At 41.5% G+C, this 288,358-nt stretch overlaps 1 protein-coding gene, 3 long non-coding RNA genes, 1 pseudogene and 9 gene segments (V, D, J or C); 3 read left to right on the forward strand and 11 right to left on the reverse strand.

Moving 5' to 3' along the window:
- LOC116526983 overlaps positions 1-2,783 on the reverse strand; it is a 26,053-nt gene extending 23,270 nt beyond the window's left edge. Inside the window, 1 exon segment of the V gene segment in view lies at positions 2,707-2,783. Within this exon segment, the coding sequence occupies positions 2,707-2,758 (52 nt within the window).
- A 2,745-nt stretch (positions 2,784-5,528) lies between these two features.
- LOC116526986 lies at positions 5,529-15,180 on the reverse strand (the record flags this gene model as incomplete). The annotated part of the segment is given in 3 exon segments: positions 5,529-5,533; positions 14,408-14,704; positions 15,084-15,180. Coding segments are annotated over 3 exon segments (351 nt in total), but the record flags the coding sequence as incomplete, so codon positions are not given.
- LOC116526977 (peptidyl-prolyl cis-trans isomerase A-like) lies at positions 10,181-10,944 on the forward strand. The gene has a single exon (XM_032243735.1). It carries the CDS (start codon positions 10,224-10,226, stop codon positions 10,716-10,718), a length of 495 nt encoding a protein of 164 aa, XP_032099626.1. The 5' UTR covers positions 10,181-10,223; the 3' UTR covers positions 10,719-10,944.
- Positions 15,181-67,125: 51,945 nt separating the features above from the next.
- Positions 67,126-160,998, reverse strand: LOC116526978. The segment is given in 2 exon segments: positions 67,126-69,117; positions 160,876-160,998. Coding segments are annotated over 2 exon segments (480 nt in total).
- Positions 79,768-80,509, reverse strand: LOC116526985. The segment is given in 2 exon segments: positions 79,768-80,298; positions 80,424-80,509. Coding segments are annotated over 2 exon segments (378 nt in total).
- LOC116526988 lies at positions 85,466-111,660 on the forward strand. Its single transcript, XR_004258330.1, has 3 exons — positions 85,466-85,476; positions 93,184-93,193; positions 111,461-111,660. It is a non-coding gene; the product is annotated as an uncharacterized LOC116526988 (long non-coding RNA).
- LOC116526991 lies at positions 125,252-127,890 on the reverse strand. The gene is made up of 2 exons (XR_004258333.1): positions 127,521-127,890; positions 125,252-125,623 (listed from the first exon to the last, which is right to left on the reverse strand). It is a non-coding gene; the product is annotated as an uncharacterized LOC116526991 (long non-coding RNA).
- Positions 138,986-139,797, reverse strand: LOC116526984. The segment is given in 2 exon segments: positions 138,986-139,538; positions 139,663-139,797. Coding segments are annotated over 2 exon segments (378 nt in total).
- Positions 160,999-167,833: 6,835 nt separating the features above from the next.
- On the forward strand, positions 167,834-182,248 carry LOC116526992. Its single transcript, XR_004258334.1, has 2 exons — positions 167,834-168,152; positions 182,113-182,248. It is a non-coding gene; the product is annotated as an uncharacterized LOC116526992 (long non-coding RNA).
- Positions 182,090-204,288, reverse strand: LOC116526982. The segment is given in 2 exon segments: positions 182,090-182,408; positions 204,185-204,288. Coding segments are annotated over 2 exon segments (366 nt in total).
- Positions 204,289-216,770: 12,482 nt separating this feature from the next.
- On the reverse strand, positions 216,771-217,679 carry LOC116526979. The segment is given in 2 exon segments: positions 216,771-217,195; positions 217,573-217,679. Coding segments are annotated over 2 exon segments (459 nt in total).
- A 12,883-nt stretch (positions 217,680-230,562) lies between these two features.
- Positions 230,563-232,386, reverse strand: LOC116527017. The segment is given in 2 exon segments: positions 230,563-231,752; positions 232,273-232,386. Coding segments are annotated over 2 exon segments (393 nt in total).
- An 11,202-nt stretch (positions 232,387-243,588) lies between these two features.
- LOC116526959 lies at positions 243,589-244,121 on the reverse strand. The segment is given in 2 exon segments: positions 243,589-243,929; positions 244,062-244,121. Coding segments are annotated over 2 exon segments (396 nt in total).
- Positions 244,122-259,801: 15,680 nt separating this feature from the next.
- LOC116527039 lies at positions 259,802-259,961 on the reverse strand (annotated as a pseudogene).
- Positions 259,962-288,358: the final 28,397 nt, after the last annotated feature.

A 288,358-nucleotide genomic window follows, 5' to 3' on the forward strand; every position in this document is an offset into this window, starting at 1 on the left:
AGGAAAAAGAGAACTCCCTGGATCTTATAAGAACCACTAACCTTAATGAATCAGGGCCCCACCCTTATGATCTCAATTATCTTCTTAGAGGTTCTATCTCCTACAGCCACACTGGGGAGTAGAGCTTCAACATTAATCTGGGGACACAATTTAGACCCCAGCAGGAGGACACAGGTAAGGCAGTGGGGAGGGAAAGAATGTGCTTTCAGCCTCCGAGCACAGAGCAGTTTCCTCGCAACTCAGCTCATGGCAGCTTCTCCCAGATGTTCCAGGTCAGACATGAGACCATTCTAGCTCCAGGGGCTTCCCGTTGATAATGGGACACTATCACTCTTACTTTCCCAGTGTTTCTAAGACCGTGGTGTTCTCTACTGTTTATTGTGGAGTGTGTTTGCTCCTAGAGACAGGCTGTTGACATACCAATTTATGAGATTTTAAATTTTTTGACAGTGAAAATTACTTAATAAATTTATCATAAATAATAAATTAAATTAATATATTGTATGTGTAAAAAACATGAGGTTAGTTGAAGATCCTAAAAGGATCCTGAGAGGATAAAAACCCTTATTCTTTTCAGAAGAGGACACTTAGAGTCATGCGACTTTTATTGAAAAGACAGGAGCAGAAGATCAAACACCGCATGTTCTCACTCATAGGCGGGTGTTGAATGATGAGAGCACATGGACACAGGGAGGGGAGCACTACACACCGGGGTCAGTTGGGGGGAAATAGGGGAGGGAGGGTGGGGGGTGGGAAGCTGGGGAGAGATAGCAAGGGGAGAAATGCCAGATGTAGGTGATGGGGAGGAAGGCAGCAAATCACACTGCCGCGTGTGTTCCTATGCAACAATTTTGCATGTTCTTCACATGTACCCCAAAACCTAAAATGCAATAAAATAAAAAAATGGGAAAAAAAAAAAAAAAGAAAACCATATAAACTGAAAAAAAAAAAAAGAAAAGACATTTTAGTAAAAATTATCAAATGATAAATGATAAAGTCAAATAGGATGCCACAAACATAACTTCATACTCAAAAAAATTATTTTCTAAAATAATTTTACATTTTCATATTAAAACAAATAAAAAACTGCTAGGTGTGGTGGCTTATACCTGTAACCCCAGCACTTTGGGAGGTCAAGGTAGGTGGATCACTTCAGATCTGGAGTTTGACACCACCCTGACCAATATGGTGAAACCCTGTCTCTACTAAAAATACAAAAATTAGCTGACCATGGTGGTGAGCCCCTGTAATCCTAGCTGCTCGGGACTCTGAGGCATGAGAATCACCTGAACCCAGGAGGCGGAGGTTGCAGTGAGCCGAGCCATGTCACTGTACTCCAGCCTGGGTGTCAGAGGGAGACTCCATCTCAAAACACAACAAAACAAACCAAACAAACAAAACAATGTGGGTTTATCATCAGATCCACTCAATGGAAAATTTCTCTGATGTGTCCTTAAAGCAAAGAATATTTATCCTGATGGAAAAATCTAGTTTCTTTGGTCTTTAGAAGAAAACAGCTTTCTATTTGTTCCACCTCATGCTGCTGAGGAATGGGCATGGGTGCAGTGACTGTGAGGAAGAAGGAAAGCTGTGTGCTGAGGGTGGTCATGCCTCCTGCCCATCTGAGTGACCTCACAAAGCAGAGCCACCAACACCACCAAGGCCACCCACCTATCTCTGCATTGCCATGCAACAGACACAGAAACCTGGTCACAGTTAGTCTACCATAGTTTGAGGCTTCTTTGTAACAGCTTTAATCAGTACTCTGATTCTCCTTGATATCCCATTTTAGTTTTTGCAATCATTTATTTTTCACCTAATGGGGCCTTAACATGTGGAGCTGAAGTACCACTGAGGTTTTCATGAGCCGAAGTTCTCAGCTCAGCAGCAACCCCTGCCCTGAGGTCTCCAACAGCCTCCTCTTCTGCAGACTCAAGAGACCCTGCTGAGAAGCTCATCAGACAAGCAGCACATGTGGACAGCTGGGCCACCCCAGGAGGGAGGTTTGTGTTAAAGGCTGTACCACTGTGGGAGGAAACTGTATAGCTTGCATGCAGTAATAAACCCCAACATCCTCAGCCTCCACCCTGCTGATTTTCAGTGTAAAATCTGTGCCTGATCCACTGCCACTGAACCTGTCAGGGACCCCAGAAACCTGGTTGGAGACCAAATAGATCAGGAGCTGTGGAGACTGGCCTGGCTTCTGCAGGTACCACCACAAATAGTTTTTTCCATTACTATGCAGGAGGCTCTGACTAGACCTGCAGGAGATGGAGGCCGGCTCTCCAGGGGTGACGGGCAGGGAGACTGGAGTCTGGGTCATCACAATATCCCCAGTGGATCCTGAAATAATGAAGAGCAAAGTTACGTACAAACCTAATAAGCAATTTTCATAATTTATCTTATATCATTTATTTAAACTTAATTTTTTAAAATACTGACTTATACCATAAAAATACACATTCTAAAATGAAAAGGATTTTTGTAAAGCAGGAGACCTTTACATTTTGAAGATCTAGTCAGAACACCAGACATTGTATATTTCATGAGACTTCTAATTATTCACAGAGGAAAATATCAAGTTCCCTTTTCCGCAGCACAGATCCTATTCCTCTAATGCAGGATTAGACTAAACATGGGATGCTGCGGAGCCCTGGAGCTCACCCCCGCATCCCATTCTCCTTCCTCATCTCCTTCTGTCCTTACCAGGGACCCAGAGCATTAGCAGCCCCAGGAGCTGAGCAGTGAGCCTCATCATGAGAATGTGAACTGAGGAGTCCTGATCAGTCAAGCCAAGGTTGGAGCTGAGCTTTTATCTCAGACTTTAAGAAAAGTCCTCCCTATGAGACAATATGCAAATTCCCTGGTGCATGCAGTGGTGTGGAAAGAGTCAAAGAAACCGGGGGGAGGGGATATGTCTCTCCTGTGAACAATGTGACATAAAATGGAAGGAAGGATCTGACTGTGACAGTTTGGATCTTGGGTAGGTCCCATTGTACAGGACATGCAACTCTAGGAAAGCATAACAACCCTAACAGTGTAGAAATATGTGTCTTGAATGAACATGGGCGAATGCCATTCTTCTTGTACCCCTCCCAGCTAATCTAAAAAAAGGAAACATTATCCTTTCCTACAAGCACTGATAAGCAGAATGTCTACAAATAAAACATAGTCTTGAGTCAGTTCAAGAGTTGTCTGGTATCTTCTGTTTCCAGGATAACTGTTCAAGGATGTTCATAGCAAGTGTTGGAATCTGCCCTCCCCTGTCGCCTGGTATATGAGCCCCATAAAAGCACCCTGTCCAAGGACCTCATAGGGAAAATGATATGGGTCTCTACATTTAGATCCAAGAGCCCAGTGTAAATAACCAGAAAGGAGGAAAAGTTTTATTCCTCGGGCAGTGAATATAAAATTCCTGGTGACCAATTGTTTAATCTGGTATATATCCCATCATAATCATCTCACATATATCAGATTAACCCAAAGAATTTATTAAAGGAAGATTTTTATAGGAAATAGAATGAACAAAAAATAACTTTGCACTATGTTTTTCTGAGTGGTGTTAAGAAAAACTCTTCCCACAGTCTTCTCATCATGTAAAATCAGGTCCTATCAGGGCTTCCAGGTTCTTGTCAACTCTGAGTGAGAACTGAGTGTCCCCTGTCCCTGTAAGTGGGGCAACCACAGCCATGAATCCACGATTTGAGTGGAAAATCTCTGTGTAAGAAGAGCAAGAAATAGATCCACAGCTTTGCTGTCTCATGGTCACCATTATCCATGACTGACATTTTCCTGAGTTTTCTTGTAAAGATGATCACAACTCAGAGATGCCAATCTACCACACAGCTGATCATGAAAGTAGGGAAACAATCCAACTATTTGTCAATGATCTCAAGATTGAGTTGGACAACTCCTGAAAGATCATGCCTACATCATATCCCTTCACAAGAACACTCACTGTCCTGGCAAGAAAACATATGGGAAGACTTGGCATGATAGTTTGTAGTGCTATGTAATCTCAGGTAATTTAACCCAAAGTCATACTTCATTGGTAAAAACACAAACAAATGCAGTTCTAAATGTGATCCCAGAAGAAAGCTTGATCTGTATGTCTTCTGAGAAATCTACCAAATTAAGACTTTTTAACAAGGTTGGAAAAAGCAATTGAGTATAAAAATGACACTGATCTTAAATGTTGAACTCCATGTCAGTGTTCTGGGTTGATGACCACAAATTATGGTGAGGAAGTAGAAGTACAATAAAAGTCTTATGTTTCAGTATTTATCATGTTTATTATTTTGCTTATTTTGTAAGTTTTGTATATTTAACTTTTTTATCACGTGATGCTAACCAATTCAATGCAGGCTATTCTCAAACTCCTGAACTCAAGCCATCCACCTGCCTCAGCTTTCCAATATGTCTTTCTACATTTTTGCTTTGCACCTGCACCACTTTGGATTTCAATTTTGGGCTTAATGCTTCATGGTCTCAAGAGGGCTGCAGTGACTCTAATCATTATGCCAGTCATAGCTATCCCAGAAAAAAAGGGCAGGCCAAGGTACAGTGGCTCATGCCTTTAACATTAGCATTTTGGGAGGCCAAAGCAGGAGGATTGCTTGAGCCCAGGAGCCTGACCAGCCTGGGAAGCATAGCAGGGACCACATCTCTACTAAAAATAAAAATTAAAAAATTAGCCAGATGTGGTGGTGAGCACTTGTAGTCTTCACACAGGAAGTCGAGGTGAGAGGATGGCTGGAGCCCAGGAATTTGAGTCTACAGTAAGCCATGATCATGCTACTGCACTCCATTCTGGTTCACACAGTGAGACCCTGCTCCTAACCAAATAAAAAAAAATGCAGGGCAAAGCTCTCTTTGCCATCATTGCCTATATTATACGGGATCAACATCATCCAAAATACTGTCTACTTCCCCTTACTCCTCTGATATCTCATTCTGGAGCTGATCACATGTGTCTCTAATTCCTGTTCCTGTCCTGGGCTGGGAGAGACTCACTGTCCTTGCTTGCCCAGCAGGAGACAGCTACAGCCCTACACACCACAGGAGGAGGGGGCTAGCTGCTGTGTAGGTGTTAAGAGCTTTGCCAAATCTCACTAAGCTTCTAAGTGAAGTCGTATGGGGAGAAGAAAGTCTGTAGGTATCTTCTAGGGTTTTTATTGTGTTAGGTCTTATGTTTAAGTCTTTAATCCATCTGGAGTTAATTTTAGTGTAAGGTGTCAGGAAGGGGTCCAGTTTCTGCTTTCTACACATGGCTAGCCAGTTTTCCCAACACCATTTATTTAACAGGGAATCCTTTCCCCATTGCTTATTTTTGTGTGGTTTGTCAAAGATCAGATGGTTGTAGATATGTGGTGTTGCCTCCGAGACCTCTGTTCTGTTCCATTGTTCTATAACTCTGTTTTGGTACCAGTACCATGCTGTTTTGATTACTGTAGCCTTGTAGTATAGTTTGAGGTCCGGTAGTGTGATGCCTTCCGCTTTGTTCTTTTTGTTTAGACCTAATCAAACTCCACAGCTTCTGCATGGCAAAGGAAACAGTCAGTAGAGTGAAATGGCAGCCAACAGAATAGGAAAAAAATTTTGCAGTTTACCCATCTGACAAAGGGCTGATATCCAGAATTTACAAAGAACTAAAACGGATTTACAAGAAAAAAACAAACAAGCCCATTCAAAAGTGGGCAAAGGATATGAACAGATACTTTACAAAAGAAGACATACATGAGGCCAACAAACATATGAAAAAATGCTCATCATCACTGGTCATCAGAGAAATGCAAATCAAAACTATATTGAGATACCATCTCATGCCAGATAGAATGGCGATCATTAAAAAATCTAGAGACAACAGATGCTGGAGAGGATGTGGAGAAATAGGAACACTTTTACACTGTTGGTGGGAGTGCAAATTAGTTCAACCATTGTGGTAGACAGTGTGGTGATTCCTCAAGGACCTAGAAATAGAAATTCCATTTGACCCAGCAATCCTGTTACTGGGTATATATCCAAAAGATTATAAATCGTTCTACTATAAGGACACGTGCACACGAATGTTCATTGCAGCACTGTTTACAATAGCAAAGACCTGGAACCAACCCAAATGCCCATCAATGATAGACTGCACAGGGAAAATGTGGCACATATACACCATGGAATATTATGCAGCCATCAAAAACGATGAGTTTGGGTCCTTTGTAGGGACATGGATGAACCTGGAAACCATCATTCTCAGCAAAGTGACAGAAGAACAGAAGATCAAACACTGCATGTTCTCACTCATAGGCGGGTGTTGAACAATGAGAACACATGGACACAGGGAGGGGAGCACTACACACTGGGGTCAGTTGGGGGGAAATAGGGAAAGGAAGGTGGGAGGTGGGGAGTTGGGGAGAGATAGCAAGGGGAGAGATGCCAGATGTAGGTGATGGGGAGGAAGGCAGCAAATCACACTGCCACGTGTGTACCTATGCAACAATCTTGCATATTCTTCACATGTACCCCAAAACCTAAAATGCAATAAAATAAATTAAAAAGAAAAAAAGAAAGAAAGTCTGTAGATACTTTTACCTTCTGAGAATAGAACAGGAGAAGCCCCGAGAATGGCAGTGAAGTCAAATTCCTAATCTTCCAGATGACAACCTTAGCTTCAGCAGTTGTGAAAAAGTGGCCTATGAGTTTAAGACCAAGAAAGAATTTTAGGCATGGAAATAAAAGGGAAGAGATTTGCAGTAGAGTTCTCAACCCAGGGCTGATTAGGGTCAGGCTTGTGCTGCTGGGTTCTGGCCCTGGGCTGTGGAGGAAGCAGCTAAAACTCCCTTGAACCATGGGGCTGAGGACCTGGAAGGAGCCAAAGGTCCTGTCCATGAGGCTTCTTGGCAGGGGCTTCAGGGAAGGAAACTGCTCACACTCCCAAGGGTACTGCACCAAGTCCAGAGCCCACAGTCAGAGTGAAAGACTCAGAGACCAGGGCCTTAGGCCTGGGCCTGGGCTCCTGGGGCCAGCTGTCTTCAGCTCTGTCCTCACTGGTCCTGAGTTATTGGTATCGTGATGGAGCCAAAGAGGGAGGAACAGCAAATGTCCCCAGAGTCTTTACTTAGTCAGGTTCTCTGATTAGAATGAAAAGAAGCACATGCTAAATAAGTTAATATGTGTGTGTGTTTATGTGTGTGTGCATAAATATGTATGTACACATTATGTAAACCTAAATAAATATGATGTTTTGGATATAAATTATATTTATATATCTATATATGCTATGCAACTATATTATAAATCAATATAATGCATACATTTATACAGGAATAAATATAACTTTGCTGTTAGAGCTCATGACTTTAACTTTTGATAAATTGAGCAGGAACTTTTAAAACCAGCAATGGTGGACCCCTCCATGACTCCTTCTTCATTGAGAGCCCAAGAGTGAGAAAACTCAGGCTCTATTCCCATATTCCTGCTGGTCTGAGCAGTGACTTGCCCATTGCTGAGAACTTTGAGTGACTGGAGGGGCTCCGAGGAACTGAGCAGCAGTTCCAGGGAGACAGGCAGTGGATCCAGGAAATAGGAGAAGAACATTTGGTGCCCAGAGCTTCCTGTGGGCAGGTCCTCCCCATGGGGGACCCTGTCAGACAGAGCAGCTCATGAGGCTCACTGGCTGTGTGGTCACAGGACGAAACCCCTCCACTGTCTATGGGCAGCCTCCCCTCTGACTGGAGCCATGTGGGATATCTCGGCCAAGCTTTCATGGCTCACACGGCTGCTGGAATCCTGTTCACAATGAGGTTCCTTAGTCAACTTGGCTGCTGATGGCCAGAGTGATGTCTGCCCAGGCAGTTGGACCCTGACCCAGTCAGGCATTGTGTCCACAGGGAACTGGGAGCCAACAGGAGTTCAGAGCTGGGCCTGTTTTCTGCTGGAGTCAAGCTATGATAGAACACTGTTAACACTCTGTTTGTTCCCACAGGTAACAGTGACCTCTGTGGGGACATACAAAAAGGGGTAGGAGACAGGGTACACACAACATACCCACTGGCATCTAAGGGGGAGCACACATGAATATCCCCAAGTATTAATACCAAGCAAATAGTTCATTCAGTTTGATGAAGTTCTGATTAGAAAGCAAAACAGACTACTTAATCTTCAAGGGAGACATGCTAGTACAATATGCAAACAGGATGAAGCCTCCACCTTCCTTCCTCACTAGAGAATCAGAACAGCAGGAGGAACAGGAACAAGCTGGGTATCCGTGTCCACGGGAAGTCTCCAGGGGCTGATTGTGCTCGAAGATGGCAAGGATGGTGTAGTAGTCCGCTGGGACTCCAGCACCAAAATGGATATGGCTGGATGGTTTAAACCACAGTAATTAATTTTATGTTTCTGGTGGCTGGAAATTCCAAGATCAAAGCCCAACAGGTTTCACTTTCTGGTAAGGATCTTCCTCCTGGTTTGGAGATAGCCACCTTGGGTAGAAAGTAGGGTTAGGGGCAAGAGAAGAGAAAGAGAGAGAAGAGGAGAACTCTCTGGTTTTCTATTCTTAACAGAACACTAATTCTATTAGATCACAGTCCCAGCCTTTTGTCATCATTTAGCCTCAATTTCCTCAATCTCCATCTCCTATAGCTACATAAGGGGAATAGTGCCAGGCTTGAATTCTCAGAGCACAGAGCACAGAGGGGTTTCCCCAAAACACAACACACTGGAAACTCCTCCTGGGTGCTCCAGGTCACACATATACCCCATTTCAGCCTTAGGGGCTCCATGTTGATAATCAGACATTATTACCCTTACAATGTAAGTTAATATTTTTAGATCATGGCAATCTCTTTGGTTTATTGTGGGATTTGTTTGCCATCTACAGGCAGGTCTTTGACATAGCAACATTTAGTATTGATTTTGTGATCGCGAAAATTAATTATTAAACATAATAATAAACTAAGCTTAATACATTGATTGTTTAAAAAAAAAAGGCCATTGAAGGGCTTAAAATGAGTGTAAAGGGATAAAAAGACAGAGTCCTTCCAAAGGAGGAGTGTTTGTCACAGATGAATCTTTTTTTATCAGTAATTTTTATCAGTAATTCTCAGTGGTAAATGACAACTTCAGATAGACTGCCACAAATATAATCATACATTAAAAATTATTTCCAGCAATCATGTAAATACATTTTCAGATTAATAAACAAGAAGGCTGAGTTTTTCACCAGATTCACTTGGTGAAAAATTTCACAAACCTGTGCTTTACACAAAAGAACATTTATCCCTGGTGGAAAGCTAGAGTTTTCTTTGGTCTTTATAAGAAAACAGCTTTCCCTTCACTCTGCTCCACCTTATGCTGCTGAGGAATGGATGTGGAGACACTGACTGTGACAAAGGAGGAGAACTGGGCTCTGAGTGTGGCCATGCCTCCTGCCCACCTGAGTGACCTCACAGAGCAGAGCCGTCGACACCACCAAAGCCACCTGTCAGTCTCTACATTGCTATAGCACAGACAGAGAAACTTCATCACATTTAGTCCACCATATTTTGAAGCTTCTTTGTAATACATTTGATTATGCTCTGATTCTCCTTGTATCCCTTTCAGTATTTGGAGTCATTAATTTTTTACCATTTCAACTTGAGAGTATAGCCCCTCGGGATATCAACACCATGTAGGCTGTATGTTTGCTTGTTTTAAAAGTGTCCAACCACCTTGAGTTGTTTGGGTCTTATTCCCTCTCTCACATCAAAGCAGAATCGTAGGTCATTAGGTGTCATCAATCACTTGATGGCAAAAGATGATGATGACACTGCTTAGCTCCTGTTCCTGCTATATACGCTTCTCCCTGAATTTTGTAACAACTTTTAAGCTCTGTGATGCATTACTTAGTATTTTAAACAGTGTATTAATTATCTTATGTTTTTTATTTTCACAGCTCCAGTCTGCTTGATTTCTATATAAATATTGTCATGTCTACTAAACCCAACAGAAATGGCACTTCAGAATTTTAATTGCACTTGCCATGAAATTCATTATGTTGGAGTAGAAAATCATCTCAAATATATTTTAAATCTTAAACCTGAAGTAGGATCTTCTTGTTCTGTTGCTCTAATCATTTTGGGTCTATCACGCAACATTGTGATATATAACTGACATGACAGATCATTAAGTTTGTTAAAACACTATTTTGCGGCTTTGCAGACGCCGCCGCCGCCTAGAGCCTTCTAGTATCAGCCATGGTCAACCCTACCGTGTTCTTCGACACTGCCGTCGACGGCGAGCCCTTGGGCCGCGTCTCTTTCGAGCTGTTTGCAGACAAGTTTCCAAAGACAGCAGAAAATTTTCGTGCTCTGAGCACTGGAGAGAAAGGATTTGGTTATAAGGGTTCCTGCTTTCACAGAATTATTCCAGGGTTTATGTGTCAGGGTGGTGATTTCACACGCCATAATGGCACTGGTGGCAAGTCCATCTACGGGGAGAAATTTGATGATGAGAACTTCATCCTAAAGCATACAGGTCCCGGCATCTTGTCCATGGCAAATGCTGGACCCAACACAAACGGTTCCCAGTTTTTCATCTGCACTGTCAAGACTGAGTGGTTGGATGGCAAGCATGTGGTCTTTGGCAAGGTGAAAGAAGGCATGAATATAGTGGAGGCCATGGAGCGCTTTGGGTCCAGGAATGGCAAGACCAGCAAGAAGATCACCATTGCTGACTGTGGACAACTTTAATAAGTTTGACTTGTGTTTTATCTTAACCACCAGACCATTCCTTCTGTAGCTCAGGAGAGCACCCCTCCACCCCATTTGCTTGCAGTATCCTAAAATCTGTGCTCTCGCTGCAGTTCCCTTTGAGTTCCATGTTTTCCTTGTTCCCTTCCATGCCTAGCTGGATTGCAGAGTTGGGTTAAGTTTATGACTATGAAATAAAGACTAAATAACAAAAAAAAAAAAAAAACAACACTATTTTGCATGGCACTAGACAAGGATGCCCTCTCTCACCACTCCTATTCAATATAGTACTGGAAGTTCTAGCCAGAGCAATTGGGCAAGAAAAAGAAATAAAGGGTATTCAAATAGAAAAGGAAAAAGTCAAATTGTCTCTATTTGCAGACAACATGATTGTATATCTAGAAGACCCCATTGTCTCAGCTCGAAATCTCCTGAAACTGATAAGCAACTTCAGCAAAGTCTCAGGTTACAAAATCAATGTACAAAAATCGCAAGCATTCCTATATACCAATAACAGACTTAAAGAGAGCCAAATCAAGAATGAACTGCCATTCACAATTGCTACAAAGAGAATAAAATACCTAGGAATACAACTAACGAGGAACGTAAAGGACCTCTTCAAGGAGAACTACAAACCACTGCTCAACGAAATAAGAGAGGACACAAACAGATGGAGAAACATTCCATGTTCATGGTTAGGAAGAATCAATATCGTGAAAATGGCCATACTGCCCAAAGTAATTTACAGATTCAATGCTATCTCCATCAAGCTACCAATGACCTTCATCACAGAACTGGAAAAAAATACCTTAAACTTCACATGGAACCAAAAGAGAGCCCGCATAGCCAAGTCAATTCTAAGCAAAAAGAACAAAGCAGGAGGCATCACACTACCAGACTTCAAACTATACTATAAAGCTACAGTAATCAAAACAGCATGGTACTGGTACCAAAACAGAGATATAGACCAATGGAACAGAACAGAGGCCTTGGAGGCAACACAACATATCTACAACTATCGATCTTTGACAAACCTGACAAAAACAAGCAATGGGGAAAGGATTCCCTGTTTAATAAATGGTGTTGGGAAAACTGGTTAGCCATGTGCAGAAAGCAGAAACTGGACCCCTTCCTGACACCTTACACTAAAATTAACTCCAGATGGATTAAAGACTTAAGCATAAGACCTAACACCATAAAAACCCTAGAAGAGAATCTAGGCAAAACCATTCAGGACATAGGCGTAGGCAAGGACTTCATGACCAAAACACCAAAAGCATTGGCAACAAAATCCAAAATAGACAAATGGGACCTAATCAAACTCTACAGCTTCTGCACAGCAAAAGAAACAGTCATTAGAGTGAATTGGCAACCAACAGAATGGGAAAAAATTTTTGCAGTTTACCTATTTGACAAAGGGCTGATATACAGAATTTACAAAGAACTAAAACAGATTTACAAGAAAAAAAACAAACAAGCCCATTCAAAAGTGGGCAAAGGATATGAACAGACACTTTACAAAAGAAGACATACATGAGGCCCACAAACATATGAAAAATGCTCATCATCACTGGTCATCAGAGAAATGCAAATCAAACCTACATTGAGATACCATCTCACGCCAGATAGAATGGCGATCATTAAAAAATCTCAGACAACAGATGCTGGAGAGGATGTGGAGAAATAGGAACACTTTTACACTGTTGGTGGGGTTGTAAATTAGTTCAACCATTGTGGAAGACAGTGTGGCGATTCCTCAAGGACCTAGAAATAGAAATTCCATTTGACCCAGCAATCCCATTACGGGGTATATATCCAAAGGATTATAAATTGTTCTACTATAGGGACACATGCACATGTATGTTCATTGCAGCACTGTTTACAATAGCAAAGACCTGGAACCAACCCAAATGCCCATCAATGATAGACTGGACAGGGAAAATGTGGCACATATACACCACGGAATATTATGCAGCCATCAAAAACGATGAGTTCGTGTTCTTTGCAGGGACATAGATGAACCTGGAAACCATCATTCTCAGCAAACTGACACAAGAGCAGAAAATCAAACACTGCATGTTCTCACTCATGGGCAGGTGTTGAACAATGAGAACACATGGACACAGGGAGGGGAGCACTGCACACTGGGGTCAGTTAGGGGTAATAGGGGATGGACAGTGCGGGGTGGGGAGTTGGGGAGAGATAGCATGGGAAGAAATGCCAGATATAGGTGAAGGGGAGGAAGGCAACAAATCATACTGCCACGTGTGTACCTATGCAACAATCTTGCATGTTCTTCACATGTACCCCAAAACCTAAAATGCAATAAAATAAAAGGGAAAAAAATTAAAAAAAATAAAATAAAATAAAAAAATAAAAAAAAATTATCAAACAATAAAAAAATACAAAAAAAATCTATTGAAAGAATAAATTTTCTATTTTTACAACTAAAACACAAGATCCAGATTCATTTTCTGGTAAGGATGATGTCATATGTAAATAATATATTTTTTAAATATTTGAAACCTTTTATTATATGATATAGTACTAAATTTATCATCCCTAAATAGTACTTAGCATAAATGCTTTTACAGTTAGAATTTGGTTTAGGGGAAAAAAAAGCCCTCTCATATATTTCTGCATTTTTTCCTGTGGCATATTTAGTAAACTCTGTGTTCTCTATCTTTTCAGTTTATGCTGCCTTTTTTTTTTTTTTTTTTAGACAGATCTTCACCTTGTAGCTCAGACTGGAGTGCAATGGTGCTATCTCGGCTCACTGCAACCTCTGCCTCCCAGGTACAAGCAATTTTCCTGCGTCAGCCTCCCAAGTAGTTGGGATTACAGGCAAATGCCATCACACCCTGGCTAATTTTGTATTTCTGGTAGAGACCCAGTTTCACCATGTTGGTCAGGCTGGTCTTGAACTCCTGACCTCAGGTGATCCAACCACCTCGGCCTTCTGAAGTGCTGGGAATACAGGCAGGAGCCACTGCACCCGGCCAATGCTGCTTATTTTGGAAGCTCACTTTTGGAGTTGTAAGAACTCCCTCCTCACTGGGAAAAAAGTAATAGAGGCAAATTAGAGTCTCTTGACATTAAGATCTTATATCTGCCATGGATTAACAAGTCTAAGAACAGTCAGAAATCAAACAGTTTTACAAATTATTCATATCCATACTCCCCCTGAGGACAGCTTGTATAGAACACGTTCTCCAACATGACACTGGAAAGTGTAGTTTAGCGTGAGTGGTAAAGGGAAATAGAAAGTAAGGGAAGTGGGGAAATAATTCCAAGTATTATCACCAAGTATTAATTTGTATAAAATAAACCCCACACTGGTCATTTTCCACATGTATTCCACTTGTGTTGTCACTAAACTGCACCTATGTTCTGGCTGTTATGCTGACTGAATGTACTTGGCAATCGTGAGCAAGACAGGCAGGGTGAGGATGAGGCTGGCAACTAATGGAGTTTTGACCACGTGGGACTAAGGTGCTGCTGAGACTCTCATGGGCCAGATTCCTCAATAGCAAACTCTGCCCCTGAGTTCTCCAACAACTTCCTCTTCTGCATACTCAAGAGGCCCTGCTGAGCTGCTCCCCAGACAAGTAGTGCATGTAAGAAGCTGGGACACCCCAGCAGGGAAGTTTCTGTTCGAGGCTGTACCACTGTGGGAGGATATTGTATACCTTGCATGCAGTAATAAACCCCGACATCCTCAGCCTCCACCCGGCTGATTTTCAGTGTGAAATCAGTGCCTGACCCACTGCCGCTGAACCTGTCTGGGACTCCAGAGGCCCGGTTGGAAGCCCCATAGATCAGGAGCTGTGGAGACTGGCCTGGCTTCTGCAGGTACCAATGCAAATAGGTGTATCCATTACTGTGCAGGAGGCTCTGACTAGACCTGCAGGAGATGGAGGCCGGCTCTCCAGGGGTGACGGGCAGAGATAGTGGAGTCTGGGTCATCACAATATCCCCACTGGATCCTGAAATTATGAGAGAGAAGTGCAAGGTTATATGCAAGCATCATGAGCAACTTTCGAGATGTGCCTTATAGTATTGATTTATGGTTAATCTTTTATTTTTACAAATTTTTATTTATTTTTTATTCATATCATAAAAACAAACTTTTAAAATGAACCCTTTATTAAATGGTCACAAGAGCTCCTTTACTTCTCAAGATATTATTCAGAACACTGCTTTTAGTAGGTTTCTAATATTTGTCAGGGCAAAATATAAATTCCCTTCACTGGAGCATAAGCCATAGCCCTCCAACTCATGGTTAGAATAAACATGGGAAGCAATGGGGCCCCCAGAGCTCACCCTCCCACCCCATTCTCCTCCTTCATCTCTTTCTGTCCTTACCAGGGACCCAGAACATTAGCAGACCCAGGAGCTGAGCACAGAGCCTCATCGTGAGAAGGTACGCTGAGGAGTCCTGATCAGTCAAGACAAGATTGGAGTTGAGCTTTTATCTCGGACTCACAAGGGGAGGTCCTCCCTAGGGGACAATATGCAAATCCCCTGGTGGGTGCAGTGGTGTGGAAAGAGCCACTGAGTGGGAGGTGAAGGGAGGTAGACATGTCTCCTCTGTGAGCAGTGTGATATACAGTTTCCCTTGATTAAAAACTAATAGAGATAAAGTCTAATTTACCAGTAGCAGTGGGAAGAAGGATCTGAATTTGAAAGTTTGGATCTTGGGCAAGTAACATTTTATAGGATGTCAGGGCTTCCAAGTTTTTGCCAACTCTGAGTGTGAACCTGTGTCTTCCCCGAGCCTGTATGTGGCACAGCCACAACCATGAGACACCAGTTCAAAAGGAGATTTTCTATGTAGGAAGAGCAAGAACTGGATCCACAGTTTTAAGTCTCAGGGTCAGCAGTACTATGGATGACATTTTCCTAGGTTTTTAGTGAAAGTTGATCATAACTCAGGGACATGAATCTACCGTACAGCTGATCATTACAATAGGAAAACAACCTGAGTATTCTTCATTTGTCAGTGATGTACTTAATATTGAATTTAGTGGCTCCTGAATAATGGTGTGTACATCAAATCACTTCACAAGGACTGTCGCTGTCCTGAAAAGAAACAACAAAAATCCCAGGAGCAATTAAAAGAATAGTTTCTAGCGCTATGTAATCTTCAACGATTTAATACAAAGTCTGATTTACTGAGTAAAGAAAACACATACAGGGAAAAACAAAACAGAGTTCCAGGTATTATTATTCCACAAGAAAGCTTTTCCTGATTACTTTCTGGGAAATGCACTGGCATAACATATTTTAACAAAGTTGGTGAAAAAACATTGAGTAAAAATGCTATTAGCCTTAAAATGTTGAACTTCATGGCACTAACTTGAATTGAGAGTATCAAATTGTAGTGCAGAAGTAGGATTAGATCAAACATATCATGTTTCACTATTTAAATTTTTATTTATTATTTTCTTTCATGACTTTTGATAAATCTTATGTATTTGATTTTTTTTTTTTTTTTTTTTTTTTTTTTGATACAGAGTCTTGCTCTGTCACTCAGGCTGGAGCATAGTGGCGCAATCTCTGCTCACTGTAATCTGCAACCTCTGCCTCCCAGGTTCAAGTGATTCTCAGTCCTTTGGAGTTGATGGGACTACAGGTGCTTTCCACCATGCCCAACTAATTTTTGTGTTTTTAGTAGAGACGAGGTTTTCCCTTGCTGGCCAGGCTGGTCTCGAACTCCAGGCCTCAAGCAATCTGCCTGCCTTGGTGTTCCAAAGTGCTGGGGTTACAAGTATGAGACACTGTGCCTGGCATTGACTTCTTTTTTCTTGTGATGTTGACCAGTTCAAACATGGTTTTTAGCCTTGAAAATGCCGAACTCCTAATGTATAATAATAGTTAAAAGAGTCAGAAACATCAAATGCTGAAAAGAAATATAAAAGAAAACACACAAAAGAAACACACAATCTGAAAGAGAACATTATGGTACATCTTATCACTGGTATAAATGAATTAGTATGAAAGGGAATTAAATGAACAAACAGTTCCACCAACTATCCAGCATAGAAACTTGCACTGTGGGAAAACGAATAATAGTCATAAATCTGTCAGGTTTGTTTTTACTATTAGTCAATTCATCAAAGTCTTATTTTTACAAAGTATTCTTTAAGGTGCTGAATTTCAGAGAGTACTTCTGTTTCCTTTGAAAATTAATAACAAAGCTTTAAAAAGTTTACCGTTGGGATTGGTTGTTTTAGCTCATAATCTGTTGTCATTACATACCTGAAAATGTAAAACCTTCACCACATGTTCACTCATAGGTGGGTGTTGAACAATGAGAACACATGGACACAGGGAGGGCAGCATCACACATGGGGTCTGTTGGGGGGTGGCTAGGAGAGGGACAGTGGCGTTGGGGGGAGGTCGGGGAAGAATAACATGGGGAGAAATGCCAGATATAGGTGACAAGTGGATGGAGGCAGCAAACCACTTTGCCATGTATGTACCTATGCAACAATCCTGCATGATCTGCACATGTATCCCATCCCAAAGTACCATTTAAAAAAAATTTCAGTCATAAAAAGGCTCTGAAATTATTACATACTACTAAACTTAAAGAATAATATTCTTAATTCTAAACAGAAATCTCTGTTTAGCAGGCCTCTGTATTTCTCTAATCTGGACCATTAGGAGGACTGATACAGGTGGGGTTTATTGCAGTTGCATCTCACTTGCCTGATGCTACTAGTTTGGAGTCCATAAAACTGAAGGCAAGTCTATTATTTGTATGACTTGAGAAGACAGCCTCAGGAGTGGAATTGTGTCCATTACGCTGGAATCAGCGTTTGTGGGGTGGGGAGTGTGGTCCTGTTTATAGAGGGTTTGAGAAGTTGGGGTTCTGATCAAAGAGAAAGAGATGTCCATAGGGTGGCAGTAGCACACACGACTGTTGTTGGGTGAAGCTTTGACAGATTTGCCCAAAGGAGTCTCTCACAGCAGGAGACTGCCTGGAAGCAAGGGTGTCAGGTTGCTTCTCAGAAAAGATGAAGAACAAGGGAATGCCTAAGGTAAAGGAACGCTGGAGATGGAGCTTCTGTGTCTAGGGGTAGCCAGACAACAGCTTAGTGGGGAGTCTGTAGGTCAGAGAATTCCAGAGGGCGGTAGCGGTTTGCGATTTTCATAACCTGGTGTTTATCTCTCTATTGCTAGCAGATGTGGGTGAGGTTTTCTGTGGTATGAAAAACAAGCATTCTCTGAAGGGCTAAAAATCTTCTTTGAGTTGTTTTTGAAATGATTGGATTGGGAAACTTGAGTTTGGCACAGGCCATTTAGAAATAACCTGCAGCTTAGAAACACACAACATAGGGGCAGTTCACACTGGCCATCTTTAGCTCATTTATGCAACACTGTTATGCATTCTGTAGACTTTGTTCTGCAGAATGTACTAGTCCAAACAGGCAAACTCACATGCTCTGGAGGAGACTGAGACATACAGAGGCCTGTCGTACACCTGGACTTCAGTGGAGGTTTTTCCTGACTAAAAGTGAGAGTTTGCCCCTGAGTAAGAATTAAGACCAAGTCATCTGCAAAGAGAGCTTCTCTCTGTGAAGTTGCAGGTCCTGTGACTGAATTCCTTGTTCCATACTGAAGCTGTCTGGATTATCTCACTAACTGCAAATTGTCACCCACTGGGGCATACATTCATAAATAAATATTCTGGTGCACAGAGAGCTCAGGGAATGAAGCCTTCATGTACGTCTATCTCTTGTGCTTCTGAGAATTTCTCTCTCTAAAAACTGGATAAAACAGAGTTGTTTATGTTTGACATGTCAGGCAATACGTAACATGTTTCTAAGTCTTCAGACCCTCTAAACCTGCCAAATCTGAACTTGTTTTCAAATGTTTGAATTATTTGTCTTTCCTTTTTCTTGGAAAAAAAATAAACAACAGAAAAAAATCTTATAAAATGACAGACTGAGCCGTGAGATTTAGTGCTGGAATTTTTTTTTTTTTTGGTGCATGTTAATCTTTCTGCAGAGCCCACCTCACCAAACATGAATACAGAAATTGAAGCAATAATTCCACTGCCTCTCTGGGCCTTCTGCATCTGATAAGTTCCCTCGAAACTCTCACCCTTATAGAAAGGGGCTTCTGTCCTCAGAAGTAGGTCTTTATAAAACCATAGCTTGCCTGGAAGGTTATTACATTTATTTCACCGTTTGGACTTGAAAGCTCTCTTTTTGACCTTATATTAAAACCTGGTTTAATTGGGAGGTGGAGAGTGGAGACCTCAAGAAGATTCTGGGGACCAAATTGGGAATTTGAGCCTTTTAAACCGCAGTGGAAGCTGCCTGTGATGTGAAAATTTGTATGAATATATCAAGAAGACAAAGAAATTTTTTTCTTACTTTTTAATTTAGAGAAAATAGTTCACCCACAGAAAATAATTTGAGAATTCTGACATTTATTACTACTCATTTTATATTAAGATCAACAAAATACTCTCATGAATTTTGAATACAGAAATGTTAAGACCTTCAAGAAAAAGCAGAGACAAAATTAAATCACTTTAACTAACTTGTAAAATCAACTTAAATTCTCTTTTAGCCTCTTCTTGTCAACTCCTATTCATAAAAATCTAAAGTTCAGAACAAGAAAGAGGCAGAGGCTGAATAAATTACCAGGTGCTCATTCTCTGTTATAACAATAATTGTACAGCCTCTATGTGGACACCTGGAAATGGTGACTCTGTCTTATGGAAGCAGCAGTTTCGCTTCACAGCAGTAAATTTCACTTTTACTGGTCCTTTCTTGGCCAGGAGTCAACAATCACCCAAAGCTCACATGCTCTATGAAGCATCAGCTGTGCTCAAATTTCAGTACTTCTAGAAATTGCTTTTTCTAAAATATATCCTAGCAAGAAGAGAATGCAGGATCAGTAATAAAGTAAAATAGATTTTAACCTCCTGGAAGCAGCTAGGACATGAAATTATAAATGTAACAAAGGACTATAGACATGACCATGTCTTAGAAACTTATGTGACCAGGTCTTACTCATATTTCACTTTCTTACTCTGGTAAATGAAGAGCATTGACAATCTAGAAAATGACTTTTTGTTTTGTAAAATCCTAGTAGCCCTGGGTAGAATTTAAAGCCTAATATGAGAATTTATATTATTCGCTTATCCCAGAAAATCTGATTGCATAAAAATTATCTGTATTAAGCACATTAAAATGGAAAAATCTATTGATCCTGTGGAAGATTATAGCAAATATGTGCAAGTTTATGATACTCCTGAATAGGTCCTTAAACATGAGCAACATCTTTGTTTCCAGGTTGATGCTAAGGTATTACATTTCAGTAAAAGTAATTTGTTTGGGGTTCAAACTAGCTTATGATATTTGTCATTACAGTTCAGCTTATTCAGGACTTATAGAGAAAATATGACATAATGAGAAACCTGTTATTAAATTTGCCCCAATATTAATATTTGCAGGGAGACTGAGAGGCATGATTTGCACAACCATATTCAAGAAATTACAATGTTTAATGCAATAGACAAATTCATTTAAAAAAAAAAAAAAGCAACTTTTGACCAGAACTTAAAACAGGATAAGTATACCTATTGAGAATTTGACTTATGTGCCCTACTGAGTTATTGACAGAAATAAGAGCTGGTGCAGTAGAAGTCAGGACATCACAGTGTCCAGTTTTACACCTTCCTCATTAGACAGCCAGGCCAGAAACTGCCTCGACACAAAGAAAATTATCAGAAGCTTCCCTGAGAACTCTGCGGCTGCCTGGTCGGATTGTGACTGTGGTTGGGAGGCTAACTTCTCCCAGCTGGAATTGCACTGCAGCTAGTATTTCTGGGTATTCAGCTCCACAGCTGCCATCAAATGGCATTAAATGGTTTCCCAAATCAATAAGGTTACTGTAATATGTGCTCCATAAATATGGAGAGAATCAGAGTTCCTGATGATAGACGTATATATTCCATTCCATTGTGTTTCATGAGTGTCTTTAGCTTAAAAAAAAATGAAGGAATCTCACAGTGGGTGGCCTTTTGGGAATCTGGAGGCAACAGATTGTATACCATGGAATACTGATCAAACCCACCATCCAGGTGACATGGAAGTCTTCCCAGCTTTTAGTGGGACCTAGGGCAGAAAAGGGATCTGTAGCAGGTCCAGCTTGCACTGCAGGCAACACTGTCTCTGGGGCCAGTGCAGTCACAGATGACTTGCCAACACTATTGACCGTGTGGCAGGATGGACACTGAGAGAACACTCCAGCACCACAGCAGACTCCATAGCCATTTTAAAACATTTGCTAAAACAGATTATGCTTTGGACCACAAGATATTTCAAAGAAGTTAAATGGATTTGAATCATACAAAATAAAGTTTCAGAAACCAAGGGAAATTTATTAGGAATCAATGGCATAAAGCTAACAGAAAAATCCAAATATTTTAAAACTATGTAACATACTCGTAAATAAAGCCTGAGACAAAGATGAAACCAAGCTGGACATTTCAAAGCAATTTGAAGTGAAAGAAAACACATATTGAAATTTGTTGGATGCAAGAAGACACTGAATTTTAAACCTGAATGTATAGAAATATTTGTACATTTTAGCAAATAAATTTTCAAACCAATCCCCTGAGCTGCCACCCTGATATACAAGTACAAGAACAGCAAATTATGCTCAAAATATTTTATTATTAAAAATGTGGGCATATGATGAGCACATGTCTAGTATTGCAGCAAGGAAATCGCATCAGCCTGGAAATGAAAACCCTCATTAGCAGCTTCACAAGAGAATGTGGATGGGCAGAGTGAGTAAGTGTGTAGAGAAAACTGGAAGATAGGAAAAGTGAAAATAAGAATCATATGTAATATTAATATGGGCTGTGCATGTGTGAGATCACTGTGAGCTTTGACTTGCTCAAAAACAAAAATCATGCAGCTCAGATAGCTTTCCATCCTCTGGAGGGTTGGTGAGAGTTGGGTCACTTGGTAAAGGGAGGAAGAAGTTCCCAGAAGGTTGCCAGAGGCAGGTGACGTCACGGCCCACTAGGATCCCCTCCCAGTGACATGAATGAGTGTCTCTGAAGCCGAGGGCAGCAGAAAAATTCATGGCTCCTCCAGAGGGGACATGGCAGCCACTCCAGGGCCTGAGTGTCCTAAGTTGGGAGAAAGAAAGAGGCTCTGGGAGGCTTCCTGGGGGCCCTGGCCCTGTTCACACAGAAGTGGAGCTCCTTCCTGCAAGTGACGTCTCATGGTCTCTTCCTCAAAGGCTCTCTAGCCATCTTCACCTGAGCCCATGTGCTGTGGACTCCATCTCTGGGTGCTGCAGTTGCTAGTGCTGCATGGAGAGGCTGAGCCTCCTAGGGAGGCTGTGTTTGAAGCCCTCAGACTGTGCAGGGTCCGAGCAAGTGTTCTGCTCACAGAAGAAGGTGCAGCATCTCCAGGCTCCAAACTGGTGCCTGTGATGATGAAATAAATAAAATATTGATTGTATGTGTGTCCTTACTTATTGGTATGTATAAAAATATATTCTGGAGACTTGTCATTTATTCTTATATGCCACTTGCTATAAACCAAATTTTTACTGTATATGCTGTCTGTCTAGTTAAAACTACAGATTTAATTATCTTTGCCATGGAATCCATTATCCTTAATAGAAAGTCATCTCTAATGTCACGTATTTCTTTAATCTAAGTCTGAATTAGTTTATCCTGTTGATTGCAGCATTGTTTTACTTCAGTCATACCATGCCATAGCTTGTAAATGACAGGCTCATTACTAATTCACAAATATTCCTAGAACACTATTTTAAACTGGCTCTATGGAAAGAATTTTTTTATAATTACTACTAGAATGTGGGATCAAGTTTATGCCCAAGTACTGACCAGGTACAGTGAAAATAATGCATTCATTTATTGTTTGAAAATGTTTTCCTGTTTATGATCAAATAGTACCAACATAGTCACTTCTAAAACCTAATTTGTGTTAAAAAATGAAAGGAATCTTCATTCCCAGTTACAGCAGTGTAGGAGTGGAAAGGCCAAAACAACCACTGCAAAAGGTACGAGCCATTTAAAACAATGAAATACCAAAGGAGTGGAAACAATGAGAAATGGATGATCTAAAATTCCATAGTAAAAAAAAAAAAAAAAACTTTCATTGTTAAGCTGATGCTCCCTTGACTTTTTGTCCTCCTGCCATAGCTGCCAAGTTTGCCTGTGGACACAAGCTCTGAGTTGGCACAGGCAGAGGAGCTCTCCTGGGAAAGGAGAGTCCAACTGAACCTTGGGGGTTGCACAGGGCAACCTCTATACATGGCCCATGCTTTCCATGGGACGTGTGTTGAGGTCTGAATCAGAGGGCAGGGATGGAAGTTCTGGGCTAGAAGGACATGAAACTCCCACAGGCTCAGTGTGTTCTCCAATCCTCAAGGCTACACTGAGCATCCTGAATACATGTCTGAATCGTGGACACCGGTCTCCATCCCCACATCCCCACTACACCACTTACATACTGGTGTAGGCCCTGCTGGGCCTTCTGCTCAGCATGCCATTGCTTGCGACGTCTTCAGACCCAACCAGCAGTCTCTGATAGACCTCCTCTAGGGACAGACTGGGTTTCAGAAGCTCTGGTTGGCTGTGTTGGGTTGACTAGGTATAAGTGACATGACCTGAGGTCTCCTTGCACAGGGATTTTACTATGCTTTTGGTGATTACAGATCTAAAACCCTTCTCAAAGCATTATCTTCCCAGGAAACTTGTGGTGATGTAGGCTCCACCCAGGAAGCCAGGCAGCAGTGTCTTCAACTCTGTGGTTCTTCACAAGAAACATATCAGGCCTCCTGGGTCCACATCATGAACCACCAATTTCACCACCATCCACATCCCTACCCACCAAAAGCCAAGGGCAGTTTAATTGAAGTTGACCTGTTCTGTGTTCCCTTCATGTTCCCATTCCTGTAGTCTGCCCAATCTTAAATTCTTAACATTTGGAAACAAAAACGTTCACATCATTCTGTACTTTTCCAGTTTTCTATGAGAAAAATTATATACTCTACCTCTTTCAAAAATATATGCTTTATATTTTTGAAAATATCTTTTGGAATTTCAAGGACTCATTTTTTCTATCACGAAGAGTTAATTAAGGCTAATTAAACAGTTTTAGCATTAGGATATTTTATCTTCTATGAATTTACAAAAATCTATATTGATACTCCAAAATCAACATTTTTACTGCCTGTCCCCAGCCAGCTTCCCCTTAGGATAATTAGTGTAGAATGCTGTCTCTACTATATTTTGGGAGTAGGAGAATAGGAGAAGTAGGAAGTTAGAGAACTGGCAAAATACCAATATTAAACATTATCAAACATCATCTGAAAAATATGCCCAAAACTGCTAAACCCGAAGATATATCCAGCATGATTTGTCACAGCCTGTGTCAATGGTCTGGCTGCCCTGCTGATTACATTTAATTAACAAATGTACACAAGGCAGACAGTTAAGTTGAGCTTTCATCCTCCTCTCCTTCCCATCTTGCTTGTTTACTCACAGGCCACTTGGACCCCTCATTCTCCTGCTGCTTATGACAGCCAAGGTTGTGGCAACTGGCAGGGAATAAAACCGTGGTGCCTGAGGTGTAGCTGGGGCTCTCACAGTCCAGAGTCCTCCGCTGTAAATTGTCACCTGGCTCTCCAGCATCTTCCTCTTACACAGATTCTGAGACCCTGCTGAGCTGCTCCACATGTGGGCAGCTGGGCCACCCCACAGGGAGATTTTTGTTCAGGGCTGTGCCATTGTGGGAGGCAAGTGTGTACCTTGCATGCAGTAATACACTCCAACATCCTCAGCCTCCATCCTGCTGATTTTCAGTGTGAAATAATCTGTCCCTGTCCCACTGCTGCTGAATCTGTCTGGGACCCCAGATTCCCAGGTAGAAATCTCATAAATTAGGAGCCTTGGAGACTGGCCTGGCTTCTGCAGAAACCAACTCAAGTAGGTGTTTCCATTATTGTGTACGGGGCTCTGATTAGACCTGCAGGAGATGGAGGCCGTCTCTCCAGGGGTGACAGACAGGGAGATTGGAGTGGAGTCTGGGTCATCACATCCCCACTGGATCCTGAAATAAATAGAATGAAGAGCAAGGTTATGTATAAACTTTATGCATCATTTTCATTATTTTTGATTTGTTATTTTAGGCTATATGTTTTTTGTTCATATTTCAAGAATACACAATTTCGAAATAGAATTCAAGGAATCCAAGGCTCAAGGGTGTCTCCAGAAGTACCCATATTATCCCCTCTTTCTGTGTCAGTCTTCCCCAGAATACAGATCCTCAGCCCTTCTTGAATCTTCTTCACTCTCAGAGATCCAAACATCATAAGCCCCATCCTGGAGGACAAGATGCGTATTTCCAGTACATGGAAGGAACACACATGGGAGGCAGTGGGGTCCCTAGAGCTCACCATCCCACCCCATTCTCCTCTCTCATCTCTCTTCTGCCCTTACCAGGGACCGAGAGCATTTGAAGCCCCAGGAGCTGAGCAGGGAGCCCCATTGTGAAAAGGTGAACTGAGGAGTCCTGGTCAGTCAAGGTAAAGTTAGAGCTGATCTTTTATCTCAAACTCACAAGGGAAGGTCCTCCTTATGGGACAATATGCAAATCCCCTGGTGGGTGCAGTGAGATGGAAAGAGCCAAGGGGTGGGTGGGAGCCTCTCTTGTGAGCCAAATAACTTAAATATCTTCTCTGTTTGGAGGGAAACCAATAGGCATAAAATCCATGCTGCCTATGTGGAAGAAATTTAAGTGTTTCCTTCTGTCTTCTCTAACAGATTTCTTGTTTCATAGCACTTTCTCAGATATTTATACTTATTGTTAATAAGGCTAAGTTTCCACAAATATTTAATAATTCTTATTTTTTTGTTCATATTTGTTTAAAAGAGTCCAGATTTGGCCTTTTCAATTTTATTTAAATTGAAATAAAACATACACAAAGTACAGGATGGAAATGTTAAAAAGTGCAACTGAATAAAGTTTTACATATATTCTCCACCCAGATTAAATGGTAGAATACTTCAGAAGCTCCAGATTTTTCCCGCATGTACCTTTCAGGAGACCGCTGCTCCCACACCCCAACCAGGGAAAATGGCATTCTGACATCTGTCCGAATAGCTTGGATTTCTCTACGTGAAATCTCAGATAAATGAAAGTAAACACACTTGTTTGGCTGGTTTCTAGCTCTTTTTTTGTTTCCTTAGTACTTTTTAGGCCTTCCTTCCTCCCTACACATTTGAGTTACTGTCTGCTGTCATTTCTTGTGAATCTGAAGAATTTCCTATGGAATTTCTTGTAGAGCATGTCTGTAAGTAATAATTTCTCTTAATTTTTGTTTATCAAGAAATGCTTTCACTTTACCTTTATTTTGAATGCATACTTTCACTGGATATTGAATCTTTGGTTCTGTTTTGTTTTCCAACATTTAAATATGTCATTACACTGTTTTCTAGCCTTCATTGGGCATGATAAAAATTTAGCTGATGGCTTTATGACTGTATTCCTGTATATAAAGAGTCATTTTATGTTTGATGCTTTTGAGATTTTCTTCTTGTCATTGGTTCAGCCTTTTAATTATAATATGCATAGTTATGCGTATCATTGTGTTTGTCCTGAATAAGATCTATTGATTTCTTTTCTCTATAGATGAACATGTTTCATTGCTTCTTGAAAGCTTTTGTCATCTCTCCAAATTTTTTTTTGGCCAGTTTCTCTCTGTCTTCTCCTTTGTGACTCATTGCACATTTGCTGATGTTCTTCACATGGAGTTGTGGTTTCTCTAAGGTCATGATTATTTTTCTTTAATGATTTTCTTTCTTCAGATTAGATAATTTCTTTTTTAAAAAATTATTTATTATACTTTAAGTTTTGGAGTACATGTGCAGATCATGCAGGTTTATTACATAGGTACACATGTGCCATTGTGGTGGTTTGCTGCACCCATCACCCTGTCATCTACATTAGGTATTTCTCCTAATGCTATGTCTCCCCAGTCCCCCCATCCCCTGCTATTCCTTCCCTAGTCCCCCACCCCCCAGGCCCTGGTGTGTGATGTTCCCCTCCCTGTGTCTGTGTGTTCTCATTGTTCAACACCCACTTATGAGTGAGAACATAGGTGTTTGGTTTTCTGTTCTTGTGTCAGTTTGCTGAGAATGATGTGTCCAGTTTCATCCATGTCCCTGCAAAGGACATGAGCTCATTCTTTTTTATAGATGCATAGTATTTCATGGTCTATATGTGCCACATTTTCTTGATCCAGTCTGTCATTGATGGGCATTTGGGTTGGTTCCAAGTCTTTGCTATTGTGAACAGTGCCACAATAAACATGGGTCTTTATAATAGAATGATTTCTAATCCTTTGGGTATATACCCAGTAATGGGATTGCTGGGTCAAATGGTATTTCTATTTCTAGATATTTGAGGAATTGCCACATTGTCTTCCACAATGGTTGAATTAATTTACACTCCCACCAAGAGTGTAAAAGCATTCCTATTTCTCCACATCCTCTCCAGCATCTATTGTCTCCTGATTTTTTAATGATCACCATTCTAACTGGCATGAGGTAGTATATTAATGTGGTTTTGATTTGCACTTCTCTAATGTCCAGTGATGATGAGCTTTTTTTTTCATATGTTTGCTGGCTGCATAAATGTCTTCTTTTGAAAAGTGCCCGTTCATATCATTTGCCCATTTTTTAATGGGGTGTTTGTTTTTTTCTTATAAATTTGTTGAAGTTCACTGTAGATTCTGGATATTAGCCATTTGTCAGATGGGTAGATTGCAAAAAAAATTTTTCCATTCTGTTGATTGCCAGTTCACTCTGTTGATAGTTTATTTTGCTGTGCAGAAGCTCTTAGGTTTAATTAGATCTCATTTTTCTATTTTGGCTGTTGTTGCCATTGCTTTTGGTGTTTTAATCATGAAGTCCTTGCCCATGCCTATGTCCTGAATGGTATTGCCTAGGTTTTCTTCTAGACTTTTTATGGTGTTAGGCCTCATGTTTAAACCTTTAATCCATCTAGAGTTAATTTTTGTATAAGGTGTAAGGAAGGGATCCAGTTTCAGCTTTCTGCATATGGCTAACAATTTTCCCAACACCATTTATTAAATAGCAAATCCTTTCCCTATTGCTTGTTTTTGTCAGGTTTGTCAAAGATCAGATGGTTGTAGTTGTATGGTGTTCTTTCTGAGGCCTCTGTTCTGTTCCATTGGTCTATATCTCTCATTTGGTATCAGTATCATGCTGTTTTGAGTACAGCATCCTTGTAATATAGTTTGAAGTCAGGTAGTATTATGCCTCCAGCTTGTTTTTTTTCCCCCTCAGGATTGTCTTGGCTATGTGGGCTCTTTTTTGGTTTCATATTAATTTTAAGGTTTTTTTTTTTTTCCAATTTTGTGAAGAAAATCATTGGTAGTTTGATGGGGATAGCATTGAATCTATAAATTACTGTGGGAAGTATGGCCACTCTCACAATATTGATTCTTCCTAACCTTGAGCATGGAATATTTTTCCATCTGTTTGTGTCCTCTCTTATTTCCTTGAGCAATGGTTTGTAGTTCTCCTTGAAGAGGCCCTTCACATCACTTGTTAGCTGTATTCCTAGGTATTTTATTCTCTTCGCAGCAATTGTGAATAGGAGTTCACTCATGATTTGGTTCTCTGTTTGTCTGCTATTGGTGTATAGAAATCCTTGCAATTTTTGCAAATTGATTTTGTATCCTGAGACCCTGCTGAAGTTGCTTATTATCTTAAGCAACTTCAGCAAAGTTTTTGGAAACCAAAAAATGTGTGTGACTCCCTTTATGATGATATTCATTTTATTGCAGTGATTGGAAACCAAACCAGCAATATCTCTGAAGTGTGCCTCTAAATACACCTCAATTTGTTGTATATCTTTGGCAATTTCCAGAGCAGCCACAGAGATGAGGTCTGGTGTGAGGGTACACTTGCAATCACAGTGGGACTGAGGCTGGGCATGGGCTAGTCCACATAGAGGTGGCTTAGTGTCTGAATTGCCAGTGCAGGCTGAGGCCCTGGGGCCTGGGTCTGGGTCAGTGCAGAGGGTGGGGTTGATGCCAAGGGGCTGGGAGGTAGCCTTGTCACAAGAGGCACAACAATGGCTCATTATTGGAAACTGCATATAGCAGCATCTCCCTCTCTGGGATGTGTGCAACTATGACTGCAGTTACCACCCAGGCAAAAGCACCAGAGGCCCCTGTGGAGCAGGCTGCTATGATCCTCCATGAGGAACATTAAGGGGCCTCCACTGGGAAAGCTGAATGGTGGGGGTTTGCCTGAGTGACTGCTGAGGTTATCAGTAGCAAAGGCTGCAGGGTCCTCCCACAGAGCAGGCCATGGGGTCCACAGTGGCACCACTTCTGGCTGATAACAATTATAAGAGTTATATCCTTCAGGATGGCTGTCACAGGAACTACCATTCTACGGGTTCCTCTAAAAGTGTGATCTCTGGTTGAGGTTTCCACGGCGCCATATGCCTATCTCCCCCTCACAAGTTAATCAGAATTCTGAATCTCTTATATATTTTTTAAAATTCAACTTTCCTCTTTGTAGTTAATTTCTTCTATATCTTCCCCTTTCTTTGTTCCTAGGGGTATCAGGGCTCTCAAGTGTGGCATCAGCTTCTAACGATCCTTTGTGTGTGCTTATTCGTGGTTTTTTACTTTATTATGTTGCTGCACGTTTGTAATTGGACTCCTCAGCCCACTCAGGATAATTGCCTTCTTGGATAATTGTTTAATTGCTGGTTTATGAAGGGTGAAGCCTGGTATCTCTTACTCTGCTATCCTGCTGACATTAGCTCCCCAGGACATCATTTTGAAGATAATATTTTGAACTTTGCCCTGACACTATTATGGAATAATACTTAGGCTTGATGGGGTGAGAATTAGAGCATTTAACAAGTAAAAGGGATGTGAATCGTTTGGGCCACAGGGTTGACTCATGCCAGTATATCCTTCAAGACGGCTGTCACAGGACCTACCATTCTATAGGATACTCTAAAAGTGTGATCTCTGGTTGAGGTTTCCAGGATGCCATATGCTTATCTCCTTCCACCAAGTTGATCAGAATTCTGAATCTCATGTTCTTGAAAATTTGACTTTCCTCTCTGTAGTTAATTTCTTCTATATGTATTCATCAAATAATATTTTTGGTTTATTTCTTTAAAATACTATAGGAAAGAATTCATACAAATTAAATGTAGTTTATGAATCTTTGTCTTTGTGCCTAGTGCTTTGTGTGTCTTAAGAAATATATTTCTGCATTGTTTATGGTATATGTTTTTATACTCTTTTCTAAAAGCTTTATTATTTTGCCTATATATTTTAATTTATGATTCATTTAGAGTTGATATTTGCATAATGTAGAGGTGCAATGTAGAGATCAGGATTCATTTTGACGTAATATAGATATCTTATTGATCCAATACAGTTCAATTATTCTATATTTTTCAACAGATTACTGCTCGGGTCTGAATGACTGTGTCTCATCCAAAATTCATGTTAACCCTATGCAACAGTATTAGAAAGTGGAGCCTTTGGGAGCTGATTACTCAAGAGAGTTTCAACCCTGTCAACAGCGTGAATGCCCAATGAAAGTGGCTTCACACAGAGTTTGTCTCTTTTGCCCTTTCTCCTTCACCACATGAAGACACAGCCACAAGGCACCATCTTGGAAGGCAGAGCAGCACTCATGAGACACCAAGATTGCCAATGTCATGACCTTGGATTTCCCAGCCTTCCCAGTTTCTCAGAACTGTGAGAAAGTACATGTCTCTTGTTTTAAATTACCTGACCAGTATATTTTTGTTTTTCAGAATGAATGGTCTAAGACAATTGTGGTAATACTTTTATCGTTAATTGGGTGAATACATATGTGTGGATCTGTATTTAGATGATCTAACCCATTGCACAGGGTTATCATTCTCACTCTTCACCAACACAAAATACTTTAATTTTTGTTATTTGTAACAGTGAGACCAGGTTTCAGGACCCTGGGAGGCTCAGCTCACTCCCCAGTAGGCTGTGTTCTTCCAGGCCCTTGGTCTCTCACCCAAGAATGAGGGGGAGGACCCTATCAGACGCAGTGCACTTGTAAGTAAATATCAGACTCCAAAGAGTTTTGCAGAAAGTGATTTATTTAGGCAGAGAGAGAGAGAAAAGCAGAAAGAAACAGAAAAGAGAAAGAGTAGCTTCCATGAGGTTGTAGAAGGGGATCCAGACATGGATTCCACCCAGATGTGGGGGACAGGAACTTTTAACCTGGGAGGAATTCCCACCCCATTTATTTTTCCTGGCCTATGAAAGGAGTTCCTTTAAAATTCCGCTGGAGTGATTGATCTTTGCTTCTTTCCCGCATGCGTGAAAGTTTAAACAAAGACCTCTAGTCCTCCGATTGGTGGGGAAGTATGGTGCTAGGAAGTTCTTGCCTTTGAAACTGCGCCCCCTTGTGGACCCGGGAAGAGAATACATTCCCTCAGTACCCCCTCTGAACAGGAAAGTCCAACTTCTGTTTGGACATGGGGCGTCGATCACTCTTTAGCTACTTCCTGCTGAAATGGGGCGTAGAAGGGGCCCTGCAGTTGGGGTTTCCTCCAGAGGGGAGTCTTTCAGGGGTGCAGGTTGATCCTCAGGTCCACGATAGAGCTCATGAGCCAAGGACATCCGGGGTTCCAGTGGCAGGATTATATGTGACCTTATGGTTCTAGAAGAAACGAATGTGACAGGAAGGTTAAAGATGAAAAGCCCAGAAGCCAACAAATATCAAATGGTTATAAACAGGCCCAGGAGAGGATATAACCAGAACAGCCAGTGATTAAACAAGCTCCACAATACTATTTCTTGAAGGTTTTTAGCCCTGTGTTCAATTGATTCCTGAGTTCTTTAACTTTGTTTAAAACAACACATAATTGGTTTACAAAAGAGCAGCATATCTTCCTAGAAAGAGACAGGCTCCCTCTCTCTCTGTTGTTAGCAGATTTAGGGCCCTTTAACTTTGAAGAGCTATGGCAGCTAAAGAGTTGAGCTGTTTTGCAGAGTGAGCTGCGTTTGCAGAGAGAATTAGCAACCTTTTTATGTTATTAATTAACTCCTGAGATAGGTTATAGTAACTGAATAGAGGTAGTGACTTTTCTAATGTCAGCACCAAGTTTTCCTATTATTTTGACCCCGCCCCATCAAAGGAATAATTGGAGTTTGAGAGATAGCAAAATTAAGAGTTATAGTTCTGTTAATGCCAGTATATAAATTAGACTCATGAGTGGTTACTTTCCCTGGGATCTTGTTGGAAGAGCAGGTGTAGATCATCTAATGGCTTGCAGGTATATGAAGAGTCATCTTCTAGAACTTTAGACTGCAGAGTGGAGGTTTTATGACTTCCTTCAGGAGGAGTCCAAGGCTTCAGCTGATTGTGATGAATCCATGAGTCAATTTCCACCACCTTAATTGCCACTGAGGTAGACAGAATAACTGAAAATGATCTCCCCAAGATGGGCCTGGAGAGGGAGAGTCTGAGGGGAGAGATTTTACAAGCACTGACTCTCCAGGGTAGAGCAACTCTTTCCCTTTTTCCCTAGGGTGTCCTTCAGGTAAAGTTTTAAGAGCCTGTTGGTACTTAGCCAAGGAGGTTATATCTTTTATTAAGTCTGCTATTTCCTTGTCTAATACAAGATCATTAGTAAGAAAGGGCAGTCCATAAAGCATGTTCTAGGAGCTGAGAGAAATATCAGGAAACTGTTCATCCTAGGACTCAGCAGATAGTTACAGACTTAGAGGACAACTGTCCAGGTCAGGAGAGTAATACTGAGAAGGCCGTGCCAGTGTCCAGGAGATGGTCAACTTCCTGGCCTTCTATGGTCAGCTTTACCAGGGGCTCATTGAGGGTGATGATGCGAGCTGGCACTTGCCCCAGGCACCCTTAGTCCTACAGTTCGATCATCTGTTAGACATATCAGGCCCTGGGAACCTTCGTCCCCTGGGACAGTGTGATTTCCAGTGATCCCCTTGGCACAGTGGGCAAGGACTAGGAGGTGGTCTATTCCTCTGGGGACAATTTCTTATAAAATGTCCCCTCTGACCGCACTGGTAACAAGCTCTGCCAGCCTGGTGGCTAACCCAAGGCCTTCCCTCATTTGAGCCCCTGGGGTCTGCTTGCCTGAAGGCCATGACTGAGGCAGCAGGCTTTCTCTGATCTCTCCTGTTCCTTTCAGCCTGTTCCTCCTTGTCTCTATTATAAAACACTGAGGTTGCCAGGTTCAGTAATGATTCTACACTCTGTACTGGCCCCAAGGCCAGCTTCTGGAGCTTCCTCCTAATATCTGCTGCTGACTGCATAATAAACTTGTCCTTTAGTATTAACTGACCCTCAATGGAGTCTGGTGACAGGGGAGTGTACTTTCTTAAGGCCTCCCGCAGTCGCTCAAGGAAAGCTGTTGGGTTTTCTCCCCTTCCCTGAGTTATGGTGGATAACATTGCATAGTTCATGGGCTTCTTCCTAGTTCTCCTTAATCCCTCAAGTATGCAGGTCAAGAAATGCCTACGGCTCCAGTCCCCCTGTTCTGAATCAGGATCCCAGTGAGGGTCTGTGCTAGGAACTGCTTGTTTACCTGTAGGAAATCTATCCTTTTCCTCTGGCGTCATTAGGTCATGCATTTGACTAAGGTACCAGTTGTCCCCAAACTCTTGAGCCGCTGCTAGAGCAGCCTCTCTCTCATTGCTGGTTAGCGTTTGATTAAGCAATAACATGATATCTTTCCAGTTTAATTCAAAGGACTGACCCAGGCCTTGTAGAACATCTATGTACTTGTCTGGGTCATCTGAAAACTTTCCTAAGTCCACTTTAATTTGCTTTAAGTCAGAAAGTGAAAAGGGGGTGCGTACCTTGGTTGGGCCAAATTCTCCTCCTACTGCCTGTAGGGGGTAGAGGCTGGGCATCCTGGTAACCTGAGATGCCTTGGCCTTCTCGGCCCTCCTTGGCTCCTTTTGGGGCATAGGGGCTGAGGAGCCCTGGTTGGCATTGGTAGAGGTAGAAGCCACAGGGGGTTCCAAATGTGGAGATAGTCCTGAGGGGGACTGAGCAGGGTATGGGGAACAGGCCTGACAGAGCTGAGGCTTATTCCTTAGAGAAAAGAAAAGTTGCACGTAGGGGACCTCAAACCATTTACACTCACTTTTACAAAACAGGTCTAATTGTAGAATAGTGTCATAATCTATACTTCCCTTAGGAGGCCAGGTTTTTCCACTCAGCAGGGAGTATTTCGGCCACACATTTCCGCAGAGAAAAACGAGCCGCTTCTTCTTCAAAGGTTGTGTGTCAAACTGGTCCCAATTTTCCAGGATACATCTTAATGGTGACTTTATTTTGGGAAGAGTAGCACCCATCTGAAATCAAACACAAGGGATGCCCGCATCCCTGGTTATTAATTGCAACCACTCGACCTGAAGCATCCCTCAGATAGGGCAAGGGATCTGGTGTGTCCCCCAGTCAGTACCTCGTAATTTCTGTGTGACCAAGATGCATGATAATCTTTTCAGGGCCTCCCATGTACTGGATTCAAATCATGTCTACCAGCGTCATGGGAACTCACGCTTACTGTCTGCATTCCTTTAGTGACCACCATAAAGACATGTAGACTCCTGGGATGGTTGGTTCATACTAGCACATCCCTAAACCAGATCAGTGAGGCTCGGGAGATGGGTACTAATATTCCCAAGCAAAAGTCCAATTTACAAAGGCCAGATTATAAAACTGCCCTAGGAGGGTAAACTTCTAGGGAGGGACCTTTATGCACACAATTCAAAGAAGGTGGGCCATGTGACTGAGGCTGGAACAATACCCTCAGGACCCAGGCCTCCTTCCCCACGCCATTTTCCATTATAGGAAAATGCCCTTAGGGCTGTGGAGCCAGCAATTAACTATTTGGGCCTAGGACCCGGTTTGACTATGACCTTCTAGATGGAGACTTTCTGCTGTAGAGAAAGCCAATCCCAAGCAAGACAAATTATGTACAAAACACAAAGTTCCATAGCCTTCAGCTTCTGCATTCCCCAAAAGGCTTCCCCAGTTCAAGACCGATACCACCAGGGATTTAACTGGCAACCTCACAGCTGCCAGCCATACACCCTAACCCCTATACCATTTGGCTGCTTGTACTAAGGGGCTGCCAGGAAGACGTCTGCCTTATGGAAATCTGGATCCAGGTGTGGGTCTGAAGCTCTGGGCAGGGCTTGCAGCCAGCGGCTGCTTTTTGCTTCAGCCACTGTCTCCTTACAATGCGCCAAAAGAAAAAAACTGCTTGCCTCTGTGAGTTTGAAAGCCAGGTGCATTCCTGTTTGGGAGCCTGCAGCTTCTGCTGCATTTGACTGGAGGAAGATGGAGAGGCTTAACTGGCTGTGGCCCCAGGCCACTGGGCTCCCCGATCCCACACAGGCCCAGGCCATATCTCCCCCCATCTCCGCTGTTTTGCTCCCTCCCCACAGTGCCGGTGACTGTGGCTTTTAACAGACCAAGCACATCCCCGGGGCTAAGCTGCGGTTCCTGTGGTCCCAGTGTATAGCTGGGAGGTGAGGCCTGTGAGTGAACGGCCCCAGGGAGAGTGCTTACCCGTTCCATCCCCCACAGGCTTAGTTTGTCACTGGCACAGCTGGTCCTGCCCAGTTTCTACAGATAGCATCTGCCTGCCCCGCCTCCTGCAGGTGCTTGACCCAGAGATGCAGCCTAGAGAGAGAGGGAGCAAGAGATAAAGAGAAAGAAAGAGAGTTTGGAAAAAAGAACTGTGCCTTTATGTCTGGCTGGCCAGCACCCCTTAAAGACAGGCTGGGGACTGGATCAGCAACCAGGCCTTGCTGGGCCCTGACCCAATGGCCTGGTGCAGCCGCTCCCAGTGTCTCCTTAAAGCAACAGGACAGATTTTAAGTGAGAGAGGTCAAACTCACTTACCACTTCGAAGGAACAGTTTCTTACTCCGTACCTTCTCCTGGCTGGCTCGCCAATACTGAGACCCGGTTCCGGGACCCTGGGGAGACTCAGCTCACTCCCTGGTGGGCTATGTTCTTCCAGGTCCTTGGTCTCTCACTCACCCAAGAATAGGAGGGAGGACCCCGTCAGACGTGGTGCACTTGTAAGTAAATATCAGACCGTGAAGAGTTTTGCAGAAAGTGATTTATTTAGGCAGAGAGAGAGAGAGGAAGGAGAAAGAAATAGAAAAGACAAAGAGCAGCTTCCACGAGGTCATGGAAAGGGATCCAGAAATGGAGTCCACCTGGATGTGGGGGAAAGGAACTTTTAGCCTGGGAGGAATTCCCACCCCATTTAATTTTTCTGACCTATGAAAAGAGTTCCTTTAAACTTCCGCTGGAGTGATTGATCTTTCATTCTTTCCCGCGCGCGCGAAAGTTTAAACAAAGACCTCTAGTCCCTGGATGGGCGGGGGGGGGGGGGGGGGGGGGCGGGGAGGCGAGATATGGTGTTGGAAAATTCTTGTCTTTGAAACTACACCCCCTTGTGGACCCGGGAGGAGCATACATTTCCTCAAAAGGATTTTATACTGCTTGGAGTTATTCCTTCAATAATCTTCTCCTCCTCCTCTTCCTCCTTCTTCTTCTTCTTCCTCTTCCTCTTCTTCTCCTTCTCCTTTTTCCTCTTCCTCTTCCTCTTCTTCTTCTTCTCCTCCTTCTCCTTCTCCTTCTCCTTCTCCTTCTCCTTCTCCTTCTTCCTCCTCCTCCTCTTCTTCAACTTTTTTTTGAGACAGTTTTTCTTTTGCTGTGTTGCCCAGGCTGGAGTGCAGTGCTATAATCTTGTGTCTCTGCAACATCCACCCTTTGGTTTCAAGCAATTCTGAGCAGCTGAGACTACAGGAATGTGTCAGTATGCCTGTATTTTTTTAGTAGAGTTGAGGTTTCACTATCTTGGCCAGCATGGTCTAACTCCTGACCTCAAGCAATCTGCCTACCTCCACCTCCCAAAGTGCTGGGATTACAGGTATGAGCCACCACAACCACCCTATTAGTATTATTATTATTTAGATAGAGTTTCACATTTGTTGCCCAGGCTGGAGTACAATGGTCTGATCTCAGCTCACCACAACCTCCACCTCCCGTGTTCAAGTGATTCTCTTGCCTCAGCCTCCTGAGTAGCTGGGATTACAGGCATGTGCCACCACACCCAGCTAATTTTGTATTTTTAGTAAAGACAGGGTTTTTCCATGTTGGTCAGGCTGGTCTTGAACTCCTGACCTCAGGTGATCTGGCCTCTCAAAGTGCTGGGTTTATAGGAGTTAGTCACTGTGCCTGGTGTGGCCTGTTATTCTTATGCAAGATTCCAATGGCTATTGGAAAGGTCCAGTTGTAGCTTTTCTAAAGTAATTTTGTAATTTGAATGCATGTGTGATATGTATGTATGTATGTATGTATCCATCTATCTATATATACACACACTATATATATAAAACATACATATAAATATCACTATATATATACATACACACTATATATATATATATATACACACACTATATATATATATATATATATATATGAAGCATTTTAATTTCACAAAAGTTCTCTGAGATTTTAGTTGTCACTGTATTGAATTAATTTAGGGAGAATTATTTTACTCACAGTATTAGCTTTTACAATGCATGAATGTGATATAAGCTTCTATTTAATGAAGTCTCCATTGTTTTCTCTCAATAAAACTGAGCAGCCATCATAGTAGCCTACTCTAAAGAAACAGAAGGTTTGAGCAAAAAACACCAGCAGTCTTGTGGAGGTTTGGTTTCACATGGAATCACTGTGGAATACCCACTACTATGCTAATAACAGGATTAAAGTGCAAAATCTTCATGCTACAGCCTGCTGATAATGAGACTGAAGTTTTCCCCAAACCCACTGCCACTCCAATGGGCTGAGACATTGGTGGTCCTGGTGGATACACCATGGATGAGAAGCCTGGGAGCCTGCCCAGGTTTCCACTGATACCTGCTAAGGAGCTGCTAATACTTGAATTGGCTCTGCAGGTGACGGTGGCTTTTTCCCCCAGAGATAAAGACAGGGAGGTTGCAGACTATGTCATCATGATTTCTCTGGTGGTATCTGAATTGGAATAAATACAGAAATGTCACACACATAAACTAGATCATACTTATTGTCTTCCCAGTACGCTGATCTACAATGAGCTTGAATTATTGTGCCTTCCCAGCAGGTGGTGCCAGGTGACAGGATTCAACAAGGTTGAGAGAGTTTCACTGACATGCAGAACCATCCAGTGTTTCCTGCACCTGGAGTCAGAGGAACAAGAATCAGAGCAGCTGAGCTGGAGATTCCATGGTTCCCTCTGGGTCCTAACTGAATAGCTCCTCCACAGAGCTACCCCAGACATTGATATGGACTCTGGACAGCAGGGTGGCTGCAAGAGACATACATAACAGCCACAGTTGGTGCTAGGCTTCGGAACTGCAGAGACTACTTGCCTCCTCCTCTGTGTACTAAGCAGCTCATGCTGAGGTGGTCAGGTTAGAAAAGGCTGTTGATTCAGCCCTTAGTGCAGCATTCAATACACAAGAAGCCTTGAAAACGTCAGTAGATGGCAATTGGTATTGTAGATGGTGTTTCTGTTGTTGCTGTTACTGTTATTACTATTATTATTATTTTAATATTTCCTTGGATATGGGCTATTTTTATTTGCTTAGTTCTCTACATTTAAAAACACCACCTGTAGTGAATAGATTAAAAGACTATGCTCTGGACACACTCCTTTACAGGCTTGAAATAGAAATATCATTTCAGAATTAATTTAAGGTTTCAGAGATTTATGTCATGAAGAAAAGAAGTTTTCTTTTTCTTTTTTTAAAAATTTCATTGTATATTTGTATTTCAATTATTCTATATTTAAACCTCAAACAACATTAGTTTGTTTCATATTTTAAAATGCAAAGATAAAAAGAAAAACATTTGATATTTAACACTGGTTCTTTAGCTCACCTAACCAATCCTTGTATTATAACAAGTCTCCTTTAAGCATTAACCTGGTTCCTTGCATATCTTCTTTCCCTCTTTCTACTTAAAGGTCAAATATTTTAAAGGCTCAGAAAAAGAAATGCTTATATTTCTATTGTGTATATCACTTATCTTTGTAAACATTATTTGTGTATTGCATGGAAAGAAGTTTTCAAAGGACTGAAGTCCCATGCAGGACTCCAGCCCTACAAAACATTCCTAGAAATAGGCAACACTTCATAACAGACCACAGAGGAGAGTGCAGCTGCTGGCACTACCGGCCCTCACTAGAAAACCATCCTGGGAGGAAGGCTTATGCCTAGGGTTGTACCACCATGGGAGAGACTCTCTGGTTCTGCTGGCCCACTGTAATCAACTTGACCATGGTGGTTAGCCTGATCTTTGATGTGTGGTACAATGTTAGGGGATCAGGAGAGGTTGTAGTTCTTGGAAAGTTGGATGCTTAGAAATGCCAGTAGTCATGTGAGCCTCCTTAGTTGAAATTCACATTGCTGAGCCCATGCGTGGACCTCACTGGGAAACCTAGGAAGTGACTGACTGACATCCCTGTGTTGGATCATCTTAATTATTGAGAGCCTACTGCTCAGTAGTGATCTATAGATGGGTATTCACTTGGAAAACCATTGTTTTCAATCTAGGTTCATTTTGAAAAGTCCAGTTATAGCTTTTCTAAAATAATTTTGTCTGCAATCCTTCAGCTGTTTCTTCTAAGACCTGATAAGCTGTCAAATCCAGCAGTCAATGTCATCGAATTGCCAGTTGCTCTTTGGAAAGTGAACATGAGAGGTAACTCTTGAATTTTACCCAATGTTGTGATTTCCACTCTGCCAGGACATTCTTGACTTAGCAGTGGTATGATATCACTTAAGTACAAATCTCACAAATAGGAAGGCAAAATTGTGTCTTCAAACGCAGAAACAATTCAGAAACAAACAGAAACACCTGGATTAACCTGGAATTGTAACCTTATTTAGACATGAATACATACAAACATAAATATGTGCAGCCAATAATACACGAAATAATACACTGCCTGTGTACCTACATGTATATTATAAACATATGTGCACATTTCTATCAATGATGTAACCATTTTTACTCAAATCATATTTATGATGTTACTATTTTTACTCAAATTTTACTGTTTTAATTTCTTTTTAAAAATCTTTATGAATGCACTGCTAAAATTTAGACTAAGCCCATACATTTAAATAAAATACATGTATCTGTATGGGCAGATGTGAAAATATTTAATGGTATTTGCATAATAATGGTTGATAACTAATCACTCAACTCAGTAAGTTATATGTTAAGCATGGATTTTCATGTGTATGGATTTTCATGTTCATGGATTTTCATGTTAATGATTTTGGCTGATCCAGGCAGAGCTCAGCTGAGTGTTTCTACTGCAACTTATCTGAGCTGCACTGATAATTATCTCCAGTGTATGAATTGTGTTTTATTTGGGCTCAAGCCTGAAGGGCAGTGATGACTCAGTACATAACATGACCATGTTAAATTACAGGACTGAACAAAATCCCCAAACCAACATACACAGGCAAATATTTGATAGTGACATTGATAAATAATTGTTTCTTATCCTTTACAATCTCTCAAATATTTTCAAATTTAACTCTTCCTGAATTAGGAAGTAAAGATGGGTGTACTTTTTCAACATGTGGCTTTAAACAGAAATTTCCATAAATGTCCTCATATGGGGAAAAATCTCTTTATCTAAAGTAAATATTCCTTAAAGCATAGCTCTTAAACTTTGCATGGGTCACTTTTTAGCTTCCTAAAATGTAGGCTTTCATTCAGTTCATCTAAGGTGCTGCAATTTTGCATTGTTTTTATTTTTTTAATTGTAGTTGCTTACTTGCATTTGTTTACTTTATTTCTCAGATGTTATATATATTATGCAATAAAATGAAATAAAATGAGAAAAAGCTCTTCATTTTTCTGTTGACTCTGTGACCTAATGAAACTTTCTTCCTGTGATCCCAAATTGCTGATGATACTTGGAAGCACATCCCAACCTATCCTGCAGCCATTCTCTAACTATGCTAATTTTGAGAGATAGGGAACTAGTGACCATACTGGGCTATCTGCCATTAACTCTCTCCATTATTATAATTACATAGTTCCTTTCTTTGTTCTTTCTACCTAGGCTTAAGAAGTAAGTAAGTAATATGATAAGCGAGGAAGTAATAATAGCCTAAAACAATAGCCAAATAATCTAGAATCACAGGATGATTGTTTCTATTTTGATTACCTACAATACTTTACCTTTTGTTGTATGAACCTGGACCAGTGTTGTAATCCAAAGTCCTCAGATGCAATGACTCTATCTTTTATGAAATTAGGAGAGGCACTGCCATGTCTGCTGCTGGGGCTAAGGAGGATTAAAGAAACTCAGGGTGCAGGAATACCTCCCTTACCCCTTCTATGAAACTGCTCAGGGACCTTCAGAGTGTGGCTGCATCTGAGAAACACTCTCAGCAGATGGGGGCACCAGGAGAAGCAGCTGGTACATCCCAGCCTCACATCTGCTTCCTTGGGGAGTTCATTGGGTTTGTAACACTGCGAGAGGGTAATTTTATACTGTTCACCAATAATAAATTGCAGCAACTTCAGGCTGCTGATGATGAGAATAAAATCTGTCCTGGATACACTGCCACTGACCTGCAATAGGACCCTGGTTTGCAAATTGGATACATCATAGATCAGGAGCTCAGAAGCTTTTCCTGGCTTCTCTTGATATCAGGCTAAAACATGACTAATGCCCTGCCCGACTCACCTGGCATGTGAGGGTGACTCTCTCACCTAGAGAAGCAGACAGAGAATGGAGACTGGGTCATCTGGATGTCACATTTGGCTCTGAGATTGAAAATATAAAACTATTAACACTATTAACCATGTTGTGAGCGGGCTTTCCTGAATAGCCAGGCAGTACTGACCACACTGACAGAGTAAATTCCTAGTGGTTTCCTTACTTATTTGGGAACCAGTGCAGTAGGAGCCCTAAGAGCTGAGCAGTGACCCCCATGTCCATGCTGTGTCTTGACTGGGACTGATGCTTGCAAAGGGTGTGACCAGCTTTTGCTTTGTTGAATATGAAAATTTGCTTTTCATATTACGAAATTCCTTTTCAAAATATGAAAATTTGTTGTGCCTTGTTGAATATGACAATTTGCACAGCTGCAAGAATGACTTTATCTCCATAATATTGCACAGGCCTAGTGTCTCCCAGGGATCCTAAGATTAATCAGGCCTGCATATGCGTGTCTGCAGAGAATATGTTTTTTTCTGGGGGGCCACAGGTCAAAATCTGTCTATTGTCTTGCAAGTAGAGTGCTCTTCTGCTCTATTCATGACCTACTTTTCTTGTTAGCTTCCCATCTAAGACCTGGCTTGTTAGAGAAGCACATCTCCAGAAACTGCAATAAATTTTAGAAGTCTTCTGCATTTGGTACTGATGAATATTATTGAGGCCAGAGAGACTTCTTTGCTCTGATCCTCTAGAGCCCTTGATGTTGTAAATCATTGGCACTATCAGCCACCGATGCAGTGGGGTATAAGAAAGATGGATGGATACATAGATGGATGTATAGAAGGACAGAGTTATTTGTTGAAAAATAAGAAAAAGAAAATGTTAACATGTAATATGTGAAAATAGTGTAATGTTTTGCAAGGAAGGGTCCAGCCACTGGGTGTGACATGGCTAACCTCTTATCTCAGGCATGTGATTGTCTTCTTCTATTTCTACATTTTCTTTCTTACTTCTTTCATCTAGGCCAACATCAGAAATTTCCTTCCTCCACTTCTGAAAAGTCTCAGCTACTTTCTAGCTCTGTGTGTCATCAAGCATTCCCACTCTAGAAGTTCCGTGAGTTTCTTGGATTAATATGTGTCTTTCATCATTCTTAAGCTAATTTCCTTCAGAGGCTGAGATGTTATATAGACCCAGTGCTCACATCTACTCTTGAATCTACTCTGTTCCATAAACTGTGCATCTCTATATTACCAATCTCTTCCAGTTTATAAGAAAAAGCAGTTCTTAATGATTGGGTTTAGGGAATTTGACCAAAGCAGGTTCAGAAAGAAAACCATGAACCAAAATGAAGGGAAGATCAAATTATTGCACAGGGTGTGAGACCCACACAGTATGTAAAGGGCGCTTATGTTGTGGAGTAGAGAGGGAAACCCACCAGAGGTGTTGAAGCTATAGTGGAGAAAGGAGGATATCTCCACATAGGCGCAGAATGTGGGACACCCTCCTCCCACTAGTGCAGATGTCACAGCCGAAGCAGGATGAGCTTGAACCTGGAAAGCGGAGGCTGCAGTGAGCTGAGATCGCACCACTGCACTTCAGCCTGGATGACAGAACCAGAATGAGACTCCTTCTCAGAGAATTTAAAAAAAAAAGTCAAAAAACAACAGATGCTGGCGGGGTTGTGGAGAAATAGGAAAACTTCTACACTGTTATTGGGAATATAAATTAGTTCAACCATTCTGGAAGACAGTGTGGCACTTCCTCAAAGATTTAGAACCATAAATACCATTTGACCCAACAATCCCATTACTGGGTACATACCAAAGGAATATAAACTATTCTATTACAAAGATGCATGCATACATATGTTTATTGCAGCATGATTCACGATAGTAAAGACATGAAATCAACTCAAATGCCCATTAATGATAAAATAGATAAAGAAAATGTGGTACATATACATCATGGAATATAATGCAGCCATAAAAAGAAATGAAATCATGTCCTTTGCAGGGACATGGATGGAGCTGGAAGCCATTATCTTCAGCAAACTAATGCAGGAACAGAAAACCAAATGCTGATGTTCTCACTTATAAGTGGGAGCCGAACAATGAGAATACATGGACACATGGGAGCAAACAACACATTGGGGACTGTGGTGTGTTGTGTTGTGGGAGAAGTGTGTCTGTCGGAGGAGTGTGTTGTTCCCTCCCACGCGTCCATGTGTTCTCATTGTTCGGCTCCCACTTATAGGTACCACACTGTCTTCCAGGTTCAAGTGATTCTTGTGCCTCAGTCCTTCAAAGAGCTGGGATTTCAGTCGTCCACCATACGCCCAGCTAATTTTTGTATTTTTAGTACAGATGGGATTTCACCATATTGGCCAGGCTAGTCTTGAACTCTTGACCTCAAGTGATCCACTTACCTTGGCCTCCCAAAGTTCTGGGATTATAGGTATGAGTAACCATGCCAAAATTCTTGTTTATTGACTTTTTAATAAACGCCATTCTGACTGGTGTGAGATGGTATCTCATTCTGGTTTTGATTTGCATTTCTCCAATGATTAGCGTTGTTGAGCTTTCTTTCATATGATTATTGGTTGCACATATGTCTTCTTGTAAGAAGTGTCTGCAACTTTTAAATGTTTTTTTTTTCCTTGTAAATTTGTTTAAGTTCCTTATAGATTCTGGATATAAGATCTTTGTCAGATGAATAAATTGCAAAAATTTTCTCCCATTCTGTAGGTTGTCGGTTCACTCTGATGATAGTTTCTTTTGCTATGCAGAGGCTCTTTAGTTTAGTTAGATTGCATTTGTCAATTTTTGCTTTTGTTGCAATTGCTTTTGGCAACAAAAGAAAAATTTGCCCAGCTTCAAGAATGTAGAAATTTGCAAAAATCTACACAGCTGCAAGATCATGAAATCTCTGCCTGTGTCTATGTCCTAAATGGTATTACCTAGATTTTTTCTAGGGTTTTTAAAAATAGATTTGGGTTTTATACTTAAATCTTTAATCCATCTTGAGTTCATCTTTGTATAAGGTGTAAGGAAGGGATCCAACGTGAATTTTCTGCACATGGCTAGCCAGTTCTCCCAGCACCATTTATTAAACAGGGGGGACCTTCCCCATTCCTTGTTTTTGTCAGGTTTGTTGAAGATCAGGTGATTGTAGGTGTGCAGCCTTATTTCTGAGTTCTTCATTCTGTTCTATTTGTCTATGTCTCTTTTTGTACCAGTACTATGCTGTTTTGGTTAATATAGCTACATAGTTCTATTTACCATGACTGAATATTATTTTCGTGCTATGATTTCAAACTAAAGATAGCCTTTGGAAGTGCATCCAAGTATATACAGAGGCCATTACTTAACTGACAAAATCTTAAGAGCTGAGATACGTGACCACACTGGTATGTCAGCTGTCACTTCCTCATCATCACTATCATTCTGGAAGCACATTTGCCAGAAACCCTTTTCCTTCTCTGGTTTTTGGAAGAGTTGCCCAGTGAAGGGCCCTCCCTGAGATGAGAAAGTCAGAAGAGGAAGATTCAATACTCTCCATCAACACGTGCAGCAAGACATATCGACAGAGGTGAGGACTGCAGAAGCACCAGGTGCAGTCCTCCAGGTGTCTGAGAGCATCTGCACCCCCACCATGGGGTTCTCAGAAAGGTCTGAGGACCACATGATTCGCAACTGTACCTTCTCTATCATATGCATTCTAGATTCTGGAAGAGAATTCCTCTTTTCTAGTATTTGCATCTTTGACTACTATACACCCAAACCTTTTAAAGGCTATAGTATAGACTTTCATTCCGTTTTTTTTTTTAAATCCTACTTGGAATACCGAGAGTGGCTCACTTTTGCTGTATGAATTCTGACCGATGCCAAAACTGAGATTCCTCAGGTGTAATCATCTCTTCTCAATGAAACCAAGAGAGGCATTGCCATGTCTATGCTACTGGGGATGAGGACAAGGAAAGACAGAAAAGATGAAGTGGGCCTTCATGGCCCCTTTACAAAAACTCTCCAGTGACCTTCTCAAATTGTGACTGCAATTTGAGAAACACTCAGCAGATGGAGGCACCAGAAGGATCATCTGGGACAGCTCAGCCTCACACATCTGCTCCCTTGGGTGATTTATGTTATGACTTGTAACACTGTGGGAGGGAGATTATCATACTGTTGACAGTAATATGTTGCGATATCTTCAGGCTGCAGGCTGCTGATGGTGAGAGTAAAATCTGTCCCAGATCCACTTCCACTGAACCTTGATGGGACCCCTGTTTCCAAATTTGATGCCCTGTAGATCAGAAGCTTAGGGGCTTTCCCTGGTTTCTGCTGATACCAGGCTAAATAACTGCTAATACCCTGACTTGCCCGGCAAGTGATGGTGACTTTGTCTCCTACAGATGCAGACAGGGAAGATGGGGTCTGGGTCATCTGGATGTCACAGTTGGCACCTGAGATTTGAATCATAAAAACAAACATTCATACAATCAATCACGTTATAAGAGGCCCTCCCTAAACATCCGGCCCAGTACTGAGCACACTGGCTGAGTAAATTCCCAGTGTTTTCCTTCCTTACCTGGGAGCCAGAGCAGCAGGAGCCCCAGGAGCTGAGTGGGAGCCCTCATGTCCATGCTGTGTCCTGACTGGGACTGACTCCTGCACAGGGTGTAGCCAGCGTACTAATAAGTCTGCAGAGCAAGGGGCTGTGTTCTGGGACATGCAAATCAGCAGGGGATGGGGCAGGCTGGGCACAGCTGCAGGGCTGGCTCATCTCAGTAACTCTGCACAAAGGCAGTGTCCTCAGGATTCTAGGTCAGACCAGAGCAGCACAGATTTGTGTGTAAATAATGTGTTTCTTCCTGGGAGCTGCTTTGTTACAAAGGATGTTTTTGAGTTAATGTCAGAATTTGAAATATTCCTGATGACTAGATGAAGTAATGTATTTTGTTGGTGTACAGAGATTATTTTTTAAAAAATACAATATACGCTAAAATGTAAGAAAGTACATTGTGCTGTACTTACAACATTTCTGTTAGCATAGAATTATTCTATTTTTGGGAAGGAAATTAAAAAGGAAATGTATCAAAATTGCAATCCCTGTCTACACCCCATGTCCTTCCCTTTTCTTGTACTGTTGCTGACTCCAATGGCCATCTATGCCCCTCACTGCTCTTTCTGAAGCTGGAGAAGGTGGCTCTGCCTGTATTCATAGCAGACTACAGGGACTCAAATGACCCTCTCTTTGGACAGTGCTATAAGTTTACTGTGTACCGCAAAATCCATCTGTTGTTAACTTCACCCTCAATGCAACAGAATTGGGAGGTAGGTCCTCTGAGAAATGTTTAAGTCATGAGAGCTCTGCCCTTATGAATCAATAAATCCACTATTAACAGGGCTTGTGTTATGGAACCAAACTGGAGTCCACTCACTCAGCTCAGTAAGATCAGATATTCACACTGAGTTTGCAGCAGGAGAAAGGAAGACTTTTTTTTCTCTCTTTTTGCAGGGCATCAGGTAAAGAGAATTTGAGGCTCAAATCCTGGCCTCACTGATGGCTTGCAGGTAAGAGTTTTTTAAGGCAGGGGTAAATTTCAGGAAAGTAAAAATTACAGGTAAAATGGAAAATTAATACATGGAGGTCACATATTGGTTTTGGCCTACAAGGGCAGGATATCTTGAAGCAGGGGGTTACAAATCAAGGGTAGATTACAAGATTTCTAATTTGCAGTTGCTTAAGCAAGAAAAGCTTTGTTTAAAAATTTGGGTTCAGCAGAAAAGAACATTAGCTCAGGTTTAAAGATATGACTTTCACCAGGCCCCTCAGTAAGAAATTTAGAACAAAGAACCACGGTCAGAGCTCAGTCCCCATTTTCCCTTTTTATGAGGTCTATGTGGTGGCAGGTTCATTTGGAAGGGGTCTTGTTTTCTAAAAAACAACTCAGAGACATATATCAAAATGTCATGTTCAGTTTCTATAGGGGACCCAACCATCCTGTGATTCTAGCTTATTTGGCTATTGTTTTAGGCTACTATTACTGCCTTGCTTATCATGTTATTTACTTACTTATTAATGATAAGTAAGTGCTTAGAATGTCCTTTGAAAATACTCAAGATGTTCTATCATTTCCATGCAGGCTTCTAAGAGTGAGTCCCTGCTCTCTCCCACTTGTGGATGTGGGCTCTCTCTCTTTCTGCTCTTCTGATCATGGATTTCCTTTCTTCTAGAGGACTCAGGGTTCATAATGCCATCTTGAAAGGAGATAAACCAAATCCTAATGGGACGTGTATTGATCTTAGACTTCTCATCCTCCAATGTAAGAGAATAATTGTCTGTTCTTTATTAATTACATTTTCAGGCATTCTGTTATACCAAGACAAAACAGGCTAAGAGACACAGCCCTCAAAAGATGATAACCGGAGTAGAAGTATACATACCCCAGCTCTCTCTCCTCAGATGGAATAGCCTAGAGGCATCATCCCCATGTTTTCACATGGGATGGAGCTTCAGTCATCTTAAAAGTTAGGTTGCTTTTTGGGGTGACTTTTACCATCCATCTTCTATTTCCTACTTTACTTTTCTACTCCTTCCCAGTGTAAATAGGCTGCCTGCAGCTAATTCCTTCATTCTGGTGAACCCAATTCAAGATAGGGAAGAAATCCCTATTCTTGGAAAAAGGTGTCTCTACTCTGAATTCTTATCCCTTTTCCTTTCTTGGTGCACAAGAAAATCCAGTAAGCACTTCATTTCCCTTTACCAATCTATCTTAGATTTGATTTAAGCAGTTGATTTCTTTTGACTCACAAAACAAAAGGAGCCTTTAAAATAGCTACACATAGCAGGTGCGGTGGCTCATGACTCTAATTCAGCACTTTGGAAAGATTAGGTGGGCAGATTGCTTGAGCCCAGAAGTTCGAGACCAGCCTTGTCAACGTGGCAGCAAAACTCCATCTCTACAAAAAAAATACAAAAAATTACCCAGACTCCATGGCATGCTGCTGTATTTCTATTACTCTGGAAGCTGAGGTGAGAAGAATGCTTGAGCTCAGGAGCTGGAGGCTTCAGTGAGATGTAATTGCACCAATGCACTTTAGCCTGGTCCACAGAGTGAGATCCTGTCTCAAGAAACAAAACAAAACAAAATTCCACAAAGCTACATACCACAAATTCCACATTGGAGGCAGTGGAATAAACACTCCTCACTCTAAAAGCCCTAAGTCAGAGGGTCTCCAAGTCTCAGATTGTTTCCAGCTCTCTTACCTTATCAGTCGTGTGATTCTTTTATTCTACTTTAAGAGAGAACAGTTGTGGGAAATCATAAGTGTTGTTAACACAATAAATATTACCTCACCCCAAAGATATTCATGTCTTCATATCTGGAATCTGTGAATGTTACCTTGTGTGTCAAAAGAAACTTAGCAAATGTGATTAGATTAAGGTGTGTGAGGACAGGAGAGGGTCCTGGATTATCTGGGTGGGAGAACATAATCAGAAGATCCTATACTAGGGAGGTAGGAGGGTCACAGCAAGAGAGAAGCTGGGGCTACGAAGAGGGATGCTTGGGTAATGGGCGATGAGGCTATAGAACAGACAAGGTCGGGGCATTTTGAAGATGAAAATCAGAAAATCAGATTCTCTTCCCTTGAAACCTCCAGAAGGAATGGAGCCCTACTGACTCCTCGATTTTAGCTCAGTGAGACTTCTGACCTTTAGAACTATAGGATAATACATTTGTGTTGTTTCAATCCAGTGTGGTTATGGTAATTTGTTATATCAGCAATAGAAAACTAATGCAAGAGGAAGAGATGGCTTCTGTCTTTCTGAGTGCATGGTTGACCTCTGTTCTCCAAAGTATTTCCACCTTGCTGTCACTTGTTGTCAATTTTGACAAGAGTCAACATTGTAAGGGGAGGTAGCACCAGAATTCTTCTAAGGTAGAAAAATGTTAACATTTTCTTTCTCATGAGGACTCTCTCTGATGAGGCATCTCTTTGCAGATGCCGCCTTCTGGCCATGCCCCACATGACTGTCCCTCAGGGCATGCAGGGAGGGCGGGGGGGTGAGAGAGAGCTCTATGGGGTCTTTTTTTATAAGGATGCTAATCCTGTGGTATCAGGATCCTGCCCTGATCACCTCTTTAACCCTAATTACTTCCTTCAGACTCTCTCTCCATATATAGCCATATTGGAGGTAAGAGATTCCAAATAGGAATTTGTGAAACACAGTTCAGTCCACAACAGGTGGGCTTTGGCAACACAGCCAAGGCAGTGGCAAAGGGCAAGAACAGGCTTCCTCTCTCAGAGGACTGGGGATTTTCCCACCACTAAGCAAACTAGCAGCTCTTCCCAGGTGATCCATGTCACACAGGAGACCCCAGCCCAGCCTTAGGAGCTCTCTGTTGATAATGAGACACTATCACTTTTACTTCCTCATTACTTCTAAGACTAGGGTTCTATCTTTTGTCTACTATGGTGTTTGTCTGCCATCTAACGGTGGTTTCTAACAGGGCATCTTACAGGATTTTAGATGCTAGGGTCCAATGAGTGTTGACTATGAATGAATCTTTTCCTGGGTACTCACGGAGTCGATCCTATTATATCTGTCAGTAGGCCAGATTTTATAGAAAACACAAAATGGTCCCTCCCCTTAATAAACTAGTTATCTAGTTGAGGACAAAGGATATGCAGGAACAATATTTGTCTCGAAACAATTAGAGTGGCTAGATTCTGCAATTCATGTGAGACACCAAAGGTGTGGTTTTGGAAAATAGAGGGTGCGCTGTGTAAGACCCTGTAGGACACATGGCAGGGGCTTGGGTGAGACTGCAGGCTCCTGGTTTGGATGTTAACACAGCCTCATTCCTATCTTCCCAGAAACCCTTTCAGAGCAGCTCTGAGAACCACAGTAGCTTTCCAAGCTGAGGAAGCATCTGGGGACACTTGACCTTCTAAAAGAACAACTGCTGAGGTTTGTGCTCTTGGCTTTAGCACTGTGAGTAATCAGATGTCATCATTTAGGTTTGTGCTAAGCAAAATTATTTCCTAAGATTATGAAAATGTCTGTATTTATGAAGTGCAATAGGCTAGTCACTAGTCATATGTGGCTACTGAGTACGTGAAATATACCTGACATAACTGAGAAGCTACATTTTTTAATTTTAAGTGTTTCTAATTTACATTTTAATTTTAAGTATTTCTAATTTACATGTTTGTGGCTATGCATTGCTAGTGTTTACCATGTTTACCATGTGGAACAGCACAGTTTTAGACAGTAAAAACCAGTAATGTCATCAGGACACCCTAGCTTTTAACTGTTAAGCAAAGCTGTGACCCAGGACCACCGTACCACGCTGGGGTGGACCATGGCCAAGGTAGACAGAGCACATGGGTGGATCTCAGGAACCTTCCCTGGATTCTACCGTTTCCAGGCTGATGATGGAAACTATCTCTCTTGGAGACACTGATTGGGAAGCTGGAGATTGGGGCCCACATAGTTGCCGATAGAATCTGAAGTGGAAACAAAACACAGACCTCCCCCAGTTAATTATGTCCTTCTCCATGGGCTTCCCAGCAGAGTCCTGCTGGCTGATCAAGTGGTAGGTGACCAGTCCCATGGGACATTTGAACGCTGTCACATGGAGGGTTCATATGACTTCTGGCTCTCTGGGTTCTGGTTCCCAGAGCTGAAGCTAGGGAACCAGAACCCAGAGAGCCAGAGCCCCAGGTCCAGTGTCCAGTGCTGCCCTGCCTAAGGTGATCCCAACTCAAAGACAGCGACAGACCCATTGATAAGGGTTTAAGTGGCAGGGAAGGGCTTTGGGGAGCCTGCAAACTAGTAACAAGGGAAAGACCTGGGCTTCCAGCTTCTGAGCCAGGGAACATTCTATGCCATGAGTATGACGCAGGCCAAGGTGTTAAAAGAAAGATATTGTAGTAAATTCTATATTTACAGAAATAAAAATCACAGAAGGAATCTGATTATTTAACACTTGTTGGCTTTTTCAATGCACAACAGTTTGTTTAAAATTTCCTGGTCCCTGCCCTTTCCATCATGATCCCTTGATCTTTTCTGTTTCTGTGATCACTTGGCTGCCTCCTCACCATTCAGGTGCATCCTCAGTATGACCCTGGGGCCTTCCTTGAGCAGCAGGAAGAAATGACCTCAGCCTCCAGATACCACATACCAATGCCTGGTTTTTACACAATTTGTCAACTACTGAAATTATTCTATTCACTTTTATTATGTGGTTATTATTCCCTGCATGACTCTTTCCTCTACTGAATATCAGCACTTGAGACCAAAAATTGTCTTAATTATTCACGTGTACCTAACCTTCACTCGATGGCTTTTACTTGCTCTGGAAATTGCTAACATTTAGTGAAAACAAATTGAATGAAAAACTATGTTTGTTCTACTTAATTGGGAAAAATATGGCACATTTTCCTTAACTAAAGACATTTAATGGGGGAGATCCAAGATGGCAGAATAAGAACAGCTCTGGAGTGCAGTTACCAGTGAGAATAACGAAGAGGGTGAGTGATCACCACATTTCGAAACAAATTTTTACCACACAGGAGGTTCCCAGGTTGAAAAGCGTCATGAGTTTCTGGCATGGCTGTTTCATCCAGCGCAATGGGTCTCTGCAAAAAACTCAGACAAATCTTGGCAGCCATTTCAACTGGCATCTGGAATGGCTGGGAGACAGAGCTACTCATTCAATTGAAAAAAAGGTGGCTGAAACAAGGAGCCAAGTGATCTGGCTTAGGGGTCCCCACTCCCACGAAGACCAGCAATCTGAAATGCTCTGGTTTGAGAGTTTCACAGCAAATTCAGCTGTACCCAGCAGGGTCCAGTGTTGTTGAGGAAGGGCGTCTGCCATTACCGAGGCAGTCGCCAGTTGCTGCCAGTCCACGATTACTGAGGCAGTCCATGATTACTGAGGCAGTCCATCATTACCGAGGCAGTCCACGATTATTGAGGCAGTCTGCCATTACTGAGGCTGAACACCATTACAGAGGCAGTTCTAACTATACCTCTATAAGCAAAACTGCAAGGAAGTTCACACAACAGCTGGGCAGAGTCCATGGCAGCTCAGCAATGCCTCTGCTGGCAGACTGTGACTAGGCTACCTCCTCGCTGGGCAGGGCATTTCTGAAAAAAGGCAGCAGCATGCCAGGAACTTATAAATAAAGCCCCACCTTTCCAGGACAGAGCACCTGGGAAAAAAGATGGCTATGAGTTTTGCTGAAGCAGACTTAAACGTACCTGCCAAGCAGCTCTGAATGGAAAAACAGAGCTCCCAGCTTGGCACTTGAGCTCCTATAAGGGACAGACTGTCTCCTCAAACAGCTTCCTGAACCCTGTATATCCAAAGAGTCACCTCATAAAGGAGAGCACAGACTGTCATCTGGTGGATATCCTTCTGGGATGAAGATAATAGAAGAAGAAACTGGCAGCAACTGTTACTGTTTTGCAGCCGCCGCAGGTGATCCCCAGGAAAGCAGAGTCTGGAGATTCATCAATCCTAAAGCAGAGGGGCCTGACTGTTAGAAGGAAAACCAAAAGAACAGGAAGAAATAACTTCATCATCAACAAAAAGGGCGACCACTCAGAGACCCCATCTGAAGGTCACCAACTACAAGACCACAGGTAGGTAAATCCATAAAGATGGGAAGAAACCAGTGCAAAAAGGATGAAAACACTGAAAACCAGAATGTCTCTCCTCCCCTAAGGGATCACAACTCCTCACCAGCAAGGGAACAAAGCTGGATGGAGAATGAGTCTGATGAATTGACAGAAACAGGCTTCAGAAGGTGGGTAATAACAAACTTCTCTGAGCTAAAAGAACATGTTCTAACCCAATGCAAAGAAACTAAGAACGTTGAAAAATGGTTGGATGAAATACTAATGAGAATAAACAGCTTAGAGAAGAATATACATGACCTGATAGGCCTGAAAAACACATGTGAACTTTGTGAAGTATACGCAAGTTTCAATAGCCAAATCGACCAAGCAGAAGAAAGGATATCAGAGATTGAAGATCAACTCAATAAAATAAAATGAAAAGCCAAGATTAGAGAAAAAAGAGTGAAAAGAAATGAACAAAGCCACCAAGAAATATAGGATTATGTGAAAAGACCTAATCTACATTTGATAGGTGTACCTGAATGTGACGGAGAGAATGAATCCAAGCTGGAAAAAACACCCTTCAGGATATTAACCAGGAGAACTTCCCCAACCTAGCAAAGCAGGCCAACATTCAAGTCCAGGAAATACAAAGAACACCACAAAGATATTCCTCCAGAAGAGCAACTCCAAGGCACATAATCATCAGATTCACCAGGCTTGAACTGAAGGAAAAAATGCTAACAGCAGTCAGAGCAAAAGTTTGGGTTACCCACGAAGGGAAGCCTATCAGACTCACAGCAGACCTCTCAGCAGAAACCCTGCAAGCCAGAAGAGAGTGGGGGCCAATATTCAACATCCTTAAGGAAAAAAACTTTCAATCCAGAATTTCATATCCAGCCAAACTAAGTTTCATAGCGAGGGAGAAATAAAATCCTTTACAAACAAGCAATTGCTGAGAGATTTCATCACCACCAGCACTGCCTTACAAGAGATCTTGAAAGAAACACTAAACATAGAAAGGAACAACCAGTACCAGTCACTCCAAAAACTTACCAAATGGTAAAGACCATTGACACAATGAAGAAACTGCATCAACTAATGGGCAAAACAACCAGATAGCATCAAAATGGCAGGATCAAATTCACACATAACAATATTAACCTTAAATGTAAATGGGTCAAATGCCCTAATCAAAAGACATAGACTGGCAAATTGGATAAAAAGTCAAAACCCATTGGTGTGCTGTATTCAGGAAACCCATCTCACGTGCAAGGACACACATGGGCTCAAAATAAAGGGATGGAGGGGGATTTACCAAGCAAATGGAGAGGAAAAAAAAAGCAGGAGTTGCAATCCTAGTCTCTGGTAAAATGGACTTTAAACCAACAAAGATCAAAAGAGACAAAGAAGGGCATTACACAGTGGTAAAAGGATCAATCCAACAAGAAGAACTAACTATCCTAAACATAGATGCACCCAATACAGGAATACCCAGATACATAAAGCAAGTTCTTAAAGACCTACAGAGAGACTTAGACTCCCACACAATAATAGTGGGAGACTTTAACACTCCACTGCCAATATTAGACAGATCAACAAGACAGAAAATTAACAAGCATATCCAGGACTTGAACTCAAACCCGGACCAAGCAAACCTAATTGACATCTAAGAGCTCTCCACCCCAAATCCACAGAATATACATTCTTCTTAGCACCACATCACACCTACTCTAAAATTGACCACATAATTGGAAGTAAATCACTCCTCAGCATATGCAAAAGAATGGAAATCATAAAAAACAGTTATCAGACCACAGTGCAATCAAATTAGAACTCAGGGTTAAGAAACTAACTCAGAACCACACAGCTTCATGGAAACTGAACAACTGGCTTTTGAATGTTGACTGGATAAACAATGAAATGAAGGCAGAAATAAAGATGTTCTTTGAAACCAATGAGAATGAAGACACAACATACCAGAAGCTCTGGGACAGATTTAAAGCAGTGTCTAGAGGAAAATATACAGCAATAAAGGTCCACATGAGAAGCAAGGAAAGATCTAAAATCGACACACTATCATCAAAATTGAAAGAGCTAGAGGAGCAAGGTCAAAAAAAACTCAAAAGTTAGCAGAAGACAAGAAATAACTAAGATCAGAGCAGAACTGAAGGAAATAGAGACAAAAAACCATTCAAAAAATCAATAAATCCAGAAGCTGATTTTTTGAAAAGATCAACAAAATAGACCACTAGCCAGACTAATAAAAAAGAAAAGAGATAATCAAATAGATGCAATAAAAGATGATAAAGGAGATATCACCACTGATTCCACAGAAATACAAACTACCATCAGAGATTACTACAAACAACTCTATGCACATAAACCAGTAAACCTGGGAGAAATGGATAAATTCCTGGACACTTGCACCCTCCCAAGCTTAAACCAAGAAGAAGTCAAAACCCTGAATAGACAAATAACATGGGCTGAAGTTGAGGCAGCAATTAATAGCCTACCAACCAAAAAAAGCCCAAGTCCTGATGGGTTCACAGCTGAATTCTACCAGACATACAAAAAGTAGCTGGTACCACTCCTTCTGAAACTATTCCAAACAATCCAAAAGGAGGGAATCCTTTCCAAATCATTTTATGAGACCAACATCAACCTGATACCAAAACCCGGCAGAGACTCAACAAGAAAAGAAAATTTCAGGCCAACATTCATGATAAACATACATGCAAAAATCTTCAATAAAATACTGGCAAACCGATTGCAACAGTACATCAAAAAGCTTATCCATCACAATCAAGTGGGCTTCATCCCGGGTATGCAAGGCTGGTTCAACATATGCAAGTCTATAAATGTAATCCACCACATAAACGGAACCAAAGACAAAAACCACATGATTATCTCAACAGACGTAGAGAAGGCCTTTGACAAAATTCAACAGCCATTTATGCTAAAAAGCCTCAATAAACTAGGTAACAATGGAATGTATCTCAAAATAATAAAAGCTGTTTACAACAAACCCACAGCCAATATCATACTGAATGGGTAAAAACTGGAAGCATTCTCTTTGAAATCGGCACTAGACAAGGATGCCCTCTCTCACTACTCCTGTTCAGTACAGTATTGGAAGTTCTAACCAGAGAAATCAGGCAAGAAAAATAAGTAAAGGGTATTCAATTAAGAAAGGAGGAAATCAAATTGTCTCTATTTGCAGACCACATGATTGTATATTTAGAAGGCCACATCATCTCAGCCCAAAATCTCCTTAAACTGATAAGCAACTTCAGCAAAATCTCAGGATACAAAATGAATGTGTAGAAATCACAAGCATTCCTATACACCAATAGCAGACTTAAAGAGAGCCAAGTCAAGAGTGAACTCCCATTCACAATTGCTATAAGAGAATAAAATACCTAGGAATACAACTAACAAAGGATGTAAAGGACCTCTTAAGGAGAACTACAAACCACTGCTCAAGGAAATAAGAGAGGACACAAACAGATGGAAAAACATTCCATGCTCTTGGTTAGGAAGAATCAATGTTGTGAAAATGGTCATACTGGCCAAAGTAACTTATATATTCAATGCTATCCCCATCAAGCTACCTATGACCTTCTTCATGAACTGGAAAAAAAAAAACCTTAAACTTCCTAAGGAACCAAAAGAGAGCCCACATAGCCAAGACAATCCTAAACAAAAAGAACAAAGCTGGAGACATCACACTACCTGACTTCAAACTATACTACAAAGCTACAGTAATCAAAACAGCATGATATGGTACCAAAACAGAGATATAGACCAATGCAACAGAACAGAGGCCTTGGAGGCAAGGTCACACATCTACAAGCATCTGATCTTTGACAAACTGGACAAAAATAAGCAATGGGGAAAGAATTCCTGTTTAATAAATGGTATTGGGAAAACTGGCTAGCCATGTGCAGAAAGCAGAAGCTGGACCTTTTCCTGACAGCTTACACTAAAATTAACTCCAGATGGATTAAAGACGTAAACATAAGATGTAAACCCATAAAAACCCTAGAAGAAAATCTAGGCAAAACCATTCAGGACATAGGCATAGGCAAGGACTTCATGACTAAAATACCAAAAGCACTGGCAACAAAAGCCAAAATAGACAAATGAGACCTAATTAAACTCCAGAGCTTCTGCACAGCAAAAGAAACAATCATTAGAGTGAACCAGCAACCAACAGAATGGGAAAAAGTTTTTGCAATCTACCAATCTGACAAAGGGCTAATATCCAGAATCTGCAAAGAACCTAAACAGATTTACAAGAAAAAAAAAACAAATCCATTCAAAAGTGGGTGACAGATATGAACAGACACTTTTCAAAAGAAGGCATATATGAGACCAACAAACATATGAAAAAATGCTTATCATCACTGGTCATTAGAGAAATGCAAATCAAAAGTACATTGAAATACCATCTCACTCCAGTCAGAATGGGGATCATTAAAAAATCTTCAGACAGATGCTGGAGAGAATGTGGAGATATAGGAACACTTTTATACTCTTGGTTGGAGTGTAACTTAGATCAACCATTGTGGAAGACAGTGTGGCAATTCCTTAAGGACCTAAAAATAGAAATGCCATTTGACCCAGCAATCCCATTACTGAGTATATATCCAAAGGATTATAAATTGTTCTATCATAAAGAATCATGCACACGTATGTTCACTGTGGCACTGTTTACAATAGCAAAGAACTGGAACCAACCCAAATGCCCATGGATGATAGACTGGACAAGGAAACTGTGGTACATATACACCATGGAATACTATGCAGCCATAAAAAACGACATTGATTCTTCCTAACCATGAGCATGGAATGTTTTTCGATCTGTTTGTGTCCTTTCTTATTTCTTTGAGCAGTGGTTTGTAGTCCTCCTTAAGAGGTCTTTTATATCCTTTGTTAGTTGTATTCCTACGTATTTTATTCTCTTTGTAGCAATTGTGAATGGGAGTTCACTCTCAATTTGGCTGTCTTTAAGTCTGTTACTCGTGTATAGGAATGCTTGTTTTTGTGTCAGATAGGAATGCTTGTTTTTGTGTCAGCAAACTGACACAAAAACAGAAAATCAAATACCACATGTTCTCACTCATAGGTGGGTGCTGAACAATGAGAAAACATGGACACAGGGAGGGGGGCATCACACACTGGGGACAGTTGAGGGTGGAATAGGAGAGGGACAGCAGTGCGTAGGAAGGTTGGGGACGGATAACATGGGGAGAAATGTCAGATACAGGTGACAGGGGGATGGAGGCAGCAAACCACATTTCACGTATGTACCTATGCAACAATCCTGCATGATCTGCACATGTACCCCAGAACCTAAGGTGCAATAAAATATATATTTTTAAAAAGACATATAATTACTTTTATAGTTGAAAAAAGATCAACTGGACATGGAAAAACATATTTGTAGGAGTAACAGGCAAGTTCAGTAGCAGATCCACTGCCACCGAACCTCAAGTGTAACCCCCGGATGGACTGGGAAGTATACTTTGTAAGGAGCTTTAGGGCCTGACCTGGTTTCTGCTGGCCAGTGTAAGTAGTTGCTAATGTCCCTACTGGCCCAGCAGGTGATGATGACTGTCTCCCCTGGAGTCACAGACAGAGAGGCTGGAGGCTAGGCTAGCAAAACCTCATCCCTGGAGGCTAAAACACACGGCAAACATTAGCACAGCCAAACTCTGTGTATGTGGACATCACCACTAATCTAGTTAGACAACAAGAAAGAATATGCATTACTCTTTAAAAATTCGAATTTAAAAAGCAAGCCAAAATTCACACAATGTAGGGTTCCCACTCAAAGAAATTACAGATTGAAATTATACCCCCATACGGAAATATTCTCACGTAGAAACCAGAGCAGAAACCCAAGGAGTTGTGAGGCGACAACATCCTTCTGCCTTGATTTGTCAGTTTTGCTCATGCCACATCCCAGAGAAAGGGTTTCTTATAAGATACACGACTACTTCACATGTAAGAGGAAGGATATATGCAATTAGGGGATGTCCTATCGGTTCAAATACACAGAGCACGTTGCTGTCAGAAGAGCGCCCTCCCCTCCCCTTCCTTTAGTGTGAGCGGCGCCCTCTGCTGGCGTCTGCGGATGAGTGATGCTGAGACAGGCAGAGCTCCAGTAGACCCAGCGCCCAGCTGCAGGGCCCAGCGACAGAGTGTACGCAGAGTCCATTAAGCTCTCTGTGAGGCTCTGCAGTCAGTCAACTGAGATGAACAGCAGCTCACATCCTCACTCTCGGCCTAGGGCTGTGTTAACTCTCCCGCTCTCTGTCACAACGAGGGCTGAAGAAACTTTGATCCTGTGAACACTTCAAATAGCGTCACCCCATATAGTACTGTATTGACGTCATTCTGTTAATTAGATGTGATGAGTTGGACGTTGTAAGGACTCTGGATTTCTTAGGAAAACACATGTGCCCTAGAGGGTGAGAGCCTATCCCCAAAATTTCAAGAGCCTTTCACATTGGGGGAGATGTAGAGTTTAGAAAAGGTGTGTGAGTCATCCTCTTCAAGGCAGGGACAAATAATTACACCTTCCACCTCTGACCACTGAGAACGCAGCACAGTGTTGGCAAGGTCTCTCTAGAGGGTTGATACCACAAATTTCATGCCAGGGTCAACTACATGATCTCATTTATTAAGCCAACTTGGAAGGCTGTCTCTTTGGAGTGGGCTCAGAGAAGGGGAAGGCTTTAAAGCAGGTTTTGGGATTTGATACAAGTGGCTTTGCACTTAAGCCATATGATTCAGCACATTGCTTGGTACTAGATTCATCTGCGCTAGATAGGATTACTTTCTGAACTCTCTTGCAAGCTTCAAAAGAAAAAAAGAGTCACAGCAAAAGTCTCTAGGGTTCTAGAGCAAGACCATGAAATGCCCAGAAAACAAGCAAACAAACAAAAACACAAACAAATTCACTGTTCAAAATGAAGCTCCCATAATGTCACAGGGTCCTGGTAGACATGCCTATGAAGAATTTAGTTGTGTGACTAAGTTGCCCCTCATAAACTGGGAATGTCACTCTCACCAATTTTTAAGGATCTGTAAGGTTCAGCACCACTCAACAGTAGAATGAAGATGTTACTTTGGAGACTGAATATAAGCAGATTCAGAGGGAATTCTTTATTTCCATGGACAGGTGCTCCAGTTCCCTGTATCACTTTCTTCTCTCACACTAACACCTCTGCATCAGCTCACTTCTATGCCCTCTTGGGTTTTTCCAATCAGCTAATGCCAGACTGGAGGGTACAAAAAGAAAAAACAGAGAGAGAGAGAGAGAGAGAGAGAGAGAGAGAGAGAGAGAGAGAGAGAGAGAGAGAAATATAAGAACAACCTAGGCTTCTGCTTGAATAGATTAGCACCATATATCTGTGCAAGTAATGTGGACAGTGCTCACACTATGGCCACAATAATAGGTGGCTGTGACATATTCCCTTGAGTTAGCATGTACTTGAGCAGAGCACATGTTCATCAAATTATGTGAATAAAGAAATGTTCTGAGTCAAGTAGACACATGGATTCCTGGAAATATGGGTGGCCAAGGTCCTGGAAAAGAAGCTTGGACAATCAGAGACAGGAAGCTGCAGAGAAGAGGCATGAGGATGCCCTCATGTGAGGAAAAATTACAGTTTGAGAATTTATTATGTCAATACAGCAGAGAATATTGCCACAGATAAGACACCAAACAATCATCCATACTGGGAGACTCATCTATCACTATGCAGATGAACTATATCCAGCCTTTTCTTTTAACTTCCCTGGTATTTTCATAATATATTCCTAAGCAAAGTAGCCATAGTGACCTGAGTGGGACTATGTACTTGCATAGTAATATGAGCCATGCCTTACCACTACCATCTCCACCTGTATTAATCCAACTATTGCCACTTCTGGGTATCCGACTTGTCAGCAGCAGAGACAAGTGTCATCAACAAGTGAGTGATAATTTGGGATATTAGATCACTGCCCCCGGGAGGTGGCTGTGATACATCTTCACTGGGATTCTTCTACATTCTGGAGACATGTTTGTTTTTCCTGCTACCCCACTGCTTAGATAGTGTACATTTTACTGATACGGGAATCTTTCAGAATCAGGGGCCTACATTATAGAGGAAAAGTGAAATTATAGACACCTGATTATGGCATCCATTGGTCCTACCAAATCCGTTATCCAAAGAAGTCTACTTGGATGTATCATTCTGAAAACTTTAGATGCTTTATTTCAAGCAATAATAAATCTTTAAACAGGTGACCATGGTAGCAGGAATGAATGGTCCAGGAAGCAAAGGAACAAAAGTAGGAGAAGCTTCTCTAATCATCATTCACAGATACCCAGGTGGGCACTATGTGTTTCCAGTCATGTAATACTAGACCCTGCTCACCCAGGAGTGGATGCTTCTAGTTGGGAATGCTATAGGAGATCCTAAAGCTGAACCTAAAGCTATGGTAATGCAGGGCTCCCCATGAAAGTACAGAAAAAGACAATCAAATAATTACCTATTTTAACAAAGCTAAATAGTAAAGCTAACACATGGTGATAGTTTTCTGTTACTTATTTGGTGAGAGAAGAAGAATGTCTGGGAGTATATCTAGACTGAGGGACAGTGAAGAACACATTTCATAATCAGGGGGTGACTGTCCACACAATAATATAAAGTAAAATTGGTAATAATTAAAAGGAGGTAAAAAAGGGAAAACATCTTTAAGTAAATCCAGTACTAATGGGTGGCCGAGCCACAGCTCCAGCTCTACCAGAAGTCTATGAAGCAGGAGGCTCTAGGGCTCAACAAATGTATGCTACTTTTTTTTCAGTTTTATGTCCTGTGATATACTTCCCCCAGCTGCATCTTTCATGTGTGCTCATTTTTGGTTTCAGATCTGGAAAATACAAATCACCATTTTCAAAGTAACCATTACCGAATTAAAATTATTGCTGCCTGCTCTTACCCTAGTTCAGTTGATTAAAAATATTTGATTGAAATTCGGGCAGCTACAGGCATACAATTACTCTAGAATATTTGCAGGTAGAGGTAAAAGAGCAAATAGTTTATCTGATTAAATCTCTGCCTCTCTGCAGTCCAGCAGCCAAGGCAGTGATATAAACAGTGAGCCTTTTAGACTTGTGAAATTTCGGGATGGCATCATAACACAATATCCAAAATGTACAGATATCAATCAAAAAGCACTTTCATACCCCAAACTTGGAAAATATCAACTTGAATGAGAAAAGTCAATCAGTAAATAGTAAGCTCTATATAATAGGTATGTAAAAATTATCTTGAAAGGAATTTAAAGCAGCCATTATAAAAATGCATCATGGAATAATGCATTTCAAAAAAAATGCATGAAAAAAATGAAATAATAGAAAGCATCAGGAAGAAAATACAAAATATAACCAAGGAAAATGGAAATTTTAGAAATAAAAATAAGAAAACCTAAACAGAAATGATTAGTCAGAAAAAAAGCCCAGAATGCAGACTTAAAATATTAATAACATTAAATACATACATTATGAAATTTGAAAAGAGACAGAGATTGGTGAATCTATAAGAAAAGTCTCAATTATATGTTGTCTGTAAGACAGTTACATCAAATATAACAGTACAAGTAAGTTGGATATAAAAGAAAGAAAAAATACATGCTTTAGTAACATTAATAAAAAGAAATCAGAAGTCATTAATATCAATATCAGATCATGTAGATTACAGATCCAAAGACAATTACCAAGGACAGAAAGAAATATTACATGAAAAAAAAGAGTTCTATAATAAAACAAAGCAACTCTAAATTTGTATGCAGCAAACAACAGAGCAACAATATGCGTGTGGAAAAAAACAAAGAAAAATTACACTTGGAGACTTCAGTCCTCCAACTAGACAAAAATTGGCAAGGATAAAGAAGCACTCAACAACGCCATCAACCCGCAGAATCAAACTGACAATTATAGAATACTCCGAACAACAATAGGGGAATTCAAATTTTTTAAAGTGCCCGCAGAACTTGTATCAAGCTAGGCTGTACCCTGCACACAAAACACTTCAACATGTTTAAAATAATTAAAATATCATGTGTGTGTTCTTTAACCTCAGAGGAATTGAGCTAGAAATCAATATTGAAAATATAATTGGAGAATTTCCAAACACTTGAAAGATAAACAATATAGTTTTTTCCAAACAACTAGCTTTTTGTTTGCTTGGTGTTCACTATTGCTTTTCTGTTTTTAATTTTATTGATTTCCTCTCTAATGTTTATTATTTATTTTCTTCAGATTTTAAACCACTTGATTTAAATCCCCCGTTTCTGTAGTTTCATGAGGTGAAAGTTGAGATTATTGATGTTATGCTTTTAGTTGTACACACCACACCTTTGTTTATATATATATGTACAAATGCATATATATGTGCATGTCTGTATTAGTCCATTTTGAATTAGCATAAAGGAATACTTGAAACTAAGCAATTTATAAAGAAAAGAGGTTTATTTGGCTCATGGTTGTGCAAGCTGTGCTAACAAGGCACCAGCATCTGTTCAACTTCTGGTGGGGCCTCTGGAAGCTTCTAATCATTGAAGAAAAGGAAGGGGAGCAGGAGCATCACATGGTGAGAGAGAGAGCAAGAGAGCAAGGAAGAGGTGCCAGGTTCTTTTAAACAACCAGCTCTAGAGTGACCTAATATAGTGAGAACTCCTTCATTACCTTGGGAAGGGCACCAAGTAATTCATGAGAGATCTACCCCCATAACACATGTACTTTGTACCCAGTATGTGATCTTTTATCTCTTGCCAGCCCCTTCCCATTCACCTGAGTCCCCAAAATCCAATGTATCATTCTTACACCTTTGTGTTCTCATAGCTTAGCTCCCACATGTCAGTGAGAACATATGATGTTTGGTTTTCCATTCTTGAGTTATTTCACTTAGAATAATAGCCTCCAATTCCATCCAAGTTGGGTAGAATTCACCATCCAACGGCAAATGCCATTATTTCATTCCTTTTTATGGCTAAGTAGTATTCTACAGTATATATGTAACACAGTTTCTTTATCCACTCCTTGATTAATGGGCACTTGAGCTGGTTTCACATTTTTGCAATTGCAAATTGTGCTGCTGTAAACATGCATGTGCAAGTATCTTTTTTGTATAATGACTTCTTTTCCTCTGGGTAGATACTTAGGAGTGGGATTGCTGGATCAAATAATAGGTCTACTTTTAGTTCACTGTGGAATCACCACACTGTTTTCAACAGTAGTTTTACTAGTTTACATTCCCACCACAGTGTAAAAGCATTCCCTTTTCACTGCATCCACGCCAACATCTGTTAGTTTTTTATTTTTTTATGTCCATTCTTGCAGTAGTGAGGTGATATTGCATTGTACTTTTTATGTGCATTTCCCTGATAATTAGTGATGTTGAATATTTTTCCATATGTTTGTTGGCCGTTCGTGTATCTTCTTTTGAGAATTGTCTATTCATATCCTTAGCCCACTTGCTAATGGGATTGTTTGTTTTTTCTTGCTGATTTGTTTGAGTTCATTGTAGATTCTGGATATTAGTCCTTTGTCAGATGTATAGATCATAAAGATTTTCTCCCATTTTGTGGGTTGTCCATTAATTATGCTGATTATTTCTTTTGCTGTGCAGAAGCGTTTTAGTTTAATTAAGTCCCATCTATTTATCTTTGTTTTTGTTGAATTTGCTTTGGGGTTTTTGGTCATGAAGTCTTTGTCCAAGCCAATGTTTAGAAGGGTTTTTCAGTGTTGTCTTCTTTAATGTTTATTATTTCAGGTCTTAGATTTAAGTCTTTGATCCACCTTCAGTTGATTTTTGTATAAGGTGAGAGATGATCCCAAAATCTCCTAGAACTGGTAAATGAATTCAGCAAAGTATCGGGATATAAAATTAATGTACCCAAACCAATAGCTTTGCTATAGACCAATAGTGATCAACCTGAGAGTGAAATCAAGGACTCAACCCCTTTCATGATAGCTGCAAACAAGAAAAATACTTGGGAAAATACCTAAGGATGTGAAAGACCTCTACAAGGAAAACTACAAGAAACTTCTGAAATAAATCATAGATGATACAAACAAATGGAAATACATCCCATGCTCATGGATGGATAGCATCAATATTGTGAAATGACCATACCGCCAAAAGCAATCTACAAATTTAATGCAATTCCTATAGGAGTACCACCATCATTCTTCACAGAACTAGAAAATAAACTGTCCTAAAATTCATATGGAATTTTAAAAAGTCTGCATAACCAAGGAATACTAAGCCAAAAGAAAAAAATCTTGAGGTCTCACATTACCCAACTTCAAACTATACTATAAGGCCATAGTCACCAAAACAGCATCATGCTAGTGTAAAAATAGACACATAAACCAATGGAACAGAATAGAGACCTCAGAAATAAAGTCAAATACTTACAGCCTACATGGAGAAAGGACACCCTATTCAACAAATAGTGCTGTGATAATTGACAAGCGACATGTAGAAGAATGTCCATAGGTTGTACAAGACTGTACCACAGTGTAGACTGCATTCTCATCTGAGACTCACTTGAGAACACAGGCCCTTTGAAGCTCTTCCAGATTGTTGCAGAATTAATTTTCCTGCATCCCTATGACTTAGGGCTTCAACTTATTGGATCATGGCTGAAGGCTGCTCTCAGGTCCTAGAGGCTGCAGGGAATTCCCTGCCATGTGATCGTCCCATAAGCAATGCACACATGCCTGTTTGCTTGCTCAAGGCCAGCAGAGAGTGTCTCTCTCCAGTCTGCTAAGACAGAGGCTTATATAATATAATGCAACCATTGGAAAAACATCTCCTCACTCTTGCCATTCTATATGAGTTAGAAGTGAGTCGTAGATTCTGCCTGCTCTCTGTGGGAGTAGATTATACAAGGCTGTGACTTATCAGGGAGAAGGTCATGCTAAGGTGTTCTAACATCTTCAGCTTTCTCAAGCATCAGATTGTTGATTCTGGGTGAGAAATCTGCCCCATGTCCACTGACAGTGAGTAGAGCTGGAACCCCAGGGCACACCTGGGAACCACACTTTATAAGAGATATTTTAGGTCAACCCAGCTTCTGTTGATGGAGTATAACACTAACAAAATATCTTAATTTGTCCTATCATGTTTATCCTAACATGTCTTTGAGGTTCCTCAATTGTACATATCATAAGCCAGTTCTCTGTATATATTCAAAATTTATATTTAATAATTGAAAAGCAGATTATGAAATAGTCTGCAAAACTAGACTCAGAGCAATAAGGTCAATACTCAACTGTTTTGGACTAATGCTAGACTAAGTGAGACCATTTGCATGAGTGATAGAACAGGTACTGGATGCTAGACACTGCTGTAACCACCATTGGCCTGCTGCCTCTAGAAATGTGCACAAGGCCAAGGCAACCACAGATCTCAAAACATAAATATCATATAGCATTTTTTGTTTGTTAATTCAAATGCTTATTACTTCTATCATATATAATACCATAATTTATATTCTCTGTTCTGTATAAAAATATTATTGGAGCAGTCTTTAAATGTGGCATATTTAGGGTATACAGTTCTATGCATTTACTGCTGGAATATGAAAATCACATCTGGTATCAAACATTGTTAACTCTGACATAGTCATCATAATTTTTTCAGATTCTATTCCTTCATTTTCAACATAGATGTGATCACATCATGTGCATTTTGTTGATTGTTCTCAACATGAATTTCTCCTATTAATAATATAATAACAAAGTTGGCATTCTCCATTTTAACTTAATTTAAAATGTAAAAGTAAAAGGAATGAGGCAGTAGTTCTTGGAAGAGAAACAAAAGCAATTCAACAAAAGCAGAAAGGAATGAGTAGTATATTTTAAAAATCATGTTTATAATGACATCATAGTGCTACAGACAAAATGAACCAAATTACCTAAAATTTCATGGGAGAAATGCCTATTTTAGGTAAACTGATGTTTTCTTTCATTGACTTATTTTACAAAACTTACCAAGTGTGAGTGTGGGTGGAGATTCCGGCTTGGACCAAACAGAGGGACTCTGAGGAAGGAAAATCCACATAAGTTTGGCAGTTCTTGAAGCTGCCTTAACAGAGTAGATAAGAACTGACCCCTTAACTCCATGATGGTTTTCATTTTGAGACATTTGTTGAGATCTGGGTTAGGAAGAGTGGCTGGAGGCTGGATCAGAAACGTAGAGTGAAAGCTTCCACATTCTCCTGAGTTTCTCTTGTAACGCTGCACTAATGTCTTTCATGCAGGTCTAAAATATGGACCTTCGGCTCCTATCATCGAATCTCCCACTGATCTTCCCAGCCATAGCTCAGCCCTCGTTATCATCTTAACTATTTTGATATAAGGCATCTCCTGAATGACCATTCTTGCTGGGTTGATTAGGAAGATGTGACATGACCTAAGGTAATTTTGCAGTAAGCCTTGAGTCACTAAAGTCCTAGAGCCCCACAAGAGGGATAACTTCCCTATGAGATTGCAGTGGCATCAGGGCACAGCCTTGAAGACCAAGCAGGGGTCTATTCAACACTGTGATTCTTTCCAAGAAATACTTACAAGTTTCCATCTGGGTGTGTAGCTCAACTCCAACCCCACCAGCATAGGGACTCCAGCAAACATGAGCAACAGAGCTGGGTTTGCTCCAACAGTTGACCTCTGCCACATGTCCTTCATGCTCCTCTTCACTGCTGCTGCCCAAAATCTTAATATTCTTGTTTTGTGTTAGGCAAAAAATTATCATGCATTATCTAATATTTTTCAAAATTCTGTTGAACATGGCATTTAAAAAGTATGCTAATTCTTCCGACTTGAATCTTTATTTTTAAAGCCCTTGATTTGCAATTCAGAAACCTCACATTTTATTTCAACCTGCTGTGCCTGAGACTGATCAAACACATTGGACACGTGACTTTTATTTTTAAACAGATTTAACAAAGTCAACCTAGTAGCCCAAAACCAGATATGTGCATAGGTCTTACATGGATAATTCCTGAAACTATGGTATAAAATGCTATGCCTGTCCCTTTGCTGGAGAGAGACATATGCTAAGAAAAAGTGGAAGTGTGAAGGTAGGGGAAGAAGAGAAACAGTCTGTATGTTACCAAACAAACCCAGCTACATCTATAACCACTAACTATCCAACAAAAATAAAATCCAAACAAATATTAGTTTTAGGTTGACATGAACCAGCATTACTTACAAAGTCGTTACATTCAATGGTTTGAATTGAAAAATAGATGTAGGAAAAGTCTAGGAGGATTGAAATGAACTTTCATTCAGCTTTCTCCATTGTCATGTCTGGTTGCTCAGTGGGCACTTAAACCCCGCCATTCTCCTGTAGGTTCTGCCTGAGGTGTAGCCCCTGCATGCCTGGGGACAGTTTGCTGCAACTCATCCCTGTAAGTTCTCTATTGTCTTGCTCTCTGTGGTGCCTGCTCCTAAGACAAACAATATATGTGGGCAGCTGGGCCACCCAGCAGGGAGGTTTGTGCTCAGGGCTATACCACTGTGGGATGACTTTGTACATTGCATGCAGTAATAAACTCCAACATCCTCAGGCTCCACCCTGCTGATTTTTAGCATGAAATCTGTGCCTGACCCACTGCCACTGAACCTGTCTGGGACCCTAGAGGCACTAGTGGAAACTTTGTAGATCAGGGGCTGTGGAGACTGGCCTGGCTTCTTCAGATACCAAGACAAATAGCTGTTTCCATCACTATGCAGGAGACTCTGACTAGACTTGTAGGAGATAGAGGCTGGGTCTCCATGGGTGATGAGCAGGGAAAGTGGAGACTGGGTCATCACAACATCCCTGCTGGATCCTAAAGTAATGAGAGAGAAGTGGAAGGTTATAAGAAAACATTAAGAGACATTTTCATTATTTGTTTTCTGTTAAATTTTTCAGGATAAATTATTATTTTTGTGAGGGCATTTTTGGTTTATATACCAAAAACATCCAATTTCACAAAGAATCAAGATCTATGAGGCACAAGGGAGTTAACTGAATTCTCTCATACCATCCACCTCTTTCTGTGTCAGTCTTTCCCAGAGCACAGGCCCTTGCTCCTTCTAGAATCTTTCTCACTGTCACAGATTTAAACATCACATATCCCATCCTGGAAGGCAAGGCGAGTACATGTAACCCATGGACAGAACACACATGAAAGGCAGAGGGGCCCCCAGAGCTCACCCTCCCACCCCTTTCTCCTCTCCCATCTCCCTTTATTCTTACCAGGGACCCAGAACATCAACAGCCCCAGGAGCTGAGCAGGGAGCCTCACTGTGAGAAGGTGAACTGAGGAGTTCTGATCAGTCAAGGCAAGGTTAGAGCTGAGCTTTTATCTCAGACTCACAAGGGAAGGCCCTCACTAGGGGACAATATGCAAATCCCCCGTGGGTGAAGTGGGGTGGAAAGAGCCAAGGGGACGGTGGAGAGGCTCTGTTGTGAGCAGAGTGACATAAAATATCCTCTGTATTTGAAGGACCTCTAATAAAGATAAAGTTGATATTGCCTGAGTGGCAGAAGTGACATATTTAATTGTCTCCATTCATTTTCTCTAATAGGTTTTTATTTTTTCTCACTTTCTCAGGCACATTTTAAACTTCTCTTTAATAGGTCGATTTTTATTAATATTTGGTTATTCTTTTTAATGTTAGTTTAAGAGTCTAGTTTCTGTCTCTTTTTTGTCTTTTTTTTTCCTTTAATGGAGATAAAGCACATAGAGTGAAGCTCATGAAACTGAAAAGTGAAACTGACTAAAGTTTATGTATATTCACTCTCCAGATGAAACCCTACAAAATTCCAAATTCTCCTGATGCTTCCCTCATGCACCATCTTAATTATTTCTCCTACTATTCCAACCAAGGTAACTGGCATTCTGTCATTCTGGCATTCTGGTGTCTCTCACAATAGGTTGGGTTTTTCTAAGTTGGAAATTCACATGAATTGAAGGAAGAGAATTTTTTGGTTTGCTTTCATTTTTGTTTGTTGTCTAACTTCTTTCTTACTGCTTGCTGCTTTTTTGGGAGGGTGGGGGTTTTAATTCTACTTTTGGGCTTGTGTGACTGCTTTTATTTCCTGAAATTATAAAGAATTTCGTCTTGAATATTTTCTAAGACATATCTGCTATTCATGAATCTATTAATATTTATTTACCAAGAAATATTTTTACTTTTCTTTTTTTTGAGATGGAGTCTCGCTCTGTTGCCCAGGCTGGAGTGCAAAAGTGTAATCTCAGCTCACTGCAACCTCCATCTCCCAGGTTCAAGCAATTCTCTTGCCTCAGCCTCCCGAGTAGCTGAGATTACAGGCACGCACCACAACACCTGGTTAATTTTTGTATTTTTACTAGAGATTTCATCATATTGGTCAGGCTGGTCTCGAACTCCTGAAGTCGTGATCCGCCCACCTCTGCCTCCCAGGGTGCTGGAATTGTAAGCCATCATACCTGGCCTTTTCTTTTATTGTTGAAGGATATTTTCACTGGAAATAGAATTCTTGGTTGCCTTTTTTCCCCCCAAAAGTTAATTATCTTCTATACTCCCTGGGTCACAATGAAATATTAGCCAATGGCTTTACAATTGTTTCCTGAAATTTTATGAGTCTACTTTTTCTTTCTTTTCTTTTTTTATTTTTTTCCAGTAAGGAAAAGAAGTAATGTTTTTTTTTGGGGGGGGGGAAGAGAGAAAAAAAGAAAAAGAAAGAAAAAAGAAAGAAGAAAGAAAGAGAAAGAGGGAGAGAGAACAGGAGTCTTGCTTTATTGCCCAGGCTAGAATGCAGTCTAAAAATGGATATTGAAAACCTCTTTTATGCCAACAATTGTGCTTAACAATGGAGACAGGAAGGAATAAGTGAGGAAAATAACAAACAAGTAGCCAACCAGTATTTCATTTAAGCCTGTGAAATGCTATGTAATTACTGAGGAGTGATTTACTTCCAATTATGTAGCCATTTTTAGAGTAGGTCTGATGTGGTACTGATAAGAATGTATGTTTTATGAATTTGGGGTGGAGAGTTCTATGAATGTTTATTAAGTTTACTTGTTCCAGGTCTGAGTTCAAGTCCTGGATATTCTTGTTAATTTTCTGTCTCGTTGATCTGTCTAATATTGACAATGTAACGTTAAAGTCTCCCACTATTATTGTGTGGGAGTCTAAGTCTATTTATAAGTCATTAAGAACTTGCATTATGTATCTGTGCTCCTGTATTGGGTGCGTATATATTTAGGATCATTAGCTCTTCTCGTTGCATTGATTCTTTTATCATGATGTAATGTCCTTCTTTGCCTCTTTTGATATTTGTTGCTTTCAAGTCTATTTTATCAGAGGTGAGAATTGCAACTCCTGCTTTTTATTTTTATTTTTACTTTTTGCTTTCCATTTGGTTGGTAAATCTTCCTCCATCCCTTCGTTTTGAGTCTTTATCTATCCCTGCATGTGAGATGGGTCTGGATGCAGCATACCGATGGGTTTTGGCTTTTTATCCAATTTGCCTGTGTCTTTTAATTGGGCATTTAGTCGATATAAATTTAGAATTAATAATAATATATGTGAGTTTAATACTGCTATTTGATGCTAGCTGGCTGTTTTGCCCATTGGTTGATGAAGATTTTCATTATGTTGATGCTCTTTACTTTTTGGTATATTTTTGGAATGGCTGATACTGGTTGTTATTTCTATGTGTGGTGCTTCTTTCAGAAGCTCTTGTAAAGCAGGCCTGATGGTGACAAAATCTCTGAGTACTTGCTTGTTCACAAAAGATTTTATTTTTCCTTCACTTATGAAGTTTAGTTTGGCTGGATATGAAATTCTGGGTTGAAAGTTCTTTTCTTTAAGGATGTTGAATATTGGCCCCCACTCTCTTCTAGCTTGTAGGGTTTCTGCTGAGAGATCTGCTGTGAGTCTGATAGGCTTCCCTTTGTGGGTAACCTGACCTTTCTCTCTGGCTGTCCTTAGCATTTTCTCCTTCATTTCAACCCTGGTGAATCTGACAATTATGTGCCTTGAGGTTGCTCTTCGTGAGGAGTATCTTCGTGGTCTTCTCTGTATTACCTGGAGTTGAATATTGTCCTGCCTTGCTACGTTTTGAAAGTTTTCCTGAATAATATCCTGAAGAATATTTTCCAGCTTGGATTCATTCTCTTCGTCACATTCAGGTACACTTATCAAATGTAGATTAGGTCTTTTCACATAGTCCCATATTTCTTGGAGATTTTGCTCATTCCTTTTTACCTTTTTTTCTCTAATTTTGACTTCTCATTTTATTTTATTGAGTTGGTCTTCGACCTCTGATATCCTTTCTTCTGCTTGATCAATTCAACTGTTAAAACTTGTGCATACTTCACGAAGTTCTTGTATTGTGTTTTTCAGCTCCATTAATTCACTTATATTCCTCTCTAAATTGTCTATTCTCATTAGCATTTCGTCAAACCTTTTTTCAAGGTTCTAAGTTTCTTTGCATTGGGTTAGAGCATGTTCTTTTAGCTCACAGAAGTTTCTTATTATCCACCTTCTGAAGCCTGATTCTGACAATTCATCACACTCATTCTCCATCAGGCCTTGTTCCCTTAATGATGAGGAGCTGCCATTCCCCGAAGGAGGAGAGGCATTCTGATTTCAGATGTTTTTAGCCTTTTTGCACTGGTTTCTGCCCATCTTTGTGGATTTATCCACCTGTTGTCTTTGTAATTGCTGACGTTCAGATTGGGTCTCTGAGTGGATGTCCAGTTTGTTACTGGTGATGTTATTTCTGTTTCTGTGTTTTCCTTTGGTGGACGCCTCTCCCCCCACAGAGCTGGACCTTCCTGGGTTCAGCTGTGCTTGCTGTGAAACTCTCAACCGTCAGCATTTCCAATTGCTGTTTTTTTGTGGGGGTGGGACCAGCCGAGCCCGATCACCTGGCTCCCCGCCTCGGAGCCTCCTTTTTTTATTTTCCTAATTGAATGCTCAATTCTCTCCCAGGTGCCCCAGTGGCGTGCCAAAAAGGCGCCAGGATCTATGCAATTTCCCCTGTGGCGACCGAGTGGGCTGAAACAGCAGCAGTGAGATTCGTGCAGCTTTTCTGCCCGGGAATCTCCCGGTCTGGCTCCCAGCCTCAGTCCCCCTTTCAGTCAGCTGAATGGGTGACTCTGCTTTCCTGGAGCTCCAAACGCCAACCAAAAGGGCACCCAGTCCCACATGCTTCGCACTGAGAACTGCTGCACTGGAACGCCAGCAAAACAGCCGCGCCGGCTAAAAGAGTCTGCTGGCAACCTGTGGGGGTCCTCCGCTGGGAATCTACTGGTCTGTAGGCAACAAAAATTCGTCTGGCAGTCTGGTGTCCACTCACTCCCTGTGCCTTCACTGGGAGCGGCAATCCTCAGCTGCTGCTAGTTGGCCATCTTGGATCTCTCGAGCCTATTTTTTCTTGATGGATTAAGTTTTTCTTTTTGCCTTTCAACATTTTAACTATAATATGTTTAGTTATGAATCTCATAGTGTTTATTCTAACAGGCATTACTGAATTCCTTTAATCTACACTTTAATACATTTCATTAATTTTGAAAAGTTGTTGCAGTAATTTCTTCAAATATTTTTTCAGGTACTTTTTCTCTTCTACTTTTTGATTCCCATTGCACAAGTGTTGGTATTCTTCATATTGACCAATACATCTCTGAAGTTTCAAAAATTACTTTCTAAACTTTTTTTAAAATTTGGATTAATTTTCATTGATTTTGGTTTCAATTTCACCAATTCTTCTGTCATCTTAAACTGCTGGTAGACATGTCTAGTGAATTTTGCAATATGGTTATTGTTTTCTTCATTTCTAGAATTCTCATTTCATCCTTTTTTATAGTTTCTATTTGCATATGGAAAGCCCCTACTTTTAACCATTAGTAGGGGCCCCAGAGCTTACCCTTCCACCTCATTCTCACTTCTCATCTCCCTCTGTCCTTAGCAGGAACCCAGAGCATTAGTAGCTCCAGGAGCTGAGCAGACTGACTTTCCACAGACAGTTTTTGTCATTGTTTTGTTTTTATTCTCTCAATATTGGTCACACTTTTCTTTTTCTTCTAAAGTTTTTTTAAATTTAAAACTGTACATTTTAGATAACGTCTTTCTAGATTCCATTTTATTGTCCTGAGCATTGTTAAATTCATTTTAATAGCTTACCTGAACCTATACTGAAGAATCTACAACTCCCTCCCCCACCCCTCCAGGATGTTTTGATCACTGATATCTCTGTTAATTTTTCATTCTTAATTTTAATATTTAGCGGATTTATAAAAGCTGCCTATGTGTTTGCTTAGTGGTCACTGATGATTTGAGTAGAAGTTTTGCTCAGATATCTGGAACTCATAAATCTACTTTCTGCCAATCCATCTGTATGTGGCCTGAAAAGTGCATGCAAGATAGACTGCCCATTAATGATAGATCGTATAAAGAAAATGTGGCACATATATGCAACTATGGAATACTATGCAACCATAAAAAGCGTGAATTTATGTTCTTTGCGGGGACATGGACGAAGCTGGAAACCATCATTCTCAGCAAACTAACAGAGAAACAGAAAACCAAACACCGCATGTTCTCACTCATGAGTGGGAGCCGAATGGTGAGAACACATGGACACAGGGAGAGGAACATAACACACCAGGGCCTATTAGTAGTTGGGAGGCTAAGGGAGGGATAGCATTGGGAGAAATACCTAATGTAGATGATGGGGCGATGGATGCAGCAAACCACCATCATGGCACGTGTATACCTATGTAACAGACCTGCATGATCTGCACATGGACCCCAGAACTTAAAGTATAATAATAAAGTTTTAAAAATGTGTTTGAAGAAGTACAATGTGGTTTAAAAAAATCAAATAATCACAACTTGACATCTCTTGCCAGAGAAAGCAGATGACTTTAAAGTCATGACTTTAAAAGTCATGACTTTTAAAAGATGACTTTTAAAAAAGGTGAAGTGATATTTCAGTTTTCCAAAACACCCTCATACATATGCTTTCACTTTGTCTTTTTTGCCTTTTCACTGGATAAAATTTTCATAGTGAATGGTGAGAAGAAATGCACTGGGCAGATCTGGGTGAGCATAATTAAAGGCTGAGCAATTTAGTATAGATCAAGACCATTTGGGTTTTAAAATCTGCAAGCTGGCAATGAATAAAACCCCTCCTAGAATCTCATGTTGCTTGTAGATGAAACGTACTTCGATTAGATTTAAGATTGTGTCCCATAACTCTTGGCTAAGTTGGTCTAGTGATGATAATAACGACTATTTTAGAACTAAATATTATAATTATAGTAATAACAAAATAAATAGCAGCATATGTTATGTGCTAGATACTGTTCTAAATACTTTACCTTGTTTAAATTGTAAAAAAGACCTGTAAGGTAGATCATATTATTGTCACAGTTCCACAGATATGGAAACTGAGGCAAAGGGAGGTTAAGCAACTTTACCGATGTCATATGTTCTGTAAACATTAGAGCTGCACCCTCATCTAAAAGAGTTTAACTTCAGGGTGTCCCAAGATAATGTCTGGACTGTTGGATGCATATTGTCTGACTCTAATTCCAGAATGGATGCAGACTTCAGTGGTACCTGGAGTAGCATTAATAAAGCTACTTCCTTGAGACCTAGAGAATGACTGGAAAGCAAAAGAGTTTAACTGCTTGAAGAAAGAAGCAGATTTATAAAAAATAAAGTTCAGGAGTGTGAATAGAGTCTCTCAAAACTGTTAAGGCAAAGAGGGCTTGGTTTTTTGTTGATGGAAGTGTGTTACAGAGTCAAATGGCATGTTGATGAGAAGATCACCCAAGGAATTGTCCCCCAAATGGACAGCATCATCATTTGTATTCAGGAAAACGGTACTGATACTCTGAGGTGTCAGAATCTGGGCGCTGCTCCTCTGTACAGTTGTGGTTGTCCTTCTACCTTCAGTGCTAGGGTTACTTGAGTATTGCGCTTTGAGGCAGATTCAGGGCTCCTAGGAAATGTCCCTAAGCAGTAAGGGAAAGGTGTCCTCATTCTGACCAATTCTTCATTTTAGCCTAATCCCATCATCTACTAAGGGACACAGGCACATTTGGGAAAGAAACTGAGAAATTGGACCACAGGTTTCTATTTTGTTCCTAGGAACAAGACTTTTGTCTTGTGCTAAATGCCATTAACCGAATCTAAATGATTGGAAAAGGAGGACACAGCAACACAATTCTATGACCAAGGATAGAAATTCTACGCTTAGGCCGGGCGCGGTGGCTCACACCTGTAATCCCAGCACTTTGGGAGACCGAGGTGGGTGGATCACGAGGTCAAGAGATCGAGACCATCCTGGTCAACATGGTGAAACCCCGTCTCTACTAAAAATACAGAAATCAGCTGTGCATGGTGGCGCATGCCTGTAATCCCAGCTACTCAGGAGGCTGAGGCAGGAGAATTGCCTGAACCCAGGAGGCGGAGGTTGCGGTGAGCCGAGATCGCGCCATTGCACTCCAGCCTGGGTAACAAGAGCGAAACCCCGTCAAAAAAAAAAAAAAAAAAAAAAGAAAAGAAGTTCTACACTCAGGCTGAAACAACAGCCTTTTCTGACCTGACCACCCAGGTAAAAGGTGACCAACATGATATTTACACATCCACTCATATAGATAGATGAATTTTACCAAATGTGATGGTATATGTTTAATAAACCATTTAGAAAGATATTTAGAAGAAATTAAACTAAAAAATATTTGAATTACAAAAGTAAAATTTGCTTATTTGTTGAAAAAAAATGTGCATTTGTATATATTACTCAAAACTCAGTGGCTAATAACACTAAGCATTTATTTTCCTATTCATAGGTGTTCATGATAGCAATTATCTGGTTGATCGAGGAAGGGCTTAGCAGGGTGTTTCTGCTGCAGGGCGCTGAGCTTGTCTCCAGCCTTTGGATTGTGTTTGATCTGGGAACAAGGTAGAGCCTATCCAAGGTACATTTATATGGCAGGCAGCAGAAGTCAACAAAATTTTCAAGCAAAGCTGAACAGGCAATTGTACATCTAATGATCAGTAACACAGGTGCACACAATTCTAATTTATTTTTTCACTTTGTTAATTCCTGAAGTTTCTAAAAATGTTTACTGTATTTAACTATAAAGTTACTTGCATCAATGATGGAGAAATAATTATGTTTTCCAAGTTTTACAATATTAAAAATGTTTTCAAATGTTTGCGTTGGTTAGAGATAATGCTGGATATTTGTTGTTGGTGGTGTTGTTGTCTGAGATGGAGTCTTACCCTGTCACCCAAGCTCAAGTGCAGTGGTGTGATCTCAGCTAACTGCAACCTCTGCCTCCCAAGTTCAAGCGATTCTTGTGCTTCAGCCTCCTGAGTAGCTGGGATTGTGGGCATGCACCACCATGCCCAGCTAATTTTTGTATATTTAGTAGAGAAGTGGTTTCCCCATGTTGGCCAGGCTAGTATGGAACTCCTGGCCTCTAGTGATCTGCCCACCTCGGCCTCCCAGAGTGCTAGGATTACAGACATGAGACACTATACCGGGCCTGGATGTGTTTTTAACAAGTGGCTTTAATGTAAATGGTCTTATTGTGGAAAAACACATTTAAAGTAAATGTCTTCTAAAACATAGCTTTTAAAAACTCCTGTAGATTACTTGTATGCTTTTTAAAACGTAGACCGTTATGCAATATGTCTAAGATGCATCTGCTACTTTGCATTTGTAACATGCTCACAGTGATGCTGATGATAAAGTTAGAGAAGACAGAAAATGGTGCTGTCCATGCAGGCAGGTGACATTTCCTTGAGTAATCTTTTTATGGACATATCACTTGCTTCTGTAGAACACTTTCATCAACCCAAAGTCAGGCTCTCTTCTCATCAAAAGTTTTGAGAACCTTTATTCACACTGCTGAACCTCATGTCTGGCTGGCATCTAGACACATTTTGAGTAGCAAAGTGCTTTCATGCCAAGGAAACAATATATCATACGCATGTATAGGTGTTTTTTGTTTTGCAAGAAAAGTTGTTTCATTTGTCAAATAATTTCTATGTATCTAAGCAAGTTTCTCATTTTTCTGTTTATTTTATGACTGAATGAAGTGTTCTTTTAATGATCTCAGACTTGCTACTAATATGTGAAAGCACAAGCAAATGTATCCGGAAGCCAACCCATAACTGGAAAATTCAAAGACGAGAAAATATTGACCTCACTTGGCTGTCAGCTCCTAATTCTCCATATTCAACTATCATTTCTAAAAGCACACTTCCCAAAACCCCTTTGTCTCTTTATGGTTTCTTTTTTTTTTTTTTCCATTTATTTATTTTATTGCCTTTTAGTTACTCAAAGAGGAGCCTACCCATTACATTTTAAAGTAAGAAGGCAGTGATTCAACACTGACACCTGCAGGCAGGCATGCAGACTGAGGTGAAGACTGGAGAATCACCTGGAGAGATGCCACGTCAACTGACAGCACCAGCACCCTTATATCTGAACTTCCTAGATGGAGGAGAAGACCACATGGTTAGATAGCCCACGAGTTTAGGAGCAAATGAACTCTGGCTTCTGGCAGACCAACAGAGATTTCCCTGTTTCTAGTATCAGCTTCCTGACTACCATATCTCCTGGCATGTATTTGCAAATTTAATTCCATCAAGATGGTCATTATTAAAAAGACAAAACAAAACAAAACAAAACAGATGCTAATGAGACTACAGAGAAAAGCCAATGCTTACACATTCCCTTTTTGGTGGAGTATAAATTAGTTCAGCCACTGTGGAAAACAATTTGGCAATTTCTCAAAGAACTTAAATCAGAACTATCATTCAACTTTATATACAAAACATCCTTTTGTATATATAGCAAAAGGAATATAAATCATTCGATCATAAAGACATATGTACATGTATGCTCATTGCAGCACTATTCACAATACCAAAGACATAGAATCAGCCTAAGTGCCCATCAATGGTAGACTGTATAAAGAAAATGTGACACAGACATACCATGGAATATTATGCAGCCATTAAAAATAATGATATAATGTCTTTTACAGCAACATGGATGGAGCTGGAGACCATTATCCTAAGTGAACTAATGAAGGAACAGAAAATCACATCCCCTGTGTTCTCACTTATAAGTGGGAACAAAACATTGAATACATATGAACACAAAAAAGGGACCAATGAACACCAGAGCCTACTTGAGGGTGGGGGGTGAGAGGAGACTAAGGATAAAAAAAAATGACCTATTAGGTGCCATACTTATTACCTGAGTGATAGAACAATATGTACACCAAACCCCCACAACATGCAATTTATCTATAGAACCAACCCACCCATGTACCCCTGAAACTAAAATAAATTATAAATAATTATATGAAAGTTAAAAAATAAAACAATTTCTTCTTGAAATTGATAGTTTCTTTTGAGTAGTTTCTCTTGCGATGTATGACCTAGACAGATGCAATAACTGAAATTCCTCAGGCATCATAATTGCTGTTATTTATTAAATCACGAAGACAGTGTCATGCCTGTCCTGCTGGGGCTGAGGAAGAAAAAATAGAGTTAGAATGCAGAGGAGCCTTCCTAAACCTCCAAATCCTGGCTTAATTAAAAAAAGGATGTCAGCAGAGAAAGGCACCATAAGGAGCAGCTGGGGCAGCGGAGCATCACACTTCTGTTTCCCTTGGTGGTTTATGTTATGACTTGTAACACTGTGGGAGGGGAATTATAATGATGTTGACAGTAATATGTTGCAATATCTTCAGGCTGCAGACTGCTGATGGTGAGAGTAAAATCTGTCCCAGATCCACTTCCACTGAACCTTGATGGGACCCCTGTTTCCAAATTTGTTGCCCTGTAGATCAGGAGCTTAGGGGCTTTCCCTGGTTTCTGCTGATACCAGGCTAAATAACTGCTAATACCCTGACTTGCCCGGCAAGTGATGGTGACTTTGTCTCCTACAGATGCAGACAGGGAGGATGGAGTCTGGGTCATCTGGATGTCGCATCTGGCACCTGAGAATGGAAACATAAATACAAATAATCATACTATTAACCATGTTATAGGAAGACTTCCCTGAAAAGCCAGGCTGCACTGAGCACACTGGGCTGAGTAAATTCCCAGTGTTCTTCTTCCTTACCTGGAAGCCAGAGCAGCAGGAGCCCCAGGAGCTGAGCGGGGACCCTCATGTCCATGCTGTGTCCTGACTGGGCCTGACTCCTGCACAGGGTGTGACCGGCCTATTAAGAAGTCTTCAGGGCTGAGGGCTGTGCTCTGGGAACATGCAAATCAGCAGGGGAGGGGGCGGGCTGGGCACAGCTGCAGGGCTCCTTCATCTCAGTAACTCAGCTCAGGGGCAGTGTCCCCAGGGTCCCGGGTCAGACCAGGGCAGCACAGACTTGTGTGGAGGGAAAGTATTTCTCTCTAGAGGCCCTATAGTTACAAAAGAGATTTTTGAGGCAATTGCCAAAATTTAAAATGAATATAAGGTCTAGATTAAATAATGTATTTTTTATTGTATTGGAAGTACGTAGGAAAGTGTCATTGTTTGTAGGGAATGCATAATAAAGTCTTAGAGGGTGGCAGTATCAGGTTTTCACATTACTCTTAACTAGATTCAGTAGATATAAAAATCCTCTGTGCTGTAGTAACATTTCTGTCCACGTGAAATTGCTTTTTTTTTTCAAAATGAAAGATTTTATCAGTAGCAATTTAGTATATTGTACTTTTCAATATACTAAAGTGCTACTGATATAATCTTATGTGGGTACCAGCTTAACGTCAAGCAATTCACTTTCAGTGCACAAAGATGATACCATGATTCCTAAATGCAAGCATCACTCACAGATATGCCAATATCCAAAGCTGTAGATCTCTTTAATATTTAGGGACTAAATGCACTGCACTTTACACTTTGGGAGGCTGAGGAGGGTGAATCACCTGATGTCAGAAGTTCAAGACCAGCCTGGACAACGTGGTGAAACCCCGTATTTACGAAAAATACAAAAATTAGCTGGGTGTGGTGATGCATGCGTATAATTCCAGCTACTTGGGAGGCTGAGGCACAAGATTCGCTTGAACCCAGGAGGCAGAGGTGGCAGTGAGCCGAGATTGGGCCACTGCACTCCAGCCTGGGTGACAGATGAAGACTGCATCCCAACAACAATAATAATAATGATAATTCAAGAAAATTTTCCTAATCTTGCTAGAGAGGTAGATATCCAGATATAAGAAATTCCAATACCTGCCAGTTACTATACAAAATGAATATCATCAAGACATATAGTCACGAGACTGTTCAAGGTCAATGCTAATGAAAAAAATCTTAAAGGCACCTAGAGAAAAAGGTCGGGTCACAATTGCAACTTAAAAATAAATAAAAAATAAAAAGACAAATGGGACCTAATTAAACTAAAGAACTGCTTCTGCACAGCAAAATAATAATAATAATAATAATAATAATAAGGATAAAAGAAAAAAAGAACCTATCAGCAGAGTAAACGAAGTGAAAAAGAAATATTTAAAAACTACACATCCTGCAAAAATCTATTAGCTAGACTCTTTAAAAAAACTTAAACAATAACAAGCAAAAAATAAATAAGCCCTTTAAAAAGTGGGCAAAGAAAATGAACAGATACTTCTCAAAAAACAGACAAGCAGCCAACAAACATATCAAAAAGTGCTCAGCATCACTAATCATTAGAGAAATGTCAATCAAAACCACTATGAGATACTGTCTCACATCAGTAAGAATGGCTATGACTATAAAGTCAAAAAACAAACAAACAAACAAAAAACAGATGCTGGCAAGGTTGTGGAGAAAAAGGAACACTTATAAACTGTTGGTATAAATGTAAATTAGTTCAGCCACTGTGGAAGTCAGTTTGGATACTTCTCAAATAACTTAAAACAGAATTATCATTCAATCCAGTAATCCTATTACAAGGTATATACTCCCCCACAAAAAACAAATTCTTCTATCAAAAAGACACATGCACTTGTAGGTTTATTGCAGTACTATTCATAATAGCAAAGACATGGAATTGACCTAGATGCCCATAAATTGTGGCGTGGATAAACAATACAGTATGTATATACCATGGATTACTACACAGTCATAACAATAATGAAATATATCCTTTGTAGCAACATGGATACAGTTGGAGGCCATTCTCTAAAGTGAAGTAATACAGGGAATACTGCATGTTCTCACTTACAAGTAGAGTGAAACACTGAGTACATATAGAGATGGGAGCAACAGACATTGAGGAATACTACAGGGGGAGGGAGGGAAGGAGCGGGTAAGTATTGCTACTTGTTGTCTACTGTGCTTACTTCCTGGGTGAAGGGATAATTTTCATCCCAAATCTTAGCATCATGCAATATACCCACATAACAAAACTGCACAGGCACTCCCTGACACCTAAAATAAAAGTGTAATTTAAAAAAAAAAAAAAAGCAATTTGTTGACAGTAGTGTATATGTTTAAAATTAAAGGAAATTGTTCTCATTTTTCTAAAGAGACTTTTTCATTAACTCAAAGTACAACAAAGTAATATTATTTCTTCTAGAGTCTCTTTATGTTTTGCATGTCCCGTTTCTTGCATTGCCATAGAGACCTAAATAAAATAAAATAAAATAAAATAAAAAAGTAAAAGGACCAGTGGAAGAATCTATCTCTGGCTGAAGGGAACTTCACTTCTCCATTGGAAAACAGGACTGTCTCAAACTTGCCTATTGCATCTGGAGAAAATACTACAGAGAAGCATTCACTGAAAGGCTTCCTTCTTTGGATCCTGGGAAGAATCCAGAGATCTGAGAGCTATCTGAAAGGAGAAACTGGTGATTCTGAGCTTTACATCCAAATGGTTTGATTACAAAATTGGATCACTACCTAGAATGGCTGGTGCTCTTTCCTGGTGTCAGAAATTCTCTCAGTACAGGAAAGAAGGAAATATCCCACAGATAGTCCTGCTGGTTGGTAAGGACTGGGAAGATGCCCCTTTTCTGAGCCCCCTGGCTCTGGCCCAGGGCTGTGTTCCTGATGTGGAACACAGGGTAGTGAGGACAACCAGGTTGAGTTGGTTCAGGTGTGCATGTGTTGAAAGAGACAAGTCTTGAGCCCTCAAAAGCTCCTGAACAAGCAGTTCTTCCTCCTGGACAGTGGGACCTAATTAAACTAAAAATCCAGAGCTCAGCTTGATTCTAGTTTGGTGGCCTCACGGGCCAAAGTCATTTTGAGTGGAAAGAGGAATTCTGCCCATTTCTGGAGTGACAATGGCACCCACAAGCACTCAACATTTTCAGGCTGCCTTCAAGTATCTCCAGTGTCCATTTTGAGGACAAAAAGATATCACTAACCTGGCCTGCATGACCCTCTTATGGGATGGCTCTAGCTGCTATAAAAATGTCAGAGATTAAGGGCGGGCCATGTTCAAATGTCTGGTCTCAGTGGAGCCTCTTTACTTTGGGTCTGGGAGCTATTTCCAGAACAAACAAGATATAAACACACTAAAGAATTAACAGAGCATATCATTTTACCTTTAGCCAAGTGGAGTCCTTAGGGCTTCAAAATATTGCTACCTACAGGCCTCCCAAGTTTTAAAATTGATGTACCTCACCAGATATTTTTGACAAATTAATTTTAATCTAAATTAAGCAAATGCTTTTTTGTATTATAATTATTGACATTTAAAAAAATGAAACTCATGCATCAGTCCTGAATATATCAAAGATTCTAAGTTTTGAATATCTTGATACAGTTATTATTTATGAAAAATAAATATATGAACAAGCAAAACAAAAACACCAAGAAGGAGGGGAAACTTGCAACACCACTTTGGTATTGAGATGTATACAAACTCCAGACACTGTGTCTTCTCCAAATGTTGTATCTGTTGTGTCTGTTTCTTAACCACAATTCTGTTTTTACTATCTTGGAGGAGGAAAGAATTAAGAAGCACAAGGGGCTGTTTTATGCTTAGGACATTAAAAGAGAAATGGAGATAGGGCAGAATTTGTTAACTCTTCCAAGTCCTTTGGGTTTCTCTAGCCATGGACACAGCAGAATCAAGATGTCAGGGAAGCCCATTGCTTATTGTGGCTCCTGCCTTTCATGCCTCAGACTCCCACAAACACACACACACATACGATAGTACGTTTCTTTTCCTAAAGATGAAGTCTACGGCCAATCCAGGCTCTTTCCCTTAAGTATCCTTTCTGGATAAATTAAAATAATTTTAGAAGAAATTCAAAGAAATTACAGCAATGGCTTAAGCAAAGATAAGATATCCAAAAGTTGGAGCTTTTAGCATTGATGTATCCAAGTTCTTTCCGCATTTCTAGTTTGCACTTTTATCACTTTAGATTTTCAGTCTTGGGCTTAATATCTCATGATCTCAAAATGGCTGCAGTGACGCTAAGAGTTATGTCCATTCCTATCTGTTGCAGGGAAAAAAAATGCTCTTCACCTTACTCCCTTTATGAGATGTCATAATCTAAGAAGCCCTGCCCACTCTTTACTCTCCTTAAATCTCATTGTGGGGGTGATCCCATGTGCCCTTAATCCCTGGTCTTGTCCTATGATGGGAGAAACTCACTGTCCTTTTCTTACACAACAGAACAGAGCTGGTGTCCTACACATCAAAGGAGAAGGAAATGCTGCTATGTAAGGGCCAGTGACTTTGCCACATTTAAATTTCACTATGTGTCTAACTTAAATTATAGGGGGAGGAGAGACCACAAGGGCTTTTATACCTGGTGGGGACTGGAACAAGCCAGGCTCTGAGGATGACAAGAAAATCAGATTTCTCATCTTCCAGATGACAATGTTAGATTTCACAGTTGTGGAAATGTGTCCTGTGCATTTAGGGCCAGGGACGGCATTCAGGTACAGAAATCAGAGAAAAGATATTTAGAATAGTGTCCTCAAGCCAGGACTAAGGTCAAGCTTGCATTGCCCAAGAGCTACCTGGTTCTGGTCCTGGGCTATGAAAGAAGCAGCTGCTCTCCTGGACCATGGGGCTGAAGACCCAGGAAGAACCACAGGCCCTGCTCAAAGGTCTGCCTGCAGGGGCTTCATGGAAGAAAAATGCTCACACATCTACAGATACTGCACAAGGCCCAGAGCCCACAACCACAGTAAAAGTCTCAAAGACCAGGGCCTTAAGGCTAAGCTTGGGCTCCCAGGGCCAGTTATACTCATCTCTGTCCTCATAGGTCCTGATTGGCAGAGGATCCTGCTAGAGCAAAAATGGAATGGTCAGCAAATGTCCCCAGAGTCTTTACTCAGCCAGACTCTGTCCTTCTTGGAAATAAAAGGAGTACTTGTTAAATGAGTAATACATATGTATGTATTATGCAAACTTTGTTAAATACAAATATGGATATCAATTATATTGCTATATGTGTATATGCTATGTATCTGTAATATAAATCAAAATAATATGTATATTTATATAGAAATTGATATAATTTTGCTGATATAATGTATGATTTTAAATTGGATGAATTGAGCATGACTATTTAAAAAGCACCAATATGTGCACCACCTCATGCCCCCTTTCCCCATACAGAACCCGAGGGTCAGGAAGCACAGGACTCATCTCTATGTTCATACCGGTCAGAGCAGTGACCCACCCATTGATGAGGACATTCAGCAGGGGATCTGGGGAACACACAGCAGCCAGTACAGAGGAGATGGTTAGGGAGTCTGGACCCCACTTGGAAGAATGCTTCATCCCCAGGTTGGAGAGTTACTCCCGCAATGACCTCTGTCAGACAGGGCAGCACACGTGGCTCAGTGGCTACAGGGCCACAGGACAAATCCACCCCATGGTCCATTAGCAGCCTCCCCTCTGACTGGAGTGATGTGGGATCTCTCTGCCCAGCTTTCATCGCTCAAGTGCTGCTGAGACTCAGTTCACAATGGGGTGCCATGAAGGCAGCTCGGCTGCTGATGGCCAGAGTGACATCTGTCTGAACTCTCTGCCCCTGACCCAGGAATATATTCTGTCCAAGAAGCAGCATGAGCCAGCAAGAGCTCACGGCTGAGTCTCATGTCTGCTGGTGGTAGACTAGGACACAGTTAATACTATGGCTGGCCCTGTAGGTGACAGTGACCCTCTCTACTGAGAAACACTGAGGAGGCTGGAGACAAGGTACACAAATGTCCCCAGTGGCATCTAAATTGGGAACAAATGTGAATGTCTCACCATATTAATACCAAACAAGTCGTTAATTCAGTTTGATGTAATTCTTTCAGAAAACAAAAGAGGCTAACAACCTCATCTTCACAGAAGCATTACTGTTCAATCCTAACAACCTGAGGGTGAAGCCTGAGTCCTCCCTCTTCAAAAAAGAGTCTGAACAGCAAGAGGAAGGCAAGCAAAGCTGGGTCCCGTGTCGGCAAGGGCCTCCTGAGGCTGATCTTGCTAAGACAAGATGGGGACAACAGACTAGTATTCTTGCACTGCCATACCAAATACTCTGGGCAGAACAGCTTAAACCACAGACATTCATGTTCACATTTCCAGTGACCCAAAACTCCAAGATCAAGGTCACTTTCTGGTAAGGACCTTCTTTCTGGTTTGCAGATGGTACCATTTCACCATGCTTTCTCACATGGCATTTCCATAGACAGGCAAGTGGAGCAGGGTGAAGCTTAGAGAGAAAGAAAAAAAAAAAAAAAAAAAAAGGAAGAGTTCTCTGGTTCTGTTCTTTTTTTTTTTTTAATTAAGTTTGTTTTATTAAATTACTTGCTTTTTTTAAAAAATTATACTTTAAATTCTGGAGTACCTGTGCAGATCTTGCAGGATTGTTACATAGGCATACACATGCCATGGTGGTTTGCTGCCTCCATCCCCCCATCACCTACATTAGGTATTTCTCCTAATGTTATCTCTCCCCAACCTCCCCACCCCCTTCTATTGCTCCCCTAGCCCTCCAACCCCCAACAGACCCCAGTGTGTGATGTTCTCCTCCCTGTATTCATGTGTTCTCGTTGTTCAACATTCATTTATGAGTAAGAACATGCAGTGCTTGGTTTTCTGTTCTTGTGTCAGTTTGCTGAGAGTGATGGTTTCCAGATTCATCCATGTCCCTGCAAAGGACATGAATTCATCCTTTTTCATGGCTGCATAGTATTCTATGGTATATATGTGCCACATTTTCTTTATCCAGTCTATCCTTGATGGGCATTAGGATTGGTTCCAAGTCTTTGCATTGCAAACAGTGCCACAATGTACATACCTGTAGATGTGTCTGTATAATAGAACAATTTATAATCCTTTGGGTATATACCTAGTAATGGGATTGCTGGATCAAATGGTATTTCTATTTATAGATCCTTGAGGAATCACCACACTGTCTGTGCCATGTCATTACACTAATTTGCACTCCCACCAACAGTGTAAAAGCGTTCCTATTTCTCCACATCCTCTCCAGCATCTGTTGTCTCCAGAAATTTTTAATGATCACCATTCTAACTGGAGTGAGATGGGTTCTGTTCTTATAAGAACACTAATCCTACTGGATTAGGACCCCATCCTTATGGCCTCATTTAACTTCGATTGCCTTTTTATAACCTCAGCTGCTTCCTACAGCCACACTGGGGATTAAAGCTACAATATGAACTTGGGAACACAATTCAGTTCATAGCAGATAGACACAGCCAAGGCAGTGAGGGGGCAAAGCCCTGCTTCTAGTCTCAGAGCACAGAAAACAGAGTGGGTTTCCTCACAACTCAGCATGCTGACAGCTCCCCTCAGGTGCTCCAAGTCACACACGAGACCCCATTCCAACCTTGGAGGCTCCCTGTTGACAATAGGACACTGTCACCCTTACATTCTAGTATTTCTAAAGTCATGATGCTGGCTTTTTTGTGGAACTTTTTTGCCAGCTAGTGCCATGCTTCAACACAGCAAACTATAAGATGTTTAATTTTGTGATAATGAAAATAAATAAACAAATGTATCATAAATAATAAATAAAACTTAATACATTAAATTGTATAAAAATAAGGCCAATTGAAGACCTTAAAAGATGAATGAGAGAATAAAAAGACATATTTCTTTCAAAGAAGAGTTAGAATCATAGAGCACTGATTTCTTTTTTTTTTTAACAAAAAACTTTTTAGCAGTAATTATCAAATGGTAAGTAGCAACTTCAACTAGGCTGTCACAAATATAATTTGATGGTCAAATAATTATTTTCAGGAATCATGTAAATACATTTTCAGATTAAAACAAACAAACAAACAAATATGTGTTTACCAGCAGATCCACTAAGTGGAAAATTTCTCAATTGTGTGCTTGAGGCAAAATAATATTTGTCACTAATGAAAAGCATAAGTTTTGTCTAATCTTTAAGGAGAAAACAGTTTTCACTCTTTTCCAGCTCATGCTGCTGAGGAATGAGCATGGGGCCAGTGACTGTGAGGAAGGTGGGAAGTTGTGTGCTGAGGGTGGCCGTGCCTCATGCCCAACTGAGTGACCTCATGGAGCACAGCTACCAACACCACCAAGGCCACCCACCTGCCTCTGCGATGTCATGGCACAGACAGAAAAACTTTGTCACATTTGGTCTACCATATGTTGAAGATTCTTTGTAACAGCCAATTTCATTATCCTTTGGTTCCCCTTCAATCCCCTTTCAGCTTTTGGAATCACTTATTTTTCAACATTTTGTTTTGATACCATAGCCCCTTGAAATGTCAGAAATATGTAGGTTGTATTTGTATTTTTGTCTGTTTTTAAAACATATTATTATAATATCTCACCACCTTGAGTGGGTTTAGGCCTTATGCCTGACTCACATTAACTCAGAAACTCAAGGTCAATATCAATCACATAGATGCTGTCAATCACACGAGAGCTAAAGATGACTGCATCATTGCTTAGCTCCTGCTCTTGCTACTTACAATCTCTTTTCTCTCCCTGCATTCTGTAATAACATTTAAGTTCCATGATGCATGTATTAGTTTTTTAAATAAAACACTGAGTGTGTTATGTTTCTTAATTTCAGGGCTCTGGTCTGCTTGATTTCTATGTAAATTTTGCCACACATCTTTTAAACTTAACAGAAATGGCACATTGGAATTTAAGTTACACTATCCATGGAATCCATTATCTTGGAATATATAATCATCTAAAGTATATTTTATACCATTAGCCTGAAGCAACAACTTCTTTTTCTGTTGCTTCAATCCCTCTTTGTGTCTATCACATATTGTTATGACATGTAACAGATGTGACTCACTATTAGGTGTGATATAATTTTAAAGCACCATTTAAGTGAAATCTATGAAATGCATAAATTTTCTGTGTATTAATAACTAAAATATAATAGGATTCATATTCATTTTGAGGAAATGATGGTTTCTGTAAAAATAATGTGTTTTTGTATTGTATGAAATCTTTTGCTATGAAAACAGAACAAAATTTGTCATCTCTAAAATTCTACTTAAATACTTTTAAAATTCTTAAAATTTGTGAGAGAAAGATATCTTTCATATAATTCTGCATTTCTCTTTTTTTTTTTTTTTAACTTTTCTCAACTTTTAATCTAGTTTCAGGGAGTACATGTGCAGGATTGTTACATGGATAAATTGAGTGTCACTGAGGTTTGGTTTACAAATGATTTCATCACCCATATAGTAAACATAGTACCCAATAAGTAATTTTTTGACCCTCATCCACCTGCTACCGTCCCTCTTCAAGTAGACCCAAGTATTTATTGTTCCCATCTTCACATTCATGTATACTCAATGTTTAGCTCCCACTTGTAAGTGACAACATGTGGAATTTGCTTTTATGTTCCTGTGTTAATTTGCTTAGAATAATGGCCTCCAGTTTCATACATATTGATGCAAAGGATGTTATTTCATATTTTTTATGGTAGTGTGCCACATTTTCTTATTCAATCCATTGTTTATGGGCATCTAGGTTTATTCCATGTCTTTGCTATAGTGAATAGCACTGCAATGAACATACAAGTGCATGTATCTTTTTTGGTGGAGGAATTTATATATATTTTTGGCTATATTCCTAGTAATTGGATTGCTGGGTTGAATGGTGGCTGTTTTAAGAAACTTCTTGGAGAAATCTCTGAACTCCTTTCCACAGTGGCTGAACTAATTGACATTTCCACCTGCAGTGTATAGCATTCTCTTTTTCTGCACTCTCACCAACATTGGTTATTTTTGACGTTTTAATAGCAGCCATTCTGTATAGTGTGATATGGTATCTTACTGTGGTTTTGATTTGCATTTCTGTGATGACTAATTATGCTTAACATTTTTTATATGCTTGAAATCCACATATATGTCTTCTTTGAGAAGTGTGTTTTCATGTCTTTTGACAAATTTTTAGTAGGGTTGTTGGTTTCTTTACTTGGTGATTTTTTAAAGTTTCTTATAAATTATGGATATCAGACCTTTGTCAGATGTATACTTAGTGAATATTTTCTCCCATTTTGTAGATTGTCTGTTTACTCTGTTGATAGCTTATTTGATTGCTCAGACACTCTTTAATTAAGTTCCTTTTGTCAATTTTTGTATTGTTGCTTTTGATGTCTTTGTCATGAAATATTTGCCAGGTCCTATGTCTAGAATGGTACTTCCTAGGTTTTCTTCTAGGGTTTTCATAGTCTTAGTTTTCACATTTAAGTCTTTAACCTGTTTTGAGTTGATTTTTTTTTATATGGTGAAAGGAATGGATGCAGTTTCAGACTTCTGCATATAGCTAGCCAGCTATCTCAGCATCATTTATTAAATAGGTATTTCTTTCCCTATTGCTTGTTTTTGTCAACTTTATCAAAGATCAGATGGTTGTACTTATGTGGCTTTATTTCTGCATTCTCTAATCTGTTCCACTGGTCTATGTGTCTGTTTTTGTACCAGTACCATGCTGTCTTGCTTATGATGGCTTTATAGTATAGTTTGAAGTCAGGTAGTGCAATGCCTCCAGCTTTGTCCAATTTTGTTTAGGATTTCTTTGGTTATTTGGGCTCTTTTATAGTTCCACATGAATTTTATAATACTTTTTTTGTAATTTTGTTAAAAATGTGATTGGTAGTTTGATAGGAATAGCATTGTGTCTAATTGCTCTGGGTGGTATGGCCATTTTAACAATATGGATGCTTGCTATCCTTAACCACGGAACGTTTATTTATTTGTTTGTGAAATCTCTGATTTCTTTTAGTAGTGTATTGCAATTCTTCTTGTAGAGACCTTTCATCTGATTGGCTTAATTCCTAGTTTTTTTAAAAAAAATTTTCTGTGGCTATCGTATATGGAATTGATTTCTTGATTTGGCTCTTAGTTTCAATGTTATTGATGTATAGAAATGCTACTAATTTTTATACATTTGTTCTATACCCTGAAACTTTACTTAAGTTGTAACTTTACTTAAGTTGTGTACTAGTTCCAGGAGTCTTAGTTCCAGTTTGCAGAAACTATAGGTTTTTCTAGATATAGAATCATATCGTCTGCAAAGATAGTTTGACTTTTTCTCTTCCTATTTGGATGCATTTTATTTATTTCTCTTCTTGATTGTTTTGCATAAGACTTGCAGTACTATATCAATTGTAGTGGTGAAAGTGGGCATGCTAGTCTTGTTCTGATTCTCAAGGGGAATGCTTACAGCTTTTCCATATTCAGTATAATGTTGGCTGTGGGTTTGTGATAAATGGCTCTTATTATTTTGAGGTTTATTCCTTTAATGCCTAATTTATTTAGGGTTTTTAGCATGAAGTGTTGTTGAATTTTGTGGAAAGCCTTTTCTACATCTTTTGAGATGATCATGTGGTTTTTGTTTCTAGTTCTGTTTATATAATGAATCACAGTTATAGATTTGTGAATGTTAAACCAAACTTGTGTCCAAGGGATAAAGCCTCCTTGTTCATGATGGATTAGCTTTCTCTTATGCTGCAAAATTTGGTTTGTTACTATTTTGTTGAGGGTTTTTGCATCTATGTTCATCAGGGATATTGGCCCAAAGTTTTATTTTCCCATTGTGTTTCTGCCATGATTTTCTATCGCAATGATGCCAGCCTGATACAATGAATTAAGGAGGAGTTTCTGCTTCTTGGTATTTGAAATAATTTCAGTAGGATTGGTATCAGATCTTTTTTGTATGTCTCATAAAATTTGGCCATGAATTTGTCTGTTCCAGGGCTTTTTCTGGTTGATAGTTCTTTTTTGTTTTGTTTTGTGTATTACTTATTCAGTTTCTGAACTCATTATTGGTTTTTTTAGTATTTCAGTTTCTTCCTAGTTCAATCTTGAAGGGTTGTATGTTTCCAGGAATTCATCTGTTTCTTCTAGGTTTTCTAGTTTTTGTGCATAGAGGTGTTCATAATAGAGTATGAGAGTTTCTTGGATTTCTGTGGGGTCAGTGGTAATGTCAACTTTGTCATTTCGGATTGCGTTTACTTGGGTCTTCTCTTTTTTTCTTAACTAATCTAGCTAACAATTCATCAATTTTGCTTATTTTTTCAAAGAGCCAATATTTGGTTTTGCTGATCTTTTATATGGATTTTTATGTCTCAATTTCATTCAGTTTAGATCTGACTTTTTTTTTTTTTCTGTTAGCTTTGGGTTTGGCTTGCTGTTGTTTTTCTAGTTCCTCTAGGTGTGCTGTTAGGTTCTTAAGCTGAGATTTTTCTAACTACTTGATGTAAGTGTTTAATACTATAAACTGTTCTTATTAGCCCTGCTGTAGCTGTGTCCAAGAGATTCTGATGTGTTTTGTTTTGTTTTTATTTATTTCACATTTTTAAAAATTGCCTTCATTACATTCTTTACCCAAAAGTCATTCAGAAGCATAATTTTCATGTGGTTGTTTTTTTTTTGAGAGATCTTCTTTATATTGATTTCTATTTTTATTGTGCTGTGGTCTGAGAGAGTAGATGGTATGACTCTGAGGTTTTCTGAATTTGTTAAGAATTGCTTTATGGTTGAGTGTGTGATTGATGTTAGAGTATGTGCTATGTGCAGATGAAAAGAACTGTACATCCTTTGTTGTTGAGTGGAGTATTCTGTAGATGTCTGTTAGGTACATTGGGTCAAGCGTTCAGTTTATGTCCTGAATATCTTTCTTAATTTTCAGGCTTGATGGCTTAATACTGTCAGTGGCATGTTGAAGACTCCCGCTTATGTTGTTATCTAAGTTTCTTCATAGGACTCTAAAAACTTGTTTTATGAATCAGGTTTCTCCAATGTTGGGTGCCTATATATTTAGGGTAGTTAAGTATTCTTATTGAATTAAACTCTTTATCATTATGTAATGCCCTTTTTGTTCCGTTTCATCACTGTTGGTTTAATGTCTGTTTTGTCTGAAATAAGAATTGCAACCACTGCTGTATTTCATGTTCCACTTGCTTGGTAAATATTTCTTCAGCCTATTACTTTGAGCATGTGAGTGTCATTGCATGTAAGATGGGTCTCTTAAAGACAGCAAACAGTTGGGTCTTGCTTCTTTATTCAATCTAGTCTTCTATTCTGTGTCTTTTAAGTGGGGCATTTAGCCCATTTCCATTAAAGGTAAATACTGATATGCGAAGGTTTCATCCTGTCATTATGTTGTTAGATGGTTGCTTTGTAGATCTGATTGTATAGTTACTTTATAGTGTCTGTGTTCTATATACTTAAGTGTGTTTTTGTGGTGGCAGGTATTGGTCTTTTATTTGCATATTTAGCATTCCCTTAAAAGCCTCTTGTAAAGCATGTCTGGTGTTAACATACCTAAGCATTTACTTACATAAAAAGGATCTTTTTTCCACCTTCGTTTATAAAGTTTAGTTTGGCTGAATGTGAAATTTTTAATTTGAATTTCTTTTCTTTAAGGATGCTTTATATATGCTTCTATATCTTCTGGCTGAAGGTTTCTGCTGAAAGGTCCACTGTTAGGTTGATGAAGTTCTCTTTGTATGTTGCCTACATTTCTTTCTAGTTGCTTTTATAATTTTTTCTATTGCATTGATTTTGGAGAATCTAATGATGATCAGTCTTGCAGATAGTCATCTTTTATACTATCTCACAGGGGTTCTCTGTATTTCCTGCATTTGCATGTCAACCTCTTTGGTGAGACTGAGGAAATTTTTGTGGACAATATTGTCAAATATGTTCTCCAAATTATTTGTTCTCTCTTCATCTCTTTAAGGAATGCCAATGAGCCATAGAGTTGGTCTGTATGCATAACTCTATACTTCTCAGAGGTTTTCTTCAGTTTTTATTTTTTATTTTTCATTTTTTTGTCTCTCATTGATTCAAAGGTGAAATCTTTGAGCACAGAGATTCCTTCCTCAGTTTGGTCTATTCTATCATTAATGCTTCCAATTGCATTATAAATTTCTGTAATACATTTTTTATTTCCAGAAGTTAATTTTGGTTCTTCCTAATATGGCTATGTCATCTTTAAACTCTTGCTTTATTATACTGCTTTCCTTGGATTGAACTTTAATCTTCTCTTGTATCTTATTGAGTTTCCTTACTATCAAGATTATGACTTCTATGTCTGTCATTTCAGCCATTCCAATCAGGTTAAGAACCATTGCTGGGGAGCTAGTGCAGCTGTTTGGAAATAAGAAGACATTCTGGCTTTTGGAGCTGCCAGTATTCTCACACTGTTCTTTCTCATCTGTGTGGGCTGACCTTTCTTTAAACTTTGAAGTTTCTGTCACTGGATGGGGCTTTTTGCTTTTGTATTCTTTTATGTTCTTGAGATTTGCTTTAGGTATAATGGATTTAGTTGATTGGCCACATTTCTAGATGCTTTCAGGGAGACAAGGCTCAGCTCAGCACTCCTGTGCTGTGCGCTCTACCCTAGAAGGCTGACCAGGACCACAGCTTTCTTCTCTGGCTCCTTGGGGTAAAGCACCTGCTGTGTTGAACGTCTGAGATGTTCTCAGTCTGTTGGCAACAACACTCCAATAGGGGCTGCTGGTAAAAGTGCTGTGGCAAGGTATCAAGTGGGCTGCCAACAAGTGTGCTGTGGTGGGGTCAAGGGTGAGTGTTCCTCCGCTGTGCAGTGGTAGGAGGCCATGTACAAGTGCACACCAACCAGGCATTGGAAATCCAATCATGCATGCCTGCCAGGATGGTGGTTAGGGTAGGCTGAGGGCAACTGTATTCAGGTGGGAGAAGGCTGTGGGTGGATACGCACCAGTAGAGGTCCATCTGCAAAAGTACTCCAGTGAGAAAGCAGGAGCTGCTGGCAAAGAGTGATGGTGGTGGCTACTGGCAAGTATTTTGGTGGGACAACTGAGGCTACACGTAAGCAGGTGCTGGCAGAGGTGGACCCTGGGAGACAGAGGGGCTCTCAGATCAGACCGGCCCCTTCTTCAGGCAGACAGCCTTGTTGTCTCCACTTCCAGCAGCTCACAAAGGCTAAAGCCACCTAGAAGAATAAGGTGAGCCTTGGGGGATGGTGTCCATGGCCATGCTCCACTGCAGCCTCTCCCACTCCAAACCCTCTGGGATCTATGCAGGACTAAAGTTCTGTCTCTGTCCAGTCTATGGCAGTTCTATGTGCCAACTCAAATGTCTTGGGGGTCATGGGGTTTTCCAGAGCTAGGATTCTGGAGGTCTATAGCAAGTGTGGGATGCTCCATGCCTATTTCACTCACCCCTTCTCTAGGGGCCACTCAGGGCCAGGAAGGAGTCTTGGTATTCAGCAACCCCACACAGGGTTTCCACCTTCCTCCCCTTCCTGCCCAGTATGTGTCCTCCCTGTTCCTGGTGCTTCCTGTTTCTGCTTCAAAAGTCTTCTTCCCAAAGATCTGTCTGGAGTATACCGTTCTAATTGATGTCCTGGTTTCTCTTAGTGGGAGCAGCTCTTCTTGGCTACCTCTAGTCAGCCATCATCAAAAACAGTCACCTTTTTCTTTTTAAATGTAATTTTGAGTAGGTTCTCTACTGTAGATTGTTCCAGATACTCCTGCAAGTCACGAGTGGCCACACTTAAAAGAAAAGGCTTCTCAGAAATTGAATAACATGACAGGCCTGAGATTCTCACATCAGGGAAATACAATAGCAGCCTTAGTACTGACATATTGTATAGTATTAATTCTGTATTTCTCCTGTAGTATATGAAGTAAACTTTACCTTCTCCATCTTTCAGTTTATGCTCTTTATTTAAGAGCTTACTTTTGGAATTGCAAGAGCTTCCTTTTCACTGGGCAAAAGGTAATTGAATCAAATTAGAGATGTTTGGCATTAGGACTTCATGTATGGAATGCATTTAGAAACTCTATAAATAGTCAATCAAACATATTTACTGATTATTCTTAGCCATAATCCCCTGAGGACAGCTTGCATAGAATGCATTCTCAAATATGTTAATGAAAAGGGCAGTTTGGTTAAGTGATAAAAGAGTAATATGGAAAGTGAGAAAATAATAATTTTCCCATATTACCAAGTGTAAATTTGAATAAACTCAACTTTAAACTGTTTATTTCCAACACGTATTCCACTTGAGTTACCGCTCATTTGCTTCCACGGTCTGGTGCTGTTCTGCCGACTAAATGTACTTGACAATATAGGCAAGACAGGGAGGGTGAGGATGAGCTTTCATTTACTCTCTTTTCATCATAGCTGGGCACTTGAACCATCTGAATACTTCTACTGCTGATGCCATCCTCAGGCTGTGAAAGCTGAAGGAGCACTAGCATGTGAGACTGAGGCACAGCAGAGGCTCTCATGGACCAGAGGCCTCAGCAGCAAACTCTACCCTGAATTCTCCAATAGCTTCTGCTTCTGCAGACTCAGAGACCCTGCTGAACTGCTCTCCAGACACTTAGTACATGTGGGCAGCTGGGCCATACAAACAAGGAGGTTTCTGTTAAGGGCTGTATCACTGTGGGAGGAATTTGTGTACTTTGCATGCAGTAATAAACCCCAACATCCTCAGCCTCCACCCTGCTGATTTTCAGTGTGAAATCTGTGCCTGATCCACTGCCACTGAACCTGTCTGGGACCCCAGAGGCCCTGTTGGAAACTTTATAGATTAGAAGCTGTGGAGACTGGCCTGGCTTCTGCAGGTACCAATGCAAATAGGTGTTTCCATCACTATCCAGGAGGCTCTGACTAGACCTGCAGGAGATGGAGGCCGGCTCTCCAGGGGTGACGGGCAGGGAGAGTGGAGTCTGGGTCATCACAATATCCCCACTGGATCCTAAAGTAATGAGAAAAAAGTGCAAGATTATGTACAAATATTATGAGCAACATTAATGAATTCTCACATATTGATTTATGATTAATCTTTTTTAAAATTTTTATTCATAACATAAATAATAGGCTTTTGAAAATAAAATATACTAAAATAAGCACAAAGGATTGTTTTATTTTTTAAGATCTTAGAGCACTGGTCACTTTTTTTTTGAGATGGTTTCTAATTATTCATTAGATAAAATATAAATTCCCTTCCCTAGATGTTAGAACATATTTCTTAACATAGGGTCAGAATAAACGTGGGAGACCGTGGGGCCCCAGAGCTCACCCTCCCACTGTATTCTCCTCCCTCCTTTCCTTCTGTTCTTACCAGGGACCCAGAGCATTAATAGCCCCAAGAGTTGAGCAGGGAACCTCATCTTGAGAAGGTGAACTGAGCAGTTCTGATAGGTCACTGCAAAGTTAGAGCTGAGCTTTTATCTGACTGCAAGGGAAGGTTCTCCCCAGGAGACAATATGCAAATCTCCTGGTGGGTGTAGTGGTGTGAAAGAGCCAGTGGTTGGGGCTGGTCTTTCTTGTGAGCAATGTGATATAAAAATGTGTCTGGGAGGAAAACAAATAGAGCTAAAGTCCATTTTGCCTGTAGTCATGGGAAGAGGATCTAACTGTGAAATTTGGTTCTTGAACAAAGACACATAAGTTGAGCCCCTCTGAGAGAGTGCCAAGATCATTCTGCACAATATAGAGATGTGCGTTTAGGATGAATCTCTGTGAAGTGAATGCCATTCTGCTTGGCTCCCTCCCAGCTCATTTAGAGAAGGAAAGAGCCCTATCCCCACAAGCACTGCAGGGCAGTGTGCTTGCACATAAAAAGGGAGACTTCAGCCAGCTCAAGAGTTATCTGGTATCCACTGTTACCAGGATTATTGTTCATGAATGTTAGATGCAAGTGTTAAAATCTGCCTTCCCCTGGAATCTGGTGATTTATCTACATAAGAGTACTCTGTCGAAGGTCTTTACCTGGAGAATATGTGTCTCTTGCATTTAGAATGCACATAGTTGCAACTTAAGTAAGAGGAAAGAATTTCATGACTCAGGCAGTGAATATAAAAATCACTAGTGACCAATTATAGCAATCTGGTATGTCTCATCATAATTATCTCACATATGCAAGATTAACCAGAGGACATTAAGAGAGGAATGTCCTAGCATAAGGACACAGAAAAAACAAGAAATAACTTTGCATTATGCTTTTCTGAGTGGTGTTCAGGGAAACTCTTCCCACGCAGTCTCCCTGGTCATGTGGAATCACGTCCTGTCTGGGCTTCCGGGTTCCTGTCAACTCTGAGTTTACATGAGTCTCCCCCATCCTGGAGGTGGTATAGCCACAGTCCTGAGTCCACTGTTCAAATGGAGGTGCTCTGTGTAAGAAGAGCAAGAACTGGATCCACAGTTTTATGTCTTAGCATAAAATTTACCTATGACTACCATTTTCCTGGGCTTCCATGTGAAAATGATCACAGCTCAGTGATGTCAATCTACCACACAGCTGATCCTTAGATAGGGAAACAACCCAATTATTCTTCGTTTTTCAGAGATGTGCTTAACATTTTATTGAACTGCTCCTGAAAAGTGGTAACTACATCAAGTCCCTTCACAAGGATAGTCATAGTTCTGAAAAAATAAAAAAGTAAGGACAGGGAAACCATTGAAAGTTTACTTTGTATTGCTATGTGGTCTTAGGTAAGTTAACAAAAAGTCATATTGCCCAAGAACATGAACAAACCAATGCAATCCTGGGTAAGATTCCAAAAGAAATCTTGGTCTGAATGACTTCTGAGAAATGTACCAAATAATATTTATTTACAAGGTTCAAAAAGATAATTGAGTAAAAATGATATTGACCTTTAATTGGTGAACTCCGTGGCAATAACCTGGGTCAATCACATCAAGCTGTAGCTAAGAGGTAGAATTAGAATAAATGTCCCATGTATAACTATTTAATTTTTTAACCCTTTTATTACATTTTATAAATTTGTGTATTTTTTTATTATGATGTTGACCAATTCTAATCTGGTTCCTGGTCTTACAAATGTCAGAGTCTTAATTAATCATGACAGTGGAAAGAGTCAGAAACAGCAGAAGTAGAAAGAAAAAAAAATACAAAATGTAAAGACCCTAATTAAAAGAAAATACAATCGTCCATCTTTTTGCTAGTTTTGAAGGATTACTCCGAAAAGATGTTCAATGAAGAATCAGTTCTATTTATTATTTAATATAAACATTTGATTTATGGGAAAATGAATAATAAAAAAATTCGTCCTGTTTTGTTTTACACAGTCAGTTCTTAAAAATGTTATTTTTACAAAGCGTTCTTTAAGATGCTTGAATTAATGGAGTATTGAATTTTTCAATGAAACTTAATGATAACTAAATGGTCTACCATTGTGATTCATTATTTTATCACACGATTGCCTTTCATATCTGTAAAATGTAAAATGCTGTAAACATTCTTTTTTAGTCATAAAAGGGCTTTGAAATTACCCCATATACACCTGAAGAATAATATTCCTAATTAAGAGCAGAAATTTCTCTCTGCCATATGTTAACACATTATCCCAAGGCTTATTCATTAAGAGATAAAGCTGGTGGCTCCACAGTGGACACAGATTAGAAGGTGTAAGGACAGCCTCCATTCAGACCTAGGTGGGGAGCAGGCCTCTGTCTCTAATCTGAACCATGGTCACCTGAGCAAGGAAGGGCTGATACAGGTGGGGTTTACTGTAGTTCCATCCCATTTGTCTGATGCTGTTATTTTGGGGTCCATAAAATGGGAATCAAGAGTATCATGTTTAAGACTCATCAAAACAGTCTTGGAAGTAGAATGTTGTGTCCATTATGTTGATGTTTGTGGAGTGGGAAGTGTGTTCCTGTTTGAAGGGAGTTTGACTAGCTTGGGTTCTGGCCAAGAAAAAGATGTCCACGGGGGGGCAGTAGCATATGCGACTTTTAGCGGGTGAAGCTCTGACGGGTTTACAGGGAAAAGTCCCTCACAGCAGGAGTCTGACCAGAAGCTAAGGTGCCAAGGTTACTTCTCAGAAGGTGGAGACGGGGATTTACTGAAGAAGGGTCTTTTGTGTCTGGGGGATGTCACACAGCAGCACAGTGGGGAGTCTCTGGGTTAGAGAGCTCCCAGGGCAGAAGTGGTTTGGGGTTTTCATAACCAGGGGAGTATCAATTACTACCATATGCAGGTGAGGTTTTCTGAGATATATAGTGTCAATATTCTCTGAATGGCTAGAAACCTAGTTATTTGGGCTGTTTTTGAAATTATTGGATTGTAAAATTTGAATTTGGCACAGGCCATAGAGAAATAAGCCTGTAGTTTAGAAATAAACAGCATAGGGGCCAGGGCACACAGGCCATGTTTGGCTCATTCATACATCACTGAGAAGTTGTGTAACTATACTAAGATGAAAAAATAAAATGCATTTTTAATTTTTAATTTAGGTAAGATAGCTTACCTGTGGAAAAATGAGAACATAATCTGAGAATTCTCACATTCATAGCTGCTTCGTTCATACCAAATATTTTCAAGAATCAATGAAATCTTCATATGAATTTTGAACAAAGGGGTTTAAGACAATTAAGAAAAATCAGAGATCAAATTAAATCATTTAAACTGATTTCCAAAATCAACTGAAATTCTTGCTTAGTCTCTTTCTTTTATCTCGTTTTAACAAATAATCAAAAGTTCAGAACAGGAAAGCAACACTAGCTGAATTAATAATTTAGTGCTATTCCATGTCTGCTAATAATAATAATAATAATAACATAGTATCTGCATCAACAACTGGAAATGGTGACTCTCTGCCTTATAGATGCAGGAGCTTCACATCACAGTAGTGAGCTGCACTTTTTCTGGGTCTCGTTGGCAAGAAGCCAAGGATCACTCAAAATTCACATCTTCAATTAAGTATCAACTGCTTTCACATTTCAGTACCTCTAGAAATTGGTTCTTCTAAAATACCTCCCAATAAAGAGAATGAAGAATCAGCAATAAAATAAAATAGGTAAAATAAAATAAAATAAAATAAATTGGCATCCTAAGAGCAGCCAGAAGATGAAAATATATTGCTTAATAGATTACTAGAGGTAAGATCACTTCTGAGAAACTTCCTTGACCAGATCTTACTCATATTTAATATTCTTGCCCTCATAAGTAAGAAATATTTTCAACCCAGAAAATTACTTTCTTTTTTATTTTTGAGGCGGAGTCTCACTCTGTTGCCCAGGCTGGAGTGCAGTGGCACGATCTCGGCTCATTGCAACCTCTGCCTCCCACGTTCAAGCGATTGTCCTGCCTCAGCCTCCCTAGTAGCTGGGACTACAGGCACCCACCACCAAACCAGGCTAATTTTTTTCGCATTTTTAGTAGAGACAGGATTTCTCCATATTGGCCAGGCTGGTCTTGAACTCCTGATCTTGTGAGCCACCCATCTTGGCCTCCCAAAGTGCTGAGATTACAGGCGTGAGCCACTGTGCCCGGCCAACTTTTTTCATTTTCTGGAAGCCTAGAAGACCTAGGTGAAATTTAAAATAGAGTATGACAATTTCTATTAATCTCTTATCCTAGTAAATATAATTGTTCAAAAATCATCTACTTCAGTTGGTACAAAAGTAATTGAGATTTGGGCCATCAAAACTAATGGTAAAACCTGCAATTACTTTTGCATCAGTCAAAATAGGTAATTTCTAAGTCAAAATAAAATGAGTAGCCCATTGATTCTGTGTATTTTGGGTCCATCATCTTACTGAAAAAGTTCTGAGAGTTGAATACAGTGACCACACTGGGATGTCAGCTGTCACTTCCCCTCATCACTATCATTCCAGAAGCACATTTGCCAGAAACCCTTTTCTCTTTGGTTTCCTGCAGAGTTGTGCAATGAGAGGCCCTCCCTGAGATTTCAAAGTTAGAGGAGGAGGATTCAATATTATTCATTGGCACCTGAAGGAAGACACGTGGGCAGAGGTGAGGATCACCTGGAGAGTGCTGCAGGCAGCTGACAGCATCAGCACCCCCAAACCTCAGCTTCCCCAGCAGGTCTCAGGGGCACTTGACTAGGCAATTGTATTTTCTGAGGCAGATGCAATTTAGATTCTTGGGAAATCCAGAGAATCTCCCTTTTTTAGCTTATGCATCTTTCATTACCATACCCAGAGGCTTTTAAAATTCTGTAGGTTAGACTCTTATTCCCTATATTCAAAAATAAAAATAAACAACATCCTGGCCAGGCGAGGTGGCTCACACCTGTAATCTCAGCACTTTGGGAGGCTGAGGGGAGCAGATCATCTGGGGTCAGGAGTTTGAGACCAGCCTGGCCAACATGGCAAAACTGTGTCTCTACTAAAAATATAAAAAAGTAGACAGGTGTGGTAGCATGCACCAGTAGTCCCAGTCTTACTTGGGAGGCTGCGCCATGAGGATCTTTTGAACCCAGGAAGAGGAGGTTGCAGTGAGCTGAAACTGCACCACTGCACTCCAGCCTGGGTGACAGAGCAAGACTCTGTCTCAAAAAAAGAAAAAAAAATCTGACTTGGAATACCTAGAGTCACTTATCCTTGACTATATGAATTCCAACAGACCATATTTCAGGCTCTTCAATTGTTCTTAATGAAATCAGGAGGGACATTGGCGTTGTGCTGCTGGCGATAAGGAGGAGCAAAGACAAGGTGCAGAGGAGGCTTCATGGCCCTTCCTACCAAAACCTCCCAGAGACTTTCAACACTGGCTGTATTTTGAGAAAGACTCTCAACATATGCAGGCCCCAGTAGGAGGAGCTAGAGCAACTCAACCTCACACATTTGCTTCCCTGAGGTTTTTTTTTTTTTTTTTTTGCAATAGTTCTAAACCATCCTGAGGGGTTTATGTTACGACTTGTTATCATTTTGAGAGGATAATAACTCTCCTGTTGACAATAATATGTTGCAACATCTTCAGGCTGCAGGTTGCTGATGGTGAAAGAATAATCTGTCCCATACCCACTACCATTGAACCTTAATGGGATCCAGATTGTAAACTACATGCTCCATAGATCAGGTGCTCAGGGGCTTTCCCTGGTTTCTGTTTATACTAGTTTAAATAATAGTTAATGTCCTTACAAGCCCACAAGTGATGGTGACTCTGTGTCCTAGAAATGCAGACAGGGAGGATGAAGATGAGTCCTATGGATGTCACATTTGAAACCAGAAGTTGGAAACATGAAAACAAATATCCACTCTATTCATATTATAAGAAGACTTCCCTGAATTGCCAGGTAGCACTGAGCACACTGACTGAGTAAATTCCTTATGTTCTTTTTTACCTGGAAGCCAGAACAGTAGGAGCCCCAGGAGCTGAGTGAAGGCACTCGTATTCATGCCGTGTCCTGACTAGGACTGACTCCTTCAAAGGCTGTCACCAGCCTATTAAGAAGACTTCAGGAGAGGGGGCTGTGTTCTCAGAACATGCAAATCAGCAGGCGGTGGGCAGGCTGGGCACAGCTGCAGCGCTGGCTCACCTCAGTAACATAGCACAGGCCCCGTGTCCTCAGTATCCCAGGTCAGACCAGGGCAGTGCAGACCTGACTACAGAGAACCTGTTTCTTCCTAGACCGACTATTGTTACAAGAGTTATTTTTGGAACAATTATCAAAATTTAAAATGACCCTGGCAACTAGATGAAATAATGTATTTTATGGTTGTATTGGGAGTGTGTAGGAGACTATCCTTGTTTGTAGGGAATGTATAACGAAGTCTTAGAGGGTGAGGCTATCAGGTTTTCAAGTTGCTCTCAGATAGATGTGAGAGTAAAAATCCTTTGTTCCGTACCAACAACATCACCGTCGGTGTGAAATTGTTTTCTTTTATAAAGTGAAAAAAAATTATTAGAAGCATGTTTCATATATATATTTCAATGACCTTAAGCCATTGTTATTACCAGTATAAAATCAAGCAATTCTCTGCAGATATATAAAGGTGATAAAATGATTCCTCAGTGCACGTAGCCCCTCCCAAATCCACCATGATCCAGAGCTATAGGTCTCTCTAATACTCAGGACCTAAATGGGCTGGACCTCATTCTTGCTTTGTGGACCTCTATATTCTACCTTCTTTTTTGACATTGGGTATTCTTACCCCCAGTTCATCAGAATAAAGAGCTATTTATGCCAGATCTGTTTACTTCAACAAAATTCTGTTTCTTCATCAAACGATAGGATGCTGAGTTAGGATAAACAAATTCTGGATCAGTTCAGGCTTTTACAATCAATTGTTCCAAAATAGGAAGACCAAGCTCGTATCCCCTCAGTAATGCTTAGTTGCACCCCCCACCAACATGTTTGTGTGATCTCCGGCCCAGCTCTGCTGGAGCCTACCTTTCTGGAGAGCAGGTGACAAGGAACCCCTGAAGAAAGGCCAAGTCAGTGAATCCTCTCTTCTAGCAAGGGTGGCTGATGCTCAGTGAATGTCCCTGCTATGTACTATCAATGCCACTTTCCTCTTTTACTCTTTAGCAGTGAGTGGGGACAACATCCTTACCCAGACATCAGCCTCCCTGTCTCACATCCAGAAGAGAATCTCCATCTGCTATCAAGCCAGCACCAATGGACATGGCTAAATATTTTGAATTGGGATAAAACTTGGACACTGATTTGATTCAGAATCAGGCGAAATGGAATCAATTATATCAGCCTCAGTGGAGTAGAGGCCAGGAATGTGGGGAGTGTTCCAAACGCAAGACTAGGAGTGGCCAGACCTTGGCAGTGCATCCTGTGTGCAATCTTCCTGCTGCTTTGTCAGAGGCCTGAATTTTAAGGGATCTTGCTACCAAACAGCCTGTCAGGATCCAGGTTCAGAGAGACACAGCTCTGGACTGAAAAACACATATTTTTTCTGTGTAAATGTAGCAGTCACTTTTGTAACCCCCCACCTTTCCCCTTCACTGTACTTACGTTGACTCCCCATGGCTATGTCTGCCCCCGCTACTCTCTCTGAAGCTGGGAAGGCAGCTCTGCTTGCACCCTGATGGCAGGTCTCAGGGAATCTGAGCATGAGCATTCCCTGGGACAGCTCTCAGTTAATGAGGACAGGAACGTGTATACATACCTCAGCTACCTCACCTCTTGGGTGGAATAACCCAGAGGCATTTTCCATGTGTTTCCATGTGGACTTGAGTCCCAGGGGTCCTCAGTGGTAGCCCCTTGCTGAGGAGTCTTTCACTGTCTCTCCTCTCTTCCTCACATCACTTCCCTGTTTCCTCCCGGTGTTTCTTGCACCTCGTACATATGCTGCCTGCATGGAAATCCTTGTCACTGGGGGGCCGCTGCGAAGGGGCCCAACCTAAGACAGTGGACAGACTCTCACTCTTGGAGGGTATAAGTTGTCTGAATTCTTGCTAGATAACTCTTCTTTTTGATGCACAAACAGAAAAATTCACAAAATTTAAGAAATATTTAGTTTACTTTTATTTAATCTCTCTTAGATTAAATTCAAGCACCAAATCAAAGGAGCCTTTAATAAATAACTACTCACCATGAAGTACATAGTAGAGCAGCAGAATCAGAATCCCCTAGAAATTAACATGCACACATCAGGGACCCATAAGTCTCAGGTTTCTTCAAGTTCTCTTCTCTTGGCTCATAAATCAGCTTGTGTGTGTGTGTGTGTGTTTTATTCTACTTCAGGGTAGGATAGTTGTGGGGATGACAATAGTTGTTGAAATGATAAACACATCTCACCAAAGACATCCATGTCCTAATTCTGGAACTTATGAATGTTACCTTACATTATAAAAGTAACTTGGCCGACGTGATTAAGTGAGGAATTTTGAGATCAGGAGTGTATCCTGGATGTTCTGGTGAGACCAGCATAATCACCAGGGTCCTTATGATACAAAGGGAGGAGGGTCACAGTCAGACAGGGACTAGGGCATAAAAAGAAGAAAATCTGATTTTCCCCCCTGGATCCTCCAGAAAAAACAGAGCCTTACTGACTCTTTGATTTTAGCTCAGTGATAATTCTCACCTTCAGTACTATAAGATAATAGATTTGTGTTGTTTGAAGCCAGTAAGATAGTGGTAATTTGTTAACAGCGACAATACAAAATTAATGCAAAGGGAAGTGATGCCTTTCATCTCTCTGAGTTTGTGGTTGCCCTCTATTCTCACAAATATTTATACTATGCAATCATTTGTTGTCAATTTTGACAAGAGACAGAGAACATTTTACTGTGAGGAGATAGCTCCAGAATTCTTCTTAGGAAGAAAATCTCTTGGGCAAATCCTTCAATTAGCTTTCACACAATCTGGCTATCTGAGAGCTGAGGGGTAAGCTCTCACAGCACACAAAAAGAGAAGGGGGCTATTAGTTTGTTTGTTTTCACATTCGGAGGGAAAATTAGATTTATAGGACATAATCTGTGAGGACAGATTGAGTCAGAGAGATGAGTATGGCAGATGAGATAAAGAAGTGGTCAGAGCCATACAAGATGTGCCTCTGCCCCCAAACCTCAAAGACATTTAGTATTTGTAAAGGCTTCGAGAGAGTTGTGTATTGCAGGCAAAACTGCAGAAGGGTCTTAGTTTAAGTTTAGGGTCAGCGTGGTAAGGAGCAGAGGTAGCAGCGGCTGGGGTTGGGGGAGGCTTATGTTGGGAATTTCATACAACCTTCTGGCTTTGTCTCTTCTCTGATTTTATAGGCTATGAGCTTCTCTATGGAATGAATGTGGCTTTGAAACAGGAACATAACTAAGGTCAGAAGCCCTGGGTTTGAAACTCAGCCTCTGCAATTGCCGATTATATGACCTTGGGAAACACACTCACCCCAGCACTTTAATGAGCCATTGCTTCCTCTGTGCATCGGGGCACTGCAAATATCAAGGGGTTGCATGAGGGTTCACCAGATGATGCGCCATGAAATACACACACACACACACACACACACACACACACACACACATAGAGATGTTTATATGTATATATCAGAGAATACTTAGTGCCCCTTTTATGCATCTTTGAATGAGTCAGGATTAAGATGTCATGTAAGGTATCACTATTCAGTTGTCATTTTCAATTAAAAATTATCAACACTTACCCTATAACTTACAGATGCCTCTCTATACAGTGTGAAATTTCATGTACATTTTTTCCACTGTAAAATCTCTCATCAATCCACTTATATCTTATCTAGCATCAGAAAGTTGAACAAACAGATTGCAAACCATCATACTACCTTTAGTATGGATTTTCTGTTTTATTGTTATTATTATTATTGAGACGGAGTCTCACTCAGTTGCCCAGGCTGGAGTGCAGTGACATGATCTCAGCTCATTGCAACCACCTCCTGCCTCAGTTTACTGAATAGCTGGGACTACGGGTACATGCCACCATGCCGGGCTTTTTTTTTTTTTTTTTTTTAGTAGAGAAAGGGTTTGACCATATTGACCAGGCTGGTCTCAAACTCCTAACCTCAAATGATCTGCCCGCCTTGGCCTCCCAAAGTGCTAGGATTACAGGCATGAGCCACCATGCCTGGCCAAGTATGGATTTTCTAAATCTCATTTGTATTAGAGTCCTTCGACTGCTATAAGAAGTTACCAAAGATGTGATGGCATAAAACAACAGAAATGTAATCAACACTGTAATCACTCATAGTTCTGGAGGCCAGAAGTGCAGAATCAGTTTTGCCAGGCCAAGATCATGGAGTATTCATGGGTGGCTCCTCCAGGGGCTCTAAGAGAGTCTGTTCTTGCTTCTTCCAGCTTCTGGTGGCTGCAGCTTTCCCTGGCTATGGCCACATCGCTTTAGTTTCTGTCTCTGTGATCCCCTTGCCTACTCCTCTTCAGTCTGTGTTAAATCCATTTCTACATCCCTCTTTCAATGACACTTGTAACTGCATTTAGAGCTCACTTGGTTAATGCAGGATAATCTCTTCATTTGAAGACCCTTCATTTATATGGGCAAAGACATTTTTCCCATATAGGGTACATTTATAAGCTCCATAGAATAGAACCTGAGGATTATACTCAATATTAAACCCTCAGTATTGGTCCTGTACACACATCACAAGCGCAGGCTCTCTCTCCCTGCCCTCAGCCTTTTCTCCCCCCTTTCCCATGATTATAAATCACTTTGCTTCTTTAAGTGAATCCAGTACCACCTATGTCCAAGTTCAGAGTTCAGAGGAACACACACAGAATGGCCTTGTTCAGGGTTTGCTTAGAGACCTGTTCTGCCCCTCATTATCATGCAGAAGGAAGGACATAGCCATAGGCAGCCCTCAGCCATCTAAGAGAAGCTGTCTCTACAGAAGAAAGTCATGGGCTAAGACCCTCCAGGCCTGTGACTGTCTTCAGGGGCCTGTGGTCCTAAGCCCTCCCAGAGGGTATTGGTGGCCCCTGACTCCAGAAGGATCTACCAGGATCCTTATCTGAATATCTCACTCACAGAAGGCATAAATAAATGATACATGTAAACCTTATTTGTTAAATATATATAACATTTTAGATATAAATTATAGTGCTATATCTGTATCTGCTATGCATCTATATTATAAATCCAAATAATATGTAGACTTACATAGAAATTCACATAATATTTTGGTATAAGTTATGATATAAATTTGATAAAGTGAGCATGAACATTTTACAGCAGCAATGGCACACCTGTAGTGGAGAAGGGGCCTTGGAGCAGTTCCCTGATAAATGCTCTGCACTCTTGGTTTCCTAAGGCTGTGGCTAAAGGTCTGAGTTCCAAGTTCTTTCTTCCTACCCTCACTACAGAGCCTGGGACCAAAATGCTCAGAACCTGCTCACCCCATGTCTCTACTGGTCCATGCAGTGACCTCCACCCATTGCTGAGGATGCTGAGGGACCTCAGGTAGGTTCTAGGAATAAAATAACAGGTGTCTAGGAGATGGGCAGTGAATCTGATCCCCAGTGTACAGAAGGTTTGTCTCAGGGCTCATTGTAAGCAGGTCCGACCCTGGGGGCTTCTGTAGGACAGAACAGCTAGCTAGGTGGTCTCAGGACAAAACACCTCCACAGCCTACTGGCAGCTTCCTCTTTGACTGGAGCCAGGTGGGATGTCTCTGCCCAGCCTTCATAGCTCACGCAGCTGCTGGGACCCTATATACAAGGGGAGGCCATAAAGGCAGCTTGGCTGCTGATGACCAGAGTGACTTCTGTCCAAGCCCATCACCCAATGCTGGCAGGCGTCATGTCCAATGGGCAGTGGGAGCCAGAAGGGGACCATAGCTAGACTTTATTTCTGATTGAGCCAGGCTAGGACGCTGTTAATATTCTTGTTACCCTCCAAGTGACAGTGACCCTCTCTCCTAGGACACAGGAAGAGGCACTGGAGACAGAGTGTACACAATGTCCTCACTGGGATCTAAGTGGAAACAAATGTGAACATCCCTAGATAATAATGCACAAGCCAGTAGTTTCTACAGTTTGATTAAATTCTAATCAGAAAGTGAAACAGGCTGACAGCTGCAAGGAAAACACTTCTGTTTAATGTAAACAAACTAAGGCTGAAGCCAGAGCCTCCCCTTTCTCACCAGAGAATCAGATGGCAGCAGAAAGAGAACCCCTGCAGCAGGAAGAAATGTACCCCCATGTCTATCAGGTGCCTCCGGAGGCTGATCCTGCTCAAAGGGTAAGAGTGGATGACACGTCTCGCACTGCTACACCGAAGGACCCTACACTGGGTGGCTTAAACCACAGACATTTATTTTCATATTTCTGGTGGCTGGAAACTCCAATATCAAGGTCCAGCAGGGCTCACTTTCTGGTGAGAAGCTTCCTGGCTTGCAGATGCCACCTTCTCACCATGCTCTCACATGACCTTTCCATAGAAGAAAGAGACGTTAGAGAGAGAGGAAAAAGGAGAGCTCTCTGGATCTGTTGAGACCTCTATCCTATAAGATCAGAGACCCACCCTTATGACCTCAATGACGTCTTTATAAGCCCTATCTCCTACAGCAGCTTTGAGGATTAAGGCTTCAGCATGAATTTGAGAACACAATTCAGTTCGTAGCAGGTGGGACACAGGCCGAGAGAAGTTTAATTGACCAGTAGCTGACCCCTCCTGCATTCCCTTCATGCTCCCATTCCTGCTGTCTGCCCATTTTAAATTCCTAAGTTTGGTAAAAAAAAAAAAAAAAAAAACTTCATATTATTCTGTATGTCCTAGTGGTCTAGGGGGAAAATTCTATGCTGTACATCTTTAGGCGTGTGCTTCTTATTTTTAAAATCAACATTTTGAATTTCAATAACTCACTTTTTCTATTAGCAAGAGAAAATGAGTCTAATGAAAGAATTTCAGCATTAGCATCTTGCACCTTCTATGAAATTTCAAAATTTATCTGACAATCATAAACCAAGATTTTTACTAACTGTTCTTAGCCAATACTCCCTTAGGATAACTAAGGTAAAATACTGTCTCTATTATATTCATATTGTGGAAGATAAGTAAGAAATAGAAGAATTTAGAAAAGTGGGAAAATACCAATGTTGAATTTTACTAAACATCCTCTTAAAAATACACAAAATACTGTTAATTCCCCAGATGTATTCATGTATTGCCAGAAATGTGTCAATTTCCTATTTTGCTGATAAAAGTTAACAAATGCAGGCAAGGGGAGAGGATTATGGTAAGATTTTCAATAATCTCTCCTCTCCATTATGTTTGTTTACTCAGAGGTCACTTGGACCTCCTCATTACCCTGCTGCTTATACCAATCAAGGCTGTTTGAGCTGACAGGGACATAAACAGGCTGTCCTCAAGGTGTAGCTGAAGTGCTCATGATCCAGAAACCCTGGGTGCAAACTATTCCCTAGCCCTCCAGCATCTTTCTCTTACACAGATTCAGAGAACCTGCTGAGCTGCTGCCCAGAACAAGCAGCACATGTGGGCAGCTGGGCCACCCCAGCAGGGAGGTTTCTGTTCGGGGTTGTATCACTGTGGGAGGAGCTTGTGTACTTTGCATGCAATAATAAACCCCAATATCCTCAGCCTCCACCCTGCTGATTTTCAGTGTGAAATCTGTCCCTGAGCCACTGCCACTGAACCTGTCTGGGACTCCAGAGGCCCGGTTGGAAACCAAATAGATCAGGAGGTGTGGAGGCTGGCCTGGCTTCTGCAGGTACCAATCCAAATAGGTGATTTCATATTCACTATCAAAGAGGCTCTGACTAGACCTGCAGGAGATGGAGGCCGGCTCTCCAGGAGTGACAGACAGGGAGAGTGGAGTCTGGGTCATCACAATATCCCCACTGGATCCTGAAATGATAAGAAAAAAAGATTAAGGTTATATATAAACTTTATGTATCATTTTTATAATTTTCATTAGTTGTTTATTTCAGGCTATATATTTTTTTAAATTTTGTTTTATATTCCAATAATATCCCATTTCAAAATGGAACTTAAAGGATGCAGTGCTCAAGGGGGTCTCCAGAAATGCCCACACCATCCTCTCTTTCTGCACAAAGTCTTCCCCAGAGCACATGTCTTTGGTCCTTCTGGAACCTTCCTCTCTCACACACATGCTCCATCTGGGAGGACAAGACCTGCACATCTAACACATGGAAAGAACATGCATGGAAGGCCGTGTGCCCCCAGAGCTCACTCTCCCATCCTATTCTCCTTTCTCATCCCCTTCTGTCCTTACCAGGGAGCCAGAGCATTAGCAGCCCCAGGAGCTGAGAAGGGAATCTCATTGTGAGCAGGTGAACAGAGAAGTCCTGAACAGTCATGGCAAAGATAGAGCTGAGCTTTTATCTTCGACTCACAAAAGAAGGTCCTCCCTAGGGGACAATATGCAAATCTCCTGGTGGGTGCAGTGGGGTGGAAAAAGCCAAGTGGAGGGTGGGAGCCATTCTTGTGAAGAAAATGACTTAAATATCTTCTCTGTTTGAAGGGAAACCAACAGACATAAAATCTCTGTTGCCTATGTGGGAGAAATTTAAGCGTTTCCTTCTGTCTTCTCTGTAAGATTTCTTGTTTCTTAGCACTTTCTTAGGCACGTTTTACACTTCTCTTTCATAAAGCTGAGTTTTCATAAATATTCGCTGATTCTTACTTTTTTATTTATAGTTGTTTAAGAGTTGAGATTTGGCCTTTGTATTTATTTTTTTAATCGAGATAAACACACACAGAGTAAAGGATAGAAATGTTAAATGTGCAGCCAAAGTTTTACATATATACCCCTCCCAGATAAAATTGTAGATCATTTCAAAATCTCCAGATTCTTTTCTCATTGCACCTTCCCGGGCAACAGCTGCTCCCCAATTCCAACCAAGGTAATTGACATTGTGACATCCACCACAACAGTTTAATTTTCCCTGGACTAAACCTCAAAAATTGAAGTAAAGGCTTTTCTTGCATTGTGTCTGGGTTCTCTCTTCTTTCTTTACTATTTTTGGGGATTTCCTTCCTTCCTGTGGATTCAACTTACTGTCTGCCATCATTTCCTGGGATTCTGAAACATTTCTTCTTGAATTTCTTATAGAGTATGTCTTCAAGTAATACTTCATCTTTGTTTATCAGGATATGCTTTTAGTTTACCTTTATTTTTGAAGCATACTTTCACTGGATATTGAATCCTTGGTTGAATTTTGTTTTGTTTTGGGTTTTTTTTGGAATTTTTTTTCCCAGCATTTTAATATGTCATTCCACTTTCTAGCTTCCATTTGTCCTGATAAAACATCTAAAATCAAATCCACATATATGCAGTCATCCAATACCCAATTAGAAACAAAAAGGGCTACAGTAATTCTCTTATTCTTTGTTATTTTTGTTTTTGTTTTTCTTTTTTTTTTAATTTCGCTCTTGTTGCATAGGCTGGAGTACAGTGTCACGATCTCAGCTCATTACAACCTCTGCCTCCCAGGTTGAAGTAATTCTCCTGCCTCAGGCTCCCTAGTAGCTGCAATTATAGGTGTCATCCACCACGCCTGGCTAATTTTTTGTATTTTTAGTAGAGATACAGTTTCACCATGTTGGCCAGGCTGCTCTTGAACTCCTGACCTCCGGTGATCCACCCACCTCGGCCTCCCAAAGTGCTAGGATTACAGGTGTGAGCCACGGCACCCAACTCAAGCTACAGTAATTCTTTTAGTGCCTTTATGCTGAAAACAAAACAAAACAAACTTAGACTGAGTAATTTATAAAAACGAGAAAATTATTTACTCATGGTTCTGGAGGCTGGAAAGTTCAAGATCAAGGCACTGGCAATTTTGGCGTCTGGTAGAGCTGCTCCTTCTTCCAAGAGCATGTCTTGTGGCTGCATCCTCATATCATGGAGACAGAAGGAAAAAAAGGGAAAAATGCTGTGTGAAGCCATTTTTATTTCAGGAGAAATAAAATGATATTTTGAGAAGAATGGCACCCTCATGACCTAATTCTCTCTCGAAGACTCTACCTACCACTATGGTTGCATTAGGATTTAAGTTTTGATGTTCATTTTGGAGGAGACATAGACATTCAAACCATAGCAGTAACCCAGTAAAAAATAAATAAATAATAAATAAATTGTATTGGATCAATTCATTATCCATACTACAACAAATGAATCTTAACCTCTACATTTTACCTCTACATTAAGATAAATGTTAATTCTAAATAAATTATGAATTGAAATATGAAAGACAAAAGAATAAAGCTTTTAGAAAATAGCACAGAAAATAACTTCATGTTCACAGCTGCAAGGAAAGATTTCTTATAGAGGACACATATAAGACTGAGTGCAGTGGCTCATGCCTGTAATCTCAGCACTTTGGTAGGCTGATGCAGGTGGATCACAAGGTCAGGAGTTTGAGACCAGCCTGGCCAACATGGTGAACTCCCATATCTACTAAAAATACAAAAATTGGTCAGGTGTGGTAGCAGACACCTGTAATCTCAGCTACTTGGGAGGCTGAGGCAGGAGAATCACTTGAACCCGGGAGGCAGAGGTTGCAGTGAGCCAAGATCACACCACTGCACTCTAGCCTGGGTAAATGAGTGAAACTCCAACTCAAAAAAAAAGAAAAAAAAGAAAAAAAAAAGGAGGACACATATAACATAAAGTACAAAAGAAAACATTAATAAATCAGATCCGATTCATATGATTTCCATTTTATAAAGTTTTAAACAAATAAGCTAAAAATGTTATTTGATGAATATATACAGAAGAAATTACTTACATAAAGAAAAGTCAATTACAAATAATGTAGAATTCAGAACTATTATTAACTTGGTGAGAGGAGAAAGGCATATGAAATTTTGTAGAAAATCTTAAATCAGACATAAGTCATAGCCCTAATTTGAATTTTGTGTGGTAGAGTCACAGAAGCTTATTATGTCACTATAAATTACCAAATGAAGGAATGAATAAGTATGTGAATAGCTAAATGAATAAGAAGAAGATATGAATGGGCCAAAGATGAAAGTACATCATGGACTAGATATTGCAAATAACATAATAGCATCATTTATTCATATTATCATAGTCAACAAATTGAATTTTATTAAAAAATATAAGAAAAAAGAAAAAACAGAAAGGAGAGAAAAAGGAAACAGTAGAGCAGAATCTCATGCAGATTACAGAAAAAATGTCTGCAAAGTGATTTACATAATCAACAGAATGAAGAAAAATATCAGGGTCCAGATGAAAATGAAAATGGAGCACATATATCTAATGACTAAAAGTATAGGCATCACCTTATCAACTGCTGATTTATGAGCTAAATAAAACTCTAAATGTGTCCTATTAAAAACAACTAATATTCAAGAGTGGAATTGATCAAACCAGTGATAAAGAAGAAAAATTAGAGGAATGATCCCTGTTCACAGAGTAGAAATATAATGAAATTTAAAAATTTTTAAATGGGATGAAACAAAAGATAGAAAAACAGAACTTAAAGCCAAACCTAGAAATTAAACACTTTCCTATTAAATAAGCGAGAGTCATTAGAACAAAAGTAATGAGAAACATAATTTAAAATAATATTCCTGTATCTGCTGCATATACATGAGTAAATTTAATGGGCTCAAAATGCTAGACAAAAAAAAATTGAAATTATAAAACAAATAAATGATTTTTAAATGTTAAATAATTATCATCAAATAAAAATTCAAAACATCTAAGGAAATTTGGTCAGAAATAAAAATCAGCACTTTATTATTGATAAAGGACTAACAAGTGCCATTTTGTTCTTTGTTTTCTTGTCGTTTTGTGGTCTTTCACTTCTCTGTTTTCTTCCTGTCTTCCTTTTTGTGAAGGTAATTTTCTCTGGTGTTAATTTCTTGATTTTTATTTATTATATATTTGTTGTAATTTTTATCTCTTGTGTGCTTTAATTTCTTGCTTTTTATGTATTGTATATCTGTTGTAGTATTTTATTTTAGTTGAGGTTAACAAGAGGCTTGCAAATAACACCTTATATCCCATTTTTTTTTTTAATGATGACAACTTAAAACTGATAACAAATAAGAAAGGAGAAAAAAAATAAAACTGCCTTTTAACTTCATTCCTACCCTACTTTTTAACTTTTTGTTGTTACTATTTATATTTTATTTTACTAAGTCTTGAAAAGTTGTTTTATTATTTTTGGTGGGCTCTTTTTTTGTTCTTTCTACTCAAAATATGAGTAGTTTACATGCCACAGTGTTATAATATTCTGTGTTTGTTTGTGTACTTACTAGTACCACAGAGTTTTATACCTTCTGATGATTTTTATGGCTCTTTAATGTCCTTTTCTTTTATATCAAAGAACTCCATTAACATTTCTTGTAGGACAGGTCTAGTATTAAAATCCCACTGCTTTTGTTTCTCTGGAAAATCTTTATTTCTCCTGCATGTTTGAAGGATATTTTTGCTGGATATACTATTCTGGGTAAAAGGGTTTTTGTTTGTTTTTTTTTGTTTTTCTTCAGTACTTTAAATATGTCATGACACTCTCTCCTGGCCTGTAAGATTTCCATTGAGAAGTCTACAGCCAAATGCATTAGAACTACTTTTTACATTATTTGTTTCTTTTGTCTTTCTACTTTTAAGATCCTTTATTTATCCCTGAAGTTTTGGAGTTTGATTATTATTAAAAATGTTGACATCGTCTTATTTGGGTTAAATTTACCTGGTGGTCTACAATCTTCTTATATTTGAATATTGATATCTTTCTTGAGGTTTTGAGGTTCTCTGTTATTATCCTTTTGAATAAACTTTCACTTTTATCTGTTCCTCTACCTCCTCTTTACAGCCAATAACTCTTAGATTTTCCCCTGGAAGTTATTTTCTAGATTTTGTAAGTATGTTTCATTTCTTTTTATTCTTTTTTGTCTTCCATTTCTATTTTTAAGTAGCTTGTCTTCAAGTTCACTAATTCTTTTTTCTGCTTTATCAATTGTGCTATTGGGAGACTCTGATGCATTTTTAGTATGTCGATTAAATTTTTTAGCTCCACGATTTCTGTTTAATTACTTTTAATTATTTCAATCTCTTTCTTAAATTTTTCTCATAGAATTCTGGATGCCTTCTCTTTTACTTGAATTTCATTGAGCTTCTTCAAAACAGCTGTTTCAAATTCTCTGTCTGAAAGTTCACATATTTTTGTCATTCTGGGAGTTATCACTGGTGCCTTATTTAATTCATTTGGTTAGGTCATGTTTTCATGGATGGTCTTGATGCTTATAGATGTTCATCAATGTCTGGGCTTTAAAGAGTTAAGTACTTATTTTAGTCTTTGAATTCTGAGCTTCTTTCTACTAATCCTTCTTGTGAAAGCTTGTCAAGTATTCAAAGGAAATTGAGTGTTGTGAGAAAAGGCTTTGGTCACTGCAGCCATATCTGCATTATGGAGCACCCCAAACCCAGTAATTCTGTGACTTTCAGACTCATAGAGTTACCATTTTTATGATATTGAGTATATCCTGGATACGGTATTGAGTAAGATCCAGGAGAATATCCTGGATTAGCAGGCAGAGACTTTTATTCTCTTTCCTTACTTTTTTCCAAGTAGAGTCTCTCTCTCTGTGCTGATCTTCCTGAAGCTGAAGAGGGGTGACCCAAGTACCTCTATGGCCACCACCACTGGGACTATGCTGGGTTAGACCTGATGCCAGCACAGCACTGGGTCTTACCCAAGACTGGGAGTGACCCCTGCCTGGCTACAACTACTGTTTACTCAAGGCCCAGGGACTCTACAATCAGGAGGCAGTAAATCCAACCAGTTTTGTGTTTTCCTGTACAGGGTGGTGAATTCCTGCTGGGCCTAGGCAGGTCCAGAAATGCTATCCAGGAGTCAAGACCTGAAATCAATAACCTTGGGAATCTACCTGGTGCTCTATTCTACTGCAGCTGAGCTGGCACCCAAGCCACAAGACAAAGTCTTTTTCACTCTTTTCTCTCTTTTCCTCCAGCAGAAGGAGTCTCTCCCCATGGCCTCTATCACTCCAGGCCTGCGGTACTGCCTGACTACCACTAATGACTACTCAGGGCTCAAAGGTTCATTAGTCAGCAGATGATGACTCTTGCCAGGACTAGGTCCTTCCCCTTCAATGCAGTGGGTTCTTTTCTGGCCCAGGGTATGTCTAGAGATGTTTTTGCATGTGCTAAGGCCAGGAATGGGATCCTCAGGACTCTGCCTTATATGACTCTACTATGGCTGAGCTGGTATCCAAGTTGCAAGACAAAGTCCTCTTTATTCTGCCCTCTCCTCTCCTCTCCTTAAGCAGATGGAAAAAGGCTCTTGTGAGTTGTGCTGCCTGGGGTTGGGGGAAGGATTATGCAAGCACTCCTCTGGCCACCCTGGATGATATCTCCCTAGGTCATGTGCAGCCCAAGTTCACTGTCTCTAAAACCCCCACAGCACCAGGACTTGCCCAGGAATTGTAGTTGCTGTGACCTAGGACTCCAGAGATCTTTAGCTCACAGTGGCAGTGCTAACCAGAATTCAGGTTCCAACCACTGGGATGGACAGATCCCCTCTGGCTAGGGTTGGTCTAAATGCTCCCTCCATAAGCATGGGCTGCAATCTGCCCCATAGTGCTTTCTACTGTGACAGGGCAGCACTGAGTGTAAATACAAAGTCCCACTATCACCATGTTCTCCCCCTCCCAGGTGTACAATTTCTTTCTCTGAACCTTAAGTTTGATGCTGTGGTAGGGGAAGAGTGGTATAGGTGATTAAAGATTGTCTTTTCCTACCCACTTCAAAAGTGAATGTTAACATTTTAATTTTTATTATTTTCAATTATTTAAAATACAAATTGATTTATTTTCACATTGCTCTTGAATTTAATCAGTTTCTATTTGTTTTATTAGTTTTAACACTTCTGTCTTACTGAATTCTTACTTCCTTAACAAAATGTCATAAACTAGGTAATTTGTAAAGAACGGAAATGTATTTACCACACTTCTGGAAGCTCAGAAATCCATAACCAGTACAAAAATACATTCATTTTATGCTCATACCCTTAAAATTTATAACTCATTTCAGCATCAACTTAAAGTTCTAAGTCCAAAGTCATATCTAAATGTCATCTAAATCAGATACAAGTGAAACTCAGGGCTCAGTTTATCCAGTGCAGCCCCGCCCTGAGGATGAGAGCAGGGACAGAGGTTCTGTGGTCCTCAGGGAGGCTGGGAACAGGTTTAGGGCTGTGGGCACCTCTGCCTCCTGGTTAGCCCTGGACTCTGTGCCTCAGTGCCCTAATGAGAGTTAAGGCACATCACCTCTCCATGTCACACTGTAATTTCCAAAGCACATTTAAACTCATTTTACCTGTGTCAAAGACTAAAGCCCCTGCTCATGATCTGCAGTGGGAAATGCGCTCACCCTGAAAGCCCATCACCAAGAGACGAGGAGCAGGGCCAGGAAGCACATCTTGGAGTATCCAGGGATCCACTGCTCATAGACTTAAGGGCAAAGGGAGTGGAGTTGAGCAGGAGGTTCCTGTCATGGCTGCTCTAGAAGCAGGGGCCACACGCCAGAGTTAAAAGTTTCCGTGGAGTTTATTTGACCTGATGACCCGAACCAGAGCCCCTCTCCAAGGGACTCACTTCACCTGTAGCTGTCAAGAAGTGGTGGAAGTGGTGGAGGTGCCTCGGGTCACATGGTGGCTGGGGCTGGACTGAGCAGGGCCAGTGATGCTGCCTTGTTCACAGGGCTCCTCTCCAGAGGCTGGGACAGAGGTCACCCCAGAGACAGCCAGATGTCTGCAGAGAGATTACTGGACATTATATTCTTGTGAAGATGGGGCTTGCTCTGCTTTATGCTCTCAAGTAGATGCCAAATTAACAGCTGCTCGAGGCCCAGACCAGGCAGTCAGAGATCCCAGGAGCACCCAACTCTCCTGTGTTCACAGGGAGCCTCTGGGTCCCACTGGCCTGCTCTGTCATGGGACTCTGTTAACAGACAGTTACAAGAAGTGGGTGGGAAGTGAGCCTTCCTAACAGCTGTCAGCAGTAGCTGAGGCCAGGGGAGGGGCAAGTGGGCCAACGCTTGATTTTTCTGTCCCAAATTGTGAAGGCAGTTAGATATTAACCCTAAATTAGGGTTGTAACCCACCTACTGGGTCAAGATATGACTAAAAAACTGATTTTCATATGATACCTTGTAAAACATTTCAAAATATCTCATAAATTTAATTAAGAAAATACAAACAAAATTACAGCTATTTGTATACTTTGGACAATTTAGTCACGTCACTCAGCCCATAGCAAATATACTTCCTTGGTGAGTGCAAAGAGTAAGATTGGAGGCCAAGGTGACCCACCAGGGGACAGCCAAACCCTCCATGAGGGCTGAGGACCACAGATCCGTGAAGACGATCAGATGTCCAGAGAGTCACGGCGCCTTGACTTTCCTCTGTAGAGACAGATTCTCCCAGAGGGCTGAGGGCTGCCTGTGGCTGTGTCCTTTGTTCCGCATGACAATGGGGGCAGAGCAGGTCTCTAAGCAAACGCTGAGCAACGCCTTCCTGTGTGTGCTGCTCTGCCCTGGACATAGGTGGAACTGGATTTATTTAAGGAAGTGATTTTTGATCATGATGAAAGTACAGAGAATGGGGGAGAAAGAGAGAGCTAAACTGTGTATGTATGCTCAGAAAGATAGGATACTTTAATAAGTTAGTTTCTTGATACCTGTGTTACCTAAATTGAGCAAAAGGTCTTCACAGATGTAAATTAAGAATATTAAGATGGGGAGACCATCTGGATTAACCACATTAGCTCTAAATGCAGTCACAAGTGTCTTCGTAAGAGAGGCTGAGAGATGTTCAACACAGAAGAGAAGGCAATGTGACCACAGAGACAGAGACTGGAGTGACGTGACCACCGCCAAGGTAAGCTGCAGCCACCAGAGGCTGGAAGAGGCAAGAACAGAGAGGGAAATGCCATTCTCTCCCTGTGTGTTTCCTGTAGCTACATAACAAATCTCCACATCCTTGTTGGATTCAAACAGCATCAGTTTATTCTTTTACAATTCTGGAAGGAAGAAATCTCACACAGGTCTCACTGGGTTAAATGAAGGTCTCACTGGGTTAAAATCAATCTTCCCTATGGATGCTGTGGGAAAGAACTTTTTCCCGGCCTTTTCCAGCTTTTAGAAGCTGCTGTCTTTCCCGGACCCTGGACTTTCTCTCACATCATTAAGCAACTTCCTCCCTTGCCAAATCTTGTCCCCAGATCTGAGCCTCCTGCCTCAGTTTTGTAAGAACACTGGTGATTACATGTGACCCATCTAGATAATCTTCCCATCTCAAGATTTTTAGCTTAATCACATCTGCCAAGTTTCTTTTGCCACATAAGACAACATTCGTGGGTTCCACAGATTAGGGCATGAACATCTTTTTTTTTTTTCCCTTAGGGGAAAAGGGGAATGCTTTACTCACACTATCAACCATTCTTGTTAGCCCCAAACTCTCCTTCCCTAAACGAGAATCCAAAATCACAGGACTGAGAGAAGGGTAGAACGTGAGCAGCCAACAGCTATATAGTGAGAGAGCTGGAGGGATCTGAGTCAGGGCCCCCTGGTCTGGGAGTTCCTTGGGCTGGAGGATTCTGCTGCTGCTGCAGCTGCTCTAATGTGGACCTCACATGTGTAGCTATTTGTTAGACGCTCTTCTTATTTGTGATCCAGAAGAAAATAATTGCTACTTAATTGCAATCTAAATGAGATTGGGAAAGGAAAATTAATTTTTTTCTTGACTGTCTGCATTTCTCTACCCATAAAAAAAGAAATGGCTAGAATTTAGAGAAAGATTCCTCCACACATGAGAATGTGCCTATTGTCTTAAGTTGGGTCTTGCAACAACAAGTATTCTCGTGCTGACAACATATTTACAAAGCACAGGAAACCCTGGGAGGGAAGGGGGAAAGTGAGGCAGGGAAGACATGAACAGTGAAAAGCTTGTCAACAAGTCGCTGCCCATATGGACCACTAAAACTCATTCCAATGTCAAAAAACATGAAGAACCTCTGGGCTATTCTACTGAGAGGTGAGGGATCTGGGGTATGTATATACCTCGTTTAGTCACCACAGATTGAGGGCTGTCCTAAGGGATCCTCATCCCAGGCCCTGAGCTCTGACATGCATGAAGTCAGAGCTGCCTTGTGTTGTTCAGGGAGAGCAGTGAGGGGCAGATATCATCAAGGGAAGTCAGCAGAAATGCAGAAGAGGGTAAAGACAACTATTGCTACATCCACTCAAAAAATAGGTGTATGTTAAATCTGGAGGGTCCATGTGGGCTACATCTCTCTGAAATGCAAGAAGTTGCCCTAGCAAATCAGGCTCCATGACAGGCAGCAGGGACTTTGTGCACAGGCTGCACCGCCATTGCTTGGCTACCTGTAGTCGTGCATGCACTTATACTCCCCATAGTCCCCAGGCTCCCAGGCACTGACACTGAAGGCATTGCTGGTTCCAGTACCCCTGGACTGGGATGCCTAGGACCAAGGTAATGACATGAGATGTAAGGGGTTCAAGTCTTTGTCCAAGTTTTTTACAGATCCAAGATATTTCTCCACGTACATTGTTGCTGGCTTAGCAGGAGAAAAAAACTCTCTGTCCTGTATGTGCTGACAAACAGGCAGACTCCTGGGTCAGGATGATTTCCCCACTCACTGAAAAGAGTAAAAGAAGAAAGTGGCATTGATGGTGAAAAGCAGGAACATGCACCCAGCTTTAGCTGCCCTCACTGAGGAGAGAGGATCACTAACCTAGCCTTTTCCCCATGGACTCCCCCTCCCTGCTCTCCAACATGCCAGGCCCCAGGGGAGCTGCTTCTGAGCCACCAGGAACATGCTGGGGGGTAGTGCTCAAAGCCTGGATAGTGCTTGAGGTATCGGGCTTTATAGAGACTAAGATTCAGGGAAAGTCATGAGGTGGGCATATAAAAAAAAAGAGGCACCAAGGGAAGGACTCGCTACACGTATGCTGTTGTTGGGTTTTGACCTAAGATTGGGGCCAGTACCCTTGTAAAGAAATCAGCAATATTTAGAAGAAAACTTTTCTATCCTTTTACAATGACCAGAGCTCTACCTGGAGGGAAAGGCAAGAAGAAGCACATCTCTTGTGATACTTAAGTTCATGGTCAGCCTGGAATCAGACTAGGCATTAGTTCAATACTGCAGAGAAGATTGACTGTCCGGAAGTTGGGGAACCCTTCAGATTAGGAGGGATGTTAGTACAGTTGTTATAAACTTCAGTAATTACTGTTTTTTCCTTTAGACCATGGACTCTGGTGTCTCACTTTTGAGACTCCCCTCAAACATCCTGGGATGAAGCTTACTTCATGCAGGCTGATCCATGCATCCTCCTTGCAGGGCCTCTCAGCCATTGCTTTTGGGGTTAAATGGAGCCATCATTGAAGGTGAATCCCAACTTGTATGGTAGATAGTGGTGGCCACTAATGAAATGGGGCTTCCTAGCTGAGAATCCAACTCAGGTCCCTTGGCTCTTTGATAAATGGTTTCCATGCTTGGATCCTAAGGTGGAGGCCACAGTTCTGAGTTTTAAGTCCTTTCTTCCTACACCAACATCCTTTCACAGGAATCACTCTGGCCTCCTCCATGCTGAGAATTCACACCCACCCTCCTGCTACCCTCCCAAGAATCCAACACTAACTGTCTGAAAACTTTTCTTTGTAAACCCTCCAAATGCAACCTCTGCCAGGGACATGGCTGGAGCATCAGCATCTTCCCGTCAAAAAACACTGAAAAGGAAGGGAAACCTGCAAACACCCTGGTGGTGTTGAGGAGATGCATATAATCCTTAGATTTTGTGTCTTTTTGAACATTTTTGTCTATTTCTTAACCATGGTTTTATTTTCATGATCTTGCAGAGAGAATAATTGAATATAAGAAGGGTTCTTTTATATTTAGAATATAAAAATAGAAATGAAGACAGGAAGAGAATGGAATTTGTAAACTCTTCAAAGTGGTTTGGGTTTCTCTAGCCAGGGATGCAGCAGGACCAAGAAGCCAGGAGAGGACATCACTTACTATGTTTCCTGCCCTTCATGCTTCAGACTCCCACAAAAGCACACACATGATAAAGCCTGCCTTCTTCTAAAGAGCAGCTCTATGGCCCAGCCATGCTCTTTTACTGAGTATCTTTTCTGAGTAAATGGAAATAATGGAAATGAATGATAGCAATGGCTTAAGCAAAGAAGTCCAAAGGTTGGAGCTTTTCAAGTTGGTGAAGCAACTAGACAATAGCAGAAAGGCCCCAGGTTCTTTCTCTGTTTCTACTTTGCACCTCACTACATTGGGTTTTCAGATGTAGGCTCAGTACCTCGTGGTCTTAAGATGGCTGCAGCAGCTCTAAGAATCAGGTCCTCTCATCATGATTCCTAGAGAAAATGCAGGCCAAGGCTCTTCATCTTCCTTCTTTTTATAAGGGATCAAAATGCTTCCCAGAATCTCTGCTCATTCCTCACTCCCCTGACATCTTATTGTGGAGCTGATCTCATGTCCCCAAAATTTCTGCTCCTGTCCTGGGCTGGGAGAAAGTTACTGTCTTTCCCATGCACAGCAGGACATAGTTGGTGCCCAAGAAACCAAAGGAGGAAGATGGCTGCTAGGCAGGAGACCAAAACCTTAACATATTTAAATTTTGTCTTGTGTCTAAGTTAACCTGGATGGAGCAGAGAGATACCAATGTTCTCTGAATCTGGTGGTGTTGGAACAAGCCAAGCTCTAAGGGTGACAATGAAGTAAAATTTCTAATTCTCCAGATGACTATGTTAGCTTCAGCAGTTGTGGAAATGTGGCTTGGGAATTGAAGGCCAGGACAGACTTTCAAGTACCGGAATAAATGAGAGAGAGATCTGCAATAGTGATGTAGGGGACAGTGGTTATGGAAGAAGGAGGAAAGCTGTGTGCTAATGTTGGCTGTACCACCTCCCACCTGAATGCAGCCTTCCCTGTGCTGGTCACATCCACATTTCAGTCTCATGCAGACCCCTCTGTTTACATGCCTGCAAGGGCTATTTCTGCTCCCATCCACCCTGTGGCTTTCTATCATGAATACGTACCTACTTACACTTGAACCCTCTGGTATTGCTAATATCAACAGCAATGAGATAACACCTAATGGAATGCAAAAGTTCCCTTTGGATATAGCAGCATGCTCACCTCTACCCAAAAGTTAAAAAAGACTCGAATCTGTTCAGTCCAATACCATCTAGGAAAAACTGACCTTCCCTCATGAGCCACAAGTCAGTCTGGATATCATTTAATCGGTGGTCTGAATTATGCAGGTGACAAAAACAGCTCTTTGTATTAAAAGAATTTTAATGAAGGGACAGTTGAGAAAAAAATATTTAACATATGTAAATGTGTGCATGCCTCCCTCAGATTTTATGAATCAGTTTTCTCTATATTCCTTTTATCCCCTGACCTCCAGCAGGATGTTCATGGTCGTTTCTGTAGAGGCTAACTCTCACGTCTTTGGCATTCGGGGTCCCAGATGTGATGAAGGTTCTGCACATGAGATGTGCCCCCGCAGTGTGGTTTTCAGAAGTTGATGAGGGGAGGGGAGATGCCTTCCAGAGGGGCTCATTTTCCTGGTCTGGGTCCTGGCCAGGCAGCACTGACCTGTGGGCACAGCATCCTGCCTCACAAGTTTTCTGTCACAATCAGAGGATTTTTCTGCATAGAAACACAGAGAAAGGGGGAAGTGAAATGAATGCCTCTGCCCACTCCTCTACTCTTTCCATCTGGTTTAGTTCACCTAATCCATGACAGTAAACACGAGTTTGCTTCACCAGCCCTAATGGCTTCTCTTGTATCCGATTCCTTCAATGACAGAAGAAGGAAAAAGGAATGAGTGGACTGGCTCCTGTACTTCTCTACTATGAAGCTGACCTAGAGGATGTAGCTGATGTTCACATCTCCCAAGCTCACTGTGCATTTCTTCTCCCCTCTGCTGCACTAGCGTGCAAGTGCATGTGATGCTTCAGCTGTGTTACTCAAAGCTTTGCTCTGAAGTCTGTTGAAGTTTCTCTTCACTTTTACCAGTGGAAATGGCAGTAAATGGAAACATTCCTGGCTTGTCATGGTGGCTCATGCCTGTAATCCCATAACTTTGGGAAACTGAGGCAGGTGGATCACCTGAGGTCAGGAGTTTGATACCAGCCTGGCCAACATGGTGAAATCCTGTCTCCACTAAAAATACAAAAACAACAACAAAAAAAAATTAGCCAGATGTGGTGGCAGGTGCCTGTAATCCCAGCTACTTGGGAGGCTGAGGCAGGAGAATTGCTTGAACCCTGGAAGAGGAGGTTTCAGTGAGCCAAGATTGCACTATTGCACTCCAGCCTAAGCAACAAAAGTGAAACTCTGTCTCAAAAAAAAAAAAAAAATTCCTGAAGCTCCTCTAGATTCCACATGTTCTCTACTTCCTCTCTAAAATATGTAGAAGGAAACCTATTTCCCCTTGATTATCAGGATCTATGACCCCAGCCCACACCATAAGACCCTTCGTTGATAGTTTATTTTACATTTTAATGAGAACTAAATAGCCACGTGTTCATCGTTTCTTCCAATTTAATGCAGCAACTTATTAAGCTAACCCATTGGATCAAGAACTGTCAACCAGAAAACCCCAGACCTGAGTGAACAGAAAGAGAACTTTTCAATCTGCTCTGTAGGTATAACAAATAGTGATGGGCTCACCCCTCATCTCTCAGATACCCCTATTCTATTGATGGGACTAACAGTACTGTTATGCACATTGGTGTTTTGGGGCCTCCACCACATCTGGTAAGACAGTGATTTGATATTACAAGGGTTTGAGTGTTAGCTTCACCTGCCTAGTAATGGGTTTTCTCCTTTCTGTAATGATAGCTGCCCCTGTGCACATGACAACATCATGAACCCACTTTGCCTCACTTTTTTTTTTTTGCTATAATAAAGTTACTTTTTCCAGTGATAAATTATGTAAGGATTTCTTGACTTGAAAGCACTTGAAAAACTTTCAAGTAATGATTCTAGCAGAAACATGGCTGATAAGAAAGGCAAACACATATACAGGAAAACAACCACTGCCCTCCACGTGTTGGGTTTGGTCCACTGTACTCACTCGATATCAGCTGTTAGTCTGATCTCAGTTGTGTGCTACAGTGGTAGGGTTTCAAGAAGGGTCATGGTTTTTGGCAAGTCAGATACTCAGATGTGCCAATAGCCCTGTGAGCCTCATTAAATGAAATTCGGATGCATGAATCTCCATGGCATCAGTTCATGAGATTCCCTGGGAAAGCTGAGAAAGGAGTCTGACTGAGGTCCATGTGTTGGAACACCTTAATTATTAAGAGTTCCCCACTAGGTAATGGCATTTAGATGAGTATTCACTTGGGTAACATTTATTTTTTATCTTGGCCCATTTTGAAAGGTCCAGTCATGGCTCTTCTAAACCAATTTTTTCTCCAGTCCTTAAATTTTGTTTCTTCTGATATCTAATGACCTGTGCAAATTAATAATGGATGTCATTGCATTGCCAGTCTCTCTTTGCAAAGTAGCCAGTGACATACCCTTGGTGTTAACTCACTATTGTGATTTCCAGTCTTCCAGGGCATCCTTGACGATGGCAGGGGTGTGACATTGGTCTAGCGCCCAAATGAGAACTCTGTCCCACATAGCATCATTGTGGACATGCATATAATGGGGACTTCCATAGGATGCAATGATTAATTTTTAACATTAGGCAAAATTACTCTCATTCATATTCCTTACCCCTCCACTAAAATAAAAAGATATTTTAAGGTACACATACTCATTTGGTGAGTGTTAGAAATAAAGATTACAAAGGAATTTCCTGTAGCCAGAGAAGGTAGCATACATAGTTTTGGACATCTGTTTTCTCATGGGGAGTAACTGGAATCATCTTAACAGATTAAATTTATATAATAATTTCATACATATGCATGTGTTGCTTATATACATATAAACATATTTAAATAGCCTTATGTATATGTATTCATGTGTGTACATGAGGCTATTTAAATTTGTTTATGTGCATAAGTATTATGCGTACATAATACTATGTCCACACGAATATGTGTACATAGTATTTACTATAAGCTATTTACATATGTTTATATGTATATAAGTATTAGGTGTACATAGTATTATGTACATAGTATTTACAGCTAACAATTTATCAAATAAATATATATGGATTAGTATATATGTTATATACACTCAAATATGTGCATTTTCTATAAATTACATATATATTACTGTTTTATTGATACGTTATTCAATATATTTGATACAGTGACAACATTTTTAAATTTCATCTTAGTATCTTTAAAAATAGATTAATAAATACTCATATTTTTGCACCAGAGAATCCCATCTCTAGTATCTGCTTCATGAAGAGCATATGCCAGGCTTTGCAAGGCTGTAGTTTAGACTTTAATTCATTCAGTTAAAACAATTCCTGCTTGGAATGTGTGGCTTGCATTTTACTGTAAGAATTTCAATTTCCCCATAACATAGACTCCTCAGGGAGACTAATCTCCTTTCTTTACTAAATCTGAAGAGACATTGCCTTGAGAGGAAACAAACTTAGGGTGGAGAGACACCTTCATGGCCTGCTCTTCCATAATCTCCCAATAACCTTCAAAACTCTGGCTGAGTCTGACAAGTGTTATCAGCAGGTGGCTGCACAAAGAAGAGCAGCTGGGGCAGCCCAGCCTCAACTGTCTGCTGTCCTGGGGGGTTATTGTTATGATTTGTAACACTGTGAGAGGGTAACTGCTATACTGTTGACAGTAATAAGTAGCAACATCTTCAGGCTGCAGGCTGCTGATGGTGAGAGTGAAATCTGTCCCAGATCCACTGCCACTGAACCTCGAAGGAACCCCAGGCTGCAAACTGGATGCAGCATAGATCAGGCTCCTAGTGGCTTTCCCTGGTTTCTGTTGGTGCCAGGCTAAAGCACTACCAATGCTCTGACTTGCCCGGCAAGTGATGGTGACTCTCTCTCCTACAGATGCAGATAGAAAAGTTGGAGACTGGGTCATCTGGATGTCACATCTGGCACCTGAGATTGGAAGTATAAAAACAAACATCCAGTCAGTCGATCATGTTATATGAGGACCTCCCTGAAGAGCAAGGCTGTATTGAGCACGCTGGTTGAGTAAATTCCTAGTGTTCTTCCTTACCTGGGAGCCAGAGCAGCAGGAGCCCCAGGAGCTGAGTGGGGACCTTCATGTCTATGCTGTGTCCTGACTGGGACTGAGTCCTGCACAGGGTGTGACCAGCCTATTAAGAAGTCTTCAGGGCAGGGGCTGTGCTGTGGGAACATGCAAATCAGCAGGGGATGGGGCAGGCTGGGCACAGTTGCAGGGCTGGCTCCTCTCTGAGCCAGTCCCTCGTGTCCCCAGTGTCCCAAGTCAGAGGGCCGCACAGATTTGTCTCTAAAGAACATGTTTCCTCTTGGGGCCGTTTTGTAAGAAATAACATTTTTTTTAATACTTGTCAACATTTGAAATACTCTTGAGTACTTGATGAAAGAAAGAATGTTTTCCATATGTGTATGGGGATACATTAGGGGAATATTCTTATTTGTAGGAAATTCTGTGCAGTTTTAGAGGGTGGGATCATCGAGTCTTAAATATATTCTGCAAGGGGGGGTACTTTGTGCTATAGGGGGGTACTTTGTCTATACTTACAACATTTCTGTGAGTATGAAATTATTCTTTCTTAAAAAAAAGAAAGAAAATTTTACAAGATAATGCTAAATATATTTGAAAGTATTTTGTAATGACTTAAGCCATTCTCACATGACTATACGGTCAAGCAATTCACTGCAAATGCATAAAATGAAACCACAAGTTCTCAAAGCCTGCATCACTCACAGATTCGCCATTACTTAATCCTATAAACCACCTCAATGCCCAGAAATTATATGAGCTGCATCTTATTTTTAGTTTGAGGATCTCCATATTTTACCCTTTGTTCTGCCATTGGGTGTTATTTCCCAGGGGTTCTCAGCATGAAGAGCTGACTGGTGATGTCAGATCTGATTAACTTCAAAAATAATAACTTGTTTCTTCCTGCATTTACCAGAACCTGGATTAGGATAAACTTGAAATTATCCAGGGATCAGTTGTCTTCACAAGTAGGAAGACCAAGATTGTATCCCCTAAGTAATGCTGAACTCCCTACCTGCATGTTCCTGGGGGTTCAGGTGCAGTTCCTTTGAATCACGGATTTCTGGAGAGCAGGTGATATAGACACTATGGAAAAAATAAGGACAGTGAGCCCTCTCTTCTAGGAGGGCAGCCGCTGCTCAGTGCATGTCCCTGCCTTGCACTATCAATGCCACTTTCCTCTTTGACTCTTCAGCAGTGAGTGGGAACGTCATCCTGATCCAGAGGCCAGGCTTCTGTCTCACATCTAGAACAGAGAGTTTCTACCTGCTAGCAAGCAAATTTCCATACATATGGAGAAATTACTTGGATCTCAATAAAACTGGTAACAGATTTGCACCCAATTATATCTCACATCTCTAACTGGGCTGAGAACCTGGGAACCAAAGGCTCTGCCCACAGGTCTGCCTCACAGGGGCTTCAGGGAAGGAAAGTGCTCACACACTCCTGGGCACTGCACCGAGGCCAGAGTCTGCTATCAGGGTGAAAGTCTCAAAGTCAAAAGTTTTACGGCTGGCCCCAAGCTCCTGGGGTGAGCTGCTCCCAACTCTGTTCTCACTGGTTCTCAATGACCAGAACCATGCTGGAGCCAAAGAGGTCAGCAAATGTCCCCAGGGTCCTGACAGAGCCTGATGCTGTTATAGCTAGAAGGAAAAAGGAGCACATGCTAAATAAATATGAAATTATGTGTATATGTATATATGCATTTGTAACAAACATGACATAATAAATATGTATAATATTATAGATGTAAATTGCAGTGATATCTTTGTATATACTATGCATATATATTATGAATAAATACTGTGAAAGAAAAATATCTTGGGCTCCCCAAATCACTAAACTAAAGGGAAAATTTTAACTGGGAACTGAATAGGGTAAACCTGCCTCCCATTCTTTTCAAAGTCACCCCTCTGCTCTCTGAGATAAATGCATATCTGTTTGCCTCCTCTGCAAAGGCTAATCAGGAACTCAAAATAATGCAATCATTTGTATCTCACTTACCTGTGACCTGGAAAGCCCCTCCCCACTTCCAGTTCCCTGCTTTTTACTTGGAGTTGTCCAGCCTTTCCAGAACAAACCAATGTTCATTTTACCTATGTTCATTGATGTCTCATATCTCACTAAATTGTGTAAAACCAAGCTATGTTCTGACCACATTGGAAACATGTCTTCAGGACCTCTTGAGGCTGTGTCATAGGTGTGTGTCCTAAACTTTGGCAAAATAAACTTTCTAAATTAACTGATACCTGTCTCAAATGTTCTGGGTTCACAATATAATATGTACTTTCATATAAATAGGCATATTTTTAATCATTGGTATAAAGTATGATGTTAAACTTTGACACATGAACACTGAAAACCAGCAAGGGCATGCCACCCCATGACTCCTTCTCACCACAGAGCCCTAGGGTCGTAAAGCTCAGGACCCTCCCTGATGTCCCCACTGAGTCAAACTGTGGCAGTCTAAGGTTGAGAATGCTGGGTGGCACTAGGGCAGTCTGGGGAGCACAGAGCTGCAAGTGCTGAGGAGAGAGGGGCAGTGGGTCTGGGCCCCCTGTAGAGAGACATTTTATACTAAGGATCAGCATGAGTAGTTCCTATCCTGGGGACTCCCATCAGACAGAGCAGCACACGTGACTCAGTGGCCGTGTTCACACACACACACAAATTTGATGGTCTTTGGCAGCCTCCCCTCTGACTGCAGCGATGTGGTATCTCTCTGACCAGCTTTTGTGGCCCACAGGACTGCCAGGACTCTATTCAGAATGGGCCTCCATGAAGGCAGCTTAGTTGCTGATGGCCAGAGTGACATCTGTCCATGTCCAGCACCCTTGACCCAGGCCTTGTATCCAGGGGGAATCATGAACTAGCAGAAGCTCAAAAAGGGCCTGGGTTCAGCTGTTGCCAGGTTAGGACACTGTTATTACTTTAACTGACCCTGCAGTTGACAGTGACCTCTCTTTTGGGACATGGGGCAAAAGGCTAGAGACAGGGTGCATACAATGTCCCCTCTGACATCTAAGTGGAAAGCAAACATGCGCATTGCAAAATATTAATTGCAAACAAGTTGTTCCTGCAGTTGATGTAATTCTAATCAGAAAGTGAAAAGGCTAATTACCTGATTGTGAAGAAAACATTTGTGTTTAATGCAACCAAACTGAGGGTGAAGCCTGAGTCCTCCCTCTTCACCAGAGAGTCTGACAGCAGCAGGAAGAGGAGCAAAGCTGGGTCTCCACGTCCACGAGGGCCTCCTGAGGCTGATCCTGCTCAGAGAAGGTTGGGACTGTGGGTGAGTCTGCTGGCACTGCAACGTCAAAGTCCCACAGGCTGGATGACTTAAACAATAGAAATTTATATTCACATTTCAGGTGGCTAGAGGTCTAAGATTAAGGTCCAACCAGGTACACATTCTCTTAAGGACTTTCTTCCTGTTTCATAGACAGCCATGGAGAAAAGGAGATGGGGCTTGGGGAGAGAGAGGGAGAAGCAGGGAGGAAAGAAAGAGAAGAGCTCTCTGGTTTCTCTTCTGATAAGAAAATTAATTCTATTGGAAGGGGTCTCATGCTTAGGACCCCCTTTAGCCTTGTCTACCTCGATCATCTCCTGCAGCTATGCTGGGGGTCAGGGCCTGACTTCCAGTCTCAGCACAGTGCAGATTTCCCCCACAACTCAGCACCCTGGCAGCTCCTCCCAGGGGCTCTACATCACACATGAGATTCTGTTCCAACCTAAGGGCTCCCTGTTGACAGTGAGACACCATCACCCTTACATTCCCAGTATTTCTTAGATCATAGCACTCTCTTTTATATTTTGGGATTTGTTTGCCATCTAGGGGCAGGTGTTTGACATAGCAATACACATGATTTTTACTTTGTAATAGTGAAAACTAATTAATTTTACATAAATAATAAGTTAAACTGAATACATTACATGTTTAAAAAAATCAAAGTCCAACCGAAGAGCTTAAAAAGACTGTGAAGAGACAAAAAAAAAGATTCCTTTCACAGGAGGCGTGTTAGTCACAGATGAAAGTCTTCCATTCGCAGATGACTTTTTAGCAAAAATTATCAATGGTAAATGACAACTTCAATAGGCTGCCACAACATGACTGTATATTCAAAAATTATTTCCAAATATTATGTAAATATATTTTCAAATTAAAACAGACAAAAATGCGAGTTTATCAGGAGATTCACACAATAAAAAATTTCACAAACATGTCTATGAGGCAAAAAAACATCTATCCCTGGTGGAAAGCTGGAATTTTCTTTGGTCTTTAGAAGAAAAAAGTGGCTCTCCAGGGGTAAGAGCTTTCGCTCCTCTCTGCTCCACCTCATGCTGCTGAGGAACGGACATGGGGGCAGTAACCGTGAGGAAGGAGGAAGGCTGTGCTCTGAGGTTTTGAGGATTCTTTATAATAAATTTGATTATCCTCTGGTTCATCTTGTATCCCCTTTCAGTCTTTGAAATCATTTATTTTTTTAGCATTTTGATGTGAGAATATAGCCCTTGGGATATCAACACCATGTAGGCTGTACGTTTCCTTGTTAAATACATCTGAACATCTTGAGTGGGTTTACGCCTTATCCCCTGTCTCACATCAAAGCAGAATCTACAGTGAGTAGGTGCTGTCCATCACGTGAGTACAAAAGACGATAATGGCACAGCTCAGCTCCCGCTGTTGCTACTTACACTTTGTTTCTCTGCAATAGCATTCTGTAAAAACACTTATGCTCTATGATGCATTTATTAGCATTTTAAAATAACATATTAAGTATCTAATGTTTTTTTAACTTGAGGGCTCCAGTCTGCATGATTTCTATATAAATTTTGCAGTATACCTATTAAACTTAATAGAAATGGCACTTTGGAATTTTAATTGCACTGGCCATTGAATCCATTATCATGGAAGAGAAAATCATCTCTGATATATTTTAAACCCTAAGCCTGAAGCAGGAGCTTCTTGTTCTGTTCCTTCAATCATTCTTTTGTCTCTATCACACCACATTCTGTCATGTAACTGACATGACTCATCATTAAGTTTGATGGACATTAAAATACTATTTTAAGTGAAATCAATTGAAATATTACATTTTTCATGAGCTTATACCTAAAATAGAGGATTCACACCAGTCAGGAAGGCTATTACTAAAAAGGTAAAAAATAACAGATGCTGGTGAAGTTGCAGAGAAAAGGGAATGCTCATACACTACTGGTGGGAATGTAAATTAGTTCAGCAATTGTGGAAAGCAGTGTAACAACTTCTCAAAGAACTTAAAACAGAAGTACCATTTGACCCAGCAATCACTTTATTGCATATATACTCAAAAGAATATAAATTGTTCTACTATAAAGACATGTACACACATCTGTTCATAGCAGTACTGTTCACAATAGAAAAGATGTGAAATCAACCTAAATAACTACCAAAGGTACCGTGGATTAAGAACATGTAGTACATAAACACCATGAAAACACTAAACAGCAATTAAAAATGAAATGATGTCCTTTGCAGCTACATGAATGCAGCTAGTGGCCATTATCGTAAGCAAATTCACATAGGATCACTGAACTTGGTCAGACACCACTGTCCTGTGGGCACAGCCTCCTACCTCACCAGCTTCCTGTCACAATAGGAGGACTTTAGTTTTTGGTTGTTTTTTGAGGAGGAGTCTTGCTCTGTCTCCCAGGCCAGGATGTGGTGGTGTGATCTTGGCTCACTGCAACCTCTGCCTCCCAGGTTCAAGTGATTCTCCTGCCTCAGTCTCCCGAGTAGCTGGAGGTACACCAGCACACTCTGCTTATTTTTGTATTTTTAGTAGAGACAGGGTATCATGTTGGCCAGGCTGGTCTCAAACTCCTGACCTCAGGCGATCCACCTGTCTCAGCTTCCTAAAGTGCTGGAATTACAGGCCTGAGCCACCACACCTGGCCTTGGACTTTTCTTGATCATGGAAACACACAGGTATCAGGGAGGAGTGAAGTGAGTACCCAAAGCTGCCTGTGCTCACTCCTCTGCTTTTTCCATCTGATTTTAAGTCACCTAATCTATCAACAAAAACAATTTTCCTTTACCAGGCACAGCGGCTTCTCTCATAGTCAACTGATTCAATGACAGACAAGCAAGGAATGAATGGATTATTTCTTGTGCTTCTCAACTCAAGGTGACCAAGAGGCTGTCCTTTGGTGTTCATATCTAGGTTCATCTCCCCTCTGCTGCACTAGCATCCAAGTGTATGTGATGCTTCAGCTGCATTACTCAAAGCTTCATTCTGAAGTCTGCTGAAGTTAAGATAAACTTTTACCAGTGGAAATGTCAGTAAATTCCTGAAATTCATCTAGATTACACATATTCTCTACTTCATCTCTAAAATGTATAGAAGAAAACATATTTCCCCTTGATTATGAGGTTCTATGATCCCAGCCCACACCATAGAACCCTTTGTTCAAAGTTTATCCTCTATCATAACGAGAACTAATTATCCACATGTTCATTTTTTCCAACTTAATGCAACAATTATCATGCCAATTCTTTGAATTAAGATCTATCAACCAGAAAACCACAGACAAGAGTGAATAGAAACATTTCAATCTTCTCTGTACCCATAATAAATAGTCATTTCTCAGATTTTCCCATTCTGTTGATGGGGGTAACAACGTCATACACTTCAGTGTTTCAGGGCCCCCAGTACATCTGGTGACACAGTGATTTGACATTACAAGGGTTTGTGTTTTGGCTTTCCCTGACTAATAATGGGTTTTCTCCTTTCTATAAGGACAGCTGGCCCTGTACATATGACAACAACATGAACATACGTGGCTTCACTTTTTTTTTTTTTTTTGCTATAGTTAAGTTGCCTCTTCTAATGCTAAATTATGTAAGGATTTCTTGACTCTGATGAAAGCACTCAGAAATCTTCCAAGTGATGATTCTGGCAGAAACATGACTGACAAGAAAGGCAAATGGATATACAGGAAAACAACCACTATCCTCCAGATGTTGGGTTAGGTCTACTGTATTTGCTTGACACATGTTGTTAGTGTGACCATTGATGTGTGATACAATGTTAGTGGTTCAGGAGGGGTTATGCTACTTGGCAGGCTGAATGCTCAGAAGATCCGTGGGTATGCAAGCCTCGTCAACTGAAATTCACATTGTTGAGCTCATGCGTGGATTTTATGGTTCATGTGACTTCCTTAAAAAGCTGGGAGAGATGATTGACTGAAGTTCTAGTATTGGATCCTCTTAATTACTAAGAGTAGATCCTCGGTAATGGAATAGAGATGAATATTCACTTGGGAAACATTTGTTCTTGATCTTGACCTATTTTCAAAGGTCCAGTCTTAGCTCTTCCAAATCAACTTTGTCTCCATTCCTTCAGTTTTGTTTCTTCTGAGGCCTGATGATCTGTCCAAACCAATATTGCCAATGTCAAGGAATTGCTAATCTCTCTTTGGAAAGTGTACGGTGACTTTACCCTTGGGGTTTACCCACTATTGTGACTTCTAGTCTTCCAGAGCATTCTTGACAATGGCAGTGGTGTGACATCAATACAGCACCCAGCTATGAGAACTCCATCCAGCGTAGCATCATTCGGGGCATAAGCATGATTGGACTTCCACAGGATGCAATGATTAATTTTTTAAATTAGACAGTTATCACCATTAATACCCTTTACCCCTCCATTGAGTTAGAAAAATACTTTAAGGTGTACACACCCATTAGTTGAGTGTTTTATAACTAAAGGTTATAAAGGAAATTTCTGTAGCTGGAGCAGATACCATATCTGGTATTGGGCACAGTGTTTTTATGGGGGGGAAACTGAAATCACCTTCACAGATATAATTTTTATATAACTATTTGTAAATATGCACATGTTGCTTATATAATATACTTAAATTGCCTTATTTAGACATATATATGTGTACATGTATCTGCAGTCAATCATTTTTCAAAAATATAAATGTACCAGTATGTATGTTATGCACACTCAAATATGTACATTTTCCATAAATGATATACATTTTGTGGTTTTTATTTGTATTAAGTTTTAACGTTTTAAATGTTGTCTTAGTATCTCTATATATGGATTAATAAATATTCATATTTATGCCATCAATTTTAATAAAATGCATCTATCTAAGTAGATGTATAAATACTGTATTGTCCTGTTTTTGCATAATAATTATTGACAATCTACCACTTAAACTCAGCATTTTATTACACTATTTATTTTCACATTCATGAATGTTCATTGTCATAATCAATTGGCTGATCAAGGCAGGGCTCAGCTGGTTGGTTCAGCTGCAATGAACCGAGCTTGTCTCCAGCCTATGGATTGCATTTATGTGAGGACAAGGCTAAAGGACAGTGACTACCCAGGACAGAATATTCTCATTATAGGTCGCAGGAATAAACAACATCCCACACCAAGCTGACCTGATGCAATTAAGTCCAACAATCTCTAACATAGATACACAACTTTAATTGATTATTTCACTTCATAATTACTAAAGTTTCTAAAAATGTTTATTCCATTTAAACATCAGGTTATTTGATAATTCCATAGATAGATAATTATAATTTTCAACCTTTATAATCTTCAAAATGTTTTCAAATGCAACGTTGCATTAACTTGAAAGTAAAGCTGGGTGTGCTTTCAACATGTGACCTTCCATGGAAATTTTTTTGAATGTCCTCATTGAGAAAAAAATAAATCTCTTTAGCTAAAATATCACCTAAAACATATATTGTTAAACGTCATATAGATCATCTGTTACTATGTTAAAATTAAGATTATCTTTCAGGAAATTTGAGGTGGGCCTGCTACGTAGCATGCAAAATATCCTCTCAGAGATGCTGAGGTGCTGCTGAATTTTGGATAATTCTGAGTAGCAAGGGACTTTCATATTAAGGGGAAAAATGCTATATCCATGTTTAGGATTTTCTCTTATTGTTTGCCTTTTTGTCGAGGAAGGCTTATTTGGTTGTCAAATGATTGTTATATCTATCTATCTATCTATCTATCTATCTATCTATCTGTTTTTTTTTTAAAAGACAGAGTCTTCCTATGTTGCTCAGTCCAATCTCAAGTTCCTAGGATGAAGTGATTCTCCTGCCTTAGCCTCTCAAAGTGCTGGGGATTACAGGCATGAGCTACCACAAATAGCCTTATGATATATTTCATACAATTTCCTGATTTTTCTCTTTCATTTGTGACTTAATGAACTTTTCTTGCTATGAACCCAAACTTGCTGGTAAGACTTGAAAGCACATTCGAGTGTATTCTGAGACAATCTGTAACTGGAAAATTTTGAGCCTTGTAGAAAGAGTCACCTTATCGGCCTGTCGGCTGTCAATTCCCCATTGTTACTACCACATCTAGAAGCACATTTTCTAAAACCCATTTTCTCTCTATGGTTTCTTTAGAGTTGCTCAATGAGAGGCCATCCCCTGAGATTGGGAAATCAGAGTGGTGAATTCATGTACACTGACACCTGAAGCAAAATATGTGAAGTTAGGTATGAACTGGAGAATCACCTGGAAAGGTGCAGCAGGCAGCTGAGAATATCAGCACCCCCAGCCCTGGGCTTCCCAGACAGGTCTGAGGATCATCACATGGGTACACGGCCCATACCACCAGGGGCAGGTGCAATCTGGCTTCTGGAGGATCACCTGAGAATCCCCTGTCTCTAGTACCTGCTTCATGAATAACATACCGTAGCCTTCGAAAAGACCGTGGTTTAGATGCTAATTTATTCAACTTGAAGGATTTCTTTTTGGAATATCTAGAGTGGCTTCTCTTTTGCTGTATGAATTCCAATTATCCCATAGCACAGACTCCACAGGTGGACTTATCTGTCTTCTTTATTCAACCAGGACAGGCATTGTTACATCTTTTCTGCTGGGGTTGAGGGTGAAAGAGGCTTAGGGTTCAAAGAAGCCTCCCTGGTCCCCTCTATGAAAATCTCCCAATGACTTTCAAAACCTGACAGAGTTTGAGAAATGCTCTCAGCAGATAGAGCACCAGAAGGAGCGTCCAGGGCGGCCCTGCCTCACACATCTGCTTCCTTGGGGGTTTATGTTATGACTTGAAACACTGTGGGAGGAGTACTATAAACTTGTTGACAGTAATAAGTGGCAAAATCATCAGGCTGCAGGCTGCTGATGGTGAGAGTGTATTCTGTCCCAGATCCACTGCCACTGAACCGAGAGGGAATCCCAGTTTGCAAACTAGATGCAGCATAGATCAGGAGCCTAGGAGTTTTCCCTGGTTTCTGCTGATACCAGGCTAAATTATTACTAATGCCCTGACTTGCCCAGCAAGTGATGGTGACTCTGTCTCCTACAGATGCTGACAGGGAGGAGGGAGACTGGGTCATCTGGATATCACATCTGGTACCTGAGATTGGAAACATAAAAACAAATATTCATACTATTAATCATGTTATCAGAGGACTTCCCTGTAGTTCCAGCAGTACTGAGCACACTGGGCTGAGTGAATTTCTAGTATCCTCCTTTCTTACCTGGGAGCCAGAGCAGCAGGAGCCCCAGGAGCTGAGCGGGGACCCTCATGTCCATGCTGTGTCCTGACTGGGACTGACTCCTGCACAGGGTGTGACCAGCCTATTAAGAAGTCTTCAGGGCAGGGGGCTGTGTTCTGGGACATGCAAATCAGCAGGGGATGGGGCGGGCTGGGCACAGCTGCAGGGCTGGCCTATCTCAGTAACTCAGCACAGGGGCAGTGTCCCCTGGGTCCCAGGTCAGATCAGGGCAGCACAGACTTACCTTGAGAAAATATACTTTTCTTTGGTGGCCATATGGTTACAGAACATATTTTTGGAGTGAAAGTTCAAAATTTTAAATTAACCTAAGGCTAGATTAAATAATGTATTTTATACTTGTATTAGGTATAGGAAAGCATCATTTTTGGCAGAAAATTCATAATAAAGTTTTGGAATGTGGGGCTGTCAGAATTTTCAGTTATTCTCAAAGGAATCTGATGAGTGTAAAAGTATTTAATGCTATACTGACAATGTCTCTGTCAGTGTGAAATTGTTTCTTTTTTGAAATGAAAATAAAAAGAATTTATCAGAAACATGTTTAATAAATTCAATATAATTTACTAATAAACTGAAGCTGTTATTCTCAGCATTATAAGGAAAAGCAATTTGTGGAAGGTGCACAAAAATGATACCTGTGCCATGCATAGGTCTTCTATTATCCAGAGCTATAGGTCTCTTTAATGCCCAGGGGCTAAACGGGCTGCATCTTTTTCTTGGTGTGATGATCTCCATATTCTATCTCCTTTCCTGTCTTTGGGTATGATTTCTTATGGTTCACCAGCATAGAGAGTGGACTAGTGATGGCAGGTCTGATTATTTCAACTAAAATCTCTATTCACTCCCTAAGTATAGGAGCCTGAATTAGGGTCAACTTGAAACCCTCGATCAATCTAGGCTCATATAATCAATTGTTTCAAAGCAAGATGAGAAAGGCTACATCCCCTGGGTAATCCTGTACTCCCCACAAGCCTGTTTCTGGGGTCTCACGTGCATCTGCTCTACAGCATGGCTTCCTGGAGAACAGGTGAGGGGGATGCCCTGGGGAAAGGTCGGGTCAGTGAAGTTTCTTCTTAGTGAGGGCAGCTGCTGCTCAGTGCATGTCCTTGCCGTGCACCACATGTAACCCTCTCTTATTTTACTCTTTAGCAGCGAGTGAGGACATCATCCTGACCCAGATGACAGCTTCCCTGTCTCACATTCATTTAGAGAGAGTCTTCACCTCCTGCCATGCCATTGCCCAAATAGATGAAAAAATATTTGACTCCAGATAAACCTCAAGCACAAATTTGAACCTCAATACCTCACACAGCTGCCTTTCCCAGTGCCTGTCAGCCTGGTTCAGCAGCAGGGGCAGTGCAGCCAACTACATCAGTATCAGTGGACTGAAGCTCAGGGATTCCAGGGAGTATTTCTTGTGCACAACTAGGAGTGGCCAGACTGTACACAAACTTCCTCCTGCTTTTCCAGGAGACTGAATTTCAAGGAAATGGCTACCAAACAGACTGCCAGGATCCAGATGACCAGATTCAGAGAGATACATCTCTGGATTCAAATGCACTTTTTTCTTTCTGTGTAATTTTAGCAGTCATTGTTACTACTCCTTGGTGTTTCCATTCATTGTACTTCAGCTGACTCTCTGTGGCCGTATTTGCCCCTCACTGCTCTCACTGAACCTGGGGAAGGCAGCTCTGCCTGCAGATGTGGCAGACCTCATCACCTGGAATTAGCATGCCCTAGGACAGCTATCAATCAGTAACGACATGGGAGGTGTAGACGTGCTCCAGCTCCCTCACTTCTCAGATGGACTAGCAGAGGCATTTTTCCTGTGTTTCTATGTGGGCTTGAGCTCTCATTATCCTCAGAGGTGGCTCCTTACTGAGGCACCTTTCACTGTCCCTCCTCTCTTCCCTTGCTCACTTGCTTGTTTCCTGAACTTTGTAAATATACTGCTTGCATGAGAATCTTTCTCCTCCTTCTCACTGGGGGGACCCAACCTAAGGCACTGGAAAAATCCTCATTCTTGGAGGGAATCTTTGGTTTGAATTGTTGCCAGCTCTCATTTTTTAATGCATAGGGAAAGTCAGAAAATTTAAGAAATATTTAAATTCCCTTTGCCAATGTTCCTTAGATTTGATTTTAGCAGAGATTCCTTATTTTTGAGGTCACAAAATGAAAGAAGCCTTCCACAAATGGCTGCACACCATGGAGTCCACTTAGACAGAGAATCAGAATCCCCCAGAATTTGACATTCACACATCAGAGTCCTAGAGTCTCAGGTTTTTTCTAGGTCTATTGCCACATAAATCTGCTTTGTGAAATTTTAATCTACCTTAGGGCAAGTCCATTTGTGGGGATGATGAGAGTTGTTTGTGGAATGAATAATACACCCCTCTGAAGATTTTATTATCCTAATATCTGGAATCTATGATTATTACTTATGAACATGCCAAACATAACTTGGCAGACATGGTTAATTTAAGAGTATTCAGGTCAGGAGAGTATCCTGAATTATTAGGATGAGACCAGTATAATCACAAGCATCCTTATAAACGGGAGGATGGAGGTTCACAGCCAGAGAGGAGCTGGAACAATGGAGAGGGATGCTGGAGTAATGGAGGAAGGGGCCATGTAGTCAGGAATATGGGAACATTAGAAAGATGAAAAGCTGGATATTTTATTCTCTCTCGAAACCTCCAGAATGAATACAGCCCTATTACTCCTTGATTTTACTTTATTAAGACTTCTGACCTCCAGAAATGTAAGATAATACACTTGTGTTATATGGACTTATTTATTTATGTCAGTAAGATTATGGTAATTTGTTACAGCGGCAACAGGAAATCAATGCAAGGGAAAGGGGTGTCTTTTATTTCTCTGAGTTTATCATTGTCCTCTGTTCACCCAAATAGTTCTATGTTGTCTTTTGCTGTCAATTTCAATAAGAAACAGAAAACATGTTTCTATGTGGAGAGCTGGCATCAGAATTCTTCTTCCATAGAAAGACTCTTGAGTCAATCTCTGGGTTAGGTCTTGTGCAATCTTGGTATCTGAGAGCCTGGAGGTCATCTCTCACAGCACATGAGAAGAGGGGGGAGCTGTGGGTTTGGTGTTTTAACATTCAGAGGGAAATTAGCTGTGCAAGGCACAATCTGAGAAGCGTGGACTGAACCAGGAGTAAAGGAGACAAAATGTGGTCAGGGCCATGCAAGATGTGATCCTGCTTCCTTATCTGAAAGAAAGGTACTTGGTATTTGTAAAGGCTTTGAGTAAGTTGACCTTTGTAAACAAAACTGCAGAAGGGTCTGAGTTTAAGCTGAGTGTCAGTGTGATGAGGGCCAGAGGCTGCAGTGAGCTTGTGTTAAGAAATCCCCCCTGCACTTCTGGCTTTGTCTCTTCTCTGGTTTTATAGGCTATGGGTTCCTCTATGGAATGACTGTGTGGCTTTGTAGAAAAAACATTGCTAACGTCAGAAAGACTAGATTCCAAGCTGAGCTTCAACAACTGCTGACCAAGTGACTTTTATGCAAATGACCCAGGTACTCTCATGAACGTCTTTCTCACGTGTGAAATGGGGCACTAAGGATATGAAGGGGTGTCCTGAGGGTTGAACCAGCTGGTGCACCATGAAGTGCACATACATGTATAGATAGACACACACACACATACATGAGAAGAGTATCTGGTACCCCTTTTATGCATCCTTGAATAACTCAGAATGTTATGTGAGATATTACTAGTCATATATCATTTTTAAGTAAAATTATCAATATTTATCTTATAACTAACAGATTCCTCTCTGTACATTGTAGGTTTCATGTAAGTTTCTTCTGTCACAAAATGTTCCACCAATTTATTTATGTCCAGTATTGTTACCAGGGTAGTAAAACTTCAACCAGATTGGCTGGTTCCCACACCGAGAGTCTAGCCTGAGCCCAGGCCATCTGGGTGAAAACCAGGAATCCTAACTGCTATACCTGGCTAGTAGGCTCTTGGCGTCTCTAACCCCAAAGAATGCGGAAATGGTCCCAGGAGGCACAATGAGTTTACCATTTGAATAAATACCGTGGACCCAAAGAGTTTTGTGGAATAGCAATACACAGAGAGAAAGAGCAGCTCCCATGCTGTTGTGGGAGGGGATCCAGAGAGGGAATCCCTTCATGTAGGAGCAGCTAAAGTTTTAACCCCTGAGTTATTCCCTCCCCATTTATGTTCTCATCCAGTGAGAGGAGCTCTCTCAAACTTTCTCTGGATTGATTGATCTTTGACTCTGATATGAGTGGCTACTTGTTTTACAACCCTGAGTCACGGGGCACCCTCCTCCATGAGCTCTGGCAGGAATTCAGGGGACAAAAGCCCTGCCTGGCTTTCCATGTGAGAAGACAGACAAAGAACTTTACCTGGTCCGTATGGAGGAGGTGCTCAAAGAGCCCTAGCCTCCTGAGGCAGAGAGCCAGGAAATTCCTGCACTTGAAACCACGCCCCTCTCACACCAGGAAGAGAAGTTTCTTTAACACAGTCCCACAGGATCAGAAAGTTAAGCAAGGAGATTCCAAACCAACATAGCACCTTTAGCCTGGATTTTCTCTGAGCCCCATTTGTTTACTGTCCTTGGGCTACTGTAACAAATTCTCAAAAATGTGGTAGCTTAAAATGACAGGAATTGAATCGCCCGTAGTTCTGGAGACCAGAAGTCCAGAATCAGTGTCACCAGGGCTAAGATTTGGTGTCATCGGGTCTGGCTCCTTCAAAAGCTCTAGGGGAGAGTCTGATTTAGCTCTTCCACCTTCTGGTGGCTTCAGCTCTGCTTAACTGTGGACACATCACTGCAATCTCTTGTCTCTGTGTTCACACTGCCTCCTCCTCTTCAGTCTATGTTAAGTGTCTCTCCACTTCTTGTTTTCTCAGGACACTTGTGATCGCATTTGGGGTCCACTTGATTAGCTTAAGATTATCTGCCTGTTTCAAGCTCCTTAATTTACACCTGCAAAAGCACTTTTCCCAAAGATACATACATAGGTTTCTTGGAATGAAATGTCACTATTTGGGGATAAGGCTCAGTACTACACCATTACAGAACCAAGTCTTAGCTTTAGTACTGTACATGCATCACAATCTCCCCCTCTCTCTCTCCCCACATCCTGGCTTCCTCCTTTTCTCAAGGTCATAAATCTCTTCACTTCCCTAAGTGTATCCAGTGTTACCTGTAAACCAATAAGTATCTTAGACAAGTCTCAATCAATTTAGAAATTTATTTGGTCAAAGTTAAAGGCATATCGGCGATGCAGCCTCAGGAGGTCTTGAGAATATGTGCTCAAGGTGGTCGAGCTACAGCTTGGTTTTATACATTTTAGGGAGATGTAAGCTCTCAAACAATATGTGTAAGCTGCACATTGGTTTGATACGAAAGGCAGGATAGCCCAAAGGAGGATGGATGTTGGGGACTTCCAGGTCACAGGTGGATTCAAAGATTTCGTAGGTGGTTTTAAGGTTTATCTAATGACCTGTAATCAACAGAAAGGGGTTGTGAAGCCAAGGTTTTGTAAGGCAGATGAAGCCTCCAGGTAGCAGGCTTCAGAGAGAATAGATTGTAATTGTTTCTTATAAGACTTAAGAGGTGCCGGACTCAGTTAAATCTCTCTGGGTCAGGACAGAGACTTGAAAATGGGTAGGAATCTCTACAGAATGTAGATTTTTCCCACAAAAAACAGTTTTTCAGAGGCATTTAAAAATACATTAAATAAAAATATCTTGAGGAAGGTGCTTTGATTTCTCCCAGGGCCTGGTATCTGTCATGTTGGTATATTTTTGCTACAAAGAGTTTGCTTTGTCAGTCTCAAAGTCTCTGTTTTTATACTGAAAGCTGGTCAAGTTGTGCCTGAATTTTAAAGGGAGAAGGATAAATTAAGTCATATCCTATCATCCATTTGAATCATGGGCTGGACACAGCCGATGACAACCCTTAGCCATCTGGAGAGAAGCGGTGTCTGCAGAGGACAGACATGAACTGTGAGTCCGGAGGCCTGTGATTGTCTTCAGGAACCTCTGTTTCTCAGCTTTCATGGGAGTTGTATGGGCACTGTCTCCAATAGTATCCACCAGGATTCTTATTAGAATATCTCATTCACAGAAGGCAGTGAGTGTTATGACAGTACAGAGGGAGTCTGTGGGTCCAGCTGCATGGAGCACTCTGGGGGAGTCACTGGCACCCATGCTAGGCAGGGCGTCATGCAACTTCCAAAGCACATGGATTTGGATCTCTTAACATCATTTTGAAAGTCCATTTGTCATTCTGAAGGCAGTCGCCGTAATTAAGATAATATCTTTAATAGCTAGAAATAAAAAAGTGATTATTTTATTGCTAAGATGATTACAAGAAAACAAAGAAGAAAAATAGCATGAAGGAAGACAGCAACACTAGACTGAGGGCTTTGGGTAAGAGCCTGAGACTCAGTAGCGAAGCACCTGGGCAGTCTTCTGCTAAAAGAGAGACAATCAGGAAAGGGAAATGTGCTGTAGAGGCAAAATCTTGCTTAGTAAAATACTAAGAGAAAACAAGAAGTCTCCCTCCTGAGCTTCGTGCTGGTGTTGGAAAGATGCATATAATCCCCTATTTCATGTCTTACACTTCAGCAATTAGGGCTTCAGCATAAATTTAGAAGACACTATTCAATTCTTAGCAGATGTGGACATAGTCAAGGCAGTGGTGAGAGGCAAGGCTGGACTTTCAGTCTCAGTACAGAGCAGGTTCTCCACAACTCCGCACCCTGGTGTCCCTTTCCAGTTGTTCCACATGTTCCCCACCATCCTTGCCTTAGGGGCCCCAAGTTGTTAAAGGGGCACTAGCCTTCTTCCTTTCCCAGGGTTTCTAAGAACTTGTTTCTCTTTTGCGTATTATGGGGTTTGTTTGCCATCTAGAGGCCAATCTTTGGTATAGCAACTTGTAGGACTTTTAACTTATGGTAGTAAAAATAAATACATAAATAAGTTCATCATAAATAATAAATTGACTAAACATATTAAATCTGTTTTTAAAAAGGCAAGTTTAAGGACTTAAAAGGAGTCTGAAAAGGTTAAAAAGACAAATTGCTTTCAGTGGAGGACAGTTAGAGCAACAGATCACATTTTTAAAATTGATTTTTAGGAGTAATTATCAAATGGTAAATAACAACTTAAAATAAGTTGCTTAAAATATAATTTTACACTAAAAAATTATTTTCAAGCATCATATAAATACCTTTCAAGATTAAAGCAGAAAAAATTGGGTTTATCATCAGATCTACTCACTGGAAGATTTCTCAAGTGTGTACTTGAGTAAAAATAACATTTATCCCTATTTTAATGTTCAAGTTTTTTTGATATTTAGAAGAAAACAGCTTTCTCTTCACTCTGTTCCACTCATGCTTCTGAGGATACATGGGGGGGCAGCGGCTGTGAGGAAGGAGGAGAGCTGTGCACGGAGGGTGTTGTAGTCTCCAGCCCACCTGAGTGACCTCGTAGAGCAGAGCCACAGACACCACCACAGCCATCTGCCTGCCTCTGCACCGCCATGGCACAGACACAGAAACCTTGTCCCAGTTGATCAACTGCAACTAGAGGTTTCTTTGTACCAGCCAATTCTAATTCTCCTTGTACCTTCTCTCAGGTTAAGGGGATTGCTTAACTTTCACGATTTTGTTTTGGATGTGTAGCCCTTTGTTACATCAGCGTTATTTGTTCATTTGTTTGTTAAATACACCTAGCCATCTTGAATGGGTTGGGACTAATCTTATGTCTTGCAGCAAAGCAAAACTTCAAGGTCCTTAGATGCTGTCAATCACATGAGGGCTAAAGAAGACGATAGCATTGCTTAGCTCCAGGTCATACTACTAACAATTTGTGTTCCATTTTCTTTTCCTTTTTTTTTTTTTTTTTTTTTGTCAGTCTCGCTCTGTTGACCAGGCTGGAGTGAAGTGGCATGATCTCAGCTCACTGCAACTTCCATCTCCCGGTTTCAAGTGATTTCCTGCCTTAGCCTCCCTAGTAGCTGGGATTACAGGTGTGTGCCATCAAGCCTGGCTAATTTTTGCATTTTCAGTAGAGAGAGAGTTTCACCATATTGACCAGGCTGGTCTTGAACTCCTGACCTCAGGGAATTCACCTGCTTTGGCCTCCCAAAGTGCTGGGATTACAGGCGTGAACCACCATGCCCACCACACTTGGTTGAGACATTGACTACCACCTTCAGAGGTCTGGCCTGCAGACCCTGACTCAACAACGGATGAATGAATAAATGTACTCTCGTACTTGATTCAGCGATTCAAGTGGGCTGGAGATGGTCTTGGGCTGCTTTCAGAGGGTGAAATGCAGTGAATCAACCAAGACCCCTGGTCCATCCACACATTTATTCAGTGGAGATTTTACAACAGAGGTTCTAAGTTAACACACTTTTGGATAATTAACATGGTTAAAAGAGTGGTTTTACAAATGATAAAAGCCTTAGGTTCCAGGCCTAGAGTAAAACACTATTAATGGTAATTCCCCTTTGAGCTCCCCCTGAGAGGACCATCCAGCACAAAGTTTACATGAGTAAACAGTTAGAGACAAAGGGATGTGCGGTAAACAGACTTAAATTGGGAAAGTCTCTTGTCCTCTCTCTTTCCTATGCTAATGTAAATGAACCCGCTGCCTTTAGACTGTCCCAATAACATGCTTCGGCCTTCCAAAAGGTTCTTTAACTGCATTCTGTGTAACACCTTTTAATCTAAATGATGCATTTATCAGTATTTTTAAAAACATATTGTGTCACATTTATTTTTTAATTTGAGGGCTCCAGTGTGATTGATATCTATAAAAATACTGCCACACAATTTTTGAACCTAACTGAAATGGAACTTTAGAATTTTAATTGCACTTATCATAGAATCTTTTATCATAATAATTAAGAATAATCAATCTTTTGACATTAGAATCTCATCCCTGCCAGGAGTTTACAAAGTCTATCTGAATAATCCAACATTAAATATTTTTACTAAGTGTTCCTAGCCATAGGAACACTGGTAGACAGCTTGTGTAGAATGATTTTTCCTGCAGACAGCTTGTGTAGAATGTTTTTCCCTGTAAGACACTGGAGAGGAAAGTTTAGTGGGAGTCAGAGAGCAGAATTAGGAAGACGAGAGACTATAAATTTCCCAATATGACTAAGTGTCATCATGTATGAAGTGAAACCCAAGCTAGTCATTTCCCATATGTGTTCCACTTGTATTGTCACTAAACTACATCCATAGTTGGTTATTCTGACAGCTGCATGTGCCTGACAAATGTGGGCAAGACAGAGAAGGTGAGGATGTGGGTTTTCATTCACTCTCCCTTCATCATAGCTGGTTGCTCACAGGACATGTGGGCCCCATGAATTCTCCTCCTACTGATGCCTTCCCCAGGCTGTGGCCACTGGTGGGGCCTTAACATGTGGGACCTGAGGTGCTGCTGAGCCTCTCATGGACCAGCGTCCTCAGCAGCAAAACCTGCCCTGACGTCTCCAACAGCCTTCTCTTCTGAAAACCCTGAGACTCTGCTCAGCTGCTCCCCAAGACAAACAGCACATGTAGGCAGCTGGGTCAACCCAGCAGGGAGGTTTCCGTTCAGGGTTGTACCACTGTGGGAGGATCTTGTATAGCTTGCATGCAGTAATAAACTCCAACATCTTCAGCCTCTACCCTGCTGATTTTCAGTGTGAAATCAGTGCCTGACCCGCTGCCACTGAGCCTGTCTGGGACTCCGGAGGCCCGGTTGGAAACCCTATAGATCAGGAGCTGTGGAGACTGGCCTGGCTTCTGCAGGTACCACTCCAAATAGGTGTTTCCACTACTATGCAGGAGGCTCTGACTAGACCTGCAGGAGATGGAGGCCGGCTCTCCAGGGGTGACAGTCAGGGAGAGTGGAGTCTGGGTCATCACAATATCCCACTGGATCCTGAAATAATAACAGAGAACTGCAAGATTATATAGACACATTACGAGCAAATTTCACGATTTCTTTTGTGATATTTACAGTTACATTTTTCAAATTTCAGTTCATATCATGAAAAGTAGACTTTCTAAAATAAACTCATTGTTTACTAGTCAGAAGGGAGCTCTTTTTTTTCAAGTTCTTAATCAGAGCACTGGTCACCATTCCCTGAAGGTGAATCTTACAAGACAAACATGAATTCCATTCTCTGGGGCATAGACCATGTGACTCTCACATTATTGGAATAAACAAGTATAGCCGTGAAGCCCACAGAGCTCACCTCCCACCCAGTTCTCCTCCCTCATCTCTTTCTTTTCTTACCAGGGACGCAGAGCATTAACAGCCCCAGAAGCTGAGCAGGGAACCTCATTGTGAGAAGGTGAACAGAGGAGTCCTGATCAGTCAAGGCAAGGTTAGAGCTGAGCTTTTATCTCAGACTCACAAGGAAAGATCCTCCCTAGGGGACAATATGCAAATCACCTGGTGGGTGCAGTGGTGTGGAAAAGGCTGATGGGGCAGGGGGAATGTCTCTTCTGTGAATAATGTGATATAAGATGTCCCTTGGAGCAAAACAGCAATAGATTCAGTCAAGTTTGCCCACAATCAAGGGATAAAGGATCTGAAGGTGAAAGTTGGGACCTTTTGTAGGGACACAGTTTCTTAGAGTCACTGCATGACTCTAAGAAAGAAAGAGAACCCTGACCATTTGGAAATGTGTGTCTAGGATGCATCTCTGAGAGGTGAGTACCATCTGGCTTGACTTCCTCCCAGTCAATCTAGAGAAGGGAACAGTCCCATCCCCACAATCACTGCTGGACTGACAGCCTATAAATAAAAACCAGCCTTGAGCCAGTTCAAGGGCTGTCTGGTCTCTGCTGTTTCCAGGACAACTGTTCAAGAATATTCAATTCGAATGTTAGAATCTACCTTACCCTGACACTTGGTGAATGTACTGCATAAGAGCTATCTGTACAAGGGCCTCACAGGGAGAATGATGTGAGCCTCTACATGTAGAGTCAAAAGCCCAATGTAAGAAAAAGGGAAAGAGACAAAATTTTATGCCTCGGGCAGTAAATATAAAAGTCCTGGAGACCAGTTGTTCAATCTGGGATCTAACCCATCATAGTCATCTTATGTATACAAGATTAACCAGAGGGCTCTTTATTTTTTTTAGTAGAAATGAGGTTTCACCATGTTCACCAGGCTGATCTTGAACTCCTGACCTCAGGAGATCTGCCTGCCTGGGCCTCCTATAGTGCTGAGATAACAGGTGTGAGCTACCTTGTATGGTCGAGAGGGCTCTCTTAAGGGAAGAATCTTCTAGGTTAATGATACAGAACAAATAAGAAATAACTTTGCATTATGTTTTTCAAAGTGGTGATTAGAAAAGCTTTTCCCACACAGTCTCCTTGGTCATGTGGAATCAGTTTCTGTCAGTGCTTCCAGGTTCTTGTCAACTGAGTGAGACCTGAGTCTCCCCCAGCCTGGATGTGGTGCAGCCACAGCCGTGAGTCCACAGTTCAAAAGAAAATTTTCTATGTAGACAGAGAAATGACTACATCCACAGTTTTATGTCTCAGGGTAGGCTGTACCTGTAATTGATATTTTCTTGACTTTATGTATAAATGCTCACAGGTTAGAGATGTGAATATACCATACAGTTTATCACTAAACAGAAAAACGACCCCACTATTCTTTGTCAGTGATGTGCCTAATATTCCCTTGAACAGATCCTGAATAATGGTGCCAACACTAAATACTTTCACAAGGACAGTCACATTCCTGGAAAAAAAAAAAATCCAGGAACAATGAAAAGTAGCTTGCAGTGTTATGTAACCTTGAGTAATTTAACACAAAGTCATATTTAATTGCCCAGGAACACAAATAAATGCAATTGTAGGTAAGATTCCAGAGGAAAGCTTGGTCTGAGTATCTTCTGAGGAATCTACAAAAATATCATTTTTTAATAGGATTGGAAAAGATAATTCAGTAAAAATGATATTGACCTTCAAATGTTGTACTCCCTGGCAATGATGTGGGCTGACGATATCAAACTGTAGCTACGAGATAGGATTGACATAATAGCCTCATATTTCACTGTGAAAATTTTATTTACTCTTTTCTCTTATTAAATTTTTCAAATTTTGTGTACTCGACTTTTTTCTTATGATGTCAACAAATTCTGATCTGCTTCTTATTGTTGCAAAGGTCAGAATCTTAATCATGATAGTGAAAAAAAGAAACATCAGAAGCTGAAGGAGTAGAATAAGGAGACATAAAATATAAACAGCCTAACTAAAATAGAACAAAATGGCCCTTTTTATTGCTAGTTTAAAATAATTATCCTGAAACGGTGTTCAATAACTAATCAGTTTTATCTGTTATCTAATACAAAAATTTGAACTGCAGGAAAGTAAATAACATTAAAAAAATTGTCTTCTTTTATGACATGTTTTCTTTTACTACAAGCCAATTCTTGAAAGTTTTATCTTTACAAAGCATTAACGTTGCTTGAATTTAAGAGAGCATTGCTATTTTCTATGAGAATTAATGAACCGTTAAGAAGGCTACCACTGAGAATTTTAATCAAAATCTCATAATTTGTAGCTTGACATATCCAGAAAACATAAAATCTTGTAAAATGTTTTTTAGCCAGAAAATGGCTTTGAAATTACCCTAGTTTACCAGCAGACTTAAAGAACAATATTACTAATTCTGAACAGAAACCTCCCTCTCTTGTCTGTTGACACACGATGCCAAGGCTTTCACAACAGCAGACAAAGCTGGTCGCTCCACAGTGGACACAGACAAGAAGGTTTAAGAACAGTTTCCATTTGAACCATGGTGGGAGCAGGCCTCGTGTGTCTCTAATCTGAACCATGGTCACCTGAATGAGAGAAGACTTCCACAGGTGGGGTTTAGTGTGGCTGTGTCTCCTTTTCCTCATGCAGTTAGTTTAGGATCCATAAAATTGAAAGTAATGGTGTTTCTGAAATGACTTTGGAAGAGAGTCTTGGAAGTGGAATAGTTTTTGTTCATTACTGGGAGTCAGTGTTTATGAGGTGGACACTGTGATCATGTTTGCAGTGGGGTTGACAGATTTGTGGGCTAACCACAAGAAAAGAGATGACCACAGAAGCAGTAGCATGCATGACCTCTATTGAGTGAAGCTTTGACTGATTTGCAGAGAGAGGTCCCTCCCAGCATGAGACAGTCCAGACAATAAGGTGCCAGGGTTATTTCTCAAAATGGGTTGGATGCTAGAGAAGGGGCTGTGCAGCTAGGGGATGCCACACAGCAGCACAGTGGGGAGTTTCTGCATCAGTGAGCTACAGAGGGTAGTACCAAGTTCAAGGTTTTCATAAACTGGGGCTTATCTTACCTATTGCTAGCAGATATGGGTGAGGTTTTCTGGACACGTAGAGCAAGTATTTTCTGAAAGTTTAAAAACATTCTTATTTGGGCTGATTTCAAAACAATTACATTTTAAAATTCGAGTTTGGAACAGACCATTGAGAAATAAGCCTACAGTTTTGAAATAAACAACATAGCATTCTCATTAATAAACTACGGTTGCATATTGCATAGACTTTGTTCTACAGACTGTATTAGTCCAGATAGTGCAAACCCACATGGCTATGCATGAGGCTGAGGCACACAGAGGCATATTTCCTACCTTAGCCTCAATGAACCTTCTTTTAAACTAATGGTGAGAGTTTGTGCTTGGATGGGAATTAAGACCAAGTCACCCACAAAGGGAACTTTCATCTGTGAAGCTGTAGGTCCTGTGAATGGATTCCTGCCTCCCAGGCACCTGGGATTGCAGCTGTCTGCATTATCTCACTGACTAAAATTGTCACTCACTGGCGTATAGATTCATGAATAAATTCTGGAACACAGAGAGAGAGCTCAGGAAACGTAGTAGGCTTCATAAATGTGTATCTTCTGCTTCTGAGAATCTCTCTCTCCAAACATGGAAAGAAACCACATTGTTTACATGTTGGACTTTTCTGAATCTTCAGACCCCGTTCTTGATCTGTCTCATCTGAACCTGTTTCCAAATGTTTGAATTCTGGTCTTTACTTTTTCTTGGAAAAGGTTTTTAGAAATCCTATCAAACTATCCATATAGCGGTGAGATTAAGTGGTGCGCTTTTCCTCTGTACTTACCAATACCTCTGCAGAATCCACCACAGTCTCCAACTAACTACATAAAATGAAGGATGAGTCTGTTTTCTTCTTGAGCATTCTGTGTCTCATAAATTCCCTTTGCATTCACAGTCTTGAAAAAAGGGGTGTCTGTCTTCAAAATAGGTCTCCATAAAACCACAACTTGCCTGAGAGGTTAGTAATTTTTTTCTATTCTTTCAATGTGAAGTTGGCCTTCTAGACCATTTAGAAATGGGGAGTGAAGACCCTGAGAAGGTTTTAGGTTCTGAATTGGGGATTCTAGCCTTTTAAACTGTAATAGAAGCAGCACTAGATATGAGAATTTGAATGAATATAACCAGACAACAAAGTGAAATGACTTATTTGCTTTTAACTTAGGTAAGATAGTTTACCTGTTAAAAAGCAAAATAAAACAAAACATGAGAATAGAATTTGAGAGTTCTTATTCTCATATTTTTTCATATTAAATGGTTTTAAGAAACAACTAAAAGTTGTTAAGGCTCTTGAGAAAAATTAGGGATCAAATTAACTCAAACTGATTCCTAAAAATCAACTGAATTTCTCTTTTAACTGCTTCTTTTCATCACCTGCTAATAAAAATCAAAAGTACAGAAAAGGAAACAGACAAGAGCTGAATAAAGTATTTAGTGCTCATTTTTTGTCTTATAATAAAAATGAATTATAATAATGCAGTCTTCATTGATAGCTGGAAATAGTGACTCTGCCCTTCTGGAAGCAGCAGCTTCACATCATGGTAATAAACTTTATTATCACTTGGTCATTCTTGGGCAAGAGCTAAGGATCACCCAAGTGTAAATGCTCTATGAAGAACCAATTGCCCTTACTTTGAAATACTTCTAGATATTAGCTCTTCTAAAATACCTACTAGCAAAAAAAAAAAAAAAAAAAGAAGCATCAGTAATAAAGTAAAATAAATTCTAACCCCCCATCGCAGTCAGGAATAAAACTATTATGTTTAACAAAAAACTAGAAACATAACTTCTTGCTAGAAACTAATTCAGCTGGATCTTAATAATATTTAATATTCTTACCCTAGTAAATTTGAAACATCCTCAACCTAGAAAATGGTTTCTTTTGTATTCTGGAATCCTAGCAGCCCTAGGTAGAAATTAAAACTGAAAATAAGAAGGTTTACTAATTTGTTACTCCAGGAAAACAGTTTATACTAAATTTATTTACGTAAGGCAAAATGAAAGGAAGAAGCCTATTGATTCTTTTGAAAATTAAAGCAAATATTTACTAGTCAATGATAATCCTAAGTAAGCCATAAATCAAGAGCAGTATCTTTTGTTTCAGGCTTCTGAAGGTATTAAATTTCAATATAACTATTTTGTCTTGGGTTAAAATTAACTTCATAGATTTTCTCATAGAGGATCATCTTACTCAGAAATTGCAGAGGAAAAGGGAAATAATGAGAAACCTATTATGAAATTTGTCCCATGTTAACATTTGCATAAAGACTGAGATAAAGATAGGATTTAAATGACCATATTCATAGCATTAAAATATTTACCTTGCTAGGCAAATCAAAAATCAACATTTTGTCTAGAATTTGAAAGAAAATAATAGTATAGATGGAGAATTTTCCTTGAGTGCCCTGGTGAGTGACTGAGAGAAAGACCAGATGAAAGTTGGTGTAGCAGAATCAAGGATACTAATTTTTAGACCCTCCTCATTAGAGAACAAGTCCAGATACTGCACCAAGACCATGAAAATAATCAGAAATTAACTTGGGAAGTCTTTGTGGCTGCCTAGTCATATTGTGGCTGTAGTGGGGAGGCTGATTTCCCCCAGCCGGTATTGCCCTGCACCTTGAATCTGGGCATTCATCTCTACAGCTGCCATCAAATGGCACTAAATGGTGTCCCCATTAATAAGGCCTTTGTAATATGTGCTACATCAACACAAAGATAATTAGAGTTCAGGATGACAGGAATATTTATTTTATTCCAGTGTTTTCAATGAGTGGCTTTATCTTTAAAATAAGGAAGCCCCAAGTAGAACTTTTTTGGTTTCTGGAGGCTACATATTCTACCCCATGGAATACAGGTTTGGCCCACCAGGTGACATGAATATCTGTCCATTGTAAGTGGGACTCAGGGTAGAAAAGGGCTCTGCAGCAGGTCCAGGTTGCAGTGCAAACAGCCCTGACCCTTGGGCCAGTGCGGATACAGACGACTGAAACAATGCTATCAACCAACTGGACAAGGTTGATGCTTACAGAACACGCCACCAAACCACAGCAGATTCCACGGTCTTTTCAAAACATTTGTTAATGATACATTGTATTTGTGACCACAGGATATTTCAATAAAATTAAGCTGATTAAATCATACAAAATATATTATTCACAACTAAGGGAATTGTATTAGAAATCAGAAACAGAAAGTTATAAGAATGGGGTTGGTGGGAGATGGAGGAGGAATTTAAAAATACCTGGTGGGCAGAAGCTACACTATTCAGGTGATGGGTAACTAAACCTCAAAGTTCACTACTGTATAACTCATCACTGTAACTAAAAAACCCTCATACCCATAAAGCCACTGAAAATGCTGAAATTAATTTTTTTTTAATTGTCAATTAAAACCCAAGTATTTTGAAACTAAAGTACTACGAAATGTAATGAGGCAAAGAAACAACAAAAATGTAAATTATAAAGTATTTTGGTCTGAAAGTAAACATCACATATCCAAATTTATGGGATGCAAAAAAGCAGTTAATTTATAGCAATATGAATGCATTTCAGCAAAGAAGTTTTCACATTAATCACTGGAAATGTAATCTTCACAAACTAGAAAAATAAGAAAAATGATACTCAAAAGAAGGGCCTTTTATTCTTAGAAATGTGAGGATGTGACAAGCACACATCTCGTATTCCACCATTAGAATTATATCAGTCTCCAAATGAAAACACCTTTAGCAGCTTCACAAGAAGAAAGTCTTAGAGTGGACGGGCAGAGTGAGTAACTGCTCAGGGAGAGTGAGGAGTCAGGGAAAGTCAAAACAGGTTTCCTTTGTGATATTATTATGAGCTGCACACACATACGACTCCGGTGAGCTCTGACGTGCTCATAAACCAAACGTCATTCAGCGCAGGCGGCTTTCCATCCTCCTGATGGTTGGTTAGAATGGTGTCACTTGACAAAGGCATGTAGAAGCGTCATGAAGGTCATCAGTGGCAGCAGGTGAGGAAAGGACACACTAGGGTCCCCTCACAGTGACATGACTGAGCATCCCTGCAGCCATGAGGACAGCAGGGAAATTTAGTGGCTGCTCCGGGGAGGATGTGGCAGCCAACACTGGAGGGTCTGTGATGCTTGAGTGCCCTAAGTGTGGAGGAAGGAGGAGACTCTGGAAAGCATCCTGGAGGACCCTGGCCCTGTTCACACAGAGAACGAATCTGTGCCTGTGACTGTGGCCTCACGGCCTCTTCCTTCCTCAAAGGCTTTGCACTCATCTCCCTGAGCCCACCTAACTCCAACTGCTGGAGACGCATCCCCTGGCACCACAGCTGCTCCTGCCACAGTGAGAGGCTGAACTTCCTTTGAGGTATGTATTTGAGGCCATCACACTGTGTAGGTTCTGGTGTCCTGCTCACAGGAGACTGTGTAGCATCTCCAGGCTCCAAAGTGGTATTTGCGGTGGTAAAATCCCTAGAATTTTAGCTAGATATGTTTTCTCACTTGTGAATACCTTCTGTAGACCTGCCATTTATTATTTTACAAACTCTTTTCTGTAAACTTTCTATTCTTTTTTGTTGGAATTTTGGGTTAAGAATGTAATTTTAATTGTACTATCTTTAGTCTCCACACTGCTGATTGTGGGAGTGAAATCAACAATTTTTGTTGGATGTGTGTTCTCACTTGTGAATATGTGTACAAAAGTACTCTGAAGACATGTCTTCCTTTGTATGGGTGACAAATTCTTTCCTGTATACCATGTTTTCATTATTTATTTATTTTTGATATTTCTGCTTGGGGATACAATTTTACTTCACTCACCATGGACTCCATCATCGTACAATAGACAATGATTTCTGGTGGGGTTTATTATTTTAACCAGCAAAAAGATAATTTGTCCTTTTGGTACAAATAATTCATTACGTTGATCATGTACCTCATGAAATTGAACTGATATGCCCACGATTAGTTAACAAGTATTTTTGAGGAATTATTTTAAGTGACACCATGCAAAGCATGCTTTTTTCATCCCATCACTTATTAGAATATGAGAGTCAGATTTATTTTCAGGTAATGACTATATCATGTAAAAATTATACATTTACTTATTTCAAAACATTTTATTACTTTTTTATAATAATTTAATACCTAGACAATCATTTGTAAATGACTAGTAAGTTTCAAAAGGAATCCTCTTATTCTCGGACTATGATATAGGGGTTGAAAGGCTAAAAGAACCATTGCAAGAGCCTGAAGAGAAAACAGTACAAAAGTTTATATTAATAACACCAGAGAACAGTGGAAGAAATGAGAACTAAGTGACCTAAAATTCCAAAGTGGATAGAACCCCTTCTAGTTGAGCTGATCCTCGCCTGGCATTTTGTCCTCCTGCCATATCTGCCAAGTTTGCATGTGAACACAAGCTCTGTCTTGGCACAGGCAGAGGAGATCTCCTGGGAAAAATGAATTGGATTGGCACTGAGGTGTTGCTCAGGGCAGCCTCTATACATGGCCTGTGTCCTGCATGTGGCATTTGCTGAGGTCTGAGTCATCAGGCAGGCTGGAGGTGATGAGCTAGAAGAGCATAAATCTCCCACAGACTCAGCCTATTCTTCCAAATCCCCAAAACTGCACAGAGCATCCAAAAAACATGTCTGAATCATGGACATCGGTCTGCATCAGCACTGCCCCCATGATGGTATAGGCCCTGCTGGACCTTCTGCTCAGCATGTCGGTGATTGTGACATCTCCAGACCCAACCAGTGGTCTCTGCTAGACCTCCTCTAGGGGCAGAATAAGTTTCAGAAGCTCTGCTTGGCTGTTGCAATTTAACCAGGACTGAGTGACATGGCTTCAGGTCTCCTCGTGCGGGGATTCCTCTAAACCTTCGGTGATCACAGACCTAAATACTTACTCACAGCATTACTTTCCTGTGAGACTCCCAGTGTCACAGGCTCCACCCAGAAAGGCCAGGAAGCAGTCTCTTCAACTCTGTGGTTCTTCACAAAAACATATTTGGCCCCTTTTTGGATCTATATCATCAACCGCCAAGGCCACCATCAGCCACATCCCCATACACCATAAGTCAAGGGCTGTGTAATTGAACAAGAGCTGACCTCTCCTGTGTTCTCTTCATGCTCCCATTCCTGCAGTCTGCCCAATCTCAAATTCTATTCTTTAGAAAATAAAAAAAAGTTTACATCATCCTGTATTTTCTCAGTGATCCATGGAAAATACCACATTTTTAGTATACTGCATCTTCCAGTATACACATATTATTTTTAAAACCAACTTTCAAAATTTCAGAAATTCCTTTTTCAATCCACAGGAGGTAATTGTAATCAAAGAGTTTTAGTATTAGGATCTTGTGTCTGCTATGAAATTACAAAATCTATTTGACACTCACAACCAGGATGTTGCTGGTTGTCCTCAGCCAGCTCCCTCTGAGGAGAACTAGTGGAAAGTCCTGTCTCTACTGTCTCAGGGAGTGCAGACAAATGGTAAATAGAAGAAGCAGGAATTTAAAAAGTGGGAAAATGCCAATTTCACATATAAACAAATATTTCCTCTAACATGTATACAAAACTGTTAAACCGTAAGATGTACTCTACATGTTTTGTAAGAAATGATCAGTTATCTGGCTGTTTTGCTCAATAAATTTAAATAAATGTAGGCAAGGAAGGAGGATTAAGATGAGCTTCCATTCTTCTTTCCGTTTTGCCCCAAATTTTTACTCACAGGGCCCTGCTCTCCTGTTGCTTGTGAGAGTCAAGGCTGTGGCAGGTGACAGGAACATAAACAGGGGTGCTGACCTGGTGCAATGGCTCACACCTATACTCCCAGCACGTTGGGAGGCTAAGTCAAGTGGGTGGCTGAAGTCCATGAGTTTGAGAACAGGCTGGGCAACATGGCGAAGCACTGGCTCTACATAAAATACAAAGATTAGCCATGCTTAGTGGCATGCACCTGTCGTCCCAGAGTCCTCAGCAGCAAACTCTGCCCTGAATTCTCCAACAACTTCCTCTTCTGCAGACTCAGAGACCCTGCTGAGCTGCTCCCCAGACAAGCAGCACATGTGAGCATCTGGGACACCCAGCAGGGAGGTTTCTGTTCGGGGTTGTACCACTGTGGGAGGAAGCTCTATACCTTGCACGCAGTAATAAACCCCAACATCCTCAGCCTCCACCCGGCTGATTTTCAGTGTGAAATCAGTGTCTGACCCACTGCCACTGAACCTGTCTGGAACTCCAGAGGCCCGGTTGGAAACCAAATAGATCAGGAGCTGTGGAGACCGGCCTGGCTTCTGCAGGTACCAATCCAAATAGGTGCTTTCATCTTCACTATCAAAGAGGCTCTGACTAGACCTGCAGGAGATGGAGGCCGGCTCTCCAGGAGTGACAGACAGGGAGAGTGGGGTCTGGGTCATCACAATACCCTCACTGGATCCTGAAATAATAACAGAGAAGTGCAAGGTTATATAGACACATTATGAGCAACTTTCATGATATCAATTAAGATATTGATTTACAGTTACATATATTTTCAAGTTGTAATTTATATCATGAAAAGTATAATTTCTCAAACCCATCATTTACTAGCCAGCAGGAAACGCATTATTTTCAAAATCTGAATCAGAGCACTGGTCATTGTTCCTGGAAGGGGATTCCTGATTATTCATAAAACAAAAATATGAATTATCTTTCCTGAAACATAGACTATGTGCCTATAACACATGGTTGAAATAAATATAGGAAGCTGTGGAGCCCCCAGAGCTCACCTTCCCACCTCATTTTCCCACCGCATTTTAATCCTCTCCTTACCAGGGACCCAGAGCATTAGCAGCCCCAGGAGCTGAGCAGGGAGCCTCATTGTGAGAAGGTGAGCTGAGGAGTCCTGATCAGTCAAGGCAAGGTTAGAGCTGAGCTTTTATCCCACAGTCACAAGGGAAGGTCCTCCCTAGGGGACAATATGCAAATCACCTGGTGGGTGCAGCGGGGTGGAAAGGGTCAGTGGTGTAGGAGCAATGGCTCTTCTGGGAACACTGTGACGTAAAATGTTCATTGGAACAAAACAAACATAGTTCAAGTCCAGTTTGCCTGTGGTCAAGGGAAGAAGGCTCTGACTGTGAAAGTTGGGACCCTGGGCAGGGACACATTGTGTAGTGCATGTCACACTGAGAAAGCACAAGGACCCTGACAATGAAGAAATGTGTTTCTAGGATGCATCTCTGGGAGGTGAATGCCATCCTGCATGGCTCACTCACAGTCAATCTAGAGAAGAAAACAGCCCCATCCCACAACCACTGACGGGCAGAGGGTCTGCAAATACAAAGAGCTCCTGAGCCAGCTGCAGGGTTGCCTGGTATCTGCTGTTTCCAGGATAACCGTTCAAGATTGTGCAATGCAAGTGTTAGAACCTCCCCTACCTTGGCACCTGGTGAGTGAACCCCGTAAGAGCACTCTATCCAAGGACCTCACAGGGAGAATGATGTGAGTCTCTACATTTAGAGCCAAGAGTCCAGCGTAAAGAAGAGGAAAGGGGGCAAGAATGTTATGTCTCAGCCAGTGAATATAAAATTCCTGGTGACAAACTGCTCAATCTGGGATATATCCCATCATAATCGCCTCACATATACAAGATTCACCAGCAGGCTCTTCTAAAGAAGAATTTCCTCTGGTAATGACACAGAACAAATAAAAAATAATATTACACAATGTTTTTCCAAGTGATGCCTAGGAAAACTCTTTTCACAAAGTCTCCCTGGTCATGTTGAATCAAGTTCTATCAGGGCTTCCAGGTTCTTGCCAACTCTGAGTGAAACCTGAGTCACCCCCAGCCTGGATGTGGTGCAGCCACAGCAGTGAGTCTGCAGTTCAGAAGAAAATGCTCTATGTGAGAGGAGCAAGGACTGAAATTACAGTTTTATGTCTCAGGGTAACCTGTACCTGAAACTGACATTTTGATTGCTTCATGTAAAGATGCTCACAGCTCAGGGATGTAAGTCGGCCCCACAGCTGATCTTTACAAAGGGAAACAATCTCATTTTTCTTCATTTGTTAGTGATGTGCTTAATATTTAATTGAACAGCTCCTCAATAATGGTGCTGACGCCAAATACCATCACAAGAACAGTCACATCTCTGGAAAAAAAATCCATGAACAATTGAAAGACTACCTTGTACTGCTATGTAAACTTTGGTAATTTACCAAAAGTTCATTTTTAATTGTCCAAGAGCACAAACAAATGAAATTCTAGGTAAGATTCCAGAGAAAGCTTGGTTTAAATCTCTTCTGGGAAATCTGCCAGAATGACACTTTTTACAAGATTTGAAAACATCATTGAATAACAATGATATTGACTTTTAAATATTGAGCTCCATTGCAATAATGTAGGTTAAGGAGATTAAATTGTACTTGAGAAGTTGGATTAGAATAAAGGCTCATATTTTACTATTTCAATTTTATTTTCTCTTTTCTCAATAAATGTAGTAACTTTAGTATACCTGACTTTTTCTTTTCTTATGTTATTAACCAATTCTAATTCAAAAAGTCAGACTACTAATTAATCATGATAATAAAATAAGAAAATTCAGAGGCTGAGGGAAAAAAAGAAAACGCAAACTATAATAAGCCTAACTTAAATAGAACAAGATGGTCCATCTTATTGCAAGTTTTAAATAATTATTCTGAAAGGGTGTTAAATGAAGAATCAGTTCTGTCCATTATCTGATACGGAAACTTGAATAGTAGGAAAATGAATAACCGTAAAAAAATTTGCCAGGTTTTCTTTTACTAAAAATCGATTCTTGAAAATGTTATTTTTCCAAAGTGTTCTTTAAGATGCTTTAATTTAAGATAGAGTTGCTATTTTCTATGAGACTTAATAAATTTTTAAGAAGGCTGCCACTGTGATTAAAGAAATAATAATCTCATGTTCTGTTACCTTATATAACCATAAAATGTGAAATCTTGTAAAGATCTGTTTTAGTCAGAAAGGAGCTTTGAAGTTACTCTGTATTACCTATGGACTTAAAGAATAATATTTCTAATCGTAATGAGAAACCTCCCTCTCTTATCTGTTGACGCATTATGCCAAGGCTTTGACAACAGCAGACAAAGCTGGTCACTCTACAGCGGACACAGATCGGAAGGCGTCAGAACCAGCTCCTTTAGGATCTAGGTGTGCAGCAGGCCTCTGTGTGTCTTTAACATGAACCATGGTCACCTGAATGAGGGAGGACATATACGGGTGGGATTTATTATGGCTGTTTCTCCTTTTCCTGATGAGGTTAGTTTGGGGTTCATAAAATTGGGAGCAAATGCATTATTCATACATCCTAGGAAAAGAGTCTTAGAAGTGGAATTGTTTGAGTTCATGACCCTGAGTAAGTGTTTGGGGTGGTCACTGTGATCCTATTTGTTGGGGATTTGAAGAATTTGAGGGCAGAGCAAGGAAAAAGTTGACCACAGGGGGGCAGTCGCACACATAACTTTATTGGGTGACGCTTTGACAGGTTTGCAGAGAGAAGTCCCTCACAGCAGGAATCTGTGCAGAGAATAAGGTGACAGGGTTGCTTCTCAAAACGGGAGAGACACTGGAGAAGGGCCTATGTGTCTGAGAGATGCCACACAGCAGCGGAGTGGGAAGTTTCTGCTTAAGGTTTTCCTAACTGGGGTTTATCTTATTGCTGGCAGATATTGGTGAAATTTTCTGGACAAGCAAAGTAATTTCTAAAAGGTTAAAAATATTTTGAGGGGGCTGTTTTTAAAATATTTGTATTGGTATATTTGAGTTTGGAACAGACCATTGAGAAATAAACCCAGTTTTTATTAAACAACATAGGAGCCAGGACACACAAGCCATCTTTGGCTCATCTATACATCAGTTTCCAATCCCGTAGACTTTGTTCTACAGACTGCATCAGTTCAAATTGTCCAAACCAACACTACTATGGATGAGAATGGGAAATACAGAGGCCTGTTTCCCATCTAAGGCACAGTGAATATTCTTTTTGATTAAAGGGAAGAGTTTCTCTTTAAATGAGAATTAAGATCAAGCCACCCATGGAGCACCCCTTTGTGAAGACGCTGGTCCTGTACCTGATTCCTGGCTGCAAGAAACTTGGGGATGAAGCTATCTGCATTATCTCACTAACTGTAAATTGTCACTCACTGGAGCAGAAATTCACAGGTAAATATTCTGAAACACAGAGAGCTCAGAGAAGGAAGCTCCGTGAATATGTCTCTTCTGCTTCTGAGAATCCATCTCTCCAGCATTGGAGGAAACAGGGTTGTTTGTAAGTTGCACCTTCAGGCCCTGTTCTAGACCTGTCTAAGCTGAACCTGTTACCAAATGTTTCAATTACTGTTCTTTATTCTTTCTTGGAAAAAAATGTTTTGGTGAGCTTTTCCTCTGTGCTTGTTAATCTTTCTGCGGATCCCAAGCCACCCACCAACAAACTGCTCAAAGTAAGGCAATGGTTCTGTTTCCTTGCTGAGTATTCTGTGTCTTTAGAGTTCCCTCTCAGTTCTCACCCCTTTAATAAAGGGTATTCTGTCCTCAAAAGTAGGTCTCCATAATACCACAGCATGCTTAGGAGGTTAGTAACTTTTTTTGCTGTTTGAATGTGATGTTGGCCTTGTTGACCACATGATAAACCCTGGTTTACTTGAGAGATGGGAAGTTGGCAGACCCAAAAAGTTTCTAGAGTCTGAATTAGAGAATTTAGCCTTTTAAACAGTAGTGGAAGCTGCAGTTGATATGAGAATTTGTGTGAATATCATAAGATAACAAAGTAAAGCAACTTTTTTCTTTTAACTAGGTAAGATAATTCACCTGAAGAAAAATTGAGAATACAATTTGAGAGTTCTCATACTCATAGCTTTTTTTCATATTAAATAATTATAAAATCCATAAAATAGGGCCAGGCGTGGTGGCTCATGCCTGTAATCCAAGCACTTTGGAGGCCAAAGTGGGGGGATCACCTAAGGTCGGGAGTTCAAGACCAGCCTGACCAACATGGTGAAACCCTGTCTTAAAAAAAAAAAATCCATAAAATACTTATATTAATTATTATTAAAGAAACTTTAAGACTCTCAGGAAAAGTCAGGGGTTAAACTAACTCACCTAAACTGATTCCTAAAATCAATTGAAGTTATATTTTTGCTTCTTCCTTTTATCTCCTGCTAGTAAAAATCAAAAGTTCAGAATAAGAAACAGGTAAGAGCTGAATAAATTATTTAATGTTAATTCCTTATTTGATAATAATAATTGATAATAATAACACAGTCTCTGCACTGACAGCTGGAAATAGTGACCCTATGCCTTCCTGGAAGCAGCAGCTTCACATCACAGCAGTGAACTTCATTATTACTTGGTTGCTCTTGGGCTGGAGCTAAGGATCACCCAAGTGTAAATGCCCCGTGAAGAACCAACTGCCCTTGCTTTTTGTACTCTAGAAGTTGGCTCTTATAAAATGCCTCCAAGGAAGAAGAGAATGAAGAATCAGTAATAAAACAAAATTTTGAAAGATAAATTCTGACCGCCCAAAAGCAGTCAGGAATGAAACTATCAAGGTTAACAAAGTCATAATCTCTTGCTAGACACTCACTTAACTGTATCTTACCCATATTTAATATTCTTACCTTAGTACATTACAAATATCCTCAACCTACAAAATGGTTTCTTTTGTATTCTAGAATCCTAACAGCCAAAAAAATTTTAAAATCAAATATGAGAATGTATATTAACCTGTTACCCCAGGAAAACTAATTATACAAACATTAACAATGTAAGGCAGAATAAAAGGGAGAAGCCTATTCATTCTGTGGAAAATTGAAGGAAATATTTAGTTCATCATAATAATTGTGAATATACCATTAAGCAAAACCAATATCTTTGGTTTCTGGCTTGATGCTAAGGCATGAAATTTCAGTAAGTCTGTCTAGGGTTCAAACAAAACTCATAGTATTTCTCATAACAGTTTATTTTACTCCAGGAATTGTAAAGGAAAAGTAAAATAATGAGAAATCTATTATGAGATTTACCCTCATGTTAACATTTGCAGAGAGACTGAGAGAAAGGCACCATTTGCATAACCCTATTCGTAGTGTTAAAATCTTTAATTTGCTGGGCAAATCTAAAAAAACCCTTTTAACTAGTACTTGCAAAAAGATAATTATATCTGTGAAGAATTTGACTTGAGTGCCCTAGTAAGTGGCTGACAGAAAGACCAGATGGAAATTAGTGCAATAGAATCAAGGACATCATGATGCCAAATTTTAGTCTCTCCTCATTAGCGAGCAAATGCAGATACTACACCAAGACAAGGAAAATAATCAGAAACTTACTTGGGGACTCTTTGCGGCTGCCTTGTCATATCATGGCTGTGGCTGGGAGGCTGATTTCCCACAGCTGGTATTGCACTGCGCCTCGTATCTGGGCATTCGTCTCCACAGCTGCCATAGAACAGCACTAAATATGTGCCCATTAGCAAGGCCACTGTAATGTGTGTTATATCAACACAGAGAGAATCAGAGTTCATGATGACAGGAAGAACTATTTCATTCCAGTGTGTTTAATGTGTTCATTTGTCTTTTAAAAAAAGAAGCCACAAGTAGGCCTTTTTTGGTTTCTAGAAGCTACATATTCTGTCCCTTAGAATACAGGTTTGGCCCAACAGGTGGCATGAAAGTCTTCCAGTCGTGAGTGTGGCCCAGGGTAGAAAAGGGCTCTGTAGCAGGTCCAGGTTGCCGTGCAAATAGCTCTGCCCCTTGCCCCAGTGCAGGTACAGACAACTTGAGCAACACTGTCAACCATCTGGACAAGACTGATACTTAGAGAACACTCCACCAAACCATAGCAAATGATTTTCAAAACATTTGCTGACATACATAATATTTTGGGCCACAAGATACTTCAGTGAAATTAAACAGGCATAAATCACACAAAATAAATTCTTGATGACCGAAAGAATTGTATTAAGGGCAACAGAGAGTGATCTGAAGGGAAGATGGTGCACAGAGAGGAAGAATGATAATTTTCCTACTGGATACGATGTACGCTTTTTGGTTGATGGGTAACTAAAAGCCCAGACTTCACTACTATACAATTCACCAGTAGAACCTAGAACCTCTTGTTCCCCTAAAGCTGGGGAAATGTAAAAATTAGTTTAAAAAAGACATTTGTCAAAAAAAGATGCACATATTTTAAAACTAAGTAAAATATTACTAAATATAATTTGGAATAAAGAAAAACAAAAGTAGAAGTTAAAAATAAACACGGTGTATCCACATTTGTGGAATGCAAAAACAGTTCATTTCTAGCAATATTTGTGCACTTTAGCAAGAAAGTTTTAAAATCAATCACCTGAACCACAACCCTGACTAGTTTAAAAGAGCAAATTACACTCAAAAGAAGGATCTTTTACTAATAGAAATGTGAGCATGTGGCAAGCACACAGCTGGAATTCTACCATCAGAATCATATGAGTCTTAAAATAAAAGCATCTTCAGGGATGGGTTCAGTGGCTCACACCTGTAATCTCAGTAATTTTGTAGACCAATTTGGACAGGCAGATCGCATGAGGTCAGGCGTTTGAGACCTGCCTTGCCAACAGGGTGAAACCCCATCTCTACTAAAAATAAAAAAATTACCCGGGCATGGTGGTGGGTGCCTGTAATCCCAGCCACTTAGGAGACTGAGGCAGGAGAGTTGCTTGAACCCAGGAGGCAGAGGTTGGAGTGAACCAAGATGGCATGACTGCACTCCAGCCTGGGTGAGAGAGAAGGAGTCTCCCTGACTCAAAAAGAAAAAATAATAATAATAAAAATCTTTAGAAGCTTCATACAAGGAACATCTTAGAGTGGATGGTCAGTGAGTAACCGCTCTTAACAAGAGGAACATCTTAAAGTCAATGGTGAGAGTAAGTAACTGCTCAGAGAGAACCGGGAGACAGGGAAAGTCAAAATAGGATTCCTACATGATATTATTATGAGCTGCACATACATGACATTCCCGTGAGCTCTGACTTGCTCATTAGCCAAAATTCATGCAGTGCAGGCCACTTTCTATCCCCCTGATGGTTGGCGAGAGTGGGGTCACTTGGCAAAAGCAAAAAGAAGTTCCCTGAAGGTCATCAGTGGCAGCAGGTGAGGACAGGACACACTAGAATCTCCTCTCAGTGACGTGACTGAGCATCCCTGTAGCCCTGAGGACGGCAGGAAACTTTACTGACTGCTCCTGGGACTACATGGCAGCCAAGGCTTGAGGGTTTGTGGGGCTAGAGCACCGCAACTAGTTAGAAAGGAAGAGGCTCTGGAAGGTGCCCTGGACAGCCCTGGCCCGTTTTCACATAGAAAAGGAGCATGTACCTGTGACTGAAGCCACATGGCCTCTTCCTCAAAGACTCTCCAGCCATCTGCCTGAACCCACCTGAACTCACCCGCTGTGTACACATCTCCTGGTACCACAGCCTGTCCTGCCACACTGAGAGGCTGTTTCTTTGGGAGCTTTGTATTTGGGGCTATCACACTGTTCAGAGTCCCAAAAACTGGCCTGCTCACAGAAGGATATGCAGAATTTCCAGGCTACAAAGTGGTGTCTGTGATGGTGAAATCCCTAGAATTCTGGTGAGATGTGTGCCCTCACTTGTGAATACCTTATATAAACGTGTCATTCTTTGTTTTACAAACTCTTTTCTATAAACCATCTTTTCTTTGCTTTTGTACTTTTTGGTTAAGAATGCAATTTTAATTATACTACCTATAGTCTCCGCCTGGTGATTGTGAGAGTGAAATAAATAGATTTTGAGTTGAATGTGTGTTTCTACTTGTGAATGGAGATGTACTCTAAAGACCTGTCATTTTCTGTATGTGTGATAAATTCCTTCCTATATTACACGCTTTCTTTTTATTTTTTTGACATTTCTGCTTGGAAATATAATTTTAACTTCACTCATCATAGGATCCATCATCTTAGATTAGAAAATCATTTCTGATGTGATTCATTTTTTTAACCAGAAAGAAGACATTTTGTCCTTTTAATACAAACATTTATTTAATCATGCCCTTGATTAATTCATAAATATTTTTGGAGCATTATTTTAAGTGAATACATGCAAATCATAGATTTTTCTTTACACCTACTACTAGAATATGGAAATCAAATTTGTTTTTGGGTAATGACCACATCGTGTCAAAATAATACATTTTCTTATTTCAAACTTTCTATTGTTTTTTATGACAACTGCATAATAAAATTTTCATTTATCAAAACCTGCTGGCTTACATCCTGCTGGGCCTTCTGCTCAGCATGTCAGTGCTTGTGAGGTCTCCAGACACAACCAGTGATCTCTGCTAAACTCCTCTAGGGGCAGAATGAGTTTCAGAAGCTCTGCTTGGCTGTTGTGATTTAACTAGAATTGAGTGGCATGACCTCAGCTCTGCTTGTACAGGGACTTCTTTAAACCTTCGGTGATCACAGACCTAAATACTTGCTCACGAGATTACTTTTCTGTGAGACTCCCAGTGGCACAGGCTCCACCCAGGAAGCCAGGCAGCAGTGCCTTCAACTCTGTGGTTCTTCACAAGTAACATATTTCACTCCTTTTAATCTACATCATCAACTGCCATGCCCACCACCAGCCACATTCCCACCCACCATAAGCCAAGGGAAATTTAATTGAACAAGAGCTGACCCCTCCTATGTTCTCTTCATTCTCCCATTCCTGCAGTCTGCCTAATCCCAAATTCTGAGCTTTAGAAAATAAAAAAGTTTACACCATCCTGTATTTTCTCAGTGATCCATGGAAAATACCACATTTTTAGTATACTACATCTTCCAGTATATGCATATTATTTTTAAAACCAACTTTCAAAATTTCAAGAACTCCTTTTTTAATCCACAAGAGGTAATTGTAATCAAAGAGTTTTAGTATTAGGATCTTGTGTCTGCTATGAAATTACAAAATCTATATGGCACTCACAACCAAGATGTTACTGGTTGTCCTCAGCAAGCTCCCCCTGAGGAGAACTAGTGGAAAGTCCTGTCTCTACTGTCTCAGGGAGTGGAGAAGAATGGCAAATGGAAGAAGCAGGAATTTAAAAAGTGGGAAAATGCCAATTTCACATATAACCAAATATTTCCTTTAACATGTATACAAAACTGTTAAACTGTAAGATGTACTCTACATGTTTTGTAAGAAATGATCAGTTATCTGGCTGTTTTGCTCAATAAATTTAAATAAATGTAGACAAGGAAGGGGGATTAAGATGAGCTTCTGTTCTTCTTTCCATTTTGTCCCAAATATTTTACTCACAGGGCCCTAGAACCTCCTCATTCTCCTGTTGCTTATGAGAGGCAGGGCTGTGGCAGGTGACAGGAACATAAACAGGAGTGCTGACCTGGTGCAATGGCTCACACCTATACTCCCAGTACGTTGGGAGGCTAAGTCAAGTGGGTGGCTGGAGCCCATGAGTTTGAGAACAGGCTGGGCAACATGGTGAAGCACCGGCTCTACATAAAATACAAAGATTAGCCATGCTTATTGGCATGCACCTGTCGTCCCAGACAGAGTCCTCAACAGCAAACTCTGCCCTGAATTCTCCAACAACTTCCTCTTCTGCAGACTCAGAGACCCTGCTGAGCTGCTCCCCAGACAAGCAGCACATGTGAGCAGCTGGGACACCCAGCAGGGATGTTTCTGTTCGGGGTTGTACCACTGTGGGAGGAAGCTTTGTACCTTGCATACAGTAATAAACACCAACATCCTCAGCCTCCACCCGGCTGATTTTCAGTGTGAAATCTGTCCCAGACCCACTGCCACTGAACCTGTCTGGGACCCCAGAGGCCCTGTTGGAAACTTTATAGATTAGAAGCTGTGGAGACCGGCCTGGCTTCTGCAGGTACCAATCCAGATAGGTGTTTCCATTACTATCCAGGAGGCTCTGACTAGACCTGCAGGAGATGGAGGCCGACTCTCCTAGGGTGACGGGCAGGGAGAGTGGAGCCTGGGTCATCACAACATCCCCACTGGATCCTGAAATAATCACAGAGAAGTACATGGTTATATAGATACATTTTCAGCAACTTTCATTATTTCCTTTAAGATATTGATTTGCAGTTACATATTTTTTCAAGTTTTTATTTATATCGTAAAATGTAGACCTTCTAAAATTAATGCACTATTTAGTAGCCAGTAGGGAACTCTTTATTTTTAAGCTTGGAATCAGAGCACTGGTCATTGTTCCCTGGAGGTGAATCCTGATTATTCATAAGGACAAAAATATGAATTCTCTTACCTGCTGACCATGTGCCTCTAACACACGCTGGAAATAAACATGGGAAGCTGTGGAGCCCCCAGATCCCACCCTCCCATCCCATTTTCCCACCTTATTTTAATTCTGTCCTTACCAGAGAGCCAGAGCATTAGCAGCCCCAGGAGCTGAGCAGGGAGCTTCATTGTGAGAAGGAGAACTGAGAAGTCCTTATCAGTCAAGACAGGGTTAGAGCTGAGCTTTTATCTCAGACTCACAGGGAAGGTCCTCCCTGGGGGACAATATGCAAATTACCTGGTGGGAGCAGTGGTGTGGAAAGAGCCAAGGGGAGGGTGGAGGGGCCTCTCTTGTGAGAAAAGTAACTTAAATGTCTTCTCTGTTTGGGGAGAAACCAACAGAGATTAAATCTATGCTGCATGAGTAGGACAAATGTGCCTGTTTCCTTTTGTCTTTTCTCCTAGATTTCCTGATTTTTTTAGCACGGCCCAGGTGCATTTTTGACTTCTCCTCAATATGGCTGAGATTCCATAAGTAGTTGATAATTCTTCTTTCTTTGTTCATATTTATTTGAGTCCAGAATGAGTTGTTCGATTTTTTTCATGAGGTAATACACATACCAAGTAAAGGGCTGAAATGTTAAATATGCAACTAAGTTTTATGTATGTTCTCCATCCTGATGAATCTCTAAAATATTTCAAAGTCTCTTGTACTCCTTCCCAGGCAACAGCTGCTCTCCTATCCCCATAGGTGTAACTGGAGCTCAGACATTCATCACAATAGCTTGGTTTTCCCTCAACTAGAGTTTCATATAGTTGAAGGAAACCCCTTTTTTGCTTTTTTTCCTTGCTTCTTGCTCTTTCCTTTACTATTTGTTAAATCTTCATTTATTTCTGTGGATTCAACTTACTATCTGCTGTCATTTCCTGTGATTCTCAAAACGTTCGTCTTGAATATATTTTAGAAGATATCTGCAAGTAATCATTTCTCTTCATTTTGTTTATAAATAAACATTTTTACTTTACCTTATTTTCACTGGATAATGAATCCTTGGTTGAATCTCCTCCACCCAGCATTTAAATATATAATCTCACTGTATTCTTGCCTCTGTTGGTCATATAAACAGTTAACCAAGGGTTTTATTACTATTTCCTTGGTATAATAAAACAGTTATTTTTCCTAATACTTTTCAGATTTTTCTTTTTGTATGATTCAGCATTTTAACTACAATCTGTATAATGATGCATGTCTTTACATTTATTGTGGCTAAGTTTCATTTTTTTTTATCTTGTTAGACTAATGTGTTTCATTACTCTTGACATATTTGCCAGTATTTCTCAGGTCTGCTAGGTATTCCATCTCCAGAGATACTTTCTCTATGGTTAGTCTCTGCATTTCACTCTACCATGTTGCTGTACATTCTCTGCTTACGTTATCCAGAGCAGCCTCAGGACCAGACTTTAGAGTGTGGGTGCACTTGTAGCGACAGCAGTTCTGGGCCTGGACTCAGAGTCTGATGTGCCACACAGGATGAGATCTGGAGACTGGGCCTGGGATAATAGTTTTGGGGCTGGGAGGCAGTCCAATCCCAGGCAGCCACAACAGTGGCTGCTTCTTGGGAGGATGTGGAGGGAAGGTATCATACCATCTTCCTCTCTGGGGAGATTTACATGCCTATGACTGCAGGGTTTTTTAGTGCCAAAAGCACCAGTGTCCTCTATGGAGCAGGCTGCTGTGATCCTCATCAGTGAACACTAAGGGGCCTTCATTCGGAAAGCTGCAGAGTGGAGGTTGCCTGTGGGGTTACTGAGGTCTTCATCTGCTAAGGCTGCAGGGTCCTCCACAGAGCAGGCCATGGGGGCTGCGGTGGCCCTGACTCCAGGCTTCTTTGTTGCTAGATGTCTCAAAACTCTCAGGTGTGCCGTCTCTCAGCAATCCTTTCTGTATGGTTGCTCTGGGCTTTTTTTGCCCGCTGTGTTTCTGCACTTCTTTAATTGGACCCTTGAGCACTCCAAGGACTGTTTTTCTTCTTGGATAGCCGTCTAATTGTTGGTTTTGCTTTTATTTTTATGTGTTTATGGTTTTTTTTGGGTGGGCCTGTGGAGGCTGGAATCTCCTACTCTGTCATCTAGCTAATATCACTCCCCCAAGGCATCATTTTGACGGTACCCTAACACTATCATGGAATAATATTTGGGCATGTGGAGCTGCAAAATGGAGTATTTAGCACGCGGAAGGAATGTGAATTGCTTTAGTCACCGGTGCACTGACGCCATTTGTATCCTCCAAGATGCCTGGGAGAAGAGATTTGTTATATAATTTCTTCTAACAGTGTGACCTTGATGCTCCTCCCATTAAACCTACTGCCTTGCACTTTATTTCTCTTGACTCTTAACAGGAATGAAAAGTGGTAGAAGTAACATTATTTGCCTCCTGAGGCTATAAGAGGCAGTCAGGCTGCACATCTTCTGTCTACTCCTCTTGGGAAAGTGTTGAGGGAACCAAGTCACAGTACAAATATGCAAAGAGCCCAGCTGAGAACCTATATCCAGTGTCAACCACCTTTGAGATGACACTTTCTCCATTTACCCTCTGACTTCATTCTTAGGAAAGCCTGGCAGAAAGCCGGGCAGGAGCCTGGGTGAGCCAAGGTGACATCCAGAATCACAGAGGTAATAAGCAGATGATTGAAATTTTCATGTGCCATTAACTTTGGGAGTAGTTTGTTTTATTTGCATCAATAGTACCCAGAATAACAACTTATAGAAAGAATATGGAAGTAGAAATTCAACTATTGATAGACAAATCAATGTGGGTCCATTTTACATTTCTTACAGTATTTTTACAAATTGTCTCTGTTTGACATTATGGTAAAAGAAAAAGTTATAAGTAGTATGTGCAAATGTACAAAAGGTTATTGAGAAAGAATCAAGGAGGCCCAACAAATGGAAAGCTATTCCATGTATATGTATTAGAAAACTTAATATTGTAAACATAAATCTCCCAAAATGAATTTAATACAGTGACAATCAAAATCACTGGGCATTTTTGATGAAATTGAAAACATTTTTCTAACTTAGATGGAAAAGCAAAGAGGCAAAAAACAGCCATGGTAATCTTACATAAGAAAAACAAGATGGGAGGATTAACACTTCTCAATATGAAACCTATTAAATAAACACATTGTGGTTGGATGCAGTGATTCATGCCTGCAGTTGCTGCAGGTTGGGAGGCTGCGGTGGGTGGACAGCTTGAGCTCAGGAGTTTGGGATCAGCCTGGGAAACAATGCTACAAAACATATAAAAAAAACTTAGCCTCTCATGATGTTGCACGCCTGTGCCCTCAGGTACTTGAGAGGGTGAGGTAAGAGAATCGCTTGAGCCTTGAAGGCAGAGGTTCCAGTGAGCTGAGATCGTACCACTACACGGCAGCTTGGGCAGCAAAGCAAGATCTTGTCTCAAAAAAAATTGATTATTTTTTTAATTAAAAATTATTGTTTTAGTGGAATGGTGAGATAGATAACCCAATGAAATGAGTTAGAGAATCTGAAACCAGTTCTGCATACATATAGTCATTCAATTTTCAGTAAAAGTCCTACAACAATTGTCTCAAAACACTTGTACTGAAAAAGAAAAAAAAAAAAAAACTTGGACTGGGTATTAATTAACAACACAAATTTATTTTCTCACAGTTATGTACATTGGGAACTCCAGTGTCAAGCCACTGGCAATCTTGGTGTTTAGTGAGGGCTATTCCTGCTCCCCAAATGGCACCTTGTGGCTGCATCATCAATGGTGAAGGTGGGAGGGCCAACGGAATAACTATGTGAAGCCGCTTTTATTAGGCATTAATCTTGTTCATGAGTGCAGTGCCCTCATGACCTAACCACCCAAAGGGTCCAACTTGTATTACTGTTGCCATTAAAATTCACTTTCAAAAGGAACTTTGGAAGGGCACAAACACTCAGACAGTAGCAGTCATTTAGTAGAAAAAAATATAATAATTATATTGGATCAATTAGATGTCCATATTACATAAAAATGAATCTTAATCTGTATGTTTTACCTGTACCTTGATACAAATATTAATTCTAAATGAATCATAATCTGAAATGTAAAAGTCAAAAACATAAAGCTTTTTAAAAATAGCATAAAAAGATACTTCATAACTATACATGTAAAAAAGATTTCATAAAGAAGATACACAAATCACTAAGCACACAAAAAAATTAATAAACGAGTTCTCCACCGAAATCTGAAAAAGTCAGAATGGTTTCATTCCTTCAGATGACTGCATCACCTCTCCATCAAGGCTCCAGACCTGGGCTGAACCTGAGATTGCTAAAACGACAGAAGGAGTAATAGGAGCTACAGGAGTATCTTGTAACCCAATTTATGAAAGCTAAATATAACAAAAAATCAGTTCAGGAGCTGACAGAGAAAACAGCCAATACAGAGAAGAATGTAACCAGCATGATATATCTGAAAAACACAATGCAGGAATTTTATAATGCAGCCACGAGTATTAATAGCACAACAGACCAGGTGGGGAAAAGAATCTCAGGGCTTCAACACTGACTTTCTGAAATAAGGAGGCAGGCAGAAATAGAGAAAAAATAATGCATATAATGAAAAGAATGAACAAAACCTTCCAGAGATACTGGATTATGTAAAGAGACCCATTCTATGACCGATTGGTATACCTGAAAAAGATGGGGTAAATGGAACAAACCTAGAAAACATATTTCAGGAAATCTTCTGTGAAAAATTCCCCAACCTATGGACAGAGGGCAACATTCAAATTAAACAAATTCAGAGAATGCCAGTAAGATACTCCATAAAAATATAATTTCCAAGACACAAAATATTCAGATTCTTCAAGGTGGAAATGAAAGAAAAAATGTTAAAGGCAGGTGGAGAAAAAGACCAGCTCACGTACAAAGAAAAGCCCATCAGACTAACAGTGGGCCTCTCAGAAGGAACCCCACAACCTGGAAGAGATTCCGGGTCAGTATTCAACATTCTCAAAGAAAAGAAACTCCAACCCGGAATTTTATATCCAGACAAATGAAACTTCCTAAGTGAGGAGAAATAAGATCCCTTTAAGACAAGCAAATGCTGAGGAAATACATCACCATCAAGCCTGCCTTACAAGATCTTCTGAATAAAGAACTAAATATGGAAAGGAAAGACCATCACTACCAGCCACTACAAAAACACACTGAAGTACTCAGATAAGTGACACAGTAAAGTATCCACATAAACAAGTCTGTGAAATAACCAACTAACATCATGATGACAGGATCAAATCCACGCATATTCATATTAACCTTACATGTAAATGGGCTAAGTGCTCCAATTAAAAGACACAGAGCGGAGAGTTAGAAAAAGAACTAAGACTCATTAGCATGCTGTTTTCAAGGGACTCATCTCACATGCAGTGACACATGTATGCTCAAAAGAAGAGATGGAGGAAAATCTACCAAGGAAATAGAAAGCAAACAACAACAACGACAAAAGCAGGGGCTGCAGTTTCTGACAAAACAGACTTTAAACAAACAAAGGTCAGAAAAGATAAAGAAGAGCAAATCTTCAGGCACCAGGCAGCTGATGGTGATAGTAAAGTCTGTCTCCAACCTATGACCATTGAACCCCTCTGGGATGCTAGTGGCCCTGTTCGATGCACCATAGATGAGGCACCAGGGAGCCTTCCCAGGTTTCTGCTGATACCAGGCTGCGGAGCTTCCAACATTCTGACTGCACCCACAGATGAGGAGTCTCTTTTCCCTGAAGGCAAAAAACAAGGAGTCCAGGGACTGCATCAACGTAACTTCTCTGGAGGTACCTGAGATTGGAATAAAACAGGAAAGCCTCCCATATAAACTGCATCAAGTGCACTATCCTCATAGTATAACCACAGTCACCGATCTACATTGAATTATAATTACTGCTCTTGCTCAGCAGAGATGGCAGGCCAGAGTAACCAACAAGGTTGAGAGAGTTTCAGTGCAGAGCCATCTCCTCTTCCCCTTACCTGGGAGCTAGAGTAACAAAAGGCAGAGAAGATGAGCTGGGGTTTCCATAAGTCTTTCTGGGCCCTAACTGAGCAGATCTGACCCAGGAATTGATATGGGATCTGGAAAGTAGCGTGGCTGGGAGAAACATGCCAAAAAACATGGGAAGGTGCTGGGCTTCCAAGTGCAGAAACCACCTCCCTCCTTTTCTTCGCACTGAGCAATCCATGCCCGGGTGGTTGGGTCAGAAAGGCTATTGGCTCGGCATGAGAGTACGCCCTCTCCCCTCTGGACACACAATTTAATCTCTGTCCTCCTACCTCACCAATCACCTGGGCTCAGATAGATTATGTTTAGTACAAACCTCTTGAAAGAAAAAATAAAAATCAGTGGTTTATTTTTTCTCTATCTTCCCCCAGCATGCCCAGCCATCTTCCTTGTCCCATGACTGTACCTGGCTGAAGCCATTGATCAGAAATTCATCTTCCATATGAACCATTCCTTTACAGCTTTGCCATCTTTTCTGTGAGCCCTGAAAATGTTCTAGCCTTTGGAAGAACTAGTAAAAGACAATAATTTGTTAGGCCAAGCATTGTGGGTGCATGAATGACCACAGCGGCAAAGATAAGCAGACTCCAGGCTCAAACTCTTCAGTATGTAATTCCACTCCCTGCAGACAGACGACGGTGCTGTCCAGCTAACCAGGAAAATTTTGCAGTGGTATCTTCTCTTCTCTAGAGCACTCCATTCTGCACAACACAACCATTCACCCAGATTCACACTCTTTTTAACAGTTTTGAAAATCTCTGTTCACATCACAGATGAAAACAAGAATCTTATCTGGGGTTTCCATGTGTTCCTCAGAATTGTGAACATGGAGTGGTGAGTGAGGTTGCCCCAGACAGGCTGGGAAACTCCTTGTATTACATTATATTTAAAATTATTAATAAAAATTGTGAAAATTTGTTTTTTATTAATCTAAATATCTAAGTAATGTATTCACTTTTCTTTCTTGGCTAATAACATTGAAATATCAATTATCTGATTTCTGATGTAATCTGGTAAGTTTTGTCTTTTAAATAGAAAGCCAATAAAGTCACTATAGTTATTACTTATGTAGTATATATTATATATCATTATATATGGAATATAGTGAATTAAGTACAATAGTGTTCTATTTTTATTATACATTTTTTGGAAATACAAACTATCACTTGAGACAAAATATACAGGTTCTGAGAACTGTGATTTTCTTATCTCCTCAGTATGAAAAAGGAGTAAAAAAAGAAAAGGGAATATTGTCCATGTAACAAGCAGTTTAATCCACTCTATTTTTTAAAGTTATACTTTAAGTTCTGGGGTACAGATCTTGCAGGATTGTTGCATAGGTACACACATGCCATGGTGGTTTGCTGCCTCCATCCCCCCATCATCTACATCAGGCATTTATCCCAATGTTATCGATCCCCAACCTCCCCGCCCCCTGCTATTCCTCTGCTAGTCTCCCACCCCCCACCAACAGACCCTAGTGTGTGATGTTCCCTTCCCTGTGTCCATGTGTTCTCATTGTTCAACACCCACCTGTGCGTGAGAACATGCAGTGTTTGGGTTTTCTGTTCTTGTGTCAGTTTGCTGAGAATAATGGTTTCCAGATTCATCCATGTCCCTGCAAAGGGCATAAACTCATCCATTTTTATGGCTGCATAGTATTCCATGGTGTATATGTGCCACATTTTCTTTGTCTGTTCTATCATTGATGGGCATTTGGGTTGGTTTCAGGTCTTTGCTATTGTAAACAGTGCTGCAATGAACATTCATATGCATGTATCTTTATAATAGAATGATTTATAATCCTTTGAGTATATATCCAGTAATGGGATTGCTGGGTCAAATGGAATTTCTATTTCTAGATCCTTGAGGAATCGCCACACTGTCTTCCACAATGGTTGAAATAATTTACACTCCCACCAATAGTGTAAAAGCGTTCCTGTTTCTCCACATCCTCTCCAGCAGCTGTCTCCAGATTTTTTAATGATCACCATTCTAACTGGCATAAGATGATATCTTAATGTTTTGATTTGCATTTCTCTAATGACCAGTGATGATGAATATTTCTTCATATGCTTTTTGGCCACATAAAATGTCTTCTTTTGAAAAGTATCTGTTCATATACTTCGCCCACAGAAAAACATTCCATGTTCATGATTAGAAAGAATCAATATTGTGAAAATGGCCATACTGCCCAAAATAGTTTATAGATTCAATGCTATCCCCATCAAGCTACCATTGACCTTTGTTACAGAACTGGAAAAAAACACCTTAAACTTCATATCAAGCCAAAAAAGAACCTGCATAGCCCCAACAATCCTAAGCAAAAAGATCAAAGCCAGAGGCATCACACTACCTGACTTCAAACTATACTACAAGGCTAAAGTAATCAAAACAGCATGGTATGGTACCAAAACAGAGATATAGACCAATGGAACAGAACAGAGTCCTCTGAGGCAATGTCACACATCTACAACCATCTGATCTTTGACAAACCTGACAAAAACAAACGATGGGGAAAGGATCCCCTGTTTAATAAATGGTGTTGGGAGAACAGGCTAGCCACGTGCAGAAAGCTAAAACTGGACACCTTCCTTACACCCTACACAAGAATTAATTCCAAATGGATTAACGATTTAAACATAAGACCTAACACCATAAAAATCCTAGAAGAAAACCTAGGCAATACCATTCAGGACGTAGGCATAGTCAGGGACTTCATAACTAAAACACCCAAAGCAATGACAACGAAAGCCAAAATAGACAAATGGGATCTAATTAAACTTAAGAGCTTCTGCACAGCAAAAGAAACAATCATTAGAGTGAACCAGCAACGAAGAGAATGGTAAAAATTTTTTGTAAGCTATCCATCTGACAAAGGACTAATATCCGGATTCTACAAAGAACTAAAGCAGATTTACAAGAAAAAAACAAACAACCCCAATCCACTTTTTTTTTCTGTTTGCATATGCAATCTTTTTTTTTCTTTTATTTATTTATTTATTTATTTTTTATTGCATTTTAGGTTTGGGGTTACATGTGAAGATCATGCAAGATTGTTGCGTAAGTATACATGTGGCAGTGTGATTTGCTACCTTCCTCCCCCTCACCTATATCTGGCATTTCTCCCCATGCCATGCCCCCCAACTCACCACCCTCCGCTGTCACTCCCCTATTTCCCCCCAAGAGACCTCAGTTTGTAGTGCTCCCCTCACTGTGTCCATGTGTTCTCATTGTTCAACACCCATCTATGAGTGAGAACATGCGGTGTTTGATTTTCTGATCCTGTGTCAGTTTGCTGAGAATTATTGCTTCCAGGTTCATCCATGTCCCTACAAAGGACACGAACTCATCGTTTTTGATGGCTGCGTAATATTCCATGGTGTATATGTGCCACATTTTCCCTGTCCAGCCTATTATCGATGGGCATTTGGGTTGGTTCCAGGTCTTTGCTATTGTAAACTGTGCTGCAATGAACATTCGTGTGCATGTGTCCTTATAGTAGAACGATTTATAATCCCTAATCCACTTTTTACAAACCTCCCAGGCATCTAGATATATGCAGACTCCTAGGAAGAGTGCTCCCCACTGAGCACCCACTGTTTGCCAGGTACTCCCATTACACTGGGATACAGTAGTGCAAATAATAGACAATGGCCCCTGACCCCAGGAAGCTTAAATTCTACTAAAGTCTCCCTTTCAAGTGTAAAATCATGAAGAAATAAGCTATATCATAAGTCAGAACGTGAAAAGTGCTTCCAACAAGAGCGTGAAGTAGGGTGTCCTATGAACACATTCGGAGGGATCATTACGATGGGAAGCTCTGGGTCAGCTTTGGGAGTGAGGGACTGAGCCCAAAAGGGATCTGGGAAAAAGCATCACTGCTGAGGGAGCAGTGAGAGTGGAGCGCCAATGGCGAGACTGTGTAAGGCTTGTTTAGGGTAGAACCAGGAAACCAGAGTCCAGAGCCCAGTAAGTCAAAGGACAGGTCCATAAAAGGGGTTGTATAAGTAACAAGAAGGGTTCAGGGAAAATGGGGTCAGGTAGGCATTGGAAGGAATTGGCCTTTTACTCTGATCATTATCTTTTGCTAGGTCTCTTTGGAATAGGACCCTGGCTGGTCAGCTGTAAGCAGATGCCCTAGAAAATCAGGCAGCTTCATCAGGCAGAGAGGATCAGCAGCCCCAAGCCTGAGCTTCCCAGTCATGTTGAGGACCACATGATTGGAAATTATACCTTCTGCAGCAGACGCACCCTGGATTCATGGCAAGATCCAGGGAATCCTTTCTTTTCAGCATTTGCATCTTTACTCCCATGCCACCAAGATTTTGAAGACTGTTTGAAGACTAGTTTAGACTCCCATTTCTGTACTTAGAAAACAATTCTACCTGGAATTCTAAGAGTGGTGTGTCCTTTATGATATTAATTCCAACTGACAACTGTAACTCAGACTCCTCAGGTGTGATCATTTTTGTTCTTTGTGAAATCAGAAGAGGCTTTGCCAAGTCCGTGCTGCTGGGGATGAGGAGAAGGAAAGACAGTTAAGGTATATAAGAAGCTTGATTGCACATTCTACAAAAACTTTCCAGTGACCTTCAAAGTGTAGATGCAATTTGGGAAATGTTCTCAGCAGATAGAGACAGCAGGAGGAGCAGTTAGGGCGGCGCAGACTCACACATCTGTTTCCCTATGGGGTTTTTGTTATGATTTATAACACTGTGAGAGGGTAACCATAATCCTGTTGACAGTAATAAGTTGCAACATCTTCAGGCTGCAGGCTGCTGATGGTGAGAGTGAAATCTGTCCCAGATCCACTGCCACTGAACCGAGATGGGACCCCTGTCTGCAAACTGGATGCAGCATAGATCAGAAGCACAGGGGCTTTCCCTGGCTTCTGCTGATACCATTCTAACTCATTGCTAATGCTCTGACTCGCTCGGCAAGTGATGGTGACTCTGTCTCCTACAGATGCAGACAGGGAGGATGGAGACTGAGTCATCTGGATGTCACATCTGGCACCTGAGATTGGAAACATAAACACAAACATCCACATAATTAATCATGTAATAAGAAGTCCTCCCTGAAAATCCAGCCACTATTGAGCACACTGGCTGAGTAAATTCCCAGTGTTCTCCTTCCTTACCTGGGAGCCAGAGCAACAGGAGCCCAAGGAGCTGAGGGGGAACCTTCATGTCCATGCTGTGTCCTGACTGAGACTGACTCCTGCACAGGGTGTGACCAGCCTATTAAGAAGACTTCAGGGTAGGAGCTGTGCTCTGGGACATGCAAATCAGCAGAGGACGCGGCAGGCTGGGCACAGCTATAGGGCTGGCTCATCTCAGTAACTCAGCACAGGGGCAGTGTCCCTGGGGTCTCAGGTAAAACCAGAGCAACACAGATTTGTCTTCAATGTGTTTCTTCCTGGGGGCCATTTTGTATCAAAGAACATTTTTTGATAATTGTCACAATTTGAAATATTGCCGAGTAATTGAGAGAATAATGTGTTCTATTAGTGTATGGGGATTATTTAGGAGAATACTCTTCTCTGTAGGAAAGTCAAAGTATAGGCTTTAAGGGTGGAATCAGCAGGTCTTCAGAATACTCTGAATGGGAAGGGAGTACTTTGTGCTATACTTACAACATTTCTGTGACTGTGAAATTGTTCCTTCTTTTTTAAAAAAAAAGGCAAATATTTATTGAGATAATGCTAAATACGTTTATAGGTATTTTATAATAACCTTAAGTCATTCTTATAATCAGTACAAGGTTAAGCAATTCACTGCAGGTGCACAAAGATGGTAGCATAAGTCCTCAAAGCATGTGTCACTCACATATCCATATTTACGCAAACTTACCAGAGATTATATGAGCTCCATCTTATTTTTGGTTTGGGGATCTCTGTATTCTACCTCCTTTTCTGTCATTGGGTATTTTTCCCAGGGTTCATCAGCAGAAAGTGTTGACTAGTGATCTGATTACTTAAAAAAAAAAAGTTACCTGTTTCTTCCTCCGGTTATAGGAGCATGGATTAAGATAAACTTGAAATTACCTAAGGATCAATTGTCTCTAAAGTAAGATCAATATTATATCCCATGAGTAATGCTCTGAGCTGTACTGCCCAACAGTATATTCCTGGGGGCTCTGGAGTAGCTCCTTTGGAATCTGGATTTCTGGAGAGCACATAAGGGAGAGAACTTGGGAAAGATCAGGACAGTGAGTCCTCTCTCCTAGTGAGGGCAACTGCTGCTCAGGGCATGGCCCTGCCTTGCACTGTCAATGCTGCTTTCCTCTTTTACTCTTTAGCAGTAAGTGGGGACATTCTGACCAAGATGCCAGCCTCCTGTCTGACATCTGGGACAGAGAGTCTCCATCTCCAATTAAGCAAATGTCCATGGTTATGGAGAAATCACTTGCAGTTGGATAAAACTGGACACAGATTTGTACCCGTTATATCTCACATCATCTCAGGCTGGTTCGGCAGCAGAGGAAGTGTATCCACCTACATCAGCATCAGTGAGCTGCAGCCTGAGGTTCTGGGGAGTATTACTGATTCCGGACTAGAAGTGACCAAGTCACTCTGGTGTAGCATCTGCTCACACCCTCCTGCTGGGGGTGGGGGTATCTGAATTTTAAAGAAACTTGCTTGTGTATGGTAAAAAGTGAAGGTTTGATTTTGCCCTCTAAAGGGTTGCTTAAAATGAATGGACAAAAGACAAATAGTAGAAGGAAAATGCAAACAAATTTATTTACCATGCAGAAAAAATATCACAGGGGAGAGAGTACCGAGATAAACAAGTGAGGTCCAGGTACAGTAATTATATACCCTTTATAGGGGAGAGGGAGATGGGAACTGTAGGCAAACTAGGGAGAGTCAGTGACATAAAATAAAATAAATGGGTCCACAAAATAATAGATAATAGCCTGTCTGGATGACATCAACTTCCAATCTCTTTTAACTCCTAGTGCATGTTAATGTTTCCTCATAGATCAACATTTCCAGGGAGCATTTTCATGACAATTGGCTTCCTTCTGGAGAAACTGATTTAGGAAAAGAGCCTTTGTTCAATTGATATTTTCTAAATGCTTTCAGTTTGAAATAATCCCCACACAAATGCAGCAAATCTTGAGATGTTATTTCCCAGATTTCTTCACTTGCAACTGACCTGCCAGGAAGCAGCATTTCAGAGAGATGCATCTCCAGGTGGAAAGTGCAGGTGCTGTTTTCTGGATGGACGCATCAGTCCATGTTTGCACCCAGGCTTTCCCCTTAACTGTGCTTCTGCTGATTCCACGTGACCATCTTTGCCCCTCACTGCTCTCTCTGAGAAAGGCAGCTCTGACTGTACGCATGGCAAACCACAGGACTGGGAATAAGCCTTCTCTCGGTCAGCACTATGGTTTCACTGTGTCCCCTCAAATCCATCTGCTGTTAACTTAATCCCCAATGCAACAGGATTGAGAGGTGGGGCCTAATGGAAAGTGTGTAATCATGAGAGCTCTGCCTTTATGAATAGATTAATGCCACTATAAGCAGTGCTTATTTTAGCTCACTCAGTGCGGTAAAGCCAATTATCCACACTGGGTTTGCAGCAGGAAAATGGAAGGCATTTATTTGCAGAGTATCAAGCAAAGAGGACCAGGTAGCTAATGCTTAAATATTGACCTGCCTGATGGCTTACAGATAAGGGTTTTTTAAAGCAGGAATAAACTTTAGGAAATCAGAAGTTACAGGCAAAATTATAAATCAATACATAGAGGTTACATATTGGTTTTGGCCTAAGGGAGCAGGATATCATGAAGCAGTGAGATATCTTACAAGATATTGGTGGATTCAAAAATTTTCTGATGTGCAATTGGATTAGGAAGAGAAGCTTTGTTTAAAAATTGGAGTCAGCATTAAAGAATACTCACTCTGGCCCATGGATGTGACTTTCTCAAGGCCCTTCAGGTAGAAATTTAGAACACAGGACCAGGGTCATAGTTCAGTCTGCGGTTCCCCCTTTTCTGAGATCCATGTGCTGGTAGATCTATTTGGAGGTGTTTCTCGATTTCTGAAAAACAACTCAGAGACATATGCTAAGATGTATTCTTTAGTTTATATAGAGGAACCAAACATCCCATGATTTTATCTTCTTTTGCTGTTATTCTGGGCTACGATTACCTCCTTGTTTCTCATGTTTATTTGCTTCTCAAAACAAGGTAGGTGCCTGGAATTTCCTTTGAAGAGATCCAAGATTTTCCTTTATTTTTATGCTTGGGGATGATTCAATTGCCCGTAAGAAGAAATCCCTGGTCCGTCTCACTTGTTGAAGTTGGCCTTCTGTCTGTCTGTCTGTCTCTCTCTCTCTCTCTCTCTCTCTCTTTCTCTTCTGCTCTTCTGCTATTTATGCTAGGCCATGGCCTTCCTTCTCTTTGAAGGACACATTACTCAAGATTCTATTTTGAAAGCACAGATATCGGATGCTAAACTGCCAGTGTCTTCATCTTAGACTTCCTCCACAAATGTGAGAAAAAAAGTTCCTCTTCTTTTCTGAGTATCCAGTCTCAGTTATTTTGTTAAAATAGCACCAAGCAGATTAAGACAGACAGCCTTCAGTGGGTAATGACAAAGAGGAGGTGTATACATACCGCTACTCCCTCGCCTCTCAGGTGGAATAGCCCAGAGACATTTTCCCCATATCTCCACATGGGGTTGATCTTCAGTCACCCTAAGAGTTAGGTGGCTTGTTGAGGTGACTTTTTACTATCCATCTTCTGGTCCCTGCCTCACTTTCCTCCTTCCCTCCCATGTAAACATGCTGCCTGCACAGAAATTTTTCTTACCGGTGGACACAACCCAAGACAGAAAACAAATTCCTAGTGTTGAGAAGGCTGTATCTCGTGTGTGAATCCTTATCACTTCTCCCTTTTTGATGAGTAAAAAAATCAGGAAGCACTTAATTCCCTTTTGCCAATCTACCTTAGATTTAATTCATACAAAGAAAACCTAGGCAATACCATTCAGGACATAGGCATGGGCAAAGACTTCATGACTAAAACATCAAAAGCAATTGCAGCAAAAGCCAAAATTGACAAATGGAATCTAATTGAACTAAAGAGCTTCTGTTCAGCAAAAGAAACTATCATTAGGTTGAACAGGCAACCTACAGAATGGGAGAAAATTTTTGCAATCTATCCATCTGACAAACAGCTAATATCAAGAACCTATAATGAACTTAGACAAATTTACAAAAACCCACAAACAACCCCATTAAAAAGTGGGCAAAGTATATGAACAGACAGTTCTCCAAAGAAAACATTTATTAAGCCAACAAACATACAAAAAAATGCTCATCATCATTGGTCATTAGAGAAATGCAAATCAAAATCACAATGAGATACCATCTCATGCCAGCCACAATGGCGATCATTAAAAAGTCAGGGAACAACACATGCTGGGGAGGATGTGGAGAAATAGAAATGCTTTTGCAATGTTGGAAGGAATGTAAATTAGTTCAACCATTGTGGAAGACAGTGTGGCGATTCCTCAAGGAACTAGAACCAGAAATACCATTTGACCAGCAATCCCATTACTGGGTCTATCCTAAAAGGATTATAAATTATTCTACTATAAAGACACATGCACACTTATGTCTATTGCAGCACAATTTACAATAGCAAAGACTTTGAACCAACCCAAGTACCCATCAATGATAGACTAGATAAAGAAAGTGTGGCACATATACACCATGGAATGCTATGTAGACATAAAAAAGAATGAGTTCATGTCCTTGTAGGAACATGGATAAAGCTGAAAACCATCATCCTCAGCAAACTAACACAGGAATAGAACTCCAAACACCAGATGTTCTCACTTGTAATTGGGAGTTGAACAATGAGAATACGTGGACACAGGGAGGGGAACATCACACACTAGGGCTTGTTGGGGGTTGGGGCGCATGGGGAGAGAGATTAGGAGGAATACCTAATGCATGCAGGGCTTAAAACCTAGATGACTGGTTGATAGGTGCAGCTAATCACTATGGCACATGCATATCTATGTAACAAACCTGCACATTCAGCACATGTATCCCAGAACTTAGTTTAAAAAATTATGCAGTAATTCCTTTCTTCTGACTCACAAAATAAAGTTGAAAATTGTTACGTACAATGAAGACCACGTTAGAGGCAGTGGAGTAAATTTCCCCCACTCTTAAAAGCCACAGATTAGAGGATCCTCCAGTCCCAAATTATTTCTTGCTCTCTTGCCCCATAAATCAGTCCTGTGAGTTTTCATTCAGCTTTGGGGTTGGACAATTGTGCAGATGATAAGAGAGGGGCAAATATGGCTCCCCGCCCCAAAGATATTCTTGTCCTAATATCAGAAATCTAGGAATGGTACCTTATATGTCAAGGAAATTGGCAGATGTTAACAAATTTGAGGTCAGGAGTGTATCCTGAATTCTCTGGATCAGATCAATGTAATCACAAGGTATCACAAGGTTTTCTATAATAGGGAATGCGAGAGGGTCAGAGTCAGACAGGAGGTAGAACAATGGAGAGGGATGCTGGGGTAAGACAGGATGGGGCTATGGAGCTGGGAATGTGAGGGCATCTTGAAGATGAAAGCATGGTATCTGATCCTCTCCCCTGGAGCCTCCAGAGAGAATACAGCCGTACTCACTCTGTGATTTTAGTCAGCGAGGCTTCTGACCTCCAGAACTATAGAATAATATGTTTGTGTTGTGTGAAGCCAGTCTCAGAGTACAGAGCTCAGAACAGATTTTCACCACAGTTCAGCACTGCCGCAGCTCCTCTCTGGTGTTCCAGGTCACGCATGAGACCCTGTTCTAGCTTTAGTGCTCCCTGTGGACAGTGAGACACCATCACCCTTCCATTCCCAGTATTACTTCATGGCACTCTCTTTTTCTTTGTGGGATTTGCTTGCCATCTAGGGGCAGGTGCTTCACATAGCAACATATACGATTTTTTATTTTGTAATAGTAAAAACTAATTCATTCATTTACATAAATGATATAAAACAGAATACATTGAATATCTTAAAAATGAAAGGCGAATTAAAGAGCTTAAAAAGTGTCTGAAGAGATAAATACGACAGATTCCTTTCAGAGGAAGCATGTTAGTCACAGATTAAAGTCTTTTACAGACAACTTTTGAGCAGTAAATATTAATAAAAAATGACGACTTCAAATAGGCTGCCAAAATATGACTGTATATTCCAAGTTATTTCCAAATAATGTGTAAACACATTTTCAAATTAAAACAAACAAAAATGAGTTTATCATGAGATTCGCACAGCAAAAAATTTCACAAATGTGTCCTTTATGCAAAAGAACATTTATCCCTGATGAAAAGCTCGAGTTTCTTTGATCATAGTGGAGAACAGCTTCCTCTTCACTATGTTCCACTCTTGCTGCTGGGGATGGGTGTCAGGGAAGCAACTGTGAGGAAGGTGGAAGGCTGTGCTCTGCGGGTGGTCATGCCTCCTGCCCACCTGAGTGATCTCATGGAGCACAGCCACCACACCGCCAAAGCCACCTGCTTGTTTCTAACCTGCATAGCTCAGACACAGAAACCTTGTCATATGTAGTCCACCATACTTTGAGGCTTCTTCGTAATTGGCAATTTGATTGTCTTCTGATTCTGCTTGGTATCCACTTTCAGTTTTTGGAATTGTTTATTTTTCACCACTTTGATTTCAGAGTACAGCCCCTTTGGGATGTCAGCATCATGTAGATTTTAAGCTTGTTCATGTTTTTAGTGTGTCCAACCATGTTGAACAGGTTTAGTCCAGATAGCTGAATCCCACATTGCTATGGATGAGATGGAGTCACAGAGCCCGGTTCTCCACCTGGACCTCATTTGTCAATTTTTCTGATTAAAAGTGAACATTTTCTTGGATGAGAATTGAGACCAAACCAGCAGCATGGGGAGCTTCCCTCTATGTTAACTCCAGGTCCTCTGGATTGAATTTCTGACTCCCACGCACCTCGTATTGGTGCTGGCTGCATTATCTCACTAATTACAAACTTTCACTCACTCACTAGAACATACATTCGTAAATGAATGTTCTATACACAGGGGCCTCCGAGCGGACTCTTTGAATGTGTGTTGTTTCTGAGAAAAAAAAATATTCCTAATCTTTGGGAGAAACATGCTTGTTTACAGGCCTCACCTTTCTGGTTCTTCAAGATCCTATTCTAGATCTTCCTCATCTGAATCTGTTTCCAAATTTTTTAATTATTGTTTTTCTTTTTCATGGAAAAGTAGAAAAAATATATAATGTACACACTCAGATATGAGATTAGTGGACACTTGTGTTGGTATGAAGGCTTTCCCACATGCATGTTAATCTTCCTGCGGAGCCCACGTCACCCACAGTTAAACTGCACGAGATGAAACAATGATTCCATTGCCTCTCTGAACATTCTGTGTTTTATATGTTTTTTATTTTCCCTAAGATATCCTGTCAGTTCTCAATGCCCAGGAAAGGAGTCCTGTTTTTAAAATAAGGTCTCCATAAAAGCCATAAATTCTTCAATTGTTAAGTTGTGATTCTGACCACAAATTGGAATTTTTATTTCAAACAAATTTCCTTTATTGTATCTTGAAACTATATGGCAGCTTAAAGAGGTTGCTCTTGTTTCAGAGCATACTCAAGAATATTATTTCGCAGCAAATATTTTCTTTTTTACTTAATCAACAAGATTCTTCTCTTTCTTTTGCCTTAGATATTTTTTTGGTGCAATCAGTGGTCTTGACTGAGCAGGTTAAATGAATTCTTCTATTTCATTTCCAATTTCTTCAAGGGCTGCTATATTCCATGCTATGTGAAAACCATATGGTCTCTGGGTTTTAGAGTTGGCTAATTTCCAAAGCAAGAATAGAAAAGATGAATAAAATCTGCCTAAATAAGTAATTACCATGTCATTATAGACTCCAGATAATTGTAAACTTTATAATTTCATCCAATGATTGTTTCAGAGGGCTCAAAAATATTTATTTTGTTCCATTCTTACTTTGTCTTTTATTATTTGTTAATATGGTTTGGCTCTGTGTCTGCACCCAAATAATCTCTCCTTGACTGTAATCCCCATAATCCCCACCTTCAAGGGAGGGGCCATGTGGAGGTAACCAAATCATGGAGGTGCTTTTCCCCATGTTGTATAAGGGGTTTCCCCCTTTGCTCGGACTCATCCTTACTCCTGCTACCCTGTGAAGAGATGCCTTCTGCCAGGACTGTAAGTTTCTTGAAGCTTCCCCAGCCCTGTAGAACTGTGAATCTATTAAACCTCTTTTCTTTATAAATTACCAATTATTTATTTCTTCACAGCAATGTGAGAATGAACTGATACAGTAAATTGATACTGAGGCAGTGAGGCCCAATGATGATTGGTAACCAGCTACTTAAAAGTCAGTGTATTACATCAAGTTTTATTGTGTTTGTGGATCCATTTTAATATTAACTTGACTGTTCAAGGCAGGGCTCAGCTGGGTGGTTCTGCTGCAGGGAACTGAGCTTGTCTCTACCTATAAACTGTATTGGTCTGAGGTCAGCGCTAAAGGGCAGTATCTACCCAGGCACCACATTCTAATGAAAGCTGCAGGAGTGAGCAATCTCCCCAAACCAAGTTGAACTGGTGAATGAAGTCTAATAATCTTGAACACAGATATATACAATTTTAAGTTATTCTTTCACCTTGGTAATTATTAAGTTTTCTACAAACTTTTGCTCCATTTAAACATAAAAGTTTTTTATTATTCCATGGATAGATAAATAATGTTTCTCTACCTTTACAATCTTCCAATTGTTTTCAAATGTCATGTTGCATTGATTAGAAAATAAAGCTAGGTATAGTGGCAACATGTGGCTTTCCATTAATTTTTTTAATAGCCTCATTGTGATGATAATATACAGAGTTTTGCTCTTGTTGCCCCGGCTGGAGGGCAGTGGTGTCATCTTGGATCACTGTAACCTCCACCTCCTGGATTCAAGTGATTCTCCTGCCTTAGCCTCCCAAGTAGCTGGGATTACAGGCGCCTATCACCATGATATCTCTTTAGCTGAAATAAATATCACATAGAACATAGCTTCTTAAACCTTTTATAGATCACCTGTTACCAACTACCATTGTTAAATGAAGATTTTCATTAAGCAAACTGAAGGTTGTTCTGCTATGTAGCATGTGTATCATGCTCTCAGTGAGCTAATGATGCTGCTGGATTCTGGATACATGTTGAGTAGCCAAGAATTTTCATAATTAAAAAAATGCTACACCAATGTTTAGGTTATTCTGTTGTTTCTGTTTTTATCAAGAAAGGTTTTACATTTGTTTGTAAAATGATTGTTATATATGCCATATCTAATTTTTAAGCTGTGTCTATGACTTAATAAAGTTGTCTTGCTGTGTGACAAGTGAAAGTACATTCAAACATATTCTGAGGCCATCTGTAACTGGCAAAATTTTTCACTATTTTGTGAAAATACTGACCACGTTGGACTCTCAGCTGTCAGTTTCTCATCATGACCATCACTTCTGAAAGCACATTCTTCAGAACCACCTTTCCCTTTATACTTTCCTGTTAGAGTTGTTCAGTGAGGGGTCCTTTCATAACATTTGAAAGTCAACTTCGTTGAGAACTAGAGAATTATCTAGAGAGATGCTGCAGGAGGCTGACAGCATCAGCACCAACATTCTGGTTTTCTCAGAAAGATCCAAGGATCATATGGCTAGGCAGCCCACACCTACAGGGGAGGGTGCACCCTCATTTCTGGAGGAGCACCAGAGAATCCTGGCTCTAGTGGCTGCCTCCCTAATTAACATCAACCAGGCTTTGAAAAGTTATAGTTTAGACACTAATTCTATAACAATTACTTCATGGAACAGCTAGAGTGGCTTCTCTTTTGCTATTAGAATTCCAATTATCTCATCACAGACAACTGTCAGGTAGTCAAATCTCTTTATTAAATCAAGACTGGTATTTCATGTTTGTGCTGCTGGGGATGAGGAGGAAAGAGAGTAGATGCAAAGGAGCTGTCTCAGCACAATCTACCAAAATTTTTCCATGACCCTCAAAACGTGGCTGCAATTTTCATGATTTCCCTTACAATACTGATTTACAGTTACATATATTCTTGAGTTTTGATTTATATCATGAAAATTAAACTTTCTAAAATGAACTCATTATTTACCAGCCAGCAGGGAACTCTTTATTTTCAAGATCTTAGTTAGAACATGACCATCTTAGTGGTCATGTTCCTTGGAGGGGAATCCTGATTGTTGATAAGACAAAAATATTAATCCTCTTTCCTGGAGCATAGACTGTGTGCCTGCAACACATGGTTGAAAAAAACATAGGAAACTTTGGAGGCCTTAGAACTCACCCACCCACCCCATTTGCAGACATCATTTTAATCCTGTTTTTACCCAGGGACCCAGAGTTTCAGAAGCTCTGCTTAACTGTTGTGATTTGACTAGGACTGAGTGACATGACCTCAGGTATTCTTGTCCAGGGACTTCTCTAAACCTTTGATGATCACAGACCTAAATACCTACGACATTACTTTCCTGTGAGACTCCCAGTGGCACAGGCTTCACCTAGGAAACCAGGTGGCAATGCCTTCAACTCTGTGGTTCTTCACAGAAACATATTTGGCCCCTTTTGGAATCCATATCATCAACTGCCATGCCCACCACCAACCACACCCCACTCCCCATAAGCCAAAGGCAGTTTAATTGAACAACAGCTGACCTCCCCTGTGTTCTCTTCATGCTCCCGTTTCTGCAGCCTGCCCAATCTCAAATTCCGAAAGTTGGAAAATAAAAAAGTCTACATCATCCTGTATTTTCTCCGTGATCTGTGGTAAACACTACACCTTTAGTGTACTGCACCTTCCAGTATACACATTTTATTTTTAAAACCAACTTTTGAAATTTTAAGAACTCCCTTTTTCTATCAGCAAGAGGTAATTGTAATCAAAGAGTTTTAGTACTAGAATCTTGTGTCTGCTATGAAATTACAAAATCTTTTTGACACTCACAACCAAGATGTTACTGGTTGTCCTCAGCCAGCTCCCCCTGAGGAGAACTAGTGGAGAATTCTGTCTCTACTGTCTCATGGTGTGGAGAACAGAGATATATAGAAGCAACAGGAATTTAAAAAGCGAGAAAATACAGATTTTACATATAACCAAATATTTTCTTTAAAATGTACCCAAAACTGTTAAACCCTAAGACATATTCAACATATTTTGCCAGAAATGATCAATTATCTGGCTGTTTTGCTCAATGTATTTAAACAAATGTAGGCAAGGAAGGAGGATTAAGATGAGCTGAGTTCTCCTTTTCCTTTCATCCCAATTTTTTATTCACAGGGGTTTAGTACCTCTTCATTCTCCTGTTGTTTATGAGAGTCAAGACTGTGGCAGGTGACAGGAACATAAACAGGGGTGCTGACCCAGTGCAATGGCTCACACCCCTCAAGTTGGGAGGCCCCATCAGATGGTTGGCTTGAGCTCATGAGTTTGAGAACATGCTGGGCAATGTGGTAAATCACTGGCTCTACAGAAAAATACAAAAATTAGTCATGCTTAGTGGCATGCACCTGTCATCACAGGCAGAGTCCTCAGCAGCAAACTCTGCCATGGCATCTTCAACAGTCTCTTCTTCTGCAGACTCAGAGACCCTGCTGAGCTGCTCCCTCAACAAGTAGTGCATGTGAACAGCTGGGACACCCCAGCAGGGAGATTTCTGTTTGGGACTGTACCACTGTAGGAGGAAGCTGTGTAACTTCCATGTAGTCATAAATCCCAACATCCTCAGTCTCCACCTGGCTTATTTGCAGTGTAAAATCAGTGCCTGACCCACTGCCACTGAACCTGTCTGAAACTCCAGAGACCAGGTTGGAAACCTCGTAGATCAGGAGCTGTGGAGACTGGCCTGGCTTCTGCAGGTGCCAATATAAATAGGTGTTTCCATCACTATGCAGGAGACTCTAATTAGATCTGCAGGAGATGGAGGCCAGCTCTCCAGGGGTGACAAGCAGGGAGAGTGGAGTCTGGGTCATCACAATATCCTCACCAAATCCTGAAATAATAACAGAGAAGTGCAAGGTTATACAGACACATTTTGAGCAACTTTCATGATTTCCCTTAAGATATTATTTACAGTTACATATTTTTCAAGTTTTGATTTGTATCATAAAATGTAAACTTTCTAAAATGAACCCATTATTTACTAGCCAGCAGGGAACTTTTTAAAGATCTTAATCAGAGCACTGGTCACTGTCCTGAAAGATAATTCCTGATTATTCCTGAGACAAAAATATGAATTCTCTTTCCTGACAGATAGATCATGTGGCAGTAACACATGGTTGAAATAAATATGCGAAGATGTGGAGCCCCCAGAGCTCACCGTCCCACCCCATTTTCCCACCTCATTTTCCCACATCATTTAAATTCTGTTCTTACCAGGGACCCAGAGCATTAGCACCCCAAGGAGCTGAGCAGGAAGCCCCATTGTGAGAAGGTGACCTAAGGAGTCCTGATCAGTCAAGGCAAAGGTAGACCTGAGCTTTTATCTCAGACTCAAAGGGAAGATCCTCTCTAGGGGACAATATGCAAATCCCCTGGTGGGTACAGTGGGGTGGAAAAGTTTGATGGGGGCTACATATTATACCCCAGAGAATACAGATTTGGCCCACCAGGTGACATCAAATTCTGCCAGTTGTGAGTGGAGCCCAGGGTAGAAAAGGGCTCTGCAGCAGGTCCAGGTTGCAGTGCAAACAGCCCTGCCCCTTAGGCCAGTGCAGATACAGATGACTTGAACAATGCTGTCAACCATCTGGACAAGGTTGATGCTTGGAGAACATGCCACCAAACCACAACAGATTCCATGGCCTTTTCAAAATATTTGCTAATGATACATTATATTTTTGGCCACAAGATATTTCAATAAAATTAAGCTGATTAAATAATAGAAAATAAATTATTCGTAACTGAGGGAATTGTGTTAGAAATCAGAAACAGAAAGTTATCAGAAGACAGTTGGTGGGGGAGGGAGGAAGGATGAAAAATTACCTCTTGGGCACAAGGTACACTATTTGGGTGATGGGTAACTAAATCCCAAAGTTCACTACTATACAATTTATCACTGTAACCAAAAAACGCTCTTACCCATAAAGCCACAGACATACAAAAATTATTCTTTATAAAATTTGTCAATAAGATTCCAAATATTCTGATACTAAGTAAAGTACTACTAAATATATTTTGGGGCAAAGAAACAACCAAAATGTTCCCAGTTACAAAGTATTTTGAGCTGAAAGTAAACATCACATATCCAAATTTATGAGATGCAAAAAAGTATTAATTTATAGGAATATGAATGCATTTCAGCAAGGAAGTTTTCACATCAATCACAGGAAATGTAATTCTGAGAACTGGGAAAAACAGAACAAATGATATTCAAAAAAAGGGTCTGTCTTTTATTCTTCTAAATGTGAGGATGTGACAAGCACACATCTAGTATTCCACTATTAGAATCATATCAGTCTCCAGATGAAAACAGATCATTAGCAGCTTCACAAGAAGAAAGTCTTAGAGTGGATAGGCAGAGTGAGTAACTGCTCAGAGAGGGTGAGGAGTCATGGAAAGTCAAAATAGGAATCCTTTGTAATATTATTATGAGCTGCACACACATGAGACTATTGGGAGTGCTCACTTGCTCATAAGCCAAATATCATGCAGTGCAGGCTGCTTCCCATCCTCCTGTTGGTTGGTGAGAATGGGGTCACTTGGCAAATGCATGGAGAAGTGCCGTGAAGGTTATCAATGGCAGCTGATAACAGAACACTAGGGTTCCCTTACATTGACATGACTGACTGTCCCTGCAGCCATGAGGACAGACGGCAACTTTAGTGGCTGCTCCAGGAACCATGTGGCAGCCAAGAGAGTCTGTGGGCTTGAGTGTCCTAAGTGTGGAGAAAAGAGGAGGCCCTGTAAGGCATCCTTGAGGACCCTGGCCCTGTTCACATAGAAGACGAGCCTGTGACTGTGACTGATGCCTCATGGCCTCTTCCTTCCTCAACGGCTTTCCAGTCATCTCCCTCAGCCCACCTGACTCCCAATGCTGGACACCCATCCCCCGGCACCACAGCTGCTCCTGCCACACCAAGAGGCTGAACTTTCTTTGAGGTTTGTGCTTGGGGCCATTACCCTGTGCAGGGTCCCAGTGAAAGTCCTGTTTATGGAAAGATGTACAGCATCTCCAGGCTCCAAGGTGGTGTTTGTGATGGTGAAATCCCTAGAATTTGCTAGATGTGTTTTCTCTCTTGTGAATGCCTTCTGTAGACCTTCCATTCTTTGTTTTACAAACTCTTTTCTGTAACTATCTATTTTTGTTGTTGGACTTTTGGATGAGCCTGAGATGGCTTAAATGACAGAAGTAGTATTTATAATAGGAATCGGAATAAAGAACATTCAGCTACAAATATATCCTATTGAGTGCCATGGGGTAGGACTATGTTGTAACCCAATTCAAGGAAGCTAAAAATAATGAAAAACATGTCAGGAGCTGAGAAACAAAATAGCCATTTTAGAAAAGAACATAATCAGCATGAGCATTCTGAAAAATACACTATAGGAATTTCGTAATGCAATCGCAAATATTAATAGCACAATAGACCAAGGGGGGAAAAGAATATCAGAGCTTGAATACCAACTTTATAAGATAAGTACTCTTATCTAAAAAAAAATAAATAAAGTTACATTTCATGATACATCATGTGGTGAAAACCTCAGGATGGCCCTTGAAATCTGTAGAAATCCATTTCACTGTTGAGAAGTTCATTCATCAGAGGGCATGAGTAGTTTGCACAAAGTCAAATGGTCAGCAAATGTTGGAACTGGGATTTGGATCTAGGTGTGTAAATTAAGTCTGTTCCTTCCATGTGGGCAAGTCCAGTCCTCAGATGACCCCTTTGCCTATAAAATGAGAGAATAGACAAAACCCACATGCTGTGAAATTCACAAGTCTCTGCTGCCCATGCCACATATCATGTGACTCTAACATTAAAATCAGCCCCTTCTGCAGTTTCTTCTACAAAATGCAACTTTCTCCAAGACTTTAAATCTCTGAACAGCTTTGTTTCAGACTTGGGGCAGGGTCACATCTTTTCTTGTCCTGAACCCTTCCTCCTCTCTTCTATCCATTTCCATCTCTGACTCCATCCATCCCTGTTTCTTCCTAATTAGAGTGTGTCCTGCAAACCTAATTTGTCCTCCTACTATTAAACCCCACCCTCCCAGGAGCAATTGGATTTGACCCCTACGCTCCCAGATACCCACCATGTGCAAAACTTAATCAAGGGGTTTACTCAAGAGATTTTCTCTCTAAGCGGAATTCTGGTGGTAGATCTCCTTACAGTAAACTGTGCTGTCTCTTGTCCAAACTAAATCAAAGGCTAACAGAGGCTAAACAAAGTCTAACAAATTGAAGAAGTTTGGGAGATCGAGGGAAACATCCCCTCAGAGATGCAAATGTCATTTTTTTCACCTTGTGTGAATTTCCTGTAGCTGAAATCATCACATCCTTACTGGCTTGAAACAACATGAAGATATTCTTGCACAATTCTGGAAGGGAGAAATCTCACACAGGTCTCATTGGACTAAAATCAGGCTTTCCTGTGGACACCGTGGGGAAGAGCAGGTTTTCTTGCCCGATGTTGCTGTCTCTCCTTGGGCCCTGGTCATTTCCTCATATCACTCAGCCTCTCCCTCCATAGTCACATGTCCTCTCCAAATCTGACCCTTCTGCCTCCCTCTTATAGGATAATTATGATTACACAGAGCCCACAATATACTCCAAGATAGTCTTACCATCTCAAGACTCATTACATTTGCCCAAAGTCACATGGTCAGCAAGTGACATCATCATAGTGCCAAATTCCTTTTGCCATATTATCTAATTTTGTGGTTCCAGAGAGTAGGACATAAACATCTTTTTATTGGGGGGAAAGTACTTTACTCAGACTACCAATCCTCCTAATTATCGCCCCTGCCCTTCCCTAAGGAAGAATCCAAGTCACATGACTGGAAGAAGGAGAGAACAGGGACCAGCCATCAGCTTTTTTTTTTTCAATTTTTTGTTTTTTCTTTTTTCAAAATGGGTCTTAAAGCATAGCCATCAGCTTTATAAAGCGAGAGCTGGAGGGATCTGAGTCAGGGCCGGCTGATCTGGGGTTTCCTGGGCTGGAGGATTCTCTACTACTGCTGCTCTAATGTGGACCGCACAGTGTGGAGCTCTTTGTTAGAGACTCCTCTAATTTTGTGACCCAGAAGAAAGTAATTGCTACTTAACCAGAATCTATGAGAGACTGGTAAAATAAAATTAAATTTTTTTTACATTTTCTGAATTTCTCTACTCATTATAAGAGGAGAAGCAGCAACAATTTGACAACAGATGCCTCCACTAATGAGGATTTGCTTATAGTCTTAGGTTGAGTTCTAACGACAAAGATTTCCTTGTAAGCACACTAATTACAAGCTGCAGGAAACCCTGAGACTGAAGACACAAAGTGAGGCAGGGAAGAAATGATGGATGGTGAAAGGCCTGACAGGAAGCAACTACCCATGAGGGCCACAAGAGCTGAAGCCCACATGGAAACACAACAGAATGCCTCTGGGCTATTCCAACTGAGAGCTGAGGGAGCTGGGGTATTTATACACCTCACCCGATCTCACTGATTGAAGGCTGTTCTAGGGAATTCTCATTTCAGGTCCTGAAGTCTATCATACTTGCAGTCAGAGCTGCTTCCTCAGCTTCAGACACAACATGGCCATGGGGGGTCAGCAGAAGTAAAGTGAATGAAAAAGGTTATGGGTAAAGATGAAGACTGAAATATTCATGAAGAAAAGGTGAAGTTGTTAAATCTGGAACAGGTGCATGTGAGAGTTCTCTCTGGCATAACATACTGGCTGGTCAGTTGTAAGCAAATGCTATAGAATTCAGGCAGGTCTTCCAGGCAGAGCATCAGCAGCCCCAAATTTGGGCTTCTCAGACATGTCTTAAACCACATGATTGGCAATTATACCTTCTGTGGCAGATGCACTGTGAATTCTAGGGGAAGCCCAGATTATTCTTCTGTTCTAGTATTTGCATCTTTGACTACCATGCCCCAAAGCCTTTTATACGCTGTCATTTAGACTCCCATTTCCTGTATTTAGAAAAAAAATTCTACTTGAAATTCCAAGAGTGGCTTCGTTTTTTAAGATATTAATTGAAACTCACACCATAACCCAGAATCCTCTGGTGTAATAACCTCTTCTTAATGAAATCAGGACAGGCTTTTCCATGTTTGTGCTGCCGGGGATGAGAAGGAAAGACAATTAAGGTATAGAGGACGCCTTCCCTTCTAGCAAAACTTTCCAGTGACCTTCAAAGCTTGACTGTAATTTGAGAGTTGCTCTCAGCAGATGGGGGCACAGGAGAAGCAGCTGGGGCAGCCCAGCCTCACACATCTGCTTCACTGGGTGGTTATTGTTATGGCCTGCAACACTGTGGGAGGGTAACTGTCATCCTGGTGACAGTCATAAGTGGCAAAATCATCAGGCTGCAGGCTGCTGATGGTGAGAGTGAAATCTGTCCCAGATCCACTGCCACTGAACTGAGATGGGATTCCCGACTGCAATTTGGTTGCAGCATAGATCAAGAGCATAGGGGCTTTCCCTGGTTTCTGCTGATACCAGGGTAATTCATTGCTAATTCCCTGACTCGCCTGGCAAGTGACAGTAACTCTATCTCCTACAGATGCAGACAGGAAGGATGGAGACTGAGTCATCTGGATGTCACATCTAGCACCTCAGATTGAAAACATAAAAACAAACATCTACACAATCAGTCATGTTATAAGAAGCCCTCCCTGAAGAGATAGGTAGTGCTTAGCACACTGTCTGAGTAAATTCCTAATGTTCCCTTCCTTTCCTGGGAGCCAGAGCAGCAGGAGCCCCAGGAGCCAAGCAGAAACCCTCATGTCCATGCTGTGTCCCGACTGGGACTGACTTCTGCACAGAGTGTGACCAGCCTATTAAGAAGTCTTCAGGGCTGGGGGCTGTGCTCTGAGAACATGCAAATCAGCAGTGGATGAAGCTGACTGGGCATAGCTGCAGGGCTGGCTCATCTCCGTAACTCAGCACAGGGGCAGTGTCCCGAAGCTCCCAGGTCAAACCAGGGCAGCATAGATTTATCTGTAAATAATGTGTTTCTTCCTGGGGACCATTTTATAACAAAGCACGTCTTTTGATACTTCTCAAAATTTGAAATACTGCTGAGTACCTGATGAAATAATGTACTCCATTGGTGTATGGGGATTATTTGGGAAAATATTCTTCTCTGCAGGAAACTCATAGTAGAGTTCTAGAGCGTGTGATCATTAGGTATTCAATATGCTCTGAAAGGGAACAGGATACTTTGTGGTATATTTACAGCATTTTTTTAATATAAAAAATATAAATAATTTCCATGCTTGATCTTGATACAACAGTTTTGTGAGTGTGAAAGTGTTTCTTCACTTTTTTAAAAAAGGAAATTTCTCAAAATAATGCAAAATATATTTGCAAGTATTTTGGGATGACTTTAATCCATTATTATTATCACTATGTGTTCAAGCAATTCCCTGAAGATACATAAAGATGATACTCTGTCTCCTCAAAGTGTGTATGGCTCACAGATCTACCATTATTCAAACCTATGGACCTCTTTAATGCCAGGGATTTTATGGAATGTATCTTATTTTTGGTTTAGGGACCTCCATATTCTATTACCTTTTCTGTCATTGGTTATTTCTTCCCAGGATTCATCAGCATAAAGGGTTAACTAGTGATGCCAGATCTGATGATTAAAAAAATTAAAAAGTCACTTGTTTCTTCCTCCACTTATAAAAGCATGGATTAGGATAAACTTGAAATTATCCAGGGATTAATTGTCTTTATAATAAAAAAGAGCAAGATCATATCCCCTAAGTAATGCTCTGAGCTGCACTCCCCACCAGCATGTTCCTAGGAGCTTAGGAGCTGCTCCTGAAAAGCAGGTGAGGAGGAGACCTTGGGAAAGACCAGGACAGTGAATCCTCTCTTCTAGTGAGGGCAGCTGCTGCTCAAGGCATGTCCGTGCCTTGCACTATCAATGCCACCTTCCTCTTTTACTCTTCAGCAGTGAGGGAACGTCACCCTAACCCAGATGCCCGCCTCCCGTCTCACATCCAGGACAGAGTGTCTCCATCTCTTATCCAGAAAATGTCCATGTATATGGAGAAATCAGTTGGATTTGGACAAAACTGATCACAGATTTGCACCCATTATATCTCACATCTTTAGCAGGGACCAAGGCATCTCAGCCTGGTTCAGTAGCAGAGGAAGTGGACTGAAGAAAATCAGCATCAGTGGGCTGCAGTCTGGGGTTCTAGGGACTATTACTGATGCTTAACTAGGAGTGATCAAATCACTGTGGCAAAGCCTCTGCATACACCCTCCTGCTGCTTATCCAAGGGACTGAATTTTGAGGATCTTACTTGTTTAGAGGAAAAGAGGGAAACTTCCTATTTGTACTATAAAATAAATCGTAAAAACACAAATAATAGGAGAAGGAGGTAAGAAAAAAAATTCTTTAAAATGCAGAAGAAAAAAATCACAAGAGATTGGTTACCAAAATACCTAGTGAGGTCCAGATGGTTATATATCCTTCACAGAGGAGTGGAAAGAGGGGGGTACAGGGAACCCAGGGCAAATAAATGAATAAAATAAAATAAATGGGTCATCAAGAGAATATATATATTATATATAACATACATATATATATCTTGATGTATATATATGCATATAAATGGAAGTGTGATGGTTAATGCTGAGCGTCAACTTGATAGAATTGAAGGATACAAAGTATTGATCATGGGAGTGTCTGTGAGGGTGCTGCCAAAAGAGATAAACATTGGAGTCAGTGGGCTGGGGAAGGCAGATCCACCTTTAATCTGGTGGGCATAATCTAATCCACTACCAGCAAATATAAAGCAGGCAGAAAGTGAAAAGGAGAGACTGGCCTAGCCTCCCAGCCTACATCTTTCTCCAATTCTGGACACTTCCTGCCCTCAAACACCAGACTCCATGTTCTTCCATTTTGGGACTCGACTGACTCTCCTTGCTCTTTTTTCACATTTTTCTGCCTGCTTGTAGTCTAGCCGTGCTGGCAGTTGATTGGATTGTGTCCATCCAGATTAAGGGTGGGTCTGCCTTCCCCAGCCCACTGACTCAAATATTACTCTCCTTTAGCAACACCCTCGCAGACACAGCCAGGAACAATACTTACATCCTTCAATCTTAGCAGGTTGACACTCAGTATTAACTATCACAGAATTACAGGCTTGAACCATCACACACAATCTCATTGTATATTTCATACAATTTCCTGATTTTCCAATTTTATCTGTGACATAATAAAGTTTCCTTGCTGTGATCCCAAACTTGCTTGTAACACTTGAAAGCACATTTAAATGTATTCTGGGACAATTTTTAACTGGCAAACTTTTGAGACTTATGGAAAGAGTCTCCTTACTTGCCTGTCAGCTGTCAATTCCCCATCATTACTATCACTTTTGGAAGCACATTTCCCAAAACCCCTTTTCTCTCTCTGGTTTCTTTAGAGTTGCTCAATGAGGGGCCCTTCCATGAGATTTGGAAGTCAGAGTGCTGGATTCATGTACACTGACACCTGAAGTAAAACACGTGGAGTTAGGTGTGGATGGAAGAATCACCTAGAGAGGTGCTGCAGACAGCTGAGAGCATCAGCACCCCCGACCCTGGGTTTCGCAGACAGATCTGAGGATCATCACACAGGTACTCGGCACATACCAACAGAGGGAGCTGCACTCTGGCTTCTGGAGGAGCACCTGAGAATCCCCTATCTCTAGTACATGCTTCATGAATAACATACCGTAGGCTTCAAAAAAACTGTCTTTTAGACTCCAATTTATTCAACTTCAACAATTTCTCCTTGGAATACCGAGAGTAGCTACTCTTTTGCTGTATGAATTTCAATTATCTCATTATACAGACTTCTCAAGTGAATGTATCTCTTTTTTTATTGAATCAAGACAAGACAAGCACTGTCACATCTTTTCTGCTGGGGATGAGGGCGGAAGAGGCTTAGGGTTTAGAGAAGCCTCCATGACCCACTCTATGATAATCTCCCAATGACTTTCACAAAACCTGACTGAGTATGAGAAATGCTCTCAGCAGATAGAGCACCAGGAGAAGCATCTGGGGCAGCCCTGCCTCACACATCTGCTTCCTTGGGGGTTTATGTTATGACTTGTAACACTGTGGGAGGATTAATGTAATGCTGTTGACAGTAATAAGTGGCAACATCTTCAGGCTGCAGGCTGCTGATGGTGAGAGTGTATTCTGTCCCAGATCCACTGCCACTGAACCGAGAGGGAATCCCAGTTTGCAAACTAGATGCAGCATAGATCAGGAGCCTAGGAGTTTTCCCTGGTTTCTGCTGATACCAGGCTAAATAACTGCTAATGCCCTGACTTGCCCGGCAAGTGATGGTGACTCTGTCTCCTACAGATGCAGACAGAAAGGATGGAGACTGGGTCATCTGGATATCACATCTGGTACCTGAGATTGGAAACATAAAAACAAATATTCATACTATTAATCATGTTATCAGAGGACTTCCCTGTAGTTCCAGCAGTACTGAGCACACTGGGCTGAGTGACTTTCTAGTAACCTCCTTTCTTACCTGGGAGCCAGAGCAGCAGGAGCCCCAGGAGCTGAGCGGGGACCCTCATGTCCATGCTGTGTCCTGACTGGGACTGACTCCTGCACAGGGTGTGACCAGCCTATTAAGAAGTCTTCAGGGCAGGGGGCTGTGTTCTGGGACATGCAAATCAGCAGGGGATGGGGCGGGCTGGGCACAGCTGCAGGGCTGGCCTATCTCAGTAACTCAGCACAGGGGCAGTGTCCCCTGGGTCCCAGGTCAGATCAGGGCAGCACAGACTTACCTTGAGAAAATATACTTTTCTCTGGTGGCCATATGGTTACAGAACATATTTTTGGAGTGAAAGTTCAAAATTTTAAATTAACCTAAGGCTAGATTAAATAATGTATTTTATACTTGTATTAGGTATAGGAAAGCATCATTTTTGGCAGAAAATTCATAATAAAGTTGTAGAATGTGGGGCTGTCATAAATTTCAGTTTCTCTCTAAGGAATCTGATGACTCTGTGTTTACTGCTGTATAACAACGTCTCTCTCAAATGAATTTGATGAGTGCAAAAGTATTTAGTGCTATACTAACAATGTCTGTCAGTGTTAAAATGTTTGTTTATTAAATGAAAATAAGGCTTCATCAGAAGTGCGTTTAATAAATTCAATAGAATTTGCTAAAAAAACTTTAGCCACTGTTCTTAACACTATAAGAAAAAGCGGTTAGCTGAAGATGCACAAAGATGATACTTAAGCCACCCATAATTCTGCCGTTATCCAGAGCTATGGGTCTCTTTAAACCCAGGGCTAAATGGGTTGCATCTGATTCTTGGCATAAGGATCCTTATATTCTATCTTTTTTCCTGCATTTGGGTATGTTTTCTTATGGTCACCAGCATGGAGGGCTGACTAGTAATGCCAAGTCTGATTATTTCAATTAAAATCTCTGTTCTACTCACTAACTTTAGGAGGCTGGATTAGGAACCGCTTGAAGCCCTCAATCAATCTAGGTTCAAATAATCAATTGTTTCAAAGCAGGATGAGAAAGGCCACATTTTCTGGGTAATGCTCTGAGCTCCACTCCGCACCATTCTGTTTCTGGGGTCTCAGGTGCATCAGCCCCATAGCCTGTCTTTCTGGAGAGCAGGGGAGGGGGAGGCCATGGGGAAAGGTCGGGTCAGTGAACCCTCTCTCCTTAGTGAGGGCGGCTGCTGCTCAGTGCATGTTCTTGCTGTGCACCATCAGTAACCCTTTCCTCTTTTACTCTTCAGCAGTGAGTGAGGACATCATCCTGACCCAGATGCCAGCCTCCCTGTTTCACATCCAGTTAGAGAGAGTCTCCATCTCCTGCCATGCCGCTGCCCACGTAGACGAAAATAATATTTTGAATCCAGATAAACCTTAAGCACTGATTTGAACCTCAATACCTCACACAGCTGCCCTTGCCCGGGGCATGTTGGCCTGCTTCAGCAGCAGGGGCAGTGCAGCCAATTGCATCAGTATCAGTGGACTGACGCCCAGGGACTTCAGGGAGTATTTCTCATGCACAACTAGGAGTAGCCAGACCAAGATAGTGCTGCCTGTGCACAAACCTCCTCCTGCTTCTCCAAGGACTGAATTTTAGGGAAATGGCTACCAAACAGCCTGCCAAGATCCAAATGACCAGATTCAGAGAGATACATCTCTGGATTCAAATGCACTTTTTTCTTTCTGTGTAATTTTAGCAGTCATTGTTACTACACCTTGGTGTTTCTATTCATTGTACTTCAGCTGACTCTCTGTGGCTCTGTTTGCCCCTCACTGCTCTCACTGAACCTGGGGAAGGCAGCTCTGCCTGCAAATGTGGCAGACCTTATTGCCTAAAATTAACATCCTCTAGGACCGCTATCAATCAGTAATTCCATGGAAGGTGTAGATATACCCCAGCTCCCTCACCTCTCAGGTAGAATAACAGAAGCATTTTTTCCTGTGTCTCTGTGTGGGCTTGAGCTCTTGTTATCCTCAGAGGTGGCTCCTTGCTGAGAGATGTTTCACTGTTCCTCCTCCCCTCCCTTGCTCACTTGCTTATTTCCTGCATGTTGTAAATACACTGCCCGCATGAAAATCTTTGTCATCCTTCTCACTGGGGGGACCCAACCTTAAACATTTGAAAAATCCTCATTCTTGGAAGACATCTTGGTTTGAATTACTGCCACTTCTCATGTTTTAATGCATAAGAAAATTCAGAAAATTTAAGAAATATTTAAATTCCCTTTGCTAGCCTTCCTTAGATTTGCTTTTAGCAGAGATCCATTTTTTTCTAGGTCACAAAATCAAAGAAGCCTTCCACAAATGGCTGCACACCATGGAGTCCACTCAGAGCAGAGAATCAGAATCCCCCCAGAATCTGAGATCCACACATCAGAGAATCCTGGAGTCTCAGGGTTTTTTCTAGGTCTATTGCCTCATAAATCTGCCTTATGACATTTTTATTCTACCTTAGGGCAAGACCATTGTGGGGATGATAAGAATTGTTTGTGGAATGAATAATGCACTTCCCTAAAGACATCATTGTTCTAATATCTGGAATCTATGAATATTACTTATGAATATGTCAAAAATAACTTGGCAGACATGGATAATAATTTGGAGGTCAGGAAAGTATTCTGAATTATCTGGATGAGACCAGCATAATCACAAAGGTTCTTATAATAGAGAGGGAGTAGCATCGCTGCCAGAATGGATCTGGGACAATGGAGAGGAATGCTGGAATGACATAGGAAGGGCCCATGGAGCCAGGAATATGGGAACATCTGAAAGATGGAAAGCTGGAGATTGGATTCTCTCTCCTGAAGCCTCCAGAATGAATACAGCCTTATTACTTCTTGATTTTACTTCATCGAGACTTCTGACCTCCAGAAAGGTAATATAATACACGTGTGTTATGTGGAGCCAGTAAGGTTGTGGTAATTAGCTGCAGCAGCAACAGGAAACCAATGCAAGGGGAGGGGTGTCTGTTACTTCCCTGAGTGTATCACTGTCCTCTGTTCTCCCAAACAGTTCTATGTTGTCATCTTTTGCTGTCAATTTTGACAAGAGTCAGAGAACATTTTTCTACGAGGAAAGGTAGACCCAGAATTCTTCCTATGTAGAAAGTCTGTGAAGTCAATCTCTGGGTTAGGTCTTTTACAATCTTGGTATCTGAGAGCCTTGAGGTCATCTCTCACATCACATGAGAAGAGGAGGGGCTATGGGTTTGCTGTTTTAACATTCGAAGGGAAATTAGCTGTACAAGACACAACCTGAGAAGCAAGGACTGAGTCAGAGAGATGGGGATGGCAGAGAAGACGAAATGTGGTTAGGGACATGCAAGACTTCACTTTGCTGCTGTATATAAAAAAAGTTTCTTCTGTATATAAAAAAAAGTTTGTAAAGGTTTTGAGCAAGTTGACCTTTGTAGACAAAACTGTAGAAGGGCCTGAGTTTAAGCTGGGTGTCGGCGTGATGAGGAGCAGAGGTAGCACTGACCTTGTGTTAAGAAATCCACCCTGCATCTCTAGCTTTGTCTCGTCTCTGGTTTTATAGGTTGTGGGTTCCTCTATGGAATGAATGTGGCTCTGTGGAAGGAGCATAGTTAAGGTCAGACAGTCCTAGATTCCAAGTTCAGCTTCAAAAACTGCTGATCAAGTGACTTTTATGCGAATCAGCCATAAATCAGCCATGTGCTCTCATGAACAGTTTCCTCATGTGTGAAATGGGGCACTGAGGACATGAAGTCGTGTCCTGAGGGTTGTACCAGCTGATGCACCATGAGCTGTACATACATCTATAGATAGACACACGCACATACATGAGAAGAGAATCTAATGCACTTTTTATGCTGCCTTGAATAACTCAGAATGTTATGTGAAATATTACTAGTCACATACCATTTCAACTAAAATTATCTATATTTATCTTATAAACTAGCAGATGCCTCTCTGTACACCATAGTATTTATGTACATTTCTTCAATCACAAAATTTTCCACCAATCTATTTATTTCTAGTATTAGAAATTTAAGGAAGGAGATTGCAAATCAACAAAGCACCTTTAGTCTAGATTTTCCCTAAGCCCCATTTATGTTAGTGTCCTGGGGTACTGTAACAAGTTCTCGAAAACTGTGATAGCTTAAAACAACAGGAATAGCATCTCTCATAGCTCTGGAGACCAGAAGTCCAGAATCAATTTCACTGGGCTGAGATCTTGGAGTCATCAAGTCTGGCTCCTTCAGAAGCTCTAGGGAGGAGTCTGATTTAGTTCTTCCAGCTCCCAGTGGCTTCAGCTTTCCATTGTTGGGAACCAGCCCAACCCTGTACGTGCATGTCCTGTGTCGTGTCCCAGTGGTGATGAGGTAGTGAGAAAAGAAATAAGACAGAGACAAGAGTAGAAGTTCACAGCATGGGTCCAGGGGTCTAACACAGTCTCACGAGGGGTGATCCGCATTGGCACTGAGCTCTGGGCTCCACATGCATTTATTGGGTGCATTATCTTGTTAATCTTGCAGGCTGTGAGGAGGGGGGTTGAAAAAGAAGTTAGTGGCAGAGGAGAGCATGTGTCTGCAGCATTCAATAGAAAATGTGGTTCTTCTAAGAAATGCTAACTAAGGACGCTGAGTTTTTACCACCCATTGTCTAACCAGGTGCATCAGCCAAGAGGCACTGCAGGTAAGGCACCATAAGATTTGACCACACACAATGCATCAAGGGGCTTTTATCTCCTGAGCATTGTGGACACAGAGCAATCAGAATGACTCTATATTCTGAGAACATAGGCAGAATCTGTGGCGTTCCAGTTATCTCTGCCCTGCAAGGCTTTCTGACCTTGCAAGCTCCCACCTGCAAAGACCTCCTGAGTCTTGTGAGCAGAAGTTGCATTCTTTCCCAGAGTTCTTGCATAAGCCCTCTTTATGGACCTTCACGCAGACCCTATGTTGGGAAGAGATCAGGGGACCAAAGCAGTCTTTGCTGCCTTGCAACCACACCACAGCATTCCACGGTTATAAAGCGCTCTCAGATGGGCTTTACCATAGGCCTCCTGTTACCGCTTGATCTCTGCTTTTATTTTACTGCACAATAGTTTGGAGTTTTCTTAATTCAATATTTGATCCGTGGCACAAATCTCAGTGTATAAAAAGCAAAGCAAGCTTATAATCATTTAGCTATAAGTAGCACAGGTCCACAGGTCTGCCCCGGCCCACTTTTCCTACACTCCTTGGCTGTGGTCACATCACTGCAATCTCTGACTCTGTGTTCACATTGCCTTCCCCACTTCGGTTTATGTTAAGTGTCTCTCTATGTCTTTTTTTCTGAGGATACTTGTGATCACATCTGGGGCCCACTTGATTAAGATCATCTCTGTTTCAAGCTCCCTAATTTATACCTGCAAAAGCCCTTTTCCCAAATAAGATGCATGCATAGCCTTCTTGGAATGAAACCTCATTATAGGGGAATGATACTCGGTACTACACCATTATAGAACCAGGTCTCAGTGTTAGTCTGTACATACCTCACAATCTCCCTCTCTCTCTTTCTCTCTCTCCCCACATCCCAGATTCCTCCTTTTCTCAAGGTCATAAATCTCTTTACTTCTCTAAATGTATCCAGTGATACCTGTAAAACAATGAGTATTAGAGACAAGTCTCAATCAATTTAGAAATTTATTTGATCAAAGTTAAAGACAAATCAGTGAAACAGCCTCAGAAAGTCTTGAGAACATGTGCCCAAGATTGTTGGGATACAGCTTGGTTTTATGCATTTTATGAAGACATAAGATATCAATCAATATGTATAAGCTGTACAGTGGTTTGATATGAAAAGGCAGGACAGACCAAAGGAGGGTGGGTGTTAAGAACTTCCAGGTCATAGGTGTATTCAAAGATTTCATAGGTGGTTGAAAGTGTTTATCTAATGACCTGTAATCAAGAGAAGGAAGTTTCTGGGTTAAGAAAAAGAGTTGTGGAGCCAAGGTTTTATCGTGAAGATGAAGACTTTAGGTAGCAGGCTCCAGAGAAAATAGATGTTCTTAACAGGTTTAAAAGGTGCCAGACTCGGCTGGGTGCGGTGGCTCACGCCTGTAATCCCAGCACTTTGGGAGGCCGAGGAGGGTGGATCACGAGGTCAAGAGATCAAGACCATCCTGGTCAACATGGTGAAACCCCGTCTCTACTAAAACTACAAAAAATTAGCTGGGCATGGTGGCGCGTGTCTGTAGTCCCAGCTACTCAGAAGGCTGAGGCAGGAGAATTGCTTGAACCCAGGAGGCAGAGGTTGCGGTGAGCCGAGATAGCGCCATTGCACTCCAGCCTGGGTAACAAGAGCAAAACTCTGTCTCCAAAAAAAAAAAAAAAAAAAAAAAAAAGGTGCCAGACTCTTAGTTAAATCTCTCTGGGTCAGGACAGAGACTTTTCAAAGGGGTAGGATCCTCTATAGAATGTGGATCTTTTCCACAAGAAGCAGAAGCATTTTAAAATATATTAAATAAAAATATCTTGGGGAAAATACTTTTTCTCCTAGGGCCTGGTATCTGTCATGTTAGTATCTTATTGCTACAAAGGGTTTGTTTCACCAGTCTCAAGGACTCTGTTTTAATATTAAAAGCTGGTCAGTTGTGCCTGAATTTCAAAGGGAGGAGGGTAACTTAAGGCATATCTGGTCATCCATCCCCATCATGGTCTGTGTGACAACCTACCCTTTGTTAGCCTAATCGCTTTCTTAGCCTCTTGAGCTGGACAGACTCCATTTTAGCTTCTTCACTTGCCCCTTGTTTTCTCTTCCCTTCCCCTGAGCACGTAGCTGGGTTAGACTGACTCCAAACACACCCATGAATGTCCTTATTGATAAGATACTGAGTTAAGCTGTACTAGCTGCACCTGGAATGCATTTGCTTCCACATTCCCTTACACTGGGCGACATTGCAGGAAACGCCACCTGCCTAATCAGCAGTGGGTATAAACTATCTGCTTCTCCCTTTCAGGCTACCTGTAATCGGTCTCTGCTTACTTCTCTAAGCGCCTCAGTCTCCTACCAGGCACCAAACAATACCTGGTTAGCCTGCACCTCAGGCCTCACCCGCTGCATCAGTGGAACTGAACGTGGACCTCTCCTGTGCTTGTTGGTCCATGTGCTTCCCCAGGTCTATGTGTACAGTGGGCTGGAAGGACAACAACTCATTGCTCCCCCCAAACTGCACTCCAGGTTCTGCTGGGGCGTCCCACTCCTGGTGCCCCTTCTGGCTGGCCTTAGTGTGGCTGGGTCAGCAGCAATCAGCATTGCCACTCTAGTCCGAGGAGAAACTGGACTAGTGTCCCTATCTCAAGTAGACTCTGACTTAAGAAATCTCCAATCAGCTATTAATATGTTAATGCCCAGGTAGAATCCCTAGCTGAAGTGGCTCTCCAAAACTGCTGAGGCTTAGATCTACTGTTCCTCAGCCAAGGAGGTTTATGTGCTGCTTTGGGAGAGATGTTGTTTTTATGCTAACCAGTCTGGAGTAATAAATGACACTCTTCAAAGAGTTCAGGAGAATTTAGATAAATGCCAACAGGAGTGGGAAAATAACACCCCCATGGTACCAAGACATGTTTAACTGGGATCCATGGCTAACTATGCTAATAACTGGGTTAGCGGGACCCATGCTTCTCCTTCTGTTGGGGTTAATCTTTGGACCTTATATGCTAAATTGGTTCCTTAATTTTATAAAACAGCACATAGCTTCTGTCAAGCTTATGTATCTCAGAACTCAATAAAACCCCCTTGTTATAGCTGAGGAATCAACAATTTGATTCCCCAAAAACATAAGTGGAAAATGTAATAACCTACCCTTTGTTAGCCTAACCACTTTCTTAGCTTTTTGAGATGGACAGACTCCATTTAAGCTTCTTCACTTGCCGCCCCCCCCCCCCGTTTTCTTTTCCCTTCCCCTGAGCATGTAACTGGGTTAGGCTGACTCCAAACAGACCCAGGAATATCCTTACTGATAAGATACCGAGTTAAGCTGTACCAGCTGCACCTGTGATGCGTTTGCCAATGGTATCAGCAGCTCCATGGAATGTGCCCACATTTACAACTGTTATCTTCCTGTAGTAGCTTATCCTTTTAACCTTTTGCTTGTTCTGCTTCTGTAAACTCTGCTTTAGCTAGGCTCCCTCTCTCCTCCTTTAAGCAAGTTATAAAAGAAAGCAAAAGCCCCTTCTTTGGGCAGAGAGAATTTGAGCGTTAGCCATCTCTCAGTCACCAGCAAATAAAGGACTCCTGTTTCAATCTTAGAGTGTGGCTCTTTCTTCAACTTGCTCGGGTATACCACCTGTACTTGTATTTTAGGTTGATTTTAGTATGTTCTTGGCTCAGAGGAGAAGTTCATTTAGTTGGCTAGGGAGCTTATAGTTTCATTTTTGGTATATATACCTATGTCCAGGTAAGAAGGACCCACACAGGAGAGCTTGTGGAGAACCTGGCTTGCAGGGCTGCTTACAGACCTGCTCTGCCTCCTGTTGTCATGCACAAGGAAGGACACGGCCAATGACAACCCTCAGCCATCTGGGAAGAAGCTGTGTCTACAGAGGACAGTCATGACCTGTGAGTCTAGAGACCTGTGTCTGACTTCAGGGGCCTGTAGCCCTCAGCTTTCATAGGAATTATGTGGGTGCTGGCTCAAATAGCATCCACCAGGATTTTTATTAGAATATCTCATTTACAGAAGGCAATGGGTGACATGACAGCACAGAGGGACTCTGCGTGTTCAGCTGCACGGAGCATTCTGGGAGAGACACTGGCACCCATGCTAGATGGAGCTTCAGGAAACTTCTGAATCACATGGATTTGGATCTCTTAACATCATTTTGAAAGTCCATTTATCATTCTGAAGCAACCACTGTAACTAACAAAGATAACATCTTTAATAGCTATGAATAAAAAGTGATTACTTTATTGCTAAGATTATTACAAGGAAGCAAACAAAAATAGCATGAAGGAAGACAGCAACACTAGACTGAGGGCTTTGGGTAAGAGTTTGTGACTCAGTAGTGAAGTGCCCGGGCCATCTTCTGTCAAAAAAGAGGAAAAATCAGGAAAGGGAAATGTGCAGGAGAGGCAAAATCTTGCTTAGTAAAAGAATCCTAAGAGAAAACAAAAAGTCTTCTTCCTGAGCACTAAGAGGCAGAGAGAAATCTTCAGTGTGAAAAAAATAATGAAAAAATGAAGACTACTCATGTGTTCTGTGTGGAGAGCACATTGCACTGGGCACCTCGTAACAAACAGAAGTGGAGCCAAAGATCCCAGACCCTAAGTGTATTCCAAATATGACCCCTCACCCACCTCTACCCCACCACCCACTGTTGGGCATCCTCCATCATCTTCTACCTGGAACATAGCCTTCATCTCCCCAAACCTCAAAGATCACCCAGCTTCTCCTTTGCCCCTTGTTTTATGATAAATGGTCCCTACTCTCAGGTTCCTAAGGCTGGGGCCACAGGTCTGAGATCTATTTCCTTTCTTCTCACACCTGTAGACTTTTCTGGGATCCGCTCTGGCATCCCCCATGCTGGGAATCCAGATCCATCACCCTCGTACCCTCTCTGGAATCCAGCACTAACTACCTAAAGCTTTTTTTATTAACCTTCCAAATGCATCCTCTGACAGGAATCTGGCTAGAGCAGTCAGCATCTTCTCAGCCAAATCCCAGAAAAGGACGGTAAAACTGCAAACATCATGTTGGTGTTGGGAAGATGCATATAATCCCCTGTTTCATGCCTTACACTTTTCAGCAATTAGGGCTTCAGTACGAATTTAGAAGACACTATTCACTTCACAGCAGATGGCGACACAGTCAAGGCAGTGGTGAGAGGCAAGGCTGAGCTTTCAGTCTCAGAGCACAGAGCAGCTTCCCCACAACTCCACACACTGGTGGCTCCTCCCAGATGTTCCAGTTGTTGCACGCCATTCTTGCCTTAGTAGCTCCGAGATGATAATGCCACACTAGCCCTCTCCTTTCCCAGGGTTTCTAAGAACTTAGCACTCTTGTGTATTAGGGGGTCTGTTTGCCATGTAAAGGCAGATCTTTGACATATCCACATACAGGATTTCTACTTCTGATAGCAAAAATAAATACATAAATAAATTCATCATAAATAATAAATTGACTTAACAGCTTAAGAGCTTAAAAGGAGTCTGGGGAGGTTAAAAAGACAAATTGTTTTCAGTGAAGGACAGTTAGTGCAACGGATAGTTTTTTAAAAAAATCAACAACATTTTAGGAGTAATTATCAAACAGTAAATAACAACTTGAAATAAGCTGCTATAAATATAATTTTATAGTCAAAAATTTATTTCCAAGAACCCTGTAAATACATTTTCAGGTTAAAACAAACAAAATATGTGGGTTTATCATCAGGTCAGCTCAATGGAAGGTTTCTCAAATGTGTGCTTGAGGCAAAAAGAACATTTATCTCTATTTGAAAGTTCAAGTTTTTTTGATCTTTAGAAGAAAACAGCTTTCCCTTCACTCTGTTTCACTCATGCTGCCGAGGATGGGCATGGGGGCAGCGACTGTCAGGAAGGAGGAGAGCTGTGCACTGAGGGTGGTTGTGGCCTCAGCCCACCTGAGTGACCTCATGGAGCAGAGCCACTGACACCACCAAGGTCACCTGCCTGCCTCTGCACTGTCATGGCACAGACACAGAACCTTGTCCCACCTAGTCAACCACAGCTAGAGGCTTCTTTGTACCAGCCAATTCTGGGTCTCCGTGTATTTTCTCTCAGGTTTAGGGGATTGTTTACCCTTCACCATTTTGTTTGGAGAGTGTAGCCCTTTGCTACATCAGCATTGTATAAGTTGTTTCTTTTTTTTTTTTTTTTCGGTTTTTCTTTTTGTTAAATATATCTAACCACCATGAATTGGTTGAGACTAACTATGTCTCATAGCAAAGTAGAAATTCAAGCTCCTTAGATTATGTCACTCACATTAGGGCTGAAGGTGACAATAATATTGCTTAGCTCCAGGTCAGACTACTTACACTTTGTATCTTATTATTTATTATTTTTGTTTGAGACAGAGTCTTGCTCTGTTGCCCAGGCTGAAGTGAGATGGCTAAATCTTGGCTCACTGCAACCTCCACATTCTGAGTTACAGTGATTCGCCTGCCTTAGCCTCCAGACAGAGTGACTGGGATTAGAGGTACATGCCACCATGCCTGGCTAATTTTTGTATTTTTAGTAGAGACAGAGTTTCACCATGTTGACCAGATTGATCTTGAACTCCTGATCTTAGGGGATCTGCCTGCATCATCCTCCCAAAGTGCTGGGATTACAGGCATGAGCCACAGTGCCCTGCCACACTTTGTGTTCTTTAACTGCATTCTGTATAATGCCTTTTAAGCTAAGTGATGCATTTGTCAGTAATTTTAAAAACATACTATGTCACTTTTTTTTTCATTTGATGGCTCCAGTGTGATTGATATCTATAAAAGTATTGCCATACAATTTTTAAACCTAACAGAAATGAAACTGTGGAATTTTTATTGTATGTACTATGGAATCTGTTATCTTGGAGTAAACAATCATCTCAAGTATACCTTATATCCTTAGCCTGAAGCGAATCTTCTTCTGTTGATTCAGTCATTGTTTTTTATCCATTACACAATGTTATGACATGCAGCTCACATGACTCACTATTAGGTTCAGTTTCATTTAGAACACTATATTTAATAAAATCTCTGAAAAGCATAGATGCTCCATGCATTTAAAACTAGAATACAGAATTCAGATTGATTTTCAGGTTATGATGTAATCATGTGAAAAGAATGCATTTCTGTATTCTTTGAAAACTTTTCTTATGAAAACATACTAATACATTTCTACTTTAAAATAGTACTTAGCCTAATACTTTCAAAACTTTTGGAATTTGGAAGAGAACTAAAAATCTTACATAATTCTGAATGGTTGATTCTGTACTTGAAATAAACTTTATATTTTCCATATTTGCATTTATGCAGTTTTTTTCAAAGGCCACTTTTAGAATTGTAAAACCTCTCTTTTCCCTTGGTAAATAATTATTGAGAGTAATCAATGGTTTGATCTCATACCTGCCATGAGTTTACAAAGTCTATCGGAGTCATCCAACATCAAACATTTTTACTAAGTGTTCTTAGTCATACTCCCCTGCAGACAGCTGGTGTAGAATGTTTTCTCCTGTAAGACACTGGAGAGGAGGGTTTAGTGGGAGTCAGAGAGCAGAATTTGGAAGATAGGCAACTATGAATTTCCCAATATGACTAAGTGTCATCGTGTATGTAAAAAACCCCAAATTGGTCATTTCCCATATGTGTTCCATTTGTGTTGTCACTCAGCTGCATCCACGGTCTGGTTATTCTGACAGCTGCATGTACTTGACAAATGTGGGCAAGACAGAGAGGGTGAGGATGTGGGTTTTCATTCACTCTCCCTTCTTCATAGCTGTTTTATTCCATGTGTGACCCGTGACTTCTCCTGCCAATGCCTTCACCAGACTGTGGCAACTGACAGGCCTGTGGGATCTGAGGTGGGATCTGAGGTGCTGCAGCATCCGCAGCAGCAAACCCTACCCTGTGATGGATGGTTCCAACAGCCTTCTCTTCTGCAGACTCAGAGACACTGCTCAGCTCCTCCCCAGACAAGCAGAACTTGTGGACAGCTGGACCAACCAGGCAGGGAGGTATTTGTTCGAGGATGTAGCACTGTGGGAGGAGTTTGTGTAGCTTGCATGCAGTAATAAACTCCAATATCCTCAGCCTCTACCCTGCTGATTTTCAGTGTGAAATCAGTGACTGACCCACTGCCACTGAACCTGTCGGGAACTCCAGAGGCCCGGTTAGAAACCTTATAGATCAGGAGCTGTGGAGACTGGCCTGGTTTCTGCAGAAACCAAGACAAATAGGTGTTTCCATTACTATGCAGGAGGCTCTGATTAGACCTGCAGGAGATGGAGGCCGGCTGTCCAGGGGTGACGGGCAGGGAGAGTGGAGTCTGGGTCATCACAATATCCCCACTGGATCCTGAAATTATGAGAGAAAAGTACAAGGTTATATATAAACACTATTAGTAAATTTTATGATTTCTCTTATGTCATTCACCTCGTTAGTCTTTTTTTTTTAAAAAATTCATTTATACCATAAACAATAAACATTCCAGAATGAACACAATATTTATAAGGCACAAGAGGGTTTTATGCTTTTTAAAATCTTAATGAGAGCACTGGTCATTGTTTCTTTTAGGTGGTTTCTAATTATCAAGAAAAAAATATCTAATTCCCTTTCTTGAAGCATAGATCATAGGCCAGTAACACATGGTAAGAATTGACATGGGAGGATGTGGGGACCCCAGAGCTCACTTTCCCACCCCATTCTCCTCCCTCATCTCCTTCTGTGCTTACCAGGGACCCAGAGCATGAGCAGTCCCAGGAGCTGAGCAGGGAGCCTCATTGTGAGGAGAACTGAGGAGTCCTGATCAGTCAAGGCAAGGTTAGAGCTGAGCTTTTATCTCAGACTCACAAGGGAAGGCGTTCCCTAGGGGGCAATATGCAAATCCCCTGATGGGTGCAGTGGAGTGGAAAAAGCCAACTGTGGGGAGGGTGTCTTTCTTGTGAACAAGTGGCGATCAAGTCAAGTCTAACTGTAGTCAAGGAAATAGGAATCTGACAGGGAAAGATGGGACCTTGGACAGGGACACACTGTGTAAGGCATGACTCTAAGAAAGCACAAGGACCCTGACTACGTGGAAATGTGCCTCTGTGATGCACCTCTGGGAGGTGAATGCCACCCTGCTGAGCTCCTACTCAGCTAATCTAGAGAAGGAAACAGCCCCATCCCCATAAGCACTGCTGGACAGAAAACCCACAAATAAAAAACAGCCTTGAGCCAGTTCAAGAGTTGTCTGGTATCTGCTGCTTCCAGGATAACTGTTCAAGAATGTCTGATGCAAGTGTTGGAATCTGCCCTCCCCTTGCTCCTGGCACGTGAGCCCCATATGAGCACTCTCTCCAAGGGCCTCACAGGAAGAATGATGTGAATCTCCTACATTTAGAGCCAAGAGCTCAGCTTGAGTAACAGGAAAGAGGGAACAAATTTTATGCCTCAGGTAGTGAATATAGAATTCCTGGTGACCAGTTGTTCAATAAATTCCATCATAATCATCCCACATATACCAGACTGACTAGAAGGCTCTCTTAAAGGAAGAATTTCCTAGGATAATGACACAGAATCAACAAGGCAGTTTTGCATTATGTTTTTCTGAGTGGTGTTCAGGGAAACTTCCACACAGTCTCCTTGGTCATGTGGAATCAGGTCCTGTTAGGACTTCCAGGTTCTTGTCAACTCAGAAGTGAGGCCTGAGTCTCTCCCAGCCTGGATGTGGTGCAGTCTCAGCACTGAGACAGAGAGACTCAGAGTTCAGGAGAAAAGAATGCCTATTCCATTCCAGTGTGTTTAATGAGTAGCTTTGTCTTGAAAAGAACAGAGCCCCTAATAGGCCTTTTTGGGTTCTGCCGGCTACACAGAACACATCTTGGAATGCAGGTCTGGCCCACCTGCCAGGTGACATGGAAATTGGCCAGATTTTAGTAGCAGGACCCAAGGCAGGAAAGGTCTCTGCAGCAGGTTTAACCTGCACTGCAAACAGCCTGGCCACATGGGTCAGTGCAGACACAGACAACACCATCAAGCATGCAGGCATCATCGCCACTTAGAGAATGCTCCACCATGCAGCCCATTCCAGGATCTTTTCAAAACATTTTCTAAGATTATATTTTGGGACCCAAGATATTTTAAGGAAATTAAATTAATTTAAACCATATAAAACAAATTCTCAGAAACCAAAGGAATTGTATTAGAAAGCGGGTAAAGAAAGTTAGAAAAATATCCAAATATTTAAACACTAAGTAACACACTGCTAAATAAAACTGAGACAAAGAAGAAACAAAAATAGAAACTACGGAAATATTTTGAACTGAAGGAAAACATAGTATATCTAAATTTCTAAGAATCAAAAAAGGGAATCTCATAAATTTACATATGCAATGTTATCTTTTAGTTCAAAATAATTTTATAGCTTCTATTTTCAAATAGAAATAAATTTATAGCCCCCAAATTACAGCCGTATACATGCATTTTAGCAGAGAAGTTTTTAAATCAGTCACCTGAGATGTCGCTCTGAAATACTAGTAAAAGGAAAGCAAATTACACTCAAAACATTTGATCCTTAAAACCGGGAATGTGATGAGCACACATCCAGAAAGAAAAACCTGCGTTAGCAGTTTCACAACGGAAAAGTCTGAAAGGGGATGAGCAGAGTGGGTAACTGCTCAGAGCATTGGGAGAAAAGGAAAGTCAAAATAGCAATGATATTATTATGGGCTGTACATATGTGAGCCCCCCATGAGCTTTCACGTGCTCAAAAGCCAAAAATCATGCAGTACCCACTGTTTTACATCCTCCTGATGGTTGGTGAGAGCGAGGCCACTTGGCAAAGGCAGGAAGAAATGTCCTGAAAGACTTTGTGGCAGCAGGTGAGGACACTAGAGTCCTCTCCCAGTACCATAACTTAGCATCCCTATGGCCATGAGGACAGCAAGAAACTTCAGTGGCTGCTCCAAAAATGATGTGGCAGCCACTCGCTAAACAGTCTGTGGGGCCCAAGCACCCTAAGTTGGGGAGGAAGGAATAGGCTCTGGGAGGCATCCTGAAGGGCCTTGGCCCTGTTCACACAGAAGAGGAGCCCATGCCTACAAGTAAGGATCCACGGCCTCTTCTTCAAAGGCTCTCCAGCCATCACCTACTGAGTCTGACTGCTGGGGATGCATCCCCTAAAACTTCAGCTGCTCACGCTGCACTGAGAAGCTGAGCTTCCTTATGAGGTTTGCTTTTGGGGCCATCACACTGTGCAGGGTCCCAGTGGGTGTCCTGCTCACAGGAGGATGTACAGTGTCTCCAGGCTCCCAACTGGTGATTGTGATAGCAAAATGGTCAGAATTTTTATTGGATTTGTGTGCCCTCTTTGTTAATATGTGTAAAAATATACCCTGAAGAATTGTCATTTATTTCATGTGCTACAAACCACTTGCTATAAACCACTTTTTCCTTTTAAATTTGGTCTGTCTGGTTAAGAATATAAATGTAATCTCACTTGCCATGGAATCCGTTATCTTGGAATAGAAAATCATCTCTAACGCAACGTTCTTAATCGAAATCAATAAAAGGATGATTTTATCCGGTTGATTCAAACATCATTTTACTTTATTCCTACCAAGCCATGACACAGAACTGGCATACTCAGTATTAAAGAATATTAAAATATTCTTAAAGCACACCTTTAAACAGACAATACTGAAAGCAAATATTTTCTATACCATTACTAACAGAATGTAGAAATCAGATTCATATTCAGGTACAAACCACTAATTGTAAAAATAATGCATTCATTTATCGTTTGAAAACATTTTTCTTATGATGACTACATAGTACTAACATAGTCATCTCTAAAACCTTATTTCAGTAAAGAAATGAAAGGAACCTTTGTTCCCAGGTACAATGAGTGATATAAGAATGGAAAGTCCAAAACAACCGCTGCAAAATGTCCGAAAAATTTAAAAGAATAAAAAGGCTAAAGTTACATAATATTTACTTCAGAAAGTAGTGAAAGGGGAGTAGATGATTTAAATTCCAGGACAATAAATACCCTTTGTCATTGAGCTGACGCTCACCTGACTTTTCGTCCTCCTGCTGTATCTGCCAAGTTTGCATGTGGACACAAGCCCACTCTGAGTTGGCACAGGCAGAGGAACTCTCCTGGGAAAGAGAATGCAGCTGAGCCTCAGGAGTTGCACAGGACAGCATCTCTACATGGCCCGTGTTCTCCACAGGATATTTGCTGAGGTCTGAGTCATCAGGCTGGCTGGGGTTACTGGGCTAGAAAGACATAAAAGTCCTGCAGACTCACCGTGTTCCCCCAATCCCCAAGGCTGCACAGAGCATCCCGAATACCTGCCTGAATCATGAACTTCTGTCTCCATCCCCACTGCCACCCTGCTGGTGTAGGCCCTGCTAGGTCTTCTGCTCAGAATGTCAGTGCCTGTGATCTCCAGACCCAACCAGAGGTCTCTGCTAGACCTCCTCTAGGGGCAGAATGAGTTCAGAAGCTCATTCTCCTCAGCTCTGTTGGGTTGACTAGGACTGAGTGACATGACCTCAGGTCTCCTTGCACAGGGACTTCACTGGTGCAACCTTTGGTGATTACAGACCTAAAGCCCTTCTCAAGGCACCACTTTCCCATGAAACTTGTAGAGGTGTTGGCTCCACCCAGGGAACATGGGAGCGGTGACTTCAACTCTGTGGTTCTTCACAAGAAACACATCAGCCCTCCTTCTGGGTCCACATAATGAACTGCCAATCCCACCACCATCCACATCTCTACCCACCATAGGCCAAGAGAGTTTAATTGAAGCTGCATTCCCTCATGCTCACAGCCCAGCAGTCTGCCTAATCTTAAATTCTTAACTCTGGGAAATGAAAAACTTTATACCATTCTGTACTTTCCCAGTCGTGTATGGAAAAATTCCATGTGTACACTTTTAGTATGTGCTCTTTACTTTCAAAACCAGAAGTTGAAATTTCAAGAACCATTTCTTCCTATCAGCAAGAAGTAATTGAGCCTAATCAGAGGTTTAGCATTAGGATCTTGTATCTGCTATGAAGTTACCATACCAGCTTGACACACAAAAGCCAAAATTTTTTACTGATTTCCCCCAGCCAACCCCTCTGAGAATAACTAGTATACAATGCTGTATCCAGTACCTTATGGAGTGGGAATTAAGTGGGAAGTAGAAGAAGTTAGAAAGGAAAAATATTTATTTTAATTATAACGAGGCTGGGCATGGCTGCTTACACCTATAATCCCAGAACTTTGAAAGGCCGAGGTGGGCGAATCACCTGAGGTCAGGAGTTGGAGCCCAGTCTGGCCCATGTGGTGAAACCCCGTCTCTATTAAAAACACAGCATGGTGTTGTGTGCCTGTAATCCCAGCTACTCAGGAGGCTGAGGCAGGAGAATCGCTTGAACCTGGGAGGCGAAGTTTGCAGTGAGCCGAGATTGTCTCAACGTGCTGCAGCCTGGGTGACAGAGTGAGACTCTGTCTCAAAAATAAATAAATAAATAAATAAACAAACATAAATATAAATATAATGAAACATCTTAAAATATAGCAAAAGCTGTTTAACCCCAAGATATATTCAACATGTGTCAGTGGTCTGGCTATTTTGCTGATTATGTTTAATTAACTAATGTATGCAAGGCAGGCAGAGTTGGGAGGTGCTTTCATTCTCCTCTCCCTTCCACTCTGCTTCTTTACTCACAGGACACTTGCTCCCTCCTTGTCTCTTATTACTTATGAGAGCCAAGGCTGTTACAGGTGACAGGGACATAAACTGCTGGTATCTGCAGTGTAGCTGACACACACATTGTCCAGTGTCTTCAGCAAGAAATTATTTCCTGGTTCCCCAGCATCTTTCTCTTACACAGACTCAGAGACCCTGCTGAGCTGCTCCGCAGAGAAGCAGTACACATGGGCAGCTGGGTCACCCCAGCAGAAAGGTTTGTGTTTGGGGCTGTACCGCCATGGGAAGGATATGTGTACGCTGCATGTAGTAACAAATGCCAGCATCTTCAGCCTCCACCCTGCTGATTTTAAGCGTAAATTCTGTCCCTGCCCCTCTTGCTGCCACTGAACCTGTCTGGGGCCCCAGAAAACCAGTTGGAAACCAAATAGAATAGGAGTTGTGGAGGCTTCCCTGGCCCCAGCAGGATCTGACTCAAGTAGGAAATGCCATTACTAACCAGGAGCCTCTGACTATATAACTACCCAAGGGATTCACTTGGCCCTCTGCCTAGACAGAGCCGATTCATCAAGACAGCGGAATTGCAATAAAGAAAGAGTAATTTACACAGAGCCGGCTGTGCAGGAGACTGGAGTTTTATTATTACTCAAATCAGTCTCCCCGAGCATTTGGGAAGCAGAGTTTTTAAGGATAACTTGGTGGGTGGGGGACCCAGTGAGCCAGGAATTCTGATTGGTCAGAGATGAAATCAAGGGGATTTTGAAACTGTCTTCTTGTGCTGAATCAGTTCCTGGGTTGGGGGCCCCACAATATCAGATCAGCCAGTTTACTGATCTGGATGGTTCCAGCTGAAGTGCAGGGTCTGCAAAATATCTCAAGCACTGATCTTAGGAGCAGTTTAGGAAGGGTCAGAATCTCTTAGCCTCCAGCCGCATGACTCCTAAACCCTAATTTGTAATCTTGTGGCTAATGTTAGTCCTACAAAGGCAATCTAGTCCCTAGACAAGAAGGAGGTCTGCTTTGGGAAAGGACTGTTACTGTCTTTGTTTAAACTATAAGCTAAATTTCTCCCAAAGTTAGTTCAGCCTACAACCAAGAATGAACAAGGACAGCTTGGAGGCTAGAAGTAAGATGGAGTTGATTAGTTAGACCTCTTTCACTATCTGTCATAATTTTGCAAAGGCGGTTTCAACTGGACCTGCATAAGCCAGCTCTCTAGGGGCGATGGGTCAATAGAGTGGAGTCTTGATCATCACAATATCCCCACAGGATCTTGAAATAATGAGCGAGATATACAAGGTTACACACAGCAAAATTTATGTGTCATTTTCATAGTTGTTCATTTGTTGTTTATTTCAGTCTATACAATGTTTTTGTAATTTTGATTCATAGACCAAACATATTTAATTTCACAAAAGAACCCAAAGGATGCAAGGCACAAAAGGGCGTACAGAATTCTCTTACATCCTCTTTCTCTTTCTAAATCAGATTATTCCCTTGAGCTCAGGTCCTTGGTTCTTCTGGACTTTTCCTCACTCTCACAGATCTAAACATCACATGCTCCATCCTAGAGCACAAGATGTGCACATCTAACACATGGACAGAACACACATGGGAGGCAGTGGGGCCCCCAGAGCTCCCCTTTTCACCCCATTCTCCTCTCTCATCTCCGTCTTTTCTTACCAGGGACCCAGAGCATTAGCAGCCCCAGAGCTGAGTAAGGAACCTCATTGTGAGAAGGTGAAGGAACTAAGGAGTCCTGATCAGTCAAACCAGGGTTAGAGCTGAGCTTTTATCTTAGACTCACAAGGGAAAGTACTCCCTGGGGGACAGTACGCAAATCCCCTGGTGGGTGCATTTATATGGAAAGGGCCTTGGGGAACTGGCCTATGAGCAAAATAACTTAAATATCTTCTCTGTCTGGAGGGAAGCCCACAGGCATAAAATTAATGATGGCTAGTTGAAAGAAATTTAAGTATTTCTTTAACAGATTTCTTGTTTCTTAATACTTCTCCAGTGCGTTTTTCAAGTCTTCTTTATACGGTTGAGTTTCCATAAATATTTTGATGATTCTTATCTCTTTGTTCATATTTGTTTGATAGAGTCCAGATTTGCTCTTTTAAAAGTTCTTAACTGATATTAAACACATAGTGTAGAAATGTTAAATGTGCAACTGAATAAAGTTTTATGTATATTCTGCATCCAGATGAAATGGTAGAATATTTCAACTTCTCCAGATTCTTCTGTCATAAACCTTCCCTTCAACAGTGGCTCCTTTATCCCAACCAAGGTAACTGGCATTTTGACAACGATCACCGTGGTTTGGTTTTCCCTGGACTAGAGCCTCATGTAAATTGAAATGGACACTTTGTTTAGTTGATTCTAGCTTCTTTCTTGTTTCTTTGCTATTTTTGAGGTCTTCATTTCTTCCTGTGATCTAAGTTACTATCTGCTGTTATTTCCTGTGATTCTGAAGAATTTCCTCTTGAATTTTTTGTAAAGCATGTCTGCAAATAATTTCTCTTTACTTTAAACAAGAAAAGTTTTCACTTTGCCTTTATTTTGTAAGCATACTATCACTGGATATTGAATCCTTGATTGAATGCTTTTTTTTTTTTTTTTTTTTTTAGCATTTAAATTTGTAATTCTACTGTCTTCTGAAGCAGAAGCAGCCGCAAATAAACCTCTCAAACACCGAACAGGGAAGGAAGTGGTAATTTTATTTGGCCAGGAGTTACGGTAGGCAGATGCCTCAACTGAGGTCCCTGACAAAGAAAACCTTGGCCCTTTTAAAGACTCACAGTCTGAGAGGTGCACATGTCAGAGGATCAAGAGCACGCAGGAAGTGACTAGGTGGGGGTCTGAGCAGTTGAGCAACAACAATGCCTTCCGGGAAAAATTCCTCCATACCGTGTCCATGATCTATAGGTAGGATTGTGGTTAGCAGCAGGGGTTTAATACTTAACCTGGCCGGGGGTGCCAACCGGTCCTTCCACTGACCTCCTCTGGCTGACTTTTAACTTCTCCTTTTGAAATGCAATGTAGAGGGCTTAAGGGAAAGTGGCCTTAGAAGCTTAAGAGGAAGGGGTCTCCTTTCTCATTCTAGCCTCCCTGTGTCCTGAGGAAAAGTTAGATGAAGGCCTTATTATTGTCCCTCTGTATACAGGGAGCCACTTTTTTTCTGGATGCATTTGAGATTTTCTCTTTGTCTTTGTCTTTGGTTCTGCAATTTTACTATAATTATGAATAGAATAATATAATATGAGTATCATCGTGATTAGCATGAATAAGTACTATTGATTTTTCAATCTACAGACTAATGTGCTTCATTGCTTCTGAAAGTTTTTGCCATTATCATCAGGACTCTCAGATATGCCATCTCCCAGAGATCTTCTCTGTATGGTTCCCAGCTTTTCACTCCGTTGTGTTGCTGCATGCTCTTAGTTGGACTCTTAGTCCTTACAGGGCTATTTGCCTACTTAGATAGCTTTCAAATTGTTGCTGTTTGTGGGGTAAGAAGCACTGGTATCGTCTACACAATCATCTTGTTGACATCACTGCCCCAGGACATTATTTTAATGATGATATTTGGACTTGGCCTTGACACTATAATGGACTAATACTTGGCATGTTGGGGTAAGCATTCAGGCATTTAACATGTGGAAAGGATGCAGGTTGTCTTAGCCAGTGGATGGATTCTTGTCAGTTACATTGACGAGAGTCAGTATAACTGGGATCTGGACTCTCCTCCCATTGAGCCTACTGTCCTGTGCTTTCTCCCATTGAATCTTGATGGTAATGTGTCTGTGGTAGAATTAACACTATTTGTCTTCTGAGGCTATAAGAGGTCATTGAGGGTGCATAACTTCAGCCTCATACTCTTGCGGAAGTGTAGAGGGAGCCAAGCAGTCACATGGATAGGCAAACCGTCCAAGCTGAGATCCGGCCAACTTCCAGCCAACTCCCAGCATCCACCACCTTTGAGATGACTTCTACTCCACTCGTCATCTGACTACATCCATAAAGAAACCCTGGCAGGAACCTGGGTGAGCCCAGGCAACATCTAGAACCGTAAAGATGATAGGCAAATGATAGCAGTTCTCATATGCCATTACATTTGGGGGTGATTTGTTTTGTATATAGTACCTATGTTGTACAGGACCAAGCATAGAAAGTTAGCACAAAGACAAAAGTATGCCAGATTGCAGGGTCATTTATTATGCCGGCGACCACAGAGGACTCACATCTCTCCAACCTGTGGTGTCGAAAGGAGGGTGCCAAGACTTTTTATACCCGAAAAACCACCTTGGGAGTGGGGGTGAGGAGCGAGGATGGGGATGAAAAGGTTTCGGACATTCCAAGGGCCAGGGGATTCAGTAAATCACCTCCTGGGCAGAGACGAGGGTGGGGGCCTCCGGACATTCCAAGGGCCAGGGGACTTTTGTCATTCTGTTTGTTACTTCAGTGGTTTACAGAAGTCAAGATAAGCATTTGTTTACACATTATCTGGGTAGTGATAGAAGTCACAGATCTTAGTTCCTTACTACAAGTCACAGGAGCCAGGATGGAATTAGCCTGGGCTGCTTCTTTTAGTTATTACCGGTAAGCAAAGGCTAGCAATTCTGGCACAATATCACACCTAGAATACCAACTTTTAAATACACAGGCCATACAGAAGTAGTAAGTCATCTATTGATGGTAAGTGAACCTGGGTAAACTCTATATTTCAATACCAAAGCCTATAGTAAATTACAGAAATAATATTTTATTCGTATCAAACAAATAAGCCAGTCAATTAATTAGAGAATCTAAATGAGATCCACACATATGTAGTCACCCAATTAATAATAAAATCCTATAGTCATTGTCTGTATGCACCTGTGCTGCAAAAATAAATAAATAAATAAATAAATAAATACCTTAGACTGAGTAAATTATAAACAGCAGAAATTTATTTGTACAGAAGTTTGAAGGCTGGAAAGTCTAAGGTCAAGGCAACAGCAATCTAGGTGTCTGGTGATTGAGGACTGCTCCTGCTTCCTAGATGGCGTCTATGGCTGTGTCTTCATACGGTGGAGGTGGAAGGGCAAAAGGGGCAACCGTGTGTGAAGTCACCTTCATTAGACTTTAGTATCTTTCCATAGAGTAGAGTCTTTATGACCTAATCACCTCCCAAAAGCTCCTTCTATTAATACTTTTGCATTGGGAATTAAGTTTCATTACAAATTTAGGAGGGGACACAGATAATTCAAATCACAGCAGCAACTTAGTAGAAAGCTGTATATAATAAGTGAATGGCATTGAATCAATTTCATATACATATTATATCAAATGAATTTTAGCCTCTGCATTTTATCTCTACACTGATGCAAATATCAATTCTAAATAAATCATAAACTGAAGTATAAAAGGCAAACAAAAACATGTAGAAAATAACATAGAAGCATTGCTGATGACCATAGATAAAGAAAAAGATTTCTTAAAAAAGACTCGCATGGCATAAAGCACAAACGAAAGTATGAGTCAATGAGATGTCATTCAAACAATTCCATTTTCATAAGTTTTAAACAAATATGCTTTAAAATATTGTTTGATCAGTACTTATAGAAGAAATAGAGAAGAAAGTCAAGTTATAAAGAATATAGAGAGATTCAGGCAAGATAGCTGACTAGATGCAGCAGGGTGAATCGGCTGCCACCAAGAAGCCCAGGAGGACAGACACACTCCTAACAGATCTTCAGAGGGAAGGCACAGAGAGTGGATGGAGGGAAGACACAGAAGCTGGGATGAAACAAGTGGAAGACAGGAACCCTGCATGGGGATGCCACGCACTAGGATTCCTTCTTGATACCCAATGACTCCCAGGGAACAGGTGAATTGAACAGGCAAGAAGCAACCCCCTCTCCTTACAGGTCTCTGGAATCCCAGCAGGAGGAGACCCTCTACCACCATAGACACTTGAGTTGTCGGGGAGAGATGCTTAGAGAAGTGGTAGGGGCATCACACCTGCTGGTGTGGAACCCAGGGGCAGGGGTTGGTGCCGCAGTGCCTGTAGCAGAGCAAGGCCAGGGACTGCCATCCCTCTAGGCTCTACTTGCTTCCGAAGGAGACATTACCCCTAAGGGAACTGTTGGACCTGAACTCTGCAGGGCGGTCTTGCCCATCAGGTGAGGCCAGTTCGACCTGAGCATCCCTTGATCTGCTGGCCTCTCCCCCGGTGGCCCAGCCTGGCTGCGCCTGCTTGCTTTACATCCTGGGTGCCCTGCGGGCCCACATCAAAGCTCCTGCACTGGCAGACCATGACTGACTGAGGAGAGCTCCAGAGCAGTGGCCCCTGCACCAGCCTGTCCTCTCCCTCCCATACCGCAGCTTCCTCCGACCCACAGCCCCCACATCATTTTCCCAGTGCATGTTCACATGAATAGATTTTGCCCTCCCTGTTCCACCAGCACACGAGTGTGCATGCACCCCATGCTGCCACTGCTTCAGACAAAAGTGCACTCTGCTCCCACCTACCCACCATACCACCATTGCAGTCAGAGTCTTAACAGGCACAGAACCCTCTGTACCAGCCCATTCCAGCTCCCCATCCTGGTGCCAACACTGCTGCCAGAGTGCAACTGGGCATGGAGAACGGTGGACCCACCCCAACCTTGAGCAGCCACCCCTGTTTGCCTGAGGCTGCACAGAGGGCACACACAGATCTGAGCCTGTCAGTTCCCTGCTCAAAACTATACCATTACACGGAAATTAAATAACCTGTCCCTGAATTAATTTGGGGTAAATACTGAAATTAGGAAGAAATCAAGAAGTTCTTTGAAACTAATGAGAACAAAGATACAACATACCAGAATCTCTGGAACAGAGTTAAGGCAGTGTTAAGAGAGAAAAAAAAATGCCCACATGAAAAAGTTAGAAAGATCTCAATTTAAAAACCTGACATCGCAACTAAAATAACTAGAGAAGGAAGAGCAAACCAACTTCAAAGCTAGCAGAAGACAAGAAATGATCAAAATCAGAGTTGAACTGAAGTAGATTGAGACACAAAAAACCTTCAAAAGGTCAAGGAATCCAGGAGATAGTTTTTTGAAAAAAATTAATAAAATAGCCAGCTAGACTAATGAAGAAAAAATAAGAGAAGATTCCAATAAGCACAATTAGCAATGACAAAGGGGATATTACTACTGACCCCACAGAAATACAAATAACCCCCAGAGGATGTTATGAACACCTCTACGCACACAAACTAGAAAATCTAGAAGAAACGGATGAATTCCTAGACACGTACATCCTCCCAATACTGAACCAGGAAGAAGCTGAATTCCTGAATAGACCAATAACGAGCTCCAAAATTCAATCTGTAATAAATAGCCTACCAACAAAAAAAAGCCCAGGGCAAGATGGATTCACAGCAAAATTGTACCAGACATTCCAAGAAGAGCTTGTATCATTTCTACTAAAACTATTCCAAAAATTGAGGAGTGACTCCTACCCAACTCATTCTATGAAGCCAAAATCATCCTGATACCAAAACCTGGCAGAGACAGAACACAAAAAGAAAAGTATAGGCCAGCCCAATATCTTTGATGAACACTGATGCAAAAATCTTCGACAAAATTCTGGCAAACCAAATCCAGCAGCACATCAAAAAGCTTACCCACAACAATCAAGTAAGTTTTATCCCTGGGATGCAGGATTGGTTCAACGTAAGCAAATTAATTAATGTGATTTATCACATAAACAGAAATAAAGACAAAAGTCACATGATTATGTCAATAGATGCAGAAAAGGCTTTCTATAAATTAAACACCCTTCATGTTAAAAACTCTCAATTAACTGGGTGTTAAAGGAACATACCTCAAAATGATAAGATCCATCTATGACAAACCCACAGCCAACATCATACTGAAGGGGCAAAAGCTGAAAGCATTCACCTTAAAAACTGACACAAGACAAGGATGCTCTCTCACCACTCCTATTCAGCATAGTAGTGGAAGTCCCAGCCAGGGCAATCAGGCAAGAGAAACAAATAAAGATCCTCCATATAGGAAGCAAGGAAATAAAACTATTTCTGTTTGCAAATGTCATAATCCTATATCTAGAAAACCCCACAGTTTCAATCTAAAAGCTCCTTAAGCTAATCAGCAACTTCTGCAAGGTCTCAGGACACAAAATCAATGTACAAAAATCACTAACATTCCTAAACACCAACAATAGTCAAGCCAAGAGCCAAATCAGGAGCGAACTCCTGCTTGCAATTGCCACAAAAAGAATAAAATACCAAGGGATACAACTGACCAGGGAGGCAAAAGATTTCTACAAGATGAAACAGTTTTATTATTAAATAAAAATTTCTGCAGACAGTTCACCTTTAAATACCTGAAGCAAAGCTGGAGTGCTCCCACCGCCCTCCTATGTCACTAAGAGAGGAACCAAGGCTCCCAGCCACAGCCAGCACTGACTGACAGGCAGGTGGGTGAGGCCAGCAGGAAAACTGCCCACTCCACTGACCCAGCTGACTGCAGCTACATGAGGGAGCTCAGGACAAGCAACAGAAAAACCTCCCAGTCAGCCCATAGAATCACAACAAATAATTATTGTTTTAATCATTTACATTTTGGAGTGTTCTGATATCCTGCAAGAAAATGAAAAAAATTAACAAATCAGGCCAGGTAAAGCACCTGTCTAGGAAACAGCTTGGTTTCACTCCTCTTTGCCTCTCCTCCTCTGTACATCTTATTTAAATTTGAGGAAATAACTCTGCCCTGACCCGGACTTAACAGATCAGAGATCACAAACTCTGAAAACATAGACATCTGCAATGTGAACCTTTCACACTCTCAGATTGCACCCCTTGTGGGAAGCAGGTGCACGAAAGAAGCATCATCCACCCAGAAAGAGTAATTTCGTTTGACGACCTGTCACTGTGAGAGGCTGGCTGAAATGCTGCTGGCAGTAAAACACCCCAATGTCTTCGGCTTCCACCCCATGGATAGAGAAAGAGAAGTAAAAGCCAGAGCCACTTCCCCGGAACCGGGAAGGGGTTCCAGCAGCCCGGGCAGAAGCTCCAAAGAAGAGCAGCCTGGGAGCCTCCTGCGGTCTCTGTTGGTACCAGGCTATGGAGGTGCCTACATCTGTGCTGCTTCTACAGGTGATGGAGACAAAGTCACCTCGAGTTGCTTCCAAGGTCTCTGGAGACTGAGTCAGGACAATCTGCCCACTGCAGCCTGCAAAGACACCCCATCCAGGCAGCACAATGCATTACTTTCCCAAAGGATTATAAGAAACTTGCCCCATTAAAAGGCTCATGCCATGCTTAAACATGACAGAAATTAGCACCCCCGAACCTTGCCACCGTTTCCTGTGTACATTCCACACAGAAATGGCTGGGGAGGTGTCCTCAGGACCAGGGCAGCTATGAGAGGGGATATGGCACGGTGCAGCCCCACCCTCACGGGCCAATGGGCAGGTCCATACTTCTCAGCCTGACCAGTGCCCTGGGGAGCCTCTCAGGAGAGATGGACATGGGATGGGAGCAGGGACAGAGGTCCTCTGAGAGGCAGAGGACAGGTTCAAGGCTGTGGGCACCTCTGCCTCATGGTTAGCCTTGGGCTCTCTACCTTGGTTTCCTAATGAGAATTAAGGCATATCACCCTCCATGTCACACTGTAATTTCCAATTTGAGCTCATTATCCCTGTGTCAAGGGCTAAAGCCCCTGCATGGTCTGCAGTGGGAAATGCACTCACCCTGAAAGCCCATCACCAGGAGGCAGAGGAACAGGGCCAGGAAGCACATCTTGGAGTGTCCTGGGATCCGTTCCTTCTGGACCTAAGAGCAAGGGGTATGTGGTTAGGCAGGTAGTTCCTCTCAGCTGCTCTAGAAGCAGGGCCCATGCCCCCACGGTTAAATAAACACAGGTTTTCATGTAGTTAATTTGCATGTCCGATGGCCTGTACCAGAGCCCCTCTCCAGGATGCTCACTTTATCGGCAGCTGCCAGGAGGTGGTGGAGCTGATGGGGGTGCCTTAGGTTCCACAGAGATTGAGGCTGTACTGAGCAGGGCTGAGATATTACCCTGTTCACAGAGCTTCTCTCCAGAGGCTGGAACAGAGGTCACCTCAGAGTCAGCAAGATGCCTGCAGCAAGATCACTGGACATTCTATTCTTATGGAGATGGGCCTTGTTCTGCTTTATGCTCTAAGTAGATGCCAAGGTAACAGCTGCTCTGAGCCCAGATGAGACAGTTAAAGATCCCAGGAGCACCCAGCTCTCCTGTGTTCATAGGGAGCCTCTTGGCCCCTCTGGCCTACTCCATCATGGGAATCTGTTAGGAGGCAGATCCAAAAAGTGGGAGGGAAGTGGGTCTTCCTAACAGCTGTCAGCAGCAGCTGAGGCCCGGGGAAGGGCAGGTGGCCAACACTTGATTTTTGTGACCCAATTCTAAGGACAATTGAATAGGATTACTCTCATCTAGTGAGTCAAGGCATTCTAGAAAATCGATTGTTATGCACTGAAAAATATTACAAAATGCCTCCTGAACGTAACTAAAAAATATGCAAAGTAAATGATAGTCATTTCTATACTTTGGACAATTTGTCATCTCACTCAGCCTACACCAAATATACTTCCCTAGTGAGTAGAAGGGGAAAATAGTAAGCTAAGGTGGATCCTATCTGGGTCAGAGGCCATCCAAACTCTCCATGAGGGTTGAAAACACAGGCCCCTGAAGACAATTGGAGGCCCAGAGAACCACAGCCCCTGACTATGCTCTGTAGAGACAGCTTCTTCCAGATGGTTAAGGGCTGTCTGTGGCTGTGTCCTTCCTTCTACATGATAATGTGGGACAGAGCAGGTATTTAAGCAAACCCTGAGCAAGGCCATCCTATGTGTGCCCCTCTGACCTGGACATAAAAGGCACTGGATTCCCTTAGGAAGTGAAATGACTTGTGATCATGAGAAACAGGAAAAGAAAGGGGGATGAGGAGAGAGAGGCTGTTGTGTGAGTGTGCACAGAAACAGTATTTTAACAGTTTAATACGCTGAGTATGACCCCAAAATGTCAGATTCTCCTCATTGGAACGTATTCATGTCTTTATTATTTGTAAAAAGCGCCTTTACCCATGTAAATTAAGGATATTAACATGAGAAGATTATCTGGATTAACCACGTGGGCCCCAACAACAATGACAAGTGTCCTTATAAGAGAGGGAGAGAGAGATTTAACACAGGCAGAAGAGAAGGCCATGTGACCACAGAGACAGAGACTGGAGTGATGTGTCCATAGCCAAGGAAAGCTGCAGCCACCAGACACTGGAAGAGGCCAGAACAGACTCTCCCTATGTCAGGCCTCCAAGTCCAAGCCTGGCCATATAGCTTTGGTGACCTGCATGTACACCTCTGGATGGTCTCCAGGAGCCAGAAAGTCTGGAGTAACTGGATGGCCACAAAGACAAGTGAAACAACTAGTTCCTGCCTCAACTGATTGCTCTCACCCTGCAACCTTCAACCATTGTTCCTGCTCAGCCTTCCAAAAACCTCCCCACTCTAGACATTAGGTTTCTCAAGGCCCCCGCCCCTGTAACTATGTAATTTACCACACCCTTCCCTTTGCTTGAAACCAATACCCTCTACAATTATGATCATGCCTGTTTATAATAGAAGACCACTACTTTTATGACCACGCATCCTGTGACACCCTTCCTCTCCCTAAAATAGATAACCACCTTTAACTAAGCATTTGCCCCAACCTATATAACCAATCCCCTTTCCTAATCCCCTTGCCTAACTCCTCTTTTAGACTTGGCCTGCTTGCACCCAAGCATGAAATAAAGCAGCCTTATTGCCCACATGAAGCCTGCCTATTGGTCTCTTCACACAAGCAACGTGCCTAACACTTGGTGCTGAAACCCAGGATGGAGGAACTCCTACGGGAGACCAAACTGCCTGCCCCTGCTCTTTTTGTGCTCCCTCTGTGAAGATACCTACCTACGACCTGGATTCATCAGACCAGCCCACAGACCCACTCACCATCCTCAGACCAGGTAAGTAGTTTGCCTCAACTCTCTTCTTTAGCCCTTCTCTCTACCTGTCAGCCTCCTTCTCCTTTCAGTTTCATTTTCCTCTTCCTTTTAGCAGAGACAAGAAAGACAACTTTCCGTGAAGTTCATGACCAGAAAAAAATCCCACATGGGTCATGGAACCAGGAAGACAGTCTTCCCTTAGTGACTGATCATTGTGGAGACGTCTGTTCTGGTCATTCACTCCCACTCGTATGTGATGGATCAACGCAGGGGACTCCGCTATTGACCAGATCATCCCAGGTACCGACCAAGTTTTAGTCTGGGATGACTGCTAAACTGCTTGGTCATGCATTCACTTTCCTTGTCTCCATCACTCTTCTTTAATTACAGGCAACCTCCCACCCTGCATTCCTCCCTCCTATCCCTCAGCCTGCATTCTAAAAAACCTCAATCCTCTCCAGCTATCACCTGACCTGAAACCTAAGTATCTGATTTTCTTCTGCAATACCACTTGGCCACAATATAAATTGGACAATGGCTCTAAGTGGCCAGAAAATGACACTTTCAATTTTTCTATTCTGCAAGACCTAGACAATTTTTGTCAACAAATGGACAAACGATCTAAAATTCCCTATGTCCAGGCAATTTTTTACATTCTAATCCCTCCCTAATCTCTGCTCTCAATGTAACCCATGTCAAATTTTTCTTCTCTCCCTTCCATCTACGCCTCCTACCTCCACCAGTGAGTCAGAATCTTCCTTGTCCGTCAACCCTCCAGACCTTTCTCCTTCCTGCCTGTCTGAACCAGATCCCAATCTAGGCCCTAACCCCTACCCAGAGCCTCCCCTTTCCTCCTCTGCCCACAACTCACCTCCTTATGCCCCTCCTGTCACCTCCCCACCTCATACCCAGGCAGGCTTGCAGTTTGGTCCTGCAGCAACTCCTCCGCCCCTTCCCAACAATTCCCCCTTTGAGAGATGTCTGGAGCCTGAGGCATAGTTAGGGTGCACGTTTCTTTCTCTTTATCTGACCTTTCCCAAATCAGCCAAAGGTTAGGCTCCATTTTGTCTAATCCTCCAATACTTAACCCCGTCCTATAATCTCACCTGGAGTAACTTAAATGCCATCCTTACTTCTACTCTCACCCCTGAAAAATGTTTATCACCCAATCGGCCCCTAACATTAAAAAAGCCACAGAAATAAAAATTTGGCCCTCAAACCCCACAACAGGAATTAATCAACCTCGCCTTCAGGTGTTCAGTAATACAGAAAAAGCTGCCCAGCAGTAGTGCATCTCAGAACTACAAATGCTTGCCTCTGCTGTAAGACAAACCCCAGCCACACTACCTGCTACAAAGGCATCAAAGTGCCCAGACTGTGGCATCCACCCTCCAGACCTTGCTTCAAGTGTTGGAAACCTGGCCACTGAGCCAAGGAATGCCAGCAGCGCAGGATTCCTTCTAAGCCCTGCCCTGTCTTGTGGGCTCGCACTGGAATTTGGAGTGTCTGACTCATGATGATGCTCCTCAGCTTGGTGGCTAAAGACTGACGCTGCCCGAACATCTCAGAGGCCCCCTGGACCATCATGGACACTGAGCTTTGGGTAACTCCCATAGTGGTGGGTAAGTCTATTCCCTTCTTAATCAATATGGTGGCCACCCACTCCATGCCAACCTATCTCTTTGGCCTCCATAACTGTTGTGGGAATTGACGGCAAGGCCTCCAGGCCTGCCAAACTCCCCAAGTCTAGGCTCAATTAGGCCAGCATTCCTTTCCACATTTTTTCCTAATCATCTCCACTTATCCAGTTCCCCTGTTAGGCCAAGATAGCCTAACAAAATTGTCTGCCTCCTTAACCATTCCTGGGCTACAGCCACACCTCATTGCCACCCTCCTCCCTGAATCCTCAATAGCTCTCCTTATGTCCCCCTACCTTAACCCTAGGATGTGGGTCACCACCTCCCCAGCCATCCTACAGTGCCAAACCCCTATACTCTCCCTAACTTCTCTGAAACTCACCCAAATTCCTAAGGAAACTTAAATGCCCTGCTCCTATCTTGCTGCATTACCCTCTTCCTTCATTCTGTGTGCCAAGACATTTCCTGGTTCCACCCCCGGCTGCCACCCTTAACTCTCTTCTAAAGTAAATAAATAACCTTCTTTTCCATGGTACCCTGTGTAACTTCTGTGCCTATTCCTCCTGCTCCCTTGGCTGCCCCACATAATTGCACCTATTATTTACCTGTACAAAATCTTTAATTTAACCCATTCTTTGCTATACCAATCCAACCCAACCCTTTTCCTTATACACTGATGAAATTCAGGGTTGTGCAGTTGGAGTTCTTACACAAGAGCCATGTCCAAATCTATTCGCACTCACGCGTGCTCTCACCCTGGCAAAAGGGCTAAAAGTCAACATCTACACCAACTTCAAATATGCTTTTCATATCCTCCATCACCATGCTGCCAACTGGGCAGAAAGGGGCTTTCTCACTACACAAAAATATTCCATTATCAATTCTTCGTTAATAAAAGCTCTCCTTAAAGCTGCCCTTCTCCCAGCTAAGGCCAGAGTCGTCCACTGTAAAGGACACCAAAAAACTTTAGATCCCATTGCCCAAGGAAATGCTTATGCAGATGAGACAAATAAAAAGGCAGCAAATGTACCAATATCCGCCCCCAGCAGACAATATTTTTTTTTCAACAATTACTCCTACTTATTCTCCTTCTGAATCTTTAACTTACCAGTCATTTCCCACTCAAGGCAATTGGTTTCTGGATCAGGGAAAATTTCTCCTTCCTGCCTTGCAAGTCCACTCTATCCTTTCTTCCTTTCATAATTACGTTCATGTAGGATATAAGCCTTTGGCCCATCTCTTAGAAATTCTTATCTCCTTCCCTTCATGGAGGTACATCCTTAAACAATTGCATCTCAGTGCTCCATGTGCCACTCTACCAGCCCCTGGGGATTTTTAAGACCCTGTCCTTTTCCCACTCACCGAGCACAGGGATTTATCCCCATGCAAGATTGGCAAATTGAATTTACTCATATGCCTCATGTCAGAAAATTCAAATATCTTCTTGTATGGGCGAATGCCTTTACAGAACGGATTGAAGCCTTCCCTACTGGAACAGAAAAGGCCACTGCTGTTATTTCTTGTCTGTTAAATGATATCATTTTCTGATTTGGCCTGCCTACTTCCATACAATCTGAAAATTGCCCCGCTTTCATTAGTCAAATCGTCCAAGCAGTCTCTCAGAGCCTTAGCATTTAGTGGAAACTCCATGCCCCTTAACTGCCATCAGTCATCAGGAAAAGTAGAAAAAGTTAATGGCCTTCTAAAAACACATCTTACCAAACTCACCCTTCAACCAAAGAAGGACTGGGTATCCCTTCTACCTATTGCTCTTCTCCAAATTCATGCCATGCCCCAGGAACCCAAAGGATACAGCCCCTTTGAACTCCTATATGGCCACATCTTTTTGCTTGGGCCTAACTTCTCCCAAACACCAGCCCTCTTGGAGACTATGTTCCACTTCTCCAACAAACTAGGCAGGAAATTCATCAAACTGCTAACTTCTTCTTACCCACTCCAGATACCCGGCCTTATGAGGACATCTTAGCCGAACGATCAGTGCTGGTCAAGGATCTAACCTCTCCAGCTCTACAGTCTCAGTGGAAGGGTTCCTACCTGGTTGTCTACAGTACCCCAACTGCTGTCTGTCTACAAGACCCTCCCCACTGGGTTCACCATTCCAGGATTAAACTGTGCCCATCAGACAACAGCCTAGCCCATCCACCTCCTCTTGGAAGTCACAAGTACTCTCTCTTACTTCTCTTAAGCTCACTCGAATTCCTGAAGTGTAGACACAAACCACATATGAGTTCAGTTTACGTTCCAGCATTAACATGAATCCTTCTCTTAACTTTGCTGTTTGCAGCAGGACTGTACTGCTAAAGCTTGGTCTACACCTCACAAGCTCTCTATTTCTGTTACTTTCTGTCCAATCATATTTCTAACTGCCCTTCTTGTCTACATTTAAATGCCCTATGCCTGCTTGCCTTGCTGGTTCAGTTTTTCTCCAGACCATTTTAGCTAACGTCTCATGGTTCTACCCATGAACTTCTACCCTTGACTCCTTCCTTGAGCCGATAAATGACCCTACGTGGCAAGGGGCACTCCAATTCTTTCACCCTACGTTTTCAATTTTGCCTTGCCCCCGGTCTTTTGTTTTATGTGGCTCCTCCGCCTGTATGGGTTTACCTACTAACTGGACAGCTACCTGTGCCTTAGTCTTCCTTATTCCTAGAATCCAATTTGCCAGTGGTAATGAACAACCTGCCTGTTCCCCTAATGACACCTACTGGACAAAAAAGAGTCATCCAGCTGATTCCATTACTTGTGGGATTAGGGCTTGCAGCCTCCAGTGTAGGCCTTGGAACTGGCATAGTGGGGGTCACCACCTCTGTCACAATGTTTTACAGCCTGTCTACTAATTTATCTGCTAGCATTACAGACATATATAATACCTTGCCCGACCTTCAAGCTCAAATTGACTCTTTAGCCACAGTTGTCCTTCAAAACTGTTGTGGCCTCGACTTCCTCACTGCAGAAAAGGGAGGATTCTGTATATTTCTAAATAAGGAATGCTGCTTTTACTTAAATCAGTCCGGCCTAGCTTATGATAATATCAAAAGACTCAAAGACAGGGTCCCAAAATTTGCTGACCAGGTAAATAACTATGCCACATCCAGTTGGCCGTTTTCTAGCTGGATGTCATGGCTTTTTCCAGTCCCTACTCCTCTAGTACCCATCTTCCTTCTTCTCTTATTAGGACCTTGATTTTCCAATTAGTCTCTCAATTCCTTCAAAACCGTATCCAGGCCATCACTAATCACTCTATGTGGCAACTACTTTTAACAACTCCACAATATCACTCCCTGTCCCAGGGAACGCTCAGCTGCTTAAGACAAGATGCCTTGCTGACCCTCCCCATTCATTTGCCTGTCTTATCCCCAGTCCTGTTTCACAGCCTTCACCCTTCTAGAATCAACCAGAAACACCAATCCATCGCCCATGAATTCCAGGCAACACCAGGCTAATGTCAAGATGCAGTGTGACACCTCTCCAGAACCCACACATATCCCTTTCAATCTGAGTCTTCTGGGACCAACCCCCCGCAACCTGGACCCAAGGCTTCATCAGCACTCACCTTAAAGCTATTATGCTTAAATGCTATTTTTAGAGAATTCATCCTATTAGGACAATTTCAAGCTCAAAAATATGCTAACCGGCACCTTGCTAAATACATGAAAAGGCACCCTAAGCCAAAGACTTAAACATTTAACAAAACTACAAAAATTCCACTTTTAGGTGTCCACGCAGGCCCTGTCACACTTGAAGAAGCCTTTAAGAAACATTGCCTTTTTCTTTTTCTTTATACATATATAAGAAGATGGAATGTCAGGCCTCTGAGTCCAAGCCTGGCCATTATAGCCTTGGTGACTCACACGTACACTCCTGGATGGTCTCCAGGGCCAGAAAGTCTGAAGTAATGGAATGGCCACAAAGACACGTCAAACAACTAGTTCCTGCCTTAACCGATTGCTCTCATCCTGCAACCTTCAACCGTTGTTCAGCCTTGCGAAAATTTCCCCCCCAGACTTTAGGTTTCTGAAGACCCTCACCCCTGTAACTGTGTAATTTACAGCACTCTCCCCTTTGTTTGCAACCAATACCCCCACCCTTATGATCATGCCTGTTTGTAAAAGATGACCCCTACCCTTATGACCATGCATCCCATGATGCTCTTCCTCGCCCTAAAATAGATTACCACCTTTAAGTAACCGTTTGCCCCAACGCCCCCCCATATAACCAGTCCCCTTTCCTACTCCCCTTGCCTAACTCCTCTTTTGGACTTGGCCCACTTATACCCAAGTGTGAAATAAAACGGCCTTGTTGCCCACACGAAGCCTGCCTGGTAGTCTCTTTATGTGAGCGATGCGCCTAACACCCTAGAGCCTCTGGAGAAGGCTGGCTGCCAACACCATGATCTTGACCCAGAGAAACTGACTCTAAACTTCAGGCCTCCAGAACTACGCATTTCTGTTGTCTTAAGCCACCAAATTTTTGGGAATTTGTTACAGCAGCTCTAAAACATACACAAAAAGTACTCAAGGAAAGCCCAGACTAAAGATGCAATGGTTATTTGCAATTCCTTGTTCAACATTTGAAAGCTACACATAAATGGATTGGTGGAGGAGTTTATGGTGGAAAGAAATGCACTTGAAACCTGTAGCCCCTAGTGAGGAACTTCTGTGTAATGAATAAGGATGACCTTTATTTGAAAATGACACCTGGCGAGTAATATCTTACACAGCTTCTTCATTCTATGAGATTCAGAGGTACATAAAACAGGGCACTGAGTATTCTTTGAAAAAAAAAAAAAAAAGAAATGTTGGCCAGGCGTGGTAGCTCACACCTGAAATCCCAGCACTTTGGGAGGCCGAGGCAGGCAGATCTTCAAGGACAATAGACGGAGACCATCCTGGCCAACATGATAAAACCCTGTCTCTACTAAAAATACAAAATTAAGTGGGGCATGGTGGTACGTGTCTGTAGTCCCAGCTACTCGGGAGGCAGAGGCAGGAGAATCACTTGAATACAGGAGGCAGAGGTTGCAGTGAGCCGAGATTGCACCACTGTACTCCAGCCTGGTGACAGAGCAAGACTCCATCTCAAAAAGAATAAATAAATAAATAACATTTAAATTTAAATTTTAAAAAAGTTACATTTAATGGCACATCCCTGGATAAACCCTCAGCACATCTCTTGATATCTGTAGTGCTCCCTTTCACAGATGAGAAGATCATTCATCAGAGGACAGGGGTGGTTTTCCCAAAGTCACGTGGTCAGCAAGTGCTGGGACTGGGATTTAGATTCAGGTGTGTCTGACATTAAGTCTGTTCTTTCCATGTGGACAAGTCCAGCCCACAGATGATCCCACTGCCTATAAAATGGGAGAAGAGACAAAACCATAATGCTGTGAAATTCATAGATCCCTTTTGCCTCTACCCCATACCATGTGAACCCTAACATTAAACTCAGCCCCTTCCACAGTTTCTTCTACAAAATGCAACTTTCTTTAAGCCTTTACAAACTCTGAACATCTTTATTTCAGACTTGGGGGAAGGAGCACATCTTGCCTTGCCATAACCCCTTCCTCCTCTCTTCTATGCATTTCCATCTCTGGCCCTGTCCCTCCCACTCAGATTGTGTCCTGCAAATCTAATTTGTCCTCTTATTAGGCAACCCTAACCTCCTCTTGGGTGCAGAGGGGTCTAACCCCCCAGCTCTCAGATACCCAGAATGTACAAAAGTTAATTAAGGGGTTTACCCAGAAGATTTCCTCCCTAAGAGGAATTCTGGTGCTAGCTCTCCTCATGAGAGCTGGGGAGCTGGAGTATGTAAACACCTCCCGTGTCACCACTGATCGAGGGCTATCCGATGGGATGCTTATTCCAGGCCCTGAAGTCTCCATCTTTTGTCAAAATTGACACCAAATGCTGACAAGTTGGAATGGGTTGGGAGATCAGAGAGAAACTATCCCCTTCAGAGAGGCAAATGCCATTCTCTCCCTGTGTATGAGTTTCCCGTAGCTGCTGTAATAAATCACCCCATCCTTACTGGCTTCAAACAGCATCAATTTATTCCCTTACCATTCTGGAAGGGAGAAATCTCACACAGGTCTCACTGGGCTAAAATAAGCTTCCCTGTGGACACCAGTGGGAAGAGCTTGTTTTCTTGCCTTCTCCATCTTTGAGATGCTGCTGTCTCTCCTTGGCCATGGCCTGTCCCTCACATCACTCAGCCTCTCCCTTCATAGTCACATCTCCTCCCCAAATCTGACCCTTCTGCTTCCCTCTTATAAGGACAGTTATGATTACATGGGGCCCACAATATCGTCCAAGATAGTCTTCCCATCTCAAGAGTCTTCATCACATTTTCCAATTTCCTTTTGCCATATAATTTCACATTCATGGGTTACAGAGATTAGGGCATAAACATCTTCTGGGTGGTAGGAGAGGATGCATTACTTGACCTACCAAACTCCCTTAGGATCCCCAACTGTCCTCCCCTAAGGAAGAAGAATCTGAAGTCACACGGCTGGGAGAAGGAGAGGACAGGGAGCAGCCAGCAGCTTTATAAAACAAGACAGCTGGAGGGATCTGAGTCGGGGTCCTCTGGTCTGGGGGTTTCCTGGGATGGAGGATTCTCTGCTACTGCTGCTCTAATGTGGACATCACAGTGTGGAGCTCTTTGTTAGAGACTCCTCTAACTTTGTGACCCAGAAGAAAGGAATCACTACTTAATTGCAATCTGTGAGAGACTGGTAAAGGAAAATTAAATGGTTTCTTAACTTTTGAATTTCTCTACCCATCATAAGAGGAGAATTGGCAAGAATTTAGAGGAAACATACCACCACAAATGAGGATTTGGATTTGCCTGTAGTCTTAGGCCGGGTTTGTAATAATGAGGATTTTTATGCAAGCACCATATTTACATGCTGCAGAAACCCCTGAGAGAGAAGGAGGAAAGTGAGGCAGGGAAAAGGAAATGAACAGTGAAAGGCACATCAGCAAGCAGCTGCTTATAAGGACAACTGACGCTCAAGCCCACGTGGAAACATGGGAAAATGCCTCTGGGCTGTCGCACCTGAGAGGTGAGGGAGCTGGCCTATGTAAACACCTCCCTTGTCACCACTGATTGAGGGCTATCGGATGGGATGCTTATTCCAGGCCCTGAAGTCTGCCATGTGTGCAGGCAGAACTGCCTTCCCAGCTTCAGAAAGAGCAGCAAGGGGTAAATATGGCCTTCAGGAGTCAGCAGAAGTGCAGTGAACGGGAAAGGCCAAGGGTAAAGACAAGGGTTGCTATATCCACATAGAAAAGGTGAGTATGTTAAATCTGGAGGGCCCACATCTCTCTGGAATAGGATCCTGGCTGGTCAGGTACAAGCAGATGCCCTGGAAAATCAAGCCCTATGACAGGCAGCAGGAGTTTTGTGCACAGGGTGCACCACTGTGGGTTGGCCACCCGTAGTCATGCATGCAGTAATACTCCCCAGAGTCCCCCGGCTGCAGAGCACTGATGCTGAAGACATAGCTGGTTCCACTTCCCCTGCCACTGTATCGAGCTGGGACACCTGGGGCCAAGGTAGTGACATGAGATATAAGGGGCTCAAATCTTTGTCCAAGTTTTATTCGAATCCAAGATATTTCACCATGTACGTCTTCACTGGCTTGGCAGGAGATGGAGACGGTCTCTCCCTGAGGTGCAGACAGGGATGCTGGCGTCTGGGTGAGGATGATGTCTCCATTTACTGCCAAAGAGTAAAAGAAGAAAGTGATATTGATGGTGTACAGCAGGAACATGCACCAGGCAGCAGTTGCCCTCACTTACAAGAAATGGTTCATTGACCTGGCCCTGGCCTTTCCCAGGGCCTTCGCCTTACCTGCCTTCCAGAAAGCAAGGCTCCAGAGGAGCTGCACCTGAGCTCCAAAGAACATGCTGGCGGGCAGTGCTCAGAACCTGAATAGTGCATGAGGCATCGAACTTTATAGGGACTTGAACTGGGAAGAGGAATAAGGCGGGCACATGCAAAAAAGAGGCACCAAAGCAAGGACTCACTCAGCCAATGCGGTTGTAGGGTTTTGACCTGAGAGTGGACCCAGTACCCTTTTGATGAAATCAGTAATATTAAGAAGACAACTTTTCTATGTTTTGACAATGAATAAAAAGAAAATGATGTCCCTACCTGGAGGGAAAGGCAAGAAGAAATACATCTCTTGTGACACTGACCTTCATGGCCAGCCTAGAACTGGACAAGGCATTAGTTCAACACTGCAAAGGAGATTGACTCAGGAAGTGAAGGAACTCTTGAGGTTAGGAGGGATGTTAGCACAATTCACATAAACTTCATTGATAATATTTTTTTCCCTTCAGATCGAGGACTCTGGTGTCTCACTTTCAAGGCTCCTCTCACACATCGTGGGATGAAACTTCCTTCATCCAGACTAGCCCATGCATCCTCCACCCAGGACCTGATGGACATTGCTTTTAGGGTTGTGGAGCCACCATTGAAGATGAATCTCAACTTGTGTCACACAGATGGTGGTGGCCATTTCTGAGATGGGGCTTCCTGGCTGAGAATCCATCTCAGGACCCTTGGCTCTTTGATGAATGGTTCTCACTTGCAGGTTCCTGAGGCTGTGGCTACAGGTCTCAGTTCCAAGTCCCTTCTTCCCACACTCACAGCCTTTCCCAGGACTCACTCTGGCCTCCTCCATGCTGGGAAACCAGACCCACCCTCGTGCTACCCTTCCTAGAATCCAGCACCAACTGCCTGTAAGCTTTTCTCTGTAAACCCTCCAAATGCAACCTCTGACAGAAATCTGGCTGGAGCAGCCAGCATCTTCCCATCAAAAACCCTTGATTTTTCTTGGACGAATAAGCAAAAACAAAGTAAAGCAAAACACAGAGGAGGAGGGGAACTTCAACACAATTTTGTTGTTGAGGAGATATAACTCCCAAATTTTATGGTTTTTTTTAACTTCTCTTGTTGCTTCTTAAGCATAATTCTTTTTTTGTGACTTATTAAAGGATGGAGGAATTAAGGAGAATCAAGAGAATTTATGCTTAGAATATAAAAAGAGAAATGGAGACAGGAAGAGGGTGAAATTCTTAAGCTCTTTGAAGTGGGTTGGGTTTCTCTAGCCATGGACACTGCAGCGCCAAGATGCCAGAGGAGGACATCACTAATTATGGTTCCAGCCCCTCACGCCTCAGACTCCCACAAACACACACACATATGACAATACATTTCTCCTCCTAAAGAGCAGGTCTATGGCCCAGCCAGGCTCTTTCTTTTAAGCATCTTTTCTGGGTAAGTTACAATAATTTTAAAAGCAGTTAAAAGAAATGTTGGCAGTGATTTAATAAAAAAAAAAAAAAAAAAGTTTGAAGTTTGCAGTATTTACAGTTCATGCCGCAGCTTGGCGACAGCAGAAAGGCCCCAGGTTGTTTCTAGATTTCTGATTTGCATCTGCACCACTTCGACTTTTCAGTCTTGGGCTCGATGCCTCATGTCTCAAGAGGGCTGCAGTGGCTCTAAGCATCATGTCCTCTCATAACTATTCCAGAAAAAAATGCAGGGCAAAGCTCTTCACCTTCCCTCTTTTTCAAAATCCTTCCAGACTGCCCACACTTCACCCCCTGACATCTCACTGTGAGGCTGATCCCATATGCCCCAAATTCCTGCTCCTGTCCTGGGCTGGGAGAGGCTCACTGTCCTCCCCACATGCAGCAGGACAGAGCTGGTGCCTATGCACCAAGGGAGCAGGGAGTGACTGGGGTGTAAGTGCCAAGAGCTTTACCATATCTTCAATCTCACCGTATTTCTAAGTTTCATTGGATGGAGAGGGGAGATACAAAGAGACTTTATACCTGGTGGGATTGGAATAAGCCAGACTCTGAAGATGATAATGAAGTCAAGTTTCTAATTTTCCAGATGACAATGTTAGCGTCATTAGTTGTGAAAATGTGGACTGTGAGTTTAAGACCAGAACAGACTTCCAGGTACTGTAATAAACGGGGAAGAGATCTGGAATAAGGTCCTCAATCCAGGACTAAGGTCAGCCTTGTGCTGCCCAAGAGCTTCCGGGCACTGGCCCTGGGATGTGGAGAAAGCACTTGTTGTCCTGAGCCATGGGGCTGAGGACCTGGGAGGAACCAGAGGCCCCGCCCACTGGGCTGCCTCACAGGGGCTTCAGGGAAAGAAACTGCTCACTCTCCCACAGGGGCTGCACCAAGCCCAGAGCCACAGCCAGCATGAAAGACACAAAGACCGGGGCTTTAGGGCTAGGCCTGGGGCCAGCTGTCCTCAGCTCTGTCCACTGCCCCTGAGTGGTTAAGACCCTGCTGGAGCCAAAGAGAGAGGAAAAGCAAATGTCCCCAGAGTCTTTATTCAGCCAAATGCTGTTCTGCTTAGAAAAAAAAGAAGCACATGCTAAATAAACATAAACATAAAATAATGTGCGTAGCTATATACATATTTGTAATATGTAAGTTTAGGTACACATTATATTTATGTGTTTACAAATACTACATATCTATATTGTAAATGAATATCATACATAACTTTAATTGCTGGTAGAACATTTGATTTTAAATTTTTATCCTGGGTTCAAATTTCTGCTTCAGCACTTGCTAACTGCATGGCTTTGGGCACGTTTAGGTATTTTTCAAATCATTTCCTCTCCTGCTAAATAAGAATACTGCTAATATTTGTATCATAGAATCTGTGTGAGAATTAAATGGGTGATTTTCTAAATAAAGGAATAAATTATATATATGCATATGTATGTGTTATATAAATTTTACATATCAAATATACATTTTAGATGTAAATTATACTGACATATCTATATATGTTATGTATCTATATTATGAATAAACATATTTATATAAATAGATATAACTTTAATGACTAATATAAGTCATTAACTCAAATTTGGGTACATTGAGCACAAACATTTAAAGCCAGCAGTGGTGCACCACCCCATGGCCCCTTCCCCACCACAGAGCCCAAGGGTCGTGAGGCTCAGGACCCTGCTCTATGTCCCTGCTAGGCCAGGCAGTGACCAGCCCATTGCTGAGGGTGGTGAGTGACCTGAAAGGGGTCTGGAGAACGCAGAGCAGAAGGCGTCAAAGGGACAAGCAGTGGGTCTGGGCCCCGGTGGGGGGACACTTTGTACCCAGAGCTCCACATGGGCAGTTCCTCCCCCAGTGGCCCAACTTTCATTCCTCAAGGAAACATTCCTGTTTAATGTCAACAAACTGAAGATGAAGCCTGAGTCCTCTCTCCTCACCAGAGAGTCCGAGCAGCAGGAAGAAAAGGAGCAAAGCTGGGTCCCCATGTCCACCAAGAGCCTCTTGAAGCTGATCCTGCTCAGTGATGGTCGGGTGGGTTCTGGGGACACAACTTGGAGGGAGTGACCATGCCAGGCTTCAAGTCTCACAGTACAAAGCAGGTTTTCCACACAATTCAAGGCACCGGCAGCTCCTCCCAGGCATCCAAGGTCACACCAAAGAATGCATTCCAGCCTTAGGGCTCCCTGGTGATAATAGGACACTATTACTCTATTACTTTGCTAGTATTTCTAAGAGCAGGGAGCTTTCTTTTGTTTATTGTGGGGTTTGTCTGCCACCTAATGGCAGGTTTGTGACTTAGCGTCTTAGAAGATTTTAAATACTGGGTCCCAGTGAGTCTTGACTGTGAATCTTCTTTCATTCATGGAACTGATCCTATTACATCCATCACTAGGACACATCCTGTAGGGAACACAAATGATTCCTCTCCTCAAGAAACCAGTCACCTAGTTGGGGTCAAAGGATCTTCAGAAAAGTTATTAGTCTCAAAGCAATCAAAGGCTGAGTTCTGTGATTGACACGAGGTGCCAATGATGTGGTTTTGGACAAAAAGGATAGGCAGCGAGGAACCCTGCAGGGAGTAATAACAAGGCTGGGGTGGGAAGCTGAGGGATCCTGGTCCGGATCTGTCAGCCTAGCCTTATTTTTCCCATTCTTGAAACCCTTCCAGAGCAGCTCTGAGGACCACAGCAGCAGCAGCTGCGCCAGTCTGGAAGAATCCAAGGCCGCACAGACTTCTGCACTAAGGGCTGGTGAAGTTTGTACTCTGAGTTGTAACAGTGTGAGTGACCACATGTGATCCTTTAAACTAATGTTGACCATTAGAATTTCTTTTTAAGGCCAGATGTGGTGGCTTACGCCTGTAATCCTAGCACTTTGGGAGGACAAGCCAAGGAGAGCCGATTACCTGAGCTCGGGAGTTTGATACCAGGCTCAACAACATGGTGAAACCCCCGTCTCTACTAAAAATACAAAAAAATTACCTAGGAATGGTGGCATGTGCCTGTAATCCCAGCTGCTTGGGAGGCTGAGGCACAAGAATTGTTTGAATTCAAATCTGGGTGGTGGAGGTTGCAGGGAGCTGAGAAGCCGCCACTGAACTCCCACCTGGGCAGCAGAGTGAGACTCTGTCTGAAAAACAAACAAACAAAACAAATTTCTTTTTTCCAAAAAGCAGCTTTATTGAGGTATGACTGACATACAAAAAGCTATACATATTTAACGTATAAACTAGGGGTATTTGTAGGTAAGTATACACCTGTGAAACCATCACCTTAAACTTATGCCAGAAATTTATCCTCCACTTTGAAAAGTTTCCATCAAATCTCTTTGCTTTGTGTGTGTTCTTTTGTTTTCCTTTTGTGGTAACAAAAAGATCTTAGCATAAGATCTACCCCCATAGAAAAAAATTTAATATACAATATTATATTGTTTATCCTATGCTCAAGTTGTACAGCCGATCTCTAGAACTTACTCATCCTGCATAACTGGAACTTTTTTATTTTTTATTTTTTTGAGATGGAGTCCCACTCTGTCACCCAGGCTGGAATGCAATGGCGCGATCTCAGCTCACTGCAACCTCAGCCTTCTGGGTTCAAGCAATTTTCTTGTCTCAGCCTCCCGAGTAGCTGGGATTATAGGTGACCACCACAACACCTGGCTATGTTTTTGTTTTTTGTTTTTTTGTTTATTTTTTTAGTAGAGACAGGGTTTCTCCATGTTGGCCAGGTTGGTCTCAGACTCCTGACCTCAGGTGATCTGCCCGCCTTGACCTCCCAAAGTGCTGGGATTACAGGTGTAAGCCACTGTGCCCAGCCCATAATTGAAAGCTTTTACCCTTTCACTAACATCTCTCCCCATTTCCTGCTTCTCCCAGCCCCTGCCAACCACCATTCTACTCTCTGCTTCTATCAGTGTGACTATTTTAGATTTCGTGTATAAGTGAGATCATGTAGTATTTATCTTACTGTGCCTGTCTTATTTTACCTAGCATGATGATGTCCACGTTCATGCATGTTGTCACAAATGACAGGATTTTCTTATTTTTCAGGGGTAAGTAGTATTCCATTGAATGTATACACCGTATTTTCTTTATCTATTTGTGCATCAGTGGATATTAGTTGTTTCTCTATCTTGGCTATTGTAAATAATGCTGCAATTAACATAAGAGTATAGATATTCTGTGAGATCCAGATTTCATTCCCTTTGAATACATACCTAGAAATGGAATTGCTGAATCAAATAGTTCTATTTTTACTTTTCTGAAGGAAAAATCTGTACATATTTCATGTATACAACTAGTTATATTTGGAGATAGATATTTTGAGGACCTTCCATACTGATTTCCATAATGGCTGCACCCATTTACATTCACCAATAGTGTGCAAATTTTTCTTTTTCTTCACATACTTGCAAACACTCATCCCTTTTTTTTCTTCTTATGATAATAGCCATCTTAACAGGTGTGAGGTGACATCTCAGTGTGGTTTTTATTTACATTTTTCTGAGGATTAGTGTTGTTGGGCAGTTTTCATATAGCTGTTGACCATATGTATGTCTATCATTTGAGGAGTGTCTATTCTGATTCTTTGGCCATTTTTTATCTGGGTCATTTGTTTTAGTTTTTGGTTGTTGTTACTGATATTAAATTGTAAGAGTCTCTTTAACATTTGTGGATATTAATTCTTCATCAGATATGTGGTCTGCAAATATTTTCTTGATTCTGTAGGCTGCCTTTTCATTCTGCTTACGGTTTTCTTTGCTCTATAGAAGTTTTTTAATGTGATAAAATCCCATTTGTCTACTTTTGCTTTTGTTGCCTGTTCTTTTGGTATCATATTCAAGAAATCATTTCCTAGTCCAATGATTAGAAGATTTTCCCCCGTTTTACTTATTTATTATTATTGTTGTTGTTTTATTGCTCCAGGTGTCACATTTAAGTAACTACTCCACTTTGAGTTGATTTTTATATATGATGGGAGATAAGAGTACAATTCCATTCTTTTGCATTTAGATATCCAATTTTCTCAAAACAATTTAATGAAGAGAAGAACTTCTCCTCATTGTGTGCTTTTGACACCCAAGTCAAAGATCAGTTCACTGTATATGTATGGGTTAATTTCTGGGCCCTTATTCTGCTCCATTGTTCTATATGTCTGTTTTTATGCCAGTACTATGCAGTTTTGATGACTATAGCTTTGTAATATGCTTCAAAATCAGGGATTGTGATTCCTACAGCTTTATTCTTCTTGCTTAGGGTCTTTCCAATTCCAAATACATTTAAAGATTATTTTGTCTATTTCTGTAAAAACTGCGACTGAAATTTTGGTAGGAAATACATTGATTCTATAGATTTTTTTAGGAAGTATGGATATTTTAACAATATTCTTCCAATTTATGAACATATGGTATCCATCTATGTATTTGTGTCATTTTTAACTTCTTTCACCAGTGTTTCGTAGTTTTCAGTGTACAAATCTTTCAGTCCCTTATTTAAGCTTACTCTTACGTGTTTTCTTCCTGTTGATGCCGTATATTTTTCTTCTAATTTTCTGTTTGGAAATTGGGTCATTTTTAGTGTATACGTAAGCAATTGATTTTTGCATGTTGATTTTGTATGCTACAACTTTATTAAATTTGCTTATTACTTGCACCAAGTTTTTGTGGAGTCTTTAAGATTCTCTACATATAAGATTATGTTACATGAAGCAGTTTTACTTCTTCCTTTCTGGTTGGATCCCTTTAATTTTTTTTTTTTTTCTAATGCTCTGGCTAGAACTTCCAGTATCATGCTGAGCAGAAGTGAGAGTGAGCATCCTTGCCTTGTTCCGGCTCTTAGGGTGAGAGCTTGCAGTTTTTCATCATTGAGTATGATGTCACCTGTGAGATTTTCATAAATAGAATTTATTGTGTTGAGGCAAGTTCCTTTTATAAATAATTTATTTAGAGTATTTATCATTAATTTTGTCACATGCATTTTCTGAATCTATTGAAATGATTGTGTGATTTTTATTTTGTTAATGTGGTATTCACAGTGACTGATCTGCATATGTTGAGCCATCCTTGAATCATGGGGGTAAATCCTATGTGATCATGTTGTTTGATTCTTTTAATATGCTATTGTATTATATGTATCTTAATATTTTGTTGAGAATTTTTGCTTCTTTCTTCATCAAGGATATTGGCTTGTAGTTTTCTTTGCCTGTGATGTCTTCTTCTGACTTTGGTGTCAGGTTGTTACTGACTTTATCAAATGAGTTTGGAAGTGTGGCCTCCTTTATTTTGGGAAGTAATTTGAGAATAATTAATAATAATTTTTCTTTAAATGTTTTGTAGAACTCACTTGTGAAGTTATCTGGTCCTGGGCTTCTCTTTGATGGGAATTTTTTTTTATTACTCTTTTCATTTCTTTATTTATTATTGGTCTGTTCAGACTTTCTATTTCTTCTTGCTTCAGTCATGGTAGGTTGAATGTTGCAAAGAATATCTCCATTTCTTCTAGATTGTCCAATTTGTTACAATATGATCGTTAATGATAATCCCTTATGGCCCTTGTTATTTCTGTGACATTAATTGCAATATCTCCTCTTACATTTCTGATTTTATTTATTTGAATCTTTTCTTAGTCAGTATAGCTAATCATTTACTGATTTTAATCTTTTCAAAAAATCAACTTTCATTGCTTTCTCTTCTCTATTTCATTCATTTCTGCTTTAGTATTTATTCTTTTCTTCCTTCTAATTATTTTGCACTTGGTTTATTCTTTTTCTAATTCCTTGACATTTTTCAGGGTTTTTTTTTTTAGCTCTTTCTTTTTTTAATGTAGACATTTATTGCTAAAACCTCCTCTCTTAATACTGCTTTTGCTGCATTCCATGTGTTTTCATATGTTGTGGTTTTGTTTTCATTTATCTTGAGATATTTTCTAGTTTAAAATTTTATTTCTTCTTTGACAATAGTTGTTTAAGAATATATTGTTTAATTTTCACATATTTAAAAATTTTTCCATTTTCTATTACTGATTTCTAGCTTCATTCCATTGCAATCAGAAAAGACACTTAAGGTGATTCAATATTCTTAAATTTTTTTGTATTGTATTTTATGTTCTGGTGTACATGTGCAGATCATGCAGGATTGTTGCATAGATACATACATGGCAAGGGGGTTTGCTGCTTCCATCACCCCATCACCTATATCTGGCTTTTCTCCCCATGTTATCTCTCCCCACCCTCCACTGTCCCTCCCATAGCACTCCCCAACAGACCCCAATGTGTAATGCTCCCCTCCCTGTGTCCATGTGTTCTTATAGTTCAACATTCGCCTATGAGTGAGAACATTCAGTGTTTGATTTTCTGTTCTTGTGTCAGTTTGCTGAGAATGATGGTTTCCAGGTTCATCCATGTCCCTACAAAGGACACAAACTCATCACTTTTTATGGCTGCATAGTATTCCATAGTATATATGTGTCACATTTTCTTTGTCCAGTCTATCATTGATGGTCATTTGGGTTGGTTCCAGGCCTTTACTATTGTATACATTGCCTCAATGAACATGTGTGTGCATGTGCCTTTATAATAGAACGATTTATAATCCTTTGGGTATATACCCAGTAATGGGATTGCTGGGTCAAATGGAATTTCTGTTTCTAGATTCTTGGGAAATCGCCACACTGTCTTCCACAATGGTTGAACTAATTTACACTTCCACCAACAGTGTAAAAGTATTCCTATTTCTCCACATCCTCTCCAGCATCTGTTGTCTCCAGATTTTCTCTATAATGAATGGATCATCCAGACAGAAAGTCAATGAGAAAATATCAGGACTAAACAACATTATAGGCAAAATGGACTTAGCAGACAAATCCAGAACATTGCAACTAATTACAGGGAAATAATCTTAAAAGTATTCTAAAAATTCTTAAATTTTTAAGATTTGTTTTGTGACCTAGCATGTGACGTATCCTGGAGAAAGGATGTTTTGTGGGATTTAAGAAAAATGATCATTTTCCTGTCCAGAAACCAGTAGACAGGCCTCAAACCTTAACTCAAAAAGGAAAGCAAGCATATCCTGGATACAACAAAAAGAGATTCAAGATTTGCTATATCAGAGCCAAAAGAGTCACTAGAAAGAGCTACACCAGTTTTCCAAATGCAAAATGGCAACTATGAAAATCTACTATAGGAAGAGAAGGATACTTATAAAATACAACCAGAACATGTCTGGAAGAAAATATCACCTAAAAAATAGAATGAAATCTCTCTTCAAGGTCAAGCACATTGACCTAGGAAAATAATAAAATCAATTCCATACGGTGAGACTCCCAAAATTGAGATGAAATCATCAATAGAATTGGATGAAAAGGGAGAGTTCAGAGTTGAGGAAATAAATTGAGAACTAAACCAGCACAATTCTAGAACAATTTCTTTAGGCATTTTTATAGCTTTTTTCCAGAGCTTATCCCCGCTGGCCGAGGTTGGGCAGATCGGGTCTCGGGCAGGTGACAGTGCAGATATGGAGGCTTGGGTGAGCTTCTCCTCATCCTGCTGCCCTGGCCTGCAGCCTGGGTGGTGAAAGAGAGGTGAGAGAGTCCAAGAAATGAGGATGTGTCTCCATCTATTCTCCTGCTCAGAGAACCCTGTCCCTTCACTGTGGCTTCTCCAGACCTGCGCTACCCATCACCCCCCATTTTCTACAGCTCCTTTGACCACCCCTCCGTGATATCTCTTCTCAAATGGCAGCATCTTTCCCTTAGCTTCTGATGCCCTGCCCTCTGGCTGCCATACTTTTCTCTATTTTTCTCCCTGAAGATTTTGCTGTGAGCTAAGTTTTCTGCACTCACGGTCTTTCCTTTCTTACCACTCTCCCACTCCTCAACCCACTGCAACCTGGCTTCAGCCTTCACCACTTCATTCAACTGCAAAATTGTCATGGCCACCTCTTCAACTACCACACAGTCACCAACTGCAATGTCTTCACTCTGGCCTTACTTGCTCTTTCTGCAGGGTTGGATGCTGTTGCTCGTTCCCATCTTACAATGCTCCCCATTTTGCTTTTTGAGTTTGTTTTTTCTTAATCCTCCTCCTGCCTGTCTAATGGCTTTTTCCGCCTTTTACTGAATACATTTTGTGTGGTCATCCTCTTAGATGTGCCTAAAATCTGCCTTGAGTCCCTTCTCATTCATTCTCTTTGTCCCGCTTGGCTGACATTCAGGAAGGCTTCACTGGATACAGTGTGGTGATGTGCTGCCCAAGGACTGACTTGCAACTCTGTGCAGGAACTTGGGTCTGTGAGCCTCCAAAATGAATCTCAGGCTGGCTATTCCCAGAGGACGTTGCAGCCAGGGGAATATGCCATTAGGATTTGTTAGTACCCCAAGAAAATAATCTTTGTTAAGAATGAAATAACTGAATTAGATGCCTGTTTCAGTATGATGCCATCCGGTACGAAGTTACACAATGAGCTTTTCAGCATCTAGAGGTATGAGAAATAAATGCACACCTCATTTTGAGAGAACCTGACTCTGAGAAGCCTGTCTGCAGTCACAGTAAAAACAAGGTATCAGCAGCCCTACTGAGGTGATGCTGGCGTCATTCTCCACAGGAAACACCGTACAAGTCTGCAGCAAGTGATTATGAGTGTGGCAGTCCCAGAACAATATCAGGAGTAGAAACTGAGCCAAGGGCCTGTTAGAGGCAGAGTGTAGCTAGGGAAATTGTGTGGTGCACATTTGAGGGTAGCAAATTATTTCTATGAGGCTCATATTGTTCACAAGGAAGAACTTTTAACACCTTCCCCCCACCTCCATACAAACACTACATGCACACTCACTAGGTCCAAAGATTATGATGAGGAGAAAACAGAGACATATCTGCAACGTCTGGGTTAGGGCTGAGCCAGCAGGAAACATTAATCAGGGCATCAGGAAACCAGAGTTCTATTCTAAGCACAGTTTGTAACGTCTTTGTGGCCTTGAGCAAGTCACTTCCCTATTCTAAACCTTGTTTTATTTCCTTTGCAAATGAGGAAGTTGAACTGCGTGATGTCTAAGATTCCTCCCAGTTCTTCATCTCATGAGACAATCAACATTCGCTATTGTGATTAGAAAAGTTGCATTTATCCACTTTAGCCGCTAGAGGGGACATGTGATTGTGACATGCATGGCTGAGGATTTCCTGTATTTATTTATTTTTTATTTGGCCGCTAGAGGTCACGCCTGCCCTGCACTTAAAGCTGACCACTTTTAAGGAAAGACAAAGGAATTCTTGGATTTCTTCATTTTCCTCATCACCTATGCTTATCAGAGAATTCCAGGGGCAAGCCACCCTTTCCAATTCATCACTAATTTATAAACAAAATTCTAAGGAGTAAGGCATGCTTCTTACTTCCTATAACATATTTAGGAATGAATGCTCAACATAAAAGTAATTTCTTTAAAACTACATTGAGTAACTATGACTACAAAATTTTGGCTCATGCTTTTCATATGATATTCATCTGCAAATTATTAGAAATCTACATATTCTGTTCATCTCAGCGTTATTTATAACAGAAAAATTAGACACTAGCCAAAAATCTAAAAACAGGGAACAGTATGGAAAAAACAAATGGTTCTTTTAATCATCATCACTAAAAGTACTCATGACTTAAAATAATGACATAAGACATGTTTATATGTTGTTGAGCAAAACATCAAGATAAATTGAAAATTATATTTCTAGCTTAACTATATTCATTTAAAAAGAGAAAAGACATTTTAGAGAGTTTACCTTGTTGTTGGATTATCAGACGTTATTTTTCTCTTTTTAACACCATATACTTTTCAAATTTTCCACTGTGGACTGGTATTGCTTCTGTATTTAAAAAAGAAAAATATAAGGAAAAAGAAACCTGTCACGCACTTTCTAGTGGATTTTACTGATCAGTGGTCTCCGTATTTCTGGCATGAGCAAACTGAGCCAGAAACGCAGCTCCGCGCATTTCTTGCATTCACCCTTAAAACCCTAATGAAGGACTCCCTCCTTCCTCATCTAACCTATTATGTGCATATTGAGCTCTGACTATGATATCATTCCTGATATGAAACCAAAGTCAGTCTTCTAAGTCCATCCATTTGTTCAGTTCTGCCTTCTGACAGCGTCCATGCCAGATTTCACAGTTCTCCAAATCGTCTTTGTCCTACATGGGCTTTCTATTCTTCAAACTAAAGAGCCACCAGTGATTCCACTTGTTCATTCAGTTCACATTTAGGGGCCACATCTTGTGCTAGGTCCTGAGGTTTGTCAATGAGCAGAGCTCAAAGTCTGTTGAAAAGACAATCACGTAGAGCAGGCATTTTACTATGCCATGTTGTGTGCACTGATGGTGGTACACAGGGGCCCCGAGCACCAGTGAGAAGGGCTTTTCACTTCACTGGAGAGGCCAGCAGCAAGGGTCCTCTGAGGAAACACCTGCTAAACAGAGCTGAAAAGAGTGAGACAGGAACACAGTAAGAGGTAGCGTTCTGTGGAGGAAGTCTCCAGGGAGGTGGGACAGGGATGCACCTGGAGAGAATGCCCTTCCCATCCCCACTCTTCATGAAGTCTCTACTCTATCAGGGTCTCTCTGCCCTGTGAGCTGCTTGAGGCCAAAGATCATCTTATAGACATGTTTATTTCCTCCCTCCATCTTCCTTAAGTACCTAGCCCAGTGCCTGGAACATAAGAAGCCATAATGACTGTTGTTAGCTGAGTGGTGAGTGCTGAGTAGAGCAGAAATGTCATCTGCCTTAGTTTAAATATGGGTCATCAGTTTTCTTTCTTAACATAGAAGTCAAGACTCAGTGATCTCTTAGAGCTTCAAGGAATCATTAAAGACACAATCATCCTCATTTACTAGAACTTTGTTTTCACCCGTTATATTTTGACTGCTGTCCATTGTCCCATGACACAATTCTCCATCTTTCTTTATTTTCTTTTCTTTCAATTAACTGATTTATCTTCACGTGGGAAAGGGACATATAAAATTCACAAGTAAGACCTCCCAGATCCTCAGCTTTTTTCTCTGGCATTAGCCAGTTTCTAGTTTCATGAGCATCTGCTGTGGTTTCAATGCATCCCTTCCAGAAGTGAAATAGTACAAATGTGATAGTATTAAGAGGTGGGGCCTTTAGAGGTGATTGGGCTATGAGGGCTCTGCCTTCAAGAGTAGGATTAGATGTGCTTAGAAAAAGGCATGATGGAGGAAATTAGACTCCTTTCGCCCTTCAGTCTCCTGCCATGTAAGGACACACTGCTAGATGCAGCCTTCAAGGCGCCATCTTGGAAACAGAGGCCAGACACTCACCAGACAATGAGCCCACTGCCTCCTGGATTTTGGACTTCCCAGCATCCAAAATTGTGAAAAAGTAAATTTCTGCTCTTTATAAATTACTCAGTCTTGGTGTTCTCTTATAGCAGCACAAAATAAACTAAGACCATAGGAAATCAATTTTTATTCAGCACATCAACAAAATTATTTACAAATGGAACTTTCCCCCAAGAAGTGGGTGACACTAAGGAGAGGTGCCTATAGGCATGAGATGATGACCAAGTGGCATGAGCAACAAACTACAATGAATCAGCACACGTTACTACTACCACCAAAGATAAAAGTTACATGACTAAGTGAAAACAAAATAATTTCTTACTATGAATTTCTCATTGTATTTTTTTCTTAACCTTTGCTCCGTTTCGTCAGGAATCTGGCTCTGGCTCACACCTGAAGGACAGACGAGGACTTTTGTTTCCAAAAGCATAGACTGAGGGGAGAACTTGCAGAGTCTGCAGAAAAGAAAAAAGACATTTGTCAACAAAGAGTGTTTATTTATCTTTTTCAACTGGAGGAGAAGGGCAGGGATGAGGAGAGGAGATGCCTTTGGTACTGGAAAGGAACAACATTGTAGAGTTTCCTATCCTGGTACTAACAAAATTATAAAGGCCAACAAGAAATGACTGACAGCAATAAAACAAGGAAAGGGGCATAGAATACAAGAAAGAAACTGGTGACTCAAAGAGAGAAAGGAAAAGAACATTCTGGAGCAAAAGAGAGAGGGATAGCTGTTAGCTCCTAACTTCCAGTTCCATCCCCTAGCCCCACCCTCTGCATCCACCTCTAAATCCTGAGAATTTTCACTAACACACCCAAAAGCGTAGTGAAGCAAATTGACACTGAAGGGTGTCCTCATACGTTCCTCCCCTTGCTGGTGACTGGTGGAAACAGATGCTGGGGAGAAATAAGAAACAAGGTGGAGGCACATCGTGGTGCACTTCCTGTCAGAGAAGTCAACAATACGCATGTAATGAGGAAAGCAAACCAATGCCCAGGGGCCCTCATGGTACCGAAACCCAGAAGAGTGATCTGCGTCCAAGCATTCCAACCAATGCTCAGAGCCCCTCAGCTGCCCTTTCTCTCTACTGCCTCCCCATTTCCTTGGGCTACGAGGAAAAGTGGAGATGTTAATGTGCTCTGATCAAAGACCACCAGGAACACACCTGCAGTTGAAGAAGTGAGTTATTACTGGTTGAGTGAGGGAGAATACACACTACAGAAAACTGTGGGGTGTCTCACTAAGAGGGTGTCAGAACAGACATAGAGGATTTGGGGGTTGTGTTAGGCAATAATCTGGGAGAGGGGTTTGAGGAAATGGGGCTTTGTTCTGAATTGGATATTGTCAGGAAGTGGGGGTAATTCTAGCATTCTGGGGTATCTTAATAAATCTTACGGAGAAAGATGTAAACCTGTATTAAAGCCTTAATGGGTTAAAGCTGTACTTGGTAGAGAACACTGAAGTTGTAGCTGGTGAAGAAACAGCAGTTATTCATCTTAGCTAGGAGAGGGAGACATCGATCGTTTGTGTGATATGAATAATGTTCATGCTTTGTTCATGCTCAGACATGATTATGAAAGTATCTTATTTGTGTCTTGATAAGTATGGCCACAAAGTGATATGGTCTGAAGCAGATATTCTATGAAATTGTTTATGCTCATAAGAGAACATCAACACCCTACTGTGGGTCCCGGGCAACTCACAGCATCACCAAGGCCCAGCAGATAAGACCAGGTCAACTCCTGGCCACCAGTGACACCTCTTCTCTTTCTCAGAGGAGCACAAAATACCCATTGCTCATTCTGTAGCTCAACAGGAAAACTCGTTCTCAGGTGAGCTGGAAAGAAATCTAATAATGACACAATTTTAAAAGACTGGTAAATTCAACTACATCAAAGACAAATAAAAGCATTTTTTTTTAAAGCCCACAGCACCCGGTATTCCCAGTCAGTCTCCCGTCCAAGTACTAACCAGGCCCAACCCTGCTTAGCTTCTCCCGTCCAAGTACTAACCAGGCCCAACCCTGCTTAGCTTCTGAGATCAGATAAGATCAGGCACATTCAGGGTGGTATGGCCGTAGACCAAAAGTTTTGCATGGCAAAAAAAAGACTACACCACAGACAAAAAACAAATGAAGGAGTGGGAAAATAGGTTTGCCAACTTATATCAAGGACAAAGAGCTACTATCTCTAATATACAACTAGTTCCTACAAATTTAGGGGGGAATAGACCAACAATCTGTTGAAAAAATTTAAAATATATGCGTAGAGATTCCATAGGAAAATAATTGGAAGTCAATCTTAAACATGGGAAAAGTTACTTAACATGGCTCATAAGAAGATAAGTGCAAATTAAAACTATACCAAGATGCCACTTCTCAGCTATTAAAATTCAATAATTTATTCAGATGGTGAGCCTGTTTGATAACAGGAATTCTTACACATCCCCAGAAGGAATACAAAATGCTGCAACTCTTATGGAAGGGAAATTTGGTAACATCTTAAAAAATGGCATAATTGCATGTGCATGTACTTTTTATTCTCTCTCTCTCTATGTCTCTGTCTTTATCTCCATTTGTGTGTGTCTATCTCTCTGTCTTTTTCCATTCCTCCTCCTTTCTCTGCAGTGAGCAGTGAGCTCAGAGGTCTCATAGAGACAATTTGTTTTTCTTTTTGTTTTTTTATTTCTTTTTGTTTGTTTGGTTTTTGGTTTTGGGGTTTTTTTTTTTTTTTTTTGAGACAGAGTCTCACTCTGTCATGCAGGCTGGAGTCCAATGGCACGACCTTGGCTCACTACAACCTCTGCCTCCCTGATTCAAACGATTTTCTTGCCTCAGCCTCTCAAGTAGCGGGGATTACAGGCTCCTGCCACTACACCCAGATAATTTTTGTATTTTTAGTGGAGATGGGGTTTCCCCATGTTGCCCAGACTGGCCTCAAACTCCTGATTTCAGGTGATTTGCCCACCTTGGCCTCCCAAAGTGCTGGGATTTATAGGTATGAGCCACCGTGCCTGGCCTGAGTCAACTTGTTTTAATCGTTTTTATTTTTTATGTTTGTGTTGATCTATTTTTGGCTAATAAGAGCTCCTATTTTCTTTTGACTCAAGCTATTACTCTTTGTTAACGTCCTAGCTTTCCGGCATGAAATATATTCCAGGGTCTTCTTATATATTTCCCGGGCTAGACCCAGAATCAGCCATTCTTTCAAGAAACGTTGATTCCTTATCCTTTAAGGAATTCCATTTCCTTTCACTGGAGACCAGTATTAAGAGGACTACATGCCAGTTACAGGCAACTCATTGCCATCAGATTGTTATTACTTCTGAGCCTTACAGCAAGAAAAGGAAACAATATATTGGATAGCAATAAAAGCAACAAGTATACCAAATGCTTAGTATAAACATTGGCATTTTAAAGGAAAAACTAAGCATTTATCCAAACTTTTCTGTATGAACTGTGAAGAAAAAAATAGTTCTAGATAATGAAGAAAACTGCTGTGATAAAAATGAACTTAAAAAGTCACCATTTTCAGAGCGTAATAAAAAAATGTTCGGGCAACAATATTCATGCATTGAATTATCTATGACTACCTAAATGCAATTAATGCTAGCAGTAATAAAATTGGAGTTAACAGACATTGGAAGACTCCGTTGTGAACAGGCATGAAGCAGACTTCACCTTCTGTAAAACGACCTTGCCACGGAAGTTACACATGGATTCATTAAGCCTGCAGAACTAACTTCCATTACAAGAAACATAGAAAATAAAGAGGTACATGACACCACAAGAAGCAAACGCACAGATCTAGGTGGTAGGACAACCAATCTGGTTAGGACAATTCAACAAATATCTGCAACAGGTTAGCGGCATCTAGCTAAGAAGGAAGAACGGCTAGTCTAGATGACAGACTCAAAGTCATGACAATCAGATTTTATGTGTTATCCTTTATTTGGATCCTGGGCTCACAAACCAACTGTAAAACAATAATGTTCACATAGTTGGGAAAATTCAATTATGATAAAGGTAATAAATGATACCAAGGAATTTATGTTAATTTTATTAGGGATGATAATCAGGGTCATGCTATGACTTTTGTGGCTTCTAGGAACTTTAGTCTATATGAGCTGCTTCTTCCATAAAAAAAAAATTATGATTCATTTTCGTTGTTTAATGTAATCCAATATGAACTTAATATTATAGATTAATATTATTATCTTTACTTTTTGCCTTTAAAAGAAATAAAAATTAAAACATTTTCCTGGGTCTGGTCCCTAAAAGTATTGGGGGTCTTAGACACTGGGCAGACTGTGTTCAATGGACAAGTCAGCCTGGGTGATAGGCCACAAAGAATTGGAGGAAATTCTTTACAATTATTTTACACCATAAAGTAAATTAATATGAATTTAACTCACAAAATGAAGAGCTCAAAGAGGAGAACCTAAAATGGAATAAAACTGAAAAGGAATTTGTAATTTTCAGGACAAAAACTGAGAAGCCCCATAATTAAGTACATAATACGTAAATTAGAAATAGCAAGGAAGAGAATAATTATCCCTAAAAGTATTTTGCTGACAGAATAAAGGCTGGTAACAATCACAATAATTCATAAAACAAAGACTAAGATTAAAGAAATTAGTCTAAATATCTCCAGTTCTATTTATTGGTCCACAACAAAATGGATTACCTGCAACATCCTAACCATTCTCCTCTGGATGAGCTCTGGGTGGTCTATGTTTCCCTAAAAGTATGGCGTTCAGAGTGGAATAGTCTCCTAGTTACTGTCAGACCGACAGACAATAGGGCAGAACTCTCATATTACTTGTTTCCAATTGGTGTAAACCAAGGGTGACAATTGGTTTATCTAAATTAATGCAAGAAAAAAGAAACTGCTGGAATCTCAAAGAAAGAGGCATTGCTATTCTTGGGAATTTGGCTTGCCCCGTGGTAGCCGATTATGCAGTACCAGCGTCACAAAAGAGTTTTAGAAGTAAGACACCTCTTGTTCCAGGAATGAGGGAGTAAAAGTACCCTCTTACTGTTTAAGAGTAAAAGCACCCTCTTTCTGTGAAACTAAACAAAACAAATGAAAAAAAAAAATGAAACAACAAAATATGTAAAGTAACTGTTTTTCAGATATTGAACAATAGACAATGCAGGCTTGTGATCCTGGATATGGGTTATCTTAAATCTTTTGCCAAATGCTAAAGCCTAGCAGAGAACCACCATGGGGAGGGGAGGGTAAAGAGCTGAACAGAGTCAAGAGATCACATGTACTGGAAGAATTTGGAGTTCTGACTATGTAGAGTGAAGAGTTATTGCTGAACATCCTGAACATTCCATTTAGATTCCAGTAAAGACCATGACTTAAGAATAGGATTTCTCTAGCCATGGAATTAAGGAAACGCCAGAATCACTTAATCAAGCCTAAAACAAACACTCAATAAGATCAAGCTTATCCACCAATAAATCTATAAAATCTACAACTCCTTAAGGAAAGCAATAAAGTCCAGACTCTCAGAAACAGCCTCCACAGTATCCAGCACACAATGTAAAATTACTAGATATTTTAAGAAGTAGGCAAATCTAGCCCATAACCAAGAGTAAATAGAGTCAGTAGAAACAGACCAAGACATGATACTGGAATTAGCAAACAAGGATTTTAAAATAGCCTCATAAGTGTGGATGTTCAGAATTTTAAAGGAAAGAGTGACTTTAATGAATGAATATGGGGAAATCTCAATAAAAAAATAGAAATTATAAAAATAAAAATGAAAAATTAAATGAAAATTCTACAGCTAAAAAACATTCAAAAGAAAAATTTATTTCCTTGGAGTCAAAATAGACTAGAAAAATACATCAACCAAAAAGTAATGATATCAAAGAGTGAAATCAAAATGATGGCTACAAACACCCCTGCCTTCTCTCCTACTCCTTCATGGAGACCTTTGCTCAAGATAAAACAGTTTACTCATTCACTGTCCCCTAGAAACACCCAATTTTTTTTTCAGTTTCCACGTTTGCTCACACTTTTCCCTTATCTGGCTTTAAGATTTAATAGGAGGAAAGTGACATGGTACAGTCAATGTCAGGAGGCAGAGTCTGCAACATTCACTGGTAATGGAATAAGAGTCCACACGTGTGCTATCCTTGGACTGAATTATGTGCAGGTCAGACAATATTTGTTTTATACTATCTCCTCTAATGTCTTTCATTATAGAATGTAAAACTCTCGCGGGCAGTGGCTCACGCCTATAATCCCAGCACTTTGGGAGGCCGAGGCGGGTGGATCACGAGGTCAAGAGATCGAGACAATCCTGGTCAATATGGTGAAGCCCCGTCTCTACTAAAAATACAAAAATTAGCTGGGCATGGTGGCGCATGCCTGTAATCCCAGCTGCTCAAGAGGCTGAGGCAGGAGAATTGCTTGAACCCAGGAGGCGGAGGTTGCGGTGAGCCAAGACCGTGCCACTGCACTCACTCCAGCGTGGGTAACAAGAGTGAAACTCCGTCTCAAAAAAAAAAAAAAAAAAAGAACGTAAAACTCTCATCTGAGCATATTACTTTTTCAAATATTGGGAAAAAAACCCCTTTGAGAGAGTGAAGTTACAGAGTTACTATGCTCCTTGCTATCTCAACTGTTTCTTGTCTATACATCTGTGTTAGGCTGCTCTTGTGTTACTATAAATACCTGAGACTGTGTAGTTTATAAGAAAAGAGGTTTAATTGGTTCACAGTTCTGCAGGCTGTACAGGAAGTATAGAGCCAGCATCAGCTTCCAGAGAGGCCTCAGGAAATGTCTACTCATGGCAGAAGGTGAAGTGAAAGCTTGTGTGTCACACGGTGCAGGCAGGTGCAAGAGAGAGAGAGTTTGGGGGAGGAGCCACAAACTTAATCAACCTGATCTCAGGGGAACTCACTCACTATCCCTAGGAAATGACCAAACTTTGAGGGATCCACCCCCATGACCCAAACACCTCCTGCCAGGCCCCACCTCCAACACTGGGGATTACAATTCAACATAAGATTTGGTGGGGACACATTCAAAGTATATCAACATCTGTCTGGAATCCCCACTAGTTATATTTTCCTTTCCTACAGTTATTGGTTTTTATCTCAGGTATATTTAAATACTACAACAATCTAAAAATTGTTTAGACCTAGCTTAGTTGCTACCTTTTCTATAAGGGCTTCTTTTATTTCCCAGCCACTGTCTTCCTCTGAACTCTCAAAGAACTTGTGATCTTACCAACACATTTGAGTTGCATTTCTGTAGTAACTGTTTTGTATACATGTGTCACATCTTATTCAAGACTCTGAACTTCCAGAAATCAGAGATGACATATTCTACAATCACAGTTCCCATAAGGCACAGGACAATAGACTTTATATAATATTTCTTTTCATTTCTTATCTCTGATCAAACAGGAAAATATGGAGTCGTCCTGTCTATTCTTGGAAAGATTAATCAATGTGCATTAAAGGATCAGTAAATAGAAGGTGAGCCCACAAGTCACTGTGTCTCGAGGGTTTGCAGTAATAGACATTGTATGGAAGGGTCAGAGAAACTAAATGGCAGGTAGGTGAAGACTAAGAACCCACTCAGAGAAAGACTTTGAAGGAAGGCTGTGGTTGGGAGTGGTGTATGTAAGGAAGGGGGACTGTGGCTTCTAGTCGTTGGGGTATCTGGGAGCTGACAATGACTGGGGTTCCTAAGTGGTTAGACTAGGAGGTCAATCTGGCCACACCATTTGGGATATGGGAAGCACTAGGGGCCTATTTGGGAGAGGCTGAGTGCAGGACAGGGAGGACAGAATGTAATGATCTCAGGCCTTAGATCCCAGGGAAAGGCACAGACGGAAAGCAGCACTGTGGGAATGGAGTCACCAGTGACCCACCGTCTTCATAGAACCCCACTGGCCAGTGTAGGGACTTGGACCAGCAACCACCAGACAGGAAAGAGCAGTGATCAACAGCGCCTTCTGTCAGAGAGTGGGGAGATGGCAACTTAGCAGTCCTGGCTCCCCTAGGCACTGGGCTCTCTTATTCCTAGAACCTCCACATTTAAACGGTATATGTCTTCCTTACTCAAAGCCTGGACTTTCTGGTAGTCTGTGGTTTAATTCAATTTTCACAGTGGTTCATAACAGTTACAGTTACATGAACTGGTATATAACATTGGAGAAAATACAGTTTTTCTCTGATGATAATTGCCTTTTAAAATGATGATAATTGCCCCTTAAAAACAAGTTAATATTCTCACAGTACTCCTCTTTCATGTTGGCTAGTCAAGCCAGACTATTTTAGTCAAACTTTTAAATAAAGAATCAAATCCTAGTTTCCATTCTTTGGTTACTACTTCTTTGTTTCAATATTTTTATGATTTTTTTTTCAGTTACAATTAGCTTTTTGCAAGGGCTGACTGATTTGTTGATTTTCTAACTATTTTAATTACTTGGTTAGGTGTTCCATGTAGGATTTTATTTTTCTTTTTAAAGTCCTGGATTAATGCCACACATTTTATTCTTTATTCTTGCCACTGCTTTTCCCACATCTTACAGTTATTGGTTTTTATCTCTGGTATATTCATCATTTCTAGATAGTTTAGTGCCTTGTTTTTAAAACTTGTGATGATGAAGTTATTGAATATGCATTTTCCTAGTTAATATGTTCATTTTTTTGGTGCTAGAAGTTGTTATTAAACTATGAGCCTATTTGAAACAAACCATCAAAAACAGGTGCCCCAACTTCTGCCTACAGGAATTCTAAGTAGGATCTTCTGGTGGGAGGAGGGAGAGACTGTGAGACTTCTTTTAGGGGAAATACAAGAAAATCCCTCTTCACGTATTTTCTTTTTTTTTTTTTTTTTTTTTTTGAGACGGAGTTTCACTCATGTTACCCAGGCTGGAGTGCAATGGCGCGATCTCGGCTCACCGCAACCTCCGCCTCCTGGGTTTAGGCAATTCTCCTGCCTCAGCCTCCTGAGTAGCTGGGATTACAGGCACGCGCCACCATGCCCAGCTAATTTTTTGTACTTTTAGTAGAGACGGGGTTTCACCATGTTGACCAGGATGGTCTCGATCTCTTGACCTCGTGATCCACCCGCCTCGGCCTCCCAAAGTGCTGGGATTACAGGCGTGAGCCACCGCGCCCGGCCTCTTCACGTATTTTCTAAGGAAGCCCTCAGATAACTCCACCAATGTTCCTGAACTTTGGCAACTGTGAATTATAAAGAATAGGCCTCCCCTGGGGACTCAAAAAGTTCTCAATATACATACGAATCACCCTGTAGGCTTTTTAAAAGATCAGAACCTGGATGCCACCAGATACCACAAGAATCAAATCTCTGGGAGGGGCAGCCAGCTTTCCAGGTAATTCTACCCAGCAGCAAGTCTTGGGAGCCAACAAGCCAGGTGATGAAAAGCTCAACTTCAGAGCTATAAATGTGGGAAAATCCTTTTCAGTACTTGGGACCCCGGGCCAGCGGCAGAATAAACAACTAAAAAGTGTTTATTCCAGCTGCACAATAAACAATCAGTGGTAGAATAAACAACTGGAAAAGATAGCCGAGTGCGGTGGCTCACTCCTGTAATCCCAGAACTTTGGGAAGCCGAGGTGGGTGGATCACCTGAGGTCAGGAGTTCAAGACCAGCCTGGTTAATATGGTGAAACCCTGTCTCTACTAAAAATACAAAAATTAGCCGGATGTCGTGGCGGGCACCTGTAATCCCAGCTACTCAGGAGACTGAGGAAGGAGAATTGCTTGAATCTGGGAAGTGGAGGTTGCAGTCAGCCAAGGTTGCACCAGTGCACTCCAGCCTGGGCAACACAGTGAGACCCTGTCTCAAAAAAACAAGGGAAGAGAAGGGAAGAGGAAGGGAGGGGAGGGAGGGAAGGGAAGGAGGGGGAAAAGGAAGTGGGGAAGGGAAGGGTGAATGGAAGGCCGGGCGGGAAGGGAAGGGGGGAAGGGAAGGAAGGGCAAAACACTGGAGAGTACTAGCTGGGAAAATAGGAAGCCAAGTCCTAATGTCCATCAGTCCAGCTGCTGGACCTGTGCTTTATTGGACTTCTCTTCCTGCCAATGACAAATTGGCAAGGTCAATGATTTTATGAACCTGATTATTTTGGAAAAGGTGTTGTTTATTTCCGAAAAGAAAATTAGTTTGTTGTCCTTTCCATTTTGCTTTGCTTTTTGAGTTCTTACAACTTGGAAGTGATTTCTCCTTGACAAACTTTCAAGGTTGTCAGTCTGGTTGTTAAATTTCACGACTGTCTGAATTATGGAAATTAAGATGTCTGCTTTCTGCTTGGTCTCTTTCCCTAATTCTGCAAATCTGTTCCCTGTTACCTTTATTCAGCTGTTTATGACTTCCAGTTTGTGTCTGAAGTTCTAATTGTCTCACATCCAAGAAATTAATTCTTCAGAGCTTTTAAGTAGAAGAAGCACAAGTGCCCTGAGCTAGATGTGGTGTCTTGGACACACTTCCCTCTCCTCAGGACTTGTTTCTTTCCCAGGCAACAGAGTTGGTGGGGAGCTGACACTAAGCCAAGGGAGTAGGGGAGAAGGGGAGGAGTGGGGACAAGGGTCTACTGTGCTCACCTTCTTTGATTTTAAACCATATGCTTCTACATCTGGAAAATCAGCTATAAAACCTTTCTTCATTTCTTGCTTGCCTGCTGGCTTGATATTCTCCTCTCATTTCTTTCTTTTCTTTTCTTTATTTTTCATTTCTCCCTTCCTTCCTTTCTTCCTTCCCTCTTTCTTTCCTTCGTTCAGTTTTTTGAAATCCATCAGTGTTTATTTGTTTTCTGGACTTCTGACCACAGTTCTAGATTCACAGATAATAGCAGGAAAAATCTAGATATTTTGTTTTCAATTTGGCCAAACCCAAAAGCATTTCAGAGAGATTCTAATAAAAAGAAGTTCATTAATAATGACAGCTTGAGCTCTTACTGTGTGATAACCCCTATGTGACCTTGCATTAATTTAGATTCTACTCAGCCCACAGCCACTATGCAGCTGTCTCCATCAGCTATTGTTTCTCATCACCTTCCAATCTGATGATTCTAGTTGCTGGTATTTATTAAACAAAATTATGGGAGGCCATTGTTCCAGACTGAGCTACTGCACGAGGCCCCAACAGACCAGAAGACTGAACTAAAAAAGAGTCATGCATGCTAAGTAACATGTAATCAAACTGAAACTTAAGAAAGCAGATAAATCTCCAAACAGACCAGTTTCTGTTCTCCTAAAAAATAGGAGATTTCAGCATAGTTAAGGAACTCCCCTCTGCTCTAACCCTTGACGTCAAAGCCTAAAGTTTTGTTCAACTTCCTAAAGGGTGAAATTGTTAAACTGAGTTAGAGCTGCTTCCTTACATAATTTAAGTTCAGCCTAAATGTTTCTTCAAATATAGTGAACTATAACCTAACTGGATGTGTGGGCAAATTATAACCTATTCTTGTATCAATCACACAGTTTCAGCCAATCACAAGTGGCCAACTGTTCAAATAAGGCGAATACTGAGCTGAAACCAATCCAGTTGTTTCTGTATCTTACTTCCATTTTCTATCCATCACTTTCCTTTTTCCATCCACAAATATTGGCCAGCCATGTGGCAGCCCTGGAGTCACTCTTAACCTAATCTTTTTTGGGAACTGTTGATTCTCCCATTCTTTGCTCAGTGAAGTCCTGTTTAATTTGTTTAAAGTTTTTCTTTTAACCTACTGGACTGAGACTTGCTTCCTGTTCTCATAAGTTCTGCACAGCACCTCACTGTCACCCAATCCAGTCTGTGTTTGCATTATATCCCCATTCCTCTGGCCCTAGCAACAGATGTATACTGCTTATGAAGGAGGTAAAGGAATCAGCTGCACTTACATAAAAAGTGTCTACATCAAGATGGTGAGAAGACAAGCCAACGACCAGGATGAAATATTTGCAAAAGGCCTTTCTGATAAAGAACTGTTATCAAAATATACAAAGAACTCTTAAAACTCAATATTAAGAAAATAAACAATCCTTTTTAAAAATGGACTAAAAATCTTAACCTCTCCAAAGATAGTCAGATGGCAAGTAAGTAAGCATATGAAAAGATGCACCGCCTCATATGTCATTAGGGAATTTCAAATTAAAACAACAGTGAGATACCACTACACATTTTTTAAAATGGCCAAAATTCAGAACACAAACAATACCAAATATCTGTGAATATGTGCCACAACAGGAACTCTTCTTATTGATTGTTGGCGGGAACACAAAATCATACAATCCCTTTGGAAGCCAGTTTGACATTTTCATACAAAGCTAAACATACTCTTATCATATGATCCAGCAATTGTACTACCTTGCACAATATCCAAAGGAATTGAAACTTATGAGCACATCAAAACCTGCACGAGAATGTTTATAGCAGCTGTATTCATAATTGCCAAAACTTGGAAGCAGGCAAGAGGTCCTCCAATGGGTGAATGGATAAATCATCAGTATATCCAGGAAACAGAATATTTTTTTCATCATTAAAAAGAAATTAGCTATCAAACCATGAAAAGATGTGGAGGAAAATTAAATGCCTATAATTAAATGAAATAAATCAGTTTTAAAAGAGTACATACTATATGATTTCAACTATGCCATATTCTAGAAAAGGCAAAACTGCAGAGACAGTAAGGTACCTACTTGTTATTGCACACTTGTCCAAACTCATAGGATGTACAACATTAAGAGCGAACGCTCATGGAAATTATGGAGTATGGGTGATAATGATGTGTCAGCGTAGGCGCATGGATTGTAACAAAAGTATAGCTCTGGTGTGCGATGTTGATAATGGGCAAGTTGTTGGGGGGGAAGCTAGGATATTTCTGTCTCTTCTGCTTAATTGTGCTGAAAATCTAAAACTGCTCTAAACAGTAAAGTCTATTTTAAAAGAAAAAAGTCTCTACATATAACCCCAATCATAAAGTGGAGGTGGGGTGGGGGGTAATCTTTCCTCTTTCCACTTTCTGCCACTGTGGATAGACATCTCTTTCCTCCAGGGAGTTACTCTATTTGGGGGTGGAGGCGGTGTGGGGAAAGTACACAAGACAGCCTGTCATTGTCCAGTATGCTGCTTACAACAAGTAATGCTTCCCATCTGATATGCTTTGGCTGTGTCCCCACCCAAATCGCAACTTGAATTATATCTTCTAGAATTCCCACATGTTGTGGAAGGGACCCAGTGGGAAGTAAGTGAATTATGGGGCTGAGCTTTCCCATGCTATTCTCGTGATAGTGAATAAGTCTCATGAGATCTGATGCATCTATCAGGGATTTCCACTTTTGCTTCTTCCTCCTTCTCTCTTGCCCCCGATATGTAAGAAGTGTCTTTTGCCCTCCACCATGATTGTGAGACCTTCCCCAGACACGTGGACCTGTAAGTCCAGTTAAACCTCTTTCTTTTATAAATTACCCAGTCTGGGATATCTCTTTATCAGCAGCATGAAAACAGACTAATACAGTAAATGGATACCAATAGAGTGGAGCACTGCTGAAAAGATACTTGAAAATGTGAAAGCAACTTTGGAACTGGGTAACAGGCAGAGGTTGGAATAGTTTGGGGGCTCAGAAGAAGACAGGAAAATGTGGGAAAGTTTGGAACTTTCTAGAGACCTGTTTAATAGCTTTGCCCAAAATGCTGATAGCGATATGTACAGTAAAATCCAGGCTGAGGTGGTCTCACATGGAGATGAGGAACTTTTTGGGAACTGGAATAAAGGTGACTCTTGCTATGTTTTAGAAAAGAGACTGGCAGCATTTAGCCCCTTCCTTAGAGATCTGTGTACCTTTGAACTTGAAAGAGATGATTTAGAGTATTTGATGGAAGAAATTTCTAAGCAGCAAAGCATTCAAGAGGTGTCTTGGGTGCTGTTAAAGGCATTCAATTTTATAAGGGAAGCAGAGCATAAAAGTTTGGAAAATTTGCAGCCTGACTATGCAATAGAAAAGAAAAACCCATTTTCTGCAGAGAAATTCAAGCTAGCTGCAGAAACTTGCATAAGTAGCAAGGAGCCTAATGTTAATCCCCAAGACCAACCATGGGGAAAGTGTCTCCAGGTCATGACAGAGACCTTCATGGCAGCCCCTCCCATCACAGGCCCAGAGGCCCAGGAGGAAAAAGTGGTTTCATGGGCTGGGCCCAGGGTCTTCATGTTGTGCATGGCTCAGCTCAGGAACTTGGTGCCCTGTGTCCCAGCAACTCCAGCCATGGCTGAAAGGGCCAAGATAGCACTCGGCACCACAGCTTTGGAGGGTGCAAGCCTTGAGTCTTGGAAGCTTCCACATGGTGCTGAGCCTGTAGGTGCACAGAAATCAAGAACTGAGGTTTGGGAGCCTCCTCCTAGGTTTCAGAAGATGTAGGGAAATGCTGGATGCCCAGGCAAAAGTTTGCTGCAGGGGCAGGGCTCTCATGAAGAACCTCTGCTATGGTAGTATGGAAGGGAAATGTGTAATTGGAGCCCCTACACAGAGTCCCTACTGGGTCACTCCCTGGTGGAGCTGTGAGAAGAGGACCACCATCTTCCAGACTCCAGAATGGCAGATCCAAGTACAGCTTGCACCATGTAACTGGAGAAGCTGTAGACAATGCCAGCCCATGAAAGTAGCCAGCAGGGAGGCTGTACCTTGCAAAGCCACAGGGATGGAGCTGCCCAAGACCATTGAGACCCCACCTCTTGCATTCAGCTATAAGACATAGATTCAAAGGAGATCATTTTGGAACTTTAAGATTTGATTGCCCTGCTGGATTTCAGATTTGCATGGGCCCTGCAGACCCTTTGTTGTGGCCACTTTCTCCCATTTGGAATGGCTGTATTTACCCAATGACTGTATCCCCATTGTATCTGGGAAGTAACTAACTTGCTTTTGATTTTACAGGCTCATAGTGGAAGGGACTTGCCTTGTCTCAAATGAGACTTTGGACTGTGGACTTTTGGGTTAATACTGAAATGAGTTGTGACATTGGGGGACTACTGGGAAGGCACGATTGGTTTTGAAATGTGAGGACATGAGATTTGGGAGGGGCTGGGGGCAGAATGATATGTGTCCCCACCCAAATCTCAACTCTCAACTTGAATTGTATCTCCCAGAATTCCCACAAGTTATGGGAGCGACCCAGTGGGAGGTAATTGAATCATAGGGCCAGTCTTTTCCATGCTATTCTCATGATACTGAATAAGTCTTACGAGATCTGATGAGTTTATCAGCGGTTTCTGTTTTTGCTTATTCCTCCTTCTCTCTTGCCTCCAATATGTAAGAAGTGCCTTTTGCCCTCCACCATGATTGTGAGACCCTCCCCAGCCACGTGGAACTGTAAGTACAATTAAAACTCTTTCTTTTATAAATTGCCCAGTCTGAGGTATGTCTTTATCAGCAGCATGAAAATAGACTAATATACCATCTCTCAATCAACATGAGGCCACAGCTTTTGCACCTTAAAATCACCAAGCCCAGCCTCCTGTTATGAAAACTGATTAACCAGACAAGGAAGATCATAAGCTCCACACTCTTCCTCTATATTATGGGACTACCATAGGAAATGTCTGGTTCAGGCCATATGAGTATGCCTTGGTCCCAATTTTGTCATAAGAGCACCCAATGATTTTCTTTTTCTTTTTTCTTGAGACTGAGTTTCACTCTTGTTGCCCAGGATGGAGTGCAATGGCAGCAATCTCGGCTCGCCGCAACCTCCGCCTCCCAGGTTCAAGTGATTCTCCTGCCTCAGTCTCCTGAGTGGCTGGGATTACAGGTATGCACTGCCACACTGGGCTAATTTTGTATTTTTAATAGAGATAGGGTTTCCCCATATTGGTCAGGTTGGTCTCAAACCCCCGACCTCAGGTGATCCACCCACCTTGGCCCCCTAGAGTTCTGGGATTACAGGCCTGAGCCACTGCACCAAGCCACACTCAATAATTTTCTTCTGCTGTCCTGACTCTCAGACCTTTTCTTTGGAGGATGGTGCCAACTTCATTCCTTGCTCCCATTGGTCGAATATGACTCAATCAGAGCCTTGCATTCCCCTGGGCATAGCGATTAGTTCCAGGATCAAGCCACACTTAAAACCATGTCTTTAAACTCTCTGTCACTTGAGCTTATACATTTCCTCTTTGCATAAGCAGCTTTGGGTTGGGTTTGCTGTTGCATGCCACCATAATAGCACTGAAGATTCATCCACACAGAGGCTGGTGCCTGTGAAGGTGTGCCCGTGTAAGGCCAGCTGCCAAGAAGATATGAGCCTAACATCCAACCTTGAGTTTGTATGCAACTGTTGACTGGAGACTGTTGGGGACAGAAGAGGCTTCTAGGAGACAGGGTAGGGCTGGATGCGTTAAGACAGGGTAGGACTGTGAGGGGCCATCAGAGTGAGCCTTCAAACCAGCTCCAGAGCCACCAGTCTGCCTCTGTGGGCCTCTCTTTGACTCTCTTCCAATCTGTGCCATTTCTGCAGCTCTCTTCCTTCCGTCATAAATACAATTGTGCAGCCAAGTGAGTCCAGACTCAACCAGCTCTTTCTGACGCATACCCAGGGCTCTGCAATCTGCTTTCTTCTCCTTCTTCATCTGTAGCCCGTAAGTGTGATGGTCTGCCCCACACACCAAAGTCCACTGTCTCAGAACCTCACCCCAGACCCTCTGGAGCCCCTGCCTTAACAGTCAGCCCCTCACTGACCACCATCAGCTGAGGCTGAGGTTCTCTGACACATAGTGGTTCTCCACTCTGGTGGTACCTTAGAATCACTTGAAAAGATTGGACAAAACACTGAGGCCTCGGCCCCATCTGCAGCTCTTCTGATTTAACTGTTCATGAGTACGACCTAGGCAACAGGATTTTGTAAAATTCCCCGGATGATTCTAAGGTGCAGTGAAACAGTGTGAATTCCTGCTCACAATTTCTGGGGAAGCTCCACGCATGGCTCTTGGCATGTGCTTGTTGAATTTGAGGAGAGGTTCACACACAAACACAAAGATCTTCACGAGGCACTTCAGACTAGTGTCCCTTTTCCTCAGTCCTTCCAGTGGTTTTCCATTGCACATGGAGTGTCCTAGAAGGCTGTGTGTGTAAATAGGCCCCTGTCTGCCTCTCCTTCCTCATCTGCAAGCACTCTCTTATTGCAGACCTGAGGCGACCCCCTGGCCTTCATTCTGATCCCTCATCTTGGGGACCTCCGTCATAAGCCTGACTTCCACGCATCACTCAGCCTGAGCTTAAACGTCCCAGAGCACCCCCGCTGAAGCAGGTCTCTTACCTAGTCACGCCATTGCATCCTCTGGCTTCATTGTCATAGCATTTAGCACTATGCAAAGTTACTTTGCTTTTATCTATATACATTTATTTATTGCCCATCTCACAGCCTCCCACCCTGCACATCCAACAAAGTAAGCCCCAAGAGGACAATTCTGTCTGTTCTTTCAAGTTTGTATCCCCAGTACCCACTGCCTGGGAGTACCCCTGGAGCTCAGCAAACACTCACTGACTAAATGGATGCATTTTCCCTAGCAGGATGTACAGATGAAGAAAGACCAGAGGATATCAAATCTCACCACAAGGTGGGAGCATGTGTCCAGTCAATGGAGAGTTCCTCTGTGCTGCGCACGAAGAGCACTCAGAGAGAAAATGTCAACATAAGGCACCTTTGGCTTTCCATCCTTCCATATCTGTCTAAAGAACCCACATGCCAGAAAGACCAGCCATCAAACCAGACAAGGAAGCTGGGACTTCAAATCGCCCCTACCTAGCCTCAATTGTTCTCTCTTTACAATGGACACATTAATATTCTTCTAAAATATTGACATCATTTTGAATCTGGCTACAAAATACTTTAGAAGGAAAGATTCCACATGTTCCAGAAATAAAGTCCTTGAAATACTTTTTAAAATGAGGCTAGAAACCAATGTTTTAAGAGGAAGTCACCTAAGGCTGGAGAGTTGGGACCTTCTGGCTTACTGATATTTATTGATCAATTACTATATGCCCTAACATGTTGTGTGGTAGTTGATCAGTAACTGCTAAGTATAAACAAACTTTCAGATTCCACAAATAGGGTTTAGTTATAATAAATTGGTAAAATCAGCCAGGGCATGGTGGCTCACACCTGTAATCCCAGCACTTTGGGAGGCCGAGGCTGGTGGATCACGAGGTTAGGAGTTAAAGACCAGCCTGGCAAAGATGGTGAAAGCTTGTCTCTACTAAAAACACAAAAAATTAGCCAGGCATGGTGTCAGGCACCTGTAATCCCAGCAACTCGGGAGGCTGAGGCAGAGAATTGCTTGAACCTGGGAGGTGGAGGTTGCATTGAGCTGAGATCACGCCACTGTACTCCAGTTTGGGTGACAGAGCAAGACTCCGTCTTAAAAAATATATATAAATAAAAATAAACTAGTAAAGTCCTTTTTCATACAGATTTTTTCCATGTGTTTGAGAAGACAGAGCAAACATTTGAAACATGGAGCAGTAAAGTGCTCAAATTTGGTAGTTTGAACAGTTAAAAGTTAACGGTAGTGCAGAATGAAGAAAAGAGCCAGCAGCTTGGAGAAAGAAGAGCAGAGTCTTCTGCTTGCAGTCTTAGTCACTTATCCTCTGAGCACCTGATTTGGGCGCCAAGCCCCCAGAACCATACATGCTTCATTTTCCTAGTATTTAACACTATCTTCTCCATGCAAGCTCATTGAACAAAGGAATCCACTTGTAGAGAGGGAATGATAATGATACTAGCCTCTGTGGCTGGGAGGTTTAAATGAGATAATGAAGCCAAACAGTTTTGTAATTCATAAAATGCTATAATATATTGTACATTATGATTAAATACTAATCATACAGCCCAACAATAGGAGAGCCTGAGGGAGTCATGGAGGTGTCACTGCCCACCAGAGACCTGTGGGAAGGCTTCTTGGAGATGGGAGAGGGGCGAAGCTCTAGAGCGTCCTTCACCTTTCTCCATCACTACAGCGAATCCGCATTTAGCAGATCCCACCAGGTAGCAGGAGCCCCCTTGCCAATCTTCATGGGGAACATGGGTTCTCATCTGGGAAAAAGTTCATGCTCCAAAGGCCAGAAATGCTTCCCTCTCAGGCCAGATTCCCTCCACATGGCAGAGAGTTGCTTTTCAGCAAATTGGATCTAATAATATTTCAGCCAGAACCCCTCCTACCCCCACCTGACACATTAACATCCTTGGAAGAAAGGCTCTGGAGCCATTCAGGATCTTATTATTGCCACTATAATTATTACAGTTATGATTATGACAATCATTATAAGGAAAATCATCCAAATGTAATAAGGAAAAAAAAGGAGGGGACTTCATGGCTCTGAGCAAAGCTAAAAGGCCAGCAGAAAAGTGTCAGTGTCCCTTCTACCAGGCCACCTCCAAGTGTGTGGGGAAACTGGGTGTGTACTGCAGGGGTGCAGGGGAACTGCACTATCGTAGGAAGAAGCTCTTTCCTTCACCTTCCTGCCCAACATTTGTCTGTCCTCCTTCCCAAATGTCTCTAGCAGCCCTCAATTCCTCTCCATCCCTTCTTTGACTGCCTGAACTCAGGCCCTTGTCGCCTCTTCTATATTATTACAAGACCCCCCCGACCCACCTCCCAGCCCAATCTCTCTAGCATTGCCCCAAAGGGATTTTTTAAATAGATGGCATCATGACACTCCTCTGTCAAAACCAGCTGAAGCTTCTCATGGAAAATATGAGAATATATGTGGAAGTCTTCTGCATGACTTGAAAGGCTTCAGACTGGTGCTATTATTTGCATGTTTGTGCCCCTCCTAAAGTCACAAGGTGATGATGTTAGGGTGTGGGGCCCTTTGGAAGATGATTAGATCATAAGGGTTGAGCCTATGGGAATGAAATTAGTGTCCTCATAAAAGAAGCCCCAGAGAGGCCCCTCACCCCTTCTGCCATGTGAGAACCCTGCAATAAGGTGCTGCCTATAAGTCAGAACACAGGCCCTCACCAGATATCCAATCTGCCTAATCCTGGACTTCCCAGCCTCTGGAACTGTGAGAAATACATTTCCGTTGTTTATAAGCCACCCAGTCTGTGGTGTTTGGTTATAGCAGCCGAAGCACGCTAAGACAACTGGCACTGCCTTATCCCACGTGGCTCACAGGCAGAAAGACAGATCCTGGGCTCCTGCACACACGTCACCCATTCACATGCCTTATGTCCTCTTCATAGTCAGTCAAGTTGTTCTCATAGCCTGCAAGTACCTGATCATCCTACCATCCACCCTTCAAAATCTTTCAAACTTTGGCTCAGACCACCTCTTCCAAATATTTCTCAATCTTGGAGTTATCTTCTCCTCAGCCTCTCCTAAGTATGTTATTTGCATTCAAGATACCCTGTTTCAGATTTGGGCTACTAAGTTCACATCTCTAGTGCTCTGAGTCTGCAATCCCTAGAGGTCACCTGGCTCACCTCCTCCTCCAATATTTAGCATTAGCAAATAGTTGGAGCTAAACAAATGCTTGGTGAGTTGAAAGTACATTTTATTGCTTTACTTTGACTTGCTCCTGCAATGACTCTGCGAGGTGAGCACATCACTGTAATGACCACAGTGCTGCACATGAACAAACAGAAGCCAAGCAACTTGGCCTGGGCCGGACACCAAGGTGATGGATCCATGCATAGCGTCTAGCTCAATACAAAGGAAGCAAGGGTGGACCCACTCAGAGTGGTACACTGCACTGGGAAGGTGCCTGGGGTGACTCCATGAGTCACAGTATTAACACAGTGCTTAAGAATCCAGGCTCTGCATCTGAATCCCAGCTTCATCATTTCTACCTGTGCAACCCTGGGGAAGTTTCTTCACCTCTGAATTTCAGTTTCTTTGTTTGTAAAATGAGGTTAATGATAGCACCCTCACAGGATTGCCAGGAGTAAATTAGGTAGCATCAAATACTAGCATTGAAACAGGCATAAACCGACACATAAAGTTTTGTTGTGATTAAATTAGCACTAAGAGTATTGAAAAACAACAGAGTCTGATTTTTCTTTTGTGCCTGGGAATAGTGGAGAGGAGTCCAAAGTGCCATCCCAGGAATGAGGAGGAGAAGGAGAGGTTGGAACAACATCCCCTGGTTGTCTGAGCACATTCCCAAGATACCAGGCCACCCATCAGCATTTCCCAAGCAACAAGTCACTGTCATTTCCTCCCCCATGTCCTGGGAAAGCACACAAATTGAGTTCATTTCACAAGCCGCTGTCTCCTGTTCTCAGGCCCAGTCATGACCTTCACTAGCTATTTGATATGCAAAGATTCAGGTATCAGCCAAGTTGGATGTGGTTCTGTAGGCATCTTTGGGCACACAAGAGATGAAAGCATCATGCTTGCAAGGAGTTACAGTCAGCGCATGGAAGAGATGGCCTCTTGCTTCTTTGAATCCAGTTTAATGTAAGGTGAATACTGTTCCCGAGATCAAACGAGATCGGGCTTGTTCAGGGTGGTACGGCCGTAGACTGAATACTGTTATCTAAGTGGAAGGAAGACACTGAGAAAAAAAAAAAAGAGAGAAGTTTCAACAGTGACAAGGAAGCAAGCAAGACCTGCTTCCTAAGTAGCAGCGGAGGCTGAAGAGTTCAGACCCTGGAGTCAATCTGCCTGTGTTCAAATTTCTGTCCCATCACTTCCTAACTGCATGGCTTTGGGCAGGTTATTTTGGCATTTTCTATTTTCTTACCTGCAAAGTAAGAGTGCTGCTAACATCTATATCATAGAATTGTAAAGATTAAATTGGATAATGCATGCAAAGTGCGTAGCGCAATATTGGACACAATAAACGCTCACTTTGTTAAGTGGGTTAGTAGTGATGGTGGTGGTGGCGGTGGTAGTCTGATCCTGACCCAAACTGGGTGAATATTTTTATTCCCATTTTACAGTTGAATAAACTTGGATTCAAGCAGTCAAGAGTCTTGCTCAAGGTCGCACAGTCAGTAAATGGCAGTCCACTCTGTTTCTGCCTGGGAGCTGAATGAGTGATCCAAATCCCCTAAGGAGGAGGAGCTGAAACAAGAACAGACATTCTTCTCCTGAAATCAGAGGACAAGGAAGATCCAAACCAAAAACAAACTGAGCCTACCAGCTAGGTAAAATATTAAAACATTCCAAATCATTACTTAGAACTAGTTAAGAGCATGCCTACTGAGAAAGTCACTTTCTTCTACTTCCCTGAAATTGTCAACTTGTGCAAGGTTTCGCCATTCTCCTCCCCAATATTCATCTACCTCAGATGTAGTACTTCTGTACTCAGATGTAGTAATTCACAGGAAGTCTTATAACCAGGGACAGAGGTGAAGTTTCCCCTGGAAGGAGCCCTAAGTCTATGGGTTTGAGCAGCAAAGGCAAGGAGGCTCCAATCTTGACCCCAGAGCTATTTCAAGAGGGTCTGGGCTGCAGAAAAAGCCCACTTGTCTAGGACCTCTCCTGCGGGCTACTGTTCTATCCCAGGTGAAATCTACTCAATAAAAGCATTAAGATAGCATTTATTGACCAACTTACTCAAGGGTCGAAGGTCAGGAACTGCAGCTTGTGTTAAGACAAAAAGGAGACAGTGACCTCAGAAATTACAAATGACCTGGGGGATTTATGAGATGTGCCACTCACCACTTTTTGGTTATGACTGTAATGTTGCTGAGAGCTAGACACTTGGAATGGCTGAGGCCCTAAGTAGATGTATGATGACATGATAGGTGCTCATAGACACCCGTTAAATGAACGAATAGAAGTCCCGTCACTCTGAGTGAGCTTAGTGACATGCCCTCGCAGCCACTCTCTCCTTTGGTTCTCCTGGAAGCTCTGAGAGTTAACCTCAGCATGCATTCTTGTCCACCAGTACACACATGGTTCTTCTGGGGGCATCTCAGTAATAAGAGCAGCATGAAGTTTCTGGGCACAAATCTTATGAGCTTTCCATGATACCACACGTGGAGGTGTCGGGAGTGCTGCTGGTACATTCTAAGGCCTGTCACATCTCCTTGCTTTTTTCTTCCCTTTCTCCTGCACAGGTTTCAGGTGGAACCAGACATTTGAGCCCCAGGTGGCATCTTGCCTTAGGTTGTTCTGGCTGTCCCTCTCGCTAGCTTCTCTGAGTAGAAAGAACAAACTGAGATGTTTGCAAAAGAGTTGTAAGTTTCAAGTGGGAAGACCTAGGATCTAGGACCAGCTCGACTCCCTGTTAGCCGAGGATCCCTGGCAAGTCATGAACCATTTCTGTTCCTCAGATTCCTGATCTGTCCTCTGGGGTGTGGAGAGGCCAGCTAAAGGAAATAGGAATGTGAAATGACCTGGGCAGTACCTGACACATTTCAGGTACTGGAAAAACTCTTGTGGGGGATAAATATGAAAATGCATGCTAAGCAGTTATCCTGGGGCCTGGGCTCAATAAACATTGCTACTACACTTACTGTCTGACCAACTTTAATCCCTGGGATGATGTCTGTCTAGCATTCTCACACTGGGAGCTGCCCCACTGCCACCAATATGGCTTCCACCTCCCCAGATCCCTGAAAACTACCCCTGCCTCTTTGGCCTCCCCAGGCTCCCCAACCTCCCTGCGCTTCCCCTCACCCAGTCCATGGGGCATGCGTCTCATCCAGCCTGGATGCAAAGGTCAGGCCCCACTACCACCCTCACTGACCTACTGCAGTCCCTGCCTCTCAAAGTTTCACCAAGTCTGTGGCAAAATTCCAGGTCAGGCTAAAGGTCCTCATCAAGCCTTTGATATTTCTATCTCCAGCTGAGCAGTCTTAACCATCTCATATTCATCTGAAGCACATTCCCTTTCCCAGAGCCCAGAACCTTCTCCAGGCCTCTGGAGCACCTGGTTGCAGTCTTGCCTCCCTTCTCAGCAAGTGATTTTGTCTCCTTGTTCTGGTGAGTCAGACGCCCTGGGGTGAGTGCCTGTCTGCATCCCTTCAGAACCACATAGCATGTGGGGCCACTGAGAGACAGGAAGAGAAATGGGAGGGGTGACATGGGATGGAGGCATGGCATCCTGGCAGCGGAAATGGGCTGGAGTGTGGCCCTGGGGACTCACTGACCACTAAGCCTGAGGGAAGAGGCAAGGCCTGATGTCGAGTCTGACATGTGGTATACACTCAGTAAATATCCACTTATGCATACCCAGTGTTGACACTTAATAATTAGATTTTACTGTATTCCACATCATCCCAAGAATGCTGATGTCCAGGATCAAGTTGCTGATATCCCTGCTTTTTGTGGACTCCATGTGTGGTGAGGAATTGAAGAAGGGGAGACCTACCCAACTTCCATAACCCAAGATGACATGTTAGAGAGAGCCAACAGCCTGTTGGGAGGCTCATGCATCTGCTTGGTGCGGGGGAGAAATTGAACGTGTTCAGTCACAGATTGGTCTGAAGAAACAAGACGAAAGGAAGTGCAGGGGGCAGGTGGGAGGGTGTATTCCACTTTTCAGAAATCAGGTGTCCTCAGAGGATGCCCCTTCCAAAGCCCATGCGATCCATGACATTTGGGTGGCCAGCAGCACCAGCTTCCGCCTTCGTGGGGACACGAGCTGCCTGTGTGGTTTGTCCTCTGCACCCCTGTGTGCAGTGGGATACAGGTCAGTGGAACTGCTCTGTGGAGAGGTCAGCAGGGGGAGTGGATCACGACAGGGGCCGGGAGACTGGCTTCTCATTTGGGCCCTGCAACTGATGGTGTCACACTGTATGTGACAAAGAACATCACTTTTCTACCCAAGGGCCTCAGTTTGAAATTAGGATCTTGGCCCAAATCAGTGGTTCTCAAACTTGGATCAGAAGCATTTGTAGGGTTTAGTAAAACACAGCTGCCCTGCCCCACCACCAGAATTTCACGTTCAGCAGGTCAGAGGTGGGACCTAAGACCGATTCTAGCAAATTCCCAGATGGGGTTTATGCTGCTGACCCAGGTACCACACTTTGAGAACCACTGGCCTAAATAATGACTACAGCTCCTTCCATATCTGAGATTTTAGAATTTTGTTTCTAAGAAGCAGTGTAATATGGGAAGAAGAAATTAAGAGGTAAAGGAGAATTTTAGAAGACACATGAGGCCTGGTGCAGTGGCTCACACCTGCAATCCCAGTACTTTGGGAGGCCAGGTAGGAGGATGGCTTGAGGCCTGGAGTTGGATACCAGCCTGGGCAACATAGCAAGGTTTCATCGCTATGAAGAAAAAATCTTAAAAAAATTGCCAGGCATGGTGGCATTCACCTGTAGTCTTAGCTACTCAAGGCTAGGGTGGGAGAATCTCTTGAGCCTAGGAGTTCTAGGCTACAATGGAGCTATGATCACAGCACTGCACCCCAGCCTGGGCAACACAGTGAGACCTTGTCCCTAAAAGAAGAAGGAGGAGGAGCAGAAGGAGCAGGAGAAGAAGGAGGAGGACAGGAGAAATTTCTGAACAGTCCCCTCAAGCAGCAACCAAGGAACTGAGCATTGCCCAGCCCTGGCAGAAAAAGGGCTGAGGGCCTAGCGGGACTACTCTCTCCTCTATTCTGCTCTTAGGGTTTCTTTTCATTTGGTTTTCATTGGCTTCTACATCTAAGACCATATTTCACGACAGCAGCTGCTGGAGTCTAATGAAATACTTTATGGGAAAGCACTTTGAAAATATGAAGGAAAAGGCAGGGGGTTTATTTTGAACGTCTGTTTATATTTTCTGTTTTGCCTCCTTCACAAAAGCAAATGATGATTGCAATAAAAGACAGAGCTGTAGTTGCTGGGAGAGAGTTGAATGGGATGGAATTGAACTTATTTGAGTTAAGTAAGAGTCTCATTATCCCCACTCATAGGAACCAAACACTGAATGGATGTGGAGGGAGGCCTGGGTGGCCCCAAAGATGAAGGAGACATTCTCTCCCCTAGAACAGGGGAGGAGACCGGCCAAGCTGCCACAGGGCACAGGTGTGTGAGGGCCGTACACACTGTGTTCATTTTCAGAGGGCCTGGGAGCCACTTGCAGGCAACTCCTTTCATACCTTGGACCCTAAACTCCTGCAGGTCAAAATGTCTTGGAGTCTGTGGTCAGAACATCCATTCAGTGGTCAGGGCCCAGAATGAGAGTTCAAGCTTCCTGACCCCTGGTCAGTGTCATTTCCACTGTCTCAATGTCTTTGATGGTCTCGAGGTTTCTCACCTGCAAGTACAGCAGAGACCCCTTGGACTTGGCTCTGACCCCTTTTTATTTGGGGTTTTCTTTCTATGCACATTCAGCTGCTCTTTCTAGACACCTGCCCTCACCTCCTATCCCAACATGTGGAAGCAGATAGATCTGCAGGGACCGAAAGGCAAACTAAGCAGTTTATCCATGAACAATATCACCTTACATGGGACCTCTGGGATCCCTGCCTCAGTGCCTCCATGGGCTCTGCTCTGGCCTCCTGAGCCATGACTCTTCCAATGAAGAGAAGCCCCTGGGGAACCAAGGGGATAAGCCCACCTGGAACCCCTTCCCACATAGCCCATGCTCCAGTACACACCGTTAACCTGGGGGTGGTCAAAGGGTGAATATTTTAGGGGAGGCCTTTGAAGGGTCAAGATGTTCACCTATCTGTACACAAGCCCCTCAGGGTTCAGACAAGAACTGGGAATGAGGTCAAGGGAGGCCTCAGGCGTTCATTTGCACTCTTGTACAGGTCCTGCCAGCACTCAGACCTGCCTGTAAAACTGAGTTAAGTGCCAATTTCCCAGAGGAATTGCACTCTATTTGTATAGGGAAAGAGGCTAGGGAGACACAGAGCAAGCCAGCATCCTGGCAGTCTTCGGGCCTGTGCCAGGTCTGGCTGGAAAAGCCCACACAGACTGGTGCATGGCCTGCAGAGCCCAGAGGCCCCCACTGTGCCGGTGGAGTTGTCCAGCGTCACACAAGAGCCCTTTTCAGAGGGGTCAGCCATGCTCTTCACCACAGTTGTTTCAGGCCAAGATCCCAGCTACTCTTGAAAATGCCTGTAAGTGGATGGCCAGCCAGGGTGGCGCCAGGCAGCCCAGGCTCAACAACCCCATGACCTTCTTTTGACCTCTGCACAAGGCCAGGTTGAGCAAAAGCCCCGGTTGAGCCCGCTAGGCAATGTGGTGTGGAAACACACTTGAGACACCAAAGACCTGTTTTCCGTGCGCACCACCAGAATTGAAACAGACTGGAACACTAAACTGTTACCAAGAAGACAAATGTAAGTCCTAGATGTAAGCCCCCAAATCAGTTGAACAAATACCAAATAGAAGACACCCTAATTAACCAGAGCATTAAAACCTCAGCATGTCAGCAAACCACAAGTTTATATGAGGCAATGCTCTGCTAAAACAAAAATAAAAAGCTAATACAAACTTAGATTGCATTAATAGATGTATAGGGTTTGAAATGAAGGAGGTAGAAATGGCCCAGGCCACATTTGATACATTGTGCTCTGCTCTAGGTAAAACATTTTTTAAACTACAATTACCAACCAAAATATTCTCTACTCCACAGATTAATATGGCAAGGAGCTTGGAATGTAGCCTTTGGAGAATTTTTGAGAAATGGCTATTTAGCCCAGAAAGAAGAGAAATCTGGGAGATTTGAGAGCTACCTTCAACAATTGATGGATCACATGAGAGAGTGCTTGTTTCAACCTAGGTACTACAACAGGATTCTGAGAAGCACATCCCACAGAAATTGACACATATGCCATGGATAGAAATTGACACAACTTTTTTGGAGAACAACATGGCCCTCAATGTTAAGGCCCTTAAAAATTCTCACGGGACTTCTATTGCTAGGAATTTATCTCAAAGAAATAGTCAGAATATGGCAAAGATTTTCCTACAGTGTTACTTACTGCAGTGTTGCTTATAATATTGAAAAATTAGAAACAGCCTATGTATCTAAAACTAAGAATACCTTATACATATAGCAATATATCCATGCCACAAAAAATTTGGTGACCATTAAAAGTATTTAATATGTTTTCAAAGACTTTAATGATATGAGAAATGCCACAATGTCAGTGAAAAGAACAAGCTGCATACAAAATCTACGGTCAATGTGATTCCAATTTTGTAACGCATATGCCTGCCCACACATGCACAAATAGGAAGAAATACACCAAAATGCTAACAGTGCTTACCCCTGCAGGCTATATTTACTGGTGATGTTTCCCAAATTAATTTTTCTATCTCTTTCAAATTTTCTGCAATGCATATGTGTCATCTTTATAATCAGAGAAAAGTAGTAAATGTATTTAAAGAGCAGTTATATGCTGAATGAGTGATAGATTCAGGGATGACTTGAAGGTGGAACTGCTCAAGAACAGCTTCCCAATGAGGTGTGATCTTCTCTCTGTGAGTGTCCAGGTCTGCATTGGGTGGTGGTCGGCAGGGTGGGGGGTGGGGGTTGTTGAACAAGAGAGTAGCCAAGTGTGAGAATGGATGGGATGAAAAGGAAAATGACCTTTACTGAGCATCTGCCACAGTTTGGTTTCTATGCTCCGAAGCCGAAATTAAAAATTAAATAACTTCTACAATGAACTAAAGCTGATAAGAGTTGAAGCTGACACCTGAATCCAGTACTTCTGGCCCTAAAGCAGAAATTTGAATCAGCCTTCTTCACCTGCAGGAGCCAGGCCTGCATCAGTCAACTGTTGATAAGGCCAACAGCTGATCATCTCTTGCAATCGACAAACAGATAGGAAATCTTGCAATGTGTTACAAAGAATTGTCTACTGACAGATTTTTGTGGCCTTCAGGTGGAGGCATCTCTTGGATGGAAATTGTTCAGGGAGTCGCTGGACCACAGCTGGATTCCCAGAGTCCAGTGCTCCCTCATCACCACATTTTTTAAAGGGCAAGTGGCCTTACTTGTTATGGGGACCAAAGCTCTAGCTGATAGCCTCCTTTTAAAGTCTTTAGGATGGAGTCCCTTCTATTCCAGAAGCTCAAAGCTACCTCCAAAGGAAAATAAGCCATCTAGATTTAAGATAGCCTATACTCTGTCCTCACTTTTGCTGTCTTCCCCACCTGTAGCAATTTTGCTAAGGTGTCAAAGAGCACATGACTCACTCACCTCCCTGCCCCAGACCATAATACCGAATCTACCAAGGAAGTCCAGAGGAACAGGGTGAACCGGGGATACCATTGAGGGCTCCAGACAGCAAGCCTGCAACAGTGATACGTCTGTCTCCTGCTAAGATTTGAGACTTCTAGAGGGTTACTTCAGTAAGTGAGTTTTTATTTTTATGAAGGATCTTCAGTGGGTCCCAGAAAAAAAACAAGCCATCGATGTAATAGTTCTTAGAATCTTCTGAGCACTGATGCATTCCTGAGTTGTCAGCTGCTGCTCCTCTCCCTCCTTCCCCACACCAGCTACACACACACACATGCACGCACGCACACACTCACCTTCCTGGTAAGGACTCTGAGCAATAAAAGAATTTGAGCTCTTCCTGGCTTGAGCCAACAGAGTATGGAAAGCAATTGTTTTCCGCAAAGTCTTGCCCTAATGCGGAAGATGAATTCTCAGTGGACAGCCCCAACACCAAGCTACTAAGGAGCACCTTCCTGCCTAAGGGAGGTACATGTACAACCTGCATTGACAGACACAGGGCCATTAGTTCTGAGGGCAAATGCCCCTTGCACAGCCTGTCAAGAAATAAAATTTTCTCCCATCTCAGAACTAGGGGTAGGGGTGAGGGACTTGAAGGAGAAATATGTTACTTATTTTCTGATCTCCAAAAATTTTTAAACAGCCCTTAGTTTAAAGAAAAAAAATCAGCTATATTTCCAAATCCTTCCGAAACTGAAATATTTTCTAAGAAAAGGCAGTCTTTGAGCATCAATATATATTTAAGAAAGTCAGAAATGCCCAGCACAGGACACTTGGCTGCCATCCTTCATAACACTATCTTCAGAGCATCTAAATATTTTCCCCAGACAACCCTAATAACCCATTACGGGTCTCCAGCTATACAACCTTGGGGAATTCATCTGACATCTCTGGATGTCACCCTCCTGCTCTATAAAATAAAGGTTTGATCATCAAGATGCTTCCCAGTTTTAAATTGTATGATTCAACTCAACTGTGAATTGGTGTAGACCAAGGGTTGGCAAATTATAGCTTGCTGGTCAAATCCAGGCCTTGCCAATTGTGTAAACAGCATGCTAATAGAGCCCAGCCATGCTCATTCATAGGTACTGTCTATGGCTACTTCGGCACTACAATGGCAGAGTTGAGCAGTTGGGGCAGCATTAACCCACAAAGCCAGAAATATTTACTCTGATCTTTTACAGAAAACGTTTGTTCATTCCTGGTTTCAGCCATTAGAAGCTGAGAGATCCTGAATTCAACAATGAGAAGCCAGGCATTCTGTAGGGAACTCACAGCAATATATTCATAGGATGGGATTCTATTTATATTTTCAGCCTGTGCCGCCTCTTGGGATCACACAGCAGGCAGCAAACTTATGGAACGTGGTTAG

Source organism: Sapajus apella, unplaced genomic scaffold, assembly GCF_009761245.1.
Source record: "Sapajus apella isolate SASKATOON/1434 unplaced genomic scaffold, GSC_monkey_1.0 scaffold52, whole genome shotgun sequence".
Lineage (NCBI taxonomy): Eukaryota > Metazoa > Chordata > Mammalia > Primates > Cebidae > Sapajus > Sapajus apella.

Excerpts from the sequence above, each read along its gene's own strand:
- LOC116526977 (XM_032243735.1), top strand. The coding sequence starts at position 10,224 with ATGGTCAACCCTACCGTGTTCTTCGACACTGCCGTCGACGGCGAGCCC.